Source organism: Hippichthys cyanospilos, chromosome 15, assembly GCF_059441005.1.
Source record: "Hippichthys cyanospilos isolate Australia breed blue-spotted pipefish chromosome 15, RoL_Hcya_1.0, whole genome shotgun sequence".
Lineage (NCBI taxonomy): Eukaryota > Metazoa > Chordata > Actinopteri > Syngnathiformes > Syngnathidae > Hippichthys > Hippichthys cyanospilos.
Genome location: NC_142383.1, coordinates 12308276 through 12593458, shown reverse-complemented (window position 1 = coordinate 12593458; position 285183 = coordinate 12308276). Strand labels below are relative to the sequence as shown.

Here is a 285183-nt window from a genome sequence, read left to right as displayed (position 1 = left end):
ACTCAGGCAAGTCGCTCAGTACCTCTTCCTTTGTTTTTGCTTCTGCCGGAACTTGGCAAGGATGTAAGCCAGGGTCACCAAACCTAATAGGACGGCCACCACTCCCAAGGTCAGCGGGAGGCTTAGTGAACCGTTAAATGTTTCCCCGCAGAAGTGTCCCTTGTAGCCCAGGTCACACTCGCACGCATAACCGGAGCCGCCGCCTGGAGGGGGCACACAATCACCGTATCCGTTGCAGCGGATATCTCGGCAGGTGGGCAGGCTGTAGTCGATGCCTCTTGGTTTGGGTTGGGGGGGAACGCTTGGCATTGTGCACGAGAAAGTGGAGCGCAGGGAGGAGGAATGCGATCTGAAAGAACAGGGAATGATCATTCGTGCAGATCCGTGCAGGCAGCAGCCTCACTTTACAAGCTCGTTTACGGTCAAACTGGACGTCCCAGATTAAAACCCAATTGTGGTTTCCTATGACTTGTATTGCCGAACAAAAGTTTGCCCCAATCAGCGTACGTGCCCACTGACAGGGATGGATCGATTATCGGCGTCAATATTTGGGCATTTTTAGAAAATACCGCGCAGTATTTGGTGTTTTCAAATTTGAGAACTTCAGTCACTGTAGACATTTTAATATAATTTACACAAAGATATACATTTTCTCAAAACTTTTAAATCAACATTAAGCAAAGCTGAAAAGATCAATAAACATATGCTTAAAAACATTTAAAAAAATGTTTATTTAAACAATAATCTTTTCCATTGATTGAAAATAAATATCGGCTCCAAATGTCAGTTATTGGCGTCCTTGACTAAGTCTTTTAAATATCTGTAATGGCATGAGGGTGAGTGAGTGAATGAGTATGTGGGAGGAGGTTTTCACGTGGTGTTTTTGCTGACAGCTAACATGCCAATAAAAATAATTCAACAATTCGATTTGGGGTGCAATTTGTGCCAGGTCCCTAGCAAAACACAATTAAGTGGGCCTCTTCAAGAGGATGCCTCAAATGTGACATCACCAAGTCACAAATACTGAGTGCAGGGCATAGTATTTTACTAAAAAATAAAATAAAATAAAATAAAATAAAATAGATCACAGTCTAAAGTTAAGAAACACTATTATAAAATTAAATTAAATTCTTCGCTGTTTACACTGGGACGAAATAGCCCTTTAAAGTAAATTACACTTGATGACATTTACTGTGCGGTTTTCAGTTGCACTACCAGATTACTTACAGAGGTAAAAAAGGGGTACAGTCCTGCAAACAACAACGGCGGAACATGGTAGAGTCGTTTGTATTTGAACTATCCCTACTTTGTTTTCCGTGAATACTGCAGACCCAGAATACATTAGAAAAGCTTCATCAATTCAAAACCAGTGCTAAATGACATTCAAGTCTCATGAAACAAACTAAACTTATTTACTGTATAGGTAGCGTACAGAAGTGTAATTCAAGTAATTCTATGAAGATGACTACTATACCTCAGGTTAAGGGACAGGGCTATAGCACAGCAGCATGGGAAAAAGACAAACCTCTTGAGTTCTTTCAATTGCAAACGTCAGACCGTCGAGTTCCAAATGTGTCGATTTTTCTTCTCAAAGGGCCCGGCCTCCGTGTGGGATTCAAATGAAATGTTGAGTTCCCCTTTCTGTGAGGGAATCTGTAACAAAAGAGGGAAGGGGAGGAAAACAGCGACCTGTGAATACCTGTTGCCTAATTCTCTAACAAACAGACGCCTACGCCCCGCCCTCAAACTCATCTTTGCAATTGAGTCATACCATACATATCCATGTGGCAAGTTCAGAAATTTGAGTAATCCTTCGCATAATTGTTCATTGTCGTGTAATAAGAGCAAAGTTAGCTTTTCCGTGTGTGCATGTGTGTGTGTGTGTGTGTGTGTGTGTGTGTGTGTGTGGGCGGGGGAGAGCGTCTCAGTCAACAGTGACATTCCAGTCACCATATCCAACCTGGTCTGAAAAACTTTTTTATAAACTTATTTATTTTACAAAGAAGTGCGCACACACAGGAAAATTATAGTGGGGACATCCCAATGCCATTATGCATTTCCTAGCCCACAACAAATTGTCCAATCCTAACCTCAACCAAAATCCAATTCAAGCCTAGACTCTAAAAGCGAGTCTTGACCCTCAAAGAGAGGGCTGAACTTGTGGGGCCCACCAAAACGGTCCCCCCCAAGTGCAAGAGGTCCAACAAAGACAGTAAACCCGGTTTAAGGTCCTCGCCATGTAGCAAAACCAAAAACGCACACACACACCCTTACCTCTTGGCTATAATGGAAGACGAGAGGAAGGGGGCGGGCTTGTAGACAGTAGCTGCAAGTCGGAACAAGACAACCCTCGATGACCTAACGTTTGTGGAGCCTTCAGTCCTTACATTCCTGTTGAAGGCCATATAGAACACATATTTGAACATAAAGCCACCTTATACATACTGGAAACATGACTTCATTAATTAAAATCACAAAAACAACCGTTAATAGACAGTATAATCTTGCTATTCAATTGCTTGCCTCGCGGCCAAAACGAAAGGCACAAAAGCATACAGACATCTGCCAAGGCTAATATTTGGGTCCGATGACATTAGCAAGGAGGTGATGTACTCGTTATTTAAAAAAAAAAAAAAAAACACAATAGTCCAGTCAATTTTAGAGTGGAAAGGTACACATTTTACTCACCCAAAATTTTCACTAATTAACCTGCACTGAACAGGAAGGGGGAAAAAAAAAACCTGGCATGTATCAGAGTCCTGTTCCACTAGCTTTGCTAAAAGAAATCTACCAAAGATAGAATATAGGTCTTACGGCTAATATTTGGCATCAAATATTAGAATCCCTGGTGACAATAAAAAAAAAAAAACAACAGAAAAAAAGCCTTTTAAAGGACATGAAATATTTGTATTTTCTAACTGAAAATTACAACTAGACTTACTGACATTACAGGGTGCGGGGTTTTTAATATCACAAATGCTGCTGCATGCTGATGCAAAATGTAAAACACAACATTCAATGCAGTAGGCATAAGATTGCATCCAAACATACACTGGCGGAAGAAACTTACCAACGCTCCTTGGCATAAACCACTCCCAGACTTCAGCGCGCTCATCTATCAGTCAGTGTTAGCGAGGGTGCAGCCCAACTACAAGAGAGCCTTTGAGAGCAAGTCAACCAAGTGATCTGCAAGATTTATTAGTTTTGATTCCAGCCCACCCAAGTTCAAAAAGTCATGTCCCAGAACTTTAGGAGCGAGTGCCCCGCAAATGTGAGCGTGTGAAAATTGACCCATGGCTGCAGAATGTGACACGGGAGCTGCTTGGAGAGCGTTTGGACGCGATGCCATTGCCGCATAGTAAACAATGTGGTCTCAATCTGGATTTACTATTGCGACTCATAACATGATAGAACGGAAGTATGATGTCGACTAAAGCATTTAAGAAATAGACCAATTTTGTACGTAAAAAGTATGTCAGATCATGTTAAAAGATTCTATTTCTCAATTAGCGGCTTCAACCAGACAAAGTGCATGAATCAGTACTGTAATTACTGGTACCACACCGATGTTGCAACATGCCTGGGCAGGTGCACCATGTGGATTTTATTTTAAAACTTCCATTGAACAAATGCACTCTAATGTGTGATTTAAAGATTTTCCAAAAGCCAGTTTCAGGGGGTTAACTTGGGTCACCTTATCTGTAGGTAAAATGAAGGACAGTAGATAACAGCTCTCCTGGTTAAATGTTTTCTATTGTCTTGCTATAGGATAAATACGCGCATATTAAAAAAATACTGGCAATTTCTGAGTCCTTTCTGCTGCTACTATGTTCATCAACAACTGTTCCAGGAAAAAAAAAAAAAGCCACAGCGAGCATGCAAGTTTCAACACTTTGTACATGACCTTCAAGTTACGGGAATGCCAAACACTTTTCGAAACTGCAGTGCTCATTTGTCAGTTTGAGTAACAAAGGACATGAGATAGTTTCAATCCTGCGATGTTTATTGCAACAAAACAGAGCTTTGACATTTAGGGGATTCTTGCTATATAAGTAAAAAGTTACACAGCTGCAATAGCAGTCGATATCTGCCAGCAGTTATTTGACTGCTAAGAAGCTAATGGGGGGTTCTTCAAGTCTACTGCGGACTCAAGCTCCTGGAGGGGGGGAAAAGACATATTAATCAAGAGGAAACTGAACTACAGTATATTTTTACAAAGTATTGTCATTTTACTCGGTAAATGAGAATTAACTTCGAGTCACACTGACTAAACCTTAATCTGCTGAATTGACCCCCTTAAAGTTTTACCTCACAGTCAGCCTCCATATGTTCACTTTGTAGCACCATGTTTGACATGAGTGTTTCTTTGTCAGGCGATCTGCTTCTGATTGATACCCAGGCCTTCCTGTATCAACACAAGACGCAAGTTTATAGCTCGCCTGTAAAGAATACATGAAGGAAAACGCCTATTCTTTTCAAGTGTGTCCTTGCCTTTTTCCAAAAACAAAAGCGACCCAAATGAATGCAGCAAGCAGGCAGATGACCCCCAGGACCACACCTACGTGGCTTCGTCTGCTTTCCTTCTCTTCACAGAACTCTCCTTGGTAACCAGCCATGCAATGGCAGTGAATGACTTCGCCTCGAGCGGTGCAGTGGCCATGACCGTTGCAATATTGTTGACTGCACGAGGAAGTGTCCTTAGAGTTCTGAGGCACGAGTGGAGACTTGGGAAGATGGCCACTATTGACTTCGGTCGTAGACGGGAGGTTCAAATACGTACCTAGAAGAGTTCATATTGCGAATCTATTTACATTCAATTATTGCAAAGTATTTGGTCTACTTTGGTATAGATTGTTTGTACATCTGAAGGATTTAAATAAACAAAAAAACAACAACACGAGAACGTCACAACTGAAAATGTATAATTTGAGTGTCAGCCAATAACTCACAGTCCTGTTCATCTGACTGGTCTGGGCAGTCCACTTGTCCATCACAGAACTTGTCGTGGTTGAGACACTTGCTACCATCAAGACAAGCGATTTCACCTTTTGGACAAGGGTGTTCTGGTGCACAGGATGTAAGATTGATGCTGTAAAATCCACGAGCACATTTGCACACACGGCCTCCTGGATAAGGCAGGCACAGATGCTCGCATTCCCCGTTGTTGGCACACTTGTTGGATCCTGTAGGTTGGAGGCACATTACTAAGTTAAATAACGTCATGAACGAGGGCCTCGTTCGTATTTAAAACAAGAAACGTTTTTGCATTTCCACAATTCCACAATTGCTATTCTGGACATTTAGCACAAGGTCACCAAAATAACCCAATGAAACATTTTTCCAACTACACACCCTGATAAAAGATGAGTAAGCTATGCAGAAAATGAGTAAACTGTACTAGGGAATTGGTTTTAGTTCCCTAAGTTGTCCCTCTAAAATTCATTCTATTATGGGTAAAATAACGTATAAGCTTCTGCATGATTTTTGTGCCTGTCAGGTTAACAGCTATAAAGTAAAGTAGACCACATCCCACCTGTCTGGCTGTAATTACTGTAAGCTTTGATTTCCGTCAGGCTGGTTTTTGTCTCAAACCACAGTTCTTTCGGATGCAGGCCATCACTGAACCACATTTTGGTGACCTCTACACAGGGTGGAGAGAAGCACACGCCATGTCTCAAAATGATGAATCAAAAGTAGTTTCACACAAGTAGCCAGAAGTGATCAATGGCACATGAGAAAATCACCTTGTCTGAATTATTAATTGTTACATTAATCTAACGCCATCTGCCGCCTGAAGTGGGTGAAGACTGATGAAAGAAGAGCCCCCCTCGATGATCGATGGCGGCTCATCTTTTTTCAAAGCTGAACCGTGATTGTTACTTGAGCGCTGAGCATTTTGGAAAATTGACAAGTGGCAAAATGACCACCCTCAGGCAGATAAAACAGGTGGCTTTTGTTGCTATTAAAATGAGAGAATTGGCTGCAGTTTCTTAAATGTTTTAACTAGACCAAGAGTGATGTAAGGCATCTACCAGATATTTATTGTAATAATCTGTTACTGGTTGCTCAATAATATGTAACAAGTGTTTTTTACCCTTTTCTCGCGTTATCCAGAAGAACACATTCTCAGTGGAAGTGAAGGAAACAATTAATCCAGGCCCAGTTTTGTACTGTTTGAAGCCTGAGCCATCCAGTCCAATCGAGCAGATTTGGCCTTCAACTACGTGGGAGGCGGAGTTAGTGAACAAAGGCAAAATTGCCAAAATATCCTCCAGAATAAATGGGGTTAAAATCAAAACCTGTGTCAGCCCAGTAGATGGTCTTTCCTTCATTGGAGAAGACCAGCGATGAGGGGATGCTGGACTTTGTCCAAAGCACTGCTTTGTTTCGGCCATCCATCCAGGCGCAGCTCACTTCACTCTGGCTCTTACTGCCCACAAGGGCTGTGTAGCAAAGCTGACTTGAGGGGGGATGCACTGCAATGGATGTTGAGCCCTGGAAGATCAAAAACTTGTCAGTCTATTGCAAACATTCAAAATATAAATAAAAATAATAATCCAAGAAAGAGAAATAAACCTTGTCTCACCTTAAGTGATCCTTGTAGCAGAAAGGTGGTGAAGCCATCATGGCTTCTGGTCACATAGAGATCAGACTGTCCAGTGCTGCTCCAGTAGACGTTAGCAGTCACCCAGTCAACAGCCAGAGCTGTGACTGAATCATCCTTGAGGATCAGGAAATAAACATTTATAAATCGCAATGAATAAAGCATTACACTTCAGCTGCAAATAGTTATGCCAAAAAAAAGAAAGAAAAAGTTTCTTATGCCTACCTTTAGTCTTATAACTCTCCTAGCTAATGTGAGTCCTTGTCTGGACCTGGGTCCGCTTAAGTTCAGCACATTTAGTGTACCTTGTCCATCATCAGCCAAGTACAAGGACAAGGCTTGGAGGTCTACATCCAGTCCAGAGGCCTCAACAACTCCAGGAATGTCCAAAACTCTACCGTTTGGTAGATTTTTCAGACCAATGCCATCTTGATGTAAGGACTGAAAGTAAACCTGAAGGGGAGTTTGGATTGAGACAGAGTCAGGATTAAGGGAGGATTGATTAGATTGATCCAAGGAAAGATGAGCATCACCTGATAGACTGTTTTAGGAGACAGAAAAAGGATGAAATTATATTCCAAAGGCAGAGAACAAGTGATCTTGTCCTTGGCAAGTAGCAGTCCCTTTGGACAGCGACAGACTGCGGTTGGCTGCATCAAAGCAGCACCAGTAGTCAAAAGACACAAGTGGGTGCACTGCAGCTGGTCGCAGGGGTTGGAGATGGTAGGCTGGGAGAGGCTGTGCATCAGCTGGGGAGAAGAAAACGTACAGTACGTGACTTCATGTAGTTATTTGTCTTCGAATGCCATCCCTGGACGGCTACAAAAGGTTTTCTACTTTCTATTCTCATCGTCTGAGAGGCAACAAATCTCTGGACTATCGAATGATTAGTAACACATAAAAGGGTCAAAACTTGCCAACATTGCTGACAAACCTTTAGCCCAAAAGGCTGCCCAGGTCTCTTGAGAAGAACTTTCTGGTCTTTCCCAGTGTTCTTGTCTGCTGAGCGAATGGTTCTTCGCTTCGTGTCGGACCAGAAAAGCCGATCATTGAAAACCGCCACTGAGAAAGGGCTTGGAGTTTCAGCTAACTGGAGAATCTGGTAAAGAGTGGTATTATGGTTCAACACTGGACTTTAGTGCTACAAAAACATTTCAAATATATTGGATTTGACAGGCTTACTGTTTACATGCACAGACATGGCCCTGTTGGATGCATATCGAAAGCTACCCTGGTTTTCAAATGGGTAACTTGTGTTTTAGTGAGTTTGCAAACTTTTTATGTCTTTATTTTGTTTTGTGCGGATGCACATTGTTATTAGTGATGCAATTGTCCAGCATACAAGCCAGAAATAAAAGATGTGAAATGAACTCTCTCAAAATTGAATAAAATTTGTGAAGAGACCAAAAGAAACGTAGTTCCAAAGTTGAATAAATCTGATGGATAGCACAGTAGTAGGTTGCTTTTTTCCTTTAACCAAAAATGTTATGCACAGCTGATCTGTTGGTGGATTCACTTCTAAAAAATATATTCACAGGGGCTACATCATTGGAAAAAAAAAAAAAAGGTTGAGAAGACTGCAATCTGACATTCACCTTGACATCATCTCCATCCAGAGAGGCCGATCCAATGCAACGCAGCTTCTCATCAGCCCAGTAAATGCGCTCGTCCAGGAAATCGTAGGACAAACTCACAGGCCAGCTCAAACTGCCACTCACCACCACCTTCCTCTTTGATCCATCCATTCCTGAACGCTGAATTTGAGGGGTGCTACCAATCTCAGACCACAACATCAACCTAGGAAAACAAAGCTAACTAAATATTTACTGTGAGGATTCAACATCTATCCTGACTGGGTCTCTCACCCTTTGTGTGGTAGCAGCACCAGTGAGCGCGGCTGTTCGAGATCTTCAGCCAGCACCACTGTGTAATCCTGGGACTTCAGCGTGGTGTCCCTGAGCCGCACCGCCCGAATTTGTCCCACGAGTCCATCCACCCAGTACAGGTTCTTACCTACCCAGTCCACTGCAATGCAGTCCGACTTCACTCCTGTAATCAATATATTATTTTAATGCTGGTCTACACATGCATTTTGCTGTCTCAAATTAAAAGCGCACCTTTGATAAGTGTCCCTTTGCTACTAGAGTCTTTTGTCATGTCAATCCAGCGGATGCTCTGGTAGTCTGGACTAAGCCAGTAAACTCTCTGCTCAGCCCAGTGGTAATCCAGTGAAAAGACTGGCCGGTTGGCGGAAGACAAGCGATGCAAGGAGCCACTATGAACTCCAAGGAGTAAAAGCTCAGTCTGAACGGATGCCACAAGCAGTGCCTCGTCTATGACAGAGCAGTTTAGCATTTTAATTTAGTTTATTTCTTGTATAAAAATGTAACTAGTTCAAATAAATCTCTATGATAACAAAAACATGTATTTCACAGTTTTCCTATGACACACAATTACATCAAATCATGATGGCGTAAAGCTGCGTGTTTTCTTTAAATCACCTACCCTTGGTCTTACAGCTTTTGTTGTCAGGTTCCAGGTAGAAGCCAGGGTGGCACTGGCACACATGGGAGCCTCTGGTGTTGAGGCAGATGTGTTTGCATTCATCATGCATTAAATTGCATTCGTTGGTGTCCACACAACTCTTGGCATCTGAATGGAGAGTGAAGCCTGCTGGACAGTAACACCTCTGCAAAAATGAACATTTAAAAAAATGTCAAGCCGGATTATTTGTGTCTATTTAGCATAATAAAATATGTCTGAGCTGGGGAAGGGGATCACAGCTTCTGTTCCCGGTTTACTGACCGGTCCATTTGGAGTGCTGACACAACCATGCTCACAGCGAGCAACAGATGGACTCGAGCAGTTGCGCAGTGTGCATCCCACACCCTCATCCGAACTGTCAGCGCAGTTGATAAAGCCATTGCACACTAGTTGCGGGTCCACACACTCACCACTGCCACACTGGTAAAGGTGAGAAGGGCACTTTTTCTGTTTGCCTATGGATGCAGAAGCAGAAATCAAAGCAAGGGGACGCAACTCACAGCTACAGAGATGGAAGTCCCACTCTACAGCTTTGAAAAATATCGAGTACATTCAAAGATGTTGCAGTTTTTGGGTAATATTCGGGTACTACCCTTTTTCCCCCCTTATTCTTTGAACCCTGGGGCTTATAGTAGAGTGTGGCTAAGCTGCAGTTTATATAATCTTCCAGTAAACAAAGGGAGACAGAGAGCCCTTCAACATCCACAGCCGTTAGGAACTCTGGGTGGATCACATCCACACCCCCGCCTTGCCACCAAGGACAAATGTAATTTTGTCTAATTTGCTAACTGTTTTTATGTAGTTGACTGAAAATGACATCACAGTTGGTTAAGGCTCAGGTAACAACCAAACATGGCTCAGCTTGCAGACACCACATGATCAAACCCAGAAAACAATACTTACATCTGTCCTCATCCACTCCATTGTGACAGTCAGACTTCCCATCACATCTCCAAGAGAGGGGGATGCATTGACTGCTGCTTCCACATTGCCACTGGTATTTCCTACACGGTGGTGGCTTAGTCTCACAGTTCTAGGTGCAAGTGACATTTTTTTTTAAGACATAAAATATAAATAGTCTTTACTTGACTGCATCCTTACTTTTTCATCAGAGCCATCCTTGCAATCTTCCTCACCATCACAAAGCCACTCTGTCTGCAGGCACTCGTGACTGTGAGGGCATCGCAGCTGCGCGGGGCAGCGCGGTGGTCTCGAGCAGCCTGCCTCATCGGAGCGGTCACTACAGTCTCCGTATCCGTCACAGCGAAGAGCCATAGACACACACTGACCGCTACTGCAGCGGAACTGATCAACTTCACAGACCGTCAACCCTGTAATATATGAAATCCCTCCAGCATCCTTATTGCTTCTACTGTATAGAAAACATGTCACATACCACACTTTTCTTCATCTGAGCCATCAGCACAGTCTCTCTCTCCATCACACAGGAAGGTCTCTGGTATGCAGCGTGTTGAGTTATCACAAGAGTGATGGCAGCCCAAGAATTGACTTTCACAGTTCATTTCATCAGAGCGGTCCTGACAGTCATACTGTCCATCACACACCTGCTCAGTTCGGATGCATCTATTACCGTGATGGCATTCAAACTCGCCTGGGAAGTGGGGAAACACGCTTGTTATATCATGAAAAACTGCTTTTGTACTAGGACCATGAGCTTTGTACAAACGAACCAGATTTGCATTCCACAACACACTTCTCCTCATCTGATCCGTCCTGACAGTCCTTTTCTCCATCACACACGTGGCTGTACATCACACACTCCAGACCGTCTTTACAAGGCTTGAAGCCGTTACGGCATTTGAGAGGAACTGACTTGTCCCTAGGAGCTTGGCAGAGAGAAATATTTTAATAGATTTGGTTTAGATTGGTCAAAACATGAATATGAATTTTCAGAATCCATTACTTGTATTGGGTTTGCTTTGTGGAATGCATGCCCACTCAAAGTGTATTTTCTATGTAAAAAAAAAACCCTACCTGCTTATTTCCTAAATTTATCACTTCTGACTTCTGAACTCTTCATTCTGACTTCTGAACTCTTCATTCATGTATTTTGACCCTTAAAAATACCATAGACCTTTCAAGAAAACTGATGCCTTAAATAGTATTGGAGGGGTCCTTCTATAAATCTATTTTTTTATCTGAAAGTCCAAATCTGATTTATTTCCCATATATTTTTTTCCTATCAGCAACTTACGAGATGGACGGAGATCAGGTGATTTGCACTTCTTCTCATCTGAACCATCTGGACAGTGAGCTCGACCATCACACACGTACATTCTGGGAATGCACTTTCGCCGATCGCTGCACAAGAAATCGGCTGGTGGTGGGGGTCAAAGAAGAACAGATGAGTATACACACAAGTGCATTATTTCTATAACTGAATTGCTCTTGCTGCTGTTCATTACTATACTCAAGACTTACATGGGTTTTTACACTTGAAAACACAGTCGCTCTCATCAAATGCATCTGGACAGTCTGTTTTTCCATCGCAAAGTTGATTTTGAGATACACACAACGATGAACCTGGGCATAGAACTGAAGGGGTGATACAAACTGAAGGAGTGATTGGAGCATGACGTGTAACTGTTTTTGTGGTCACAGCATCTGGAAAGAAAAAGTTTAACTGATGACAACCTTCATATATAACTAATACATGCACATCTGCTAGCACCTAGCGTAACTGAGCGAACCATATTTCGTTTTGTAGAACGTTTCTTCAAATGTGGACTTACCACAGCTCATCTCATCCGTGCCGTCAACGCAGTCCCGTTCTCCATCACAAAGAAATTTGTTGGGGATGCAGCGATGGCCGTCTGCACAGCGAAACTCGCAGCTTTTCGTTTGCTCCCAGCAGTCCAGCTCATCAGAACGGTCACTACACTGAGCCCTTCCATCACAGACTTGAGACTTGGGGATGCACATCACCCCATGAGCGCATTGAAACTCACCTGATAGAGTAAAGAAGAAATAGGTTTTAAAAAATGACTGTGTTATATGGCCTCCTGAATAAACTCATTTCTAGAACCTGGGGTGCATGTTTCCTGGCATCCTTCCTCATCAGATCCATCCAAACAATCTTTCTCTCCATCACATACATGGCTGTAGAGAACACATTCCGTGCCAGCTTTACATGGTTTTGTGCCCTTACGGCATTTCGTGACACCAGTTGTAGTTAAACGAGGAACAATACTCTGACAGTCCACCTCATCGGAGCCATCGTGGCAATGTGCCCGGCCATCACACACCAGAGACTTTGAGACGCAGCTTCTGCGATCCTTGCACCGAAAGTCAGCTATGAAGGGAGTAAAACATGACTTATAAAAAAAAAAAAAAAGTGGTTGAACTCGTAACTTACTAATTAACACTACTTACTTTTATATGGACATCTTTTTACACAGTCCTCATCTGATCCATCAGGACAGTCTTTTGTTCCATCACACATTTGTGTTGGGCGAATGCAAAGATAAGAATTTGGACACAATACTGATGGGCTTCTACAAGAAGGCTTGTTAAAAGGCTTTGCAGGAGTTGGCAATTCATTTAAGTGTGGACTGGAAGAAGATGTGGCTCCTGGAGAACATAAGTTGATTGCAACTTAAAATTTAGTGTTCTATCAGTGTCATAATAAAAAGTGTAGTCACAATACACCAGGGGTGTCAAACTCATTTTTACTATGGGCCACATTGTAGTTCTAGTTTCTGTCAGAGGGCCGGTATGACTGTGAAGTCAAATCAGCATTTCGCGGGCCACAAAAAATGATGTGGAGGGCCGAACCTGGCCCCCGGGCCTTGAGTTTGACACCCGTGCAATACACAATACAATACTGTTTCAAACATTTTGTCATACCACATTCATCTTCATCAGACCCATCCCGACAGTCTTGTTCTCCATCACAAACATGGTTGTAGGGAACACATTCAGTCCCATCTCGACATCGTTGGAAGCCCACACGGCATTTCAGCATTTTCCCACGGTTGGCAGGAGGGGGCAGATCTAAGTTTGGACAGTTGAGCTCATCTGAGCCGTCGTGACAATGAGCTCGGCCATCGCAAACCAGCTTCTTAAGAACGCAGCTCCGCCGGTCTTTGCATAGGTATTCCGCTGTGGAGTAAAGACAAGCATTTAAAACAAAAATAAATAAAGCTTATGTAGAATATTTACAATATAAAATGACCAAAAAGAATCTAACTCACACTTATTTGGGCACCGTTTCAAACATTTGTTTTCATCGGATCCATCAGGACAATCTTTTATGCCATCACATATTTGTGTTTGGGGGATACATGAAGAATCTGGACACTGAAATGAAGGACTCTGGCATGATGGTTTGTTCGGAGGTTGAGTTAAGTGGTCATATTCTGCAGGAGTCATAGCAATGTCTGCAAAGATTAAATTATAAGTACAATATTAATTAGGTATGACATTTTGGGGATAGGGTAGTGGCTACAGGAATCTTAAATATGCTCACCACATCCTTGTTCATCAGAGCCGTCTCTGCAATCCGGCTCGCCATCACAAATATGGTTGAAAAGAACACATTCACTACCATCCCGACATATCATGGAGCCTAGGCGACATTTCAAGGCCTTTCCCTGGCCAGCTTGGATTGAAACACTAGGACAACCTACTTCATCAGAGCTATCATGACAATGAGCACGTCCGTCACAAACGAGACTCTTTGAGACACAGCTCCTTCGATCCCTGCACAAAAAGTCAGCTATGGAGAAAAGAAAATGAGACAAAACGGTAAGAGGAGTTTCATGATTGAATCCAAAAGCAGACTACTTACTCTTATAGGGGCATCTTTTCACGCATTTCTCATCTGAGCCATCAGGACAGTCTTTAATGCCATCGCATATTTGTGTTTGGGGGATACATGAAGAATCCGGACACTGAAATGAAGGACTCTGGCATGATGGTTTGATGGGAGGTTGAGTTAAGTGGACATATTCTGGAGGAGTCGTAGCAATGTCTGTAAAGATCAAATTATTCATGAGTAAAATTTTAATTAGGTATGACATTTGGAAATGGTGGCTACAGTAATCTTAAATATGCTCACCACATCCTTCTTCATCAGAGCTGTCTTTGCAATCCGGCTCTCCATCACACACGTGATTGAAAAGAACACATTCACTGCCATCCCGACATAACATGGAGCCTTGGCGACATTTCAAGGCCTTTCCCTGGCCAGCTTGGACTGAAACACTGGGACAATCTACTTCATCAGAGCTATCATGACAATGAGCACGTCCGTCACAAACGAGACTTTTTGAGACGCAGCTCCTTCGATCCCTGCACAAAAAGTCAGCTATGGAGAAAAGAAAATGATACAAAACAATAAGAGGACTTTCGTAATTGAATCCAAAAGCAGACTACTTACTCTTATAGGGGCATCTTTTCACGCATTTCTCATCGGAGCCATCGGGACAGTCTTTCGTTCCATCACATATTTGTTTCGGTTGAATGCAAATAATGGAATTCGGACAAAACATTGATGGGCTCATACAAGATGGCTTGGGTGAAGGCTTTGGAGAGGGCAGTTCATTTGAGCTTGGACTGGAGGAAGGTGGAGCTTTTGGAGAATCTAAAAGTTCAGAAATGAAGCAGTTTTACAATCTAAAGTTTAGTATTTTGTCTTCACAGTAACTTAAAAAAATCTGTTATTAATTCAAAAGGCATCACTAATTTCTTTAAGGACTAAATTAGTTTGTAGGTTCAAACAACGATTAGATGCTCAGCAGTTGCCTGGGTTTGGTCATGTGACGCTTACATGCTGAGCATTGACTGCTCGTTACCTGAGGCAAGAGCAAATGTGATGTAATTTTCAGTTGCCAGCAAAAGCAAAAAATGCTTAACATTTTATTGCTGAAAATAAATGGTTTAGAATCCCTCAAAGAAAAAAAAAGGAACATACCGCATTCCTCTTCATCTGACCCATCATGACAGTCTTTTTCTCCATCACACACATGGCTGTAGGGAACACATTCACTCTGATCCATGCATGGCCGGAAACCCAAACGACATTTTAGCACCTTCTCCCGGCTGGCAGGAGGAGGGGCCATGGCCGGACAGTCAACCTCATCTGAGCTGTCGTGACAATGAGCTCGGCCATCGCAAACCAGCTTCTTGAAAACACAGCTTTGCTTGTCTTTGCAGAGGAAGTCCGCTGAGGGAGTAATGAGAAGCATCAGAGTACTTGTAGAATATTTGTTTTTGCCGAGTAAGCTAAAAGCATTTTACTTACACTTATTTGGGCATCGCTTCACACATGTATTCTCATCAGATCCATCAGGACAATCTTTTATTCCATCACATATTCGTGTTGGTGGAAGGCATGTAGAATCAGGACATTGGAATGAAGGGCTCGAACATGATAGCTTGATGGGCGGTTTAGTAACAGCCAATGGAGGTGCTTTAAAGTGGATATTTTCAGGAGTCGTCATGTCAGTTTCTGTAAATATTGTTCATAAATATAACTTGGGTTTATCATGAACTCATTCACTGCCAGTCCAGTTAAAATGGATTCTTGACATTTAGAGTTGACAATGGCGGCAAATGAGTTGAAAATTGTGCCAATGTAGCAATCAAAAAAAAAAAAAAATGGCAACATATATGCTCACCACATCCTTCCTCATCAGAACCATCGCTGCAATCTGGCTCTCCATCACACACGTGAATAAAGCGAACACATTCGCTGCCATCCCGACATAACCTGGAGCCCAATAGACATTTCAAGGCTTTTGCTTGGCCGGCAGGAATTACAACACTGGGGTAGCCAATTTCATCCGAGCCATCATGACAATGAGCACGGCCGTCACAAACCAGGCTCTTGGCGACGCAGCTCCTTCTGTCCTTGCAGCGGAAATCGCCTGGAGAGAGAAAAACAAAAACATGAAGCTCCAGCAAGGGCTTTGCAGAAATCCCAAGGAGTGTTCTTGCTGAAATTAATTTCCATGTGAAAAAAAAAAAATAGAGCCTCAAGGTACCATAGTATGGCAAAAATATAAAAATCTGACTTCTTCTGAATTCTCAGAAAATGTGAGTTTCCAGAAAAGTGTGTTTTTACACAAAACCAGTAGCCCAACCCCAAATTAAAAAAAACATCTTTATACATAGTCTAATGTTTGTGCATTCTTGACCGTTCTTTGTTTGTGACTTACTTTTAGAGGAACATCTTTTCACGCAGTTATTTTCATCAAAGCCGTCAGGACAGTCTTCTCGCCCGTCACAAAATTGCTTTGGGGAGATGCAGAGGTGAAAAGAATGAGGACAACGGACTGACGGGGTGATGCAGGTAGGAAAAGCCGGGGCAGGACTTGTGTTTAAAGGGGCGATTTTGTTCAAGGCATCGGTAGCTGGGATTGCTGAGGTCACATCCTGTCCTGTTGCAAATGATATGAATTTGAATTTTACATATTTGTGCATTGGGTAATTTGACCTTTAATTTGACCTTGTGTATGATTTGACCTTGACAAATTTATCACACACAAAAAAAAATGTTCACATATCTTGATAGCCCTATATCGCCATGTAGCTGTAATGAATATAATATATACTAGGCTCTATAAGATCATCCAACCACATACTTCATTGTTCCAATTTATGGTAAGCAGTCACATCAAATAACAAAATTTGGCGAGCCAGAACTCCCGAGTCTCCCACTTTATTTGACCTTTAGAATTTTGCACCATCGCTATCAACAAGTACACTAGGTTTGATCAAACTCCATTAGGTATCGATGTGCCCGTACAGGTTTGAAGCCATGAGACCGTTTCAAGTTACTCACCACATTCTTCTTCATCCGAGCCATCATTGCAGTCTTTCTCCCCATCGCACACATGTCTGTACAACACACACTCTATGCCATTCTTACATGGGAGAGAACCCTTTCGACACTTTACTGCGTTCGCCCGAGGTGCGAGTGAGGAAGCAACAGGGCAGTCCATCTCATCCGAACCATCAAAGCAATGAGAGCGGCCATCGCACACCAGTGCTCTCGAGACACAACTCCTCTGGTCTTTGCACATAAAATCATCTGATAAATCAAGTTCAGACAAAAGAAGCCTTGTTATAAGTTGTTGAATTAAACTCTGGATTGCACCTTTTGTGAATGAAATATTAGAACATCCATTGACATCGATGGCTATAAATGTCAAAATCCATTTTGATTGAATCAGTTAAATGGAGTGGGTTTATACTTCACCTTTGGATGGACATTTTTGAACACAAAGACTTTCATCATCTCCTTCAGGACAGTCCTTTTTGCCATCACACAACTTGTTTTGAGGTAGGCAGATTGACGTGCCCTTGCACAGCACAGATGCTTTAGTACAGATGGCTGTAACTGGCACTATGGAAACGGAGATTTTCACTTCTTGTGGAAAGGCACCTTTTAAGTTGAAAGATTACACAATTTTGGAATAAATCTACCTGTATGTACGTCTCTGAGTGCTGCCACTACGCAGACTACAGGACCTCTCACTTTCACATCCTGGATACGGTGCCCATAACGTCGGTCCCATAGCGTCATGACACCTTCAGATAGAGACAACAGGTAAGGTTCCAGGGCACCCATCACTGAGCCAGAAATGTTCCATCTTCTTCCCGCTTGGTGTTTCTTCCCCTGGAGCAGACTCATTGTCATCAGGCCTGAGAAGGGTATAAAATAATTACTGGTGCTGGAGAGTTCAAAAAGTGTACAAAATTCTTGTATCAAAAATGCAGATTTCAACTGCAACAAATCTTTCATTTTGGCTGGTGCATGTCCAAAACCTCTCAAGTCACATTATACACAAGTTTGTTTTTTTTTTTTCCCCCCCAAAAAATGTTTACTTTGTCAGTCCACATGTGGCCCTATATGGAGACCAACCAACAGGATCAGTTTGTGGAAACACATAAAAATAGGAAATACCATAGACCACATGAATTAAGCCAAACTGGCATTTAAAACAATGTTTCATTTTCATTCCATCATGCTCTCCTTTACGGAAAATAACAAACCTGCCATGTTTGAGTTCCACAATAAACTAGCGGCTCTCAGGTCAAAGGCCACATGTCCTCTGACTCCTGTCAAGTGCAAAAGTTCTTTGACTTTTCCCCCAGTCATACTCATGGAGAAGATCTGCTCCTCCTCCAACCAGATGATTCCACCCCTTAGCCAGTCCAGGAAGAGGCTTCGGATCTCCTTGGTTGTGTGGTACAACTGCTGCTGGTAACGACTTTCCACTTCGAATGAGCCAATACGAGTTTGGTCACACGACACCCAATAAACGCTCCCGCTCTTCTGGTCGACTTTAATGAGACAAACTAGAAAAAGATTGATTGTTACACAACGATCCATGATTTTGTATTGAGTTACACACAGTCAGACGTTCCGGCTTTTTACAAGCTGCAGAGGAAAAAAAAAAAAAAAAAATTGTTAACCTGACAGGGGTGTAGGAATCCACTCAGTCTTGGCTTGGGTTAGACTGGTGCGTTGCATGTGGCCTGTTTGATTGGCCCAGTACAGCCAGTCCGTGTTCCAATTCACATCAAATGACATGATGCCCTCGTCAGTAGCAAAGAGCTCAGATTCTGTGGCCAAGCTGCCTTCAAACTCTAACAGGTTGATACTTTTGGAGGTAGCGTACAGAAATCGTGGATCTGAAGCACCAAAGATGAAGGACAATTTTGAACTTCACTAAATGATAATAGAAGAAACCATTGTATAGCAGTGATTACATTGAAAAGTTGGAGAACGTACATTGACATGTTCCATCAACCATCAGTACTTTGGCTTCTGGACAAGTACAGGTAAACCCCACTGGGTTGCCTTTAGTGAGTAAACAGATCTGGCACGGGGTCTTAGTACATGCAGTCGTTCCTTTTTTTCCCAGGGACATTAGATAAAAGACAGACACTTTGTTGTTACACTACAAAAACAATGACCAAATTGTGAGAAGGAGGAAGACCAAGTTCCTACTTACCTTTCGGCTGCTGCAACTCGTGATAAACAGTCAAAACCGGAAGTGTGGATTTCCATAGAAACTTCCTCTGTTTTGGTTGGGTCTGCGGGACCTGCCAGACTCCTTTGTCATCCGCCCAATAGAAGGAACTTTCAAACACAGCCAGGTTCAGAGCAGGTCTCTTATTGAACAGTCCGGTAAATGTGTAGCGGCCGCTCCCATCCAGCTTCATCGTCTCAATGGACTGATGGAATTAGGAAATGTTTGAATTACTTTCTGGATGACATACGCTTATCAAAACTGTATTTTGAAAGGCACCATCTTGAAGTCGCTGATCCAGTAGAGTCTCCTGGCGGCCACGTCTGTTGTCAGTCCATGCGCCATTTGAGCTGTGAGCACAGTCAGGGAGCTTCTGTCTGATCCATCCATCCAAGACCTCTCGATGGTCACCCGATCACCGGGGCCCTTGTCGATCCAAAACATCAAGCTGCCAGAACAAAGAAAGAAGTCACTATATTAGCATGAGGAGAAAAATAAAAAAGTACCATTGCAATTAACTGAAATGGAAAAAATGCAAATGCACCTTTCCACTGGTAGGACAACCAAATCTGATGGGCTGATGGATTTGCTTAACAGAACCACAAAACTTTTTTCATCGTCTGCTTGCATGTAGATAGATTCCGTCTGCTGATTTGTCCAGAAAAGGTTTCCATTCAGCCAATCACAAGCTAGACCTTTGATTCCAGGTTGTCCTGTGTGAGGATTAACATGGAGCTAATGAAGTTAGCAGACAACAAAAAAAGGAATTAAAGCAAATCTGAATTGCCTTAAAGGGAAGTCACTTCTTTACAATAAAGTTCTATACAGGGCCAATATGCAAAAAAAGGACTGTATTCTAATGTTGCATACGGAATATGAATTAATCTACTCTATGCTAGCCATGTAAGACAACCATTTTGCCACTTATACGAGAAAAAAAATTGTGGCTCAGAGGGCAAATGTCACGCGATCAAACAGAGCCATGATTGGTTGTTAGTTGAGCCTCGTGTAACTGACGTCATTTTTAGTTGAAAGCAAATGGCAAAATGGTCGCCACCAGATTGAATGGAGTGCATTTTGCAACTTAAAACGCATTCTACAAAAACAATAATGAGAATGCCATGTTTAGACAAGAGTACATAGAACAAATTCAAGAAAATGTTTGACTTTCGTTTAAAGGAGCGAGCAGAAAATCACAATAAAAGCAGCAATTTTAGTGAAAAATTATTTCAACGGATGAAATCATAAGGAGATGTGTAACACACCAGCATAAATTGTCCAGCTGCGCTGCCCATCACTTTTATATATGACTCCCATGTTGTCAGCCCAGTAGTAATGACCTCGGGCAATGTCATATGTCAGGGCCACTGGGTTGAACTTTAGACTCTGGAGCGAATCAAACCGTTGTGACTTCACATTTAGCAGCCCGACGGACGTCCTCAGCACTGTCAGCAGCCGGGTAACATTACCTGAATGAACACACATTGACCAAAGTAGGTGAACCATTTTGTGCTGTGAACCAATTTCTAAAGTTTGCCTTCAATTGTTTGCATCCATTCGTTTTGGTCTGTGAATGAATTATTGTTTTCTATTTTATATTATAAAAATAGCATTACCTGTGGCCAGACAGGCAAATGCTTCATTCTGACTGAAGCCTTCCATGCAGTGGCAAAAGTAAGATCCAACAGTGTTGGTGCAGTGATGCAGGCATGGCGCAAAGGGAAGGGCGCATTCATCCACATCTGTGTGCACAGAGCAAATAGTGGCTCACCGAAACAGCAGATGGCGTTGTAGTCAAAATCTACAGTCACACCTCCATATTACACTTCACCTTTTGCACTGTAATTATATAACTAATATGGCAGATTTTTCATTAGATCTCAGACATTTTTAATTATTTTTTCCCATGGACTGGTAGGCAGAGCACTGAGTGCAACAAGAGGAAAGGATGTAAACCTATCACAACTAGTTTGAAAAAAATGAACAAAAATGTAAAGACATAGCTGAGCGTCTGTTTAATAGCATTATGAAGCAAAGGCACAACAATATAAAAGAAAAACAAGCGGGAAAATGTGTTTTTAAAGTTGGGGCGTCCTGATCCAATTTCTACAGTACACCCCAAATCTCAGAAATTAGCACTGACATTAAAGCAGAATTTATGTAAACCAAAAGTTTGGAAATGGTCATTTTTTCATATCTAAAGTTGATCATTATTTACTTCACTATCACTACTTATTTTCCACTATCTTCATTTAGAATATTATCAGTTGATCAGGCCTAATCAAAATTTCCACAGTTGGAAAAAAAAAATAATAGCATGCATCATTCCTGCTGATATTGGTATCAGCAGTGTAAAAAGTCACTTAAGAACACCCATATTTTATTCATGTTAATTGTAGCCAAAATATTAATTAAAAGGCTAAATAATTCCAGCACTCCTGTCGCCACGTATTTTGTCAGATATAGTACTGCAGAACGTGAGAATGAAAGCCAACAAAATACCTGCATCTCATATGTATATAATATCTAAATAAAATCTGCTCAATATTCAGCAGATATTTCGGGTACCATTGATAAACTACTTCCATGGGGTACAAATGACATTTGTCATATTTTCACTTAAATACTGTATGACGTTTTTGGGTAGATTTTGGTCCTGTTGAACATTAAAGAATGGCTTTTGACACATAACCACACCAAACACTACACCAACAGGCTTTTACAAATTACCAGACACAGGACATCATTGCCTAAAGTCAATCAATACAATAATAAATAAGTAAATAAATAAAGTGTGTCACCTTTGCAGACTGCCCCATTGATGTCAAGTTTGTACCCCGGAGGACATGTGCACAAAGCACCCCATGGCTCATCCACACATGAGTGGCTACAACCGCCATTGTTCACGGAACAGGTCTGGCCTGCAAGGAGGAGTAACAAGAAGCTTTTCATTATATCACATCGAAAAATCACCATTTCCATCCTTTTTAATTCAGATCTGAACTTACCGCAAGTTATAGGCTCGTCGCTGCCATCCGAGCAATGAAACTTGCCATCACACACCTGGTCAGCAGACAGACACACCTCATCTGCACACTGTAGACCACCCTCATCGCACAACACTGGAACACAGAGGTCGTTTTAAGAAAGTTCATGAAACAATAAATACATCCAATACAACATGAAAGCTTTCTGACCACAGCCCTTTTCATCAGAGTTGTCCATGCAGTCGTCCTTCCCATCGCAGCGCAGCTCACTGGGCACGCAAATGCGATTCCCACAAGTCCAGTCTGATTCCAAACAGGCATCGGCAATCCCGCAGTTCTCCTCATCAGAGCCGGTTGGACACTGCTTCTGGCCATCGCAGCGTGCGGATGCATCAACACAGCCGATAGAGCCCACACATGGAAACTGACCGGGTGGACAGTGAGATGAGCCTGGAGGATCTGAGGGAAATTCAATAAGGACTCAAAACAAGATACTGCCCAATACTGTTCAGTTCTGTTTAACTTTTATGGCGAGGACATTTGCACTCAACAAACGCTGCAATGATTTATTGTCAACTAATGGGTTTTCAATCATTTCGCAATCTAGTTTGATATAAAATTGTCCAAGTCCTCAACATGATGACAATTAGTCATCAAAACGTCAGGTGTACTCATGCAAATTTGCATCAGTTTTATAAAGAGTTGTGTATTCATTACTTGAAATAATATAAAGTAAACTGATCCATACTCAATATGAAACATTAGAGGGGACTTGGCACTTTTGTGTTTAAACAAATAGAACTAGATAAAGTCAAATTAAACTTATATGGCACGTCTGGATACAGGATGTTTCATGAACATTTAAGACAAAAATGGTACAGTATACGCACTGCAGTATGCTAGCAGACCAGTTATGTTATCACACAAACATTTGCACTTTCAAAGGAATGGTCAAGGACTTCACTTTGGTCCAACAGCGATGAGATTAAAATGAATCCTACCAGTACAGTCCATCTCATCAGAGCCATCCAGACAGTCCCCTTCGCCATCACATCTCCATATGTTAGCGATGCAGCTTCCATCGTCACATTGCCATTGGTTTGGATGACATGGGAAATCCTGACCTGGAACATGACAACAAATGCAACACTTAGTTCAGGTGTCTGTAGGTTTTGTGATTGAAAGGCCATTTTGGCCCAAGTCTACCTCAAATGTAAACCAAACTTCTCAAAATATCAATTGTAAACCTACGGTGGAAACGCCATATTCAAAATAGCAGCCATTTTGTCTAGTTTTGTTTTGGACATGATGAGACCGGCTAACAAAAAAGTAGTTTAACTTTGTATAGAGACGAAGCAAATTTATGCAACACGAGAATGAAAAAGTGTAGTTACCTGTAGATAACTTAGAAATCGACAGGAAAATCAAACAAATGAGCTGGCGCGACTTCATGTCGGACACGCGCGACTCATTTGGACGAAAGTTCAGCACCTGCAAGGACGGCCTTTAATTAACAGCAATAGCGCATGCGCACTACAGTGCACATAAGTAAACGTCATTGCGAATTAATTCCGTATATATTATAATATATATATATATATATATATATATATATATATATATATATATATATATATATATATATATATATATATATATATATAACAAACAAAATATATATATATATACAGAAATTTGAAAAAAGTTTGTATACATTATTTATTGATGAGTTAAGTTCTTTAAGCAGTGCGTTGACATTTAGACATTTACTGATTAGTTTTAAATATCAAATGATTTTACGAGACAGATCAAAACCAAGAGCATGCTTCTATAAAGAACGTTTACTCCGCAAGAACAATTGAAACGCTTTCAAAAGACCCCTTTGATGTTCGCAGCATCCTTTTCAAGTGTGATTGTGCCATTGGATTCATCAAAGAGATCCAATTATAACCTCATTAATAACTCTTTGATGTTACGATCAACTATAATGCAGTTTTTGCGCTGAAAAGTGATCAATTCTGTTCAACTCCCTTGTGTTTGTGCACCTTCAAATAAAAAAAATCAACGAATAATTACGTATTTCACCTCAAAAACACTCAAAAATGATACAATTTTAAAAAATGGATTACCAACATGACGCGCGTATTGCAATTCTAGACTGACCCTACAATATTAAACATTAATACATTTATAATGATCTTCCTACGAAAAAGAATGTAGACTTTTGTCGTAATTGTGCGTAGGATAATTATAATAACATTTTTCTGGTTTGGTGAGCAAAAAAAAACAAAAAACAAAAACAAAACAAAAAACGAATGGAAATATAACAATTTGTTATTCTTTTCATCCAGGGATAAAGGATTCGATACTATTTTGCTGATTTTATTTTAGCCTAAATATTCATATTAAGTCTTCTACAATTAAAATATCATTTACCAATGTTTTCATTCTGTGATTTTGGTTATGACAGCTTTTGCTGTTGATCAGCTGCTGAATGATGAATGTAGTGATATTTGCTAAAGTGCACGGTTCATGCGTTTTATTTTTGTTTTTAAATAATGCTTGAAAATTATACTTACATAAATTATGATGGAATCTTCCTTTTATTAACAATAATGGGCTATTACAATCAATTAAGTGTTGATGCCATTTTCTTTCATTTTATTTTGAGATCTTGGTTATAATAATAAAACCGTTGATTAGTGTTGGAATCCAAAATGACGCAAACAATATTCTGGGGACATTTTTAAACATCTAATATCAAATGATGACGTAATATCGACTAATTGTATTTTCTGAACTTGCCTGTGTGTGTGATTAACTCCTGCTGTGGCCTGCTCATTAATCAGAAGAAAACCTAATCTCCTTAATTCAAATTATTGTGAGGGCTTCTTATCAACAGCTCCTTTCGCACTTCGGCCACTACAAAGGATTGAGGTTTCGATGAATCATGGCAGAAAAAAAAAAAGTAAGGCTTGTTGATATAGAAGTTCATGCGCGTTGAGCGCGGCATTGGATCAAACAATCGAAAATTGTCACATCCCCTTCAAAGACTTTACCTCTTTCGTGCAACTGTGTTATAAAAAGCGGAGGCAAGGATCTCATATGCATCATCAGCATAGTCCAGTGCCTACATCGGTGACGACACTTCAACGGTGGAATTATGGCGAAAGCGGCAGTGTTTTTCCTCCTGCTGGGTTTGTGCGTTGCCACCATGCTCCCAGACCGGTTGCTGCAGGACTCCATCAGCCGCTCGGGACTCACTTTGCAACCGCGCAAGGTCGGAAGACTCCCCGTCTTCATGATGCGTCTCTACCGGACCATGATGACAAATAACCGTGCCGGAGACAAGAGCTGGATGGAGGACAAACCTGGACTGCATAACTCGGATTATGTGACAAGCTTTGTCGCCAAAAGTGAGTGTTATGTTTAAAAACAGTGATATTTTCAATGGGATTTGGTCATAGTTTGTAGAAGTGTTTTAGATATTTGCTTAGGCCGTTTTTACACGTTTTAAGTATATATTTAAATTTATTTACTCCCTTTAAAACTCATTGTTTGTGGGTAGATTATGTCCATCGTTGTTTTTTTTTTTTTTTTTTACAGTCAGAGAGCAATTGTTTTGAGTCATAATTTCAATACTTTATGGAAGATTCATTGTCTAGTCAAGAAGTACAACATTTAGCACTTAAATAGACACAAGGGCCAGATTAGCGCTTAGCCATGGGCATTCCTACCCATTTTTGAGGGTGCTCAAGATCTCTCTGAAAAAAGTTTGGGGCCTTAGCAATTTTGTTGTCATTTTTAGTCTACAGCAAGTGGAGAAAGCTGTACATAATTGTTGCACATAAAAACAGTATCAAATCAATGTGAGCTTGTTTTCACAGCCGAAAATAGCTAAGCAAGTATTCCTTTAGCGTTTCTAATAAACATAGGGCCAAATGCCGATTGTGTAAACAACCACAGTGCAGCTCAACCTCTGGTGAGTGTATTTCATGGCACACAGGAGCAAGAACAAATGCGACTATTATTGTTTTTCTAGCATAATAATTCACACTGCTGTGATTTTTGCACTAGCCTTTATTTTCTACAAAAAAAAAAGATTGTCGTCTAAATAAGTCCAATCGAGGACTATTTTCAAGATGCCAACTTGTACTTGCATTTCTTCCAGGCTGTGAGCAGAGAGGCGAGAAGTGGTCCATCACCTTTGACATGTCCTCCATGTCCGCCACCGACCACATCCAACAGGCCGAGCTGCGCATCCGCCTGCCGGATTTCAGCAAGTCCCCCAGAGCTTCGGTGGATATCTACTACTCATGTTCTGATGAAAGCTGCTCTGGCGGCAGGTTCTTTCTGGGAAGCCTGAGGGCCAATCCCAACACCATAAGACCTTCCTCCTGGAGGGTGTTCTCCATGACTCAGATGCTCCATCTATGGCAGGAGAAAGAAACATCTACAACTCAGCAGGAGGATGCTGAGCAGGATCTGGAGATGATCCAGCACTTTCCAACAAACCGGGTCATGATGGTGGTCTTTGCCAGGCAGGACCCAAAAGCCCAGTGGGTGCCCAGTCTCATCCACACAGCCGTGCACTCCAAGTACGTAAGCCAGGACAGGGAATACGTCCCTGGGATGAAGCGCCGCAGGGCCAAAAGGTTCTCCCACCGGAGAGGAAAAACATCAGCGTCGGCTCCAACTGGAGACGAGACCAAGAAGAATCCTCTGTGCAGGAAAGTGGACATGTGGGTGGACTTCAAGAAGCTGGGCTGGAGCCAGTGGATGGTTTACCCCAAACGCTACAATGCCTTCCGCTGCGAGGGTGCTTGTCCCACACCCGTAGATGAGAACTTCCAGCCCACAAACCACGCGTACATGCAGGTAAGAATCACTCTCATTGCTATACAGTGGGCCCCCTTGGGACCCATGGCTAACCCACTCAACTTTGAATTAAGCAGTAAAATGTACTATAAATACGGTTTTGTGACCACTCACTATAGAACAAAGCTTTACCGTTCCGCCATTTTGAAACGAGTGAGGCCGACCGATAGCAGACCAGCATCTCCGTGTGGAGACACTGACCAATAGCAGACCAGCTTTGTAGTGAGGCGTTGCATGGATGCATTGATGGCAACAGAAAATAAGCGCAACGACCTAAAAACGCCTGCAGATGGAGACAAAACAACAGAAATACAGCCAACCCCCTAGGGTCATGACAGTTGTTTTTGTTGCAAAGCCGGAAAATTACTGTTAAGAGGGGACGAAAAAACTTCCAAAAAATCTTTGTTTCTAAAAATGCTTCTCTTCTTCTTTTTCCATAGAGCCTTCTTAGGCTTCACCATCCTCACAAGGTTCCGTGTCTGTCCTGCGCGCCCACCCGTCTCGAGCCGCTGTCCATGCTCTACTACGAAAACGGCAAAATGATCATGAGGCACCACGAGGACATGGTGGTGGAGGAGTGCGGTTGCCACTGAGCCGAGCCAAGAACACGGACAGAATCACAGACTTTCGAATGTAAATGAAATTCTTATTTGGTTTGATAGAATTCGATGGCTTGCATTTTGCCAGTTTCAAATGACACAAAGCTGAATGACGCACTGGATTTCAAATAACAACACATGAGAACGACATTTTGCCTTTTCGAAGCTACGTGCATTTATGAGCGCTTTAATGTCATCAATAATTTTGGGTCACATTGACCCATTTGTATGTTTACATTGTACAGTAAAACATGAAATTATTTAATTTCAAAACAAGTCTGAATGAGTTATTATTTGAACGAACTTAGCTCCTGCACCATGAATCAAAATGCGAATTAACAACGCAAAGGTAAAACACATCTCATTGATAAAAATACTGTAAACATCATTCAACACTTTTAAACAATAATTTGCCATTTTAGGATAGACATGCTTTTTTTTGAAACACAAAATTCCCCCTAGAATGACAGTTCATTCTATAAAAAGATCTACCTTTCTTTCCCATTAAATTAATGCCATTTTTTTATTCTCCTAGAAGTTTATGATCATAAAACTGCTCCAGAGAGCAACCAATACTGAAATTGGCTTCAGTTGCAAGTGAGGTGTGTGTGTGTGTGTGTGTGTGTGTGTGTATAAGACACAATATTATGTAATACAATACTATTAACATAATATTTAGGTAAAACTGATTTTTGTTAAAACTTTCATCATTGTTAATATGCCACAATATATCCAGTCCACTTTTAAACACAATTTCCCTCTCAGGAAACTAATGTTGTACTCCACAAGCGCCTACATTAAAAAAAAAAAAAAATCTACTCTCACAACACAGCTTTCATAGAGTTTGAATCCTCTTCAAATGTCCATGTCAAACTGGGCATCTTCTCCTATGGGAAGAAAAGTGTGGAAAGTAAAAAACAAACAAACAAACAAACAAACAAAAACACAGTACAGACTTCACATGTAAACGTCTCACATATATATACATATAGTATATTCAGGTACATCACCAATAACTTAAAATCTCATTTAAAAAAATGAATTTATGTCATGAGTTCAATTCAGAAATGTAAAAATCATAGAGTGGAACCTCAATTTATGAACTGAATTTTCAAGGCAAAAATTACCCTGGTTCACACACATTTTTGTGTCTTGGTTGTAATATTTTCTTGCGCCACAAGCATAATTGGAATTAGGCCGCTTCTCCAATGTTTACCTGCGCTCTCTGCATGTTGGCTGTGTTCAGTGTGAGCGCTCTCACACGCTCCCGGCTGGCAGGTCTCGGTGGACGATTCTCGTTTGAGCTGCCTTGTAACTCCCGGGATGTCGGGGAGCTTCGGGGGCGTGTTAGCCAGGGGAGAGGTGCGACACTGAAGCAGGAACTTCCTGTCGTAGATGATTCGTGTTCCTGGAGAACCAAGAAAGAAAGTACTGAATTTGCATATTTAATGCGCTGTCTCAACTGCAGCGGGACCCTCAAAATTGAGCACTAATAGGGGTGGGGGGAAAAGTCGACCAAGTTGGGTAAGTCGACTTTAAAAATAGGATGACTAAAATTATCCGCCTCGACGCTCCTACTGATACAACTATTTTCAACACAAACCTTTCTTGCAGACATATGCAATGTTGCAAAGGTGGCGAGGAAAAAAAGACACCCCACAAAAAGGGATTATTTCCAATTATAACGAGTGATGAAAATAAATTCATGTTCAATTATTGCATAGTGGATAGGGCATACGCCAGCAGTACATTGGAGGAAAAAAAAAGAAAAAACACAAGCAAAGACCGTCTGCTCTGCTTGTCTTTGTGCGCTACCAAGTGGCAGAATGGCTGATGCTACTAGTGTGCTTAGAAACACTTCCTGATTCAGTAGTTAGCAGGCTTTTATTAAAAGGGACAATGTGCAAGATTTAGACCATTTTTCATTACGGACAGCAGGTGGTGCTGCCGCCCCCAGCGTAGTGCCACCCCCCCATGTAATATCAATTAATGATAACTAGGCCTATGATTGTATTTAAAACATACAGTTGGTCGTTAAGAACACAATTATTTGTAAGTTTTAAAAATTCATAATCATTTAATTTATTCCTTTTTAATGAAAAACGGTCACAATTTCACACATTGTCCCTTTAAAGACAGCATTACTTATACACACGGAGCTCAGCAAGATAAAGAGTTTCCCAAAAAGGACTGGGCCGGTTTATCTTCATAACCTGTCACTAAAAACAATCTATAATGGCAATTCAACATTCTACAATGTCAAGTCATCTTGACAGTCTCCATGCAAGTACTTGAATGACCTATTTTCTGGTACCCTGTTGACACATATAGAGTGAGGCAGCTGTATTTTTTATGTGTTTTATCAGTGCGAATGTGTCCCACCTGCAACGTGTACCAAACACTATCACTGAACACCATTTGAGCATGTGGACATTTCATCAACTTTCTCACTGCTGCGGAGGGAAAACACTCTTATTTTCAGATTTTGTGATTTGATATTTTTGCTTTATATCACTATACTGTGCAGGAGCTCATAATATTTTCCATGAAGAGACAGCAAAGAAGTGAACAACTAAAGTATTGATCATTAACATGGGGGCATTACACAATGACAGGACTTGGGATGAAGCCTATAGATGATTGTCCAATAGCAGCAATGAGGGCAACATTTTACCTGTCAAAATGTTATTTTTCTGATGCACAGCAATAAGGGTGAATTCATTATCAAGCAGGACAATTGTCAGCATCAATATCTGTCAAAATTACAAATATGTGGCTTTTTCTTTTAAACAAATCTGAGCACCAATAAAGCTGTATCTCACGACGAATCAAATGCTTGTAAACCTTGTGAATTTTGGGGTTTTATCAGGTTTTTGTAAAATGTTGCAAAAGGTAGCAAGATATTCGCTGACAGTTTTTCATGTCATGAAGAAATTTTGAATGTTCAGTTTTTCATTGTCTGCAAACATCAAGCTTCTAAAAACTGACGAAAACATGAAATTCAAACATTTGCAGGCATTCACCTTTTTTTATGTATGTACAGTATTTATATGTTTTTATTTATGTATATTTTCACTCGACTTTACAAACTATGCTCAACTTTACAAAATAGTTGAGCATTTCAGTTATGTTGAAATTTAGGGAAAAAGTTTTTTTAATAGTTGTTTTTTATTAAAATTTTGGTACATTACTGGCTATACGTATCATTTATTGACAACAGTGAGCACTAAAAATTACTACCAGCCCCGAAGACACCCACAACTCAATACATAGCAACACATTATACGTTAAGAACATTCTATGAGTTTCTTGATTTACTTAATTGATAATTATATCATTGCACACAAATTATGATACGGTATTAATAAACCTACATCAAATGCCAATATTGATCAAAATTGGGATGTTCAGTTGTTATCTTAGATGTAAAAACTCTAAAGAACTGATAAAAAGCTAATGTGTTTAAAAGGTGTCAATTTATGGTACATTTATGAATGAATCTTGCAAAATTCGCTGTGTCCAAAGAAAGGTTAAAGATTATGTGTTACGTTAGTGAATATAGATGTCTAAATATGACATAACTACAGATATATAGAGAAATAAGGGATTTTTTTCCTCACTCCATTTGAACACAAAGCGTGCAGATCTGTGATACGTATTGATGAACCTTTAGTTTATTTTTTGATTAATTGTATTTATTCATTTTTTTGTTCAAAAACGCATTCAACCAAACAAGCACAGAGCACACACACTAACAACGGATTAGCATTTGATCATTTTCACGTGCCTCTAAACAAAGATAATCACAAGTAAGTTGTCCTTGGAATTGTAAAGACCCAGCTTGACCCATGGCCGAGTTACCTCCGGGCGTGGTGCTGAATACGGTCCCCCCGGGGGTCGTGGAGTAGTCGTGAGGCATGTGGGCAGCCTCTAGAACGGCGACCCGTCTCACGGCCGGGATATCCCGGCTCCGACTCGTCTGACCTGCCGCTGACATAACTCGGAGGCGATCGCGTTCTCGGCCGAAATAAATTGTCCAAAGTAGCTTCAAATGCGGGGCCCAGTTGCCTCCATGTGCTACCACCGAATCCAAAACAACCCAGAAAGCCCTCCTACTGTAGTACGTAGAGCGGCAGGCTGTGATTGGCTGAAAGCAGGGGCGTCACAGATTGCGGAAGTTGTAGTTTGTTTTTGTGCGGAAGCCGGAAAACGAATGACACAAAACGAATTCACAAAAAAAAAAACGCATCTCAATGAATACGTAAAATAAATCCAGTGCAAAGTCAAAATATACAGTCATTACATAGTATTTCAAAATAAAAATACATAAAAAAATCTGAAGATGATAGTTTAGTGTACTAAAGAAAACCAAAATACATAATACTGTATTGTGAAATTAAGTAAAGAAAAAAAATGGAGATATTGAGTATGAACTGGCCTTTTAAACGTAATTTCCCGTTTAAATAATAGATTAAACATTCAGCATTGAATAAAAACTTTCACTTTGGAAAATAAATGAATTATCTACAATTTTACTGAGATTCACCTGTAAAACAGTGTAACATTGGGAATCATTTAAGAATGAAAAAAGTATGTCACATCTTTGTTTATTAAGTCTTGTAAATGGTTTGAGCTGGTGTACAGGGTAAGATGATCTATACATTTTTTTTTTTTTTTTTTTTTTTAGCTCAGAACAGCTCTGATTAAAAGTTTTGTATACATTTTTCTTCTTCTTCTGGACCAATAGAAAAGAAAAGAAAAAAGTGGTCAAAGCTACGTAGCCTCTACATTCCCCATCACGTGGGCATCGGCTAACTAGGTAATGCTGAAAGAACATCCATAACAACTCTATGAGGGTGCATAGCATTCTAATGAAATATATTTTGTCATATATTTTTTATACACATATTTTCATAAAAACATCTTTTTTTTGTGCATGGGTGCAGTTGCATTCCTTAGGATAGAGTAATATGATATTGCGTTTACATTGTCATGTATCCATTCTAAAGGAGTATAGGTGAGATCTATTCTTCTTCTTGACAGTTTAAATGTTACAATAATCTTTAAAATACATCATTGGCCATAACGCTACCTTTTCAAGTGACATGCCTGCTTCAAAGCTATCTTGTTTTGTGTTTTCACACAACAAAGCATCACATTTCACCTATACCCTGACCCCCCCCCAAAAAAACACGAACAAACAAAATAGTCACGCGCCCGAATACACTCAATCATCTCACAGGGAAGAGCACTGCAAAAAATAAAAACGCTTCATAGTTTTTGGAAATAACTAAAAACCTGAGTGGCATGTTTACCAGTGGAAAATGTGATATGTGACAACGATAGTGCATGCACTGGCCATGTAAAAATGTGTGAAAGGTGCAAAATAATGTGCTCATTCATTTCAGTCTGTTTCACTTGTTCAGGCTACAGTAGCACTTACAGTACTTATGGGATATATTTGTTGCGTTTGAATGTCCAGCGCATGTGTGTGCTACTGCAATATGACAACATCAAGTTTCTACATTAAAAAAACCAAAAAAACCCCAATAATAATCGTTTTAGATGATGTTAACAAAAGCTTGTTGAGGTGAGGAATGGGGAACATTTGGACAATCAGTCGCAATGAATGGGCCACTTACAATATTCATCAGTTTGACATCATGTTCAGGCTAAATTAGATGAAAAAAAAAAAGCGAACTATTTTGCATCACCCATTTGTTTAGGATATTTGCTTGGACAAATTCCCTTTTTGGAATTATTAGTACGCATTAAAATTTGGGAGGAGATCTGTGCAAAACCAAAATGGATGACTTCCTTTTTGAATTTGGCCACTGGTTCTTCAGAGAGACACATGACTATCTGATTGTGATACAAAATGGCTTTTCTCCTGGTGAATTTCATAGGCATAAATCCTGAAGACTTTTACAAACATTACCGTGATTTATTTTTAAAATTGTCATAAAATGTAAGAATAAATTTAAGGCCCGACCAATATGGATATTTTGAGGTCGATACGGATTTTTGGCAGAAAAAATAGAGATTGCCAATTAATTATCATGTTAATTTAAAAATCTACAATGAATAAAATTGCATTTTTTTCTTTACAATGCATTTCAAACGGTGTCAATCATATGAGGAGTTTCACTATTTATGGGCTGGCCTGGTACCTATTACTCATAAAGAGCAGGGGTGGCAGTAATTAAAAAAAAAAAAAAAAAAAAAAAAAAAAACTTTCCTTATTGGTTTACACAATGCATTGCATGGCAAAATTAATGACGTTATAAGGGATTTATTTCTTGTGTTGGGTGTTTGGGTTATTAGGAGTTGAATGGGCGTCATATTTAACAGAGTTAACTCTTTTAATGCCAACCATAGTCGACCATAATCATTTTTTTTCTTTCATTTTGCCAGCTTAATCATTAAGCAGTATTTGGAGGATTTTTGGTGACATTTCTCAGTAGGATTCCCGTTGACGTCCTTTTACGTCAATGGCGCTCAGTGTTGAGATTTTTATTTTTAAACAGACTACATATTTAGGTTGAGTAAAAAGTAGGGACCTCCAGATCAATTCTTTGTACATTTTTCTTGCATTACTCGCTTAATTGTAGCTTGTTAAATTCAAAATTTTCGTGGTTTTGAATGACAGATCCGCAAAATGATCAAACTTCATGATATATATATTTAAGATTTCACGGTTAAGGTATGGATTTCCGCGTAGTAATTAATGACACAGTTTTTCCTGTGTACAACTGCAGTAAATTGTTACAGTACATAAGGGTAAAACGTCAAAATAATTTTTGGCCGATGTCGGCTGTCCAATTAACTCATTCAATGCCAGGGACGTATTTTTACGTTTTTTTTTTTTTTTTTTAAGAGTCCAGACATTCAATTCCATTCAAGTACTGGAAATTATTGTCAATAATGTACTTAAGTATCTGATTTAATGTTCGGACTCTTAAAAAACGTGAAAACACGTCCCTGGCATTTAACGACACAATCCACCAGGACTCGAATAACTTATAATTTGCGGCCTGGCCATTCCCTCAAGAAAAAGGCTCCCTATCCTTGATTTAAACCCAGATACAGTACATATTCATTGGATTAGATCCTGCATTGTACTAACACTGCTTGATATGCTAAATGCTGTAAAATACAGATGCAAATCTCTCAGGCGTCTGCAGTCCCACACTGATATCACACTGGACAAATCCCGTGTCAGCATTTTCTCGCTGACTCACTCACATAAGGATCAAGGTCAATGCAAGCCATGCCATGAAAAATACAAAAAAAAAAAAAAAATCAAACCCCTACAGAACTTTCTAGCAGCGCTCGCTCATCTCGAGTGTTTTGGATTTTATTGCTGTGGCAAGTTGGCACCATCTGACACCCTGACCGGTCTGTAATTATCTTGATTGCGTGTGCTTTAGTTTGTGACATCACAACACAAGTCTGGGGGTCGAGGACGATGATGACAATCACAGTGCTGCCTGCACAATCACGCGTCATAATAGCACAATACTGTACTGTCACTTGATTTTTTTTCTTTTTTTTAACTGGACACCACCACATCCTACTGCCAAGGTGATTGTTTGAATCACTGGATGAAATAGGTGCAAAAAAGTATTCTGCATATCAAGTGAGGCTACTGGTTTTGGAGAGATGACGAAGGAAGAAGGGACATTATTCATTTATGCTCTGCTGTGGAGCGTGAACATACCCTTCAAAATAAAATATAAAAGTCCAAGCTCTTAAGAAAATAAAAGGTAACCATTTCGAGCTTTTTTTTTTCAAGGAGAAAAACAACGACGACAAAAAGGGGAGGCCGATTCAGCACGAAAGGACGGGACACTCAAAAGCGGGCCAGCGTAGAGGCTCTCGGGATCCGGTGCTGACATCACAAGGCCTTTGAGCCAATCAGGGGCCAGGGCTCAGAAGCGAGAAAGGCATGCGGCAGAGATCACACATACGCACGGCGACACATAGCAGAGAGTGCATATTAACGACAAGCGCACGCAAAACAGAACCGGAAGAAGCAACGGCCGCCATTGGCGGCGAGGGGTGGGCTTACTCCTTTTTTGGGGGGACTGCTCTGTTACTGGGGTCAAACAGCAGGGGGGGGGGGGGGGGGGGGGGGCTCCCAAGTATGGGCCGGCCCGCTCTTTAGTTTGTAGATAATGACAGTTCAAAAGGTCGAAGTCATGCACCAGCAGTCGTCATGCAGTTACAGTTCACAGGAAGCACTTTTTGTCATCTTAGTTCAGTGACATTTGCTGCTTTTTTGGGGGGTTGTTTCGTAGAAAAAAACGCTCATGCTTTCGTTGAAGTGATACTTTACAAATGTTATAAAACTACAAGTTGAGCTCTTCGACGCTTTTGTGTTTGTTTTTTTTTTTCCTTTGGAGGTGTGTCACATGTGGAGGGTAATTCCATGTTTTGTCATTTTGGTAGTCTGTGTCCCGTCGCTCACTTTCCTTTGCGTTCCGGATGTGGTTTTGTGGAGGAAGCTTTGGCAGTGGCTCTCTTGTCCTACAAGACACACAATGAAGCCAAAATTAAATTTGTCCCGGCCAAAATACAGTGGTACCTTGACTTATGAGAGCAAATCCCAATCGACTTTTCGATGTAGTTGAATGCAATTTTCAAATCGCAACAGCCGCCGTATGCTCCTGAGACACAGCCTGTTTATTTGTGTCCTCTGTTGTGTCCATTTTGTCTTATTAGAATCCATTGCATCCCGGCCAAATACGAGCCATCATTGAAAACCTATGATGTCATCCACAGAGACAACAAGGACTTAGTAGGGTACTTTTGATGAGTCCAGAGATATAGACCAAAAACAAATGTCCACTACAGTGGACACAAACGAATAGGTTCACTCTTGGGTCAAAAATCACCAAGTTACAGGTCGAAAAGGGACCATCAAAAGAACATACAAAAGAAAAATCTGAACACAAATGTTTTGATAGTGCATAGAATTTTGTTATGACCCCAAGAAAAGCCCGCAACAATTGAAGTAACACAGCCTATTCATTTGTGTCCATTTTGTCTCAGCGAGACAGCAAGTGGATTGTGTTCCACCCAAACACGATATATCATTAGGAAGGTCAGATATCATTTACTGAGCACAGTAGGAACTCAATGGGCAGCTCCAAAGAATTGAAAGATATGGACGCAAACACCAAAAATATTTATGCTCATTACAAATGAATAGGTTGGGTCTCAGACGGACAAGGACAAAATACTCAACATTTCTTCATTTTGGTCGTCAGTAGGCCTTATACTTTTTTAACCCATTACCCGACTGAACATGACCACTATTTAACTCATTCACTTCCTTTGACGAGTATAGTTACTCGTTACTTAGTGATGCACATTCACCAGTAGAGGGCGTCGACGCCCCATTTTAGATGTGAGATGCGCAGTTTGTGGGGCCACCGGGAGAAAGTCAAGGTACCATTGCAGTGAAAACAAGGCATCAATTCCATGTCGTACAAACGGTGTGCATTAAAACAAACATAAGAGCTGCTCTGGTAGGGTTTTTATTTCCAAGCACTGGGATGCACAAGTGCTTGTATGGAGGGAATCGCGTACCTCGTGGACCAGGTTGTATGTGTTGTGTTTCAGTGTTTAACCCTCCGCAGACTGGTGCGCTGCACCGACTGAGCCGCCCTTCTAACATCCGCCCCCACCTGGAGCAATGAGGGAGGGAGGAGGGACGGAAACAACACTCCTGTTAAGTGCCCGAGTGTCTACGTGGAACCGGAATAGGAAACTGAATTGCAATGCCCATCGGCTAGCAAAATACTTTCAGCCAATTTGGCAGGTGGTTTCTGTTAATTTATTTATGTACTTTTAGAGCTCTCTCTTTAATACGAAGGTTTGTTTTTGGCTCACACAAATCCACTCACCTTTCGATTAAGCACGCTCCCGTGTTCCGCGGCAGCATACTCCTCGTTCTGCTCTCTCTGCATAAGGAAAAAAAAAAAAATGACTACATGACTTTCATTCTAAACAGAAATAAACTGCTCATAAGAAATGTAAAATCAAGTCACGAAATGGCAAGAGTTTGAACCATGTGTTGCACCGCACAACACATTTTTATGGTTATCAGGCGCCATGTCATCAAAATGTTCTATTTTGATGAAAATATTAAATGAAACTTAAGCTACTGATGATCACTCTTGTAATCATATATATATATATATATATATATATATATATATATATATATATATATATATATATATATATATATATATATATATATATATATTCACTGTATGTATGTACATACACTGTAATATCAGCGTTTTAAAAAGTGAGTAAAACTTAATACACGGTTTTAGTTAAATAGAGTATAAATACAGTATGTAGGTACACTGGTAGGGCTTGGTACTTATTTTATTAATTAGAAGTCATTGAATATAATTTTGGAACTAATTTTTCATAACTTATGGTATGTACTTCCAAGTGGAAATATTTTGAAGGTGACTACTAATGTCTTGACAAAAATGTCATGTTTTTACTCCAAAAGGAAAAACGTGTTTATTTCCTTTGAATTTTTACACAGTAAATTGTGCAAAGTAGATTTTGCACTAAAAAGAAAATTTTTGGTTGGAGTTTAAACGGACTAAAATTTAAACTTGGAAGAGAGTAATGCATTCACAACAAATAGAAGTGTAAATCTTACTACTATTACTTGCTACTATTCAAATTGTAATAAAAAGTGTTTTTAGAAAAAAAAACTCGATACATTTAAAGTGTATAGAGTTGTGTGAAAATTTGGATTTGTTTAAAGTCATTCTATGTTAAGGGGACAAGTGGATTAAAATCACTCAATTCCTCACTCACTTTTCAAAATCGAATGCTTTGAATTTAAAAAAGCAGTATCTAACTACATGATCGGCTTCCCATTGCCTGATTGAAAAAAGGTTAAAAAATCAAATGAAATAAAATGGATGTCTCCCTCCAACAAAGCGACGGGTCGTCGGTCTCAACCTGACCTTGCCCGGCCTCCACTCCTGTTCCCACGCATGTTTCCCTGTTTGGTAGTGAGAGAAGCCCAGCCCCTTGCCCTGCAGGGGGCGCCCGCGCAGCACATGTGAGTAAGCTGTGTCACACACCGGAGTCAGCAAAGCCTCCTGGCCTGCGTGCAGGCCTGCTGTGCTGTTGTCCCGTCCCGATGATACCGAGCCCACCCAGCTCTGCACAGAATCCTTGTCCGCCAAGTAGGGTTGAAAAGCTCCGCCCCCAACCAACCTTACATAGGAAGTGAGTAAAGAAAAGTGAAAAAGATGGGGAGATATTTGGAGAAAGATCCATTCACACTGCCTATCAAGGATTGCCTGCTGATGAGCGTCGGAGGAGGTCAAGTTGAAGCTTGGCTTAATAAAACCGTTTTTTTCTTTAGTCATTCTGGAAACTCCAATGAATTAAACACTTTTTTAAAGAAAGTTTGGTATACGTACTAAAATATGTTGAAACAACAATAATTTAGCCCATAGGTGTCGGACTCCAGTCCTCGAGGGCCGGCATCCTGCATGTTTTCCTGTTTTCTTTCCCCAACACACCTGATTCAAATGATTAGCTCATTAGCAAGCTCTGCAGGAGCTTCAAAATGATCCCAATCATTTGAATCAGGTGTTTTTGAGGAAAAAGGTTTGAAAACATGTAGGTTATCGGCCCTCGAGGACTGGAGTTCGACACCTGTGATTTAGCCTGAACGTTCATGGCATTTTAGTTAATAACTATTGTCAACACATCTTGTCAACAATCCAAAAGCAAAATCTCCATTCAGCTCATTTTCAAAGTTATTAAAATGACAAATTAATTCAATTTGTTACCCAGCTCTTGAGAAAATAACTCAATAATTCTTCTCACGACATCTTTGGGGCTAACTAGTACCCGCTGGAAGCTTTTTTTTCCCCTTTACAGATCAAAAGCTCATCTGTGTTCATAGCGTCTTAAATTGTTGAATCCCCCGCTCATACGCCACACGTAACTGCTCACCGCTCCCCTCCCTGCATATCGAGCCCTGCAAAGCAGTGTGAAAGGAGTCGGAGAAACAAGCGATGTACCGGTTGTCTCCATTGCGCTCGCCCGCTCGACTCAGCGGAGACATCTCAGGGTGGCCGTACATCTGCTGGCCTGCAACAAGACAAACGCCTTCCACTGAAGAGAGCCCCGCACCGCCTCTTTTGGCTCCTCCTCCCACCGCGGAAGCCTCCCCTCTCCTCCCGTCCGACCTCTGACCTCCCAGCTGGCCGTTCAAGTTGACCTTGGGAACGGCGCCACTGGCTCTGACCCGCTCCCTTTCCGCCAGCGCGCTGACCGGCTCCAGCGGGGCCTCCTCCTCCTCAACCTCCCCTTCCTCCTCCTCCTCCTCTTCCTCCTCCAGCTCCATGATGGAGCCGCTCGCCCCGCTGGCGCCGCTGCTCGGGCGACCCAAACTGCAGGGAAGGGAGAGCGTGGCGCCTTCCGAGTCGTCGGCTCGACTGCTGCCGTCCAAAGAGGAGTCCTCCACCGTGACCAGCGAGGGGCTGACCCCCGCCGGCCACACCTGGACGTCCGACATCTCCATCAAAGTGTCTTCTTCTGTGGCGGCGATGGGGGCGCACTCCAGACTGGACACTTCCTGCCAGTAGGGCTCTGCACCGAGAGGAGAAGGCAAACTGTATTGCATGGAGGCCGGAGACAGCAGCTCTTCCTGTACCAGCCCATAACCTGGAGAGACGACAGGAGCGAGACAAGAGAAAGACTAACACCATGCAGGCACAGCCAGGCGGCACGGGGAGCTTGCGGTGGGCGGGTGCGTTTTGCAACACGGGTCTCAGGCTACCACAAATCGCTACAGTTCAGTTCAGATGGGTACGCTTTTGAGGACCGCCGCATATTACCTCCAGAGACCCAGCCTATCCACTTGTGTCCACTGCGGTTTTTCGACTATATGTTTGGACTCATTCGAGCTCCCCTACTAAGTCCTAGTGGGCTCAGTTGAGGATGTCCTGGCCTTTCCGGTGATGTCTCAAGCAATTTTCTTGTCTTTTAGAGACAAAATGGACACAACTGTGGAAAAAAATGAATAGGCTGGGTGTCGGGAGTATCACTCGATTTTGTATCGTCCAATCAAGTAAGTAAACAATTTGTTGGGGACAGAACAAAACACTTCTCCGAGCTGAACCGTACCATTTGGTGGACATGTGTGTGTGGCTCAGCCCTGTCCCAATAAAGCTGCAAAAAGCCTGGAGCCAGCTCATGGCTCAATATTTGAAAAGCCAAATTGAAAAGTTATGATGGTGAAAAAAAACCTCACATCCCTACATTACTTTTTTAAAAGCATTTTCAACAGTAAAAAGTTCATATTTTGACAGTAATTAATATGAAATACTATTTTTCATGTATAATTATAAGATTTAAAAATGCATTTTGCCACTTCGGGTTGACTGAAAACGACATCAAATGTCGTGGTTTCCCCCAAAAACAAGGATAGACTGGAAAATATTTGTGGGTGGGGTGTTAATATTCAACGAACATCAGCTGCGAAAATACTCATGAAGAGATGTTGGGGGGTTTGTTACGCTAAACTTTAGCCATTTTCAGCAGTAAAATGTTATTTTTTAGTCTAAAATTAATGTGATACGTAAATCATTTTTCATGTAAAATTCTTATCTCTAAAAACCATTTTTGCTGTTGACTAAAATGAGCAAATGTCCTCAAGGCTCAGATAATGACCAATCACGGTTCACCTGTTTTCTGGGTTTGGTCGTGTGTCATGAACAAGCTGAGCCATGAATGATGCTCACATGAATCCTGGCGTTTGAGAAAAAAAAAAAGTCGGAAAAAATGTTTTTAAAAGTATTCAGTGTACACGAAAAAAAAATACATTAACACGATATGTAATTTTACTGCTAAAAAGGCTACGTTTAGTAAAAGGTATTATTTGGACATAAAAAATAAGTTATGAAGAAATCAAATTAATTACTGAGAAAATATTAACTTTTTAATAAGATGTCAGAAAAAATAAAGTTTTGAGGCATCTTGATGTATTTATCCTCAAATGTGTGTTATACTATATCAAGAAAAACTGGAAAGAAGTTACTGTGAGGATTGTCATTGGGACACAGTGAGTTTGAGGCAAAAGTGAGTCATCAGTCTCTGTGACAACATGAGGCTATGACTGTTAACAAGTAACAATTTAACACAGCTGAGAAGAAAATAAAGCTGCATTGAGAATTTGGGTTGGCACGATATTCGCTCATCATCATGTTGGTATCCGCAGTTATATAATTGTCACAGCAACACAGATGCATTCAGGTCATGAGGAAAAAAAGTACTTTTTGGAAAAGCTCAGAATTTACTGTATTGATATTGTCATGAGACTGTTTTCCACAACGCAACATTGTCACTATCGTTCCAACCCTCAAAACACATCCCATAATGGCAAATAATGCAAAATTGCTGCAAGTTGGTGCCTCTGCATTCTCAAGGAATAGCCGTGCATACGAAGTCTCCCCGAACATGCCATCACACACACTACACAGAGCAATCGCACATTTTCTCAGCATTTCACAAGGACTGTTCATAAAACCAAATATCTTAAATAGCATCATTATAAAATGGGTCCACACTCTCCCAGCATGCTCAAAAAGAGATGCTGGCGACTCAAAGGGAAGTCCGTTTCACGTTAAGGTAAAACATTTTCTTTCTGGTCTTTTTAGAATGTCAGATTATATTTGGCTGTGGCGTTTTGAATAGCGAGTCATTCAAAGCCACTCCGGTGAGGGTATCAAAATTCTGGGTCGATTTCATCAAGCCGCGTATGACCAATCCGAGCTATTATTAAGCGGCGGCTCGATTTTCCCGGCACGATTGTCGCAAACTACTTTGTTAAACCTGACAAAGGGGTCACTGAGCTTCAATGGCTCACAATGTCACAAGGTTTCCATGCCTTAGACAAGCTTTGGGATGTGCTGAAGCGGAATATTGCTATAACTGGGTGATAAAATGACAGTAAGTGCCACATTTATTTGAGGAAATTAGAGCCGTTCTGGTGCCTTTTATAAGCACAGTGATGGTGACAAGCAGTTTAACTGGGGGCGCTTTCTAGTTATCAGATTATTATGCTGAACGTACAGGAGTAATGCGACCAAACAATCTAGTCAGAAACACATATATATATATATATATATATACAGTGGGCCCCCGGGTTACGAACTTAATCCGTTCAGCGGCTACGCTCGTATCTCGAATTGCTCGTATAGCGGGCAATCCAAACCCATGTTAATTCGTGAATGCGTGCAACGCGCGCCGAAGCCTTAGGTAAAAACGACACACTGTATACATATATTAAAATTAAGTGACATAATCTGCTGTACACTTACATTACATAATAAATACAATGGATAAATAGCTTTTACCTTTGAAACGACTAGACTTGAGCTGGGTGTAAGCAGAGGGGTGGCAGAGTCTAACGCTCAAAGTTAACACGGCGATAGATATGCTATTGGTCTTACAGTGTTAGAGTAACTCTTTCAGTCAGGGTGCAAATCACGCAGATACTAAAACATCATCCTCTTATTTCTTTCTTTACCGCTGCTAGTAATTTTAGAAGCTATGTCTAACAGATAAAGTTTGCAAAGTCTTCACAACATTCCGTTTTTCACAAATTTTCTCTCCTACCTTCCATCCTGTCCCATCAAGCTAGATAAAGGCGTTCGGCCAATAGCATATCGGCATTTCTGTGATTGACGTGTGACGCCGGCCAATAGCATCTCCGTGAGTGAGACCGGGTGACCTTAATCGACCAATAGCATATTCGCATCTCCGTGACTGACTGATAATTATTCGCACTTTTTTTAAACGGTTGGAATGTATTGACAATTAATTTAAAAAAAAACCACATTTAAACCAATGACAATTCTTTGTCCTGCAATCGGCACATTTAATTTCATGTCAGCTGTTTTTCCCTTTAGCTGTACAAACACTACACTTAAATGGTAATATATTTAGACACCGTGAGTGAGACAGTCAGTGTGACGTTGTAAGACCAATAGCGTTCACGTTACTGGCACAAGTATCTACTGATGATTGATGATGTCGCTACTGTTGATTTAATTGACACAATTAAACGAGAACATTTCTACATACTCAATGGCCGGCATGTCGAATTGCTCGTAAGGCGAGAGGTTTGTTCGTAAGCGGAGGACAAAAATCTCCCTGATCCACGCTCGTAAGGCGAATTGTTCGTAAATCAGGATGCTCGTAAGCCGGGGGCCGACTGTATATACATTGAGACAAGAGCACTGCCAAGCTTTCACTTTTCTTTCTTGGGTCTACAGGCGAACTAAAAAAAGACTTGAAAACGAACAACATAACGTCATATGTCAGTGGGGTATTTCCAAGGCCTATTGTGCAATAAATACACAAAATAATATGGACGTCAATGCAGTGGCCCATTTACACTCTTATTTTGAAAATGGCAAGCAGCTTGCTTTACGCTTCCTTGCAACCGTGTTTTTAACGCGTTTCTACCCACACCAACATCGTCATTCAAAAATCATAAGGAAGAAATCACTCATCAGTTATGCTGTCATTGTATAATACGACACAACTCTTCAGCAGATGTGCTACGTCCTGCACATGGTGCATTCAAATGCAGCCGGGCATTTTCAACTCTGAAAAGGTAGTTGTCAATGCATTAAACATTTATCACTACAATTGTCTAAATATTGTCGGCTTCCAATTATGATACAAAAGTTGACGGATCAAGAAAAAACTAATTATTTTTCACTATTCACGAGCCCACCTAGTAATATCAAAAGTAAATACTAGTGCAATGTTAAAAAATGAATGATAATAAAGCCCCATTTTGGTTCACAAAATGCTTAGCGTGGCTCATCAACAATTTTTTTTGACATACTATCTATTTAAGGATAGAACTCTATGGGATGGATTATGTGTATTAAATAATGACACCAGTGTTACTTGTATCCCACTGCTGTGAATGGTTGAATACATGAAGGAAAATAAAAAATCGGTAAATATAAGCCATTCGGAAGCCCTCAACTAGCGTTTACAAGCAAGTACAAATGAATTTATCCATAAAACATCCTCCCGGATGCTTTGAAGGCTAAAATAATTTGTTGGGAATGACTAAAATTAGAGTCTCTAAGTACAGGCATCATGATTGGTGCAACGCTGATCAGATGATCAGCTGTATGGATGAAAACCTAAACCAAATTATTACTGTCCGCATAGAGTAAGTGTATGTGTTTCTGGGATGTTGTGAGGCCAGGAGGATGACAAATGGCTCAGAATGAGGTGAACGAGGTGGAATGGATCAGAATTGGAATGAGCATTAGAATGATGAGAATGTTTTACGCTTTCCCCTTCACTCTCACTTTTTAGACACAAACACACACACATGTGTCAAAGGCACAGGAAAATATAGTGGAACGGAAATGAACTACGGCACAAAAATTGTCATCACAGAGGAACAGCAAAAAAAAATAAGTACACATTGCACAACACATCATTCATGGACCACTCACAAACACATCGAATACTGCTGGCATACAAATGGGGACAACACTTTTTGCGAACAGGTAAGGTTTTAAAGAGATATTTTCACAGACGCTCAAAAAATTAACAAAAAACTCATACCACAAGCAAATAATGTTCCTACAATGACGACTGTTTTCCATCGAACGTTGAGTCACAAAATGGAAAATGTCTATTTATTCAGAATTCCTCCTGAAACCCAGCTTTTTCATTTGTGTCTACTTTTGTGTCCATAAGGTCTCAGCAAGAAAGCAAAGTTAGCTGCATCCCACGCAAAGGGCCTGTGTGTCCTTTATTGAGTACATTAGGACTAAGAAGGGTAGCTTAAATTAGTCAAAAATATAGACAAAAACAATTGTCCACTAAAGTGGACACAAATGAATGCTGGAAGAACATATAGCATACTAAATGCTTATTGTCCAACATGATTGTGAAGCCTTGATTTCTTAAAGTTAGACACATTTGGAGCTTGACCTCATGCTAAAAATTATTGATCAAATTATGGATCAAAAAGGGACCAACCGTTACTTGAGATCGATATTGATTTTTAAACAGTTTGATGTAAAGGTAATGGACCCAACTTTTTGGGGGAGTTAATTATTTAAAATAAAAAAATAGGTCAAAAATACCCCAGAAATGTTGTTTTTGTGGTATATTTGGTTTATTTTTATTATTATTGACGTCAGATAGATTTTTGCTGAGCTTGCAGTAAATGAGTGGACTTAATTGTCCTGGACCTTCTGATGTACTTTTACAAAGGAGTGGCCCCCTGCACCCTCTCACTCTGAAGGTTTTGACCCTTCCTGTCCCTTAATCTATGACTTTTACCTTTTGCCTATGAATGAACAGGATGGTGTCACAGTCATCTCGCATGAACATTAAGTGCTGCGCGGCAGTTCCAGTGTTACAACCAAGCCTCAGAAACACACCATTTATTTCACGGAAAAAGAAAAAAGCACATTTGTCTGTTAATAAAGCACGGATGCCTAAATACATTGACGGAACAGTCCAACACATTGTACACTGAGGAAACTTCATATAGTGAAAGCATGCCATGCAAATAAAGATTTTAAACTGCACTAACCCACACACACGACTTGTCTATTTTTCCTAAAGCATTCACACGTCAAATCTTGCAACGCGTGACCATGCAGCATGCCCATGCACAAACTTTAGAAGACACACAGAGCTGGAGGCGGAGGAGAGGGTCCCCCCCTTTCAATTGGATGAGGGAGGAGAAATTGAATGACAAGAGTGGAGGAGGAGGAGGCCCAGAGGTTCAACACAAGGCCACATGGGGTCAGAGGTCGGACAGGAAGAGCTGTGAGGAAGAAGAGCAGGTGACGGGCGAAGGAAGAGGCAGCGGATATGACATGTCGTAGATTTGGAGATAAATAGAAAGAGGAGAGAGAAGGCTGAGCAAAAGACAAACGCTGAGCTCTGTCTTCTTCTCAGGCACAGAGAGAAGGAAAGAGGAATAGAAACAAGGTATGAAGGCCCACAGCACACCGTCTTCTGTGTACTAGTGCCACTTTTGACTAGTGGGTTCATCCCAGACGCACACACACGCAAAGTTCAAAAATAAAATCTCAAACATTCCTCTTTGAGAAAACGGGAGTCTCAAAATTGCAAACTAGCGTACATAGAATCAAAAAGGAGGACATGTTACCTTTGTTTCTCATGTATGGGGTGTGAAATAGAATGACTTGTGCTCCAAGTGAGGCGGAAGGGTATACGTGCATGCTGCTACAGAGAATGGCACCGTTCCTCAGTCATTTAGCAGACCACCATGCAGCCCCCCGACTTCTACCTTTCCACTTACCCCTCCTGAAAAACGGGGGTCTAATAACTCGTGGCTTGTGCACGAGGCGCGATGGCCTTGTGTCCGTGACCTCTTGTGAAGCAATAGAGATAAGGTAAAAAAAAAAAAAAGAAAAAAAAGGCTGTTACCCAGACTCACGGGAAGGGTTGCAGCCATGTGCAGGGACAGCAAAAAAAAAAAAAAAAACAAAGAAAACATTATTGCCCCAATGTTATGTTCTGTTGTTATTGTTTTTAATCCATGATATACTTTAAAATTACAAATAGATTTTAAAAAATCAATAACTAGTACCTCGGTATCTAAAGTAATTGATTTACCTTTGTACTTTTGTATATAGTATTCGAGTACATTACAACGTGAAGTAATCAGTTAGTTTAGTAATAAGAATATAAAGTGATAAATTAATTTAATCCATAATTTCCCAAGGTAAGAAATTTCTTTAGGATTTAATCACATTAAGTAATAGATAACTTTAATACTTATACTTTAATGAATGGCCAATAAAGTCGGTAACTGATTACTTGAGTGCTTTGTATTAAAAGTAAAAGATTACTTTGGTACTTTAGCACCTAAATTAATTTATTAATTGATTACTTAAGCACTTATTTATAATATTCATATACTTTAATACATAAGAGTAGTCAACTCCTTTAAAAGAGAATTACACAAGGTGGATGATTTACATAATCATTAATTACTTCATTTGTATGATTTCTTTGGTTCTTAATTACCTAAATTATTTGATTACTTAACTCGCTTAATCATTTAATACTAGCTTTTTTGTTTTGTCTTCTAGAACCTCTAGTATCCGGTAAAAAAAATATAAATAAAAGAACTTGTGATTGAATGTTGGGACATAAAAATAACAAAACGTAGCTAAAACGTAAAAGTATGTAAGCCTTACCCAACCATTTGGGTTACATTAACAACCCCAAAAATGTGGGCGGTTCCTTTTTCACTCAATTTGCGATATTGGTTTAAGTTGAGTGTGGTTTGTTGTGACATAACTGCTTGTAGAGCATTCTTTTTGTTAATCGAGAATTTGTCATGTTACGCGCGTGCACGTGTGCCGTACCATTGATGACGCTGGGGGAGAGCAAGGTGGAGTCGCGATCTCCCAGGCGGCAAGCGCCCTCCTCTGGTGCCAGTTGTGCGGTCTGACCCTCCAGGGAGCTCACGATGTCTGCACGATCGATGTTCTTCAAAGCGGTGTACAGGCTCTCCACTGAGGGGATCCACATTGATTTCAGTGTATCACAAAGCATTGGATGTATAAACCAAAGTCTGCAAGGGGAACTGTAAAGTTTTATAAGTTATATATTTCTTTTAAAATAGAACATGAAAAAAAAGCGACCAATAGTGAGAAATAAAATAAGTATGGCGTTCCATACCGCAAAAAAAATAAAATAAAAGCACATCCTGCACCATTTGTACCGTCAAAACATCTTAGGCCGGGACTTAACTAAGGACCCCCTTGTGTTTGAAAAAGCGGACCTACTCTTTGCCCTCTTGCCCTCTCTACTCGCCCAAAGGTTGAGCAAAGCAGAGCTCTGGTCCAACAGAGAGTTGGGATTCTCCACGCGGATTCTATTGATGTCATCAACGCCAAACTGAAGCTCTCGCGCCAGTTCTGAAAAAAGGATAGTTGAATCAAGCACAAAACCGAATCGGGCACTCAGATTATTTTTTTTTTTGAGTGACTGACCTGCCCAACTTAAACCCAGTTGTTCTGATATCATGTTGATCTTGACCTCGGTTCTCTCCATTGCATTCACTGTGGCTGAAGACATGAAAATCTAATCAGGTTGAAGGTGTCAGGAAAACCATGAAGCTTTATTGTGGGTTTTCTGTTTGATATATATATATATATATATATATATATATATATATATATATATATATATATATATATATATATATATATATATATATATTATATTTTCGTTTCAGCCTTTTGTTTTTAATTTTTCAAGTTCTGAGTTGTGATGAGTTTAACGGATAAAGCTTGAGGCCTGAGCAGAAAAAAACTCCTGCAAATTGAAAGTATGAATACTATAAATAAAAGAATTAGTTACAGTCCTTCCAAAATTATAAGGAAATAAAAATGCATGAACATTGTTATTACCTTTGCTAAGACATCTTATGTACGTCAACTTGTAATCAAGATCATTGTATTTTGGCTGGTTGACTTATCGCATCTATGGTACAGTAGCAGTTCTTAAATGGGGGTACATGGGAGTACGTGAAGGCACTTTAGGGTGTATGTGAGATTTTGGATTTCTGCTGGTATCAGCACATCTAATTTAAAGGTTTAATGCCATGACAGGAACAACACCTTTTATTTTCAAAATAAGCAAACATTAATTAGAACATGAAGCCACATTGGTTTATCTTGAAATAAATCTCGGTAGACAAGGCAGAAATATAAAAGAAGATGTTACAGCGGGGCAGTTAATTACGTAAAAATTATTCTATTTGAATTATTTTTTTTCTTTTTCATTGTTCGTTGTTTTATACAGATGCACATTGTAAACAGAGACACAATTTCCCCAAAGACAAGTTAGAAATAATACATGATGTTATATATTCTATCTTTTGGACTTTGTTTATATATACATATATATATATATATATATATATTATATATATATATATATATATATATATATATATATATTTATACATAATTATATTTATAAATAATAACATAATTGGAAAACAGGTTTAAAACCAAATACTGTACATAATGCACGTGCTCCTTGTGGGTGGAAACAAGTTTCATGAAATGTTTTTATGGCAATACTTACCTAAACACAACTACTGCTCTGTTAGGGAGGAAATAATCAATAACTTCCACATCAAATAGACTGGAGAGGGTAGAATTTGGGGGCGCATTCAAGTGCCAGTCCCAATAATCATTATAGCATTCAGTAACCAGAAGTGCATTGTAGCTGCGCTGGTGTTCAAGATAGACAGAAAAGGCCTCGCTCCACAAAAGCACCTTCGTCCTCCAGCTGCAACTTGGTGTAACGACTGGGGATCACTTGAAGGGCTCCTCTGTCTTGCTCCACTGCGAGGTCCTGCCCATTCCCAGAGCTAAGCTAGATAGCTAATGCTAACAGTATCTGCCGCCATGCTAAAGGAAATCGCAGTGGAGACACCAGCACCATGCAAACCAATATGACAGGACTCATAAATGGGTTCCAGGGCACCCGGAAAGGCAAACTAGTCAGGTGTCGTGGAACCTTTTCGGTTCTTATGGGGAGGATGTTGCGTATTTTTTGGCACACGTTCAATGCAATTTCCTTAAACTGCACTGCAGAGAACTTTCGAGAAGAGCAGTGCGTTGCATCCAAGGCTGGGTCGTTGTGCCATGCGTGCACATAGGTCATAGAGAGTAGGAAGCAGAGGGACGGTACAAAACTGTGCCCGTCTCCACTGTGAAAAATTCAGGAGAGGGCTGTGAGTAAGATAGAGAACTCACCTAAGCCGGGCTCATTCAAAGTACTGTATCGCTCCCTTAGTGCGAGAGGTGTCAACGTTCGCCGGCGTTCTTCACTTCCGACCACCTAGAAATAAAATACAAAATCAGATATTTTTAGAAGTGCAATATTCACAATAGGGATGTCCTGGAATTGCGGTTCAATCATGTTACAGGAAGTTATCGTTTATAGGACACACCCATACTTTTGGCTTTCATTTTTTGAAAAACAAAAGTATGTCTTTTGTTTGGGGAACTACGATATTTTGTCATGTATAGGTCGCACCTGTAACATTTATCTATTGCCATGTATTATCTATCATTTTAAATGGAAATTTAGGTAAAATTAGAATATATTATCATCACAACATAAGCCTGGTTTTGTGTAAGCACATCATGTATTAATTTGAGACCGCTCTCATGTTTCACATTTATTTTTTTTCTAAAATGTATATATTGTCGAGTCGGTGGATCGGGACTCGGCATTGGCAGATCAATGAAACCAGAGACACTGTCCCAGAAACCAAAAAATGGAATTGGGACATCCCTAACCCCCAAACCAAAGTCTTACCTTGATACACGGTGGCATTGCTATGTTGAGATTGCAGAGGACATGCTGCGAATCCTCATACTTGGTGCACTTCCTCAGGAAAGACAAAAATCCCGTGGCGTCCTTGTTACTGTCTCTCACCTAGCGCAGAAAGATAGTAGAGAAGAAAGAAAATCAAATCAGAGCGACAAATGGAGCCCACCACAATGTCGCAGGCATGTGGTGCAGTAGTAAACACGGGGGCCAGAAGCAGGGTTTGGAAGCAGTCCACAGGCAGGCGAGAGGGGGACATTTACCTTCGCACTTTACCTGGACGTCTGTCAGACCAGACAGTTAGAGAGTGACCGCCAGAGAGAGAAAGAGAGACAGTGAGACAGACACACACAGGCAAGGCCGCAAGATTGCAAGGCTGCCAAGGAACGTGAGGGAGTCACGGGACATGCACACGCTCTCACAAGAGAGTCGTTACAAACACACGCAAGGTGTGTATCTTTCTGGTGGCTACACAACACAAGGGCATCACCATGACACAAAGACACACGTGGCAAAATCATGGAACGAACGGACAGGAAATCAGAAAAACATGAAGATGGTCACACAAAATACTAAGATCAACAGACAAGAAGGCCACAAACCGTGAACAGACAAATATTATGAAACACACAATGGTGCGACAATTAGGGATGGACCAATATGCTTTTTTTCAGGGCCGATAACCAATATTTAGAGCAGATCTTTTTTGGTAAAAAGAAAAATATTTACATCAAAATAAATATACATAAGTAAAAATCCAGGGTGTTGGAGCGAGTTTAAAAACAATGACAATAAAACAAGACAATGTCTAGTTTCTAAACTTGTTTGTTTATAGCATATACTGTTTATAGAGTATCAACAAAAAAATGTATATAATATTTATAAAATAAAGTACGGTTGCCATGGTTTAACAATTCTTGCCATGCCCACAACTGACAGAGATACGCTGACTAATGACTTCTTGTAGTAATTCAAAACCTAGCCAGATATAAAATGAAAGTAAAACCAAAACAAAACCAAAAAACCCAATTTGACAGAAAAAAAATCGACAACATGTGTTTCAATTGTGTAGGTTGGCCATCTAAGTTAACATCCAAATCCAAATAGAGTGATACTACTTAACATTAGTGACTATAGAGTGATTATTTGATTATTTGGGGAAGCCCAAAGGGAATTCATTGAATTGAATTTGAGAGACCATTAGTCTTCGGTGCTTCTGTTTTATTATCATCAGAATCGAAAAAGGCTCCGTTGTTAACTTTGACATTTTGTGGCTTTTATGACAAAAAACAATAAAATTATCAATAAGCGGAGCATTCTACTGCTCTTTTTTTGAATACAACTACCCAAAGATGTAACTGGAAGCAGACATTGAAACACCAGAGGGGAGTTTTGGGAGGGTCAGCAGGTGCTCAGCAGGATAACGGATTCAGTGAACACAGGTGAATACACGTTACACACTACAATACGAACACGACACAGGAATATAATATGCCTTTAGATTTGCAGACCTTGACAGAAACAGGAAGCCGATTATCTCTGAAGGCCTGGAAGCTGAAAGTGCGAGGTTGTTGTGTGGCTTTCCTGATTGGCACCAAGTTCCCGGAACATTCCAGATGTAGCGGCATACCTTCCATTAGCTGGAAAAAAAAATGCAAAGTGAAAAAGGGCTCCTCCCACCTGTCGTCCCCTGCGAAGGTTTCTGATTTTCCCCAAATAGGGTTTTTTGAGTTTTTCCTTCCCCTTCTGAGAGCTTTGAGCAGGGGATGCTGTTGTGTACCTATAATGAAAAGATGTCTCTGTACAACTTCTTTTTTTTTTTTTTTTTGCAAAAGAAGTCTTGATATGACCACCTGTGAAGCCCTTTGAGACTTCGGTGATTCAGAGCCATACAAATAAAATTTGTTTTGATTTGGTTTAATGAGCAAGCTAGCTATCATGTTGACTAGTTTGACAGATAAAGATAGTAGATAGATTCGAGCTAGTGTTAAGCTAGTTAGCTAGCTACCTATCATGTTAACTAATGGACGACAGACAGACAGACAGACAGACAGACAGACAGACAGACAGACAGACAGACAGACAGACAGACAGACAGACAGACAGACAGATAGATAGATAGATAGATAGATAGATAGATAGATAGATAGATAGATAGATAGATAGATAGATAGATAGATAGATAGATAGATAGATAGATAGACAGACAGACAGACAGACAGACAGACAGACAGACAGACAGACAGACAGACAGACAGACAGACAGACAGACAGACAGACAGACAGACAGACAGACAGACAGACAGACAGATAGATAGATAGATAGATAGATAGATAGATAGATAGATAGATAGATAGATAGATAGATAGATAGATAGATAGATAGATAGATAGATGACATGTTCAATTTCTTACTGAGGCTCGACAAGAGACGACAGACGTTTTTTTACTTTGTGCTGCTGACCTCAATGTCGCGACTCCGAGCCACTTCGGTGAAATTTTCGTGCAATTCCAGCGTCTTATCCATCTTGTCATCGGTCATGCAGTAACAACGCAGGCGCCCTTCCCGTGCCTCGTTCATCTTTGCAAAGATAACAAACTTAGCCATATAAGGCACTGCCATCAGTTCCCGGTACAAAAGGTTGGCGAAGGTCACAGCTTCTGCTGTGCGGGGACAATCTGCTAACCAAAATCTGTGGGGAGTACAAAGTAGGAAAAGAGATTGTAGTGATGAATTTTAGAAAACAGGGAGGCTGTGTTGCCAAAGGGGTTCTCAAACCAGGGTCTCTGGAACCTAGAGTTTTGTGAGCCATGGCTTGGGCATCAGCAAAATAGTTTGTAATCCATTACATATGGATGCATTTCAGAAATGTTTAATACCACTGTTTCTTCAGATTAATACCAGTAAGAGAACTCATCTCTTGTGTAACTCATGGTTACCGATACCAAATACAAATAAAACTAGTTCTTGGCAGAACAGACCTTCCTAATCCAATACATGATTCTCCTTAAAATTTCATTAAACAAATGGCAATTTTCTATTCTTCTTTTTGTCATTTCTATTTGATGATTATAAAACTGCTCAAAAAAAAGTGTTGATACTAGTATACTAGTATACTTTCATTGCGAGAATTGATACCTTGAATTAAGGCCAGGTATTGGCCCAATACAGACACTTGGCATTCCAACTCGCCCATTTCTAGGATATTTTGAAAATGAAAATTGATGTGGTTACCAAATTAAATATGAACATTTTACCACTGAAAAGGGCAAAATAGGTTTAGTATCCATCTAACTCATCATTTCCATGAAACATATTTAAAAGATGCTGTAAGGGAACCCTGGACCAAAAATTTTGAGAACCCCCCAGCCCTAAATACATGATGGATCTGACACCTTGCAGAGACGTTGGTTGTGAAGTTGGCACAGCTGTTTGCATACATCAACTTGGTTGTCCCGGTGATGTCCTCCCATTGAGCAGCTGCTGTCCCACCTGAGACACATCAAGCACACCTCTTAACCTCTTCACAGCACTTTTGAAATCACACAACCCTTAGGTAAGAAATGGCTGAGTCATCCCAATGTCACCCCTAATAAAAAAAAAAAAAAGTGAGTTTGTCAGCTACCAATGACACTGCAGAGTAGGCGCAGGCTGGTGGTGTCACCCTCGCCGGCATCACGAGGACTCTCCCGCCAGGATGGTGGAAGCGGAATGCGCAGTCCGATTGGACGGTGAAACTTGCGCCTGCGTGGTTCGATGGTGACCACGGGGCTGAAGGTCGCCTGGTTGCCAAGTTGCCGAGTCAGCAACTCGTCTGGGATGGGCTGGGCCTGAGAGGAGAGGATAAGATGAATAAAGGCTGCGCAACAGAAGAGGTGCGTGTCATTGAAAATACTGTGCGCAAAAAACATAGAGATAATACCAAAAATGGGAAAAAATATGTACAAAACAGGAAGCAAAAATGTGTTTTTCAACCCGTGCCATACTCACACATGCAACCAACTTATAAGTCATATCTGACCCAACTCAGATCAGTGCACCAGGTCGGTCAGTGTGGATCACAACTTAAATCAGGGAACTGAGGAGTGAAGAATGGCTGGATAAAAGAAAAAAAAAACATGAACAGAAAGAAGCATAACGCAAAGCCCATTTCAGACACGTGCCACTGCCTCAAACAACATCAGTGATGTGACAATGAGAAAAAAAAATGTAGAGTGAAAAGACAGATACAGAACCCGTTATATATCACAACATAGATGCATCTCAAGTTACCGTAAAACAAATATTTCACTGGTTCGATTCCAAAAGTGAAACTGTTTTACAGATTCAATAGAAACATGAGAAAAGAACTCACTCCCTGTCAGGTCAGTAAAAATGAACGTCAATGGTCGTCCATGGCAGTGAATGAGCTCATTTTCACAAGGCCGAGTCCTTCCAAAATGTACAGTATAAAGTAAAACTTATTTGTATGCTTTTTTTCATGAAACGTGTATAGATTTTGAATTTAGAATTTTTAAAATTTGTTGCAAGTCTATAATCATCAAAATTATTACAAAAAAATAAATAAATGAGGGGTGTCCCAATGTCACTTTTTCACTTTCTTATACCATAGCAATATTGCAGCCCACCTCACTGTCCGATAACGATGAGATTTTATTGATTTTCCAAAGAGATTTTATCGAGTGAAACTTCAAATTGAAAGAGTCAGCAACTGTAGAGTGAGAATAAATGTGAACCATTTCTTAGAAACATTTAGGTTGCATCAATTCAACCTCTAATATGAGAATGAAAATAAATAAATACATAAATAAATAAATACATGAATAAATAAAGGATCCTGAGAAACCACTCTAACAATAGACAAAACAAACAATGTATACCCTTTGAAGGGCCATATCACCATTTCAGTTTTTTATATTGTCTGGAACAACAGCGGGCAGAACAAAGAATAATATTAATAATAGAGGAGTCTGGAATGGACTGCTTGTATAAGAGTGGCAATATTGGAGATTTTGGATGTAGACCGATATATTCATATTTTTTGTATCATAGGCCGATTTCAATTTTGGATTGGAACGCTCCATTAAAAATGTTACTCTGTGATTTGTCATTCACTGCCAGCCATTTTAGAGTATTTTATGATGGAGTATTTTATGATGTACTATCATTATATTTACTTAACAATTACCTTTCCAGGAAATCATAGCTTGATTCTGACTGTTTTTATTCTTTTGTAGCAGTAGAAAATGGTAGGGTTCAAAAAATTCTGATTTCTCTCCCAGTGGACTCACAAAGTTTTAAATTAAAGCCTTTCAGTTATCAATTGGCTATTACCTGTAGTCCCAGTCTCACTCTTTTGGTTACAGCAGTCTCTGGAAAGATGGCCTCAACGTGGGGGACCAGCTTACTGGTCAGCCGCCCGCCCTCTGGACCAATCAGATCACTCTCTTGCTGAATACGGGAGACCACGGCGAAATACAGGGGGAAGTCGGTGGAAATGATCCGACGAATCCTTTTCTTTTCCAACTCCTCTTGACTTTCCAGGTCTACAGATAGACACAATTTTGACAGTAAAAGGGAGGACAGTAAGAGGAGATAGATGGGGGGGAGACTATAAAATAAGTCAAGAAAGTTAATGGCGCATAATTTACTCCAAGTGGGGTGCACCCATAAAACTATCCTCTCACAATGTCCTTGCTTTATATTTTAACACCATAAATCAGGTGAAAACTGAGCCATCTTGAAGTGTCTCCATCTGGCTAACCTTCATCCATGCCGTTCAAAATTGTTTCCAGCACTTCGTCGCCATAGCGATTCCGGTGTTCTTTCCAGACAGAGCCGTTCTCGCTACGGAGAACCACAAGCTCACGGTCCCCTCGAGCCAGTGAGGCAAAATGTGGGATCTCCACGATAACTGGCCTGTGAATTCATCATAATAAATCATCAGTCATTATGAAATCCATAAAACAGAAGAATTTACATTTCATGAATCTGCTTTAGTTAAACTCATTTTTTCATCTTGAGCCTGAGGCCTTTTTTGTCTGACGGTTCTAATGTACTTTAGAACCTAAAGAATTGCTTCAATTCACAAGAAAAGATTAGCATCGATAATATCAATTGTAATTATATTCCCTCACCCAAGGAACTGCATGCTAGATGGACCCAGGGAGATGATTCGACTGGCGAGCCCCTCGCCCTCCACCAGTGGAGGGGGCGTGGTCAACTTCTGGGGTTTGACCAGGCGACAGGTGATGCGTGTCGGTGCGGCGCAGGTCCGAGGAGGGATGATCACTCGCAGGCCATGATGTCTGCTACCTCGCATGGAGCCTCCACGGGCGTCTACCATGAAGCTCACCAAGAAGCTAAAAGGTGACATTTACACAGTTATTCCAGTCAGGCAGTGATTAAACTATTACCTGTCCGATTAAATTGTTTCAAGATTGTGTCACTTGATCTGAATAAATAAGCTCACCCAGTGTGAATGGGGCTGGCCACAGGGCTGACATTGTCAGAAGTTTCTGTAGCCGGACTGCTCGGAATAAGAGAGTCTTCATCATACTCTTTCGGCAGTGGAATTGGAGTGTGCTGTGTTGTCAGAAAGACAGACAAGAAAAGAAGGGACATAAGGATGACATGATAACAATCAGAGTTTACACTTAAAATTTATTACAAAATAAATCTAGGTAAGAGATTTACAACGCTCCGGTGAAGCCTCTTTCCTCCTCTCCCTTGCATCCATCTCAGAGCTGGTGCGTTTCATGAGGTAGACCAGCACTGCTCTACCTCACAAGCAGGAGTAGATAACAACTCCTGACCTAATTGGCCGATAGTCGCGCCGGGAGCCAATCACGTGTCTTGTAGGAGTGCCCATGACCTCTTCTTTTGTAACAAATTGGATTGTCAAGTATAAACTCTGATTGTTATCAAGTTTGGTCTGCTACAAACGTCACACTAATTAGACTTCCAGGCGCTGCTAATACAACCGCAGCTCTCCGTGAGACTACAGCTAAATGGATGCGAACGGAAAGGGACAACAGTACAGTTACTGTACTGTATAAGGTTTGATCATTTAAGATTTAAGTAAATATGTGTTAACTCGTCTCTTAAGCATGCAGGGAACTTTCACAGTGTGTTTCTCTGTAATATAGCTTTAAAAAAAATCTGCATTGCTCTAAGGGCGTGATAGGGGAAACGCAAAGGGATCACTGCACATGTATTATGCTGCATTGATCCTATTCAACATAACACACTAATTAATTAGAATTAATCACACACTTTGGTTCTCTCAAATTTTACAAATCAATGTATTAATTTGTCAACAAATCAGCATGTGTGTACCACACTAAAGCAGTGTTAAACATACAGTACCTGATCTAAAAGAACAGTTTCTGGCGACACACAAGGTATCCTGGGAATGGCGGGAGAGTAAGGCCTGCTCAAGAGAAAAGGAATAAAAAGTTTACTCATGAACTCAAATTTAATTCATCAAAAATTATGCAGGTCGACAATTTAAAAAAATTGAAACGTGTTTCATGTAACCGCAGGGGTACATGTGATATAAAGACACAATGGACTTACGTGGTCCCCACACCACCTTCAAAATCTCTAAGTGTCTTCTTTGGGGAAAGGAAGTCATCGTCTTGATCCTTGAAGTCATCAAGCTTCAAATAACGTGCTCCGTCCATTCCAAGCAGCTCGTCGCCTGAAGAAGAAAAACGTTTTACAAAAGTATATTTATAGTTATAATAGCCCGGAAAGAGAACACAACAAACAAAACAAGACGGACAACAAGAGTACAGTTTTTACATGGTCTTCAAAAGTTTTCCCCATTACAACGTGACAATGTCTTGATGTGTGGTGGACTTCTCCAGTAACATCAAAATAATGTCACTTGCGCCAATTCTCCATTTGTTTCAGCAGTAATTCCGGCCCAAAAAAAAATCATCACTTAAGATTTCCCCAAAACACTGCGGGGAAAAAAAAGGCGAAAAAAAGAGACATTTTAACTGGAAGCAATGGAATTAAATCAGTCCTTCTCAAATAGTGGGGCGGGCCCTCCTAGAAGGGCATGAGGCGATGCCAGGAAGTGGGCGTGGATGATCACGGAGAAAAGGTTTCGTTTTTACCATCTTAAGTGGAATTGCAATTAAATAAGGATTGGCATCTTTTTTTTAAATTCCAGGCCCTTTGGTGCACTAGGATTTTTTTTCAGTTTTGTACTAACATGTAATCTGCTTTTTTTTTTTTTTTTTGGTTAATTATTTAAATTTATAGTCGGCGTGCCGAGTAGGGTTGAGGGTTTTGCAAAATATAATTGAGAAGCACTGAGTTAAACAAACACCCAGCATGGACGGAAAACAACGAGGCACCTGGTGATACTTTTTTTTTGGCTCATGCTCAATAGAGATGCAATCACATGTAGTGATGGTTGTTGCTGTTTAGGAGAAAAACAAATCTGTGATTAGAGACATATGAGTCGCAAATTATGGAACAGGAAACCATAGATTGGTATGAGCTGCCCGGGAACAAAGACAAAAAAAATTATTTTCAAGAGAAGAGAAAACACACAACAATACAAAACACACACACACGAAAAAAAAACAAAGCTGGATGACTAACACAATTATATTTTTGAGATTCCTTCGAGCAGAAAGACAACTGCAATAACAACAACTATACATGGTGTTTTCAGGAGTGTGTCAGCAGACGTTGAATTAGCCGGTTGATCAATTAGGCTGTCATTAACACGCACTCTCATTAACAAACAGCTGATTTGGAAGGAAACTCGAAGGCCTATCAGGTTAATGAGTCCCTGAATAGAAGTGTGTCAAGCGCTCGTATAAGGAAAATGCTGTGACTACATGCTGATGAAAAACAGGACACTTTTTTCTTTCTAAATAAATCTCCGAGCAATAGATAAAGCGTGAGGGAATAAAAATAGAGCGGCACAAACATGGCTGAAGTTGACTCGGAGGAACTGATCAGAAAGACGAGAAGTGATGCACGGAGAAAATGAAAGTGCGATTGCAATGAAGCCACATGGTTGACGAGCCCCCCGAGGGGACAAAGCAGAGATACACACAAGCCTACCTAACGTTAGCTGGGCGACTCCTACGAAGAAAAATGGAAAGGGAAGGTATAAATGGTCTTTCAATGAGTCAAATCAAAATATGCAGAGGATATAAAAGTGTAGACACCCCTGTTCTAATATCAGATTTTTGAGCTAGACCTACATGTGACCTAAAACAAACCTAAAGCGTTCGGTTTTGTTTAGATTAGTTCTGTTTTTAAACATCTGGCTTCTTGTGCTTGAGTTTTTGGGGTTAGAAAATAGGTCAATCACACCTTAAAGTGGACACTGATTGGCTCTCATTGTCTTTGGCAAAACTTGATAGGATCTTGCTGTGGGTGATGAATGATAACAAAAAAATGGAAACGTATATAAGAGCTGTCAGTCCTAAGAATGGTAAATTTAATTTAAAAAAAAGAAACCAATGGCATCTTTGAAACGGTAGAGTGATGTGAATTTGTTGTAAAGAGGAGCTTAAACAGCTCAAGTTTAGCTGACCACATAAATGCAAAGCACCCAGCAGCAACTCCATTCACACCTAATGACAGCAACAAAGGTGCTCATGTAGTTAGCCATAGCAAATCTCTTTGCAAAACTAAAATAAAAAACATTCTGCGTTTGGGCAAGTTTGCAATGGACAGAACGAACAATATTTCATTTTATTTTGATGTAATTTTCAAATTATTTGATGTTTGACAAAAGAAAACAGCACCATTCAACATGCTGGTCAAGGCTAAAGATTGCAGTCTGCACTTGGGACGAATCTCTTGTGGTGAGATTAGAACGAGATGAATCAATTACAACAGCAAGATTAAATCATCTCTATTTTTTTTTCTATCTATTGACAACATAATAAAACCTCAAAAAAGCGCCATAGCGACAGCAAAGTATGATAGAGGAAGCATCATGGGTACGGCCTGTTCTTCTTCAGCTGCAATTGGAGCTGAGACAAGTTGGAGATAGATACTGTATAAAAGTCGGCGAGATGGCAAAACAAATGTCTGCAATATCCTACTAAAACAATACAACTTTATTTTAGGTTCATCAGAAAACTCTAATTGGTGACAGATCCGTCTTGATTAAAATTCAGCATGAGTTTGAATGCAACATCGCAGTTAAAGAGAAACAATTGATTTCCACATTCTGTAGTACAGATAAAAGAAAACGTTTTGAAATATTTGCCTTGGTTTAATTAATTGATATAACAAAAAAAAAAGGCATTTCAACAGGGGTGTGCAGACTTTTAATATCCAGCCTTACGTCTTTCTCCATATCAGCATTTATCTGGAAATGTATGATCAATGCTGCATAGCTGGCATGTTTTCCATCATCATCATCATCTCAACCTACCTTCATCTTCGGAGACGTCCAAAATCTCATCCACCGTTTCAGGAAAACTCATTCTATGCTTTTCCGTTGTGATCTGTGAAGAGGTCAGGGTTTTAAATTTGCTCTTGTTGAGGTAAACATAAAATCTGGTGGCTCACCGCAGAGACGGATTCTTCAGTCACCAGCTTCAACACGTCGATGACAGAGATGTACCCGAGACGCTTTGCGATGCCCAGTGGAGATGTCCCATTCTGGGTGGAGACAGACACAAATACTGTCATTTTTATGCTTTAAATTTCATCAGATTAGCATTAAAAAAAAACATCATGAACTTCTATCTAGAGTTTCAATTGCTGTATATCGTCCTGAAAACCATCCCATTCATTTGTAACCACTGTTGTGTCCCTTTTGTCTCCGCAGGACAGCACAGTTACTGTAAGTGCATCATGCAAACAGGGGAGACATCATTGGAAAGGCCAGGATGTCCTCTACTCAACACACTGGGACTTTGTAAGGTAGCTTAGATAGGTCAAAGTCTATAGACCAAAAACAAATGTTCCCCGCAGTGGACATGAATGAAGAGGTAGATGTACATTAGAACGTATTCTTTTTTGCTACAAAAGACATTTCAGTCTAGGTGGGACAAGTTAGGCGTGCCCGTGACTCACCGATGTAATCTCATTGGGCTGGGCTCCATGTTTCAACAACAGGGTGACGATATCAGTGTGACCCTGCTGAGCTGCTTGGTGCAAAGGAGTGTAGCCCATCTGCAAAGGAAAACACATCTTTCTATCATCAGCAACCTGACAAGGATTTTAAAAGAATAAAAATCTTTCAAAATGCAAAATGTGTTTGGAAAGGCCACTTCAACCTGAGTAAAGCTCAGACAGCAATATAAATTGAATAGGATGAAGTATTGTGGAGGAATTGTGCTTTTGATTTGGGGAAAAATTGCATTTTGGGGGAATGCTTTTGTGTTATATTGCCTTTTGACAATTTGGGACAAAAACACCCTTCAGTATTTTGATTATTATTGCCTCATTTTCTTTCACATCAGTCTTGCAGTATTTTAGCCAAGGGATGGCACACTCCTGGTTGCGTGATAACAAAGTGCTTGTGCCATATTGAACTTTGACATGTTGTCACCATCTGGGTGAAATTTCAGCTTTCCCTTTGAGGTACAGATTAAATGATTAGACAAAATACTGCACAAGGGTTAAATTATAGTGAAGTAGTATAACTTGGGTTGCATGGTGGCAGACTAGTTAGCACGGCTCGGTTCTTCCTGTGTGGTGTTTGCATGTTCTCCCCATGCCTGAATGGGTTTTCTCTGGGTACTCATGTTTCCTCCAACATTACAAACACAAGTAGGTATATTTGACACTGAAAATTGTGAGTGTGAATGGTTATTTGTCTTTGCGTCCCCTGTGATCGTCTGACAACCGGTTCAGGGTGTACGCCGCATACTGCTGGGATAGGTTTCAACATGCATTGGTATCAAGTAAACACATAGGCTGAATTTACCCGTGTTTTGCTATTGACATGTGCCTGCTGCTGTAGGAGAAACTTGACCATTTTGATGTTACCATAGTGACAAGCCACGTGAAGCGGTGTGTAGCCCATCTGAAACAAACAAGGAGCTATGGTGACAACTCTAAAAACACAAGAAAATACATACTGTACAGAAATGTTGATTTGAGTTAATACGCAGCATTTTGAGTAAAAATCATTTCGATCAGTGATTCCCATTGATTTTACCCGTGAAGCAGCATAAACAGATGCCCCCTGTTTGACTAGCGTGTCGGCGATGCCCACGTGGCCCTCTTGTGCCACTAAATGGAGCGGGGTCAATCCATTCTGTCGAAAAGAAAAATGGAAAGAATTATGACAAGAACTGGAAATGGTTCTAACATGAATTGAAATCCTACCTTATTTCCTAGATTGACATTGGCTTGCTTGGAGATGAGTAGCGCCACAATGTCGGGCCGTCCCTCTTGTGAGGCCAAGTGTAAGGGCGTGATGCCTTGGAGGGACTCGGCATTGGCCGATGCGCCGTTCTGCAGCAGGCAACTGGCCACCTCCATCTGGTTCTGCTTGGCCGCTATATGTAAAGGGGTGTAACCATTCTGCAGGGAGACACAACGTTGTAACCGTGTATTTTTATTTTACTAATACATACGTCGAACATGTTTTTAGTTTTGAGAAATCATCCTGTGTATTTTTTTTTTTTTTTGGTATAATAGATATTTTCATGGGTCAATGTGACCCATTACATGACCAACAATAACAAATATTATTTTTTTTAACTACAAACTTTGTTAACAGAAAAAAAAAAACAGTTAAAAGAATGTGACTTCATTGGTTTTGATACACTCTAAAAATAATTAGGTTAAATATAAGCAGAATTGGGTTAAAAAAGCAACAATTCAAAGTTAGTTAACATAAAAGGTTTAGTCCAAATGAGCATTGGGCTGAACCCAAAATTTATTCAGCCCACAATGTAATATAAAAATGAAAATTCTGGGCACACAGTTTGGACTGAAAGAAATACTGGGCTGAACCCACTATGTGGCTGTTCAGCCCAAAAATATGGGTTGAAATGAATAAGATTTTGTTCAAGGTTTGGTCAAAATGAAAAACCAATAAACCAAACCACATTTTGAGTAATTCATTTTCACCCACCTTTTTAGGCTCAATGAACAACCTACTTAGTTGCATCAATTTCTTTTTGACTCAATTTGGCCTACTATAACTCGGCAAACCTATAAGCACACACAAACATTAGCCTGGTTTGTGGGTTATTCCCTCTGACTCAACAGAAATTGGGTTATCATTCTTTTGAATTAACATTTCCAGCAGTCTCTTTTTGACCCAACTATTTTAGAATGTGATATAAATGCAGACACAAAATGTCCTGGTCATCCCACCAACTCTTAACTTGCTATGGGCACCTTGTATATTTTTAGCATTTGGACACATTCCTTGCTGATTCAGCCTAACTTCTTTGGGGTGCACAAGAACCTCCATAAACTAGGAGATCTTTAGGGGAAAAAAATGACCAGACATAGAATACACACAACAAACTCTTATACAGCCAGTGTGTGAGTGTGTGTGTGTGTGTTTGTGTGTCCGTCTGGGTCTTACTCGTGCAGTGCTGTGTGCTGATCCTCCCTTGCTGACCAAGAGTTTAACAACATCGAGGTTATTATGGTGAACTGCCACATGAAGGGGTGTCAGACCGTTCTGTTAAATAAGTACATATACATACACATTAAAAACAATACACACACACACAGACAAAAACCACTCAGAGACATGCATAGATGAGAAACACTCGTATGATGTGGAGCGGTACACTGCTAAGGTTGCCTTCTCTCATATGTGCGTACGACTGCCTCACCTTGCCAGCCGCATTGGGATTGGCGCCTCTCTCGAGAAGGAGCTCTGCTACGTCCACCTTTCCGTATTTTGATGCCACGTGGAGGGGGGTGAAACCTTTCTGCTCCGGTGAACAAAAAAAAAAAAAAAAAAATCGCTTCAAAATCACTTAAAAAAACAACAACAAAAAACAAGGGAAAAAAAGGGGTGGCACCAGATTCCCGTTTTGCCAAAGGAACGCTTGAATGACGGGAAAGATTATAAAAACGACGGAATGTCTGAAAGGTTGTTTTATTGTTATTTTTGGTCCGTCGTTGTAATTGCCTGGGTAGGCATTCCTTTGGATGTCGAAAGGTTGGATGCTCCCCTTTTGCAGTTCACTACTTTGACAGCAAGAATCCCGCCTGTCTTCTGTGGCGTGAACGTCAGGCAATACAAAAAAACTGCACGAAAATCAATTTTAATCTGAATGCGCTACAGTTGTTAATTAGAAGCAGCTGGGGGATTTATGTTACCTGACAAGTTGCCCATACATTATAGATTGTTATATTTGAATAATGCCAGGCATGTTAATGCAAGTCACTTTTCCAGCCTCTCAAGTTTGGCTGATTACATCTACTAAACTCCCGTAAAATAGTTAATCCACATCATGCCTTAGATCCATAAACCCAAGTTATTTGAGGCTGCAAACCTTAAAAAAATACCATTACATTCCATACGTTTATCCACATATTTTTGATTGCGGCTCATTAGCATTCATGCATTAGCCGGCTTGTATATTAAAAGGATGCAGAAGAAGAAGCAGTGGAAGACTACTATGTAGAATATACTACTATGAAGACAAAAAAAATGAGTAGGACTTTGGCACTGAAAAAAAAAATATGGTATAGATTTAAAAGCAAGGAGACAGCCAGCTAAGAGTAAGTTGAGATTCAGTTGTCACCAGCAATAAGATTGTTTGCTATGATGCTATTGCCTGCACACTAGGCATTGAGGTGTGGATTTTGTTTATTTGTCTTATTAGCTCTTCTACCTTATTTGGATGATTGAGTGATTTGGAGAGAAGATTGTGAGATTTAGCCTTCGCTTTTGTTTTAGGCCAATCTGTAGCAAGTAGGGTTTGGATTAGTTTTCTTATTCAGAGCTTTCATTGTTTTTATTTTTTAATCGTTTTTTTTTTTTTGGAGGGGAGTGATGGAAGTGATAATGCAGGGTTATCTTGGGGGGCAATGACGTAGTGACGTTAATATTTGGCTAGTGGAAAGAAATATATATATACACTTGTAATATATGTACTCCTCTGAAAATGAATATTTTGAATGGGGTAGGTGGTGATTTCAAACACCTTAAATCCACGGATTTGGTGCAATTTGAAGCTTACCTTGGTCATTTTGGTCTGCTGCGCTCCAGCATCTAACAAAATGCGAATGGTGTGGATGTGTCCTTCCCGCGCAGCGATGTGCAAGGGAGTGTGCCCTGCCGTGGTGGATGAGTCGGGGTTGGCCTTGTGTTCAAGAAGCAGCTTGACCAGCTCCTTGTGTCCCATTCGGGCCGCACAGTGAAGGGGGGTCTGGTCGTCCTGGTGGCAAAAAAACAATAACAATCATTTATGAAAGCACATATGAAAACATGATTGTGTATACCTTCGCCTTGGCATCCACTTGTGCTGAGTTCTGCAGCAGAAACAGGGCGACTTCACAATGTCCTGCTCTGGAGGCCATGTGGAGGGGGGTCTCCACCTTCTGGATACATATAGTTGTGGACATTTCACTATGGCACATTGAGCTCACAGGTTGCCTAACGAACTTGTCAAAAAGAAAGAGGTTCTCACCACGTTGGAAGCATTTGGTGAAGCTCCTCTCTGGAGCAAGTTCTTCACGATGTTCAGGTGACCCATGAAAGCTGCTACATGGAGAGGTGTGAGGCCGGACTGCAAAATTACAAGACGCAATATGGGTCATTGTGGAAATTCATGGACACAGTGAATTTGAAACTGAAACGCATCCGGAACGACGGCTCACCTCTGTGACGGCTTCGAGGGAAGCAGAATGTTTGAGCAGTAAGTCCATTGACCGCATGTGGTTCTTCTTGCATGCAATATGGAGTGGTGTGAAGCCATTCTAGAAATGAAAACATGTAGAAAAGTAAGAAACAATGCAGAAAAGTGTAACTTTATGTCATTATTTTAAAAAACTTGTAGATTAATTTTGATATCACAGACTTAACTTTTTGGGTACTTAAGCGCCCCAACTATTTTAAGAGTGAACAAGCACAATGGTTGGAATTGTTTTGTACTAAATAACCCCAAGAAGTGGATTTGGTCTCAGGGTTATCCATTTGACCCTAAAAAAAAAAAAAAAACCTCATAACCCATAACACAAGCTCAACAGTTGTGTAGCTTTGTAAAAAATAACCACCTAAAATGGCTTGTTTTGTGGGTTAGTCATTTGGCCAGACTATTCGGGTCAAACAAAAATTCCAAAAGTCAGGGATGAAATTATTCATAATAGAAAACAACCGTTTTTTTAAAGTGTAGATTTTGAATTAAGTAGGTTGCTAATGGTATGGTGTTATTTTGTAGCAAAAAGGGAGTGTATATTTTCTTCACAAGTACAGTCTAAAATATGTGGGTTAAAAATAACTTAATTGTCAGAAATTTACCAACAATATTTGGGTCAAAATGAGTTTTGGTTTTGTTTTATAAAAAACAAGCCAATTTTTTGGTTGCCTTGTACAATATGAGCCATTTGGGCTTGTTTTGTGCAAATAATACCCCTTCAAAAATGTTTCAATTTGACCCAAATACTGTATTTGCCTGGTCCTTTTTTCACCCACAATTGGGTTATTTCAAACCCAACTGTTTTTAGAATACAATCATCAATAAAAAAATAACCCCCCCAAAAAAATACCAGAGCTCGAGCATTGGCTTTAGCCCCCTTGTCGAGAAGAACTTTTGCCATGCGATGGTGACCACAGTGGGCTGCTACATGAAGTGGGGTTAAATGGTCCAGTGTGATGTCATCGATTTCGGCATTGTATTGGAGTAGCTGTCTCACGCAGTCCATGTGATCTCCTTGAGCTGCCATGTGGATGGGGGACAGACCATTCTATGGTGAGAGGAGAAAACTGGGTAAGGAACGGCAATCCATTGTTAGCTCGGCTGATGTTCAGTTTGCATGAGGCTGACGCGCAAGCTAATTGATATGCGGGAACATCGCTAGTTGACTCACGCCGACCGCAATCAGATGATATCAAAAGATTCGCCAGCGTGGGAATCCCGCAGCACCGGTTTGTTGAAAGACTCTCACTGTGAGAGTTATATAGACTATCTGATTAAACGCTACCTTGGTTTTAGCCTGGATGGGAGCACCGTGTTCCAGCAGGATTTCAATGATGCGAACGTGTCCATTTCTAGCTGCACAGTGAAGCGGAGTCAATTCATCCTGCACGCACACAAGCAAAAAATAGGGGGACATTGTGAGCATAAATGGATATGAAAAAGTACCCAGAAGAAAGAGCAACTCAGCAGGGGCGGCGACAGATGGGGTGAATAAATGCTTGGAAAGTATTATGCAGGCGCCAGTGATAAAATGCCAGACCTGCACACCAAACGCAACGGCGAGTAGCAGCTAAACTAGATTTTTTTTTTTTTTTTTTTTTAAAGCATAAAAACAACACTTACCTTGGTTTTGGCATCTATCTGGGCCCCTCTGTCCAGCAGGAGTCGGACCATCATCACATTGCCCCTCCTGGAGGCGATATGAAGTGGTGTGATGCCATTCTAGTCAAAAGAAGATGGACATGAAGTCATTTACAGGCAAGTTGATAAAAATGTGGGTCTTTTCTTGGCACGCAATCATTGAATCGCAGCTGAGATTGCTGACCTTCGGGGTGAAGTTTACGTTGGCTCCTCTGTTCAGCAGCAGCTGGGCTACGCTCATATTCTCATAGTGCGCTGCGATGTGTAGAGGGGTGAAACCGGTCTGAAAGGAAAAGGACACAAGGCACATATAGAGCTTGAAGAGTTTGAATTTTCACTTGTTTATTGTTTCAAATTGACCGTGGAGAAATAGCTAAACATACACTAACTCAAAAGTAATTCGTTACCAAATTCTTTCCAAAGTAAAAATAAAGATTTGTAAATGTTTCATTTAAATTCAAGAACAAAACAATTTTTGCTTAGGTGGAGCAACAGAAAAAACATATTTACTACTGAGAGGCTGAAATTTGGAAGAATTGGACAATTTAAGTTGAATTCAATCTCTAATATTTGATCAAAAATGGTCAATGATTTGATAATCGATTAGTTGCTGATTCATTGTTGCAGCTCAATTATTTACATCTAGTACATATATAGTTTGTATACTGATGCATAATCTTTCAGTGGTTTTAACATTGCTTTGAGAATCCAAAACCATTGAGTGAGAGACATATCACTGGATAAAAAAAGCACCTTGCTGAGAACATCAGGATTGGGATCATTCTGCAGGAGTACAGCGGCTGTGCGCGTGTCGTCATTTCGGGCAGCGATGTGCAGTGCAGGGAGGCGGACCTTGCCTTTGGTGCCATAGTTGATGAGCAGTGCTACGACGTTTTCATGGCCTTGCTGAAGGGCTACTGCCAGAGGGGTGAACCCGTCCTAATGATGGTAAAAGTAGGAGAGGCGGTGATGGAAGAAGAGGAATTCCATTTTAATTAGGGGAGAAGTTGGTATTCTTTGGTTTGGTACTAGAGGTGAAATGCAGTTCTTGTTCTTCTAGCAGTAGTAATCAGAATGCATATGGCATATGACAGCTGCGCTCCAAATACAAGGTCCATGTATAACAGATGCTTTACCCGCCTGTGTACATCATTTTGTTTTGATCAAATCTGGAAAATGCACATTGGCACACCTACCTCAGTAGGGAGACTCTGATTGGCGCCGTTCTCAAGCAGGAACTTGACCACCTCTAGGTGGTTTTCTTGTGCTGCCATGTACAGAGGACTGAACCCTTTCTGCATTAAACATATGCAGTAATGGTCATACTGATGAGCCGCCTCAAAACCATAAAACATTTAAAATACCGTATTTTCCGCACTATAAGGCACACCGGATTGTAATATATATGAATATATATTTTTTAAAACTTTTTCCATATATATATATATATATATATATATATATATATATATATATATATATATATAATGGGAAGCTGTGTGACAAAAAATGTTTTTTGATGTAAGATGTACAAATGTTTTTTAAAAATCCATCTGCGTGAGTCCTTTTTTAACGACTATTTCATTTAAATAACATGGAGACCAACAGCTATTAAAAGAAATCGGCCAATATATGAACCGATTCGTTTATATTATTTTCAGCCATTGCAGCTTTTCAATGGGCGTGTTTTATAATTTGGAATTTATGGTAGTTTGTGATGATATTTTCACATACCTATAATCCAGTCACATCTAAACGTCCATAAACCAATGAACACATGCTCTCACGTTCATCGAGTGACTCACATGTGACTGGGCATTAACATTGGCTCCATAATTGACAAGCTCCGCCACCACTTTCTCCTGGCCTGCCAGCGCTGCGATATGGAGAGCAGTGTTGCCTTTCTATAGGTCATACAGAGAAGGAGAGATGTAAAAGATACAGGCTAGGATAATGACATACGCATACAAAACGATCGAGGAGACATTTGGAAAGGCAACGATCTCACGAAAGCACATTAGATAAACTTGCTCTGGGAGTCTGCAATGGAACCATTACATGTTATTGCCAATAATACAGAACAGCGACATGGGGCGAGGAAGGGCTTTTATCATGTCGGTTTACGACAGCTAACCGCATTTTTCATTAAATCTTATATTCCTTAAGTGAAAAAAATGAAGTACTGCACCTTGGTGGTGGCTTCCAGTTCGATGCCCGAGTGGAGGAGCTCCAAGACCATTTTGACGTGACCCTCTTTAGAGGCTAAATGTAACCCATTGAGACCGTTCTTTGAGGGGGAAAAAAAAGATGGATATTAATCTCTGAAGGCCAACAGTATTAAAAATGTATTCCCTTGAAGGGGCTATCTGTATCACAAAATGTGCGCAGTTCCACTGTAATAATCCTGTTAATAATCAGGATTAATATAATCACGGACCACATTACTCTGAAGTCATACATCTCTTATGGCAACTTAATGAATTAATCAGCAGTGCTCTTTGAAGTTGCAGCACTAATACGCTCTTGTACACAACTTTTATCCGCCTAAATCAGACTGCTGGCTGGAAAACAAAGATTTAACAAAATGTTTACAGATCTGAGGCTTGGAACTTTCGGTGCGCTTTTAAAAGCTACTCAGTCCTAATTTCATACCCCTGCAACAGATCTGATTTCTCTCAGTGTGCAGCACATACCTCATTCTAGTTACCGACCGCCTTTCTAAAAATAGATGATAAACCCGCAGCTACTGCGTTCAGATCAAATACACAGTCCGATGTTAGTAATGAGCAAGCGGCCTTTGTTGTGTGAATTTGCCCAGCTGTCATTGTTTTATCACTTGCAAGTCACCAATCTGACCGGCAGGAGTTTGGGTTATCCACACTGCTTTCACAAGTCTGGAAATAAGAAAGGTATGCATTCTCATAAAGGCTGCAGATTCAATTGACATTGCACAGTAGCCTCTCAAGCAATCAAGTAAGTCACGTGCATGGGAGGATTTCAACAACTAGAGGTGAAACGTGGAGTAATGCACTAATTCAACTCAATTTTAGAGAATATTGGCTAACTGCGGCGGAAACCACATAGACTAACAAAGGCTGCAAAACGTGTGTCGTCTGAGCGAAACATTCACGCGTCAAGCATAAAGCAGCGTCAACCATTCACTGCCGTTGACGAGTAGGGACGTCAAAAATCCGCTAGCCATGGTTGAACTTGTGTTTGTGTGTGTGAGACAATGATGCAACAGGGTGAAAGAGTAAAAACTTAAAGGCAGAAGAGTGAAAGGACGTTAATGTGAAATACTGAATCATTTATGTACCCTACTTTGCACAAAAGGTGAGGTATCCAGAAGTCTTGAATATTTAATTCCCTTTTCTGTCTTTTTTTTATTAGTCCCTGAGAGGGTACAGCACATACAGTACAATGTCCTCTCAGGAAACAGTGACATTATGTGTTTGCAATTAAATAATCCACTAAAGACTTCAGGTTAGACCAAAGGTTTGCCCTCTGTAGTATACAATGCCATTTTTCAGTGTATTCATTCTTAATTGTGACCTCATTAATGTAGGGAATCCTCAAACCTTCCAACGTGTTATGAAACAGCCCCAGAAGCCCTGAAACTATCCTATTCAAATTATTAGTTTTTACCTCGCGTATTTACTATGACAACTTACTATTTGTTTGGTTATACGTTAATAGAGTATCACAGATAATACAAACTCAACAAAGTAAACAAAAACAAAAACGGAGGCATCATGTTTTGCCACCTTAGTTGAATTAATTCCACTTTTAGCTTTTTGGCTCAGACTTGTGATTCAAATGTACTTTTGCAAGTCAGGTGGCAGTTTGTTGATTGGCTCTTATACAATATCTCAAAAATACTCTAACCTTTAAGCAACCAATTATGCAAATATATACAGTATCATACTTGACTTTTACACCGAACTAGAGAGTTGATAATCTTTTACTCACTATGTTCAAGTTCTCGCAAAGTTTTTATCGAGACACTTACTTGATTAGCTGTATTAATGTCTATCCCATTCTTGATGTGATCCAGAGCTTTGTCCAAGTTGCCTGAGCGAGCGGCGCGCAGAAAACTGGTGGCTGCATCAGCCTGCAAAAAAGATCGACAATCTTAAAAACAAGCAAAATCAACACTTTATATCCAACCACCAATTCATTTTCCGTGTCTTATATCCACCGGGAGAAAATGTGAATTGGACAATGCAGGGGACCATACCAGCTAAATTAAAGATAGCCTCTAAGTTGATTTTCTGCTTCCGTTCAATGGACAATCTTTCTGTCGTTCAAACCTTGAGCACCTGGGGGCAGTATACTATGCATACTGAACATGAATAAGGGTAGTTCTTGGGTTACAAACAAGTTTAGTTTTTATGCTGGCGATGTACCCGAATTTCCAAGTGAGTCAGGCTTAACCCATTAATATTCCCAAATACCACCTAAATGTGTAAATAACTATCCAAATACACGACCTTTCTGACCTTTGGATAATATTCAGTGTAATGGCTTTCCTCTTGGCTGGTTAAATATTGCTAGAAGATTCAGCTTTCTCTTTTGGGGCTATGATGTGAAAAAGGAAGGTAAAAACGGTGAGGATGCTGAGAAAGTTAACAAGCACAAGTGGACACTTTACACTAGTGGGCTACTGGAGAGAAGATGGCGGCTGTTACTCAGGCGCAGTTAAGTCCAAACAGCGTAGGTCAAGAATCGCGTAACCCGCGGACTGCCTGTGTACTCTATTTAAAGGAGATGGTCAAAATTGCTCAGTAATGGCCCTTGTCATTCTTTGGCCACCCAATGTTCTTCGACCCCTTGATACCTGCTAATTATTTACGTGAACTGTAGTTTTACATTAATTCATTTTATGAAGCCCTGGCTGTGCATGCCATACCTTCCACCACAGAAAAAAAAAAAAATCTGGCTATTCCACTGCCTGATGCTGACCGTTTTACAATTCCTGTGTTGAAATTGAAACAACCATACCACTATATGCAAATATATACAGTAGTGCTACAATACTGAGCTTCAATTGGACTACCAATGTCAAAATATCCCAATTATACTTCAGATCAAATGAAACATTTGCTCAATTTGATGCTAATCGGGCACCGTTGTGGTAGATATCTGGGTTTCAGGTTACAAGCCTTAATCCACAACTACTTTGAAGCAAGAAGATACAGTATGTAGGACAATGGTATCACAGTTGGTGGAAAGATTCTTACAATGGAGCGCCGCCCACACAACGTGCCATGCAGGCATAGCTGAGCGCACATTTTGCCACGAGGCGCGCTGTCTGCCTGTCTGATCTCAGAGGAGGGTGCGCGTGCTTTTGTGTCTTGCAGCGTGTTTGCATGACTCTTTTTATTTGTATTCATTCAGCAGCCAATATTGTGACACATCTGACCCGCCCGATGAGAGCATTCCAATAGCCTCCAGTGAAAATGCAGCACCGCGCTCCATATTCTCGACCCTTTGCTACGCTCCTTTCAGCGGCATCATTATGTGTCCGTTTGAGCTGTTGATTCCGAGGGCTTTGATGAAGCCCAACCTCTCTTTCACGTGTCTTATCTCCAATGCACGAAGAGAGAATTATGCACTCGGTCAGATTGCATCTTCAGTCATAAAAGATCATTTTCTCTCCGTGCCTGACTCCAGGTCAACTTAATTTCGAGCCTTTTATCATTTCCATTGTGGTATCTGATTAAGAGCTGCAACAATTAATCGACGATTAATCCATCAAATTAATCTATAATCTTTTTTGATAATCGATTAATCATTATAAACTAGCTTCATTTAAAATCGTCTGAATGCTTGAACATTTCAAAGTGTTTTATTGTCATGTGCACGGTGTAGAAACAAGTTTGTCTATCCAGTTCTTACAAACTTAGCATTTCAACAGTTGTTTTTTTTTTTAGTTCTTTTGTGGTGCATTCACTTTTAGTTAAAGAACTACATTTTTACCTTTTTTCTGATGTAACAGGCCCAAAAAATAACAGAATCTTAAATATACCATTAGTATTTTCTTCTTTCTAAATTTCAATAACATCCTGATGTTGAATAAAAGTAGAGAAATGTTTTAACTTTTTAAATATTCGTCCATTGCGGCCATAATCTGATTAGTTTGTTGCATCTTGGAAATTGAATTTCAGCACTCCTACAAAATGACGCTATAACTGGAAGTGCATTTTCTCATTGTGGTGAGAGCGTATTCTGACAAGGCTTTTCTCCAACAGCTGAGGCGGAGGAAACCTAGGTCTTGACAATAAATATCAGGATATTTAAAATTTCTGTAAACTCCCAGTATGACATGACAGAGAATTTTGACTATGCTCAGTAACTTCACATTTCCCCCCCAGTCTTCTCATTCATTCATTGCCAGCCATTTTAGGAACCTTTGTTATCCTTTCAAATAAACAAATGAATTTAAAAAAAAAAACCCGGGATTGAATGTCTAGACTGTTAAAAGAAAAAATTGGATTGAATGAGTATACAAAAAAAAATGCAGCAGTTGATGCACTATGAATTCATATACCCAAAAGGATACTATTAATCCAGCATTGGATACTGTATTTATTGTTCTAGAAACATACATTTAAGAGTCAAGAAAAAATAGTTCAGCACATATTGCACACACAGCTATGTAAACTACATGATTAAGACAAATCAGGTGAGGCTAGCAAACTTTCCTCATCTGTCCCTGACCACCAGGCTTAGCAAGTAAAATGTACTGCCAGTATTGTGAACATTGTGCAACGTGTATGTTTGCATGTATTAAATTATATTACTCTTGTTTTAATCTCTGTTCATTTATATGAATCTGTTTTTAATGCCAGAAACCTGAAAAAAGTTAAAACAGTTAAGCTACTTTCCAGATTTAGGATTTTTCTAAACAAATTCACAAATGTTACCAGGTACATGAAAGAGTTTGATAATAAACATTTTTATCGGCTCAAAATGTTGATAAAAGGTGACTGCTGAACGAAAAAACTATTTGCGTCATCATGTGCCACATGGCCCTAAGCAGGGGACCGAAATGGTCATTTTGGCTTTTAGGCATATTCTGAGTTATACCCCCACCAAAGGCCCAGGTGCCTTGAACCTCCCGAGATATATAGTCATGTTCCCAGATATGAAGATAAATCATCCAAAACTTCACCGACACGAAATATTTCCAAAATATGGAATCCCAAAATGTCAATATACTATATTGCTCCACTCAAAAATCCATCTTTAAAGGGATATCTCTTAAAACGCTACAGTTCATAGGCCTCGACATACTAAAACAAAAGAACGCCTCCAAATATGCTCCCAAATTCAGTGTCCCAAACAATCCCAAAGTAGGCGTGGCGCCTAAGCGTGGTTATCCGAAAACGTTTGAGAAATAGGGCTCAAACTTTGGATTATTTCATTTGATGCTGTAGAACACTAATAGAACACATAATTGAAGAGGTGTCAGTGGGAAGGGTGTCTGACAATCTGTAATAACCCAAAATCTACCAGAAGGTAAAATCATACTCCAAACCTCATCATAATGCAGAACACGTCAAACTGCAGGCTACAGTCCATGCAGACAAAATTGCTTTACAAGCTAAATCCTGATACAACAGTAACATTGGTAACATCCATTCACAAATTGAATGTCATAACTATACATTTCCATCCAGGGAAGTAGTAAAGATCGATGTCAAGATGAAGTCACCGCGCCGAGAATTAAAAATCAATAGCATGGCTCCACAGAGTGGCAGCTGCTCCACTTTTAATGGGTAAACGCTAGAGTTGTAGCACTCAAGACTCTTTAGCGCAAGCCGGTTAGAATCATACATAGAGGGCTATTGCGCTAAGTAGCAAGATTAATTTACACACTGTTTGCTTCAAATTGACAATTTTACAGTTAGTTTTGGTCCCAAATTACAGTAACACTGCACTTGATGTTTTTTGAAAGCCTTTATGAAAAACCTAGCGAAAAAAATGGCTCAAAAGTCTTCAACACTAATGTATAGGCTAACTCCAAATAAGCCGGAGGATGCATGTACTGTATACACACCCTAAAAAAAAAGAAACAAGAATGAGTTGAAGACATTATCTTATGTGTGTTTTAGCCTGGTTTCTTTTCCAGTCATCAAATTTGGCAAAGCTCTGTAATACGCTAGTAATGCAATAGATTAAAACAAGATTGAAAACCAAATTCAATGAAAATTAGACATCGTGCCACTAAAGCCTGCTTAATGCTTGTAAAATATCTCGACGTTTTAATCGGAGAATTATTTCATATGTGGAATCTATTTTGCAGAGTGCCAAATTTCCCATTGCCTGTGAAACAATGATGAGACAGATCAAAACGAGGATCTTCCTGTTGTGTCTTTGTTGGCTGCGCTAAAGCGGAGCATCTGAAATATTTATAGCCTGTGTCAGGCCACTGCTTCAGCAAGCCATTACAATCAAAGCATGCTTTTTTTTTTCCTTTTCCTAACGTTATCATGTATCCCAACCCCTTACATACATTTTAAGGTCAATTTTTGGAATTTAACTCATCCGAGGAACGTACAAAAGAAAGCCCCACACCACTTAATATATTAATTATATTTAAAAAAAACACATATGACAGTTTGAGGTCACTTAAACATGATCTTAAAATCTTTTGAAGTCATAAAATTACAACAAAGAATAGTGTGCGTGCATAAAGAGTTTAAAATAGTAATCTAGTTAGCAAGCTAGCAGTTAGCCTAGGTTCTTTAATTTCTTCTACAATAATGCTCTCTTCTTTGAATTTCCTGTTTTCTCTGTGAGAACTTAAAATTAGGCCCTTTTTTTTTTTAACACCAAGCGAATTTGATTGACTTTGAAATTAATGGTGGCTTGATAGCTCAGTACTTATTTCAGAGCATTCAATCTTTGGGTAGTAAGTAGTCACCGATACTGATATCTAGTACTGATACCTCTGGTACTTAAAAATTCCCTCCAAAAATGATGACAAATATGAAAAGGTCTATATATTCCAATAAAGCATTTATTTCTTAAAATTCTATGAAGATAAGGACATACACATAATGGTAACAGTAACAAGTACCCTTTTTACATTGGTATTGGCCTGAAACATATACCTGGAATTGGTATTCCTCCTTACAAGTGACTGCAGATACTTTCCAAATTACAATTGAGCACTATGGGAATTTTTGCTTTGAAATCGAAATATATTGCGAGGTCCACTTTTATCACTGAAAATGACAGAATTGGGCTTTCCTAAATAATGAATACGAATGAGATGGCTGTCGTCTGTCTTAATGGGATACAAAACTAATTGAACCATTTTCAACAGGAGAAAGTTAATTCATAATGAAAGTATAATTAATTTCATTTAAAACGTTTTTTACACCTGTTATTGACTGAAAATTCATAAGTTTTGTTGGTTTGGGTATCTCGTTTTACTTTAACTGTATATCATAGTTTTTATGTTGTTTTTTGTAGATGAGAAATATGTCTCAATTCTCCTTCCTGGATTAGTCACATGCCATTCAGAAGCTAAGCTGTGATTGGTTGTTACCTGAGCCTTGAAAAATAACTTAATTATGGATTTAATGGCAGACAAAAAGGCCTGTTATTGCTGAATATGGCTAAATACGTTTGCAATTTTAACCTAGTTAAAAATATTATTTGATTTTGGCACCAATGGCAGCGAAAAGGTTTACTCATTCATTTCCAGCTCTGTTTAAACTTTGATGATTACAACTGTCAATGGCAGTGAATGAGTTACATAAATAACCCATGGGTGGTCTATTTTTTATTTTTAAACATGAATGAATGATTTGCATATATTATTTTACTTTCAAATTTTCAGGGGCATCATACCTATCCATTATACATATTTTGCGTCCACCTCCCAGCCGTTGTACAATTAAAAACCCCTCTAAAAATGGACAAATGCCACCAACAGCTTTAAAAAATTAACACTTGCAGCCTAGTTAAAATGTATCTTTGACTTTCATGGCGAATGGCAGAGAAAACGTTTACTCATTCATTTCCAGTCATGTTAAAATCTTTGCTGTCTAGCGTCATCAATGGCATTGAATGAGTTAATGCGTTTTTTTTCTTTTCATAAACAAACAAACAAACAAATTATAAGTAGGCCAAATCCCTTAAACTGTTGCTCAGATAGTTCTCGCATCTTTTGGTTTAGAGTGACATACATGCTTCTTTTAACTACATTATTCATCAGCTCCCCTTTAATTTATTTTTAGGCGGAAGCTTATTTTTAATGGCCCAACACATTGCAAGAGAATACTGCTTCAGCCTGCAGACAAGACAGCTTTTTGGATTTGTCCCGTTATTCCTCTGCATTTTCCAGAATCTCTTTGGTTTTACTGTAGATGAACACACAGCTTGAATGCCAACACACAAATTCGTCTTCGCTCACTCAGCCCCGCATCAAGTCCACATTTCTCTCCCCCACAGCCAGCCTCCCCTCACACGCTTCTCGTAACCTTTCAATATTCATGAGCACTGCAGAAATGCTACCTGCAAGGCATGCTGGGAAGACCTAAAGCTCGGAGCGTCTGCTCTTGACGTCATCACTCCGTGCTGACATTCTGGGCGAGCGGCCTTCTCCCAGACCCCAGTCAATGTTCCTTGGCCAGGATGCTGATACTTTAAAAATAATTCTCGGGACTTTGCTTGAAAAATTTCAAATTCCCGCAGATGGAAACTATGCAGAAGAAGTGAGGGTCATGGGTGCATAGCTAATGTGAAGCACTCAACAGCACGCGCCTCCCATAATGATAATATACTGAATAATCCCTATGACAGGAGTGAGCAGTCAGCAGAGGGAGTGATGGATAGAAAGGAAGAAAGGGGAAGACAGGAAGGGCATATAGATGAGAGGGTGCAGAAATGCTAGCATACATCCCAATGAAGCCATTAAGGACATGGAATGAATAAGTGAATGCTCATAGAAAGGTGAAGAGAAAGATTGCGGGACAGAAAATTGCAAAGTACGAAAGTACTTGAATATGAAGTGGGTGAAAAACAAGGACAAAAGGTGCATACAAAGTAGGGCTGCACAATTTTATCCAAAATAATAATCATGATTATTTTGGTCACTATTGAAATCACGATTATTAATCACGGTTATTCGTTATGTTTGGACAAACATTTCGATTTATTGCCCTTTTTTAAAAGAGCAATATATATACAAGTCTTCAAGGCTTGATACTGACAAATAATAATAATAAAAAACTCAAATAAATAAAGTAAGTAATCATTCAAACAAATTCACCCAATACATGGCAAACACTTGGCACATTGGGCAACACGGCTACTTACTTGCTGAGTGCAAACCAATGACAAAAATGAAGCCAACTTAGACCCAACAACTTACTTAATTTTAAACAAATTTTAATCAATTAGCAGTCAAATTAGCAGGCAAAATGCCGAATTTATTCAAGCGTCAGATAGCACTGTATATATTAGGAATCAGGTGAGAAACACAACGCCATTTCACACGGGTAAATAAATATTAGGGTAAGAAAAGCAGGGGCTTTTGTCATGCAAACATATGGGAAACATTGCCGCCTGGTAGTAGGATTGGTGCTTGATTTGACATGTGCGGTAGCTGGCTTTTTACATGTGAATAGTGCAGAGGATCAGCTTAATTAATCATAGCAGCCAATATCGTGAACGCGATTGAAATTGGATTCATTGTGCAGCCCTAATACAAAGTAACACACAAAAAACAGAAATAAACGTAACACAAAAACATTTGAATAACATTCAAATTTAAGGCCAAATAAATGATTTTCCTTTTTAAGCCGATGATGACTTGGCAGAAAAAAAAGATTACTGATTAATTGGCCTATTGATTTTAAACAATGTTAATAAATAAAATAGCAGTGGTTTCCTCCCAATGCATTTCAATAGGTGTCAATTATTTACAACTATTTATGGTACTTTTTCCTCAGCAATTGAAAGGGTCAACATCAATTATATTATATTGTTAAAAAAAGGGAAAAAAAGTAAATAAAATGAAACTATAAGGATTTGATTCTTGTCATGTGTTTGCATTACTAGTAGTTGAATTGCAAACAGATATGAAGCATGACGATTTGTCAACAGGCAGTCGCAGGGGCTGCCATATGCTCCTCACAGCAGGATGTGAAGTCAATGAACTGCTCTCCGCATGGGGAGAATACAACACAGGAAAATGACATCACTAGGCTACCAAGTGGAACGCAACCCCTTCCGCATGCACGTAAATTACAAAACCACAAATCGAATCATGGTGTTCGAGCTATGTTGGGATTCTCAAAGTGTGTTTGCGTGGATGTGGAATTAGTAGGTGAGAATCCACCCTACTGAGGCTCGGCGGGTCATCGTTAATCACGCGGCGGACGAGGAGTCCCATCGGTAAGCAGCATGTTGAGAGATTTAGGGCTCAGGGTGGGGTCATGTAGGGTTAGGGAGGATTTGTTATATTGAACAAATGGAGGATGAGACAAGATCACAGGAAGGCCATGTTGACCATTTTTTGTTGTTGAAATAAAGTAATAATTGTCTGTACTGCTCATCCTATTTAGTAATGCGTGAAACTGGAGCCTGACCTCGTTGATTTTGAATACAAGGACAAGAAGCAAACTACATTGTAAAACAGCGATTCTCAAAATGGGGGAAGGCGTGCCCCTGGGGGTATGTGACGGCCCTGAGATTTCCAAATGGTTTTTACAGTTATCAGCAAATCATATTTAGTAATTTAAAAAAAGCACATTATTCTTTATAAATTCGGAGCCATTTAACTGGAAAATGAAACAACTTGGAAATCAGACTCAACCAATGAGTGTTTTAGCGAAAAAATTGGCATTGAGTATGAATGAGAACAATGGTTCACACATGGGGGTATGAGTACCCTTGGTGGTAAATTAAAGCACTTCAGTGGGTACATGAGATTTTAAGTGTATTTCTGCAGGTAACTGTAAATCTGACGCTTTTTAATGCCATTGCAGGAAAAGCACATTACTTTTTTCAAATTGAGAGCAAGTGAATTGGAACATTAAACTAATTCTTGGCAAGTAGTGATGCAGTGACTTCTTTGCACAATGTTCATGTTGAACATGTAACATCATCTGTTTTATTTCAACCTCCTCTACCCAAAAACTGTGTCACTTATAACCTGTGCATCCATATAAATGTTAACAAAATAAAGGCGTGCAAAGTTTTACAAAGGCGTCACTATAAAATAATTAAGCAAGAATTTGTGTCATTTTCCAATTAATTTGCTTTTGATTTGAAAAGATATTTCACTGTTTTTCTCAATGCATTAAAAAGGATTATAGAAACAATGACCCACATTTACAACATCACTGAGTAGGCACTGGACTTCATGCTGCATGCACAAAAGTCAGGCAGTTGAACCATTATAAGTGTAAAACATCATCATGGTAGTATGAAGAAATAATCGCAAAGTATGAAGAAAGGTTATTTGACCTTGACATGCCACTGCAGGATTCTAATTGCACTGAATCCCATTGCTCATCTGATGGATTTCTCGAGGTGACAACGTCTCCCTGAGGGCAGCCAATACAACTTGTGATTCAGCACTTGGCGATAACCGTAAGGGATGTTTCAGCCCGCAAGAAGTCACTTACCAATAGGACAAACATTTCCAAGTGTGCTGGGGACAGACCCGAAATATTCGTGCATGAAATGTCAATGGGAAGCAGAATATTTCAATTTCAGATTAAGGTAATGAAGCCAGAACAATGACAAATATTGCAATCTTTTTCATAAGTCACACCGCAAGCAAACCGGCAACGGGTAATTTAAAAAAATATGCCTCAGACAAACTGACAGATTACATTAGTAGGAAGCCAGACTTAATTCAGAGGGACACCAATCAACTTTGTCACTCAAATGCCACTGACTCTTCTTGACTGTATCCAATACGTGACACTGAGGCATGCAACTATTTGCACCGCATCCAAAACATTTATCCATCTTCCATATCACTTAACATACGTACATATTTTCAACATAACACTGACACACTCGGATTGTTAGAATACAGCACCAACACAACTGTAACATGCCTAATGTTGTTTACTAGTATCCAGTGCCCTTGTTGGTAATTAAAATAGCAGAACTCAAAATCAATACTTTGAGAGTGTCTTCTTTGCCCTTTGTTAACTGGGAGATTGCCCACTGGTGGCTAGTAAAAAAAAAACTGCAGATAAGAGTCACAGTGGGACACATTCACAATGGGACATCTCATACATTTGTAGAAACACTCATTCAAATAATTTTATAGCAATGACTTGCCCATTTGTATTTTGAAGACTGTAAGTGTAAATCGTTAATACTTTGACGGATAAAATCAGACCAGCCGTACGTCAACTCAAGTTCAAAGGATAAATTTGACTACTAGTGGAGAACCGGTATTTGCTAAAGTACTACCAGAACCTGCGATCATTAGATAAATGAGCAATTAAATTTGTTTGAATTATTCCTAGTTAGAGTTTATGGCATATTTACATTTTAGTGCAATTGCATTGTCCCAGTTGTTTGAAAATGCTGTCACCATACATGCATGCTGGTCAAAACAACACAAAAAACAACAAGCGCAAGTCTGGGTGATTTAGGAATTGGGGTAAAAAAAAATGTAATAATTTTAGATTTGTGTTGGGCAGGTAATACAGGCTGAGTGTCCATTGGGATGTGGCCTATACAGCCTTCCAGGAGTGCTGATAATGCAGGTAAGCTAGCATGCGATCAGGTCACGGAGACACGTTCATGTTGCGCTGCTACCATGCCTACCGGCTGCTCGTGGAAACTGGGACACAGCTTGTGAAAATAGAGCCAAAAAAAAAAAACACATTTGAAAAGCATTGACATTAGTTTGGAGTAGTGCAATGCGGGTTCAACATTCCACAATTGCAGACTCCTGCTAATGACAAAGACATTTTGAGTTATTTCAAAACTGAAAGCATACACAAGTGGTGTCATCCAAATGAAAAGAAATGTAGGCCGTATATTTACAGCGGCTTCAAATTCAGACAGCCGGCTTGTGAAGGCCTTAAAATGAAGATGCAGAAACACCTACAAAGTACTTAAGCACTGACTTCCTTTTTTATAAGGTCCATCATAAGAGTAACACATTTTGTCATTACTATGGTTGCTATAAGAGCAGTACGGTGGCCGATGGGGACAACCAAAAGAATGGACGGTGGTTTCCTTTTTCTTGTTTGCTTCTTTTTTCTTGTTTATATCTTTTCCTTGTTTGCTTTTTTCTTGTTTACATCATTTTCTTGTTTGCTTCTCGTTTTTGTTAGCTTCATTTTTTTATTTGCTTCTTTTTTTCTGTTTGCATCTTTTTTCTTGTTTGTGTCTTGGTTCTTGTTTGCTTCCTTTTTCTTGTTTGCATCTTTTTTCGTGTTTGCATCTTTTTCTTGTTTGCTTCATTTTTCTTGTTTCCTTTTTCTTGTTTGTTTTTTTCTTGTTTATATCATTTTGTTTGCTTCTTTTCCTTGTTTGTTTTTTCTTGTTTGCTTCCTTTTTCTTGTTAATATCTTTTCCTTGTTTGCTTCTTTTTTCCTTGTTTACATCTTTTTCTTGTTTGCTTCATTGTTTATTTGCTTCTTTTTTCTTGTTTGCATCTTTTTTTGTAAATATATTTTCCTTGTTTGCTTCTTTTCTTGTTTACATCTTTTTCTTGTTTGCTTCTCTTTTTTGTTTGCTTGATTTTTTTACTTACTTCTTTTTTCTTGTTTGCGTCTTTTGTCATTTTTGCTCGTTTTTTTGTCTTGTTTGCATCTTTGAGTGCATGGCGTGAACGGTAAGTAAGTGTCACGACTTGGTCAAATGCCCTTCTTGAGTCCATAATCCTTTTAAAGATTTTACCAGACTGGGAGCCACAATATGATGAGGGTTTGCACTGAGAGTCGATGACATCCATACATGCAAAAGTTCCCTTAACTTAAAGGATTAAGTGTATGCTTGAAAAAAAAAGTGCAACTTCCCTTTCACCTTGGCGTTCCCGACTGGCGTGAGGGCAGCCACAAGCACTTTGTCATGCTGTCAGAGGGTCAGGTACTTTATTCATATGAGTCATAGTCACAGATGTGAAAATAATGATGTAAAAGTCAAACTAGATTATGCAGCAACAGAACATTAGTGCATGTGTCTCATTTGCTTCTACAATTAAGTCGCTGGCCCTGCTCCACTCGCTCTTTCGACATAAAGGATACTAAGCTAATGTTTCTCTTCCGTAGTGTGGCACTGAAGCTTTGATTTATTTACATTTGCGACTGTTGTCAGTGTCTGCTAATTTTCATGTTGTTTTAATGCAGCTCTCATTATATTTTATTACAAACAGGCTGTTCCAGTAAAACATGGTTCCATTTATTGTAGTACTCAGCCTCCGCCTCTGTGGTGGGAGCAATAATGGATGCTTCCAATGGACCTGACCTGATTGTTTACAGAATAAATGGCCACTCCGCTGTTAGTGCTCGGTTCAATTTTGATGTAACAAACAGCTTTAATAATATACAGAGTGAAAACAAAATCTCTGTAGCTCTCACATATTTTCTGCTGTCATTTTGATAAATGCTGTGTGAAATAGATGCATATCAACTATATCATATGACAATTTCCGATTAGCAGCTTGCGGTCAATAACTATTTTAAAGTGGATATAATGGGTTGTCCAGTAGGAAAGGTCATGATGTACGTTCATGAGGCTAAACGTGCACACACAGCAGTAAATTAACATTTCTAAAACAAGGAGCACAAGCAATGCAACCATCAAATTAAATCAATGTAACCAATGGAAGTCATACGTCTTCTCAAATGGGGCTCCATGAGATTTTAACATGAGGTTCTGCACACTCTAAAAACACAAACACACACCAACACACACAAATGAAGGACCCAATATTTATGCCAATTTCACCACTTTTGTACAAAAGAAGCCAATAGTGCAAAACAACGCGCTGGATTGATTTTATTTTGATAGGTATGCCACAAAATATTGAACACGTTCATTTCACCTCAGGGAAATATTCTGAAGTTGCTGAATAAAGTTTGCCTCAAGAGATATTCAGCCAAAAAAAAAAACATTTCATACAGAAACACAAACCACTGCATAAATTTTGAAACAGCAAGCTTAGAAATTCATTTTTAAGTCATGTACTCATTCAATTCACTCATAATAACAACTTAAACCCTACGTTCTTTCTTAAAAATTAGGGGGAAAAAGAGTAGGTAATAAAAATCACAAAATACAATTTTACTGACACTCAAAGAAGGGGAAATAAAGGAAGTGGAGCTGAACAAGCTATTCAAGAGACCAGAGGGTATTTGTGGTACAAGAAGAAACATTTGCTCCACGCTTTCCTCCTCAAATGGAGTTTAAAATTGAATTAAAAATTAAATAACGACAAAAAATCTGCTAATTTAAGATTCACCATTCACAAACTCACCCAGACTCTTCAATTCACTCCTCAATTTTTCTGACGGACCTAATTAAAAACAATTGACTGAAAAACCCCTTTTATTTTAACTTTGTGTATTTTTACTGATGATTAGCCGATGTTGGCCAGTTTGACAGTCGAGATACGACAGACAAGGGAAACAGTAACAAACTTCGCAATGACGTAAAGAAATGTCAGAATTGAATGTGCATACAAATACACACACATACACGCTATCGAGGAGGCTGATCGGAGTTGCGGCCGTAAGGTGGTCGGTGCCTGCTGTGGTGGCAATCCCCAAACCCTAAGAGATGCTGTCAAGCTGAAGAAGAAGCTCCCTTGCGCTTTTATGACCTGCGGGACTCTACAACTACTTTATTATTTGCTCTATTGTGTGGAATGTAAGTCTGCTCGGGCAAGTGAACGGAATAAGAATTTCATTGTGTAGTGTTACTACGCATATGACAATAAAACTTAGGTTTTGATTCTTGAAGTTCAACATGGCACGTCCGCTTAGTTATCACATTACCAGAAGTGTGCTGGCCCTTGGTTAAAATACTGCAAGAATGATGTGGAAGAAAAAGACCCAAATATGGTCAAAATACTGCACAAAGTTCAACATGGCACGTCGGCTTAGTTATCACATTACCAGAAGTGTGCCATCTCTTGGTTAAAATACTGCAAGAATGATGTGGAAGAAAATGACCCAAAAATGGTCAAAATACTGCACAAGTTTCAACATGGCTATGCAAAAGTAGCATTTGGTATTTTTAGCCGAGTAGCACAGCTGAACTTGATTTGAGGTTTTTTTTTTTTTTTTTTTAGATCACAAAGGCTGGCATTTAAAAAGGGGTGTGTAGATTTTTATATCCCCCGTGTGATTTTGTTCAAACAGGTCTTGGCCATACACTGTAACACTACGTCATTTCCAGTGGGGGAGGACTGACAGTTCGAGAGGATCAAGAAGCAGAGCGGTGACGAGCTTTGAGAGTCAACTCAGGAGAAGCGCTCGGCGCTGTCTCTTCTCGTCGCGCTGCCATCTCTGAGTGCTGATGCAAACACTGCAAAGTGACACCGCAGAAACACTGGCAGCTGGTTATGGCGGCCTTGTTGAAAAACTGCTGATGCTCCCTTTCGATATTTTCGGCGTTTTGACAACGGGAATACAATAGAGAGTTTTTTTCGGATTCTTGTTCACGTGGATGTGCGCAGACTTTTGATGAGTCTTCTTAATGAGAAAGAAGGTAATGTGTCAGTGGGATATGAGCCAGGCGAGGAATGAAATGGCCCATCATTCAATTGCCAATCAATAATGGCCGACAGCACTGAATAAAACCATGGCTGTGTTATGCCTGTATGGGCGCGATAAAAGTGACGCTTGCCAGAAAACTTTCAGTGCACTGAGGACATTTACATTTTTCAACTCAATTGAGAAAAATGTCGTCAACATGAGCTGTGGAGTAACTCTAAGGTCGAGTACACACTTAAACCTAATATGGCTGCTCTATTATTTACCCTTTTACGTCTTATCCTGTGGTCTGACTGAGGTGTGTTAAGTTGAATTTGCCCCTATAATAGGGCACAAAATATGTTGACTGAGTAATATCAAATATCGATATTTACACAGTGGTGCCACATATACAAATTTGATGGCCACCCAAAGGGCAAGAATACATGTAGTACTTTTCCACAGTAGTTGTGCACATGATTCCCAAAGAGCCACATATTATTTATTTTGTATGTCTATGGTTACAGCGCTGATTCATTTTGTACGTATAAGGTAGACAAAAAAAGTTTGGAAAATATTGTGAACTGCAATACAGTGAACTAAAACTTTAATTGGTCTTGCTCCTGAAAAAAAAAAGTATTCTTCTCGTTCTGTGAAGTACTAGTTTGAGTTTGAGTCCACGAGGCAAGCTAGCTTGCCTCAGCCTCGTATGCTCAAAAGTGATCAGTAGCAACAGCAACCGTATCGTTTTTGATTCACGTCTAATATACTGCTTCTGGAAGAAAATCGGACTGCTTTTGAGGGCACTCGAGCACTGTCAGCTAACGGCTAATTTATGCTAGACGTTGTACTAAATGCTGGCAAGAGTGTACAATAAAATGTTAGCGTAATTTAGCCGTTGTTTTTGTTTAGCCCCTTGAACAGGCTATTTAATGCATTTTCAAATAATGTGTTTGCACCAGGGGTTGCGACTCGTAGGAGGGGAATAGTTTGCGCAGTAGACAGAGTTGTTACGGTCAAATAAAAATAAAATAAAAAATAAAATAAAAGTGTTGCAAGGAGTCTGTGTCCCTACATTATTGGGTATCGTTTGTTTTATTTTGAAGCGTTGGCTGGCTTTCTCACAACTTTTGGTGGCGTGCTTTACTGGCATGCTGTGACACAAAAAAAAAAAAAAGACTCTCGTGGCATTTTAATCTTAATCCATGTCAATGAATTACATTCAAAATGATTACGCCTTGACAATGATCAAAAAAGCTCAAATGACAATCACCCCATTGCAGCAAAGACTTGATGAAATCTTTGATTTTTGCTCCCAAGTTGTCTGCGTTATCATGTCCACTTTGTCCATTGGAGTCAGCGTATGCCTGCGAGCTGCTGTTTCAGTGCATTAGTGGACTTCTGAAGCCCACATGATCCACATAGACCTTGAGCACTACTAATTCCATTACATAATGCCCAGTTCCACTTGGAAGTGTGTATGTTCACTTTGTGTGCCTATCAGTGTGTATGGCGCGGTGCCAGTCTGTATCACTTTCCCTCTCCTTTATAATGATTCTTTGGAATTAACGGCACTCACTCATCCTGACTTTGCTAATGACCCGTGATGAATCATTAGCACTGGCTATCTCCTGTATTTAGGCCGATTATGTAAGTTAGATGTGTTTTCAAAGTTTTCTCGGAAGACGGAGTGCGATTTTCCCTGCAATCAGCCTCCAAATAAAAGTGTGGAGTTGCAATCAACAAGCTCCTGCAAATATAAGACACTTTTTTTTTTCCAGAAATGAAGACCAAAAGCATGGGTGAAGATCAGTCAGCCACATAAGCCAAGTTTTGACGCACAGATGCACATGTTTAAATCGGCAGTAGTCTTACTTCCAATAATTATCGTAACGGGATGAGGTAGAGGGCAAAAGTCAGTAGGCTGTTACCAGCCAGTGCCTGTTGCAGCTAACAGTAGCTCATGTGAGCTGAGGTTTATTTTCAACAAAAGAAGTGAGCAGACTGAACCAACATTCGAGTCCATCCTTGTTCACACACAGGAATATTAGTAATGGAGACGATCATGTAAAGGTCATGATGTCTCCAGATGATTCTATTAAGAGCGGCAAGCTGTGCGCACCGGTTAAAGAAGACGGAAAGGTATTCCACTTGATTCGTTACATGTGGTCTTTTATGGCAAAATGAACTCAAGCTGTGTCACGAGGAAAAGGGAAAACAAATTCTTGGATCACGTTCAACATTACACTGGCGCAGCGCGCACTGACAGCTCACAATGAGGGAAATCCGAAACACACTTAATCCCCAACTAATATATAATTTACGGATATGAGCGCAAAAAAGTAAGAATTTACGAAGCTGAGACTTATTGTGCTTTGCCATAGTTTATACATTGTCGCCAAACTGGTGTGTTTATACACGGTAACATACCAGAATTTGACCCTGAAATTAAGGCTGCATCCAACATTTGGGGAACAAAAGTATTTTCCCCTACTTCCTCAACTCCGATAACCAAGCAGCCATTTAAATGTTTCATCAACATCAAGGCAGGCCCTCATCAGTGTCTTCATCCTTTCATCATCCAGCAATGTGCAGTGTCATCCTGTAATCTCCATGGTTACATCTGTCACCTCGGGCCACATGTCACCTGACCCTCGAGGGGTTTATAATAAACTTTGCCACAAGATTTACGTCTGCGACCCCTCCTGCGCTGCGCCACAGCTTGCCGCTGCTTGGCCTTGCTAACGATGATGATGGATGCTCTGATTAGTGAGTGCAGGCAGCCACGTGAGATCACATTGTGTATGGTCTCGTTCTGTCGCAGCAAAATGATGCTAGTGAAAGACATGCCGTTAGTTTATTGCAAATACAACAAGTGTGTTGGAGCAGTGGATTAATCTATAAAACCTTCTGAGTCATGGTTAGAGGATTTTTTTTCCTCATTAACATATCTGTCTCTAGGCGGTACATAGCGCCATTAATATTTAATACATTTTATTCATTACATATAAAACTGTTCATTCCAGTAACACTGATGAAATGATTTTATTGAGGAGTTAGTCTAACAATAACGAATGAACATGATAGTCATTCTTATAGCTAGAGGTGCTGACGGAGTGACGTTTTCCTCACAGACCGTCAAAGGGTGAAAACATTTTAAAAACAAGGCACTAAACCCAACAGAACCAATCACTAATCAATTATTAACTACCATATAGAGTAGTAATTCAATCACAAGTTAATCTGGGGGCCAGTGTTTAGCTAATTCTAAATGCTATCTTTAACATGATATAATTAGCTTAATTGCATATTTGCTTAAAACATAACTTTGAGGAGATTATTTAAATTAAAAACAGGACGCTGATTTAGGCGAAAAAAAATATGCAACAAAGTCTGGCAAGGATACTAATTTAATCACTAGTCTGGTGGCTGATGCTAAATGCTATCTTGAATGTGATATCATTAACCTATTATCATATCTGCTTAAGCAGTTTTCTAAATTAAAAACACTATTATTTTGCTGAAAATAAAATATCCAATACATTCTCACAAGGAACTATCTATAACTAATTTAATCCTTAGTCAGTGCTGTGACCAGAGTTTAGCTAAAGCTATCATGATACTTTTCGCTTAATAGCATATCTGCTTTAGGTATAAAGTGAGAAGATTTTTTTTTTTTTTTTTTAAACTAAAACCGGAAAACATAAATCGTACTGAAAAATGAAATATTCAATACATTCTCACTGGGAACTCTTTCTAACTAATTTAATCAATAGTCAACTTGTTGACTAAAAACCACATCATCCTACTCGCTATGTATGTTATATCAACAGCGGCCAGAAGCGGTGCCAAAAAAACAAAGATCAAGCACAAACGTATGAACTGTTAAACTAAATCATTTCCAAAATATTATTTCGGGTGCAGCCCGCGCGGCCCGGTACCAATTGATCCACAGACCGGGGGTTGGGGACCATTATAACCACTAAAGTCAGGGTAGACTTATGATGGCGTTTTTGTAAAATTCACTCAAACTAAAGTAAAAAAGGGTGGGGGGGGCGACCCCTAAGCGAGGTCGACTTATACTCGGAGAAATGCGGTAACTGATTAAAAATTTGTTCCGACTCATGTCACAAAAACACTAAGAACTACTCTTTTAAAAAAAAAAAGGTAATTCATGGCTAACTCTGCATTTTCAATCTAGGATGATCTTCATCTCTAAGACTGTCCTATTTGTGCAGCCAGCTGTGAACTTAAGCATTGCTTTCCACAAGGCTCCCTGATCAATCTTAATTACATTTCATGCCTCACAATAAAAATACAGTTTCCTTTCAGAAGTCTTGAAATTCACCCCAATGAGCCCCTCAAGGTCCAAGTCACTCATTCAAACTGTATCATTTAATAAATGCGCTATTACAGGGACACTAGCTTGGAGAGATGAGAGATACCATGCGCAAAATGAAACTGATGATTAAAAAAAGCTGCGGGCCAACTATAAAACTGCATTATCGCCAGTATGTTGACATAACCAGACATGCCTGACAAGTTTAGGTATTATTGGGGAGTTTAAGAGGTGAGGATGGGTTGTTTGGTTTCAGTTGGGGTTTACATGCTCAGGATTTACATTTATTGGGGTGCAAGGATTAATCATTTAAACATTAAACATTTTAAAAGGGGCAATAAATTTATTGACAACTTATCACGTAGTAAAATAATTATTGATAATTGTTTGACAGTCGATTCATTGATTAGATACCTTTCATTTAAATTGTTAAAATGCTCCAAACCAGAGACTGAATAATTGATTTTCTGCATTGTTTGAGCTAAAAATGGCACACTCACGGTAGTGTGATAAAAAAAGTGCCATGTTAAACGTTGACATGTTGTTACCATCAGGGTGAAATTTCAGCTCCCTACTGCCTTTGATGTAAAATTCAAAGGAGTGGACAAATTGTCGCACAAGGGTTAATCCCAATTTTTCGATTAATTGAAAAAAGTAATCGGCAGATTAATAGATTTTCTGAATTGTCAGTTGCGTCCTTACATCATTGTTTTTAAATAACACTGATCAAAGCATTATAAAACAATGCACAAAGCCAAAATAGGAGCACATCATTTGAGCTAGTGAACTGAATAAAAAAAAAAAAAAAAAAAAAAAAATCATACATTTGGTCTCCAGATCAAAATGTTACCCATTAAAGATTCTGGTAAATTTCAGTGATCACACATCTTTACCGGAATTACATCAGCATATAGGGATACAGTCATCCTCAGATACAGTAACACAGAGGTGCAAGTATGTAGTCTAAGGTGCAGTGTAATCCTAGGCTGGCGGGCAAATATAGCCTATTGCCGCTTTGGGCCGCGTTGAGTGCTGCCCTGCTCTGTTCGACCTTGGCTCCATCCTGCCCTCCCTTTCCTCAAAACTCTTCAAAAGGCACGGTACTCTCATGCCGCTCGGTCCTGTGGCTTTCATAAATTGTTCGAGTCATGTCAACTGTTAGGCGCTCATCCAATGTCATTTGTCATATTCACTGCAAGGAACTGACAAGATTTACAACATGAATTCAATAAAATGTCTTTTGATTTTCCAGCATAGAACCTCCTGATGTAAAGGAGTGATGTGCAACCCGTGGCTCTAGACCTGCATGTGGCTTTTTTTTGTCTCTATCTTTTGACTAATGATGGCTCTACTTCCATAAGGTTACATGAAAGCTGAACAAGGTACCCTGAATCCCTGATAACACACAAAAAGAGAACACACTATCCATTAGCAGAACTTCAACTCCGTTGGATGAAGTGCATGACTGAAGAGCCTCGTGCAGCGTCACGGCAACCAGACATTTGACTGATTACTTTATCAAATGGACAACAGAAATTTCATGTAATCACTTCATGTAATGTGTTTTGCTCTAAAAAGACTATACTTGGTTTAGGGCTGAAATGAGTAAACCAAATACAGTGGACCCCCGGGTTACAACATCCCTGGCTTACGTTTTTTTCTCGTTACGAAGTTTTTTCATCCCCTCTTTACGTCAACAACTGTCATGACCTGTGAAGTTGGCTGTATTTATAATGTTTTGCCTCCCTCCTCAGGCGTTTTTAAGTAATTGCTCATGTTTTCTGTTCGCATCAAACTGCCTGCGCTGCGACGCGTCACTAAGATCCTGGTCTGCTATTGGTCGGCATCACGGTGTCACTAAAATGCTGATATGCTAAAGACTTGATCTCGTGTGAGTTCTTGCAATATTGTATTTATTGTGCATTTTAGTGCTTAATTCACACTTTAATTGGTTAGCCATAGGTTGCCAAGATTGCTAGTGGTGAAGGGAGGAGTAAGAAGATGATTAGTATGGAAGCGAAGCAGGAGATAATCAAAAAATACAAAGAAAGCTAGGCTAGGCTACGCTACCCTCGCTAGGGATTATTGCCGTAATTAGCTCAAATCAACGTTTTCCTTATACATTTTTTATTTATGATGTTGTTTAACTGTATACATGTATATTTATATATAAGTACCACTTACTATACTATTTTGTTACCAATTTTTAATATGTACTGTATCTACAATTGTGATGTTTTTACTGGGGTTTTATACGCATTAGCTAATTACCATAGGTTTCTATTGCCCGCTATATGATGATTTCGCCTATGATCTCAACCCCGGAATGGATTAATTTTGTTTTGGTGTGTCCACTGTCCCTCAGTTCAAAGAAATGCTTGAGCTTTTATTTTGAAATCGTTCTCGGCAGCATGTCACGGTACAACTTGATTTTTTTCTGCAACTGTTGCTCCTGACTCCTGATACAAACAACACAATGTAGTTCTGAAATTACGTTCAATCACCAATTCTGGGTGCTAATAAACACTGGCATTGACATTGAAGTATGGCACAATTTGTCAGCGTTTACTGGTGGCTCGGGATTCATTCGGTATAAATTAGCCGCAAGCTAGCTGTTCGCCATATAGGCTTGCACGCTAAACATAAATGATTCTTCACCCTCAAAGCCACTGACAGCCCGACACAATAGCTGTTCCGATTACAGGTTAACAAAGCACGTGTTGGAGAAATACATCTTTGCATATTTTACGCAGGAACTCCAGAGGACAGATCACATGATCTCAGGCTCATTTGTTGTAAAATTTACTAATGACAGCATGCATCTGTATGAAACCAACAAAAGAAAGGCACACAACTTAGCAGTATGCTGCATCATGTTCCAATTAATTTGTTCTTAATTTGAAAAGAAAGCTGTACTACTCCTGTCCTGGCAATAAATACGCATTAAATTACTACTCATACCCATATTTGAGAACCGCTACTCTTGACCTTTATGACTTGAACAGCACAAAGAAAAGATGATAAATGGGTGACAAAGTCCATAGATCGGATATTGGCTAAATTGAATTTTGCAGTTGTACAGAGAGAACCTAGCAGAGCCTCAGCACTTTTTAAACTCTCAACATCTAACAGTGTGCAGTGTGTCCAGCATTCTGAGAACATTTCTCTTGAAACAGAAAAGGATGACCTTTGAACAAGGTGAAGAGCTACCATCGACCGATGCCCAATTTGATCTACAACAATGTTAATTTCACTCGATTAATATCCTTAGAACATTTGGACCTCCTAACCTACTTCATTATACAAAAGAAACAGAGAAGGACAGCTTTCAGGAGAAAAGCACAATTAGTGGAGAATTTAATGAAACCACAGTTCAAAAGAAGATCAGACAAAAACAGTCACAAAGTTTTTCATGCTTGCCATTTAAAACTACACCTCACTGTTACTTTTGTTATTTAGAAGAAACACGTTTTTTTTTGGGCCAAGATCCCAGATTCAAACACTTAAAATGTTCAGGAGACATTTGGAACGACATTTACCTCTTACACTAACTTCAAAATAGACTCAGCCTTTCAATTTTGCACTGTACAGCAATGCCTCAGACACTACAAGTATATAAGCTTCACAAAGGAGGCACTTTGTATGGAGAATAAACTGCTTTGCTCCACACAGGTTGTTTGCCCTTAGGAAATGGTGAGCTCAACCCATATAAGCACTTGTAATCATCCCGTATTTACTGCTGTAACATCCCTCACAAACATTTCTCCTTTCTCAGTTCCTCTTTTTGGAATAAGTCGCAAAAGGAAAAGAGGAATATTTTTCCTAATGTAGTGTACGCAAACCTTGTCAGTCAAAAATGTCAAATGTTAACTCGGTTTAAGTCATCATGTCTTCTAACTAATGCAAAGGCAAAAAAACAAAACAAAACAGTATTTAGATAAAATCATCCAGGAATAAAGCAAAAAAAAAAAAAAGAGTGGAGATGAGGGCAGGCACTGAATTCCAAAAAGACATCACCGCATGAAAGCTTTCTTTACTATTTATGACACACAAGAAAGATGTTCTAAAAATTTTAAAGCAATTACACAACATTCTACCGCCTGACACACGACAATTTGCAGTCAGTGTACACAAAGGAATTGGGTTATTCAGTGCCACGTTTTTAGTTCAGACCGATACCAGTATGAATTTTGAGTACTTACCAAAACATAGTAGATACTAGCACCCTTGATATATAAAATTAAACCCAGCACAAGGACAAAAAAAAAAACAACTTAAATTGTCAGTATCAATCTGCGGCAGAATATCAACATTGACTTTATCATCGGTGGCTGGTATCGGTCAATGATAAATGCAACAAATAAATGATGATTATAACAGATGATTGAAAAATATGACAACAGCACCCAATCAGTCCCCACCGGTCATAATTGATAGGTTCAAAAAATATTAGGGTCCCAAAAATGTTTCCTTACAATACTATGTATACTTACATTCTTGATATTGCAGCCTAGACTGCTGCCCGATACCAAAGCAGATCTGATATGATATCAGCAGGAATGATACATGATTTTATCTATTTTTTTGGTATGAAATGTTTGAAGACACTTCATCAATAATACTGTCATTTTTAATATTGAACATTTTGGACATGGGCTCACATCATCAGATAGTGTTTTATGGGAGCTGATATCACACAGATTCAATATTCTACAATGACACCCCAAACAAATGCACAAAACCTTAATAATGAAATATTTACAACAATATTTCTCTAAACCTCTCCAGGTGTTTCCCTTTGAAAACAACCACTTCCTGGATAATCAATAAATGACACGCATATGGCAGAAAGCTAGTCAATGGCTAGCAAGCTAGCTGCTTGCGCAAGAAGCCAACATAGCATAGCAGTCTACTTCGTCACTCACTTTCTCTTGTGATACTGATGGGCTCATTTGCTATACAAAGGTCACAGAAGATCCTAAAGATGAAACCTTTGTTCATAACAATTTTGAGAGTCCTATCAAGCTAACATCAATGGGAACAAAATGTGTATTATCATGGTGGTAAAAGCTTCTAGATCGGAGGTACCACAGTAACAATAACTGTACGGCACATCAAGAATATTATCCAAATTCATAAGCTTTTAGATTTTAGAGCGGAAAACCTATAGAAGAAAGCTGCCACAACAAAGCTAGTCCACCGAATACTTGTCGTTTCATTCACAGGAAACTGAATTTTTTTTTCCAACTTCGCCTGGTAATCCAACTGACAAGCAGGCAATTTATGAAATAGATTAAAATATGCAATATTCATTCTCATGAATCATTTTGGGGCTGCCAAGGTTGAGTGCACAGGCAGTACAAAGCTCATAAAATGTGCACCGAAAGGCAAACCCAGCTTGTGAGGGGAGGAAGTAGGGCTTACTTTTTGTCATTTCATACTTGCCTAAAATCCACAGCTTAAACGAAACGTCGCGAGAATGCTCAAATTGCATCTATTACCACCTTTCCCTCCATTTTGCATTCCCCCCATTCAAGCATATGAAATATGGGGGAATGCCACGAAGCAAAAAAAAAAAAAAAAAGCATTGAAGGGCATCAAACTACGCTCTGCATCCATTTGAGACGTGACTGCAATAAGATGAAAAATCATGGTCAACGCTTCAAGTGCCATTAAGTGGAAAGCCTATCAAGCCACACCTCCACTGGCAGAACAATCATAGACCCGCACACACACACACCAGCTGAGGCCCGAGGAGCAACCGGGTAATTATGCATGTGTAACTGACCACTTGCTACCAGTCAGGAGAAACACCCGCCAGAGTGAGGGATGCGCACGAAGAGCCACGCCGTTGGCCCCGCTGGTCCCCGGAGACATCCTACCTTGCGCCTGCGATCCCTGGATCGATTCCTCTTTTTGATCTTCTCCTCCTCCTTCTCCCGCTGCTCCTGGGCGGCGGCCTCGGCGAGGTCCTTGGTCTTGCGGAGCTGCTTGGCGGCTTGCGCCATGGTGCCGCTGCTGCTACTGCTGCTGCTACACTGCTGCTGCTGCTGCTACCAGTCGTCCCCGTTTCCTCTCGCCCGAGTCCCCCGAGCCCCCGACTAGCTCCCCTCCGCCTGCCGCCGCCGCATGCGTGAGCCGTATGTTCGCCGCCCCCCACCCCCTCTACGTATAGCCGATGGAGATGCTACGGCAGCCACGAGCCGCACGTAAGCGTCAAGATGCTACAGCTAGTGGTGCTGATGCGGCCACTCATCCAGTCGCTCGCACTGCGCCGAATTGCCTCCCCCTCCCCTCCCCTCTGCCTACCTCGCGCACTCTCTCTCCCCACGTTGCTCCCAGAGACCAGTCACGCAGTCCCGCGTTTGCAAGTGCGGGGCTCCTGACGTAAATCTCCCTCTTGTTGGTTTTAATCCATCCGCCGTCCCCATTTGATGATTATTCCGTTGTCTTCTCCATGGCACCTTTTGTCTTCAGAGATGCTCGTTCCAGGTACAAAGGAGCGAATGCTGCAGAATGTCTTCACATCTCCTCCCCTCCCGACTGTGAATTTTTCCACGGCACCCCTCCCTCCTACAAAAAGATGGAGGGGTACAGGATGAGTGTACAGGTACCCCTGGGGGTATTGGAAGGAACTCCAGGGGGTACTCAAGATTTTAAACAAAACAAACCAATAATCATGCAATCAGCAATATCCTTTAAAAACAATTATTGAAGTAATTAAATGTTTCAGAAAAATATAAGTTCATTTTCATTTCAATTCAATTTTATGTTCGGTAGGTTTTTCAATTTCATTGTTTTATAAACCCAGATTCTCCCCCATACTAGAATGGTTTGACCCGACTTGCCACCTCTCATTACCTGTCAAGTTAATGATTTATTTTTGTGAACAGATCTTTACTGTGATCCCATAAGATGACACGTTATGTTAGTAATTGTCTGTGGAAAATTTTGAGAACAGGTCGTAGTTAAATGTGGTATAAAAAAGATAAATATTAATCCCTACAAAACATCTCAATAGAGAGAGTAATACAGTGAGTGATATTTGAGAGCTTTGCATTAAAAAAGATGCACGATAAAATATCTTGATTTATTTTCTTTTTTGTGGACAAATAAATGATTTTTTTTTTCTGACCAAAAATCCCCAAAAAGAACACTTAATGTGTAATATTTCTCTTTGGACAAATATTTATTTATAGTTAATTATTTTTAAGAACACTTGACACTTTAGATTATTTTTTTTGTGGATAAATATTTATTCATAATTATGTCTTTTTGAGAACATTATGTTGATTATTTTTCATGGAAATATATACAATAATAACTAAGATCTTTTAAATGATCCAATGTTGATTATTTTTTGTGGACCAACACAAATGCAGTTTGAAAGGTTCTAAAGATGAATAAATCAGACACTGCTGGCATGTTTCAACTCTTTTTCAGCATTTAGACGCGTGAACATTACAAGTTTCTATGATGTAAATGAGAAAAACCATTTAACAAGGGTGTATATCATTGAAAAAAGGTTGAGAACTACTTTCAGACGATACATATAACTCTGAATGCTGGTTTTGTGTTATTTGTGGCATTCGTAAATGGGAGTACACAATATCTGTAGCCTACTTCAGAAGCTGCCAAGCCAAATGTTTCATAAAAGCCTCTCATGACATCACTTTTTCAAAACATGTAGTAGGTTGTTTTCACAACATTGTTCACGTTTGCTCTGTTTTAATAAGTTTTTGTTCTCCACAGCCTATTGCTCCACATCTGCAGCAAACAGTAATAATGAAGGCTCACTCCCTACCCAGTCTCTGCTACCCCCCCCCCCCCCCCCCCACCCCCACCCCCACCTGCAGCAGCAGCAGCATCTTTCTTCACACCGTTGCATAACAATGTGCAGCACAGACTTTAAAATCAAGAGCGACCGTGTGACGGGACTTGGGATTCACGATAAATATATTCATAATAAACATATACATTGGATCTGGCGAATCCAGTTAAGTAGGAGAGACAACATAAAAATAGATGTTTCATAGGGTCTGTTAAAAATCATTATCATTGTTAAAATGGTTTGTATTCCATACTTGTCTACTATACTAAGAAGTTGTCAGATGTAATTAGTCTATACACCGCTAGGGCTACCGGAAGTGAAGCTATCAATAGTTAGGAAACAGGCTACGCCATAGATATACTGCTCAATTTGTTATACTCAACACATTTTTTTTAATTTGAGTAGGACATTTTGACTCTGAGCTGAAACAAGCCTCAAATATTCGCCAGCAGAGGGTGCTGTAAAACAGCCGAAAAATATTACAGCGATTTATTGAATTGTATTTGGTGATTAAACTGCCGTATATCTATTAGATAATCACTGTCAAGACAGTTATGCTTTGAAAAGGGGTTCTAGAGGTTCAAGAAAATCCTTAAAATATTAATTCACTCACCTTTGATGACAATTAGTGTCTGTAATGACAGCTTGAGTAAAACATTTCTTGTCAAAGTCTACTTTTTTTGAGTGTTAGAGTGTGTTTTATCCATCTCAGAGGCAGCCATTTTGGCACATACTGTTGGCTGAAAATTACGTCACAACTGCGCAGGTGACAACAATCATGGTTTAGCTAAAATGAACGATGGAAACAGGTGAGCTGTGATTGGACATTGCCTAAAACCCTGACATCATTTTCAAACATTTGATTTGACAAAGTCAAAACAGTGTAAATTTTCCAGGCTCCCTGGGGATAAAATAACAATACACAGAAGTATTAAAGTCATGCTCAATTGGTGTTACCAAAGACTAATTAAATTGAAAGCATTATCGAGTTCCCAGGAAACTGATGCATTTGGCCAACGGGTTGTATCTTGGCTTGTTAATCTTGTTTTGCCTTTGCCTTCCTCTTATCGTTAAGGAGGGTGTTGAATCATTTATGATCAACACGAAGGCGTCTTAATTATTTCCTGTCAGCTTCAGGGACACTTTTGTGGGCTCTGGAGAATTCTCAAGGACATTTATAAAATGTTACTTTCTGCAACCACAGCAAATTCCCAAAGTGTCATGGTTCAGCTTCACATGCAACCATACAAAGTAAAACAAACAAACAAACAAAAAAAACATCTCACTCACATGATTTTGTTAATAAGCTTTTTATTTGTCTCCCGAGAGACTTCTTATTTTGGGTCTGATTAGATCATACAGATGTTTCCTGTGTAATGAACATTTCACCAAAATTCATGTGCAAAAAATCTAATATATATACACAATTGTATATTATATAATATATATTTAAAAAAAACCTAATGTCAACCCAATAACATCTCTATGTCACGCTTTATGTAAGCGCCCTTTAGTGGTACTTTAGGATTATTACAATTTAAAGAACAGCATGCCGACACGGTCCTGTGTAATCACTAATCAAACAATGCTTTCCTGTTATTCGTGATTCAATTTCTTGGCAGATGAGTACAAAATAAAACAGATGGTTTTACGAGGTGTATCTTCTATAGTTCCCGAAAAAAAAATATGCCAAGAAATACCAATACAACTGTAGCTCAAAATTTTTAGAAATCTGAAACAGCTGCTACAGTATTACGTTTAAAAATAAACGAATGAATAAATAAAAAGCTTGGAAAAAATTCCGAGGGCTACGACCTTGAAAAAATATCAAATAAAACGCTGGAGGTGCTTAACTCGAACTACACAAATTTCTGACGGGGTTATAGCACCCTCTAGCGTGTATGCTTGGTTTTGCACTCTGCGTAAATTGCTTATTTAACATAAATGGCATAATTTATTAATGCGCAACACGTTCGGCCGAAGCACAGCTCTATCTTTGGCTCGATATTGTGGTTATTCTTAGACGCCCATTCTTTGATATATGTCTGGCCAGACAGTATTTTAAGCAGTCACGTATTGTTGTTTTTTTGGCCTAAATCCAACAGTGTCCTTGAAAATCGCTATAATTTACTGTACATGAATACATGAAAACATTATAGCAGAGTATAAAGTGTGAGTATGTGGTATAAGAGAGTGTGTGTGTATATATATATATATATATATATATATATATATATATATATATATATATATATATATATATATATATATATATATATATATATATATATATATATATATATATATATATATATATATATATACACATGTGTGTGTGTGCGTGTGTGTGTGTGTGTCTGTATCCTATGATTACTGCTGCACTTTCAGGAGTACAACTGTAGATGTCAGTAAAATTCCAGTATTTGGACAAGGGATCCTCTTTATTAATATCACCCAAGTATAGGTCGCTGCAGTAGAGCATAATATGTGGAACTATTTTACTCCAGTGTTAATCCAGTTTCCTAAAACATTCTACAAACAGGCTTGTTATGTTCAATAAAGACTTGATTCGCCTCAATAGTTTTTTTTTTCAAGCAATTCCTGAATAGGTCCCATGACTAAATAGTCCAAGGTGTGCCTCAAATCAAGCATTTTGAATATATATATATATATATATATATATATATATATATATATATATATATATATATATATATATATATATATATATATATATATATATATATATATATATATATATATATATATATATATATAAAATGTTTTTTGTTTTTTTTACACTTTGCCCGACAATAAAATGGGTTGGGGGGGGGCTTGTTCACATGTCCTGATCTGACTTTGCATTCCGGAGGCATCTGGCAGTGTTACAATTGGTGATTCTTTATCATTCTTTGCACGCCCACTCCTCCATTAGCAGCCATTGATCATTAGGGCCAGCCATGCCAACGACACTCTTGTGAGAATTCAAAAGCTCGAGGGCCAAAATGCAACTTGGCAATGGTCCACAAATCATCTCAACATTGGCACGAGGAAGCCAAGATGGCACAATAGTGCAGAGTGGTTTCCTGTCAAGGAGAACAATGGTGCATAGCTTCACTGTGGCCGTTCTAATCAGGAGCTCACGTGAACTCCTTCTTGTCAATTAATATCCGAATAGCATGTTAAACATCCCTGCAAGATCTATGAAACGTGCCCCTTTCATTGTGATAACATGAATTTCCTCTTTTTTCCGTGTTTTGTAATCCACTCAGAAACCTGCTGACCTTCCAAAAATTGGAACGCGAGCAGGCCTGGAGCATTTGAGGACAAATCCTTCGCTGCTCTTGATCAATGTTCATCGACCGAGCTGGTTTTTGACACGCCTACCATTTCAGTAAGTGGGTTTGCTCTGCAGTGTGGAAACCAAACACTGTGATCCCAAAATACACATTGGTTCGCACGTCTGCCTCAAAACTCTCAGGTTCTGGGTTTGAATCCCAACTATGGCCTTTTTGCATTTATGTTAGATACAATTGCAAATTTGACAAATTCTCTTTCACTCATTGGTTGAAAAATTCGGTCTCAAGCAAATGCCGGCTATTTTTATCTCCACGGTAACCAGGGTAAAAGCAACGGTGTTACAGTGATGCCAATCGGGCAAATTGTTTGACCCTTATTCATGCACATTTAACTGATTCAATCGAAAATACATTCATAAATATTTTTTTTCTTCCAAACATTCAATCTTAAGTAGAGTTTTATTTATTTATTTATGAAGTGTTATGAAGTGGAGAAAGGAGGATCGAAAAATGTCTGGAACTACATTAATTAAGTAATAAAGTAATCGATTACTTTAGGCAATTCACTCATTCAAATCCAGTCATTTTCATACCCTCACCATTAAAAAGAGGCTTGAGAAAAAAAGTACCTTGGAATGGATCTCTGAACTGAAAATATGAATAAATGTCTCTTTCAGATTGAGAAAGTTAATACCTTTAAAAACTAATCTTTCCACCTGCAATCAACTGAAAATGACATGTAAATCTTATTTTACTTAATCTTGATTTCCAACTAACAGTTGAACAAACTTTTGATAATTTGGGAGATGCGTGTATCCCAGCGATCTACATTCTACTTAAAACGTTAAAACACATATTGTTGGATTCAAAAACAAAATAGAGATGCCGCTGTTACTATATGCAAAATTTTGAGCATTTAATTTAGTGAGTCTTTGGCATACCACAAGGGGGAGCACTTCTCCGAATAGTGTTACACAAACAATGAGACGCACTGTCATTCAGTATACAGTATGTACATAGCTAATTGATTTTTAATCGATTTGATAATTAACAGAGGCCAACTGAACGTAAACTTACTTTTGGTGCGAAATTGCACACCGTTACCACAAGTATAACTCCTATCACGAAATTTCCTCTGCACATTCCCCTTGTCCCTTTGCTGCATAAAGAATAGTGTGAGGCAAAGATGTTCAGAGACGAGAAGGAAGGTGGGGGTCATTTTGATTTGGTGGAAAAGGAGGAGCGAGCTGCACTGCAGCAACTGGGCGTTGGCTTCAGCCAGCCAAAGGAGAGAAGAGAGCATGCAGAGGTTGTTGGGACGTCACCGAGGGGACACAAGCACAAATACACCGGTGTGTCACTATTAGTGGCTGCGCGCATGTATTACTGTTCCAAATATACACACTAAAAGTGAGTGGGCTGAATAATAAAAGAAAAATGAAAGCAAATGAAAAAGCAGTTTTCTGTACTTCAATATTGATGATCAGTGGTGAAAAGTAAGTAGATTTTTCAGACATCAGTACATAAAGTGAGTTTTTCGATTTCTGTGTTGAATCAGTGCTAACCCGGCTATTACTTGTACTTCCACTTAAAGGGATAGTCAACTTTTTAATTTAATTATTTATTAATCTTTTTTTAGCCATTTTAGCGGTAAAAAAAAGTAATGTAATAAAATTACATCACATGTGTTTAAGACTTGGGTAATAACCAATCGCTGCTCAGCTTGCAAAGGTCACATGATCAAAGCAAGCAAAACAGGTGAGCCGTGATTGGTCAAGAGCAAGTGGGAAATTAGTTTTTAAAGGAAAATAAAAATGCCAACTTTTAATTTTGAGGGCATTTCTTAAAGCATAAACTTATCAAAACAAATGTTAAAAAAAATGTTCTTATTTACTCTTTGAAAACAGAAATTTATGTTTTAAAATCATAAAAAAAATTCTGAGAATTCCTAGTGTTTTTATTATGGCTTAAAAATGTAAACTAAAACTTAAATTAATACCTGATAAATAAGTTTTATACAGCAATATATCCTTTTCTACAGCATTTTTTTCTTACAATTTCAACAACCCTATAATTTTTACAGCAATATTTGAGGAAAAACAATTCTAAATAAAATGCATTTTTCAGCAGTAAAAAGTTAACATTTAATATGTAATTGATTTGATACATTTGTTTTTATATACAATTAATACCTCTAAAACCACATTAAAAAATAAATCTTAATTTGTGTCATTTGATAACTAAATTATGTCACATGGCCTGACCTAGAAAATTTTCCATCCATAACAAGTTCAAATATTTGCTTCTAAAGCACTAATTGTATACCAGGAGGGAGTCAATAATTTTGCCACGTTCTTTTAAAAATATTCTGTTCAGGTCTTGGTCAGCAAATGTCATATTTTTATTTAGGGGAATAGTTTCAATCTGTCTGTGAGGTAGAGCAAACTGAATAAATTCACTATGCGGCATCCAGAGTGACATCAAACAGCTGTGACTCTAGCAAAACTGCGTGTAGCAATAAAATGGAAAATCCAATATAAAGCTCGGGGTGGGATACCTCAGTACCTCCTGGTGGAAAATGTCACGGTTGCGACAAACGAGCCTATAGAAACATAGCAATTAAGCCCAACAGCCTATTAGAGATGACATTTATTTTTGATGAAATCACCAGTGCCTTCCTGCCTGCCTTTTTGCGGCTCTCTATGCTTTTAACAAGATTAAAATCTGTGATCCATGGTAGAGCTGACAGATTTCCACTCCTAAAAGTATTTGGGTGGTGCGGGATATATAAATGAAATAAAGAACATGCAACACTGCTCCTTGCACTATAATTGAGTACTTTGCATTTAGGGATTTAATTAGATACGTTTGTTGATAATCTGTCAAATATATACCGTGAAAATAACATCGCAAAGTATTCGTATTAGTATCCAAACCCAGTCCTCGAGGGAAGCTATCCTGCATGTTTTTGATGTTTCTGTCCTCCAACACACCTGATTCAAATGATAAGATCATCAATAAGCTAAGCGGAAGCCTGATAACAATCTTGACCATTGGAATCAGGTGTGTTGGAGGACGGTAATAACAAAAACATGCAGGGTATCAGCCTTTGAGGACCGGGTTTGGAAATCCCTGATTTTTGTACAGCTTGATTCACCTGAGACCTTTCTAGTAAATCAACACTCTCCACCAATGAGCCGGTTCAGCTACATTGTCTTAAATACTATTGTGTCAAAGCTAAAGGGTAAGCAAACCTGCAAGTTTTGTTGATTGCGCAGTTTACCATTAGCTAACATCGTTGGCTTGTGATGAGTGCTGCATTCTTGATTGCTCAGTCAAATTGGGGGGTATTATTTTGCCATCTGCACACTGTAATTCTGTGTCTTCGAAATAATCTGCCGCCTCCCAGAGGGAAAATAAATTCCATCCTGTTTGTAGGGGTTTGTGTGTACTAAAAATTGCAACCACCATTAAATGTCTGCTTACTAAATATGATACTCACTGTCCAGCAAAATGTGCACAGACATGAGCACTGATGTGTCTAATTTCAACAACACAAGAAATTGGATTTGTAAAGTATGCTTTAATTCTTAATCCTTGAGGATTTAAGAAAATGCTGTCACACACATGTTATTAAGATTAAAATGTGGAAATGGATGCACAATTGTACTAACTATACAGGCAATTATTAAATAACATTATTAGTAAGTCTTTTTAACATTGTTATAATTCATTCACATTCAACACACACACACTGTTTTGCATAACATGAGTCAGTAAAGTGGTGGGAAAAATTGGCGGTGGCTCAAATAGCATGTAGGTAACACGCTAAGTAATTCTCAATCATGTTACTGGATATCTCGTTCACTTTGCGCCACCTGAAATTGCAACCATCCGTCTTGTTCTGTCCTCCCATGAACACAATGCGACAGTGCAACAGTTGCACTTCCCGCTTGCACTTAACTACTGTACTGCAGTTCCCCGCAGCCTCATGAAATATGCAAGGTGAACAGTTGCCATTGGCTGCTCACGTTTGCACAGCTGTGTGTGTGTGTGCGTGTGTGTGCAATGACGAAATCAAAGAGACAGCTTACTCAGCTGTGATATGGCAGTCTGACTGGCCTTACACCAGCATGTAGAAAGTGGGTGTGGCATCTCCATATTTGGCTTTGTGTGAGTGTTTGATCTGGCCCGCAATATAATTCGAATGTCCCTTGAAAGGATAGAGCAATCAGTGGGGCTGAATATCGAGGAAGATACTCTGTAATTTTTTTTCAAGTCCTAGTTAACCCCTTTTTTTAACCCTGTGTGGTATCAAAGGAAAAGCATACAAAAAAAACACTAGGAGGCTAAAATATTGGATAAATTGTCAAAACATGCGGACTTTTAATATGCCACGCTGCTGTCGAGAGGTATACTCTCTAGGTTTAAAATTTAGCCCATGTCGGGCTCATTTACTGCCATTCATTCATTGCTCACATAATCATAACTTTTAATGTGGATTCATGTGTAATAAATAATGGCACCAGTGTTACTTGCATACAACTGCTTTAAATGGTTAGGCCACACTGACAGCGACAAGTCGACAAAAACATTTCCTCTGCTGCACCTGATCAGTTAAGTTGTAATAACACCGTTCACCACTAGATGGCAGACAGCATGCAACACTGCACAGTGGGTCTTTCACTCGGAGGGGAGGTAACCACGGTTACAATAGAACGTAATCGAACTGAATTAACAGAAAGCTGGACATGTGACAGCGTTTCACCAGGTTGATTCAGGTGAAAAATCTTGCTCTCAAAATGAAGTTCTCGCAAAAGTTGGGAAGCTAGTGCCCAAAGCAGTTTCTACTCAGGGGGCTAAACACACTTGAAAAAAGAGAACAGAGCAGTATAAATTATCATCAAAGTAGCAATTGAAATGCACACGGAGGGATCTTGTGCAGCATGCACTCCATTTACAGACAAAAGAAATCAAAAGCTGAGTCACCAAGCTCATAGAAGACTCCTATGAGTCATATCCATGAGGGAAAGCCCCACATATTTTCTCTTCCATTTTTCTAAACCTGAGTAGCTTCAGTGATAATAGTGCAGCAATTTAGCTGGAACAATTGCCATGCATAATGTAGAGGCAGGTGCAGCAGCAAGGAGGAGTCCTCGGGGACGCAGGTAGCATAAAAAAAAAAGCAATGACAAGACACATTGCCTGAAAGCACATTTGCTAAGCAAGCTGATTGTTTGGATCCTTTGAGCAACCCTTTCAAGCAGCAACGTTTGCTTCATTGCAGAAAAACCAATGCCCGCCGGAATTGCTTAGAATTCGATTATTCCCTTCGCCAAGAGAAGATGAGCCTTTTTTTTTAGGTTTGTATGACAGGGATTTAACTCATTCAATGCCATCCACGTGTTAACTCATTTTTTTTTGTAATCCAACTCTTTCGTGCCATACACAAGCTAACTTAACTCATTCACTGTTGTTGATATGCAGCAATACTGATAACATAAAAGGAGGACGGCCGGTAATTTTTCTTGTAGCCTATTCGCTAGCTACTAGATAGCATACAGCATACATTAGAAAAAGCCACCAAAAATATTTCGAGTCAAAATTGAAAACTAATCTTAATCCAGAAGTGGACTGCTAACATTGATGAAGCACAAATAAACAACCTTGCAATATATACACTTTTGTTTCAGCAATCCTTTGGCTATTAATATTAATAGTGTGGCAATGGAACTATTCTTCCGTCCCGGTGTTTTTCAACCGAAAGCCCATGGACCCCTAGTGGGCCGTGACATAACTGCAAAAGGTCCGTGAAGACAAACTATCTTTTCTAAAAAGATCCTGTTGAAAATCAGCCCTCCGTCTTCTGCCACGCAGTCAAAAGAATGGCAGAATGAATTCAATTAGATCGCTCTAATAAACCCTAACTGTTTTCCTGAAAATCCATTACTGTGGTTTCCCAGTAACTCATGAACTCTTAACAATTATCCACATTGACAGGATTGACTTCATGGACCTAACCTGTGCATTGTTAGTGAACTAATCACGCCCAGGAAATAAATTTACCCCGGGCCACTCTCAACAATCATTTCCATCAAAGTGAGAAACAAAAACTTCTTTATCTATGTCTATATCAAGAACTATATCTGTATATTAGTGTTGGTTGTACAACACAGCTCTATCTTATTTGTGCTGCTGCAGCAGACGCATTATAATGAGAGTTGAACGGACAGCTCCCTCACACAGGCCGTCATTGAGCTGGATCAGGAATCCGCAGCTCGGCCTCTGCAGCACGACTCCACCTTCCCCTCGCATTCATCAGCAACTCACTGACCTGCCCCAGAGACATAGTCCAAAACTTCCAGGACATGGAGGGCTCACAATTTTATGCACACCTGCACGTAACATATATTTGAGAGTTGTGTCTTCTAGCGGATTTGTACGCATCTTGACATTGTATCCAGTTATTTTGAAATTTGGAATACGATAGTAAGGATAATTTGCAAGGATTTATATGCAAGTACAGTATATGTCCTCAAATATTCCCAAAACGTGCGTATTCATTCAAGACTCAAGATCAGGGGTGCTCACAGGTGGTGATTACGACAATTTCAAATGACAGACGAAATCTACTGTTTCATTGGTCTTAGTCCGTTGTTTCTAAAATGTTTTTGTCATTCGTTGGCCACTTGTTAAAGCCTCAATTTGCCCGTCAGCACCAGCAAATTGCCCACCTCTGAATAATGATACATGACTCTCCCCATTAAAATCGCACGATGAAGTTAACCCAGAGTTCAAAACAAACTGAAGTGCGGTGGAAAAAAAATTGGTGGAAAAGATGCTGTCTCGACATAATGCATGATGATGTTTAATAATTCAAAAGGAATTTGAGTGGCAGACTCCAGACTTTAATCTATCAGGGGGGACTGCTCTATGCCTTTGATATAGTGGCTGCTGTTTTTTTTTTTTTTTTTTTTTTTTTTGGGGGGGGGGGCAGCTCACCATACTTCAACAAGTAGTTTCCCTAAAAACTAATCCAAAAAAAAAATTGGTTATAAACTTTACTAAATTGCCAAGTTGATCATTTTATGGCTGAAAAATCCTTCAGTGAAAACAACCAATCTAGAACGGTAGTGTTTCCAACCAATTCACATTGGTGAAAGGGGCCAACCAATAGAAATTTCACATTTTGACATCGATATTGTTTAACTATATCCCATCACTAAATCAAGAAAACAATTGGGGATCCATAAATAAAAAGCGATTCACAATTTAGAGTGGTTAGTTGACCTACTATGGCATGTTTTTTTGGAAGGTTAGGGAAAGGGGCGGGGCATATCTGACTATACAAACAGGTGTAGCCCAGATTTGAACTACGGTTGACTGAATTGGGAGGCAAAAATGCAAAGCAGTCAATTACCATAACACACAAATTTGAGGGCATCATATACAGCAGCAAAATAAAGGTAAGGAGGATTCTCTGCAACCGAATCCATTGCCTAATCAATATAAATGATATAACTTTATATAATATATATTATTATATTATTATATATTATCTAATAACCGAACAAAATTATTCAAATTTGGACAAAAATCAGCTTAACCAACTAGATATGTTTTTTGGTCCGATAGAAATTAGATGATGGATGGATGATGGATATATTTTTTAATTGGGTATTACATCTAGGGAGCACCACAAGGCTCCATCATTATGCCTATGTACTTTTGCAAGATATGCCCTACCGCATTCATATACTGACAGAATATATTTTCCCTCCCTGCAGCAAAAAGCCAACTTCCTTAGTCATATTTACTAAATAATAAATAAATCTAGTTTCTAGGTGCCAAGGTCATATATTCCTGCAGTGAAAAGCTCAACTATTCCAGTTAGGGGCAGCATTGGATTTCATGCCATTCATATCAGTCATGACTAGGCCACTCTGTGATACTTGATCCATAATCACAGTCAAGACAGTCATGTGATCATTCCAATGCTTGGATGAACGGTTACCAGTTACACACAATTCAGCGTGATGATACTGCAGAAAAGCAGGTACAACCGCTGACTCCTAAAAAGTACCTGCAAATATTTTAAGTGAGACGCTTGGTGATGATGATGCTGATGGTGTGTGTGTGGAAGTGGAGACAAGAGAAGAGGGAGGGAGAGGAGAGTGTTGCAGAAAAGGAGGATAGTGAATGACTTTGCACATTTCAACAAGAGGCCACACTCCAAGATATTGCAGGATTGAAAATTGAATTGTGCTTTGCGTTGACATATTCCAAGTGATTAAAATGCATGGCATTAGGAAATGCCTTGCAACAAAGGAGATGGCTTTATGGATGGATTAAAACCAGGATGCTAATTTATTACCTTTTTTTTGTAAATGTCGGTAGATCATTTTAGCTTACTCAAGTTTATGCCAAATCAGGTGAATTTTAATACTTTTACAAGGCTTTGAAATTCCATGTTTTTAGATTATTTAATGCGGCATAGTTCGGAATTAAATCAGTTTACAGTCACACAAAATGTTATCGTGTCAAATCACACAAGACACAGCATATCAAACCTTAAATATAGGCGAAGAACAATAACAAAAACATTGCATGTAATTTTGTTTATTTAGAATTTTGTGACTTTTTTCCACACCACTCTTATTTCCAACAACAACAACAACAAAAAACCTCAACAATTTGTGACAAAAATATTGTGAAAAGAAAGCATATGTCAAGTGATGAGAGGGTAACAATGAAGTGTGTATAAGACTATTTTTTTATTGTTTATATATATATATATATATATATATATATATATATATATATATATATATATATGTATTACCACTGCACAATGGTATCACAATTTTTCTCAAAGGGTCAGCATCAATCTGTGGTGTTGTCACCCTCTCCTCCAAATGTAGGTTTGCGCACATCTCTTTCACTCACAGCCACAAATGCACAGTCTGAGAGTCGAGTCATGAGAACGCTCTTATATAATGCCATGTCTCCGTCGATGTAGAATGGCGAGCATTGGTTCATTTTAAGCAAAAGCGCCTTCATTTGCGGCTTAACAAGATCGTGTATTAACAGGCTGTTAAAGTGCTTCAGCCTTTGTTAATACTGAGCGTGGGAGCGTTACTGCAGTGCATTGGGCCCTGCTAACGAGGGAGCGCTGTCTCGTTAAACGTTTAACACTAGATAGTTGAGAAAATCAGTTTTAACGTATGTAAGTGATCCTATCTGCAAAATAATAAGATGTGAGTCAGAGTGTGTGTCGAAAAGATCTGCATCCTCTCAATCCTCAGAGAGAGAGGAAGAGCGAGAGAGCTAGTGATGCATTGCAGATAAACTGCAGCGTAACCCCTCCCTTTCTCCTCACCTATACACCCCCCTACACACACACCCTTGTCGCTCATTTGTTCCTTACCACTGTAAACGGCATCACTGCCCGGCAAAAGTGCACACTAACATCACCCCACACCTTCCACATCCTGTTACACCTTGCTTACCTCGACATGTCTTCCTATAACCTTTACACCGTCCTGCTATTCATCCATCCCAGGGCACTGTAGATCAATGTGGACATCCTAGAATAACAACAGTGGATAGGTGAATACTTAGATCTGTTATAGATATGAAGCACCAATATTACATGAGTTCCAGGTGACCAACGTAATATATATTAATATGTAAACACACATTATATGTTTGAGATTTTCACTTCAATCCTCTCCATCTGTTCATTTTCTATAGCGTTTGTCCACAGACTGTTGAGCCAGTTAGAGCCTATCCCAGGTAACTTCAGATGCAGGAAAATTCAAATCCCGAACCACAAAACCACTCAAGCTTCGCACCCGCACACATATAAGGAAAAAAAAACATTAAATGAAAGCTTAGCAATGCCAGATTTAAACGTGCTCCTTCACGATGGGACATGTTGACATCATGTGAAGGACACATCACTGACAAGTGCGACTACCTGAAGGTAAACGATCCTGTGTGCAAAAGATCGATTTGTTGTCCAGGTTGTAGCGGCAATAATGTTACTGGTGTGAACAAGACAAGAGGTGCTTAGATGGTGCCATGACCTGTTTTCTGTCATGACATGTGACCTTTGATCTTTCGATCAATGGCATTTTGCATCAATTCAAGATTCAAGAGTTTTATTGTCAAATGCATAGTAATACTACACAATGTAATTCTTCTTCTGCTGACTTCCCCGAGCAGACTACATTCCATAATTGAGCAAATAATAAAGTAAATAAAGCAAATGGAATGGAATAATGATGTAATTGAATAATTTAAAAAAAATCTATAGGAGTACTACCAACTAAGTGCTGAAAGTCATGACATCTCCAAAACGATATTCAAATAGGAGGATTTTATCTTACAATGTGTGTACAACATATGTGCGCTATAAAAAATGTGTTGCTATTGCAATCATGACACCACCCATTTTATGGCCTATCTGTCTTCTAGAGCAAAACACAGCCTCAATTTGTCAACCTCAGCACCACCGGATCAAGTGATTCATCACTTTGCTTGCTCATCATATTGTGTGTATATGCACATAATATTTAACAGCAGAACATATGGCACATGCTTACAGCTCACTTCATTACAAGGACTCCAGTATAAATAATCTATCCTTAAAGGTTAACATTAGCGTTCACTAAAATGGAGTAACTCAGTAATTAACTAATCAAATACAACCAAAAGGAAACAGAGAACTCAAAAAAAAAAAAAATGCCAGTTGTGCAGTTTTTGCATGAATCTAAATCTTATTTCCTTACTAACAGAAAAACAAAAAATGAAAGCTAAACAGCTAGCCAATTAAATAACTAGCCAACCAACAAAAATGCACGAGACTAATGTAGTTTGTGAATAAACCTGCTATTTTAACTACCTAATAAAAATAACTCGCTCTTCAGTAGCTGCTGCTTAGTTCAGATACTAACTAACCGCAACTAACTAGCAAAGCTGATTGCCCCTCCCCCCCAAAAAAATAATTGTCTAGTTTTGCAAAAACACTAACAGTGCACACCCAACCAACAACCAACTAACCAGTTTTTAGGTGACACTCATATTATAATGAAGTAACTTGCTAGATTATTGGTTCCCTGCAGTGTAATATGCGCATAGAAATTACATTTGGCACATTGGCAGTTTAATTTCTTATAAAATATGAGTTTTGTGGTACCCGGATTTTCTAACAAGTAAAACGCCTTCTTTGCAGAGACACGACATGGATCTAACCATCATCTGACTGCTCATCCTATCAAGGCTCACGGATGATGGATAAAATGCAAAACAGCGTCAATACCCCACTCTCTCCAACAAGCATTCCTCCTATCAAATCAATCCCCATGGGAACCCAGTATTCATAACAAACTAGTTCCACCCGCAGATGAATGATTTAATTCAGACTTTGACCGTTCCCAACACACATTTTGGCCACACACTTTGGCATTTTCTACAGTAAAACAATCTAGCTACTAAATGAAATGTTGAGGTTAACTTGGTTGACTCTGTGCAAAATGTCTCCTCCTCAGCTCCGGAACCAAAACGAAACTAAAAGATGTGACACTTGCTTGATATTCCGATTAATTTCCTCTCAATTTGAAAAGATAAATGAACTCTTCCTGTCGCGACATTAACAATCATTAAATTACATTCCCTGCGAACTTCAAATCTCACATACCTCGTGAAGTGCCTTCAGATACCAGAGGAGTACTTGTACCCCAATTTAAGATAGGTAACTGAGGAAAAAAACAAAAGGCAGTTTCTGTGTAATCCAACCAATAGCTATTCAACAAAGAAACCAATAAATGACAACAAACAATAATTTGATTGACAAAAACAAAGACTGTACTACAAACCGGCAAATGTTCAAGCTATGTTATTCGAGCTTAACTTCATTGGAGGTAAATTCGAAGCGCTGCCAAGGCAAGAAAATAATCAAATGTCAACAGTTCAGACAAATAAAGCGCTGTAGGAAGTCCTGGTGTCAACGTTTCTGCCGAGTCATCTCATTTGCAACATGCCAACACTGTGTAGACGTGCTAGTCAGCTGCGCATCAGCTTTATACGAGGTCACCATGTCCTTGCCTTCCCTCTACACAGATCGCAACGACAACGGCCATCTGCATTAACAACCGTTTCTGACTTGAGAACCTCTAAGTGTGCGCGCGCGCTAGTCAAGCTAATTGATAGCCCAGAATTGGACGGGAAATTTGCCTGTATTCAGCTGCAGTATCATTTCAGCCCACTTCTGCAGTGCGCTTGAGCCTTGAACTCGCTCCGACTGGCTCGCCGGCTCGTGTTGCAGGACCCCACCCTGTCCCACTCATCACAACACACTGCCAGTCACCTTCTAAGGGGCCCGCACAAGACTCAACGTATGACATCAAAAAGTCCGGCATGGCTCAAGGACAATGGAAAAGTTGCTAAAAATAGACACGCCGCTCTGATGCTGCAACTTATTTTGCTCAATTGGCCCTGAATTGTAACCGGAGGAATGCGGGCAGAACCGTAATGAAAACCTTAAAACACTGATGCAGCTGTTTTGGTGCGCCCTCAACAGCTGCTAATCATTCCACATCGACCGCATTGAGATGAGAGGGGAGCGTTCAGATTGATAGCTGATCAATAGAGCAACCCTGCAGCAGCCCCCATTGACGCTGGAGGGAGTGGTTAGACCACCCTTTCCGCACACTTTTGCGTGTGACTGGTTGTTAATGGTTTCTAAATGTGCATGCATTAATCCAAAAGATAACAAGATGCTGAGTTTAAGTGCGCATGCAATATCCAGATCGAAGATTAGACCATTTCATTTCTGGCAGTGAGGTAATTAGGAATTTGCATAGAATAAGATTTCGTCCCCTGAATGCATCTAATCCATTTAATCTACTTTGAGTTTATTTATTTTGGGGAATGATCCCCATGGTAAAAATGCATTGTTTTAGGGATAGCTAGGGATTGGCGAGTACTGACACGCGGGATTGGTATCGGTCCAATACTAAGTCTTATTTTAAAGTATCGGTACTCATGACAGAGGCCAATACAAATAATAGTCTCTATTTGGTGGACATTTTAAACACAAGAACTAAAAATCTGGAAAAAAAAAGAGAATAACAGAAAATTGCCATTAATCATTCAATGCCAATACTATAATGCCAAATACTTTAAATATCAAATTGATACTGAAGTACATTAAGGACATTATAACCCAAATACTTAAGTATTAAATCCATACATACCTATCTGGGATTGAATGTCTGGACTCTTAAAAAACGTGAAAATGCATTCCTGGCATTGAATGAGTTAATTTCATGAAGTTTTAAGGGAAAAAAAGACAATATAGAGATATACATGTTGCTTAAAAACAGCCTGTCATTCAGATGATGTGATTGGATGGATGGAACGATGGAAGAAAAGAAAGAGGGATGGATAGATGGAAGAAGGGAAGAACGGAAAGATGGAAAATAACGATTTATGCAAGTTTAAATCGCACTGAATGGAAAAATAACATACAACGTACTCTACTGTATATGTATGCATATGTACAGTGAGGTAAAAAGTATTAGCACTTCTAGAATTCATATTTCTTTTTTTCTATTTTCCACAATTTAATGTCTCAGATAATCAAACAATTGCTAATCAGGACAAAATACTCCAAGTTAAACCAAAAATATGTTTTTTAATTATGATTTTATTTTCTACCGGGCTCTGTGGGGGGGAAAAGTACTTGCTCCCTCTCAGCATTCTAGGAAGCAAACCCTGAAATCAAGAATTGTTTCATAGTTTGCATTTGCAATCAAGTAACAGTTTCCAAATTCCATCACTTCTGATGATGCAGAAAAGAGTGACACACTGGTCATACACCACACAAAGGTTAATAAACTAGTAAGCATATGTTATTAATATTATTTTCATATTACTTTTTTTTAAAAGAAATCTATTTCTTAAATCATTTTATGCCAGGTTATATTATAATTGCCATATCCAGTACAACGAAATAGAGTAGTTTTAATGGTTGAATTTGAGTAAGTATTATTTGACTGTTGAAAATGACAAAATGTCAGGGGCTCGTTGACATTGAAAATGTCTAAGGGTAACCCAACTCTTTTTATAGTATATGTATATTTGTTCATGATCGCATCTATGCACACTTGATGCAAAGCAGAGTACAGGAATTGATGTAACAGCTTTAACATGCTATTATATTAACTTTAGCGTATTTTTTTAAGCACCTTCAGGATGATATTTAACTTTTTGTGCATTAACAGACAACTATATACGCCGTTATAGGCTAGTGTTTATTCATTTACCAGTTTGATTTTCTATTTTAAATAGCTGCAGATAAAAATGTTGCATGGAGATCTGTGCAAGGCGGTGCATTTTAATGTGCCTCACTGTAATTTCGTGGATAAGGATAACACCGTTTTCGAGTACCTATAATGAATTTGCAACTTCACCGCCTAATTTGGCTTCAATATAGAGTTTATTCTCGCATACAAACATGACAGGCAACCCTGTAATAGATGTAGCCACGTGTTCGGGACTGTCCAATAGCAGGGGGTGTGATGTGAGCACCGCCCTCCCACCCCCCACGAGGAGCAGCAAGTTTGCCTAGCGAGCATCCCGACGCTTATCATATATAAGGTGCACACGGGGAAGGTGGCAGTCGCTGTGGAAGCCATCCACCCCTCACACCTGCACGCACACGCATACATACACGTCCCCCCCCTCACGGCCACAAAATTGTATAGCACATCCACATAGCCACACTTGTCTTAGTTCCCGCACACTTGGCCGGATGGACGCCATCGGGAGCCCCTTCAGGAGAGTCATGGACAGCAGGACGAACAGCTACAGCTACAGCCGCTCCGCAGGCGGCCCCTCCACCGGCGGATTCCGAACCCAGACGTGGTCGCGGGCCAGCCCGGCTTCCAGCGTCAGCGTGTCGTACAAGCGGAGCTCCAACAAGCCCCGCGCGGAGACCTTCGAGATGTCTCAAAGTTCCCTCCTGAGCGCAGACCCGTCCAGGCGCACTAACGAGAAGGAGCAACTCCAAGGGCTCAACGACCGCTTCGCCGTGTATATCGACAAAGTGCACTATCTGGAGCAGCAGAACAAGCAGATCGAAGACGAGATCCAGGCGCTGAGGAACCAGCAGGTGTCCCGCTCGCAATTGGGCGACCTGTTCGACCAGGAGCTGCAGGAGCTGCGCGTCACGCTGGAGCAGATCCACCGCGACAAGGCGCAGATCCAGCTCGACAGCGATCACCTAGAGGACGACATCCAGAGGCTCAGGGAGCGCCTGGACGAGGAAGCTCGCATCCGGGAGGACACCGAAGCCATCATCCGGGTCCTCAAGAAGGACGCCGGCGACTCGGACATGCTCAAATCCGAGCTGGAGAAGAAAGTGCAATCGCTGCAGGACGAGATCGCGTTCATCCGCAACAACCACGAAGAAGAAGTGAACGAGCTTCTGGGCCACATCCAAGCGTCTCAGGTGACCGTGGAGAGGAGGGACCCGCAGCGGGCCGACATCACCGAAGCTCTGCGGGAGATCCGCAGCGAGCTTGAGGGCCACTCGGACAAGAACCTGCAGCAGGTGGAGAGCTGGTTCATGTGCCACTACGCCAAACTTAACGAGGCGTCCGAGCAGAACAAGGACGCCATCAAGAACGCACGCGACGAGATCAGCGACTACCGGCGCCAGCTGCAGTCCAAAACGGTGGAGCTGGAGTCGGTGCGCGGCACCAGAGATTCCCTGGAAAGGCAGCTGGGCGACATCGAGGACCGCCACAACAGCGACCTGGCCAGCCTCCAGGTAACCTTCGCAACTATAAGTGAAACTTAGTTTCATATGCACGCAAATCTAATATTGCATCACCGTTAGCCATTTGAAAACTAACGAGTCATTGTGATTACCTTGAGGCGCAAAGAATAATTTTTATTACCTTTCTGTCATTAGAAAATGTAAATCGTACATTTCTTGTGGGAAGCTTTCATCTTAGTGATTTTGTCCATTCAAAGTTTACGTGAAAGCATTAAATTGGGAGGACTGCAGCAGAATCAAATTCTCATCGTCACTCTCTCTCTCTCTCTCTCTGCACATTTTTGCTGAGTAAGAATCATGGCGGGATGCCCTCACTGGCCACGTCCTTGCATCACACCGCCGCTCCTCCAGGGCGGGGTGCAGAGAAATGATGACTACTTGGGAATATTTAAAAAACTGCGTCAGAATATATTCAAGTCTAACTGCACGATTTAGAGTTAAAATAGCGTCAAAGTGATACCCTTCCTTTTTTTGCCCCTATAATCCAAAAAGAAGCTAACGATTTTCCATTTAAAACAAACCTCTGTGCGTATGTTTTCCAGGAAACCATCCATCAGCTGGACAATGAGCTCAAGAGCACCAAATGGGAGATGGCGCGTCACTTACGCGAGTACCAGGACCTGCTCAATGTCAAGATGGCCCTGGACATTGAAATCGCTGCATACAGGTGAAAACAAGCCGGATTTAGCACGTTTGAAATTCAAAAAGGCACGCAGGTTGAGGATCATAAACATTCACTGCAAAAATAAGGTCTTAAACTAGCAGTACTCGTGATGAAAGCCAACACAAGTATTGGTCGCCCTCTTGTGGGGGTTTTAAAACGAGGCACTAGAAATTACAATAAAAATTGCTCTCATTATCAGGTCAATATGAAGAAGAAATGCGAGTTTGAAATAAATACTGTAGGTCTTTCTTTTTTGGTTATTTTTTATGTATCAAAAGTACTAGTGGTCTCTGTAATTGGTCAAGTGTAAAAGTCAAAAGTCAAGTGTAAAACACATGGTGATATCAGTTTGAAAATCGAACATCCCTAAGAATTATAATTAGATCACTGTTTATGTTTTACTAAGAAGGATCGATTTTCTTTTTTGTCTGAAGGCAGACACAATCAAACATTCCCACTCATAACACCTTTGGACATAATAGTCTTTATGCAACTAGGGGAGATTATCCAAATTAAGTAAATGTTTTTTAAACTAACGTGAAATAATGTGGAGAAAATGTAATCTGGATGCCGTAGCTCCGCATGTGGAATTTTATTTGGTTCACAAATCTTAATTGCTAATATAAATCATCCACTTGGTAGGGTTCTGAGTGAGATCAATTAAGATACAATTTAAAAGAAATGACTTCTAATGGCTGCAATAAAACAAAAAACCTTATTTAGTGGAAAATGATTCAGCCGTTTAGACACTGAACTCAGTACATTTTTTTACAATATATTTGTTTCCGTTTTAGCATGAATGGTTTTCCTCACTAAGTGTGATCTAAAAGGAAATAATATAATAAATAATAAAAATGTGGTATCATAATATAGAATAATGCAAATGTATTGTGTATTTCAAATAGCATACTTATCTGGAAATTTTGATAAGTATAGTGCTCACTAAAATACACTCCTGAGATCCAGTTTATTCAGTTAGGTCCACTTGCGTCCATTTTTGTCTCCACAAGACTGCAAAGACAATTGCCCCGCCCCCCAAAAAAAATCCTTTTAAAAGCAAGAATTTCCTCCACTGAGCACATTTTGACTGAGTAGCTCAAATGAGTCAAAAGATATAAATAAATGTCCACTAATATCTCAAGAGGATATTTTAATACAATTGTGATATGTTTGAACATGTTTTATTTTACATGAGATTTTATATGTAATACATTTTTTCAAAGATAATGATGGAGTACCGCATTTATTATTCACAAAAAATCTTGTTGATAAGAAATCGAGAAGAACATGTATGAATTTTGATGCAACCATTAGAGGCAAATTTTGTTTGTTTCCCCAAAAAGATCAGGGACTTGATTTTTGTAACATGCGTGTCGTCATCAAAGGCATCTCCACAAATGATCATGCTTGTAACGGACTTATTTATTATCCCCTCAGAAAACTCCTGGAGGGTGAGGAGACCCACTTCAGCACATTCACCCATCGTCCAGCTGTATCATCGGCCAGAATCTCCATTTCCAAATCAGAGCCCCCCAGAATGAAGGTGCAACACAAGTTTGTCGAGGAGATCATCGAGGAGACCAGGGTAGAGGATGACAAAGCCGAAATGGAGGAGGCCCTGGATCAGATAGCCCAGGAGCTGGCGGCCACGCTGGAAGGCAGCGGGGGCGAGGAGGACGAAGAGGAAGGCGACGAGGACGGTGAGGTGGAGGAAGAGGAACTCGTAGCTGCGACTGACGCCAAAGTTAGTTCGAAGGCATCGGCGAAAGAGGAAGAAGGTGACGATGAAGAGGATGGGGATGAGGAAGAAGAGGAGGAGGAAGGTGACGAGGAGGAAAATGAAGAAGATGAGGAAGAGGGGAGCAAAGATGAGGATGAGGCAGGTGATGATGAGGTCATTGAGGAAACTGTCCTCTGCTCCAAATCTCAGGAGTCCAAAGCCATTCCCGAGAAAGAGAAGGCTGAAGAGGAAGAAGAGGAAGAGGAGGGAGAAGAAGAGGACGCTGACGCCGAAGAGGATGAAGACGATGAGGATGACAAGGCCGATGCAGACAAAGGCAAAAAAGATGAGACGCTAAAAATTGAAGATATTGTGGCAGAAACAATTGTGGCCAAACTAGAAGTTCAGAAAACAGAAGCCGCAAAACCCGAAGCCAAAAAGGAAGAAAACCTCAAAACCGAACTCACAAAACCAGATTCTCTCAAGCCTGACTCCCCAAAAAGTGCTTCCCCAAAGTCTGAATCCCCAAAAGCAGCTTCCCCAAAGTCTGAATCTCCAAAAGTTGCTTCCCCAAAGTCAGAACCTCCAAAACCAGATTCCCCAAAGTCTGAATCCCCAAAAGCTGGTTCTCCCAAAGCAGAATCTCCGAAAGTTGGTTCCCCCAAAGCAGAATCTCCGAAAGCTGCTTCCCCCAAAGCAGAATCTCCGAAAGCTGCTTCCCCCAAAGCAGAATCTCCGAAAGCTGCTTCCCCCAAAGCAGAATCTCCGAAAGCTGGTTCACCCAAGGCAGAATCCCCAAAATCAGTTTCCCCCAAAGCAGAATCCCCAAAAGCAAGTTCTCCAAAGTCTGAATCCCCAAAAGCAAGTTCTCCAAAGTCTGAATCCCCAAAAGCAAGTTCTCCAAAGTCAGAATCCCCAACAGCTGGCTCCCCCAAGTCTGAATCTCCAAAAACCGTCTCTCCCAAAGCAGAATCCCCAAAAGCTGGTTCCCCCAAGTCGGAATCCCCAAAGGCTGGTTCCCCCAAGTCAGAATCACCTAAAGCAGAATCACCTAAGACAGACTCTCCCAAGCCTGCACAACCCAAAGAAGACTCAACAAAAACTACTCCCCCTAAAGCAGAGTCCCCTAAATCGGAAACTCCCAAGCCTACATCCCCCAAAGACGACTCAGCGAAGGCCGGCTCCCCCAAAGCGGAGTCTCCTAAACAAGAATCTCCCAAACCCGCATCCCCAAAGGAAGACTCACCAAAGGCTGGCTCCCCTAAATCAGAATCACCCAAACCCGTTTCCCCCAAGGAAGACTCACCAAAGGCTGGCTCCCCAAAAGCGGAGTCCCCCAAATCTGAACCCGCAAAACCCGACTCACCAAAGACTGAATCGACTAAACCCGACGCACCCAAGCCGGCCGAAGACAAAAGTGCCCCCGCGGACGAGAAGGCAACAAAGGACGCCGCCATGAACGGCGACGTGGACAAGAGCGGCCCCGAGGAAGAACAGAAGAAGCGCGGCGACGGGAACGACGTGATCATCAACGGCGTGGACGAAAGCCCCGTCAAGGACGACGGCAGCCAGAAGGTTGTCGTCACCAAAACGGTGGAGACCATCACCACGGGAGAAGACGGCATGCAGCAGGTCACCAAATCAGTCACGGTGACCGAGACGGTGAAGGAAGTTGAAGACGTTCTGCAGGAGAAGATGATCTCCACCATCAAGACGGAGAAACACTCCAGCCAGTCCTTCAAGCAGGTGACGGAGGGCGACTGAGGAGACGGACTCGAGGTGGACGGCGGGAGTGGGCGTGACCACAAGCAATCAAGCAAAACTAACATAAGAGAACACCATACAGCTAGAGCGACATAATAAAACATACCAACCTTAGAGAGAAGCCAAACGCTACAAATGTTAGAAATGCATGTTTGCAGACGCAGTGAGAGGCGAGCCATCTTGACATTTGATCTTTTTCCCGTTCTTTTCTGGGTGGGTGGGGCTTTGCATGCTATAGCTCAGGGGCTTGGGGGGGAGGGCACTTTCTCCCCTATGTACTGTATGAATGGTAAAGAGAGCAGTATGTTCAATGATTCACCGTATGGGATATGACTTCATATTTTGTAGCTAGTAAATGAAAAAAGGATGACGTGGGCGGATGATGGGGGGGGGGGGGGGGGGGGGGGGGGTTGCGGCCGGGGTCCTCCGCACACGTACACATGCTGTGCTGAAGTAGCCTTATACCCGACATGCGAACATAGCAACTCAGCCAAAAAGAAACTACACACCTGCCGCAGCGAATGACAACCGGACGCTCCAACGACCGTACGCAGCGCCCGTCCAATCCAGAGAAAAGTCCGAGCCTTAAACGTGCTTTCGAATCCGTTATATGTTTACCCGAGTGCAAATACAAAGAAATACTGTACTAGTGCTTAGGGTCTTGCATTCTTGTATATGCATAGGAACCTGACTTGAATTGAAATACAGAAAATATGAGGTGCTACTGTTTGCTGTCCCTGTGACCTTACTCATCACCGACGATTTCCCAGCAGCATTTGCTCAATAAACATCATCATCAAGTTAAACCACACCTTTTCCTGTCTTTTTTTTACGTTGCATGGTGCAAATATTTAATCCTCTTGTTATGTTGTGGGTCAAACTGACCCATTTGAAAGTGAATGTGAATTAGGTGCAAGGTTTTTGGATTTTTTTTTTTTTATGGAATGTTTGCAGCTTTTTAGATAATAAGCAAAACCACAATGAATAAATACTCTTTTTCCATTTGAGGGTCGGCCATTTTGTCGATGGCTGTCACCTGAAAAATTACATCAAAGCTGCTCAGGGCTCAACCAATAAGAACTCACCCGTTGTCTGAGATAGGTCATGTGACATTCGCAAGCTGAGCATTGATTGCTTGTTACCTTTAGTTCTGAGCAACTGTGATCATTTTTAGTTGATAGCAAGAGGCAGAATGACTACCCGCTGAAATGGATTTAAAATAAAAAAGAACTTTGCTCCTTTCTTCACATTTCAAAACCAGTATTATTCAGAATGTTTTTAGACTTGTTGGTTGACCTGCCCTTTAAAGTGTACCTGCAGTGTTGAGAAGGAAATGCATAGCGGGTTCATTACAAATATAAAATATAAAATCTTTAGTTTCTCAGATTGTGTAAAAGCAGTCTTTCTCAAAATATTTTTATGTTAAAAGGGATACAGTATTAAGTATACTTAAACACCTTTTATAGATAATAATTATACTTAGTCTGAGCGGCGAGTGGAGGCAACAAATATTTTTTTTTTCCATTTTAGACTAACCTGTAACCTGTAATAACGCTGTAAAAAGTTAAAAAAAACAGTTGTTGAATGTTGATTTATATTGCTTTTTTTCTTGTGTTCATATTAAAAAGGATACGGTATAATTCTACAATTTTTATCGATATTTATAGTTGAGAAACACCGTATTAAGCTTGTGGTAGCTCAGGAAAGCTATTTGTCAAGAAAACATGAGGAGAGTAAGCAGTTATGGAAAGAACCTTTTACTCAAAATATTGGTGGCCCACAGTTGACTATATATATTTCAGGACACTGTCACTTTTTACTCGCTTTTTACGACACTTAAAAGATTTCAAGCAGGGGTGTTGTGTCTGATCTTTACACTTTTAAAGTCATGTTGCTATTTTGGCTCAACAGCTGACCTTTGGCCTTTGCAGGCAGCAAAATCAGGCATCTGATCCTATTGGTTGAATGTGCGTGTCCATCATGGAAAGAAGGTCTCTCACAGGTGGAACAGGAAGGGGGCTTGACGGTCACATGATGCATACCCTCATGCTGTTATAAAAGGAAAGCGGAATGTCAAGCGGGCCTCACTTCGGGTCAGCCAGAGTGTGTGCACAACTTAGGAGAACTGAGGGTCACCTAAATCGCTCCAAACATGGCCGCTGTTCATCGCCTTGTGATCGTCCGCCACGGGGAGAGCGCCTGGAACCAGGAGAACCGCTTCTGCGGCTGGTTCGACGCCGACCTCAGCGAGAAGGGCGTGGAGGAGGCTACGCGAGGAGCCAAGGCCATCAAAGATGCGGGCATGAAGTTCGACATCTGCTACACCTCCGTGCTCAAACGTGCCGTCAAGACCTTGTGGACCATCATGGAGGGCACGGACCAGATGTGGCTGCCCGTGATCCGTACGTGGCGCCTCAACGAGCGCCACTACGGAGGCCTCACTGGTCTGAACAAGGCCGAGACGGCCGCCAAGCACGGCGAGGAGCAGGTGAAGATCTGGCGCCGCTCCTTTGACATCCCGCCTCCGCCCATGGACAAGGACCACCCCTACCACTCCATCATCAGTGAGGTGAACTGACCGAAATTCAAGTAAAGAAATTTTTAAAAAAGGTGCTAAAATTTTGTGCGCTGCTTTATTCGACCTCCAGTCCAGACGCTACAAGAACCTGAAGCCCGGTGAGCTGCCTACATGCGAGTCACTGAAAGACACCATCGCCCGCGCCCTGCCTTTCTGGAACGAGGTTATCGTCCCTGAAATCAAAGCCGGAAAAAATGTCATCATCGCAGCCCACGGCAACAGCCTGCGCGGAATCGTCAAGCACCTTGAAGGTGAGCACAAAAAAGGGGAAAAGAAATCCGCAATGAGTACAGCAGATCTCAAACTGCGGAAAAGGTGGAGAAGTGATTACTGGAAATCAACCGACAGTTCATATGAGCAATCTCCTACATTTGCACACAAAGACACAGACGCACACACAAATTTACAGTGTATATAAATAGCAGCTATGAGAGAGGGTCATGAGTCTGGTTCCCATTACAGTCGTGACCTTTATCTAGAAAGGTTTCGAGGAGTGCTTGGACACACTTATAAATGCAGAAAGCTTCAAGGGCAATATTAAATGTCACTTAAGACGGACAAAAATAAGGGACATTAGCAGTTCGGTCGGACTGTGTCTTCCTCTTAACTATTTCTACTGTTTTCAGCTTTCCATGGGAATTAACTATGACACTGTAATTACTACAAATGTTATTTATGTTCCATTTAACATTTTTTTTAATGTGCCTGACCAAATTTAAATCATTGGTAAGCTTGAGCCTGTGCTAAGCCCATTGCAAGACACAATTTCAATCATATTCATACCAATAAAAGAGAGGAAGAGAGAGGGAAAGAGAGAGAGAGAGAGAGAGAGAGAGAGAGAGAGAGAGAGAGTATACAATCTCCCACCTGCCTTTTAAAAAAAAAGCAAATCTTGCATTTTTTATCATACCAACACTATATAGCAAAAGCATTGACCAAAAATTTGAATCCGACCACATTTCATTCTTGTGTCTTTTCCACAACCTAACATGTACAAACACTGTAAGTTACCAAACTGTAAAAGCTTACCAACAAGCTCAATAGCTTCCCAAGGCTCCAAAATATGTACTCATTCACAGACAAAAATATAAGCTCATTCAAATACGTGCTGATAAAAAGAAAGGAAGGGGTGAGTACTGGTTTTAAAAGTTGTTATTGGGCTGATGCGGGGAAATTTGGTGAATCAAACGTTTTAGTAGTGTTGTAACTTGGTATTGGCGAGTACTCGTGCTGTTATCGGTCTGAAAAAAAGAGGGATCGCATCCCTAATAAATGACATGACCACAATAAGCAAAACCAGAAGAGATCGCACATATAGCCACTAGGGGGCGTGTAGGCTCAACTTTGATAAAACTACAGGACTGAATCGAATTGTTTTCGTTTGGTGTCATTCTTGATCGCGCCCCCTTTTTCCGTTTCGTCAAAACGACGTTGTAATGAAAAGCCTGTTTGCAATGCACATATTTATGACACTGTGGCAGACACTAGGACCATGTCTCTCACCCAGTAGGCATGTCGCTATGATCCTTTGATGCTTTGAACCTGTTGGCTTTGTCTTTGCTGTTTTGGACTTTGTTGTATCAGTTGTGATGGCATGCGAAGAGTAAAGAGCTCCACTAGCACAGCAACGTGTGGTTTCTTCGCCTCGCCACAACACTCACTTTATCCCGTGTGTTTTCTCAGGCATGTCTGACGCCGCCATCATGGAGCTGAACCTGCCCACGGGCATTCCCATCGTGTACGAGCTGGATGCCAACCTGAAGCCCGTGAAGCCCATGTCATTCCTGGGCGACGAGGAGACCGTGAGGAAGGCCATGGAGGCCGTGGCTGCCCAGGGCAAAGTCAAGAAGTGAACCTCTTGCTGAAAGGCAGACAAAAGAAAAGACTGGCCTCACCTTCCATCCAAACACCAAAGTTCTCATTCCAACATGGAGACACTTGGGTCTCGTTCGTCTCCCTGTTTGCTCCAAAAGACCATCTGCCAACTCAAGCAGAGGAACAAGTCGACAATCTACGCATCCAGCTCAAGACGTGCACGTCCCTCAGTTGTTTTAAGTTGTGACCAAACACACTCCCTGTGGGTCACATCACCCTGACAACACAAATAAAGAAAACACCTTTTATACAGTACAAACTTGTGTCTGGTTCCTTTTAGAAAACCGACATGATTAAAAGCCCATTACATCGTTCCCCTTATATTTGGCTTCATTTCTTTTTGAAATGCGTGCAAAGTGTGCTGTGAATTCTTATCCAGAACAATTTGAGAGGAGGAAAGAGAGGAGTCATTGGGTTCAACATGGCAGCGTTCCCATAATGCAGTGATGAGTCAGATCGCTGCCATGAAACTGAATTACTGCTCCTACTGTTTGTAGGAGCAGAAGAAAAGCCAAGCAAGGGACATGTCAAAACTACCGTCACTGTGCATTGCAAAGGAATCATTTGAATAATCTTGATTAGATTCCATCTGCAGCTTTACGAGTACAGTCGTAATTTTGCAACTTCACACTCAAGCAATCCATGAAGTGTTTTATTATTTCTCCACAATATTTTATTACACGATTTCATTATGACGGTTGACAGCAAAGGAAAGATAGGACTGAAAATGTAAGAGGTCATACACGGTAACAGGAACTAATAAATAGAAGCTATATTATTGTATTTATTGACCATTGGCACCCATCTGCTTCCAGGCCCTGCAAAAAGAGTTCTATGGCCTGCATCACAGTGCTATCTGCTGTTGTACCGCCATCTATTGGACAGTCAGTGTTAAAACAGGCAAGACTCAAAAGTCGACAGTTAAAAGGGGTACTAATTTTTTTCAGCAACTTCAGCAGTAAAAAATTTGTATTTTGTCTATAATTAACTAATTCAATCCCAAAGACATATTTTTAGATGTATTATTTTTTTAAGTCTAGACATTCACTACCAGTTACCACATATACACATATACATATATATACATATACATATATATATATATATATATATATATATATATATATATATATATATATATATATATATAATTTAACTAGGTACTAAAGTAATCACAATGTACTAAATCCAAACAATTATTTCATGAAAGTATTAAAGTACCGGTAACTAGTATGTAATTACTTTAATATATCAGTACCCAATGATAGTAATACTTGTTTACCTAAATTGATTACTTCAGTGTTTGAAGTAATTCGTACTTCATTACCTAAAGAAATCCATTCATACCTTTTTACTAAAGGTATGAGATTTCTTTGATACTTTAATTTCCAAAAGAGAAAATTACCTTGGTACGGTAATTAATAACAGTAAGTAATTGATTAGTGCTCAATTAGTTCAGTAACAGCTTTTTTAAGAGCCTCCTTTAGTCAATACTTTAAAAAAAAATAAAATTTATCTGGGATTGAATGTCTAGATTTGTAAAAATATTGTCTTTGAGGGTGAATGAGTTCATTTGGTAACTTTTTTGACAATTAATAGCTTTAAAATGCACATTTTTAAAAAGACTTTAAGTAGCATGGCTTACTTTGTGAACGATACAAAAAAAAAACAAGTGAGCTGTGATTGGTCCTCGTCCCCTGAGCCTTGAGCAAATGTCATTTTCTGTCCATAACAAATGCACAAATATGTTTTACAGATATTGATTACAAATAAAATGTGATGATGTTATAGTCAAAATGTGTGAAAATGGCTAATGGACCAATGGACTCTAGCAGTATTTATTTTAAAATTTCAACAGAGCATTTTGTATTATTAAAAGAACGGCGTAACCAATGTATTCAAGTCTTTCAATATGACTGCTATTTCTATTTCATTAGACACTTATTTGCCATTTTCAGCAGGAAAAAGTTGATAATTCGTTTATAATTTGTAAAGAATGTTTCATGTGCATTTAAAAACACATTTTCCACTTGCTGTCCACTGAAAATGATTTCACGTGCGCAAGGCTTCTGGGTTTGGTCATGTGACACTGGAGAGCTGAGTCATGATTGGTCATTACCTGAACTGTGCTTTCAGTCAACAGCAAGTGGCAAAATGTGCTTGAAAATGTATTAAATGTGACATGAACAATGTTTTTTTCTCAAATTACAGACCAGATTTAGCTTTTTTTCTGAACATGTCTAAATTTAGTACGGCTTTAAGTCTAAGATACAATATGGTGCAGTCAAAGTTCAGTGATCATTATTTCTGTCATTGCGGTCTTGGTCTGAGTTGTTTGGACCTGTAACTGTTTTGGCTTCCGTTTTCCTCCTGAAAGACTTGAAGAATCTCGGCAGGGACACAATCTTGTAAGGGTTTTTCTTGTAGGTCACTGCTTTATGCGTTTCTTCTCTAGAATCTTCGACGTATTCTGCAGCACTCGCCACATTCTTCTCTATGCTGTTCACCAACTCTCCCTGGTGGAAAAACAATATAAATATTCTAGCAAATAATTATTTACAAAGTTAAAAAGAAAAAAAGATAGAGATCTACGTGGCACCTGACTCTCCAGAAGCATGGCGGCATCAGCCAAGATCTCATGCAGCTCCCTGATGCTCGCCTCCAGGCGAATTATGTCCTCGTGGCGGGACTTGATGTCGCTCAGAGCCTTGCTCGAAATACAAGTGCCTGAGTCAACGATCTAGAAAACAAGAAAAGTAAGGCTTACTGCCTGGGCATTTAATTTGGAGCATACAAAAAAATGGGAGTATTTCAGGTCCGACAAATGTGTAGCTAGCATTCAACTGACGTCAGAAATGAAGATGGTGACATTGTGGCAGTTGAGCATCTCCTCTAATTGCTCATCCGAGGTACCTTTGTCCACTGAGAAAAAGACAGAACACATTCAATCTGTGGAGTTCATGATTGTACAAAGCAGGGTTGTCCTAACGTAGCATTATATGTACTTTTCGAAAATAAAGACACTTTTTGTTTCTTTACTTATCTTTCATTAAACCTACAAATGTGTCAGATCATTATGACTGACCCTGTATGATTATTCAGTTATTCGCTAACCTCATTCATTACCAGACCGGCAGAAAATGGATGGCGTCTACAGTCCACACTGGCAGCAAATGATATCAATGTTCTTCTTGACATATTACATTGACATACAGTGCTAGTATAATAATTAACACATTCACCATAAGTCCAGTAACCAATGGGAGTAAATAAGATAACTATAAACAAAAAGTATTCGTCTTTATGGTAGGAAATGGCATAATGAGCTTAGTAACCCTTTAAAGTGTGCTTTACAGCAAATAGAGCTTCTGCGAGGAAAGGAAACGTGCGGGAACTAAACACTACCATAATAAATGGCAAAAAAAAAAAAAAAAATACCCCTAACTTTAGATTTTCCACTAAATACCACAAGATGGCGGCAAAGCAACCTATAGGAAACCGTGCTTCGGAACACAACTCCAAGTGGGTGAGCTAGTAAAAGAAAGCGGGGAAATAACCCAGACTCACCAATCTGCAGCTGCCTTTGAATGTGGGCTTTGCATTTCTCTCTGAAGGTCACTTGTGTGTTGTGATGACGTTTCATGAGCTCAGCAAAGCAGCGAGTCAGATGTGCGTGCTGGCGTTAGAAACAACAGCAGTTAGAAAGTTGATACTGGACTGGGAGACAAATGAGGTGCACAGTCAGCTGTAAATTGTTGCTTGTGACTTGTTCACCAAACTAATTTGTGATAGATAAATAAATAGCGCCAGCTGAACCTGATTGTTGTTAATGCGTTGCATCACAGAGGTACAATTGCCACTGCTGTCTGCTGGGAAACCATCTTGCAATCCTAGAGAAGCACATTCATATTTTACCCTCCATTTAAGTTTCATTTGAAATCATTCACAACGTCGAGATGGATTACAAGGAAGAGAGAGTTGTTTGGTTACTCTCAATGTGCTAAAAGACTTGTTTTGCTTGTCTACCTATAATATTTGCATGACAAATATTTACTCATTTAATATGGGAAAGGAGAAGGAGAGGAAGTGCAAAGCAACATCGTTCAAAGACATCAAATCCAAAATCCTAAAAGAATATGAAATTACATAAACGAAATTATTTTTAACAAATTAGGTAACAAATGTTTTTTTTCCTGTTTGAAAAGACATTTCCAAATCTCAAGTCTTAAGATGCACCCGCGTGTTAGTACTGAAGCCTCCATATTGTTCAGTTGGTTTGTGATCATGTCAACAAATATAGAACAAACCCTCTCAATCTGTATTTTTTAATTATTTCAAAATCTCTTGAACTGTAATAATACTTAGGACATCGAAATTATGAAGAAATGTTAATGGAATTGTTTAATTACTAAGAAAATGTGATTAAATGTATATGCTATTTTTATAATTTAGATGCTTGAAAGTACGCACTTTTCCCCCAGATGACAGCTTTTCATTGCTTGGTTTTTCCCAGACAGCATTACAATGTGGATGATGCTTTTTGACCTCGAATGACTTTCACATTACAGCTGTGCATTTTCAAGACTTAATAGTTTGAATTTCTTTAGCCCTTATAATATATTTCCGAACCTTTAACTCCATTTACATTTCGCAACTGCAGGATACGCTGAAGACCACTAAAGCGACTCAAGTCAAAGAAAAAATAATGCACCTACTCTGTAACTTGTCTCGGAAAACGTTTGCATCGCTCTTGATTCTTTTGTTAAGCAGTTCCAGTTCATCTCTGAATCCTGTGAAAAGCACACATTTGATGACGTCACAATTTACTTCGCGTATGCATGGAGCAAAAACAATGAAAACTAGCTCTTTATTTCAATAGATGCCTTTCAACAATTCTGTTAAGTAATTGAGAGTATCAATATAAAGGGAAAAAAAACGATCACTTACGCTTGTCTGGGTTTGAGGAAGCAAGAAGGGCACTTTGTCGCTTCTCTACTTCGTCCACTTGCGAGGACATCTTTTGCATGAGGCTCCTCAACTCCTCTACCTGCGCACACAGAATTTTCAAGACAGCTGAAGACGAAAAATATTAACAACTGCAGACTAACCGTTTTGAAAAACTCCTCCATGGCGACATTGCCTCCGGCTGCATGTGCCATATCACTGACAAAAAAAGATGGAGCTTCTGTTGTTTTTGAAAGCCGCCACTATGTTACCCCACCCCTTTCTACCAGATAAGGACGCCAGATACACAACAGAATTAAACAAAACAAATGTGAACCTCAAGTCACTAAGACATTTTAACATGCGTTCTCCCGTCACAAGAAACGTTGAGCACACCTGTCCCGCATTTGCGCGCGTTCACGTGAGCGCGCGACCGTGGCAATAGGCAAACAAAGGAGGTGACTTCCGTCAACTTGTTGCCTTCACATTGAAAAATGTACAACCTGTAAACCGAATTGGGATCTCACACCAAACACACACACGCTGCTGGCGTTGTCGGGAAGGAATTTTGGAAAAACGCACGGTCATCAGTTTGATTTGATTTCATTTTTCACCTGGAAAAAGGTCGAGTCGGGGGCGGGCTTAACGACGGATGACGTCACAAAGGCAACTAGGTTTTTAACAATGTACATTTATAAACCCAAAAGATAACAGATTACACCAAAACTCATGACCATCAGCTTTTATTCCTAAAATAAATAAATAAATAAACAAATAAATAAATAAACATCAATTTTCAGTTCGTGTGCGATTGAACGTGTACAACTCAACTACTGCAGTCTTGCTTTTCGCCGGGGGAGGTCGTCATAACTCAAGCTTTAAAAACTAAAACCCTGCCTGAATTCATTTGCGCAAATGTCTCACAAAAGCTTGTTTTGCCCATCATCGGGTCGAGGAGGGATGACAGGTGCATCCTTTCAAACACAGGAAATACTTGAGCTGCCACTTTCTGGCGACTGTGATCACAAAGATTGTGGAAGAAATGATTGTCTGCGTTCAAATTATTTTTAGGAATCGGAGATATGCTGTGCAAAGTGCACAGATTTAAAAATCCACTTTGTCCATGAGTGCCCCGGACTATCCACCTTGACAGCCAATTTCGCTCATGCAAATAATTGCACGGGGTTGTAATAAACTAATAAAATAAGATAACAAAACTAGTTGATTTCCACACTCACTTGGATGCGGTCGGCTCACACTACTTTCATATATTAACTTTATGAATTAGGGAGAAAAAGACAGTCAAGAAAAACTTTTTGTAACTTTTGGTGTGGTGACTGACAACAAAAGTAATCAAACTTCTTAAACCTGAACATTTTGGATGTCAAAGGCCAAAATAGTGGAAATGCATTCAGTATGGACATTTCAAAGATGAATGTGCCAAATTCTTAAGCGTGTTTTTAAATTCAAATTGCTGTAGCTTTATCAATTCTTCAACTACTGCCATGTATTATATAATAAAATCAAAATGAATAAAGTGTAGAATTAAAATGTCTTTTTCTTTTTGAAAAAGCATATCCAACTCTTTTTTTAATGGCATCTGCCATAGGCTTATGCAAGTCAGACAGTAAAAAAGATACATGCTTGTAAACCTTGGAGGGCATTGATAATGCCAGTGTTACGAAAGACCAAGACCAGTTTCAGTTTCTTTGCTGGCTCCTCCATTTTATTTGATCTTACTGCAGTAAATCTGTGTGTTCTCCTCTAAAGTCTGCTAAACAAACACTCTCTTAACTATCAAAAACTATCCAAAGGCTCAAATGACTGACTCTCAAATTATTCACCACAAAACCCCACATTTTCAGGTGTAAGACTGAGGGGTTTATACTGTATGGCTGCTGTTAGATTAGCCCTCTTTGAAACACACTGTACGATTAGGTAGGTGACTTTATTTAGGCCATTGTGTTGTTGTGACCTTCCTTGCCCTGCAGCTTCCTGTCTATTTGGACTCTGGCACACAGTATCCAGTCGGAACCGGTTAAGAGCATAAAGCCACGACATAATCACTTGTGTTTGGCTAAGGCAGTGGTGTCAAACACATTTTTATTTTGGGTCGCATTGTAGTGATAGTTTCTGTCAGAGGGCCGGAATGACTGAATTCAAATACATTTTAAGTGTGTTGATCACGCAATTTACCAAGACTTGATATCAGAAGCCGGCAAAACTGTTCAAAAGAGATTTGGAGGATAAGAAAATTTTTGTTTTTCTTCCCAAATTTTTAAAAGTTAAAGACAACTTGCAAATTTGGTATTTTAGTCAGAAACCTGAAGTCAAATCAACATTTCAAGGGCCACAAAAAGTGAGGTGGCGGGCCGGATCCGGCCCCCGGGCCTTGAATTTGACACCTGTGGGCTAAGGCAAAATAAGAGTAGGAAACGTTTTGCGTTTCGAGTTCTACAGTGGTGTAGCCATCTTTCTGCCACATTGCAAATCGTGTAAGGTCTTCTGACAGTTCCTATGAGTATAGCGAGCTACAAAGGTAAAATAACCGGGTTCCCGGAATGTATTTACACTATCAATTGTGTTACATTCTGAACTATGTCCCGTATCTGTCATGTGATACAGCTTGGAGGCGAGGATTCTGACATCACCATTTATGGCCCCTCTCCTAAAGAAATAAAGCCTTCGCGGAAGCACCTCTTTCCATTACTCCGCACACATTTGGAAGCCCTGGCACCTCTCAGCACTAGTGTTATTCCAACAATACACTGTGAACGCCATCGTGACTGGGGAGATCTCAAGGTAATCTAAATTCTTTTACAGTCAGGCAGATGTGGTGGTACCTTCTGTCATTTGCCAATATTTAGGAGTTTGGTGGTACAGTGGTTAGCACGTCCGCCTCACAGTTCCGGGACCTGAGTTCAGATCCACCTCGCTCCGGCCTTCCAGTGTGGAGTTTGCGTGTTCTCTCCAAGCCCGCGTGGGTTTTCTCCAGGAACTCCAGCTTTCTCCCACACTCCAAAAACATGCATGGCTGGAGTACTGGACACACTAAATTGTCCTTACATGTGATTGGGTGCGTGAGTGGTTTGTTCCTCTGTGCCCTGCGATTCGCCGGCAAGCAGTTCATGGTGTCCCCACCTGCTGCCTGAAGTCAGCTGGGATGGACACCAGCAGGCCTGCAACCCCTGTGAGGATAAAAAGCTTTAGAAGATGGGTGGATAAATGGATGGATGGATGAATGGCTCAGGTTGTGTTGTCTGTTTTTTCTTTGTGCGAGTTGAGATTTCTAGCGCTCGGCTTACTTGTATGCTTGTCCAAAATTATATATATATATATATATATATATATATATATATATATATATATATATATATATATATATATATATATATATATATATATATATATATTTGAACAAAATTCCACAGGTTTATCCTGCTTGAATAAAACTATAGATTTATTACCAAAGTAGTTCCTATTCTCTTCAAACAAAATACTTAAATAAAAACAAACATTACGGTCAAAAACCGTGTGGCTCTGGTCTGTAATCAGTCTCAACTGGCACCTATTATGCAAGCCAAATGGATCTTAAAGGGCCAGCGTCAGGCACCTCTCTTCTTCCCTTAAAGGGGCAGTAACATAAATTTCCATTGGGCAGTGAAAACACCCAACAAATAAACGTCCATCCTTTGACCAAACAACAATAGAAATGTAAAGTAATGCTGTTCATAGAATCAAACAATTATTCCAACGCTGTTAATTGGCTCCTATGCTCTTGTTCTTATTGATAACTTTGGTATTTTCTTTTTTTCCTCCTCTCAGCTCCTCTATATATCTGCAAGCATGTCTAAAAACATGAAAGTGTCTGCTCTGGGTCAGCCCTTCACCTTGGGGATGCTTTATGATGCCAGAAAAGATGAACTAATCCCAGGTAGAACTTGAAAATCAGTTTGCATGATTATTATATTTTTTGGTTGCAAAAGAACTCATTTTATGTGACATGTCTGTTTCTGTAGGTTCCACTCTGTGGGACCGAGCAAGTCTAGATGAGCACACCAGTGAAACATATCAAAAAAACAGTTTCTTCGAGATCTCCGCCTCTGACACCATTGAAGATAAGTCTTCTTTGATGGATATAGAAGGTTCTCTGAAAACGAGTTTCCTAGCTGGGATGGTTGAAGTTAGAGGATCTGCCAAGTATCTGAACGACCAGAAGAAGTTCAAGAATCAGTGCAGGGTAACATTTCGGTACAAAGCTACCACCTTCTTCAAGGAGTTGTCTCTTCATCCTCTTGGGCCGCTGAACAGCCAACAAAAACGAGTGATCGAGGAAGGCAGAGCAACCCACGTGGTCACGGGTATCCTTTACGGGGCAAATGCAGTCTTCGTCTTTGACAGTGAGAAGATGGATGACAGCAAAGTTGAAGATATCCAGGGTAATATGCAAGCTGTGCTCCAGAAGATTCCTATGTTGGATATAAAAGGAAATGCTCAAGTAAAGCTGACCGAAAAAGAGAAGGAACTGACAAACAAGTTCACCTGCAAATTCTATGGAGACCTCATTCTTCAAAAAAACCCGACCACATATGTCCAAGCAGTAGAAACCTACTGTGAGCTTCCAACACTTTTGGCAGATAAAGAGAACAACGCTCCTCTGGTTGTTTGGCTCTATCCTCTGCAGGCGCTGCACAGCAAAGCAGCTGTGCTGGTCAGTGGCCTCAGCGCCTCTCTTTCGAGGAAAATTCAAGAGGCAATGGAAGATGAAAATCAAGTTCAAATGAGAGGTAACAATAGTTTGTTTAGCGAAGCAGCAAAAATGTTTCCCGATCTCCACAAAAACATGAGCAAATTCCAGATTCTTTGCTCTTCTTACAATGCTTCACTCAAACTGGCGCTATCCAACAAGCTGCCGGCCATCCGAGATGGCAAAGAAAACGAGAGCGAGTTACGAAAAGTCTTTGACGACAGAGAAAAGTCTCCATTCCGCACAGCGCACCTTAACGAGTGGTTGGAGAACAAAGAACGAGACGTCAACGTCATTCAGTCCTGTGTCGACACAATACTGGAAGACACAAATATTTGTGTTGCGCGCACAAAGTCGGAATTAGACCAAGTGGTTCTTTCTCAACGTGTCACAGACGTTCTTTGCTATGTTTTCACTGACCTGGGCACAAATGACCCGTGCCTTGATGCCATGGCCGAGTACTTGGACACATCCCAACCAGGAGGAACTCATGAAGAATATAAGTCTTTCACGGATGAGGTCGTTATCCAAATGAGACAAAATGTCCAAATGTTCCTTAAATATTCCAAATTAATGAAGTCATACAGCGGTGTCAAGTTTCTTATCGCTGCACTGCCAAACAAGAAATACAAGGGGTCTTCCATCTACCATTACAAAGATGGCGTCCTTCACACTGACAACTTCCCAGAGTCAGACGTGCCATTATCCCCAGAGGAAATCACAGAAAGAAAAGATCTCATCTGGTGTAAGTTCCTTTTCCGTGCTGCTGTTCTTATTTCCAAGTCAATCTACCCCTACTTTGATCTCTAAGATGTTTCCTCTTCTTTCCATCAGATGCCACTGATCTCACACTGGACGAAAAAACCGTCCACAAACATCTCACTCTGTCAAATGAGAACAAGAAAGTGACATTTGATGGTGTCAATTTGTATCCTGATCACTCAAAGAGGTTTCGGGACTTCCCTCAAGTTTTATGCAAAGAGCCACTGACCGGCTGCCATTATTGGGAGGTGGAGTTCGAGGGTAGCATTTCTGTGGTTGTTGCCTATTCATTGGAGGACAGTTTGAATCATGGTCTAAAGTTTATAGATTTCAGCACGTCGTGGGGAATTTTAGCTGGAGATTCCACACTTTTTAAAGTTGATGATCAAGATGACGATGAACTAATTTGGAGACCTTATGCTCACGGCGTGAACAAACTTGGAGTGTATTTAGACTTCAGTGAGTGTACCTTGTCCTTTTTTGGAGTCTCTGGAGAAAAGTTGAAACACTACCATACCATCTCATGCACGTTTGGAGACGAGGTCTATGCAGGTTTTGGAGTTTATGGGAAGAGGAGTTCTGCTTACTTGTCGATTTAGCACAGCAAATCCATTATCCTCCAATGTACTGTGAGATCTGCGATACTATTTGATCCGTTGGGTTTCAGCAACATTTTAGGCCACCTTCACCACTTTTTGCTGAACCACCTTCACATTTAAGTCGAATAATAACGCCTAGAACAGCATGAAGTACCTTAGAAGACATCGTCTTGAAATATCCAATTCAAAATAATGCAGAAAAATTACAAACAGGACAAAAGTCACAGGGTGAGGTAAAGATACATTTGAACTCTTAGCATGCTAAGCATTTTCCAAAGAGGCAACACCTTGAGTAGCAGTCGATTTTGAGCATTTTCACTCTTTTAAAGGCTACAAAATACGGTGTGCTATGTCTCTGAAAACATGTGGTGCCATATGAAATATATGATTCTATTCTTCACTCAGAAAAAAAGGTATGCACACAGCTTAGTCTGTTATTTAGTAATCACTGTTTGAAACTAGGTAATTTGAGTGACATTGAGCTAAAAAAAAAAGGGGGGGGAGAAGTTAGTTTTTGTGAAAACGTCTTTTCTGCAGAACAATGACTAACACTATTATTTTTGTTTTAATAACAACTGAAACATCTTGACGAACTTTCTCTTCTGGAAGCTATAAACAAAAAGAATGAAAATGTGCAAATGGCAAAATAACAGTTTGCAAATGTATATAAGGCAACATTTTCACATTTTACAAGATGTTTTTTTTGTCTACTTGCAACGATTGTGTGCATGCAAGTGTGTTTTTTTAACCCAATCCTTGATTTTTGTGTGATAATGTATGGCGCTCGAAACATATTTGCATGGATCTTGATTCTTTTATTACGCAGCTCCAGTTCTTCTCTGCATCCTGAGAAGAGCGCACCTTTGATGACGGAGATGTAATATGCTTGGCCACCTATGAACTTTTTGCAGATACCTTCGAGGGCAGGTGCTTTGTCAAGTAGACTGGGATTCTGTCGGAATACCAGCTGATGTGGACTGTAGCCACGGACAATTTGCATACAATTCTTTACCGTCAAAGTTCAGTCCATGGCAGTGCTCCAGTGTTCTCCAGTTCTGGTTTTCACTTTCATTATGAGCTGAGTTAGGGTGCGGTCATTCTGCTTACTTCAGTTCAGTGCTGGTTTTCACTTTCATTATGAGCTGAGTTAGGGTGCGGTGATTCTGTTTTCTCCAGTTCTGTGCTGGTTTTCACTTTCATTATGAGCTGACTTAGGGTGCGGTTATGTCGTTCTAACTCCGAGTACTGGAGGCAGCTGTTTTCTCGGCCATATCTTTCACTGCTTGATTATTAAACTCCCCACCATTGACACCGAAAATGTGTTTTGTTGTTGTTTTTTAAAGTGGACTATGCACCCAGATCCAGTCTGCAATGAAACGATTGCGTTTCTGTTGTGCTGCGCGTTTCTGATGTGCTGCGCGTTTCCGGGTTTGCAGCGGGTTTCCGTTTTGGTAAATGTGTTTCAGAAGTGATATGCCATTTGCAGCGCGTTTGCCCCAGTCGGCCTCTGTATCAGACGGCATCAAAACACGTCCACATTGCATTATCGGAGCAGCAGTGCCCATTTTGACTTCTGTTTTAAACCGGAGTTTTGCAGAAGAGAATTTGCACAAAGTCAACCAGGTAAACAACAGTTTATTTATTAGTTAAAAAAAATTACTGTAAGAAAATGTCGAGAGCCTTCAGGCGTTGTACGTTTATGAATTAAGTAAAATTGGAGAGACATTGGCGGGTTAAAATTTCTATGGAGTAAAATCGCTGTCAAAAAGACGTATCCGTGTTTTCAAATAGACGTATGCGTGTTTTCGCATTTGTATTCGTGTTTTCAGATTTGTATGCGTGTTTTCACACTTGTATCTGTGTTTTAGCACTCGTATGAGTACGACTCTCGCCAGACAGGTACGTGAATCTTTGACAATTTGAAAAACACGCATACGTCTATTTGAAAAGACAGACGCGTCTTTTTGGCAGCGATCTTACTCCGGCCTCAATGTCTTTTGAGTCAAAACGTTGTCCGAACACCAATGATGTCTCTGTCTCTCAATCATAACATGGACTGCGAGCTACAATGACCAAACTGGCCGTCCTCTGAGCGAGAGCAAATGCGCAGGGAACGTCTGCAAATTGCAGCGAAAAAAACCCAACAAAACTCTACTTTTGTACGATATAAAACATCAAAAAATGACTACACATAGCATGGCTCTCCACGTGGTCGTAATATAACTGCTGTGCTGGAAAAAAAAATCATTTGCTTTCGTTTCGGTCGTATCAATCTACAGCGCCACCGTTGCTTAGTATAAAGACTCCAAAATCACTGTACACAGCAGTAACTTCCTCACGACCAAACTACATCATTTTGGTTACTTTTGGTGAATATATTGGATTATTCATCACTAGCCCAATATTAATCAACAGTACACCTGTTTTGATAGAGACTCGAATTTCTACACCCATAAATGACTTCTATCTGATCATTCTACAAAAGGTGTTTGGCAAATAATTTAATCCTTTTTTATGCTTATTACTTATTATGTCGCCAATATTAATCAATAACTCCATTGATGGTTAGGTTTGAGACTCCAAAATCACTACATACACCAAGGGGCTTCAGCTTACTTGCTAAGGTTACTGATCATACGACAACTGCTTTTTTTCACACAAAAAAAGGAACACAGCGGTTCGTTTTCTACTTCCAGTTCTGGATTTTATAGGCATGATCACTTGTTCTCCTCAACGATCTTCACTTTTAGAGAAAAAGCCAGAGGAGCCGAGCCCAGGTCAGAATGGCTTTGTCTGACAATGCAAACTCTTCTCCTTTTTTAAACAACAATTGATTGGCTCGAGTTGTGTATTTTGTCTCTTATTGATAACTTTGATATTTTCTTTTTTTTTTTTAGCTAGTCATTTCCTATATAAACCGGAAGCATGTCAAAAACCATGAAAGTGGCTGCTCTGGGTCAGCCCTTCACCTTGGGGATGCTCTATGATGCCCGCAAAGATGAACTAATCCCAGGTAGAACTTGAAAATCAGTTTGCATGATTATTATATTTTTTGATTGCAAAAGAACTCATTATATGTGACATGTCTGTTTCTGTAGGTTCGGCTTTGTGGGACAGAGCAATTCTGGATGAGAACACTCGTGAAGCCTATCAAAAAATGAGTTCCTTCGAGTTCTCAGCCTCTGACACCATTGAAGACAAGTCTTCTTTGATGGAAATGGAAAGTTCTCTGAAAAATAGTTTTCTAGCTGGGTTGGTTGAAGTTGGAGGATCTGCCAAGTATCTGAATAACCAGAAGAAATTCAAGAATCAGGGCAGGGTAACATTTTGGTACAAAGCTACCACCTTCTTCAAGGAGTTGTCTCTTCATTCTCTTGGGCCGCTGAACAGCCAACAAAAAGAAGTGATCGAAGAAGGCAGAGCAACTCACGTGGTCACGGGTATCCTTTACGGGGCAAATGCAGTCTTTGTCTTTGACAGTGAGAAGATGGATGGCAGCAGCCTTCAAGAAATCCACGGTCACATGAAAGCTGTGATCAACAAGATTCCTAAGTTAGAATTAGAAGGAAGTGCTCAAATGAAGCTGAGTGAAGAAGAGAAAGAGCTGACAAAAACATTCACCTGCACATTCTTTGGAGACTTCATCCTTAAAAAAAACCCTGCTACATTTGCTCAAGCAGTAGAAACCTACTGTGAGCTTCCAACACTTTTAGGAGATGAAAGGAACAATGCTCCTCTGGTTGTCTGGCTGTATCCTCTGCAGGCGCTGCACAGCAAAGCAGCTGTGCTGGCCAGTGGCCTCACTGTCACTCTTTCGAGGAAAATTCAAGAGGCAATGGAAGATGAAAATCAAGTGCAAATGAGATGTAACGACAGTTTGTTTAGCAAAGCCGCACAAAGTTTCCCTGATCTCCACAAAAACCTGAGCCGTTTCCAGAAACTTTGCTCTTCTTACAATGCTTCACTCAAACTGGCGCTATACAACAAGCTGCCGGCCATCCGGGGCGGCAAAGAAAATGAGAGCGAGTTGGCAAAAGTCTTCGATGATGGCGAAAAGTCTCCCTTCCGCACAGCACACCTTAACGAGTGGTTGGAGACCAAAGAACGAGACATCAACGTCATTCAGTCCTGTCTTAACACCATGCTGAGCCGCACAAATATTTGTGTTGTGCACACAAAGTCAGAATTGGACGAAGTGGTTCTTTCTCTAAGTGTCACAGATGTTCTTTGCTACATTTTCACCGACTTGGACACGAATGACCCCTGCCTTGATGCCATGGCCGAGTACTTGGACACATCCCAGCCAGGAGGAACTCATGAAGAATATAAGTCCTTCACGGATGAGGTCGTTATCCAAATGAGACAAAATGTCCAAATGTTCCTTAAATATTCCAAATTAATGAAGTCATACAGCGGTGTCAAGTTTCTTATAGCTGCACTGCCAAACAAGAAATACAAGGGGTCTTCCATCTACCATTACAAAGATGGCGTCCTTCTCACTGACAACTTCACACAGCCGGCAATCCCATCATCGGTAGAGCAGATCAGAGAAAGAAAAGAACTAAGATGGTGTAAGTTCATTTTTTGTGTTGCAGTTCTTACTTCCAAGTCAAACTACACTAACTGTGATCTCTGTTTATCCTTCTTTCCATCAGATGCCACTGATCTCACACTGAATGCAAATACAGCTGGCAGAAATGTCACTCTGTCAGAGCAGAACAAGAGAGTAAGACTTGATTCATTCAATGAGTACGCTCTGGTTTTTTGCAAAGAAGCGCTGACTGGTCATCATTATTGGGAGCTGGAGTTTAACGGACCAATTTCTGCGGTTGTTGCCTCCAAACCCGTGAAAGCGTTCTCCACTCGTTGGGGAATCTGTACTAGATTTTGCATACCTATCGAGGGGATTTCACTTTTAAAATTGTTGACACCACCTGTTAAGGGCGTGCAGAAACTTGGAGTGTATTTAGACTATCCTGGAGGTACTTTGTCCTTTTATGAGGTCTCTGGAGAAGATCTGAATCACCGCCATACTATCTCACACCAGTTCGACGAACCTCTCTATGCTGGTTTGGAAGTTTATTCAAAGGGGAGTTTCGCTTACCTGTCGATTTAGCACAGCAAACCCATTTTCCTCCATTGTACTATCAGATCCGCAACGTTGATGCATTGGGATAAAGCCATCAGCACCGCTTTTTGCAGAACCACCTTCACATTTACAGTAAGTGGAACAGTAAGGCCTGGCACAGCAGGAAGCACCTTAGAAGACATCATTTAAAAAATTCCAATAGTTTCATTTAGAAACTCGATAAATAAATAGGAGGAAACGTCACTGGGTGATAGATTTTTTTTTGTTTGATTGAAAATGATGTTTATGGCGGCAGGGCTTCACGCGAGCTTTTTAGTTCCCCGAGCAAGTCTCGCAATGTGCTCAATGTGATGCAAATCAAGATGTTTGTATCGACATTTGTATATCTACACTTACGGTCATATGGACTATCAAAGTGCTTTTTTTCCCTCTCTCCCCCTTGTTCATCATTCTTACTTCATTGGGATGAAAAATGAGAGTTGGGTTAGAAACAAGAAGCAGCTGCAATTTTTCAATGGGATTAATATGAGGGAGGGATTGGAAACATGAACATGTCAAAGCCAGGAGGAATTGACAAATACCATTTTTATGAATTATGTCATCAAGATGAGAGGAAATGCCCATTAGATCATAAATATACCAAACCTCTTAGCGAAACCTCTCAAAAAGGTAGTTCCTTCAAGATCTTAGCCTCGGACACAATTGAAGACCGGTTTTCTCTGATGGATATTGATGCATCACAGAATATGAGTTTCTTTGGTTGGATTGACTGACGGAGGATCTGCCAAGTACCTGAATGACCAGAAGAAATTTAAGCATCAGTCCAGGGTAACATTTCGGTACAAATCTACCATCTACCATGGCAAAGATGGCTTCCTTCAAACTGAAAACTTCACAAGGCCTGCTGTCCCGTCATCGATAGAGCAGATCACACAAAGAAAAGAACTTATCTGCTGTAAATTCATTTTTTGTGTTCTTACTTCCAAGTCAAATTGCACCGATTGGTTTCAGGATGTATAGAAATTGAATAAACCAATTTTAAAAAAAAGCACCTACTCTGTAACTTGGCTCGGAACACATTTGCATCAATTTTGATTCTGTTATTAAGCAGCTCCAGTTCTTCTCTGCATCCTGAGAAGAGCGCACCTTTGATGACGGAGATGTAATATGCTTGGCCACCTATGAACTTTTTGCAGATACCTTCGAGGGCAGGTGCTTAGTCAATCAGCACAAAAAGCAGATTGGGATTCTGTCGCAATACCAGCTGATGTGGACTGTAGCCACGGACAATTTTGCATACAATTCTTTGCCGTCAAAGTTCAGTCCATGGCAGTGCTCCAGTGTCCTCCAGTTCTGGTTTTCACTTTCATTATGAGCTGAGTTAGGGTGCGGTGATCCTGCCTACTCTAGTTCAGTGCTGGTTTTCACTTTCATTTTGAGCTGACTTAGGGTGCGGTTATGTCGTTCTAACTCCGAGTACTGGAGGCAGCTGTTTTCTCGGCCATATCTTTCACTGCTTGATTATTAAACTCCCCACCATTGACACCGAAAATGTGTTTTGTTGTTGTTTTTTAAAGTGGACTATGCACCCAGATCCAGTCTGCAATGAAACGTTTGCGTTTCTGTTGTGCTGCGCGATTCTGATGTGCTGCGCGTTTCCGGGTTTGCAGCGAGTTTCCGTTTTGGTAAATGTGTCTCAGAAGTGGCATGCCATGTGCAGCGCGTTTTTACCGGTGTGTGTGTGTGCTGTGCCATTTGCTGCGCGTTTGCCCCAGTCGGCCTCTGTATCAGACGGCATCAAAACACGTCCACATTGCATTATCGGAGCAGCAGTGCCCATTTTGACTTCTGTTTTAAACCGGAGTTTTGCAGAAGAGAATTTGCACAAAGTCAACCAGGTAAACAACACTTTATTTATTAGTTAAAAAAAAAATTACTGTAAGAAAATGTCGAGAGCCTTCAGGCGCTGTACGTTTATGAATTAAGTAAAATTGGAGACATTGGCGGGTTAAAATTTCTATGGAGTAAAATCGCTGTCAAAAAGTCGTATCCGTGTTTTCAAATAGACGTATGCGTGTTTTCGCATTTGCATTCGTGTTTTCAGATTTGTATGCGTGTTTTCACACGTGTATCTGTGTTTTAGCACTCGTATGAGTACGACTCTCGCCAGACACGTAGCCTACGTGAATCTTTGACAATTTGAAAAACACGCATACTATTTGAAAAGACAGACGCGTCTTTTTGGCAGCGATCTTACTCCGGCCTCAATGTCTTTTGAGTCAAAACGTTGTCCGAACACCAATGATGTCTCTGTGTCTCAATCATAACATGGATTGCGAGCTACAATGACCAAACTGGCCGTCCTCTGAGCGAGAGCAAATGCGCAGGGAACGTCTGCAAAATGCAGCCCCCCCCCCCCCCCCCCAAAAAAAAAATCTACTTTTGTACGATATAAAACATCAAAAAATGACTACACATAGCAGGGCTCTCCGCGTGGTCGTACTTTAACAACTGTGCTGGAAAAAAATCATTTGCTTTCGTTTCGGTCGTATCAATCTACAGCGCCACTGTTGCTTATTAATAATTATTTCGCCAATATTAATCAATAACTCCATTGATGGTTAGGTTTGAGACTCCAAAATCACTACATTCACCAAGGGGCTTCAGCTTACTTGCTAAGGTTACTGATCATATGACAACTGCTGTTTTTCACACAAAAAAAGGAACACAGCGGTTCGTTTTCTACTTCCAGTTCTGGATTTTATAGGCATGATCACTTGTTCTCCTCAACGATCTTCACTTTTAGAGAAAAAGCCAGAGGAGCCGAGCCCAGGTCAGAATGGCTTTGTCTGACAATGCAAACTCTTCTCCTTTTTTAAACAATTGATTGGCTCGAGTTGTGTATTTTGTCTCTTGTCTCTCTCTTATTGATAACTTTGATATTTTCTTTATTTTTTAGCTAGTCATTTCCTATATAAACCAGGAAGCATGTCAGAAAACATGAAAGTGGCTGCTATGGGTCGGCCCTTCACCTTGGGGATGCTCTATGATGCCCGCAAAGATGAACTAATCCCAGGTAGAACTTGAAAATCAGTTTGCATGATTATTATATTTTTTGATTGCAAAAGAACTCATTATATGTGACATGTCTGTTTCTGTAGGTTCGGCTTTGTGGGACAGAGCAATTCTGGATGAGAACACTCGTGAAGCACCTCAAAAAACAAGTTTATTTGAGATCTCAGCCTCTGACACCATTGAAGACAAGTCTTCTTTGATGGAAATGGAAGGTTCTCTGAAAACTAGTTTCCTAGCTGGGTTGGTTGAAGTTGGGGGATCCGCCAAGTACCTGAATGACCAGAAGAAATTCAAGAATCAGTGCAGGGTAACATTTAGGTACAAAGCCACCACCTTCTTCAAGGAGTTGTCTCTTCACTCTCTTGGGCTGCTGAACAGCCAACAAAAAGAAGTGATTGAGGAAGGTAGAGCAACCCACATAGTCACAGGTATCCTTAATGGGGCAAATGCAGTCTTCGTCTTTGACAGTGAGAAGATGGATGACAGCAAAGTTGAAGATATCCAGGGTAATATGCAAGCTGTGCTCGAGAAGATTCCTATGTTGGATATAAAAGGAAATGCTCAAGTAAAGCTGACTGAAAAAGAGAAGGAACTGACAAACAAGTTCACCTGCAAATTCTTTGGAGACCTCATTCTTCAAAAAAACCCGGCCACGTTTGTCCAAGCAGTAGAAACCTACTGTGAGCTTCCAACACTTTTGGCAGATAAAGAGAACAATGCTCCTCTGGTTGTCTGGCTGTATCCTCTGCAGGCGCTGCACAGCAAAGCAGCTGTGCTGGTCAGTGGCCTCAGCGCCTCTCTGTCGAGGAAAATTCAAGAGGCAATGGAAGATGAAAATCAAGTTCAAATGAGAGGTAACAATAGTTTGTTTAGCGAAGCAGCAAAAATGTTTCCCGATCTCCACAAAAACATGAGCAAATTCCAGATTCTTTGCTCTTCTTACAATGCTTCACTCAAACTGGCGCTATCCAACAAGCTGCCGGCCATCCGAGATGGCAAAGAAAACGAGAGCGAGTTACGAAAAGTCTTTGACGACAGAGAAAAGTCTCCATTCCGCACAGCGCACCTTAACGAGTGGTTGGAGAACAAAGAACGAGACGTCAACGTCATTCAGTCCTGTGTCAACACAATACTGGAAGACACAAATATTTGTGTTGTGCGCACAAAGTCGGAATTAGACCAAGTGGTTCTTTCTCAACGTGTCACAGACGTTCTTTGCTATGTTTTCACTGACCTGGGCACAAATGACCCGTGCCTTGATGCCATGGCCGAGTACTTGGACGCATCCCAACCAGGAGGAACTCATGAAGAATATAAGTCTTTCACGGATGAGGTCGTTATGCAAATGAGACAAAATGTCCAAATGTTCCTTAATCATGCCAAAGTAATGAAGTCATACAGCAGTGTCAAGTTTCTTATCGCTGCACTGCCAAATAAAGACTATGAGGGATCTTCCATCTACCATTACAAAAACGGCATTCTTCACACTGACAACTTCCTACAGTCAGGCCCATATTCCCCAGGGGAAATCACAGAAAGAAAAGATCTCATCTGGTGTAAGTTCCTTTTCCGTGCTGCTGTTCTTATTTCCAAGTCAATCTACCTCTACTTTGATCTCTAAGATGTTTCTTCTTTCCATCAGATGCCACTGATCTCACACTGGACGGAAAAACCGTCCACAAACATCTCACTCTGTCAGAGGAGAACAAGAAAGTGACATTTGATGGTGTCAATTTGTATCCTGACAACTCAAAGAGGTTTTTAAACTTCCCTCAAGTTTTATGCAAAGAGCCACTGACCGGCTGCCATTATTGGGAGGTGGAGTTCGAGGGTTGCATTTCTGTGGTTGTTGCCTATTCATTGGAGGACAGTTTGAATCATGGTCTAGAAGCAAAGTTTATAGATTTCAAAACGTCGTGGGGAATGTATGCTAAAGATTCCACACTTTTTAAAGTTGCCAATCAATATACCCATATAAAAAAATGGAGTGTGTGTGATCAGGGCGTGAACAAACTTGGAGTGTATTTAGACTTCAGTGAGTGTACCTTGTCCTTTTTTGGAGTCTCTGGAGAAAAGTTGAAACACTACCATACCATCGCACACGTGTTTGAACACAAGGTCTATGCAGGTTTTGGAGTTTATGCGGAGGGGAGTTCTGCTTATTTGTCGATTTAGCACAGCAAATCCATTTTCCTCCATTGTACTGTGAGCTCTGCGTCGAAGGTTTATAGATTTCAGCAAGTCGTGGGGAATTTTAGCTGGAGATTCCACACTTTTTAAAGTTGATGATCAAGATGACGAACTAATTTGGAGACCGTATGCTCACGGCGTGAACAAACTTGGAGTGTATTTAGACTTCAGTGAGTGTACCTTGTCCTTTTTTGGGGTCTCTGGAGAAAAGTTGAAACACTACCATACCATCTAATGCACGTTTGGACGCAAGGTCTATGCAGGTTTTGGAGTTTATGGGGAGGGGAGTTCTGCTTACTTGTTGATTTAGCACAGCAAATCCATTTTCCTCCATTGTACTGTGAGCTCTGCGACACTATTTGATCCGTAGGGTTTCAGCAACATTTTAGGCCACCATCACCACTTTTTGCTGAACCATTTTCACATCTAAGTCGAATAGTAAGGCCTAGCACAGCATGAAGTACCTTGGAAGACATTGTCTTGAAATATCCAATTCAAAATAATGTAGAAAAATGACAAATAGGACAAAAAGTTGCAGGGGCGACGGAAAGATACATTTGAACTCTTAGCGTGCCATGCATTTTCCAAAATGGCAACACCTTGAGTATCTTATTTTGAGTATTTTGAGCATTTTCACTCATCTTTCAAGGCAACAAAATATCGTATGCTATGCCCATGAAAACGTGTGGTGCCATATGAAAGATACAATTCTATTCTTCCTTCAGAAAAAAAGGTATGTATATAGCTCTTTGGTAAGCACTGTTTGAAAATTGGTCATTTAAGTGACATTGAGCTAAGATAATGGGAGAAAATTCATTTTTGTGGAAACGTGTTTTCTGCAGAACAATTGTTTTTTATTTTAGTACCATCTGAAATCTCAAAACAACTTTCTCTTCTAGAACCATGAATGAAAATGTGTTTCTGATGGCAAAATAACCGTTTGCAAATGTATACAAAGAGCAACATATTCACATTTTACAATATATTTACGAGTTTTTGGGCTATTTGCATCGATTGGGTGCATGCAAGTGCCATGTGTAATCAATAAAAATGTAACACCAGCAGAACCTGATTGTTGTTGATACGTTGCACCACAGAAGTATAATCGCCACTGCAGTCCACTGAAAAACCATCCTGCAATGCTAGAGAACACATGCGTATTTCGCCTTTCGTTCATTTTCATACACACATTTACGTACATCAACGGCTTCAGATGACCTGCTCACGTCACTGATCAAATGAAAACGTACTAACTTTTTGCCAGTAGAGGTCACTAAAACCAAAGCTTCAACAACTAAATCAACGTAGGAAGCGATTCGTCCAAATGTTTCGGTGATGAACACTAGCTTTTTTTTTGCCCATCATCGGAACAAGGCGGGGTGACAGGCGCATCCTTTCAAACAGAGGAAAAAGCTTGTACTGCCAGTTATTGCCTTTTCAAAATGGTCATAGCGCTAACCAAAACGACAGTTGACATTAAATTGAATTCTAATATATGTAATAACTGATCCTGTCTGTTGCAAGTAGTGTTTTTGCTGTTCACATCCTGCTGCCTGTGAAGAACTAGAATTACTTACTATTTTTCATATAATAAATATCACGTCGCCTTTCTGAGCCGTTCAGACATTAAAGTAGAATAGAGCGCATTTTGGATATGCAAAAAAACAACAACATTCTTTTAAACTTTTGATTCATCTTGGCATTGAGCTAAACAGTCTTTTAATGTGATCAAGAGGTATTTTTCCCCCTATTCTTCAGATCATACTTTCCACAAATCATCTTCTCAATTTCTGATTGTCTTAGTCATAATGTCTTTGACTCCGTTTTGTTTTGTTGACATTCCCTTTAGCGTAGCTCCATCTAGTGGATGGTTAACGCAACCCTGGCCACTAGCTTCTACTCTGTGCACCTTACGTAAGAAAAACATTTTAAAATAGGTCATTCATTGAAGGTGCGCCTTATACTCCGGTGCACCTTATCGTGCGGAAAATACTGTATTTCTAAAATTGTATGAAGCATGTCCATTCCTGTGTAAATGACTCACAACTGAGAGCATGTAAATGAGACCACGATGAAACACTGTCCTCCTTTGGAAACATAAACACAAAGTGGCTCTAAAAAGTTGCCTTAGTGGCCCGACGGGAGGGCGAGCGCTGGCATCAGCAGCATTCACAAACACAAACAGCTGTGGAAAATAACCTCCACCAAACAAATATGACTTCCACTTGCTAATTCATCCACCCTCAGTATATCAAACTTTTCTTTTTGTTTTTTTGCATCATAAGATATGCATTCTTGGGTTGTGTACAGAACTCTCACTCAATACTGTTTCTTTGTTTAAATGTCATTCGTGGTCGATGTTTTTCTGAGACACATCGATATGTGGATACGGTGACATTTTCGCAAATAATGCGGTGTGTTTGGGTCCCACATGACATGGGGGGCTTGTATTGGGTACAGTATGACACTGAGTCACCCCTGTAATCAGTTATTATGGACTGACTGACTAACTTCCTGCTTGGGTTACATTTATACTCCAAGCTATTTCTGCAGTAAGGTAATGGTTTTCTCTGAGATTAATTTATAAAAATCCTTTAGTATTCTTTCCCTTTGTCATAGGCTAATCATATGTGTTTTTGGAACTCAGACACAGGGAAGACTTTTTTAACTCTACACAGAAGCGAGATTAGTGAGATTTGTCATTTTTGACTTGGTGAATGACTTAAGATGTATTCAAACATGCTTTTCGGGGCACCTTTATGAGGGGACAACGAAACCTCTGAGGCTTTAATCTGTTATATAAATTAAGAGCAAGTTTCACAGGGTAGTTCCAACAAGAATTGGGAGTAACGAGTGCCATCTGTGAACCTCCTTTCCAGATGGAATGCTTAAAGTCCCCCATGCACATAATTCATCACAATTATCATTGGTTAGTCCTGCAAAAGTCTCAGCAGTGTTAATTTGTGTGCACTTTCTCTCACCAGCATCCTTGTCATTTTTGCCCCCTGCTCAAGGTCTGGAAGAAAGATGATGTGATTAAACAAGATTTGTCATTCTTCGCATCAGGATTTGTCCGACTTTGTCATGGTCATCGATGCTTTAATTTTCAGTTAGTACGCTTCCTTCATCTCACTTGACAAGCAAATCAAACCAGTAAAAACAATAAAATGTGTAAATTATTAAAAAAAAACAACTAAAGGAGCATATGAGAAAGTCCCTTGTCCGAACTGGAGAATGACAAGACAGTTAAAATAAGGTAATGTATGTCTTTTATTCAAGCAGTATTGTGGGCTTTTACCTTGACTGAAGAGGTGAGACTGCATCAGGGATCATCTCTGAGCCCCTTCTTGTTTGCTATGGTGATGGACAGGGTGACAGATGAGGTTAGACGGGAATCTCCGTGAACTATGACGTTTGCAAATGACTGTGATCTGTTGTGAGAGTAGGCAACAGGTGGAGGAGAAGCCAGAGTGGTGGAGGTTGGCCCTGGGAACGAGGATGCCGGAGTCAGAATTAGATGGAGGCAATTCCCTGTGGCAACCCTTGAATGGAGATTAAAGGAGAAGATGATTGTGGGCCTCTGCACATATGCTTAAAATTGGCTCATTTGCACTTAAAGTCTCACCTGTAAGTTGACGGATAAGTATTGTTATCACTAAATTACAGTAAATTTTTCATCAAACTGGAGAGACAATCACTGTATTTCAGTATTGAAAAACCTTAGTAATTATGTGCCTGAAAAACAAGGAGGTAAAAAACATAATTGATGTGTTCACGTTTTACTGCAGTTTAAGATAGTGTCAAACAGAAAAATACATACATCAGCCGCCCACTTGCCAAGAACTGTTGATGAATTATTCAGTTGTTCCTCTGAGTAAAAAGAAGATAAAATAGTCCCACTTCCTCTCTGTCTTAATACAATTCTTTCGCATTTCTTCCACCTCAGCCTTAATTTAATATTCCTCTGTTGTTCCTCCCCTTGCCGTAGTTAATCAACACCGGCCCTCTCTACCATACTAAAGGGACATCCATCCTCTTTACTAGGAAATGGTGATATTTATATTCCGGTGTTTACAAATTTTTGGGATGATCCACATTCAAAAGAAAAAACCCAGCCGTCACACAAGTAGCATTTGAAGACAGCGAGAACATGAACTACCTTAAACCGGAAGTACCTTTTGCGCCCTTAAATAAACTCAATTAAACCTACGGGTTAAAAATTTGTCAAAAACAAATATAATTTCTCCGGTGGCCTTAGAAATGATATCCAGCTCATTTAAACGTAGATGAAAAATGAATATCAAACTGAACAAAGTTTAATTCTCCGTCAACACACAAGCGGCATTTACATTGCCAACAGCCACGAAAGTGTTTTGCTGTTTTCCACAAAAAAAACAGGGAGAGCGGAAATGGAACGGTGGCAAAAATAAACTCGAGTGCCGAAGAGACTACCCACTTCCGGGTTCAGAGCGTTGCTAGGAGACGCCGCCGCCGATCCTCCACAGTTTTTTTCCAATTGAGTTTCAGCGGCTGCTTTTCGGGTGGATTGAACAGGATGGATATAATCCACGAGTATACGAAGTCCCGCAGGGATTTTGGCCGCCAATGTCTCTTCTCCGACCGTCCCGCTGAGCTTCTTGCGGACGTAACTCCGGACTTGGAGCTGGCGCTGCAATTCATGCCGAGAAGCAGCAGCGTCCAGGCGCTTCAGTGGTCCAGGGACATGTCCGAGCACCAGGTACACCTTAGTCGTGTTATTTACTTAGGAACTACAAAAGAATACACTTTTCAGAAAGACAGTTTCACCCTGAGTTATATACAAAAAAATCTCATTGTTACTCTAAAAAACATTACTGTTAAGATTTTGTGTTAAGTTTTTTTTTTAAATAAAGTTTTTCCAAGTTGCATTAGTTAAATCTATATTAATGTAACGATGTTCGCTTTTTGAAAACAACTACTTTAAGTTTATAAACAAAGAACCTCATGATAGTATTAATATATATGACAATGTGGTATCTGGGAGAAAACTGCTAAAAAATGAATGCCAGTTTTAATTGTACTAAAACAACACTATGTTAGTATATTTTTGCAATTTTTTATGGTCACATCTACTTGTTGATATAAAAATAGTTCACATAAATATATAAACTGTGTCCTATCACTGTGTGCTATCTTTAACCAAAGAATGAAAACACAAAATTCAAAACCTCAAGCAATAAAAAAATTATACTAGTGTTTTTTTAAACAGGAATTTATCGCTGCAGTTACATTCCTAAAATATCCATATTTGCAAAATGTGAAATCTACAGAGCAGAGGTTGTTTTAGTTGTCTTTTTTTTGTTTAAAACCTAAAAAAAAAAAACTTCTGTAAAAGCTAGGAAAAAAAACTAAGAAAAAAATTAATGAAGTAGGAAGGCTGTAAAAGGTGAACAGGGTTATAGCGATGGAACACTATCCAAGTTAGGTTGGAATTGGCTTTCTGAAAAGTACTGGTATTTTCCTGTTTAGAATGAATCTGTAGAATGAGTTCGACTCAATTATTTGAAAATGGAATTGACTCTACATCAACCATGTTTTTGTTGAACTCTCTCGGCGTGTTTCCTTTCCAGGTAAATACGGAGAGGTTCGAATCAGAAAACCGTGGGATGAACCATGTAGAAGGGGGATGGCCAAAAGACATCAACCCCCAAGAGATGGAGCAAACCATTCGTTTCAGGAAGAAGGTTGAGAAGGATGAGAACTACTTGCACAGCATCATGCAGCTTGGCAGCGTAAGAATCTCTCCTGTCCAAGACTTGTCCTGTCCTGTCATCCGGCACTTGATAATACCCTTTCTCTGGGGTCCAGGTTATTGGGCACTGCGCTGGACAGAACACCGCGGTTGACATCTACCAAAAGTACTTTGAGGATGAAGATGTGCGGGACGAAATTCAGGAACCGCCATCTGCTAAGACCATCAATGTTTTCAGGTATTTGACGACATACAGTTCCCACGGGAGCTCTTTCTTCAACGGATTTTTGCATGTCAAATTTCCACTTCTAGATGTAACAGTTGGAATTGTTTCAACAGAGATCCTAACCAGGTGAAGCGAACAGTTAGCTGTCTGTCCTGGCACCCGGACGGAGGCAGAAAACTGGCTGCTGCCTACTCATGCTTGGAGTTCCAGAAAGCTTCCACAGACATGAGCCCGGATGCGTACATATGGGACATTGGTAAGCGTGACAAACATAAGGACGTTCAAAGAGGCCGAGGTAAAGTCGAGACACGTGCATATTGATGTATTTTCCAGAGAATCCCAACAAACCTGAGTTGACTCTGAAGCCAGCGTCTCCTCTTGTCTGTTTGGACTACAACCCAAAAGATTCGCATACCCTTGTCGGTGGGAGCTACAATGGACAGATTGGTGGGTTCATGTGAAAGATGGATCAAAAACCATTCAGTTATTGAGGAGGGAAAATCAAAATCCATCTGAGTTTCTTTCGCAACAGCAAAGCCTCCCTGCTTGGTATTTTTTTTTTTTAGTATTCTGGGATACTCGTAAAGGCAGTCAGCCCGCGGACGTTTCTTCTCTGGAGCAGAGTCACAGGGATCCTGTATACAAAACCATTTGGTTGCAATCCAAGACCGGGACAGAAGCCTTCTCTGCATCCACTGATGGACAGGTTCAGAAGTCAATCCGAACCGACCCTCAGGGGCTGGGTTTGATTCATCCAACCCTGTCTTTTCTGCCAGGTCCTATGGTGGGACGTCCGTCGGCTGAGCGAGCCCACAGAGCAGTTAATCCTGGACCCGGGTCGGGAAGGGAACCTAGACAGGGCTTTGGGAGCCATCTCGCTGGAGTTTGAAGCCACCATGGTGCGTTTTGTTTCAGCTAGTCAAGACAGCTAGTCAACTAAGTGTGTGTCTCTTAAATGCCCTCTTGCCTCTCCAGCCAACCAAGTTCATGGTGGGGACCGAGCAGGGCGTTGTTGTGTCCTGTAACAGGAAGGCAAAGACTCCAGCCGAGAAGATTGTGTGTACCTATGAGTGCCACCATGGACCTGTCTATTCCCTGCAAAGGAACCCTTTTTTCCCCAAAAACTTCCTGACCGTGGGAGACTGGAGGGCTCGAATTTGGTCCGAGGACATCAAGGAGTCATCTATCATGTGGACCAAGTAGATTACTGGTTTCCAAACACACAGGATCCTAAAAATCCTGATAATGATGTTTTTTTTTTTTTTTATTCCACTAATATTCTGCAATTGCTACCACTTCATAAAAAAGTGTGTTTTACTGTACAATATTCTCACATTACGTCTCCCAAGACAGGACTTCGTTTGTTTTTTTCCCCTTGGCTAAGTCGCCATGTTTATGTCTTTACTTTGATCAGATACCAGATGTCGTGCCTGACAGATGCCTGCTGGAGCCCTGTTAGACCCTCCGTCTTTTTCACCGTCAAGATGGATGGCGTGCTGGACGTCTGGGATGTCTTATTTAAGCAGAACGACCCCACGCTGAGTGTAAAGGTAAACCCATTACGCCTGTCTTCACCTAAAACAACACTTTTTTTTTTTTTCTGTGAGATAATCAAGCCGAGTGTTATTTCTCAGGTGTGTGATGAAGCGCTGTATAGCCTGCGGCTGCATGAGAGCGGACGTCTGCTGGCTTGTGGCTCTCAGCAGGGCGTAGCTACAATACTAGAGCTCTGCTCAGGACTGTCCAACCTTCAGAAGAATGAGAAGAGTCTCATGGCTGAGGTGAGACTTTAATGCCAAGTAAACGTCACATATTTTTTGCAATACTATCTAGGGACTGCCATATATATATATATATATATATATATATATATATATATATATATTTACACACACATTATATATATATATATTTACACACACATTATATATATATATTTACACACACATTATATATATATATATATATATATATATATATATATATATATATATATATATATATATATATATATATATATATATATATATAAATAATGTGTGTGTAAAAAAGCTGTCAACTGATTTTTTTTTAAATTTCAGAGCAATCCAATCTTTTGAATTTCTCACTTGCTTTTTACTGGGCATAAAAAAAATCATACTTCGATCAATCCGAGTTATTACATGATTAATGCGACCATTTTTTTGTATATGAAGCGTCCTTGAGTCAATTGTGCGTGTGCAGATGTTAGAGCGAGAGGCAAAGCGGGAGAAGATTCTGGAGGCTCGTCAGAAGGAGCTCCGGCTGAAAGAAAGGAGTCGCTCCGAGCAGAGCCGAGAGGAGGAAGCGGGTCGAGATGCGGCGGAGCGAGAAGAAACTCCCGAGCAACTGATCGCCAGAGCCGAACAAGACTTTTTTAGCATGGTGGAAGCTGAGAAGAAGAGGAGGCGGGAAAAGGAGGAAGAAAAAAAAACTGGTAAGGATGAGTGTTTCTCAGAAGCTAAACAATTCATTATGACTAAAATTGTAGAATTACTACCACAATGACACCTTATAAATACATCCAAGAGCAATGTTTGTGGTTTCTCCCCTTGGTGGTGACACTGAGAATCTTATTAAAATTCAAATCTTGAGTCATACAATCTCACTTTTATTGATATGAATGTGTTTTTCTCTGTTTATCTCAGATTAGCTCATAGATGGGAGGCAGACAACAAGAGTGCACCAGCAGAGCTCATCTTGGTGTGAAACCAACAGACGCAAAAGCCGCATCTCCATCCATCCATTTTCTATTGAGCTTGAGTCTATCGCAGTTGACTTTGACAACTTGGACTGCTCACCAGCCAATCACAAGGCATGGATTATTTTGGATTGAAATGAACTATTCAATTATCATTGCACTGATGAATGTCACTGACGGGTTAAAGTTTCAAGTAATAAGTGATCACACATCTCAACGAACGAAGTGTCTGTAATATTAACATACGCCACTGCTGTATAATCTTTGATTTTTTTTCTTGTGAGGCTTTAAAAGAGTGTTAACATCCACCTATAAAGGCAGCTTAAAAAGCACAACTCATCTCACATGGGCAATTTCCTCGTCCATTTGCGTCAACCACTTTGTCTGGAGTCTGACGGAGAAAAAAAATAGATTGGGGGGAAAGTAAAGACTAATGTGAATTATTGTGTTGAGTGATGTCTCTGTGCACTGCCCTGTTATCAGACATACTCCTCAATAAGAATCCAAATCATTAATGTCATTTCGTGCGTCATCATGACAGCTTACGAATGAGCAACTGGCAGCCCCCGACCACACACTCTATATTATTTGATCATATATATATATATATATATATATATATATATATATATATATATATATATATATATATATATATATATTATAGAGCTAGACATGTATGTTTTTCATGAAAAACAGGAAGGGCTGGGGGTGTTGGCATACATAGTGCCTTAATAATATTAAAATTTTAAATCAGTTGATTTTTCTGCGGGGGAATTAACAAAATAATTTGGTCTGCGATTCAGCAATTTCTTGCCATTTCAAGCCATTTGCATGTGTGTGTGTGGGGGGGGGGGCTCACAGAAAAAAACAAAATTATGTGCTCATGTTCTTGTTTAGTTCAAACTATTTGTTTTGAGGTTAGGATCGTGGATAGTGGCTTCTGCTTTCCGCTAGAAAGAAAATCCAATTGTTTGGAAAAGACTACGAGAACATAGCTTCATTTTAGGTTATTCATGGGCACTTTTAATTGTGTGCTGATTCTCATTCAACATGAGTTTGGATGTGTTAATTATGAAAACAGCCAAATAAATCCCAGTATAAGAGGACATGGACACTTATTATTTCACATTTTTTGTGTGTCTAACAGACATACAGAGATAGATAGATAGAGATATAGAGAGATATAGAGAGATATAGAGAGATAGAGATAGATACAGACAGACAGAGATAGATAGATAGATAGATAGATAGATAGATAGATCGATAGATCGATCGATCGATCGATCGATAGATAGATAGAGATAGATAGATAGATAGAGATAGATAGATAGATAGATAGATAGATAGATAGATAGATAGATAGATAGATAGATAGATAGATAGATAGATAGATAGATAAAAAACGCACCAACAAAAACTGAATGGAAAATGTATTTTTTTCATATACTGTATTGGCTGCGCTGGACTATATGCCGCAGGTTGTAACATCAGATATTTATGCAGAAAGATGGTACATGGTACAAACTATTTTTTCTAACTGCCTAGTTAGAGCAACATCACGTCTTTAGAAATAAGAGCAGCACCAACATTTTTTTCAACATAACACCAATACATTGTTAAAATACTGCACCAACACAATAACATGCCTGTTTGAGTTGACTAATGAAGAGCACTCCTTGGTGGCGAGTAAAACAGCATTTCGATCTCAAAATCAATACTTCAGGAGCATCTTCTGTCTCCTTTTGTGTACCGTTAGATTACCCACTGGAAGTTAGTATAAAAAAAAAAAAACTGCAGATACTGCGAATCAAGCCGCTGGGTTCAAAACGTTAGAAAAAAGAAGAGGTTTATCATCTGAAATTTACAGTATATGTAAAACTATACATCACTTTTTAAATGTCTTTTGTATTTTTAATTCTTCATTCATTAAACATTTTACAGTATTCCTTATACCAAACATCTCATGTAATTCCATTTAAAAACAAAAATGAATGGATGTCATCTGTGCATCTGACATTCCATCACGGATTAACTGGGACAAACATTGTGCCACCACAGCACGGAGTTGAGATTGAGATTGAGCTGTATGATTTACTCCTGTCAACCAGAGTAAGTGTTAAAATGAGGAACTCCTCCCACATGGATGCCTTCTCGCCACCTAAGCAAATCACTGACAGCTGTCAATTAAACAGAGTGCTTTTATTAGGCAAAGTGCAGGTGCTGGAAAGCACGGCGGCTGTGCCGTTACTGTGTTTGCTTACGTTGCTAATGCTACTCAGTTCAAGCAACATTTTAACAATGAGCTGAATGGACCCTGAAAACAGATGAGCCGTGATCGGAAGTTACCCGAGCCGCGAACAACTGTGATGTCATTTTTTGTTTGACAGTCAGAAGCAACATGGAAACCACCTGAGATAGCTAAAGGATGGGTATTTTGCTGCTTAATTCCTCAAACACAAATTTCTGAGGATTGTATAAACTTGTATATACTTGTAAGAATGCAAATATAAATATGTAAATATAAGTACCAAGGCATTCATATGGACATACATGCATCCAGGAATAACTAGCTGAGTGCCAATCACACAATCATGCGCAACACATTCATTGTGCAGACCTTAAATCAAAAGCAATGTTTGGAATTAGGTCGAGAGAATTGTATTATTTTCTTTTTACAAATTATTTGAATGAGTAAATCGCTTGCAAGTTGAGCAAAGCATTCTGAAACAACGTGTGCTATGAGAAAGTTCTGTGAGAAGATTGCTCTCTCGAACTTCTCCGTGGGAAGGACGACCAGCCTGCTCAAGATTGGCCACAGTCAATGTCACTTTGTTATCAAGAAAATATCTTGCCACACTTGTAATAATCATACACGCACACACACAGAAAGATACGTGTACAGACACGTGTAAAGACACGTGTTGTTATGGTTGGAACCTTTATGTAAATTAGGGACTTCTAAGATCAAATAAAAAGAGAAGGTTCAAAGGGGCTACTTCAGAGCGTGGTAGAATTGACGTTGTACAGTCCTTCTACGTTCTCATGCATGAGAAAGAAAAATGCCTTTTCTTATTTGCCTATAATTTCTCACAAATGTCCAACAGGTGAACCTGAAAGTACTATTCCAGTTTTGCAGTGTTACCATATGAGTGATGTCCTGAACCTTCACCTTTATGTCTCCGTTTCGCCACAGAGCAGAACATGAACTCTGAGCCACCTCATCACGAGAAACTCCTCGATTGCTCGCTCCCAACTTTTCTCAAGCATCTTTTGAATGAGAGCTCGGTCTATCGAACAACCGCAACATCTTTTTTTTCGCCCTTTTTTCCCCCTCAGCCGCTCAAATGGGATGCTGAGGAAACCTTGTGATGACTGGTGTAAAAGGCGTCCCCCATCGCATCTATTATTCACAAAAGCATGCGAGAGCAGCTGTTTCCAGCCTCATTAGCCCAAGATCACACCAAGACGTGTGATACAATAGCCCATCTGATTGCACTACTGCAGTCAAGATCAAGCAAATCTCGAGTCGCTCCGAGCACAACATCAAGAAGGAAGAAATGATTAGAAGCGAGAAGCGTTCTAATAGGGCAAGAAAGCAAATATCTTGAGAAGATAATTTCGCGCACACAAAAAAAAAAGCCGTCCCAACGGATTTGAGCATTGCAGATGCGTCCTATCGAGCTAGCGATTCCCTTACTGCCCTGGCTTGTCACTCACCTTGATTTGGCCACTAATTAGCAAAATTGCTACAGAAGGGGCCTCTGGGTTCACGCACAGGTCACACAAATCAATGTTGTTGACTTTTGAGGCAACAATCATCAATATTCAAGAAATATTCTCAGATTCCAAACACGGATTAATTGCTGTTTTTTTCCTCCTCTTATTTCATGTGTCCAGTTTAGGTAAAGGCTTTATTGTTTGTGCAAATTAGCAGCCTCTTTTCTGCTCCGCTGCACAACAGCCAGATCTTTGAGCTAGATTAATTTAGAAAAGTTGATGAAGATGGAAAGCTGGAAATTGGAGGGAGGTTGTGAGAATGAGGAGAAGGGGGGGGCCAGTGAACGACTGGACGTTTTTGGCTCCGCGGAGAGTTGGTGCAAGATTAGGCAATTTTTGACGCAGATGAAGAAGTGTGGTAATCCAATTAGATGAAAATGTAAATACCAAATGATCCCCACCCTAGCTTTCTCATGTATTCTTATAAATCCTCTCTAACATCTATGCAACCAGAAATACCGTTTTATAGCAGATATCATTAGCACTAAGCGGGTATAATAACTTGCGTAGGTCTGCAAATTTAAAAGACCCTGCTTGAGGAAAGGAATAATATAGGGTGGAGGAAATGTGTTTTTCTTTTTTTGTTGGTTTAGCATTGTGATTACTTTATGGATGGATCAAAAAAACAAACAAATAAAAAACAATATTACCTATTTGTGTTTTATGTTTTGTGGGTAGCTGCGCGATATCCTGTGGGATTTGACGGTCTCCTATCGTTTTTTGCTTTGTTGTGTTTGTTTGTTCTTTACTTCTTCCTACTCCTTTTTTGAACTTACGGGAAGATCAATGCTCATACTGCTATTGTTTTTTTTTTTTAATTATCATTGTTTATTCATACAAAAATGGCATTTTTATATATATATATATATATATATATATATATATATATATATATATATATATATATATATATATATATATTGCTTGATTTTAAGGTCAAAATAAAGTTTTTTCATTCATTTCATTCAATTAAAGGCACATTCTCACCACCTGGGGGCGCTACAATTCATAAGTATGAATAGTTATGGCCCAAAAATAAAAGACATACTTTTAATCATTCTGGATTGTGACAAATTCAAGCGATTTTCATTCATAGCTTGTGAACAACTTGTTTAAATGTCACAGTTAAGTAAATAATAACCATAATATTCGCATAATGAGGATGGCACATACAGAATTCTGTCACTTATAAAAAATTCTCACAATTTTGCTAATTTACAAATCATTAAATTCATAACAAAAAAAAGATTCAAATGAATTTTGATTATTGCCCAGACCTAAGAGTACATACAGTCAAAGCTCCTCAGTATGGAAGTAAATAGTCATTCTTCGCAGAGGATGAATAATACATACCTGGAAGTACTATTCCACTACCCATCTACATGTATTGCTCCACCATTTGTGTTCAAATATTTGTCGCAGAAAGGGCCATAACAGAAACATGAATGCTATTTGTAAATCTCTCCATGATTCCTATTATGTGTTGACATTGGGCTAGCAAAACTCAAAGACCAACTTATTTTGCTGTTTTACACAAGGTTCTATCTTTCACTTGACAGTAAAGTTGAACAGGGTGCGACCGAACAAATTAAAGCCTCTTTTTTTGAAAAGTTCTTCACTGTCTGTCAAACCTGTTTACTGTGAAGTGAGCTGCCAAGCGCTTGTCTCATGTTTTTACCATCGGGTAACTTGTACCTTAAGGTACAAGTTTTTTGGTTTTGTTTTCGTTTTTATTATTGATCTCATTCACTTGTACAGGAATGAATGATGTGTTCTTTTTTTCTTTACTGTCTGTAATCTTACAGTATGACATTGAGGTTCTGCAACACTACGTCACATCCACAATAACAACCATTTCACTTGATGAATACCTCACTGTTGGTGTCACTTCTGCTCATGTAATGGACCTCATTAGCTTGTGCAGGTGTACCTAATGAAGTGTCCCCTGAGTGATGAAGGGGACTTTCTCCTGCATCTGTACATGTTAGCGTATTGGCCAATTTGCTATCAAGCCGAGACCGTGTACAATTGCTGCAGCTATTATGAATTATGTATGCTTTGACTGAGTAACTGGCATCAGCTTTTTAGGGCTATAAAGCATGCAGACGGCACCAACTGTAAATTTGCCTTGTTCTCCGCGTCCACTTCAGGGTTAATGAAAATTGAGATATTTTATGGCAGCTGAAGGCTGTACCCAATCATGACGCTGTACAAGTATTTATGCTTGGTTTGTTCCAGTTTGAGCTTCTGAGTGTGTGCATGTGAACGGGGGCTGCAGTATATCATCTCTCTTGTCAATGTTTCTGCACAGCACTGTCCTAAAAAAAATCGGCATGATTTAAAGGTTTGCGGGATTAGCGGTGACATTTTTATACCGGCGCTGAAGCAAGGATGAAGGGCTTTGCTCTTTTGCTTTGGGACGTCCTCTGAGGTAAATGAATGAGTGACGGATGTGCACAGGCGTTGCCTGCAGATGTTAGTGTAATCTCGGAGAAAGGTTAGGATAGTTTTGGAGGTGGGCGGGTGATTCCCCAAGAAATTTTGTGATGCTTTTTCCTCTGACAGTGCGAAAGAAAGCAACTAGAATAACTGATAATAATCAAATGAGAAATGCAATTTTGCAAATGATACCTATCAAAAATGCTTTTAAGATTAGCAATATTTACACACTATTTTGGCACTTTCTATATTGTGCTCTCGCACCACTTTCGGTAGCGGTTTGCCACTCACTGAGCAATCAGTAAATGCTAACTCACTCACTAGCTTCACTTAAAACATTCTAATAAAACAATCTGGCAATAATGTAAATGGATTAATGGGTTGCTCTTTGTAAGTAGAGACTCTTTTTATATGAAAATCACTTAATCCATTCCAAGGCCCGCCCCAAAACACTCCTAAATTAAATTAATTAATCAATAATACAGTATTAATAAATAACAAAAATGCATCAAAAACTGTAACAAACATATATTAGGATTACATTGGTGCATAATAATCATGGGATTCAAAGTACATAATGTAAAGAAAATTTAAAAATGTTTTTGATTTTTGTCCTTATTTGTCTGTTGATTGGTTGGGTTTTGTAAATGTTTTGGGTCCCCTTGCCAGTGTCTCGTTAGTGTGATTGCCTATACCTGTCCTTGTTGGCCCGCTTCCCTTTTGTCTGCCAATCAGCTCCCTGCTCCAATTGTATCTTGCCCAGGTGTTCCTTGTTGTCTCAGAAGTTTGAGTGTATTTAGTTTTCTGTTTCATTTCAGTTCTTGTCAGGTCACTGTTGTCTGTTGTTTATGTAGCTGAGTCGTTTGGAGGAAGTTTATTTCGGTTTTCGTTTGTTAGTTTTGGAAGCTGTTTTTTCGCCTCGTTCACTTTTCTTTCTCACCTTATTAAAGTATTATTTTTGAGCGCATTGGCCTCCTTGCTTTTGGGTCCACATCCTTTTCATCCTCCACACCTCTCCTTGCCGTGTCATGACTTAATATACATGGTTGGATTTACACATTTAACTACATCATCTCACGTTAAGTTTTTAGTCTTTTGTTGAGTATGTTTAATGTCATATTGTATGTACGTTACAGCGCCAGATGTGGGAAAAATAATAAATAATAATAGGCTATTGACACAGTGACATAGTGGGACAATTAAATGCGGCTGTCGCTCACATGTTAGGCAGCTGCAGCAGATCCAGATGGCTTCTGTCAAAGCCTCTTTGAATGCATTCTGGCCCTGCCAAGAGAAGCTGAGCGGCTCCATCCCGCCTGCCAGTCACGGTGAAACTCAGCCAGGTTGTGACCTCACTGGCGGGCTTGGGCGCGCAGACGAGCAGAGCCGCTCCGCCGACTTGGACTGACGGGCGGAGACGGCTGATGAATGAGAGCAGAGAATGTGCTCACGAGGGTATAGATTTAAGAGACATGCTTGGTGTCTCGCTAATGTCCTCTGGCAGCAAGCGAACGAGTAGAGGAGAAAGATGTCGGCTCGCGGGTCACGCTAACAAGTTTTTCATCTCGAAATTCTCAACGGCATTGCAGATGGAATAGTTGAAGATGGGTTCAAATGTGAATAAAAAGCCATTTCGTTGCACTTTTTTTCCTGTTTCATCAGTGCAGATCACAGGAACTTTTTTTCCAATGGTTGATTGTAATGTTGCTGTTGTCATCACTTGCTATGGTCATATATTTGTCACGTTTTGTCATTTTTGTGTATCGCCTTTGTCATATAGGTTCTTGTTTGTTCTTTGATATATCCCGGGCAATCGTTCCTTGGTTTGCTTCACTATGTCAAACAGGATTGATCTCTAACATTATTTAAGATCTCGGTTCTCAGTAAAACATTGTTAGAATGCCAAGAAAATCTCTTAAAACTGTCTTTCCTAATTTATTTCCAAGTCTAATTTTCTGGGTCTAGTTTCTGAGTCAATTTTTTAGTGTGGCTATGTTGTATTTTTGCATATAAGGATTTTCTTCTCTTTGCTTCTGGGCAATAATTGTCCTCCTCACATGACACCCAAAAAAAGTCTCGATGCTTGCTCATACACAGAAATACGCATATTACAAATGATTTAAAATGTCCAGTAGCGTGGTGTCCCGAGTAACCGGCTGAAAATAAGTAGGAAAAATAGCTAGAGAGGTAGTGTGAGGCCATTGGATTTATTTTTTAGTAAATCAACACTATGTTTATCACAATACTTATATCATTTTTACGGCCCATTTTGCAGCAGCAATTTTTGCCCAGGAAACCGTAAGAATAAAATGATTTTAGGTCAGTAAAGAAACTTTTTGTGTTGTTTATAAATCATACATTCTCTGAAGTCATTGGTCTATTTGCTTTTGGCCAAACATATGCGGATGATTTTCTGGACTGTACTTTGAAAAGTATCATAGAAAATAAAGTCTATGGAAATTCTCGCGTGAACAAAAGGTCATTTAAATTCTTTAGCGTAGCCAAATTAAGTTTTTCTAATTAAAAGGCAGCTTGAAATCACATTCTGATCAGCAATTTCTTACAAAGGGAAATTGGTTGCCTGTGGCAAAATATACAACATTTAATAAAAAAATGTGTATGTTCTATTTGAACAGAAAATATTGCTTAAGGAGTCAAATATAGGTGAAAGGTTTCTAATGAACATAAATCAATTAGATTTTTAAATGAAGTTCCAGTACTAGCTTCGAACCATTCTAAAAAATAAATAATTAAATGCACTCTTTTCCTGCAGACACACAATGACTTTGAGACATCTCCGGCGGTCTATTATGGTAACAAGTTGCCACGAAACTTAAAAAAAAAAAAAGACATTTCCCACAGTTGCACTCCAAACATCTTGGAATGAAAGCTGCAAATGTCCTGCATGAATAACGTTCCTTTATCCGATTGTATTTTGTTTCCATACGAATAATATCCAACCGCGGCCCATTGTAAGGCATTGGTTGCTCATTAAAGGCCTTTCTAATTACAGTTGGGCACTTTGCATTGTAATAACACCGTTAATGTATTCAAGGGCCACTTGTCCAAAATTCAAATGTGAAGGTTCAAGAGAGCCTAGGGCGAAGCTATGGGGAAAAAAAAAAAAAAAAAAAAAAACAGTACCCTCCATCACAGCTGACAAAGTCCACTGACGGACGCGAAAGCCCAGGCGCTCCTCTCGTGTTCAGTCACAGTCCGACTGGCCGCTTTGAAATTCCCCGCATGCGCGCAGCTGAGGCCTAGAGCATGAATGCTCTCCTAAACAAACACACCGACAACCAGCGCTCACACAATCACATTCAGTAGAGCACCCGAATCGCTCCTTCCCCATCCGTGACCCAGGCTTTCCATTGTCACTTATCTCTAAAGTGTTTTCTTGGTCCCCTGCAAGGGAAATAGTCCTTACAACAACCAACCAACCAACCAACCGTTTACCAATACTCAACTTATCGTGTGTATAAAGCAAACCTTTACATCTCTTTGCAATACCAGCATGAGCCACACTAAAGATCCTTCGCATGTTGACGGAGACAGCTTAGTAGAAGTATTGAACTATTATCCGTAAGTGGAACACAACCATTGCCCATAGTTTGGAGTTCCATGCAGGATAATGCCTGGTGGAGATGGAAAAGATGAAATCACAATCAATTGCTCAAAAAGCCAGGGATGTCTTTTAATATATCCTCCTGAGACCCAGCCTATTCATTTGTGTCCACTTTAGAGGACATTTGTTTTTGGTCTCTATTTTTGATGTCTTGTGTTCGGGTGGGTTGCGATTCACTTTGTTGTCTCGCAGAAACAAAATGGAGACAACAGTGGACACACATGAATAAGATGGGTTTTAATGGGAAAATACTGATTCAGAAGGATTATTTCTCCAGGTAGAGGAGAAATGAAATGAGGGACTTATGTCAGCAAGGACCAGGAACAAGAAGTTCCCAGAAAAAATGGAAGCGTAAAACTGGACACAGACACTCGAAATCACTTGAAGGCACTCAGTTGTTTTCATTTTAAAGTGGTAATAAGAGCTTTAGGTTCTGATATAGAACTGAGAAGTAGCGTTGGACTCCTTCAACTCCATTAGGGCCTCTGTATTCAAATGCTAAATAAAGGAGCAATTTGGCATTTACATCTTATGTTAACTAAAAAGAGCAAATGTTTTTCAAATTTGAAAGACAATTCAGCAGTTTTCATTGAATAACCATGTTTTAGGTTGACTTAATTTATTTTTTAGCTACGATTACTAGGTGGTTTAATCGATTGTATATTGTAGTTTGTTTCTCTTTGTATGTTTGTTGTTTTGGGTGTTTTTTTGTTTTTGTTTTGCTGCTGCCTGTCTTAGTATTGTGCACTATAGTTTGTGTTTCTATGTATGTCTGTCATTTTGGGTGGTGTTATTTTTTTTTTGCTTTGCTTAAAAAAAGTGAATCATTCTAAATAAAATGATTCTAAATGATGCAATAGTGTGTTTGTATTATACCATTTCACCATTCTTTTTTTCTTTTGCTCAGTTTCATAATTTGTTTACAAAGGAGGGCATTTTAACAGGCATATCATCAGTCCCGTATTCCCTATCCCATCCAAATTTTTAAAACGAAAATGCCACTGTAATGTATAAATCACCAATTTCCCACCAACCGCCTCGACATTTTCGCTCACCAATCAAGGAGGTGCCATTTATCAAAAGCTAATGCTGTTAGCTAACACTGTTTGTCTACACAAGAAAACTCGAAGCAGCTCCGCTGACCTTTTAGCTTCGACTTTTAGCAGAGATGTCGGGCGATGAGAGCAGTTAGTATCTCTGCGGGGTAGCTTTTTACAGCGTGTTATATGCAAGCTTGAAGGATTGAAAGTAGCCCTGCGTCCACAGACGTCTGAGCTGAAACAAAGAGGAAAAATGTCTCACATATTGCATCTTTTTTTATTTCATCATATTGCTGCTAAACCACATCAGTCATAATTATGTTAAATTAAGTTTAAGCCCACCAATCCACACTCTGTTGTAAAAAAGCAGTTAAGTATTACGATGCTGCAGAAAGACTGACATGTTTATAAATATCGGCACATACAAATTCAAAATAATGATAACCAATTAGAACATAAGATCATGCACATAAAAGACTGACCATTAAATACCAGTAGTGAAATCATTTGGCTGGTAATGAGCACAAAATATATTAGATCGAGGGCCAGCAACCTGCGGCTCTTTTCATCCATATGTCGCGGCTCTCCGTGGTTTGGGAAAATAAATAATGCTTGGCTCGGATCCACTATATGGATGGCGTAACGAGCGATGCATTTAAATTGCAGTCAATGACGTTTGTGCCATGTTTGATTGTTTGGAGCATCGGGACACGAAATGAAACGCGAGACAGCCATCCAGTTTCCGGAACGTAAAAACAGGTAAGGGAAATATAGCGCGGCCTTTCAGATAAAAAGCACACATTTTCAAAGTAAGATATGCGGGTAAATAAACGTTAAAAAATGAAGAGCTTGAAGAATTCTTCACACAGAATAAATGACAAAAAACAAGGAGAAATCTAATGTTACAATGGATTAAATACAGTGAAACCTTGAGGCACTTTGATGCATTTAAAAACACTTTTTTTCAGTTTCAGACTAACCTGTAACCTGTATAAACCATGTAAAAAGTAATGTAAATTTGTTGTAAATTGATTGATAACTTTTTTTTGTTAATGTTAAAAAGTATAGCTTTTTAAGTAATACTTACCCAATTTTTATAGATCTTATTCATAGTCACCGTGGTGTATAGGGGGCACAAAATGCTTTCTCTTTCCAAGAGTGGGCTTTCAAAAAAAAAAAAAAAAAAATGGAGGCGTCTACAACCAGAAAGTAAGAGGATGGCGTTGTTTTACCAAGATAGATTTTGTGAATTGATGTATGTCTCGGGCAATATGCACAAACATATGGTGTATCCATGCATTTTATTTTCTATAGCCTCATCAGCAATAAACTGACCCTCAACTGATTTAAATAAGAGTGAGTGCACTCTGGAGTGGTCACCCGTCAAGTTCATACAGTACAGATCTGACCAAAACCTCCTCGATCTAAATCTGAAAAAAAGTCCATTCAATCTATTTTTCAACTGGTCTTAATACTTTGATCAGGTCTGTATAAACAACACTCAGTGTCAATGTGAGACAGATCGTCTTACCACTAGTGGTTCTCCTGAATGGGGGGAAAAGTAAAACTTTGAGTGCTGCACCATTCATGTCTGATTTATTACACTTTGGAACAACATTTGTAGTGGTATCTGTTGGCATATTTTACTGAGCCCCTCCAAAATGAGTTCTGCCTCATCCGTCCAAAAAGTGTGTCACGAATAATCCACAGTCATAAGAAACTAAGCAAAGTAAAGGGTGCTTCGTGTTCCAATTAATTTGCTCTTAATTTGTAAAAGGAGTACTGTTCCTGTCACACCTTTAGATTTACCGTGTTCCTGTATCAGCTGTATGGTTAAAAAAAAAAAAAAAAAAATCTACTCTGCATGTTACATCATGTTTTTTTGTTTTTCTGGACGAGCAATATATGGAAAATAAATAATACGCCCGAAACAAGGCAAGACTGTTCCGTTTCCGCCTTATCAAAAGTGCAGGCAGATGTTGAAGCATTCAAAACAAGACAAGAATCCTGGAAACACGTGGCCAGGAGACAGATGCATTTCTGACCTTTGCGTCAGTTCGTATCAAGGATAGAGGCTTGATACTCACAGATGGAAGCAAGCCGTGCCAACGCTTTTGAGCCTTTTGTCATCCCAGACAGTGGAGAGAATTTCAGTCTTGGAGAAGTCAGAGCATTTTAACACACCCCCTGTTGTTTTGCCTTCTTTTGTGTTCCTGCCCTGAACAGTTCACTACCAAGCGCATATCGGCCAAGCATGGGTCTCTTCAGGTGTTCAAGGCTTTGCTCCACATTTGCAGAACATCCATATTAGCTTGATTGGAGACAATGAACCTTCCAAAGGTGTGAATGGTTGCTCGTCTATTTGTGCTCTCTGACTGACAAGCAAGCAGTCTAAGATCTATTCCATTCTGGGGATTGATTTGTTGTTTCTTACAGTAGAAGCCAATAATTGAATTGGACATTTTTTTTTTTTATAGAATAGTCTGCCAATTTAAGATTAAAATTTTAACGTACTGTAATCTGCGATGATAAATTGCAACTTTTTTCTCGTTATTTGAGCCCTGCGGCTCCAGTGGAGAGCCCTGCATTTTTTGTTTTTTTTTACTGGCCACCAGGGGGCAGACCACTGGTAAAGCAAATATCTATCTGTTCAAGCTGTCGACTAAGAATTGAAAAAATGTTAATCAATGTCTGTACTCAAAAAGAGTTTTAAATATATAGTATTCAAAACATAAAAAATAATGTATAAGTTGAATAAGGTCTTACATAAAGGTATCATTTGTAAATTGTGTGTGTATATATATATATATATATATATATATATATATATATATATATATATATATATATATGAATTATGTGCAATGTTCACTAAATAATCAATAATTACTCTGCAATATTCTGTCGGTGTTATGTCGAAAATATGTTGGTGCAAAACATGCTGGCATGTTCATTGTGTTGCTGTAAGCAGGCAGTTACAAAAAAAGTTAAAGAAAAAAAAAACTTCCATATGGCATCTCAAAGTCTGCTGTTATGCCATTTTTTTATTTTTCTCTGCAGTTTATATGCTGGCGTGGCTTATAGCCCCCCCAAAAAACTAATTTCCATTTTAGTGGTAAACTGTACATCAAGACAAAATGCTTCTCCGAAAAGACATCCACAATGTTCATATTACATTGACACGAGCTGGCAAAAAAAAAAAAAAATGTACCACTGAATGCAGTTGAATAAAATTGATTGAAACAATTCTGTTTTTTTTGTCAGCCCATCACAAAAAAGGTGTAATTTCTGATGGTTTATTGAAAGAACTGAGGAGCAGAGCGGCGAAAAGAGCAGCTGAGACACAAAGGGAAAATAAAGACAGCTCTTCATGGGAAGCTGCTGAGGTGTTGAAGGGAGACAGCTGGGAGAAGGGATGGGAGAATTGAGTGCAAAAAACAACAAAACCAAGCCCTCTGGCAGAGATTCTGCAAAACCTGCTATTTTTGCATCGCTTTTTTTCCCCCATCAACAAAATGCAATATCATGAATTATTTAAACCCTTGAAAATTCCCCGCTTCGAAACATGTCAACCAATATGAAACGTGACATTTGTGTTTGCGAGGCGAGCGCTTTATAAAATTGAAAAGACAATGGTGTAACTACTAATATTTGAATGACGGAGGGGAGGAGCCGTCATGCCAAAAAAAAAGCAAGATCTTTGACTTATTACACTGCCAAGAATGTAAGAATTACATTAATCGTAATTTGGTAAACTGGATCAGGCTCAACTATAAAACAGATTTTCACAAAATTTAAGTCATATGTTCAAAGTTCACTATTCCAGTCCATTTGCATTGCTGCAAGATGCAATTACTTAGTCAATTTTTTAAAAACACCTTCAAATTAAAATGATCTTAAACACATCAAAAGGACAAGAAATGGATGCTATCAATTCTTGAAAATGCACAGCTGTGGACAAAAGTTATTCCTGGTCATCATAAAGCATCATCCACACCATAAAACCCATCTGGAAAATACCAATCTGCACATGTGTTTTTTTTCGTTCCTTTCTTATCACATGACCTCTCAAACTGGACAGACCAAATCATCCATCCGTTTTTTTTTTTTTTATACCACCTGTCCTCATTAGGGTCGCGAGTGTCTCGGAGTGAGATGCGGGGTATTCCCCGCACTGCTCGCCAGCCAATCCCAGCAGATCAAATCAAGAGAGAGTGTAAATAGAAATGGATTTTGTGATGAGATTTTACCGTCAGTTATTTGTTTGTGCCGTCACGCCATAGTCTCCTGGGAACCAATGTCCCCTTCAGTGGACACAAGCGAATAGGCGGAGTCTCAGGAGGATGTGACATGAATTATTCTGGCCTTAACTGTTTATGAAAAGCTGTCATATCCACAGCTTCACCACAATTCTGGTATCTGGAGGCAAGAACTGAAAATTAAAAAGAAAAAAAAAAGAAAAAGGGAAATTCTCTTTTCATTAATTCATAATGAGACTAGGTATTAACAAATCAGGCAGCAGAGCGAATGCACCTACACGGAGCTAATCACATCCAAAGCAAAAGTACGTAGTACAAAGGTGATTAAATTTGAAAGCAAAGATTAATGGGACCTAATTCTACTTTTTCATCATATTTTGCTGCCATGCCCCGACACACTTTAAATATCCACACTATTCATTTGTTTTTGGTCTTGTGTTTTATTATAAGTCCTCCCTTTTAGTCGAGGACATCCTGTCCTTTCCAATGACGTCTCTTGTGTTTTTCTATCTAGCTGGGACTAAATGGACCCAACAGTTGACAAAAATGAAAGACGGGGCTATCAGTATGATCATCTGTTAGGGAGTTTAAGCATTTGATTTATTTCTGATGCACTTCTAGGATTTTGATGCAGAGAAGCACAACTTCTGTCTATATGTTTATACAGTGGAGGTTGACATTTAATGAATAATACACAGATGTGTGTCTTGCGGGTACGGCGTATTCCTAAAGGAAAACAGGAAATGCTTTAAAAGGATAAGTTTGATTTTCCGGCGTCGTCCTCGGCGTACGGCAGAACATATCAGATACATCTGATTTACAACTCTGTAGCGAGATCCCGCCGGCTCCAATCTAGGATTCAATCTGTTCGTGCGCATGAATTTGCACAATTTATTCTAGAGACAGCTCTGCCTGTTGGCCCTGTGCGAGTATGATGGTTAACTCCAATACGTCTTAAGCTGTTTCAATCGTGGGAAAAACACAACACTGGCATTGTACAAACATTTTTCCTCTCTGTTTAAATAGCCTCAATTTAAAAAGAAAAAAAAGGCTGTTATTGAGATCAGGGTTCATTGTTTTTTTAATGGAACTAATGAATCACTTTATGAGTCAAATACCACACATTTGACTGGGAATCACATTCATATTTAAACATGCGTAGGAATATGAATAGTGGAAAGGAGTTCAAAGAGAATTAGATACTCATCTGGATTCAAAGAAATTCAACTGGATGGATGGATGGATTCATGGATGGATGGTAGTGCTGAGTAGTGGGGTTCATTTATATATATATTTTTTGTTGGTAATAAAAAGCTTACTATTTTAGATATACTTTCAAAACATGTGATTGATCATCCTGTTTACAGTCCCTGTGGCAAGTTTTTTTTTTTTGTTTACCTCCAAATACCACAAACAGTATAGCCTGACACGTATTAGGAAATCATTCTAGAAATTGCCGAATGGAGAATTTCGTTGACCTTGTTGGTCAGCTCCTGAGCTTTTGCTAACTGTTGATCATATTTCTTCGTTAAATTGTTAGAAAACAAGTCCATTATGGATGGTTTACTGCTACCAGCTTGTGTAGCGCTTCTTTTAATTTCCATATTGTACTTGTCTGAAATGTGTATCTATTTGTCTGTATTTGGTACATGCAGCATCCACTTCAACCTGTGGGCCTGGAAGGGGGCTCCTCCCACCTGGGGTCCCTACTGAAGGTTTCTGATTTTCCCCAAATTGAGGTTTTTGAGTTTTTCCTTCCCCTTCTGGGAGCTTTGACAGGGGATGCTGTTGTGTACCTTACACCGAAAAGATTTCTCTGTTTGACTTCTTTTTTCGAAAGAAGTCTTGACATGACCGGTGATTTAGGGCTATACAAATACAATTTGATTGCTTGATTGATTATGGTCTGGCATTTGTATGGTCAAATTTGTCGGTCCAATACTTGAACGTTCATTTTGTTGGCAATGAAAACACATGGCAACTTTGTCCATGATATTGTTGTCAGTCTTTCTCTTTTTTAAAGGCCAATATGCTTCCAAATGGAGAATTTTCCTTTTTATTACAAACAACTTTGTCTTGGTCAGCCATTTTGCTTCTATTTGTGATTTTGCTTTAAACAGCAATGTCAGGGGAACAAAAAAATTAACATTCTGGTTATGAGCTTACTTAAGTGTTAGTCTATTTCACCGTGACGAAAACCCCACTCACACAATTGAAGTTTCTTTCTTCACGCCGTGATAATTGGTCTGCAATTATAAGTAATTGTGATATATAATTGATAACTGCAGAGTGTTCTGGCCAGTATTCACTTGTCTTAATGCCATCAGATAAAGCTGCCATAGGTTATGCAAATGCATTTTGAGAAATTCATAATTCTCTTTAATCTTGGTTGTCAGCTTTGGACAGCACTGATAATGTGTCTGCATGCCTTCAAGGCAGTACCGCATGTAGACACAGTAAAGCAAACACAAATGTTGTTGGCCCCAAAGCAGAACTTGTTCTTGTCTTTTTTGCAGATTGCATTTCAGAGTGAAAGCAAGTTAAAATCAATCTCCTGCTCTGGCTTTACAATGAGGCTTGATGCCAACTGCTCCAAGGAGAGCGGCAGTCTGTCCAATAAAATTCATGGTAAAAGTGGTATTTAATGGAAAATTGACGGTCTTCGCAGGCTCCTTTTCAGCTTGGATCAGGAATTCCCAAAGTATGGTAACATTACCTCAAAATTAGCCAAAATATTTATCTTCCATCAGTCTACAAGGCACACAAAAGAGATTTGGGCCATTTTTAGCTCAGGTAACATAAAATATTCACGAGGCTCTCAATCCAAATTAAAGTTGGTGAAGGTGGGACCTTCTCTTGCTTGAATTTCTCCTACCGTCTTTGAGAATAACCCCCGGGCAGTAGATTACAAGGTCTGCCCTCATTGGTCGATGGTCACGGCGAGAGCCAATCATGTCTCTTGCAGAAGTGCCATGTCCCTTCATGAAACACACATGCAGGTTAGGTTGACGCGAAGGACATGGAATGGAGCAACTGTAGGACTAAGTAAATCGCTTACCTAGATTTCTTTTGTAAATTGGAATTTCATGTATAAACTCTGATTGTTAGCATGTTTGGTCAGCTACAGGATTCCCTTCAATAAGACTTCCGGGCGCCGCTAATATAACCACAGCTCTCCATGAGACTACAGCTAAAGGGTTGGGAAGGGAAGGGATAACAGTACAGTTACTGTATAAGGTTTAATAATTTAAGATTGAAGTAAATGTGTACTGCAGTAATATTTGTCTAAAATAAGTATAAATACTTTTGACATTTAAAAAAAACCTCAGGTACCCACGGACACTTGCATGAAAATTCCACCTGGAAGGGGGTGACACTACTTTGGGCTTTCTCACTTATCTGCGAAAAATGAGATTACTGTATTTTTAAAACACATTTGAACACATTTGTAATAGTGTTCAAACATATTTGTAAGTATGTCTGAATGAGTTTGCAAGTTCAAAATGGTTATTCCATGTTTTGTGAAGAGTTCAACGAGTTTGGTCATATCCATCCAGGTAATTGTTGAAAGCTAACATGCTAACAGTAAAAATAAACGTAATTTGTGACCATTTTGCTTTGGTGCTTTCAGAATGAACAAGTACTGTATTCACCCTAAACACTCAATTGATTTGATATTTTTTCTTTTTAGAGAAAAGTCAATGAACTACATTAATCCATGCATAAATAGAATTTGTGTTTACTTAACAGCAAAATGCCTCAGGATTTTGAATTCATTACATTTCTTTTTCTGAGGTATAAAGAACAAAAAAAAAAAAAACAGCCGAAAGCATCCCTCTGGCTTTTTCAGCTCTCTCCTAAGTGATTAAAATTAGCCATTTATGCAAACTGTCTGCTCTCATTAGATGACGCTGCAAGATGTGTACAACAGCAGAATAAGAGAATTGGCCACATTTTCGGTACGACTAGACAAAAGTGTTATTTTCTTATTTGTTTTTAACCCTTGTGCAGTCATTTGCTCAATCTTTTGATCTTCATCAAAGGGAAAGCATAAAAAAAAAAAAACGGCACCTGGGAGCTGAAATTTTACGCAGATGGTGAACGAATGTTAAATTTCAACATGGCACCACCACTTAGTCTTTACACTACCAGGAGTGTGCCATCTCCTGGCTAAAAGAACTGTGAAAAAAATATGGAATTAAATGATTCAAAAAAATGGTCAAAATGCAGTTTTATGTTACGAGATTAATCCGTTCCGCATTTGGGTTCGTAAGACGAATTCACCAAACCTATGCTAAATAGCTAATGCATTTAGAACCCCAGGTAAAAACATCAACATTGTACATACATATTAAAAAATGGTACCAAAACAGTATAGTAAGTGCTATGTACAGATAATATATATGTATACAATCAGAAAACATCATGAATAAAAATTATAGAAATGATTTATTTACCTTAGAGTGACACCCATATTCCCTAGTAAGGGTAGCCTAGGCTAGGCAAGCTTCGTATTTCTTGATTATGTCCAGCTTCATTTCCTTATAAATCATCTCTCTTTAACATCACTAGCAATCTTGGGACCCATGGCTAACTAGCTCAAGTTTGAATTAAGCAGTAAAATGCACTATAAATAGGGTTTTTTAACCACACACAATCGAACAAAGCTTCACCGTTACACCCTTTTGAAACAAGTGAGGCCGACCAATAGCAGACCAGCATCTCCATGAGGAGATGCCGACCAATAGCAGACCAGCATTGTAGTCACGCATTGCATGGAAGCAGTTTGACCGCAATAGTAAATAAGTGCAATTACTTAAAAACGCCAGCAGATGGCAGCAAAACAACACAAATAAAGCTAACCCCCCCTAGGATCATGACAGTTGTTTTTCTCGCATAGCCGGGAAAATACAGAAAAGAGGGGGCCAAAAAACTCAGAATTCCACATCGCAACATGAAAATATTCTATGCCAGGGATGCTGCATCACAGGGGTCTGCTGTACTGCAGAAGGTTTAATGGGATAGGAGAATGTTTGAATGTTCTGAACTCCTTTTTCATCATGTAGAACAATGCTGCTTGAAAAAAAAAAAAAAGTATTCTCCCAGGAAAGGAAAGCAATTGAATATCAAAACAAAACTCGAAGTATTTGAAGCAAATGAGGACAAGCGATACAGGAAATTAATGGTTGCAGGGCAAAATATGTCCAGGAAAATTGGAATAGCTCAATAAAAATACTGATAGCTGCCATAATCATGTTGACAGACAAAAAATAAAAAAAACAATGTTTGGAGTCACGGTAAGACTTTTGGCAACAAAACAATCAAGTTCAACTCAAATCATTATATTTCCGTGATGGTATTTTTTTTATTTTTTTTGCCACATTGTTCGCTTTGTTGACTAAACATAATGATCATGTTCTGGTTGCCAGAGAGGAAAAAACAAAAACTCAGAGAAGTTCCGCACTGCGATGATTGTGGCGAGGAGATATTCTCTTATCTATGATATATTTCTGGACAGGCTAAACATTATTGTTTCCCAATTCCAAATGTCCTTATATTTGAGGGACCATGATGACAAAAGATGCTCATTTATTTTACTGAAGCATATTTATTCTATTTTCAAAGTCAACCAAATAAAACTTGATCATTTGTTTGATTCTTTATTGAATTGATAATACCTATTGAGTTAAAAAAAAAAATCCACCTCATGTGATCATCAAATGAAATAAAAGACAAATGAACAATGCACATAATTCTCAGTTTTTTTTCTCCAAACTGAAAAATGTGTGAGACAGGGGAGTACCGAGACTAGAGGCTAGCCAATCACATAGTTTTTAAAATGATGTCCCTTTGTTCAAGTATAACAACTGGAGAAAAAGCATGAAATAGCAGCCATTCTTGAATGGTAAATGTCAAAGTTCACTCCCCTCTGAATGTCTCATTTAAGTTACATGTAATCACGCTTTCATAGTGTTACACCGCCTTCCATAATTAATGGCAGCCTTGGTTAAAATATGTTCATGGCTTCTAATATATCATTTATTCACAATAGATATTCAAAACCACTTTTTCAGACCAATAACAGTATGAGTACGCCGCTCTTTCGTGATCACAAATACCGATACCAAGCACCGAGACTACTATGTTTGATACACAACATTTTCCCCCAAAAATTAATTTTAAAGACCTATATCTTCCAATAAACCTTCTTCTTTTGTGAAAATTGCAATTTTCTATTCTTCTAATTTGTAATAATGTGGAAAAAAATAAATACATAAATACATACATTATATACATTATATACACATATATATATATATACACATATATACACATATATATATATATATATATATATATATATATATATATATATATATATATGGGACACTTGCGTTGGTTAGGCAGCATAATCACTATTTGCAAATAAAAACAGCACCAATTCTAAGTACCAACACCAATGTTTCACCCAAAAACACAATGACATCATTTCAAAGAAAGACCCTTATATTCCAATAAAGGATGTTTTCTTAGTTTTATCAAATTAATTGCAGTTTTCTATCTTTAACATGTCATTTATTTGTCATTGTGAACTGTTCGGCCATCTTTATTAGCATCTGCTTCCATCAGAAGCACTGATAACTTGAAGTAAATAATATTGGACCCCAAAAAAGAAAGAAAATATAACTCAGTATGTGTGTGGGGATCCCATGTACAAAAATAATAGACAAAAGACTACCTTTTACGTTTGATAAATCATTGTTGAGCAACATATATTCTCGTGCTATAAAAAAAGTGAGATTATAATAATGTTGAATCAAAGCAAAAAGTCTGCGTTTTGCTTTCACACCCCAATCCCCTTTTTGTGTTGTAGGAAGGCAAAATCATAAGACTTCACCTTCACGATATAACTCTGGAGGTGTGGCCTTTGACATTGACGCTTAAGTTCGCACATGATAAAAATGTCAAGGGCAGCTTTTTCTTCATTTCAGTAATATGACAAAAGCCGTCTGCTGCTTAATGCAGAAAAAAACTCATTCCTTTATGACTCAAAGGTTAGATTATAGCCCTTTGTGGCAATATTTCTATATTGCTGTTATAAAACACCAAAGATTGTCTTTCCGCAGAAGCGAGAGAACCTGTACCGACAAAATGCACAAAGTACAAGGTCTTCTTTTACTAACACAGCAGGTTCTGTCACAACAATCATCGAGCCAGCTAGTGACCGTACGATAAATACTGATGAGGTCAGCTTATATTAAATCCAGAAAACTGTAATGAAAAACGGGCACCATCACACAACATAAAAAAAAACGCCCTTTAATAATATATATAATATACAGTGTAATAATTATTAAATACCGTATTTCCCCATATATAGGACACACCCGGGTATAGGATACAGCCTTAATTTAAGGGTCAAATTTGGGGGTTTTCTATGTTACCTTGTCCAGTGATCCCTCATTTTTCGCGGTTAATGGGGACTGGAACCCTCCCGCGATGAGTGAAAAACTGCAAAGACGTCAATTTATAGTTATAAATATTCGTCCACAGAAAAATATTCAACTTAAAGTGTAGAAAAACAAATCGTTACCTTGACAAGTAACGAGGTGGCCCATGCCTATTTGGGCCAAACTATTATAGCGTGGGGGTGAATCTGGGGGTTTTCCATTATTAAATTGACTAACCTACTGAACATAAAATTTGTTTTATGAACTTATATTTTCCTGAAACATTTATTAGTTAATCAATAATTATTTTTAAAGGACTTTTGCGTGTTTGATTGTTTTATTTAAAATCTCAAGTACCCCCGAAATTCCTTCAAGAACCCAATTTGAGAACCACTGCTTCAAATTACTGTTTATAGGGCGCACCCATAATGTTGGTCTTTATTGTGGGGGGAAAAAAGTGCATCTTTTATTTAGGGAATTACAGTATTATGAATAAATTGTGAATAAATTGCATTCTAATGTGCTTCTGTTCATCACAGTTTATGATTATCTTCCACTCTTATGTGTATGTTTAAAACAGGACTTCTTCCCTCAAATAAAGGAAGTTCCTTGGTAGCAGTCTTCACCGTAAGGGATAAGCGGCAAATGAACTGTGAAGTGTGTCTGCTTTAGAAACAGCGGGAAAATGTTGTGAAGTTTGTTTACTTCCGCTTGGATGGTTCCATTAATGGTAATTTAATAGAGGAATCAAAGGGGGGGATTGAATATTTTTAAATCGCAAAGCAGATAGCATTCATCTGATCTATGTTCCTATGAATTAGTAATCACTAACTTTAAAAAGAACCAGCTCTATTGTGCTCTGGTTTTTATCTTCAAATCTTCTTTTCAATTTGTAAACATGGCGCCCCTAAGACAATTTTTAGAATATTTAAAACAATGGCTAGGAATAGCATATTATCAAACACGGTTAGCATTCTAGTCACGACTAAAATTGTGCATGAAGGATGTGCTTTGTTTTCACGGTATCTTTTGTTTGGAAATTTCTAGAGATGGGCATTCATCGGGGTTGACGGACTCCTGTTTTGCTGACAGACAAGAAACTTAAAAAAAAAAAGAGAGAGACAAACTGCCGATAAGGGATGGATGCCCACGGCGATGACAAATGACGTACTGGCAAGATTTTAAAAATTGCCCAACTCTGCGAATATTTTTCTCAGTGCAGAAAAAAAAAATGTCCACAATGACTCATTTGTTTAAAGGAAAACGCTACTTTTAAAATCCTGCCTAGGACAAGGAACAATGTGTGTATAAATATTAATAAAGGAAACGCACACATTTATAACCGATGAGCCAATTAAGTTCACTACCGGGACCGATGTCAGAGTATTTTGTCATAATAATTCGTCAAAAACATCTCACAAACATAAAGCATTGAAAGACGACACTAGAGCTGAAATTTCACCCGGATGGTGACAACATGGCAAGAGCACCAGGCTAGGTTTATAATGCAGGGCTTAATGCTCAATTCTGATTTTTTCGTGAAATCCAATTTTTTTCCCGAGGTCGTTTACATTTCCAAATAAATGTGATAAATGTGACCTTTGTGTGAACGGCACAAAATAATCCTGCATGAGCAGAGGACACAGTCACGTCACATACAGCGAGCACGTTTAACATTTGTGTTTAAGGAAGTACCACGATGACTGGACAAATGGCTGTTATACCGGAGCCACAATATGTTCAATCTGTTTCATTTAAGGTGGAATGGAGGGGGAAAGGTACGGTTTGCAGCCGTGGTATTTTATGCCGTGAGAGCAACGTCGCCCTCGCACGTTTATTTTGTTTTTTGAAAAGCTGCTTGCGCCTTTTTGAGCGCAGAATTGTGATATTTGTCGTTTGTTTGTCACGTGCGCGTCGGACGAATTCGATCAGGCCATTCAGACTGAAGTCGCATGTTAAAAGATTGGATACGTATCAGATTTAGTACCGCATATCCACGAGGCCTGGGTCATGTGGGAGAAAAAAAAAACAAAACATCTGTGTGGTTCACAATGACATCAAAGGATCAGATACAGGTCAGATAGGGGCAAAAAATAAAAATAAAAATAAAAAAAAATTGGAATTGTGTCACTTCAGCCTGCAGTTATCGGACTACCACAAGTGTGCCATTCTTTGGTTGAAACACTGCGAGAATGTTGTGGAAGCAAATGTCCCCCAAATGCTCAAAACACAGACACAGGCTGAAATAATGACGAGGGGCTGACGATTCCGGTTTGAAAAAAAATGACAGCCTGATGATGCCAAACGGGTGTCAAGAGTGAATGATGCACAGGCAAAATTTTGTAAATTGCCCACCTCTGCTATTTGATTCCCATAAGGAAGACAATGAACGGGTTATCTGTGGGATTTGTGGGAAAATCTGTTTTCAATGGCATCCAAAAGCAGCTTGTGTCTATAAACACGCAGTTCGAATTGAGAGCATGCGGGCAGACTGATCCGAACAATACATCCGTGATGCATTACTTGGCTGCGTCCCCTGCGGTGCTCCAATTTATTTTCTGTCATGGCCACATCTCAACCGGACTGTAGAAGTAGCCTCACAACAATATGGTGGCAAACAAAGGTAACGTCTCAACTACTTTTATTCATTTATACATTCTGACATTGTGCGCGGGAATGTGAACTTGAGGCCGAAGGTTCAAAGATGACATCTGAGAGGATGTACATGAACCTCAGGCTAAGTTTGAGGGCATCGTATCCAATCAAGAATTCTCACTGCGACCCGGGAGGGTCAGATTTGTCCTCCAGTATGATTACCGATGAAGTGGAGTGAGGCCCATGTCGTTAAACTCGGTATGAAAAATTCAAAAGTGACTCTCGCCATTTGTAGAAATGTAGTCAAATTAGTTCTATTTCCAAACTTAGTGAAATCTTTCAAATAGTTCTTTGATGCCAAGGCAAGGTAGCTAGCTTCATTTACATCTTCCTGAGAACAAGCCTATTCATTTGTGTCCACTGCTGTGGACATTTTTTTGGTCACTAACTTTTGACACATTTCGAGCTACACTACCAAGTCCTAATGTGCTCTGTAGAGGAAACCCTGACCTTTCTAATGTCGCCTCATGTGTTTGGGTAGGATGTAATTCAGTTCGCTGAAGTACCGTATTTTCCGCACTATAAGGTGCACCAAAAAGCCTTAATTTTTTTTAAAAAGCTGATGCTGCGCCTTGTAATCAGGTGCGCCTTATATATGGGTCAATATTGATATTGGGATTCGTAGATGGGGAATGAACTGATAAAGTAAATTTTACCTGTTTCTTTTGTGTGTGTACAGTTGGAAGAAGGTTGGTCATTTTGACAATGAGTTATGATGCTATTGAGAGTTTAGAATTATTGAGTTATTATTGTTATCACTTTGAGTATTACTATATTGTGATTGAAAAAGTTTTGAAATGTCATTAATTGAGGGTGCGCCTTATAATCCGGTGAGCCTTATAGTGCGGAAAATACGGTATTTTACCAAAATTATAGGAAAAATGTTTAAAATGATTGCCTTAAAGAAAGATCTTGCCATTGACTAACTGATTCAGGTTTTGATGAGATTTCATCACCAAACAAGCTCCAAGGAAACAATGATCAAAATCTGTCTAAAATTCAAACATTACTATAGCTTATACAACAAGTCTCTTCATTTGTGTCCACTTGCTATGTCCATTTTGTCTGCAATAGGGCAAAGTTAATTGTATCTCACCTCAACGCGAGACACAATTGGAAAGGTCAAGAAGTCATGAAATAAGAACTCTAGGACTTAGTAGGGTAGCTCTAATGAGACAAAAGATATAAACCAAAATAAATGTCGGATATAGTGGACACAAATTAATAGATCTCAGTAGGATAAATTACACTTAAAGGCTTATGCTTTGTGGATATTCATAACAAGTGAGTGTCGAAACAACACAGGCTCTTGAATTGACCATAAATATGAAGTGAGATGGATGTTCATTTTATATTATTACAGATTGTCTGCAAAACATATTTCTTTTACTTCGCAATGAATTTCATTAAGCACATGAAGCACATTTTTAATCAACAATCCATTGTCAGGATTGCCATTAAGCACAAACCCTTGTTGAGATCAATATGCATTTCACACGTGCAGAGGGTCAAAGATATATCGAAGCTCTTAAACATGGCCGTTGGAGTGGTACCATTTGGAATATATTAACGAGCAATGAATCCAGTTAAGGCTGCAAAACGGCATATTCGCTTACAGCATGTGTTCTCTGTGGGAATGATTGTTTCCATACAATTAGTTTTTTGTTTTTATTTTATTTTGCATGCAATCGCAGATGAGCGTTCGGAAATCTTTACGATTTTTGAGCCATCGTGATTCAATCATCAGACATAATTTCATGGGGAATTCAAATCTCTCTGCGCGCCTCAAGAGTCAATTGTAATCAAAATGCATCAAGATATTGTGCTGAAAGCGTAAGTTTCAAACAGACAATCAAAAAGTTGTCCAAAGTCTGCAGGATTGTGGGTTTTTTTTTTTTTTTTTTGCTTTCTGCATTTCCCATATAACCACAGAAGGGTACAATTAATGACCAATAGTGTCTGTATGATAAAAGAAAGCACTACACACATCTCTGTTGTAACTTCTCTGCATTATAAATAAAGCAATAATAAGAAGAATGGAATCTACACCGCAGCGTGACCAATTTGAAGCCTTTATGTAAAGAAAATCTCCTTCCAAAGCATGAATATGATTTCCCTCAATACACCAAGGGTAGTTTTTCTCAGTAACTGGCTGAAAAAGGAGATGAAATAGTCTTGTCAGGCAAATGGGTTTGTTTTGAATAAATCACACTCGCATGTTGATGAAAGCGTTATAGCAGTTATCGCGGCAGCCATTTTTGTTCGGGATACTGCGAAATCAAAGGGATTTAGGTCACCGCTAATTTATTCAAGTCACACTGATCATCCTCTTAACAAAAAGATTGTTCTAGTGACGCGAATACCTGGACTTCAACTGGGACGTATTAAGTACTGTATTATGTACAAAGCACGTCCCACGTTACTAAAAATTGGGGTTACAAAACGAGTCTTTAAGAAAAATAAGACTCCTTATGAAGTAATATTCAGAACATAAAAGGCGAAAATTATTGGTAAACATAAAATTTAAATTAGTTATGGCTAATATTGTACATATTTTGGGCCGCTGTAAATAGACGAGCTGTCTCATCTGACTGCACGTTAGCGAGAGGGCTGAACAACATAACCCAGCAAGTTCTTCGCCTGACCTTAACTAAACTTACATCCACAAAGTGATCCCAAAATAAATATTAGATCTGTAGTCTTGCAAAAGCTGTCTAGATCACTGGGAATGTAAAAATGTACAAACAAAATGACCTATAAAAAGTTCCCTGGATTCACCACCAACACACCAGTGCCATCTCAAGGCAAACAAATAAACTGCATTCATTTTGTCAACTGCTACAAATGCATATTAAAAGATTGAAGAGCATTTTTGGGTCCCAAACCAGATTGGGCACTTTATATGTAAAAAACAAAAAAAAACCTCTGTTTACAAAAAGGCCCTTTCACGAAATGACTTCCGGAATGAATGAATGAATTTCGAAAGTAACCACTGTATTTCATTTAAATGTGTTATCTTCACGCAATACGACTACTACTCTATTTCCATTTCCATTAGTGCCCGAGCCGTACATTAAAACACTGCTAACGTGACCAAAAGTGACATCTACCTTTTTTCTTTTCATCCGCCAGAGTCGCAATATAATGATTCATATCTTTAAGCAAAATTTACATAAAGGCATTGATAATATCTGTAGGAGAGCTTTTGTGTTCCACCAGAGTACTGTCAAGGCCATATTAGTGCTGTAATTCAGCTTGTACTTTGAAGACCTGCTGAGCCACACAGAGGAACAAAAACAGTTTAATGAATACGGAGACACAACTAATGAATCCAAAGATTGAACGCTCAAAACAATTACCCAATTTTACCAAACAAATTCAGGGGATGTTAAATTAACCTAACACGGCAGCTGACTCATTTCATAAAAGCTCGCAAGAGAGACAAAATCTTGCGTCAATTAATATGAGGTGCATGCATGTGTGGCTGGTTTTTATTTCATAATTTGAATGATATGACACGCACATTTTTGGGATAATAAGTAGCTCTCCTGGCATATATGTTTTCCTGCAGCTGTATTATTTTCTGGTGTTGTACTCAGTAGAATGAGTGCACTTACTGTCTGCAATTCAGCTAATTTTATCATCTCAGTGATGTGTTGACCACTGTATGTAGTCTAATGAGGAGTAAGCATTACCCATAAACATTTGAACTTGCGGGGACCCACTGAAGCTTCTGATGTGTGTTCTCATTGGCTGCTATTTAACTCAGTGGGGACACTCTTGCTTATTTTAATGGAAAGCCAGGACACTCGCGATGGAATCATTAAAATTAATTACAATCGTCTGGAACATGTTGGGTATTCCTGTTTGCACATCCTGAAAGGGGATGAACATGAATTGCATTCAATGGCTATGATCCATTATGTGACTGATTTTTTATTTTTATTTTTAATTCAACATTGATGTTCCATATAAGCAGCAAACTTTCAATTAGCCTGCATTCACCGGAAAATCTGCTGCGGTTTAAACACCCGTGACCTAGAGAGCATTGCAGTGAGTCCTAAACAACAGTCATCCTAATTGCAATATTAAACCCATTGGTTTGAGGTGAATGGAAAAATCAATGGATCAAACAAACAACCGTTCAATCACGCTCACGCCAATTGACTTGAAATAAGCTAATGTGCAGCTAATGTGAGGTAAACATGTAAAAAAAAAACAACATACAGCTTGATATGGCAGTTTCTTTTGTAGGACTTCAAATTCAAAGAAACTATAGAAATGAGTGGCTCAGGTTGAACACCTTTCACCAAAAAAAACAATCATTGCCTCTATTGTCATAAAAAAAAAAAAACACACACTTGAATGCTATTGTTTCTCTCCTCTGGCAACCTCTTGACCTCAACTTCTGCGGAGGTCGTCTACGTCCACATCAGCACATGGCCATTTCGCTTTTTGTAGGCTTTCAAAACCATCCTCATGTATGTCTCCAGCAGAATTTCATTGGTGGAAAAAAAAAAAAAAATCTCTTTCTGCCTCCTCATTTTTTATCAAATGGTCCTTTTCTTCTCCTTCCATATTTATTGTGTCCACCTCGTTTACCAACACTATTGATTTTCTCTCCTCTCCTAGCAATGTTCCGCGCGCTGCTTTTTTTGTCTGCTTCAAGGCAAAGTCTCCTGAGATTTGTTTCATGGCTGCTGAGTCCTTTGAGTCTATTCGCTCCCTTGGGGGATCCTGTTACGCTTGTGCTTGGGGACAGAGGGTCTCTCAGGTGTACTCTGAACAGCGGGTGTCCAGGAGAACCTCTGGAATGTTTGGGGATCTGGAAAAATTGCATTCTTTTGATCCTTTCATTTAATACCGTAGGGGCACTTGTTACAATCTTCTTCTGAGTGCAACAAGGGAGATTGACCTGAAATTCAAATGGATTTAACACCTTGTTATAGAGGACAGATGACAAAACAGCTTCATCAAAGTCCGTCTTTGATGTCGTTTACTGACTTAAAAGTAGAGACCAGGTGACTGAAAGACACTGAATGCTTATCCAGAGAACGTTCATTCATCCCTGATGGTGATAGAATCAGAGGAACGTATGGTCTTTCAAAGATAGATGATTTCTGGTTTAAGAGGACCGAGGGGAGTTTTGACAAAGAATATTTAGCGCCAGAGGCGACAGGATGTAGATCTGCGGCACTTGGTTTTTCTTGTGTTGCTTTTGAGCTGCGGACTAGGAGGACTGAGCAGCTTGTTGGATGTATCCATGGGGAACGGACTGTCAAATGACCAAACTGTCTGCAATCTGTCTTTGTAGCGTTTTGCTGCTAGCAGCATGTGGAGTGGAGATAAACTAACTGTTGGACCAAAAGTGGAAAAAAAACCCCATTTCAGATGATGAGAAGTAACTATGGTTTTGATCTTATGAAAGGGTTTGTCTCGCGGAGCAGTTGGTCAAACTGTTAAGGGAGAACTCATGTTTTCAGGGTGAGGGGTGTGAGTTAGAAATGTGTGTTGAAGCAGAAGAGTGTGGATGATGTGAAAGACAACTCGCCAGGCATTTTCTGTAGGCTTCCTGAAGGGCCTCAGCCTCCTCCTTCAGCTGAAGGATCCAAGCTGTAGGTGCCATCTGGACCTCTATGCTGGGATTGTCACATAACTCTTTCTTTTGCATCAACATTGTTTGCTTATTGGCGCAAACCTGCTTCTTAGATGTGAAGATGCCTTGGAGACGTTTGAGGAATTCTTGATTTTCGCGGAGACGTTTCTTTAATTTCTCAGCGTGACCAGCGAACCATTGCATCTTCTCCTCACATTCTTGTAGCTGGACCTTGAGCTGACAGCATTGTTTCACCTTTACCTCGAGCTGCGCCTGCAGAACTTGCATTTGATTGTTCATGGTTTCTTTTTCTAGTTGGTGTTCAATTTGCAGTCTCCGTAGCTCCGACTGCAAAGCAAGTTGTTCTTGAGAGGCCTTCTCCAAGTCTTCACAAATACGCCGGTTCTCCACCTTCAAGTCCTTCAACGGAGTCTTGAGAAGCTGCACCTGCTCCTCCAATGTTGCGCTCTCACTTTTCAATCCAGCGTAGTCGCTCATCTTCTCCAGTTTGTCCTTCAAGAGCTCCTTCTGTTGATTCAACACTGAGCTCTTCTGCTGTTCCATCTTCAACTCATCCTGCAATCTTCTCCCCTCTGTGAAGACTCTGCTGTGCTCTTCTGCTTTTGCACTGATCGCAGCCAACTCTGTTTGGATCTGAATAGCTTCCAGTTTCTTTAGCTCTCGCTCATACATGGAAAGTTCTTTCAGTCCCCTGTGGTCACGGGTGTCTTTCATTTTCTGGGTGGTCTTGACCTTCACTGGATGTATTTTACATATCTCTTTAAACGCCTCCATTTGCATCCGCAGGTCATTTTCTTGCTGGCGCAATGCTTCAGTTTCCTTTTTCAGAGCTAGTCGCCGAATGACTTTGTTTTCCTCAGTCTGTTTTATTTGTAATTGATTATTTTCCTTGGCATTTATTGCCTGAATTCCATAGGTCATCATCAGTTCTTGTCTAACGTCATCAAATTTCCTCTGAAATTGCATTTTTCTTTCCGTCCTCAACTTGACACTTTCAGCGTCTTCGAGACACTGCATTTTTGCACAGACTTCCATCTGCTGTTCAAAGTCCGCTCTATATGCCTCCAGTTTGCACCGGGATAAAAATAGTTCATCTTCACTGCCATAATCATATTCCTTTTCAATCATTTTCGTCTTGGAAGCAAGAGACTCACTGCCATTTATGATGTCGGCTGTCTGAGTTGAAGCATCACGGTAAAGACGCAGTGCGTGATGCTGCACCACATGTGTCAGAAGCTTGATTAAAAACCCTCGATCATGGCCGCCCTCATCCGTGAGCAGATATCTGGAGAGTGACGAGAGAGGACTAATTTCAAGAAGCTGAAGAATGTCTTCTTTGCGAAAATTTCTCCCCGCGCTCAGGTTACTTTCAGGGCAGAATACAGAAAATGTGTCATCATATCCCGAGCTGCGAAGATAATTAGCAACAATGCTGTTACAAGCCGACACCAAATCGGAGCGCGACGTCACAGGCACCGGCGGCTGAGCTGGCTCACGAGAGGACGGTACCGGTTTTAGCTCCTTGATAAGTTGAGTGCGCAGTTGGGTTTGGAGCATTTCCTGCACTGTCATATCCTTAAATCTTTTAAAGAGCTTGTCCCTCAGCTCGCTTGAAGATAAAGCTTCCTCCCTGGTTGACAACATTATTATTGTCAAGTGTGATGGGTCCCTGAGGTATTATGCTTCTTGATTTTAAAATGTCAACCAAAATGATTTAGATTAAAAACGGTAACAGGAACAAGCTCGGGCTTCCTTTGTTTTCTTTGCTTTGTTCAGTGACCTCAAAGAGATTAAACGTGAAGTGCATCACAAAGACCAACTTGAAATCAATTTGATGCCATCGTGACAATAAGACTGCATGACAACCATCGCCATGGTGACCCCCGCATTGTAATTTCGGTCACGCACCGAAATAAGTTCTGAACTTTTGTTCAGAAATGTCAAGTAACAAACCACTAATATTTTGTGATTGTACTTGTATCTTGAGTCTGCTGTTAGCCAAAACTAAAGAAAATAGAGCCCCGAATAAAGATCCATGCATTCATTATCAGAACTGCGTTTCCCTCCAAAAAGTTAACTAAGGACAATTTAAATTGTCCTATTTAGCTAGCAAGCATGTTTTAGAATGTGCGAAGAAGCCGGAGTACTTGGGAGAAAATCCATGCGGGCACGGGGACACATGCAAACTCCACACAGGAAGGCCAGAGCCAGAAGTGAACCCATGACCTCTGAACTTTGAGGCACAAAAGATAACCAGTCTGCCACTGTGTCATACCAAATATAGATTTTGATTAGAAACACGAGATTTGCCAGCTGAACCTTTTTAAAAGGGACAGTGTGTAAGATTACGTCTAATCCGACCACTCCAGGAACCAGGATTTATAACCATAATTCCATGGGAGAAATATGTGAAAGCCACTACAAAATGATTATAAGGACATATTTTTTGTATGTACCGTATTTTCCGCACTATAAGGCGCACCCTCAATGACATATTTTAAAACCTTTTCCATATATAAGGCGCACCGGAATATAAGGCGCACCCTCAATTAATGACATTTTGAACCTTTTTCAATCACAATAGTAATACTCAAAGTAATAACAATAATAACTCAAATAACTCTAAACTCTCAATAGCATCAGAACTCAGTCAATATGACCAAACTTGTTCAACTGTAAACACACAAAAGAAACAGGTAAAGCTTATTTTATCAGATCATTCCACATCTACGAATCCCAATCTCAATATTGATCCATATATAAGGTGCACCTGATTATAAGGCGCACCATCAGCTTTTAAAAAAAAAATAAGGCATTTAGGTGCGCCTTATAGTGCGGAAAATACGGTAATTGAAGTTTATAGTGGGGGTGGCATTGTCGCAGACTGGTTAGGACGTCCGCCTCACAGTTCAGAGGTCCCGGGTTCGATTCCAGCGCCTGCCTTTCTGTGTGGAGTTTGCATCTTCTCCCCATGCCTGCATGGGTTTTCTCAAGGCTCTCCGGGTCTCCTACCCAATTCCAAAAGCATGCAGGGAAGGAATATTGGACACTCTAACAACTCTGGTTGTGTCCTGCGATTGGCTGGTGACCAGTTCAGGGTGTCCCCAAAAACAGGAACCAGCATGCCAGTTACCCTAGTGAGTATGAACAGCTAAAGAAAAAAAAAATGAAAGGGTTGAATGTATAGGTTTTTAATGCAGTTTTTTTTGTTCACCACTAAATACAGTACTATTGAAATGTTTTTGAACCGTAACACTCATATTACTCAGGACACACCCCCGCCCACTTTCCACTGCCTCCCCCTCCTCCTCCTCTTCCTCTCCCTTAGTTGAATCCAACCTCTCCAGTCCACTCGTGTGACTTGCGCGCACGAGGCACAAAAAGCCCACGCGAGGCAGCTGCTTCCATTTCTCACAGAAAGCTCGCTTGCTGCCAGGCGCACGGCAACACCGGGCGGCCACAACTCTTTCATGATGCCCTCTTCGCTCGTCTTCACCCGGAAAGCAAACTTCCTCGGCCACCTGTTTTCATGTGTTTTATGTCTTTGCGCTCCACAGTGAGGTAGCCTGTGAGGTTTTTCAAAGTCTTTTTTTTTTTTTTTGGATGCTGCTTCCTGGCTCATTGGAGCCCCGCGGGACTAGCCTGGCTCCGGTTGTTTCCGAAAGGATAAGGAATACACGCGCGGAGATGCTGGTGCTCCTGGTGCCGCTTTTGTGGCTTCTGCCTGCGAGTCGAGCGGCTCCCCCGCAGGCCATGCGAGAGGACACAGGGGTGGTAAGAACTTTATTGTTCCCTCTTCTTTTGTTGTTTTGCTTGGATGTTAGGTGGCAAAACGCGCAGAATATTAAGCAGTCGGGATGTGATGAGAGGAGGAATCAAAGGGCACGCTGATGGAGAGCCTTGATAAGAGGGCGCTGCAATAAATAAGACGGGCTCGCAGTAAATACACAAGATGTCTTCAGCTCGGCTTGACATAAAACGAGGCCGGCTTCCAGCCCCGTGACAGAGGGAGACAATGACACTTTATTGGATATGTCATTTTGTCTGGCATGCTTCGGAAATGTGTCACATGACACTTCTTGTGTTGCGGCGCCACAGGAATTCAAAATGATGCACATTTTAATGCAGTTTGCCGGTAGACCGCGACTTTTGTTTTGTTCGTGTTTTCATAAAGGATAATAAATGACTGTGAAAATATCATGAATATGTGGCTTGTTTATCGGCCAAAATATCGAAATGGGACCGGCGATCTAAAAATCATGAAAATAAACAAAGTTTAAAGTTATAATTTTATGAAAACATTCATGTGAAGAACAATTGTAGACAGTGCCAGTCAGTGTTTTTCCCCCTCTGTAAAATTTTCTGAAATGTACATTAGATTAACTCATTCAGTGCCAGCTGTTATCGGACACATACATACTGTACATAGAATTGAATGTTTGGACTCCTCAAAGACATTCTCTTTGAGATTGAGGATGAATACTTTGGTCATTAACACTGTGAGGAAGTCCTAATGGAATTATTTGTAATAAATAAATAAATAATAGTTTTTTTTTAAATGCATGATTCAGATGCAATGCAGATTCTTCAAAGTGGCCACCTTCTGCTCAGCTCGCAAATTTGCACATCTTGTTATCTTCTCAGTTAGTTTCATGATGTGGATGTGACCTGGGATGAATTTGAAGTTGCTACGAAACTTCTGACTGGTAATGAGCAATCATACATTTTTTTTTAGATTAGTTGAACATTTACAAGGTCTGTATTTTTAATGATAAACAATAAGACAGGTCGATATAAAGTGCAAAATTGCTGCAGCTTGTTTGGCTTTCTCCCTTATTCCAAAAGCATATTTTTTTCTAATGTGCATACTGTTATTTTGACTTCTCTAATAGCAGCAGTTTAGTGCTATCTAATAGCAAGGAGAACTGTCAGATGTTTTCCCCTAAGGTATTGATGACTGGTATCGGCCCTATTCACACACACTCGATACCTTGAAAGCCATGTATTGGCTTGATGTATATACCTGGTATCGTTACTTGCCCATCCCTTGTAGTTTATACAATTATTATAAGGGGTACACTACTGTATGTTTTGAATCACTCCCTGAAACGCACTCTCATTTTGCCTCAATTGTTTTACGATATGATTTGTCAACAATTTAATGGATCGGTAATCCCACTGCTATTAAGCACTTATCAGACAGAACGTTTGAATACTTCTGCAAAAACATATTGACAGAGAAGCAATAATGGGCAATTATTGCCATGATGTCGTACACTACAGTAGCTTTTTAAAACTGTTGTTTTGAAATTCAAAAGTTCGAGCTAACAATTTAGGTGTTTACACTTTTAACTGTACGTTAGGGTTCCTTCACTTTGGCCCTGCACTTGTCAATAATGCCTTTCAACAGTTGCTGCAAACAAATCAAAAAGCACTCTGAAAGCGGAATGCTTCACTGAGTACGTCTGCCTTGATCTGTGATGAGAACTCAAATGTGTTGTAAATACTCTGGAGCTAGCCTTACCCAGCAGATTGCACTGATATCAAATTTAAAGCCGTTTAGGGCTATATTTGTATGCTACGTGCATTACTATTCTGAGATTTAACCCTTGTGCAGTGTTTTGTCCAATCCTTTGATCTTTTCATCAAAGGCATTTCACATCAATGGGAAGGTATTGAAGAAAACTAGCAAAGTTGGGCAAGTTACTTTAAAACTGTAATGCGTATTTGCTTCTTACTGTCATTAATGAGTTACTTTACAATATTACTGTATTTGAAATGTAACTCATTAACACGACTATTGCATTACTTTTTATATTGCTCTCGCCAACATAACTTGAAATATGGATTTGCCTTTCTAAATGTAACTCATTACTGTCATTATACTTCCAGTGGAAAGTTGGCTTAAGCCTAAAACCAGTCCAAATCATTTCATCTCTATTGTATTGTAAACCTTTGAAGATACATTTTTTTTGTATTTTAATCCTTTTATCACTTAGCTTCACGGCATAAATATGCATTTTTTATATACTTTAGGCAGATTTCAACTTTCAGGTTAAAAAAAAAAAATGGCATTGCGTTACTCTCATTGGTACCGTGTAAAATATTACTATTTTCGTGGGGTATAATGCATTACACTACTGCGAAACATCACTCCCAACACTGGACACTAGGGAGCTGAAATTTCACCCAGATGGTGACAACGTGACCACTGAGTTATCACACTACCAGGAGTGTAATAATTATGTGGAGGAAATGGAACTAAAACTGATCAAAATACCACGCAGTGGTTTACCAGGAGTCGTGTGGTCCGTTCACTTTTTTCTTTGGCATTTGAGCAAAGCAACAGCATTTGTCTACTATGTCTGAGTTAATTGCCTTTTCTAATTAGTGTCAGGTGATAAGTTTAATGAGGGGACAAAATATTCCAGAGTGAACTGCTGCTGACATCATACTTTTCATAGTAATGGCTTTTGTAGCAGATGCTTTTGTCTCCCATAACAAATTCATGCCTCGAGCCACTAGAACATTTGCCCAGACGCTCTTAAGCATCTGTGTCTTTACTGTCCCTCCGGTCTTCATCTTTTGTTCCGCCTCCAACCAAATTTGATTACGGACCTCGTGTTGCCTCTTTTGCATTGTTTTCAACTCCCAAGCAAGTTCTGCCCTGATGTTTTCGAGCGCTGACGCAAACTTGGCACAAGCCAAAGACAGACACAATCGTGTTCAAGTAGTGAGGTCATAGAGTTTGCTGGACCCGAAACTTTTGCTATCTGGGCCACTTGCACTGACTTTGTGTAGACGTGTTCACTGAGAGATTTGCCCTTCCTTTTTCCCAACGCTTGATGTTAGTCACAGCTATATCTATAGACGCAGCAGCAGTGTGTTAAATACAAATGTGGTCAGCAGTTATGATGTGAATACATTCACCCTGAAGTTTTATCTTTTATGAGTCAAGCAGACTCCATATAGCATCTGCATGGTCTCAGCTCTTCTATCCTGTTTGCACTGTTTGGTTGTCTACTTCTGAAAATGTCTGCAGAAAAAGAACATGAATAGTATCAAGCCCAGACTGCATGTTGGTTTTTACTAGATTTCCAAAGATTAATCACAAACTAATTGATATTACAAGTAATAGCTACTCAGATTTGGCTTTCATGCGTAGATTCACCATTTTGTATTTGTTTACATGCGTTTTTGCTCCCGCATTCCAAAAATTGTTGGGTTAATGCAAGGGTGTCCAAACTCAAGAGACGCTATCCTGAATGTTTTTGGTGTTTACGTCCTCCAACACATTCGATTTAAACAATCAGCTCATCGGCAGAAGCCTGCTAACTATCTTGAACATCACGATCAGATTTCTTGGAAAAGGGAAATAAACACCTGCAGGATAGCGGCCCTCGAGGACCTGGTTTTGGACCCTTCCGGGTTAAGGGACGAAACTGAACTTTTCAAAGGTATCAATGTGGTTGTTTGAATGTGTCTCGTGGGTTAAAGATGGAAGAATGAATGCATGAACTGGACCACTGTATGCTCATATATATATATATATATATATATATATATATATATATATATATATATATATATATATATATATATATATATATATATATGTGTGCATGTATCTGGATTGTGACTAAATAAAATTGAGTAAATTCAATGCAACACTGTTTACCAGTGTGGAATTGGACATTTTTAACCCAGGCAATGTGTAAATAACAATAAGGGGATTTTGAGAGCCAGATGGACGACAGACACCATCCCTCCCACCAGTGACCTTCTTGATTGATTGACCTAAAAAAATAAATAAACCTCCCCAGTGATCGAGCTGGCCTCAGCTGTTGGGAGCAGGTGGATTCAATTTTTCGTCCAGCTTTTAAGTGGGGTGCCTTTATCTGGGCCCGGTGATGCTCATAACTGCTGTCCAGTCAGGACGCGGGCCACAAAGCATCTACCCGCCCACAGAAGCGTGTCGTCCTCCACCTCTTTTGACCCCCACCCGCTCCGACGACACCTCGCCATTATGCTGCATCACTTCGCTCTTGTGCGTTTCTGTCTTTGAAACCAATTAACTGAACCACAAAGTTTAAGCACAGCTCTGAGCCATGCATGCTTTGCTCTTATCTAGTTCACCGCTCAGAACCGTTTGTAATACTTGCGTTTGGCGGTGGGAGGGAATTCAAGATAAAAGCCAGTATGTGATCTTAACAGTTTATTGTTCGTCTTAGATTGATCTTTTTGATCTTTTTTTATGCCAAGTTCCGTAGTGTACTGTATTTATCAGCTGCAGACAAAAAAATGAGCTTCATGACTTCATTAAATGACTAAAAACATCCTTCGATTAATAGTACTTATGTTGTTCTGCAGCTTTTACATGTGTTAGCATCATGATGGCAACTATGTCCAAATCCTCTTCATGCAATTTCTGAACCATCCATCTGGTCTCTCGTCCAGTGTTTTGAAGGAACATGCACCATTTGGTTGGCCCTCCCACGGGTCCGATGTAAAATGTCTTACCAGAACATACACCAGTGCCTCTCATTAGCTTTGTTCATAACCATGCAATTTCAAAAGAATCAACTCTGCCAACCCAACAAGCCTCTGTTCTTCCGCTTTACGTCCTTGAGGTTAGTGCTTCCATTTGTGGCTTCCTTATACCAACAAGTCTTTTGATTGCAGCCAAAAGCTCAAGAATGGAATGTTTAGAGAACATGTAGATGATGTCAAGACTGATGGGAAAGTTCTGCATTAAGGCCATCAGCCAGACAGGGTCAAGAAAAGAATTATGCATTCAGAATCGGTTATGAGCTGATATCAGATTCTGATCGTATGATAACCTTGAGAAAAATATCATGATATTAAAACTACGGCTCTATTTTTTCCCCATTGACCACAATATATTATATTTTTAATGAAAAATTTGGATATTTGGTACATCAAGAAATACAAAAATTTAACAAATGTCTTGTTTTTTTTAACTGTTCTGAGCAAGTGACAGTGCACCGTCACTGGTAAATTAATTTTAAGACAAAGACCTCCTCCTTGTCTTCCATGCAGTCCAAAAGGGTAAAAAAAAAAGTGATTTCCATCTAATTATTATCAGTCAACTCTGCAAGCACTAGTGATGCCGTATCATCAAATGGCACTGCGCTTTCATGAATGTCCAGTGTGAGGCACACTAGACTGTGAAAAATCCTATAAAAATATTGTGATATATTTTAAAAATAACTGAGTTAAAGACTGTAATTCTTAAAATTACCAAAAAAAAAGAAAAAAAATGACTAGCATGAGCACTAATTTGTGCTTTTGATCAAATGTGGGCCCTGACTGACGCTTGCATTTTTTATGTTGCGTTTTGAGAGCCATCTTGTAAGATCCAAAAAGGGCACTGGGAGCATACAATGTATCATAACTTGATTTTGATAGGTAAAGCTTTGTCCAATCATCTCCCCTAAGTGGGCGACATAATCAAAGCACAGCATATTGATTGGCTCAGACACGCAAACGTGTCATGTCGTCGAGCATGCTTCGGTCCAAAGGCGTTATGACAAAAAAAATTGCCATCTAATTATTTTCAAAGAGGCAGCTTGAGTCAACTCTGCAAGCAGCCAATAATATTGTTTTCCATTTAAATGTGTCCTTTGTTAGATTAAGCATAAAAGAAAAGCACTCATTACCAGATAAAGAGTTTTTTAGGAGTTATTGAAACCTTGACATTTAACACAGCGGTAACCTGTCAACTCAGTTATTGGCCCTTGCCGAATTCTGAATGGACCAATTTGATTTTTTACAGCTAAAAATTGGCCTCATTGAAATTTTAGGATGGTGTCACACCAGGAGAGCTATTACACAGGTCCACAAGTTTTTTTTTTTTATTGCTTCTCTACAGAAACAAAAGTCAGAACATGATATTAAAGATAAGTAATGAACGCCTTTACCGTCTTAAAATTGATAGTTATCAAAGTAAAAAAAAGTGAATGCCATCTCATTGTTTTCAGTCAACTCTGCAAGCACTAGTGATGCCGTATCACCAAACTCCACTGCACTTCCATGAATATCCACTGTGAGGCACACTAGACTTTGAAAGAAAATCCTCTAAAAACAGTGATAATTTTCAAAATAGTTCATGATAGTTTCACACAAAGTCTCCAAGCTAAAGCCACGCCCCTCTTCAATTTACCCAAGTGTGAATCTTAAAGATCGCCAATCATGGTGGGATGCGATTAGTAAAATTTTGTCGCGCTGACAAATAGAACGGTTATCATCACCACGCAGCAGCACTAACAAAAATAAGCTAGCATTAGCACATTTGAAGCTTTTCAAATGCCAGAACTATTTTGAAAACATAGCTAGCCGGGATTTTCCGCATGCCAAGCCAATATGGGTGCTGTAAACCACTAATGGATGCTCATTGGCCCATCAAATTTGTCATTTCTGCGCCACTGTAAGATGTAATGACAGATGGTTAAAAAGGACAAAAAAAATACAAACTAACATTGGCTGGGCTCGAAAATCCGCACAGCACCACAGTCGCCTATCTTGCTGTCTAAAGTAGTCACCTAGTGAATGCAATTTGTCTCTTTACCACAGTTGAGACACGCGGGTTAACAAGTAAACCCAAAACAAAATCTTCAGTTAGTTTACAACCATGATTTTTATGGTAAATATATGTCGGCTAGCTAAAGAAAAACCAAATACATAACCAGTCAAAATGTATCCTCCACAACAGTTAGGGCACTTTTCCTCTTGAGACATGCTTCGAACCGAACAGCGTGACCTTTCTGTGTGTGGTCCTGTGCTACAGGCTGCTTAAGGAGAACGCTCGTGTTGAAAAAGTCTCACTCACGGCTTCTCATTGTGTGCTGATTGACAGTAATGACTGACATGACAGCTTAGCGTGTAACATGCATCAAATTCGCATTTTCCAATGAAGCGTGCGGAGGTCACAATACTGTCGACGTGCCGCTATCTGACACTGCTTTGTTAAGTGTTGAAGTACTGCAGGGAGGCTTTATGAGATTGGCAGAGTTTACCATAATTTAAAAGGATAATTCGACAAGGATCAGTTGTTTAACTGGGTGCCATTGGAGCATGGCGGATGTAGCATTTTGTGCCTGATTGTCAGAGCTACATTAAAACAGCTTTTTTTTGTTTGTTTGTTTTGTTTGTTTTCAGGTATCAGATTAGAAATAGTGTGAGTAATCCCTCTGTGCTCAATGCCAATGATTCTCAATCTTTTTCATCGTTCTTTTTTTCCCAGTCAAGTACCCCTAAATCAACACAAAGCATTTTTGGACAATAAACATAATATTGAAATTAGATTTAGGACAGAATACTGGGGCATCTGTGTCAGATTTTTTAAACCTTGGAACTACATTAGTAGTGGTATCGCTAGGTTTTTTTTTTACCCCCCCCCTGGAGATAGATCCTGTCACCATGTGTGCTAGAAAATTGTGTAATTAATGACAATGTTCAACTGCTTAACAAAATAAAAGCAAACATTGTGCAAAGGACCCAATTCAAAAACAAGGTTCTTCGCGTTTCAATTAATTGACTTTTAATTTGAAAAGACACATATTTCTGTTATGACATTAAAAAACTAGATTTGCTCAAAGCAGTAGTTACCTTGTTAAAATCTCACACACACCCAGTACTTGTACCCCCAAATGAGAAGCAATGTTGTACGGCATGATCGTTAGGAAGGTGCGACATGAAGATAAACATTTTATCAATAAATTGTTTGACTATAATTTTAATGTACAGCGGTATGGCAAGAAATGCTTGATTAATTGATCATGAAGAAGTCATAGTTGCATCAATGCGGATCTGCCATGTAGTTCTTATGGCAGCATTATTCTCATTGATGCAATACTGGAAATACAATACAGTATTTCAGAACATTCATTCTCCCGTTTAAAATGCTATTGCAAAAAAAAATAATTGGTTGAGTTACAAGGATGGATTTAATGTGCAAATTATATAGATTTTTTTTTTTTTTTAATCTGCGGTTGTTTTAGCAATACTGTGATTACTCTTTTTGGAAAAATGTTTTTCCCAAATCAACCATATTTAAAAGTAAAAATAAGAGAAGAAGTCTATTTTTAGTAACAGCATGGTTTGGCCTGAACCGCTTTCGTTTAACGATACAATTCTCTTGCATCTTAGTAATGCGAGTTGTGCTTTTCCTTCTGAAATGAAGATTACGCAAAAGCATTTCCAGGGCGGCTTTATTACAAGAGTAGCCACTATAGAGCGGCCTGTATATGAAACCTCAAATCAAGTCCATGTGGACAGTTCTATTTTAACCACTGTAGAACCGCCCCTCTTCTCTTTGACCAGATCAAAGTTTGGCTTTCCTGCTGCTTTTCAAAAGATTGACCAGATCGTATAATTACAGAGGTTTGTGGTGTTTGCGCTGGCTTCAGTGTTGACGCCAAAAATAATCTATAGCTTTGCCATCTGAGCTGCCAATAGTCTACTTTAATAACATGATCAAGAAAACCCAAAAGGAATTGCGGCAGGGCTCTCAAATTGCTAGCAGAAACCGACGGGGCTCTGATAAAAGTGGTTTGTTTGTGTGCGAAATCATTTCTGTTCTTCATTTATGTTCCTAATTAACTCGCATACATGTTAGACCGAGCGCTGCCGCGTAATCTCAGATGGTCATTCTCGACAAGTTGCAGCTGCGTAGATAAGGAAAAAAAAAAAGAAGAAGAGTGATGAGGGCGATCGCATTTGTGGTGTCTGAGTCAGAATAGTCCGGAATATCATTTCTCGGAAATGTGAAATGAAGGCGCTGAGGATGATCATAAAAGCCAGAGTGGGCGGCAGAGAATAAGCGTCAATGGCCAGTGGCCAGAAACTCAGCTTGCTTCACTTGGTTTGATGTGCATTTCTGAGACGTATACGCTTTACAAAACTTAAATGAGTATGCAGTGATCCCTCCTACTTCGCGGTCTCAGTACTTCGCGGGTTTTTCCAGGAAAAATTAAAAATATAAAAAAAAAATAGTTATTTAAAAAATGCGCAAAAATTTAAAACAAAAGCAAAAAAGTACATTATACAGTACTGTATTCATCAAATAACTAAGTAATATTAGTTAATAACTATGTTAAGAATTCTTCAAGCGTTAGAGTTTGTGACGTTTATCTTATTTTGAAATGCATGCTTTTAATTTGTCGGGTAGCGCTGCATTTCCGTTTCACATTTTACCTTCTCGGTGCGTCATTCGGCTCGTTACGGTGACGTAGTGAATGACGACGTAAGCTCATATTTATAGTTTATTGTCATTTATGTTGATAATGCACGCTACTGCCTATGTTTAGTAAGCGATGAGTGTTTTTTCTGTTTACGTGTTTGTTTGTGTAGAGGTTGCACTTTATAGTTAGTAGTTGTTGTTAGTTGTTGCTAACCGGCTAATGTCGGCTAAAAATACAGTAAAGTCATAGATTAAAGTTCGGCAAGTGTTTATATGTTAGTTGACTGACTTTAACATGGCTGTTGATTTATTATTCAACAGATACTACATGATACACCATACATTAGCCAAAATAAATGTGAAGTTCAACGTGATGACTTGCGTAATCTTTCACCGGAGTCTTGGTGCAGATAACCAGTCCTCAGAACAAATTCTCAACAAACTAAGCAATATTAGTTATTTCATGAATATACAATAATGTTAATAAGGATAATGTAATGTCAAATAATAGGAGAAAAGAAATAAAATAGGCAAAAAATACAAAAAAAAAAAAAAAGGATTGTTTATGGTTACTGCGGCTATATTGGGGCGTACATAGAAATCTAGGAACTGATACCCTACTTTGCGGGTTTCAGACTTCGCGGGGGGTTGACACCCCCATTAACCGCGAAGTAGGGGGGATCACTGTACTGTACATGAAAAAGTTGCTTGCACCGCTGCAAAAGTAGTGCAGCAAAAAAAAAAAAAAAAAAACTGAAGATATCGCTTAAGTAGTGGCTATTGTTTACAAACATTGCAAAATGCTGCTGGTTGAATTAAAAACTCCTAACCTTCAAACAGAAGTCTAAAACGTTCACAAAGCTCTTCTCGCGCTTTCATGATTGCAATCGAAAACAATGAGAAACACATGCAAAGTTAGGATACAGGCTGGCAAATTTTCCATCTCAGTGACTGCTTTCACTTGACTGTGTTTAGATTTGCTAGACTGACTGCCCATGTTCCTCAAAAAGAACCCATGAGCTGTAACTTGCAAGACTAAATTCTAAAAATAAATCAAAACACATATAGACATAAGAGCTTGCGCACGCGTGTTCGCGTATGTATTTTCGCACATGCATGGTCAAAGGGTATGTAACAGCTGCCATAACTCCTGAGCTGACACCAGAGGGATTGTGAAGATCACAATGGTAATGCATTGGTAGTATTGTGTGTTTTGTAAGTTGCACACAATGGCAGAACATACAGTGGGCACGTGTTATTCTGCAGTTGAAAAAATGTTTTCAAAATTATGACTGATGAGCTTGGCCCTTTCCTTTCACGGATGCTAAACTTATTTAGCCAATTCCATCAGTAAAAAATGTAGAATTTGTAATTGTAATAATTGTATTTTTCATGAGGACTTAACACCTTTAAAAGCACATTTTTCCACTCGCTGTTTACGGAAAACGACATCACATGTGCTTTAGTCTTACGACCCAGCTTTTTTTTCTGGATTTGGTCATGTGACGTTTGCAAGCTGAATCGTGATTGGTTATTACCTGAGCCCTGAGAACAAGCGATGCCCTTTTCGAAAGCAAGTGGAAAAATGTTCAGGTATTAAATTTAAACACTCATAAAATGAATGATGGACAAAGTTTTCTTTCCTGCTAAAAATGATTTAAGTGTTCATTTAAAGGGACGGTGTGTAAGATTAAGACAATTTTTCTTTAAAAAGGAAAGCATAAAATGACAACAGTATGTTTTAAATATAATCGTAGGTCTAGATATCATTAAATGATAATACATGGGGGGGTGGCATTTCTCCAGAGGCGGCCATGTTTATTATAGCTACGGAGAATGGTAAATGCAGCACCACCTGCTGCCCGTAAAGAAAACTAGTCTAAATCTTACACACAGTCCCTTTAAGCCAGTGGTGTCCAAACTATGGGGGGTTTTGTGTCATTTTATGTGAAAAATGAACTATTTAAAAGTAAATAACATTTCATTACCCTGTGGTGAATGAAAATGTGTACAACCAAAACTGTTTTCCTCCTATATATTCTCAATGTCAATGCCAAGGACAAATTTGTGATCATCTTATGACATAATGCTCCGGTTTTGGGTCTGATTTGGCTGTTCTTCGGAGCACAGGCAGATATCCTATAGTGGTTTAATAGTGTCATTGACCACCATAAAATACTGAAAAAATCTTTACTAATTGCCTTGGAGAAAGCTGTTCAGCTAGAGGTTAAAAATACAAAACAAAACATGAATATATAAGCAATATACTGTTTGATTGACTGATTTGGGTGTTTTTTATCAAACTAAAAAAATAAGTAGCCAAAATGGCCCTTCCATTGTATAATTTCTCTGTATGTGGCCATTGTATGGAAAAGTTTGACAGCCCTACTTGAAGCTTTTGAGAAGGTTATGCAGTGGAAAAATCCACGATGTTGACAGAGGAAACAGAAAAGTCGACCTGGGTAACCTAAGTGGGTTTAATCTATTGTTCAGGAATATTTTGACAGGTATAAGAAAGAGGATGCAGAGGTTGAAACGGAACTGCTTGATGGCCGTGACAGTTACATAATGAAGGCTGCGAAAAGTATATAAAGGAAGTAGAAAGGCGTTGCAATTTGAACAACGCATTCATAATTAAGAACAGAAATTTTAGAAATCTGACAGCATGCAGAGGCCATCCAGGGCCATCATGTCAGCTTTCTTGTGGATACTGTCATGTTGTTTCAGCAGAAATGGGACGTGGCAAAAAGAAAATACGGGAAAGCGTATGACTTTGAGGTCGGGCGTTCACTGACCTTCAAATTACGAGAGCGCATTCCATTTCTAAAATTCTACCACAAACATATGTTTATCCGCTTTCCGACGATATTAAATGAAAATGAAAGGCAAGGTTTTCAAGAATAACAACAACAAACTAACGAATGGAACTTCATCTTCAGCAGATGGCAAAATGTTCCAAATTTAATTGGAGGCCCATGAAAGTACCCTCCATTACTGCTGTACTTAACAGCTGTTGATAAAAGATAGAATGAAATGGCTCCTTTCTCTAAATCGGATATTTTTTTCCCCTACGAAACAATAAAGATATGCCATTAAGGCAGCGTCAGATTGAGCACTTTTACCAGAATCTTCTATAACCGTTTCACCACATCAGACTGATGTCTCATTATATGCGCTCCGTTACTCCGGTACGGCCAAATACTTCCAGGAGTGACGCCACTGAGCGCTTCGGCAAAGATGAGGGTTCTCTCTGCGCGCAACATGCACTGAGCTGAAATCTGAACTAATGGATGCTTCGGAGTCCATCCCCTTCTGTTCCAGTTCACTGCATATGGTCCAATTAATTCTCATTGATCCTAATGACCAATAAAGGCTCGGCCTAGATTAAAATGTGATGAGATTTGGATTCGAGCGCTCCTCGTGAAAGTCTTTTAGAGAGCTCCTGATAAATTTGGTGGTCTGCTCAATATGTGTAGGGAGTCACAGTTCTATCCGTGTCTTTCTACAATTGATTTATATGCATTATTATTCATCTGCATTTCAGAATGCATATTTGTAGAGGCGTAGTTGCTTTTAAATACAATAAACAATTTAAGGGTGCAGGAATTTCAGCATGTCTTGAGTAACTTCAAATTAAAAAAAAAAAAAATGCCATTTTTAAAGGTCACAAAGCAAAGACTTCATGTTTTCATATTTAACCCATACATCATGTCTAAGAAGTTTCCAAACACTCAACAAAGTTTAAGTCATTTCAGGTGTAGTTACTTTCTCCACCACTAGGGCTACCGGGAAAGATGGGAAAGCAGCCTACATCTTAGAGATACTGCACAGTTTCCCATGCACAATCCGGAATAGTCGATGCCAAGCAATGTTTTTGAATTCGGGAAGGAACAAATTTTGACATACCGAAGCCGACAGAAGTCTCAAACTTTCATCAACCCAAATTGCCGATACACAATGACGCAGGCGTGAAATCCCAATTCGCATGGCTTCTGTCACGCCGCAGCTTGGGAAATACCTGACATGGTGAGGGTGGAACACTCAAACCTTCAAACCACAGGGAACGGATTCAGAATTGAATTTAGTGATTAAACTGCTGTTCACAGACTCTCTAATCATTTTGTAATGAGTTATGCTTCATAAAAGATTTTGCACTTCCTACCCTTTAACTTGCTACTTGATTGGGTTGACCATCGGCAATTATATAATAGGTATGGATATCAAAATGAATTTTACATTATAATTAAATGATCACAAGCTTGACGTGATTGAAGATTTTTGTGATGACTTCCAACAAGTCAGTGTGACAAAATCAAAGATATTTTAATGATTGCTTTAATAATTTTACAGGTTTGGCAATTGGTCATACTTTTCAGACATTTGACACCGTTTTTAGTTTTTAACTACACACATTCAGCAGGGCACATTTTCTTTGAAATATTTGAAAAGAATTTGATGAAACTGTCATTATGCCACTAAAAAGAAAACATGACATGATACTTCAGTCATTAGTTAGATACGGTTGATGTAAATCATTTTCATTAACATTTTATCATATTTCCTCAACATATTACGTAAATTAAATGGAATTGATTAATTCGGCTTTTATTAAACTTGAAGCTAGCCAGGTCTTAATTGTAAAACGTCACCTACGAACACACGTTTAAAAATCAATATCCTCATGATGGATGTGATTCTAGGCCAGTTAATCGTGCAATACTGTAACGTTCTATACTTATCCTTCCTATAAAGCAAGCAGTGTTGAGAACGTCAAAATTCGAAGCAGTGAGATTATTGGAAGATGCATGCCTCTCTGGGTTGCTTTAACACTCAGCTCAGCAATGTCAATACTCTTAATTAAAGACTCCTTCCCAAAATAAGTTCTTAATTTGTTCATCCATTTTCCACTCCATAGTCAAGATGGGCATTTGACTGTTTCCTTGATTACCCACGGTGATCAGAAGAGAAAAACTGCGTTAAATCACACCGGATTATCTATATTTTCATAATTTCTTTTAAATGGAGGAGCGTTTGAAAGAAATGATGAAAATTCGGATCAAAGTGACGTGTCCTCATAATTTGACTGCTGGGACACTGGGATTCTGGTGTATCTTAGTAACCTTTCAAAGTGTCTGGTATAGCTCGGAACCATGTCAACGCTATAATAGACTAGGTCCCTCCATGACCCCTGAGAATCATCAAGGTCACGAGGTTAAATTTCTCTGACGGGGTCATTTCCTGTCAGTGAGTATGATCATGAAGCGAGGCAGCAGCTGTGCATCAGGCTTAAACAGGGAGGGATTGTGAGGCCCAAGAGGTCACATGCATGAGGTGACGCTTCACGGAGATGTTGCCGTGGCGACACCATAGCTACCGAACTTGTTGTGCGTACATGTGTGTGTGACACAGCCATTCATTTAAGGGGGTGATGTGTCACAAACAAAGGTAGGAATGTGTGTGTGGTCTAATTGAGCTGGCGTGAATAGAAAGGTCATTAGCCAAGAGATTCATTTGTTTGTTTTATTTGGTATTCTTTTAATAATGTGGTTTTCAATGATGCACCCTTTGTGATTTTTAATAGGTTGTTTCATGTTTCAATTGAGTTGTACTTAGTTTGAAAATCAAAATGATACCTAATACCTGCAGAAATGCAGTTAAACTCTCTGCATAATACAAATTGGATGTATGTTTGTCAGCCAGCGTACCCTCAAATACCTTGAAAATAGCCGAGATGTGTTGACATGAAGCAACAAGTTAGCTTTCGAGTATTTTTTGTCATTTTAATCCGTCGATGTAATCGTCACCACTGGTAACGGCTTTGCACCTCACCCAGTTAAATCTTCCAAATTTCTGAGAACATGTTACATACATGTAACCAGGAATAACTAGTTGAATGCTAGAGCATTAGTATGCAGTCTTTCATGTATTGCACTGAGCAACTCTTTCTCCTCCTTGAGATGAGGAGGGCGAGGAGGCCGCGTCATTTTCATGAACTGATATGTATATGGTGCTTAATCTTTCTCAACACATACAGGTCTAAAGTAAAAAGCAACATTTGGAATTGAGTATTGAGATTTTGGAGATGGAGATTTTTGGAGATGGAGATTTTTGTGTTGTTTTGCTTTATAAATGTGATCCGAATGAATAAATCGCTTGCACATAGTTCAGCTAAGAATTTTGGGATATCTTCCACAGGCAATGAGGAGGCGTTTGTTGCGTTATTTTCATGGGAGAGGTTTTTTTTTTTTTTTTGACTGACGGACGAAGGAGTAATCTTCCAAAAAGGAGACTGTAAATGACGGATCAGCAAAAAAAATTGTAAAATGCCCACCCCTGACATTTTCTTTCCTGAATAGACTGGAAAGAACAAATTTAAATGAAGTACCACCTTATATTGACATGTGACTCCCCCCGCTATGGAGAGCATAAATGAAGGCATCACTTCCTCAACAGATTTCCACTCGCGCACTGAAATTGCTTTTCCCCTCATTGCATAGATTCCCAGGGTCTAATAACTTCGGCAATCATTAGACCTTTTCATCACCAGCCTTCCTTCCAGCTACCGAAGCTGTTTAGTAGAACCAACCAAAGTCTGGATCCAGTTCTTCCGCAACCATCCAAAAAAGTGAGGAAAAATGATCAAAATCCCATTCAAAGAAGTGAACATTATCCCTTGCCCTCTGTCCCACGGATTTCAGCTTCCCTCTGCGGTTTCAAACGCGACATTGATGCTCAATTTAGCTCTGAGCCCACATTAATCAATGTCTCGCACAAAGCGCGGGGTTCTTCTTCAGACGTGTTTGCGGCGAACAAGCAGATGCCTCAGAGAAGAAATGTGATTCACCCTCAGCTGCATATCAATAAATACATAATGTAAAAGAGGATTTCATTAGGTTTAGTGTGGGCGCCGTCAGACGCCATTGCTTCGTAGATTAAAAGCTTCACGCGTACGTAAATGCATTTGTACCATAAAATTAGTCTCCACCCTTTCAGACACATGACCGTGTCCATAATTATCACATAGATCTTCAAATTATGAGTACCACCGCTCAACCCTAATGAGCCATAAGAGCGTGTATGCCGCCATGTTTTCAAAGCCAAAGGCGTTGCAAATACTATTTATAGCCACTCCTTTATACGCGATTCATTATTTTGCTCTGAATGCAAATTTCCGATTTTTTTTCACCCGTCCATTCAGATTTTAAGCTTTTCGCTGATGCCAAGTCTTTTCTGTATTAAAGGATTACAGGTTCCTGTGTCCAGGATTACCGAGGTGCAAACATCCTCACATTCAAGTACAGTAACAAAGAATGGGAGTATGTCAAAGCCTGCCGAGAAGCTGCTTAAGCCTAAATGAGGTGTGCATGTGGAGGATAGAGTAGAAGGCAGAATACATTTGTGCCGTGTGGTGATTTTCTTGTTTTTTTTTTTTTATATTATTATTATTACTGTATGTGTCTGTTTGATCTTTGAGAAATGGCCTCTTGAAGGTTGTAGGCTGAGCGGGAGGATTATAACATCCGCAATCCTCTAAGTTTGGCATTTAAATGAAAATTGAATTTCGTAATACCCTATGAAATATTTTTAAATGGAGTAACAGCCCATTTGTCATGTTCAATTTTCATTCCGAGTTGTAGACTGTAATGTTGGGAGGCAAAAATATCTTCCTGCAGTCTGATTACATTCCTACCTGTAACATTCCATTTGTTTTTCCATGGCGTTTGAATGAGCCTATTCACGCTCTAGAAGAGTTATGTTGTACGCCATCAAAAGCAAACTTCTTTCGAAGCAGCTAAATTTCAACATAATCCCTATTTGATTCATTTGTTTCCCTCAGGAAATAGTGGTGAGGGGAATAAAAAATTTAGGATTATTTCACCATTGACGACTATTGACTATCAAAGATCCCTTTAAACTACACAGCCATATAAGTCAAAAATCCGTTTTTACCAGGCTAGCGGTGAATGAGTTAATGAAAAAAAATACAATCAAAACAACTACATTATGCAAACCTGAAAAGTTGTTACAGTTTTGTTTAATAAAGTAATTTATCATTCATTTCATCTTTCCCATTTATAATTTTCTCTACAGGCATCAATAACAAAAACTAAGATTCAGTTGCTAGTTTGGTCTATACTGTCAGAATGTATTTTTGTCATTTTTAAAACCCTCAATGCAGAACGTTGAAATGAACTCTAAAATGCACACGCGGCCGGGAGTTTTTGCTCCCTTTTTCATGTTCCAGTTAAAAGGCGAGCAAATCACCGTAAGATGTTTGCGGAAAGGACTGGCTGACTCCACAGTAAAGTCATGAAAGTCAATCAGCCAAAATATGATGAAGACATGTTGCAAAAAGCAAAGTAACAGTTTCACTGTTGTCAGCTGTCTCAGGTGAGAAAAAAGCTGGACCTAATACCACGACTATTTAGTGATCCAATATAAAAAATAGCAGACTCAACGTCCAGAGTGGGGGGCTAAAAAAAAAACAAAAAACCAGCATGATAACCCGTGAAGGTAGCAGGTCTTATATCATTCAACCCTTTCATTCGGTATTTTGATATCCTACTGAAAATACTATTGAATAATTGGGAATTCACAGAGATGAAATTATTCTTGATTGATTGAAGAACACTTATGAAAACAGGAGACACTTCTCCCTTTATTTTAAACTCAAATTTAAAATGTGAATAGCAGCAGATTATTTTACGCTCCAGAAAAACACACCAGTGATTTTTGCTTAAACAGCACATTTGAGTAATACCGTTTCAATAAAAAGTGATCAGTAGGAATGGCAACTGAGTCAATTGCGTCATTTACCCCTAATTAACTTCCCGGAAAAGTAATCCAACAGCTGTCGCCAGTCAATATGGCGTAGTGGAGGGCTGCAAGCTGCTAGCATCAAGTGTTTCCGCCACTGACAACAGGCACCGTAATCATTTTTAAGCATCTTGCAAGTTTAGCAATCAAACTTGAATTCACGACAATGCAGTGTATTGACGTCAGTGATGAGTCAAGCTAGCAATTATACTGTAATTATACTACGTACTGCCGGGTTCTGCTTTAAAATATCACCGTGCTAAGAAAATTGATCTTCACCTGTTATTAGTGAAAGTCAAGTTTATTTTAGTCGGCCTTTTCACCACAGCGAAAGTGTGTTATTGTCGAGCATAGCAAGAACACAAATTGCTGTGGTTAGCTTGACTTCTTCCCGTCACCGTACAATAAACGGGTACCCAGAGCGGAAAAAAAAAAAATCTTTGGAACCGAGGTGCTCAAAGTACTCTGACTTGCTTCACACTTATCACAGTGTATACCAAACGCAAATACCACACTACCGGCGGCACTTGAAAGTGGCTTAGGATTTTTGCTTAGCCTTTCCGGTCATGCTAATATGCAAATGTATGGAATTTCATATGATGACAGATGCATGCAACACATGGAAGAGGAAAAAATAACTTTAGGTGAAACCTTACTCACCTTCACACGTGACCTTCCGTTGAAGGAATTCACCAACCAGCAGCAGATGAGAGGCGAGGATCAATCTTGTGGATGCTTGCTAGCCTCGCTGCTAAATTGCGAAGCTTAATACAATTAAAGTCTGAGGAGAAATCAATAAAGATTAGTGACTCAAAAGTGTTTGCACCAAAACCATATTTAAAGGGGCATGTGTTGTATCACCCACACCCTTGTCTGACCTGTATACAAATTGGAAATGGCTCAAGTTTGTCTGCTTCATGTTCTGAAGTGCGTCCTCCACAATTTCATTCCTTGGCAATCTCAATTCGCTGACCTGAAAGATAAGCATGCATGACTGTAGTCACCGGGTGACATTGAAGTATTATTGTTTGGCGCACGTACAATGATGCAATCTCTCCACGGACAAGAAAACGCAACTTCAATTTTGATGTTACCACCATCGCTGGAAGAGGTCAGATGTTCACCTGAACATATACGTTTGATGTCCTCGGCATTTCTCAAAAGGTTTGGAGCAGGTTTTCAGTACACAGCCCAAGGACGAATACAATGCAAGTATATTTCTGCGAGTAATTTTTTTTTAAACCTTTTTTTTTTTTTTTTTAAAAGATGGACTGGATTAATTTACAGTTTCAGCCAAAAAAAGATTTAGATCATATCTGTCCACACCAGTGCTTTAAGTATATTTTGCAAAGCCCCTGCTAGGAAAGACAAACACTTAAGCGCCCCCTTCTCCCAAGTACCCCGCCAACTATAAATATTATTATAAATAAAAATTGTATAGGTATACCTAAAAAAATATCCTTTTTAACATTAATAAATAAAACCTACATAAAACACCTTTCAACAACTTTAGACAACTTTTTACAGTGTTTAAACAGGGTACAACTTTGTCTAAAACTGAAAAAAATACCCAAGTGCATTAAAGTGCTTGAAAAAAACAAAGATGCCAATCCTTATTTAATTGTAATATGTAACATGACAAACAACAAAGGTCTCTTCTGACATTTTATACTCAAAAAAAAAAAAAGCATGTATCATTCCTTGTATCAGATCAATATCAGTATTGGAGCACTGTAGAGCAGCAGGTCTCGAATGGGTATGTGAAATGTGTTTTTGCAGGTATCAGCAAATTTAATTGAATGAAGAAAAACACATTTTTCTTTTCAAATTAAGAGCAAATTCATTGGAACACAAAGCAACATATTGCGGAATGGTATGATCATGACTCCTTTGCAAAATGCTGCATGTCTTGTTAAATTTTATATGCATAAGAACTGTCATCCGTGGCAATTTTCCAACAGACGAGTCTTATATAAACGAGATTATGTTGTTACATGATCCATGTTCTGGACTTAGGTGAATAAAATATGACTAGATATATCACTACAATTGTAGTTAAAAAAAAAAAAAATCAACAAATCAAACACGGATAGCGCAGCACTGGGTGTGTTTCGAGTGTGATCACGGCGCAAACTCCGCTCGTAAGTCAAGGCCCCTTTGAATTAGCTTTGTGAGAAGTGTCATTTGAGTAAGTGACTTTCCACTTGATTTGGAGGCAAACTGATGATCAATTACCAGCGTGTCAACTTGTATTACCAGCGAGAAGGATGTGCGTTTGTGACTGATTACACTTGAACTCAACTGTGACGTTCCCGTTTGCGATCCATCTCTTTTTAATCTCGATTTGTTTAAAGGAGAGCGCTTGAAATGGTGTGAGAAGTCTTCTCGGAGGATGTCATCTTTTGAACAAAAGAACGATTACTTTCTCAAGGCGAGCTATTTTTAGTTGTCGACGTGTAACTCGCTGTGTCGAACTCTGAATGGGTCAAGCCAAAAGTTGCAAAAAAGTGAGGCGCCGAAACATGTTTACATTTGTGAGTCTGATTGAGTCTTCAGTCAATTTGTTTATATTATTTATCCCAAAAACATGAGACATCATTAAAAAGGCCAGATGTCCTCTACCGAGCACACTAGGACTTAGTCGTGTAGTCCGAATGAGTCAAACAAGGCATCCAAAAGAAATGTCCACATAGTGGACACAAATTAAAAGGTTAAAAAGAAATCAACTGCATTATTAATAAAGTTTTCAAATAATTGACAGTTGATGGCATGTGGCAATCTGGGTGGAACCATTCTAGAATGGGGAAAACTGGGTCTTAAGATAATTACATTGGAAAGCCCCACTGAATGTAAACTTCCTTTTTATGAACTTGCAGTATATTTTCTTGAAGTATTACTCGCATATATTTTTTTTTTAAATAGATGCTATTTCATTTTTTAATCTTATGTACCCCCGGGGTTCACATACCCCCATTTGTGAAGCACTTCTGTATAATATTAAAGTTGACAACTCCCACAAGAGATTATACATTCTTTCATTTATTTGTATTTTGGATCCAAAAAAGTTCAATATTCTTTCTTTCCATTTTAATGCATACCTGTATACGACACAAGTTATGAACTGCATGTGTGAGACGGATGCTAAAGCCAGTGACATTCTCTTTTCTCCGGTTCTATAAGTGGCGTAAATGTGCACTTAGCGGAGCTAGGAAAAAGTTAAAGTTAACAAGCAAATCATTGAAAACTGTTGACCTTATGATAAAACCTGTTGAGCAACTTTCGCGTACATGTACATTTAAAGGATCATAAATACTTGGGTGGATTTTTAAACGAAGATTCTGTAAAATGCTCACGCCAGGTCGGATTTTACACACATTGCCGGTTCTGAACTATGACTGAATCTTATTGTTTTGCCTTCAGGACTGGCTGAGCAAATTTGGTTACCTCCCACCCCCTGACCCAGTCACCGGCCAACTCCAGACCAAGGAGGCCTTGACCAAGGCCATTAAGGCCATGCAGAAATTTGGCGGACTTCAGGAGACTGGAGTCTTTGGTACGTGGTTGAGTTTTTGTCCTAGCATCCTCCAAAAACCCAGAATCTCAATCATGATCAAATCTCTCACCCAATCATGTTTTTTTCTTACAGATCAAGCCACATTGAGGCTAATGAAAACACCCAGATGTTCTCTGCCAGACGTGTCGGAAACAGAAGCGACAGTTGGCCGCAGAAAACGAAGTCTGAGTCCTCCCAACAAATGGAAAAAAAGGCATTTATCCTGGAGGTAAGAAACATGAATCGCTTCGGACTGTTGAGTAGCCCGAGGAATGGCCACGTCTTTAGCAGCGCTTCGTAAACAGTACAGTACATGTCCGTGTCCAACCACGTTTCAAAATTGCCTCTTCTTGACAACCACCATCCTGCCACACCAAGATACTTATCAGTCCATTTTGAATTTTCTGTTCTATTTATAGTTTAAGGGACAAAAATTATCTGTGTACATACTATATACATATGTATATTAGCAAGAGGGCGATTAGCTATTGCTTCTCGATTAGCTTGTATGGACGTCCCCGTCTATATGTGTATACATGTATATACTGTATCTATATATATCCAAGAATGCACATAATTGGTATGCAGGTACCCATGAGAGACAGAAATCACTGATGTGTCACTTCACGCATTTGCGTACCCTACCTAACGTTTACCCATGACAACAACCGAGCCTGAGCTGAACATTTTTTTCCTGAAGAGTGGTTCCAAAATGTGCCGTGGCTTGATGCACACTTAATTGTAGTGCAAGATTTACTGCTCAGGTCTTCAACTAGCAAACAAAGAAGGCGCATTTGATACAGGGTTGAAAATTCTTTCATCCTTTCTTTGACAAGTATGACGAACGCCCGTGGATGTAGTGCATCTTATGGACTTTGGCTTGGACTTTGGGCCACGCATCATTCTTGTGAGGGTGATCGTTTACGTTGTCACTTTACAGTTGATGAAGAATTTACCTGACTTCCTTAGACTGATCTAACCGGGGGGTCCCAAACAAAGCGCGTATAACACAACAGAATTGAAAGAAATGCAGCCAAATGCCAGAGTAAATAGCCTACATTCCTCGCCAAACCATATTTAAATAGTATCCTCCCTAAAAGTCGGTTGCTTAGGACCCAAGACTGTTATGTAGTGAGCTGAACAAGAGTGTGAGGGCAGACAGAAAGCGAAAACTTACTTCTCCCTTTGCATCTGTTAAACCCTCCCCTGCATGTCTCAGATTTACAACATCCTAAATTCAATTCAATTATCGCCCTCTGCAGCGCTTAATGGAGGCCCATTTATTTGAATCAAACGTGTTGGCGTCGACAGGCATCTGGAACACGCGGTGCTTTGGAACCCACCCCGCCCACACCTGGACCACCATTCAGAGCCCAACTCTCCCTCCTTTTGCCCGTCTCTCTCTATCCTCCCGCGTTCATCTTCCTGATGAAACAAACGAGCGGTGTTTATCGAACATTCAGTCAAAAGTATGAGAATACACAGACGTAGCGGAGGTCCACAGCGATATCGCCGTTTAGCTCATTAATAACAGTTAATGTTGCTAAGGCAAGGACAGTTGAAAAAGAAGTGAGCTCTGATTGAAAGTCAAAAAGTAGTCACTAATGAGGGAAGGCTAACCACAGTCATAAGTCAGCAGCAGGGGTCCGTCATCATGCTAATTATAGCCATAGCTCACAGCTGTTAGTGACTGTCAAGAAACGCCACAGCTGTATCCAAAGGGCCCGTTCGTTGCTATGCCGTCTTTGTAACCCTGTGAATATTTGAGATAATAATGTGCAACCACTTGCAGTATAATGACCAGGGACACCAAAGCATGCCGAAATCACTTTCTTCCCATTGGAAACCCATGCAATATTTAAATGCATATTACGGAGTATTCATGCGGTCATTATCTCGGACTGTGTCTGTTATATTTGCACAATACGTTTTTTTTTTTTTTTTAGATGTCATTGCTTCTTTGAGTCACAGTCACACAGCCGGACCAGATGGCGTGCTGATAATCCAAATCAAACGAGAAAAAATGTGTGATAGTCAGAAAACGTGCTTTAATTGCAATAGAAACAAAATTAATTCAAGTATTACAAGTGTTTTTCAAGAGCCATTTTTTGAATTGAAATTACTTTTACAACACAATGCAGCCTTTTTTTTTTTTTTAATTGCTAACAGTTACGGTTTTAAAGCACTAATAGTTCCACTATCCCTCAGGATATTAACATGATCACTCTTCTGTTGACTAATAATTTCTCTAAATTCGGCGAGCCGGATTAAAAAGCTTAACTGGCCGCATTATGGCCCACAGGCCATAGTTTGCCCATGGCAGATCTAAGGTACAGGTCTCATCCAAATTTTTGTCTGGGGCCATTTTGTATACACAACCTCCCTCATAGAGTCTGTTATGATGAGAAAACCAAAGGAATGTTTAATAGTCTCCAGTATTATTGCTGTACACCACAAACTGATGGCTTAGTAGTTTTGAAATCAAAAGTAAAGGATAAGAGTTCAACACACCAAAAAATTATGCTAAATTTCATTATAGCTTTAGACCATTCAAAATTTTAGAACTCAGATTAGCAAGGGACATGGAAGTTGAAAGATTTGCTTTGGCCGGCCACATAAAATGATGTGGGGGGCCAGATCTGGCCCCCGGGCCTCGAGTTTGAGACCTGTGATCTAAGGAGACATTTGGCCATGCGCATAATTGGGAGCACCAATATTAACCCCGGTGCTTAAGCCACTAAATTGCATATTGCTGAACAAATCAGTATTCCAGAGCCCGGCCACTATCACATTACTGGCACATTGTGAAGCAGGTGTAGCAAGGTCATGGAAAAATGTTGATCATATGAGAGGGTGTGCATGAAAGCAGAATAATATTCAACCCATCCTGATGCAATGAAGTGCAAATTCATTCAAAGTAATACGATTTCCCGGTCTTAATGAAAGCAGCGTGCTTGTTGGTTCTCCAGAGTGCCTGGCTAAAGAGCGTCCTCTGTTTCTTGCATATTTCATAAATAAAATGACTTTCTCTTGGCTTAAAAAGTTGTTTTTCTTCAATAAACCCACTTCTATTTCCCCATCTATAGTGGAAACTCGGTTCATAAACAACCCTGTTAATGAACACGGTTTTCAAACAAGATATTTAACACCCATTAACTCATTTTTTTATTCATTATTTAACCAGATAAACTAGTGACTAAATTTGGTATAAATAGTTGCTTGTGACAATTAATTGTACATTTGAATTTTCAGTGAATTTGTAGTGTTCCATAGCATCCATACTTCCAGAATATACAAATGAGAAAGCGCAAAAAAAAAATCTAGGCTAACTGTTAGCTTAATTGGTATAAATATATAAATAACTTGGTATAAATAGTTGCTTGTGAGAATTAATTGTATATATATATATATATATATATATATATATATATATATATATAAATAATAATAATATATAAATAACTTGGTATAAATAGTTGCTTGTGAGAATTAATTGTAAATTTGAATTTTCAGTGAATTTGTAGTGTTCCATAGCATCCATACTTCCAGAATATACAAATGAGAAAGCGCAAAAAAAAATCTAGGCTAACTGTTAGCTTAATTGGTAGCTAGGTTGCGGTGGCAAACACTACGCCTTGTCAACTTTATTGTAGTCAATGACATGGGAAACACATTTTACAAACACAACACACAAGCTTTATTGGTGTCTGGCAAAAGCACAACCTTCGGGTGACCTCCTAATTGGCTATAATTCCATTTTATGTCATAGTCACAGAGTCCGTGGCTAGGCATAACTCTGCTAAATAGGTCAATATTGAACACATTCACGATTGTATTCGCGGCTTGTTTTCTGAGCAGATCAGGAAAAATTACTCGAACACGACCTACACCACAGGACAATTTTTGGAGACATGTCAGAGATAATGAGGTCTGACTCTTATCTTGCTGACTTTGACCTAAAATGCGGCTTGATTATCAGCGTGTGTGTGTGTGTGTGTGTGTGTGTGTGTACCCGTAGAGAAAAAAAAGCCATCAAAGTGTCAACTTTGAATTTGGTTTCATGGTGCACATCTCACATCAGACAAAAAAAAAAAAAAGACAAAAAAAAAAAAAACACAGAAAACTGGCCTTGTGTTAGGGCACAAAGTTGCATTCATCTCCCTGCTGCTCATGATACTCAAACTTGTCTGGTGGTTCTAAAATCCTCAAAAATCCTAATGTCTTTCTCTCACATATCAGTCTCCAATGGTGACTAATAGAGGTAATGGGCATGGAAACCAGAAAAATTGAGAAGCAAAAGGAGAGAAAGACATGACAACGGGGGAAGATCCATGCAGTGCCTTTTCTTCATTTCGAGACCTTCATCCTCAGCTTGAATGACAAGACTCGTATCTCTGTGCATCCATATACCACATGAATATGCTGACTCTTTGGTAATAAACAGCATGAGGCCCCATCTCTGTCAGCGGAATAGTTTCAAACGTGTGAGTTAGTGCCATGAAGAAGGCGTGTCTGCGGTCGCGTGCACTCGAGGAGATGCTTCATTTCAATTAGGAGGGTAATTAGCGCTTGTCTCCACCGGGTAGGTCAATAAAATGTGTTTGCGGGCGTAGCGTCATTTGTAATCTCATCATATGTCACACCTAGGAGTCAAACGAGTCCTTGAGTAATTTCACGCCAACAAAGTGGTAAGAAGGCTAACTTCAAAATAAACCTTCCCAGATAACATATGCACAACAATGCCTTGGTATACCTTTATTTTGAAGTGAATCATTAGCGTAATGGCTCACTTGATTCATGGACGTCAACAACACTTTTGTCTTGAAATCAACTTCAACTATGCTAATTATCTATGGTTAAAAAAAAAAAAAGATTTAATTACGCTGCCTTTGTATTGTATGTGTTGCCAAGAATGAGCAAGAAGTCCTAGATGCTAACAGCGATAGCAGCTAGCTGGACTCAACTCCCCCCGTAGGGTAGTTTTCGTAGGGTAGCGAAAACTGTTGGTTTACTTTTCACAGGGGCACTTTAATGGACATACATTGACTCAACTGATTGCAGTTGCCATTCCTATTAATCACTTTTTAACAAAGCTTACTCCAATGTGCTGTTTTAGATAGCAAAAATACTACTGTTGGTGTCTCTTTGTTTCATAAACTATGGGAGATAGTCTAAAATCTTACAGATTTTTCTATAGGGCAGAGTAGTCTGCTGCTACAGTGTGTACAGTTTAAGTCAAAACAGTTTATGAAAATGGAAAACTAAACAATTAGCCCAAATGTAAATGTTTAACTGTCTTCTGTGTTTTGGTTTTCTTTAACCACGCGAAAACGTATATAATTGTGATTTCTATCCAAATATCCGATTATTCAATATAATTTTCAGTTGGATATCTAAATACCAAAATATTTTCAGCACTAATCACACCGACAAGTAGTCAAAGTGTGTTAATGAGCTGAAGGCCACTCTCCAGTAGTCACATCTTTCACTGAGCAATTCTAACTGCGATTTATGGCTGAATATGTGTGACACCTATTGAGGCAAGCCTACCCAGTAGCTAAATGAAAGTGGAAATTGTAAGAAGGAAGTGATAAGGTTGGAGGAAGAAGAAATCAGCTATCCCTCCGACAGGTTATGAAGTGCGTTATTTGTCTAATGTTTGGTCGAGCAAAAGAAAATGAGCGGATCGGGTCGATGCATGTCCAACTGTGATCCCCCACAAACGAAAACAGGTCCTGGGTATCTTGGTTAAAACAGAAGTCTAGTAAAAAGTTTGTTTACAGTATTTCCTATGTATCGTCTCCAGTCTAAACCCGAGATTCTAATACTGTCTTTGAGGAAAATGAATTAAGCAACAAAATCTATTTGTTAATCATCTAATGAAGTGGCCATTTTCTACTTGCTGTCAAATGAAATTGACATTACAGTTTCTCAGGGCCAATCACGACTCAGATGTTTCCCGAATTTGGTCATGTGACAATCACAAGTCGAAAAGTGATTGTTTTTTTACCAAATAAACGACCACTGGTTTATTCAATCTTTTTATACATCCTACAGCAAACACTCAACGCGGATTTGATTGTGTTTTCTCTTGTAGGGGCAGCACATTATCACCAAGATACAGAATTACACTTTTAATTAGTTTGCATGTCGAGCACATTCAGGAGAAACAATTGCACGTGTCCGCACATCAACAATCGCATGTGTGCTGGTTAGCACAAGTTAATGCTGGTCACATTGCTAGCTAACCCTAATTTTTGCAACGCTCCGACTATTTACGTTTTGGTTCCTGTTTCCCAATGACAATAGCTGATCTTCGAGACTTGCTGCTATGTCATGTGAGGAGAAAATTGGTGCGGGGCTGGTTAATATATAAATAAGCTGATTAAAGATATCACAATATGCAAAAGTCAGAACAGCTAACTCACTGAAACACTTTCAGTAAAGGCTCAAGATTTTTTGGTTTTATTTTCTCAATGGATGGGTTGGACAGGTACTTTTTTTCTTCACAATTTCATTTCTCCACTTTGTGTACCTTTTTTCCTACCCTTGTCTCAGAGTGAGGACATTCCCGAAGGACTCAGCCCTCCTGGGCAGAGACACCGTTCGAGCCCTCATGCATTACGCCCTGAAGGTCTGGAGCGACATTGCGCCCCTCAACTTCCACGAGGTCGCAGGAAGCGATGCTGACATTCAGATCGACTTCACTAAGGCTGACCACAATGATGGATATCCTTTCGACGGGCCAGGGGGCGCCGTGGCCCACGCCTTTTTCCCTGGGGAGCGGTTCACCGCCGGGGATACGCACTTCGACGATGATGAGGCCTGGACCTTCAGATCACCAGGTGAGAGCGAAAGAGGTCATTTGCAGGCGGACTTCTGTAACCGGTAGTTCTAAAACTTCATCGTTCCAGTTATCAGTGGTGGGCATACAGTGCATCCGGAAAGTATTCACGGGGCTTCACTATTTCCATCCATCCGTTGTCTACACCCGCTTATCCTCAATAGGGTCACTGGCTTCCTCTGGGGCGAGAGGAGAGCCTTCCAGGGAGGAGAACCATCTCTGCAGCAATCCACTAATCACGCCTGTATGATAGAATGCCCAGATGAAAGTCACTCCTTCGTAAAAGGAATATGGCAGGCCATCTGAAATTTGCCAAAAGGCACTCGGAGCATGATGAACAAAATTCTATGGTCTGATGAGACAAAGCTGGAACTCCTTGGTGTGAATACCAGGCGTCATGTTTGGAGGAAACCAGTCAGCGCTAATCGCCGGGACAATACCATCTCTAAAGTGAAGCATGGTGGTGGCAGCATCATGCCGTCGGGGTGTTTTGCGGCAACAGGAACTGTCAGACTCGTCTCGATTGAAGGAAAAGATAATGCATATAAAGACAGATGTCGGATGAAAACCTAGCCTAGAGCGTTCTTAACCTCAGATGGCCAACGACCTGAAGCACACATCCAAGATCTCAAAGGATTTGCTTCAGAACAACTCTGTGAACGTTCTGGAGTAACCCAGCAAAAGCCCAGACTTAAATCCGACTGAACATCTGTGGAACTAGAATAGTTGAGACTTGAAAATTGCTCAGCCAGCCCTGATGGTGTTTAAGAATTACTGCAAAGAAGAATGGGCAGATCTGTACAAATATTGTTGTGCTAAACATATGGCATCATATGTAAAAATACCTGAGCATGTAATTGCTGCCAAAATTGGATCAACGATGTATTAAGCAAAGGCTGTGAATACTTATGTAAATGTGATTTCTTAATTTTCTATTATCAATTCAAAAAATGTCCAAAAACTTGCATGATGGGTTATTGCGTGCAGAATTTCGAGGTAGGAGATGAATGCAGTTTGGAATGAGGCTGTAATATGACAAAATGCGCAAAAAGTGAAGCCTCGTGAATCCTTTCCGGATGCACTGTAAATTAGAGTCAAGGCTGACATTTGAGGCTATATAATTGCTATTAAAACTAGTTCAAATGAAAAACAAATGTTAATGTGGTTAGAAGGACAATCGTCACGCACCGCTGAGCAAATGCCGTTGTTAGTCTTGTCTATAATTACAGTAGCTCTGCTTTTATTTTTAGAACTAGAATATATTTATCTTGACACAAATTTACCATGCGGTTCTGTTTCGAGCTTTTATCTTGATTGATCAAGCCAAATTTGTTTCATCCAAGATTGCCCTTGAGAGATGTGCTCGTTTGGAGGAATGAGGGCATGATGCTAAGCTTCCCTAAATGGAAGCCTGCCTGCCTGCCTGCCTGCCTGCCTGCCTATTTGTGGTCTGATCTGGAGAGAGCAACATGCTCTTTAAATGTTTGGAACTCTGAATGTTCTCTCGTCCCGCTGTCACTCACACTACATCTTTTGGAATCCGTTATACGCCCGTTGAATTTTGTGCATTTTGACTTTTCTCGAGCACGACGACAGACAGAAGTCCGGGAACTTTGCCAAAGTGTATTGAATACAAATATTTAATAATAACACAAATAATAATAATAAAAAAATATGTTAGTGGCAGGGAGGAAGTGTGTCCTTGTGTTTTAAAGAAAAAAACACAAAAAAAATCCTGATTTTTCCAGCAGGAACTGTCTCAAAGACATACTGTATTTTTTTTTTTTTTTAGAAATCTAATTCCCAAGTACTTATTTGATAAAAAAAAAAAAACTAGCCATTATGGCATGGATTTTTTGATTTGTTGAAATTAGAAAAAAATGGAAATAATAAATTCTGTAGAAGATGTAAAAAAAAAAGTGCGAGGAAAAAGATAGGAATAAAATATTGCCTTCAACCTTTTCACTTATATTGATTATTCCAAACCCTTTAACAGCCGGAAATAAACAAGCAGAAGCAGTGTAAAATACAAATCCTGATTGTTAAAGATGCAACCTTCAAACAACATTGTTTGTTTTGGGGAATCTTAGCTTGGCCAAAGATGTGTAAAGAGAAAAAACATTTTTACAGTTTGAGCTTTGTTCAAAAGCACCTTTCTGAATACTAAATGTGTTGTGAGAAATTATCCTCGACCCTAAAACTCAATTAAAAGTGTAACCACAGGGGCAGACCATAGCCCTTTGCTAAAACCAAACAGTAATTCCAAATCCATTCAACCTCCTCTCATATTAGCTTTAATATAATATTCAGGTATCAGAGTAAAAGAGCGAGGAAAGGGATTGTTCTCAACATGTTTCATTTCACCTCTGCAGATGTTTATAGTAGACATTATAAAGCCATTGATAGCTACAAAACAAACTGAATAATTAGCTGGCAAGGATTTTTAAAAAATCCAGTTTTTAGTTTAATTTGTTTTCAATGTTTCAAATAGCAATTGAATACATTATATCTGAATATTATCTGTTGGTTATCGGTCATGGCTCGGTAGCAACAGCCACTTACTATAAACCGTGCAATTTGCTCGCATAATTGTTTGACTGTCATCAAATTGCATTATAGAATAATGAATTCCACCCATAGCTGTGAGGAAGAAATTTTTAATCCATCCATACATCGGGCTTTCAGGTCAGGTTTGTTGTATGCACAGAAAGAAAATGACCGGGTAAATGCTAACTTAAGGGTATTTTCAATGTTTCTGTATCCTTTGAAAGTACATCAGATTTCTAGGCGCAACGTTATCTCGATTAATCAAGCAAAACGCGTTTCATCCAGCACTGCCCGCTGAGGAAGAGCTGTTGATTTGTAATGAGGACATGCTAAGCGCCTCGAAATGCAAACAAGCCTGCCAATTCCCGGTCAATGCGGGAAAACACAACATGTTATCTCGACGCTTGGAGCTCAGAATGGTTTTGTATGCTTCCAAAATATTTATGGTTACCTGCCTCACAAGGCAATGGGATTTTGTGTGTGTGTTCTCTGATTGGCTCATTATGAAGAAAAAAAAAAACAGAACGTTTTCAAAAACTGTTTTTTTCACTCTATTTTTCTGTCTGTCATCACTTTGTGTCAACTCTCTTCCAATTTATTTGAGAAGCAGGCACCTTGTCCAAGCAAACCATCTGGTGTGTGAGATTGTGCTAAAAAAGCTAGCTCAGAGTTGCTAACCCAAGGATTGCTCAATATGAGGATGAAACAGACATCAAATGTTCTCAAGTCAACATCAAATTGATTTACTATCCAAGCATGCATGTATTGAGCGCATCCTTGAGTTCTTGATCTTGGTCAGAAATATACCAATCAAAGATGTCATAACAAGAAGCAACAAGTAGCATCAGCTGCAAATGGAAGTTTAATGTTTTTATGAATTACATAATTAGATTTATACTCTTATTTTTTTGTATTGTGGATTGTATTGTTGGATCTAACAAATATCATCTATTAAAATGCGCGTATGCTAACGGCTAGCATGCGCAATTAGCATTAGCGCGCTAACAATTACCATTTAAGGTCAACAAAAACTATCCAGTAGATAATTGACACAAATATATTGTTTGTTATATGTGCGTTACACATGTAATAGTGTCATTAAAGTCACTTCAGATTATGTGTCAACAGTATTCGATGTGTGAACTTTGTAAACTAGAGATTGCCTGGCTCATTTCATGTTTGACTGCTTCCTACTAGTTAAAATGTGAACAATGAAAATCAATTTGGGTGAATTTAATTTTAGTGATAAGTTATATTCTCACTGCTCTCATGCTTTTTTGAGAAGTTCACCATTTTATTTGGGAAGCTCCGTGTGCTTATGTTGTCTTTGATAAAATCCCAATAACTACTAAATAAGTGTTTTTTTTTAAACACATAAATAACATCACTTCAGCAATGGGTGATGAAATGGAGCCGAAAGTCAAGACGGTCTTTGCATATTCAAGTTTCGCTTTGTAACAATTAAATAATAATGTATTTTTGTCCGTTTTTTTTTTTTTTTTTAATATTTTGAGTCAAACTATTTTTAAAGTTGGCTTACCTGGTTTGGTCGACTTTTTCTCCCAGCCCGAGTACCGGGGCATCTTTACTTCCTACGCATACTATACAGTCAGAATTAGTCCAACTCAGTTTTTAACTTGGGCAATGTTCTTCTGTTCTGTCGTTCACTTGACATTTGGATTCGATCCGAAAGCTCTCTCTCAACAGAACAGCATTAGTCCGGCTGTCTGAAAGCAAGAAATGTAGTTTGTAGTCTGGATCTGTCTACATCAAGGCTCTTGTTTTCTGTCCATTATTCTGTGAAGGGCTACAAAGTCCAGGAGCAATTGCTTAGTGCTGTGCTGTGCTTTCTATCAAATTCTAAAAAATGACCGAAGCTAAAAGATGAGAGTGGGCTGACAATTTGTGATATGTCACGAGGCTCTTAGTATTTGACTTCCTCCCTACTTTTTATTCCGGGTAACATTTTTAGTCGCTGCAGGGGAACTTGCAATGCGAACCTATTTCCTCCCGTATTACCACCGGGCATTCTGCATGGACTACTCTCACAATGTACCACGCATCCCTATCTATCAATTCAATGGGCACTGAGAGAGAATTGATCCCACGCCAGCTGCACGATAGTCAGCTATGTAAACAACCGCACTGCCAATGACTCCTGGGCAGAATTTTACTGAGTGGCTTATCCCTCTTTTGTCACGTTTCTCTTAATATTCTGGAAACATTTCAACCAGCGATCCTTCCCCGAGATAAAAATTCTGGGTGAAACCTAAGCAATCAGCGTGTTGTGTGAATGCATCTTTGTTGAGAGACATATAACGGGGATGAAAAGTCCTTCAAGGTGTAGCTATGATGCCAAAGCACGGGTTTAATGAATCATACTGTAGCTTAGGTCAGTAGAGTGCAGTGTTACAAAGAGCACTCATTATTTCCTTTTTTTTTTGTTTGCTTGTTCCTATCCTGCACTCACATTCTTTTGTACTGTGGATATCCAGCATGGATGGCTTCATGTTGGGTAAGCTCATTCGAAGCAAAAGGAAACACGACGTGAATGCTGAAGGCCTTCACGCGTTAGTCCTATTTTATTTTTCGTTCCTCACACTTTGACACGCCTCTACTATCGCGTAATTCATCCAATTCTCATTTCAATTTCAACAGGTTCTAAAATTCACATCGTGCTGGATAGTACTGTATTTTCCGCACTATAAGGCGCACCTGAAAGCTTTAATGTTTTTAAAAAGCTGATGGTGCGCCTTAGAATCAGGTGCGCCTTATGTATGGATCGATAATGAGATTGGGATTCGTAGATGGGGAATGAATGTTCCCACAAAAAATCCCTTTTTATTTTAATTTTTGCATGCCAAAATATCCAATTGACCAAAAACTCAAGAGTATTTTCCTTAAAAAAAATTCTCAATAAATCCCAATTAATTTACTCAAGAGACTATCATTCCCAATACAAACTATGCATTCAATACGCCACGTGGAACTTTGCCAAAATTTCCAGGTCCCACAAAATTCCAAATTTATTTCCACCCCCCCCCCCGAAGGAAAAAAAAACAAAAAAAAAAAACCTTACTTTCAGTGTCATTTCACATTATTCTGTATTTAAAGCCCCCTTGTTCACTTTCATTCTACATTTTCATATATTTGATGCATAAAGTACAGTACTAAAAAAATGGGAAATTTTTGCAGTATTTCAAACCCTCACCAGCATTTCAAGAATGAATCAATCGAGGGTCCTTTGTTTTTAATTCACAGATTTGCCTGGAGATCGTTCGACGGTGACTTCATTCGGCGTTTCTCCTGTCAAAACATTCATGAACGTTTTGCCTCACATCAATAGTTCAAAGCCACAACACGTGTTTTCTGTCATGGCGCTAAGCCATATGTCACAAGACTGCGGCTCAGTCTGGGCCCATTAGATCTCCCACCAGGCTGCAGTGGCGGCAGGACAAGCAAAAAGCGCGTCCTGATGCGCGCTAGTAGCAAAGCGGGGGGCATCCTCACCAGCTGCACAAGCGGGTGGGTGAAAATAATGAGTGTAATGAAGTGAAGTGAAGGGGTCAAGGGGTGTCCATGTGAGTATATTCATTTGTCAAAACACTTTGCTTTCATCGCCAGCTCCTTCAAATGAGGGAACTGCGGCGTGGTCTAATAAGAAAAGACGATCTTGGTAAAAGTGCCACAGTTGCAGATTTTATCATTCAATTGTGATTATATTTTTATGGCTGTAACATTTGGCTCCGCTCCACTGTATTCTTAGAGGTCAGCGATCAGTCGAGAAAACAAGATCATATTGATTTTTCAATAAAATCTGACACAAATGGCACAAGAGGCAGCTAAGGGCAAATTGGTCGCCCGTGGAATTTAAGGCATTGGTGTCTTGCGTCTAAAAGACCATGGTGGATTTCTGAGGAAGTTGAACATGAAGGTCAAGACGGAGTCTTTTTTTTTTTTTTTTTTGAATATTGTCATCTTCTTAAAATAATTGCCTGTTTTTTTTGTTTTGTTTTTGTTTGTTTTTGTGCCCTCTGGTAAAGATGCCTGCGTCCACAGTTAAACAGATTGCGCAATTCAAGCCCTTTAATACAGTTGTCTAAGTCAAGAGTGCGACTGAGGCCGTTTTATTTCGCCTAAGTCACAAGGCAACATGACTCAGGCAATTTTAGAAGCTTTTCAAATAACAGCTGTTACAAGTAAAATTCTAGACAGCTGCTGACATTTGCTCGATTCGGGACTCCTCCCATATGAGGAGGTAAAGATGATTACCATAATATACAGTACGATGGTCTATAAATATTGCACATTTCGTCTATTATGAATTCAGTGGTTTTTTTAGCTCAAATTTAGCTACATAAGTATCCACAATCTATGTTTTTTACAATTGATAAGGTTTCTATTAACACTTTTATATCTTATACAACCTTGTTTGAACAAACAGTATGGATTTTTTCTCTTTTTTTTTTCTTTTTTGATTCTGATCCCGTTTTCATCACAATAAGAAATATGACTACCTAGAGAAAAAGACCTATCTCGCCCAGTGCGGTTCTTGAACCCTTTTTTCGCTCCCTGTTCTTCTTCTTTTGGCTTTGCCCTTCAGGGGTCACCACTGCCGTATCAATTGCCTCCATCTAAACCTGTCTCCCGCATCCTCTTTTCCAAGGCCAACCTCCACAACTCTAGCTTCTCCTCCAACTCTTGCCTAGTCTCACTACAGATCACACACATCATCTGCAAACATCATAGTCCATGGAAATGTCTGTCTAACCTCATCTGTGAGTCTGTCCATCACCATAGCAAACACAAAGGGGCTCAGAGCTGATTCCTGATTCCCACTTCCAACTTGAATTCTTCCGTCACACCTACAGCACATTTCGCCAATGTCTTACTGTCCTCGTAAATGTCCTGCGCTGTTCTAACATGCATCTTTGATCTTCCAGACTTCATACAATATAACAGTTCATCCCTGGTCACCCTGTCAACAGCTTTACACTTGCGTAATTCTTCAACGGAGGTCATGAATTCCATCTCAATTTTGCATGTTTTTGTGCCTTTGAACCAATGTGTTTTCATACCTTTCTTGCTTACTTTTGAGAACAGATTAATCACGAAAACAAACCTTTCGCTTTGAATGGAAAAAAATGTCTGCGTTGCATCACAAAATGAAGTGTGCACTTGAACCGAGATGACACTGTGATGTTTGAAGATTTTAAGTGCCGTTAGCTTAAAAGTTGATGTTATTTTCATCAGCCTTTAACTATTTAGTGAGACTCAGTGGTGGAAGTCAGTAAATTCAAGCGGCCTTCAGTTGGTGTGGGTGTATGTGTACATGAATCATCGAGCTCTGCAAGTTGTTTCGGCTTTTAAGCCAAACCCCCACTGCGATGAAGCCCCTCAAGGGTGAAATTTGCATCCGAGTGCATCAGACCTTTTAATCTAAAAAGCAAACACACATCTACATACGGTTTGTCCGGCTGGTCGAGAATCACGAAAAACACCTGAATTTATTTGGATTGAGAAGACTCCAATTTCAATGTAAATCATAATAGACACGATGAACAACTGCTTATTTACACGCGACTGCTCATTCACAGGTGATGGCGATACAAATCATAGACAGAACAATTCACATTTGAATAGATATGAAAATTCGGAAGCCCCGCAAAACAACGCAATCTTGCAAAATTTGATCAAAGCCGCACAAAACCTGCAAGCAATATCCTGTGGGAGTGTCAGGTTATCTCACAAGATATTGAGAAAAGCAGCGTTTCGAAACTTTAGTTGATTCACCCCCCTCAATGCATAGAATTGTCCCATTCGCTGTTTCCTCCCACACACACACACACAAAAAATCATATTTATGGATTGAAATTAGAGGTGCAACAATGAACCAATTAACTCGTTTAATAACAAAGAGACATTTTTACATTTTATACGGCTAAAGGAAGGTCTAAAAATGGCTGGTACTGAAGTAATTAGCAATAACAATAACCAATGATTATTTAATCTATTTAGAACAAGCAATTTTTAGACCCTTTTCTGTAGTAAAAATGTTCAATTATTTTAAAATGCCTGGGATTGAAAGTCTGGACTCTTAAAAAAACAAACAAACATGTTTGTGGCTGAATCGGAGTCTTACAGTAAAACCAGGAATGATTCACAATTCATTCCAATTTTCTAAACTGTCTATTTGAAGTAATTGTACATGTTTGAGTGAACTGATGATTAGAAATATCATTATTTGTGTCCCTTCCTAGAGTTACTTTATAACGGACTGCTAAAAGCGTAATTGCAACAGATTAACTTAAAAGTCTTCAGTTTTGTTTAATTTTTTTTTTTTTTTTTGGCTTGGCATCCGGATTGTCTGACCACAGAGCTTGTGGGACCAGCCATACATTCAGTTGTCCTCACAAGGGTCACGGTTGAGTTGGATCCTATTCCAGTCAGAGGCAGCACACTTCCTCCCCTGGTTTTGTCACCAATCAATCACAGAGACTATAGATGAACAACTAGTCATGCTCACATTCACACCTGTGGGCCGTCTTCACACAGAGACCTGAAATGTGGACCAGGAACCTCTATGCTATGTAGAAGACAACGCTAACCACAACCCCTCCACTAGCGATATGACGTACGCTAACACATAACCACTAAGTATAAGACCATGAAGGGAAAAAAAAAAACAAAAACGATGGCAGTCAAGTGCTAAGAAGTCCACAAGCGCTAGCTTACTTGCAAAAATATGACGTTATTCCGGTTCGTTTGAAGTATATTGATGATAGCATGTCAGGGATATGTTCTAAGCGCACTTTGGAGATATAGATTGATAGTCACTGATATGGAAATTCTCGGCCGAAACAGAAATGGAAAGTGTGGCAAAAATCCCAAACGCTGAAAGAAAAAAAAAATGCTGAAAACTTTCTTCCCACATTGCCTTACAGCAGCTAGTAAAACTGCATATTATGCCTCTGAATATTATTCTTGTTTAATGTTCTCAGACCTGTTTCAGGACTCGTTTAATTTGTGCTCCTTTTTTGTGGTAAACGCTACGATAATCAGGATATAACAAAGGCGGATTTATTCTTTCTTTTTGCTTCACTGACATACCAAGCACTAGAATGGACGGCAGAAGCCAAGTTATTTGATTAGGTATCAGGCATGGGCAAATTTACAGCCTGGGGGCCCGTTAAGCTTTTTAATCCGCTCCACCGAACTCGAAGAAATTATCAGTCAGGATAACCTCCTGAAGGATAGCAGAACTAACAGCGCTTTAAAATAGTAACAGCACAAAAAGTTTGATTTTGTTGATTACATTTCCAGTTGTTGTAAGAGTCTATAGTTGATAAACAGAACTTGAATAACAGTCGTAATTTTTTAAAATTAATTTTCTATTGAAATATCACACATTTTTCTCCATTATGAGGTGGATTATCAAACCACTCCATCTGCTCTTGGTCCAGCCCTTTTGTCAAATTTTAGAAGGCTTTATGGCTGTGGAGTCAAAAAATTAGCATATATTGAAGTAAAATATTAAAGTAACTTCAGCCCCATCGTTCTTCTTTATATGTCATCTTTTCATAGAATAAGCTTGTTTACACCTTTGCACATCAATGTTTAATGCATTGACTTTTTTTCTGTTATGAGTTTGAGGTCTTAAACATCGTTTGAATGCACCATGTGTACCGCGTAAGTAGTTAGCTGCTAGCGTTAACGCCAGAAACTTCTGCTGTATCGTATAATGACTAATTTACTCACAAATTCTTAGCACCCTTAATAAGTCACTGATTTTTATTTTTATTTTTTTGATAGTGGGGTGTTGATGATGGTAGAGATGTGATTGTGACGGCAATAAAAACTGTCGTAATTACTCAAGCTCGCCAATCGGCTACCTCAGCTACAAAGGCTAACTTGAAAATAAATGCATACTACGGCTATTGCATTGTCGTCCATGTATTATTTGGCCTGTTTATTTTGAAGTTGACATTTGCGACACAAGGAGCGACGCCCCTTTCTCTTTTGCGCGGGGTGTGAAATTCAGACAGACGCTCGCTGTGGTTTTACACAATATCACGACATCTTTTTTTTGGATGGATGGTTTCGGTTTTGTTGGCATCCAGGAAATCCCCCAAAAGTAAACATTCAACGAGAGTCGACTTGTCTTTTGGTTACGTGAAGCACATAGGCCGCGTCCTCGGAATAGCGCAGCCCCTCAACTGAGGCGCGGCTAAGTACTTTGAGTCACACACATATTCCAGAGGCATCCTCGCCACGATCCCGCGACGGCCTCCTCCAACCTCAGCAGACGTGTTTATCACGGCGTCTGCGTCTCCGTCCAGACAACAGCTGTTCACCTCAGCTGTGCTCCCGCCGAGCTATCTGATCCAAAAATTGTTCAACTTTCAACAAAAGGCCCGCCGATGCCTTCAAGGACTTGTTAGGTCGTCTGAATGTTAGCGCTTGAGCTCTGTAATCATCTGGAGAGAAACGGACCTTATCGGATCATATCCAACGCTGAGTAATTGCCTCTGCTAATTCCCTCCCACTTTCTCCCGGTGCATTGTTCTCAGCGGGGCATTCAATCTCCGTCCGTAAGGCCAAATCCTAATGTGTGTGATGATGCTGAATGGTGAAATATTAAGGAGCGCATTTACTGGAGCAGTTCCCTGCCGCTGTATCCAACTTCCATTAAGACGAGTGAGAGGCGTGATATCAAAGAAAAGAAGGTCCGAAAAGTGGTCATTTTTGCTCTACATTAAGCTTGAAACGGTTTCTATCAATTATCACCCTTTAATCTGTTGCTTACAATTAATTATCGCGAGACAAACAAAGGCCCCATTAAGCAGGAGAATTGTAATAATAAATAAGTGCTGGGCAATATGGCTACAAAATGAAATTTTAATTTTCTTCCATCATGTGGACTTTTGATCACATTTAAGGGGAGAAATCAAGAAAAGTGATTGTACTTTGTTATATTTTGAAGAATTATTTATTACAATCTCCGTCCATGTTTAATTTAATTTCACTTGATTTGAATCTTTTTTTAGTATCTCTGTGTACTGTTCATTAATATTGTATTATGTTGCTGAGTCTGTAATGTATGTTTATATCATTCAATAAAAAAGGGAAGAAATAAACCCAATAAACATTTATAGAAATGTTATATAATAAAAATCCTGCAATCCTGGAAGATAAGTACAAAAAAATAGGAATAGTTATTTAAAAACCGTTTTAACAAAATGTTACCATTCATAGCTTGTGCCTAATTTGCTTAAGGGCTCGTCCTTTTATTTTGCCATTTTTAGCAGTAAAAATTATGATTTTGTCCTAATATCTTAAATAATTATTTTTCATGTAAGATAAATACCTTTAAAAACACATTTTTCTACTTGCTGTCACCTGAAAATGACATCACCTGTGCTCAAAAATCAGTAACAGCCAATCACGGCTCACCTGTTGGTAATGACGTTTATAAGATGAACTGTGATTGGTCGTCACCTGAGCCATAAACACATTATAAACTTTTCCATTCATAAACCACCCATCCAGCATTTTATCACTTTTGCCATATCTCAATTTCATAATATAGCTCATTTTCAAATCTTTGCTTTTCAAAAAGCTCTATATAAAATATATAAAATGGGAGATTTTGTGGACCAGGTTTATCCTGTAAAAGACACTTTGAATGGGTGACCTTATTTCCTTTCCAACTTTTCTTAATTGGAATCATTACCAGTGCGAATTGGCTAAAATCTTGTAGTAGTGCCAGAGTCGAGGCTCCATTTACCGTTTTTTAACAGTCATATTATGTTCAGATAATTCTGTACGGGGTGGACCAGGTTATCCTGTAAAAGACACTTTGAATGGATGACCTTATTTGCTTCCCAAATTTTCTTAACTGGATTCATTACCAGTGCGAACTGGCTAAAATCTTGTAATAGCGCCAGACTCCATTTACCGTTTTTTAACCGTCATATTTTGTTCCCATAATTCCGTGCAAGGTTACCAAAATTTTTTTGCGACGCTTCTGCACAATAGAACCATTTGGCTTGCTATAATAGCTAACTTAATGACTCACTTGTGAATCCGTCAGCGTGGAGCCTTGACTGGTAAATATAAAAGAATTTTGATTGCCTGTGGAGCCTTTCAAATCTCACGTCGCCAAATTCTCCACACTCTCTTTCCATTCATTTAGCCTCACGTTGGTTCTTTCTAAACATGATGCTTGGTACACGATTAGTTGAAAGCCCTTGCTCACTTTCAATCCCTCCTTTTGTTCACCTTTCCTGTCTGCGCCGCGTGCTCCCGTAGATTACAGGCGCTATTTGTCTTGCAAAGGTCCCAAGTGGGACTTGGAAGGGCGAGTGTGTGTCCCTTGCAGGTGTCAAGCTAAGGTTACGGTCTTCGGGGGCTCCGTACTAGCTTTGCTTCACTTAGCTCGCCATGCAAGCGTTCCTAAAAACCCGAGTTTGGGATAAAAACGGTCAAATGCGGAATCTAAGAGGCTTTTTTTCTTCTTTTGAATAGTCCGAACGTGCCCCCGAGGTGTCGATCTACTCCAGGTTCTGACTGGCAATCCCGAGACTCAGGCAGGCTTAGCAAAGTTATCTCTTTGCCGCACACTCGACAGCGGCGGAATCCTCCCGATTCCACCTGCCATGCCTCTTAATGTGCTCACTAAGCAGATGAACATCCGTAGGATATCGCACCTGAAATGGGATTTTGAACTCGTCAGTCTAGGGCATAATCCAAAGGAAGGTCACATTGTGGATAACATTTACACCTCATATACTGAACTACGGTTCATTTTGTTCACGTGCTGAATGCATCTCTTAAGTTTAACAGTCCCGAGATATCCAATCGTACTTTTGCACTTTTGTTGAGAAAAAAAAATGTAGTTTGTCTGGGCGTCGGAGTTGTCAATAAAAGAGACCGGAGACAGAACACAATCGGAGTCCGAACAATTGATTTTCTGCACAGAAATGAGGATGGCGTCGGCTCAGTGTAACCTGTTCTGAAAAGAGCTTCTCTTCTGCTTTTTATTCGTTCCACTATCAGGGTGTGGGGTTTCAACAAAACAAAAACTAATCCATCCGCCTCTGGGTAAATTGGGCGAACTTGCTTCACAATCGGTCAGGGACATTCCACTCTCTATACAAAAGTAGTAAAAACTTTTTGTAACAATAGCGCCACGCAGCCATCTTTCATACCGTCAACATTTCTTACATTCACCTTTTGAACACAATTTGAGAAAATAAGCTTGTACAATATGTGCTTAAATGAGATATGTATTTTGCCGTCATATTTAACAAATACGTTCAATTTATTTTGCACTTGGTATTTTAGGATTTAGTGCTGTATCCAGGAAAATTTCTTTGCATTGCTCACCTAATCATTGGTTGTAAAAATTAAGATTCGGCTTTGTTTTGAAGGACAGCTTTAAATGGTTTGAGTACATAAAGGTAAAACGTTCCAATGCCATTCGGTCGATTATTTTTGGCTGATGTTTGAAGGGTCAATCGTTTTCAGTGACATCACTGTATTTGATCATCGGTACGATTCGGTTTCATCGCCCGAATAATTCCAATCGCTCTCTGCTCTTTGTTTTTCCAGACTCTCACGGGATGGATCTGTTTGCGGTCGCCGTCCACGAGTTCGGTCACGCCATCGGCCTCGTCCACACTTCGGCCATGGAGTCCATCATGAGACCGTACTACCAGGGTCCTGTCGGAGACCCTTTGAAATACGGTTTACCCTACGAGGACAAGGTCCGCGTCTGGCAACTCTATGGTATGATGGCCGTTACACGACACAGTCTTTGTTATATGACACGGTCTTCACGGTCATGTTATTGTGACTGTAAAAGCAGGATTATAGCTTTATTTTCAAAATGTATTGTATTGTGTAGACGTACCTAATACAGATTGATTGATTGACTTACTGAACACACACAAATTCGATCCAAATTAACAAAAAAAAAATCAATACTAGCTTATAACGATTGCAAAACTAACCAAATCCGACCCCCTTTTTTCTCGATATATTTGAAAAAACAAAAAAATAAAAATCTGCCATTAAAAATTGGATGGTTAAATGGATTCAATATTTTGTGCAATTTCTCTGATTTACAATTGTTTCATATCTTTGTAGAGTAGCATACTTTTTAACACCTTTTTAAACATAGCAACACACCTAATATTTATTCTATAAATTAATACCTTTAACTGAAACACACATTTTCTTTTTGACTGTCTTTGATTTTTTTTTTTTTTTTTTTTTAAAGACACCTTTCCTCCTTAGACCGAAACAACCAGCTCTAATTTCAAATAGTTTTTGGACACTGTGGCAAGATTTATGATTGTATAGTTTGAACATTAATATGTAGTATGTAAGTATAAATAATGCAGAATAATTCAAATTTTTTTGTAGTTTAAAGATCGACCGAGCCTTTGTTTTATTAGTGTTGCTTAATTTCTCCCCACTATGGCAACTATGGTAGTTTATAATAAACAGCATAATGTATATGAGAATTGCTTATTGAGGTCCTTTGTTTTATAAAGAATACTTCTAGTTTTAAAAATGTTTCTTATATTTCTGTGATTTCCAGCATGGTTTTTCCTCAATTATACCAAGAAATCTTGTGTTTTTACTCTATTTCAGTTAACGGTAATTTTGAATCGATGTTTAGTTTGTCTTAATGTTGTGACTGGGGCTATATTAACTGGCGTTGATCCTTTCACTTCATCCCAGGTGTCCGTGACTCGGTCTCACACACAAATCAACCAGGCATTCCTTCCCAAACGGCCGAGCCTCCCGTCCTGATGGACATTCCAGAAAACAAATCCATTCTGCAGTAAGCCCAACTGTTTTTCTTATTTTAATCCTATTATGCGACATTGAGAAAAACATTGGCTCTCCGACTACTGTAGAAAATGTTCACGTCGCAGGCGGCTTAGATTAGATGGCGTCTCATTATGTATATTGTGCTCCCGCAGTTCACTGTAAGTTGATTTAAACTTTCAACAAATGTACAGAGCCGTACAATTGCGCCCGATAAAGTTCATCATAAAAATTCATAAACATTGCGCTCATAATGGGCTGCTCACAAGGCAAAAAAAAGTTAAGACTTCATTAAAGGTGAATTCACATTTTTATGGCTTTCGGTACTTGAGTTTCCTTTAATTTTCCTTAATGGTTTCTCACTCATGCTGAGAAACAGACGTAATGAAGCCAAGCAGGAATACTCGACATGGTCTGCAAAAACCGTGTTTGCATCCTAATGTGGAATAATGATATGAGAGGCCATATCAGGAGAGCGCATCTGCGAGAACGTGCTTGTAAGCCAGCCCACCCAATTAAGCGATTCCCCGAAGAAACCCGAGCTTCTGTCCGACTTTGTTCTTCTACTGTTAAGGATAAGGTTATTTAGGCTTAAGTTTATCCATTAGTGAATCGCATGTTTCGGAGCCCTAACTTTTGAGGGGGGCGCCTCCCTTGTCCAACCACAAGCAAAAATGTCAAGCAGGAAGTTTATGTGAGGAAAAACATCCTTTTGTTGAGGCTGCTGTATGTTGCCATTGTAAAACGTGAGCTAGACGGGCAATTTTGAAGAATCTTGTTCAGAATCTTAAATGTCATCCTGCTGTGGCGTTCCCATCACAACCTAGACATACAGTCGTTTTTTAAGTGTTCTTAAGTTTCTCTCTCTAAGTGGGATTTGTCTACCAAAGCTCAGCAGTGAAAATAATTATAGCGAGTGCTGTCAAGAGATTAAATAAAAAGATTTTTAAAAAATCATTCAAATCTGTAATTATTGATTCAATTCATTTCCTTTTCATCTCAACTAAGAAAACCCTCAACCAGTGTTAGCCCGTTTGAATTCAATCAATGCAACAGACATTTAATGTCATCGACACGCCGTTTTATGTTAAACATAGAAAAAAATTACATCAGAACAACAAAAAAGTAATACAAAAATCAATTAGCATGCGAAATAAGGACTCTATAAGGATAATGGTCACCTCATTGGTGGTTTTCATTCAAAGAGAATTAAAGTCATCAGCAGGAATGGTGCTGTTTTTATTTGTCAATCACGAATCCATTTTCAATCATTCGAAAATAACATTGAAAGAAAACATTGTCCGTTCTGTCTGTCGCAGACTTGCTGAAACACCCGGCGTTCAAAACTTTAGTTTGCCAAAGAGCTTTGCTTTGGCTCGCTACATTAGCATCTTTGTTGTCATTGTGCCTGCTGAGTGCTTTGCTTTGATGCGGTAAGCTAAACTTGGGTTGCGGAAAGCAAGGTCCTTCTTGCAAATAATGCAAATCACGCTACCTTGATCCAAGTTACCGTCGAAGCCATTTTTTTTATTAAGTGAAGTTATAGAAACAGAAGAAGTGGACAGACACTTCTTAGTAGTCCTGACAAGTCTCCTCACATGCAAATTTTTTATTGCGTCTCAAGGGTGAACTTTTCCCCTCAACACTGTGCCTGAACCTACGGGCACCGCGGAACACCGGTGACCTGTGTCCAAGCGTGTGAAATCCAATTCCCACCGTTTTATTCATCACGGGGACTTTTGAGTCACACTTGTTCTGGTCCCTCGCCAGGGATATATTTACCTTAGGTGACCCAACCAGGAGCATAAAACCCCTGACAACTGAGCACCCAGGATTATTAGGACACTCAAACCTCTCCAACACAATGCGTTTACGCCTGGGGGAGCAATGCAAAGCTCCAAATTGTGTTTTCTTTTTTTTTCTTTTGATCCCAAAATCAATGACAGTTTGAAGTCACGGGTAGGCAGGCTACAGGGGCTGGTCACTTTCAAAATGATATTCCAAAGAAAGTCAACCCCAAAAAGTTCTTTCTAAAAATGTATAGTCATTGCAAAGATGGAAAGGTATGGACCCTGTCTGTACCGGCTAGAGCAAAGGTTCTCCAACAGCCGGTCCGCTGCCCGGTACTGGTCCGTGGATCAAATGATACCGGGTCGCACCCGAATGAATTATTTCCATTTGACATCTTAGCCGCATCTGAAAGATATTTGACTTTAAACCTTTCATTTTGAAAACTGGACGGTTTCTCTTGGGATTCGTTTCGCTCACTTGAGCGCCAAAATTTTACACGTAAAAAGAGACAGAAACAGACGTCTTTGGGAAGGGAGAATGGGCAAATCAAGAGACCAGATCAGATCTTACAACTTTAAAGAAAAAGAAAGCTTTTAACAGTCAATAACCAGGAGTTCTACTTGAAAAACCAAGTTTACAAAATAAGGACTTCAAGCACCACTTCTTAACCAAAAACGACAGGAATGGATTCTCTACCTTTTTGTTACCGAACCAGATGATCTTGCAAATGGCGGCAGCATCAAAAGTATTTGAGACTGTGTGAAGGGAGAAACAAGCTGAGGGCTCCCATTAGTTTGCCGTTAATGGTGAGTTTTATGCGCACTTTATATCTGCCTTTATATTCGCCTCCCTCGGTCAACGATAAAATTGTCAAGCGTTGACCCGTCCGCCTATTTGCTAACAAACTAGGGTAATTTAGCATGGCTGAGATTAGCTCGCAAATAACGGCAGTCTTAAAAGTACGTTCGGAAACCCCCATCTGCGTGAAAAGAGGAACAAGTTTGGTGCACTTTATATTCGCCCCGCTCGAGCCCACAATAAAATTCTCAAGCGTTGACCAGTTCGTGGTGATAAAAGGTTTGAGGACCCCTGGGTTAGAGAACGCAAAAATGTATTCCATTTGACTTGTATTTTAAATTGTGGTCTTTTGGTATATACACACAATCATAAACTGGGTGAAACATGGATGCGGCACAAATTTGGGTATTTCTGGCAAAACGAACTCAAGCTGCGTCGTGAGGAAAAGGATAAACTACTTTTTCGAGCGCGTTCACTGGACACTGGTGCTGCGTTCACTGCCCGCTCTCAATGTGGGAAATATGACACACGACCAGCAACAAATTAATAATCTACAGATATGAAGAGTTTAGAGATGTTTTTTTCCATTTTGCTTTAGTTTTTACACCAGAATTTGACCCCAAAATGGACGGTGCGTCCTGTGTTTTGGGGAATTGCATTACACGGAAAGAAAGAAAATACCACATGCCCTTTTCGCAATAATGATACTTCGTCAATCGACTCCGCCTAAAGCTGGGCGGGGTCCATTGCCAAAGATTAGCAATGGAGTAGGTTGATAATTGAAATTAGTAGCTGACGTTCATTTTCAGGAAACTTTTAGCATCTTCGAATTACGCTGCTAAGTCCTAGTGTGCTCAATCGAGGACGTCCTGGCTTTTCGATGCAATTAACGTCGCCGTCTTGCTGACACAAAGACACAGCAACGGACACAAATGAATAGCCTGGGTATCGGATGGGTATTTGCGGGCATTTCTCGCCAAAGGCTTTTACAGTATTCGAAGAGTTCTTCGTCAAAGGTTCCCCAGTCGTTCCTTCCCTGTGTCGGACAAGTTCCATTAATCACGTTTGGCTCCGCAAGGGCAGCCTAAGTAATAAAGTTGGATTGGCTCTGACAGGAGCGCCGATATTGACCCTTACGTGTTAATCGAGAGCTGGACGCGGACCCGTGCTTGACGCGGGGCCTCCGATTGTCTTCCTTGACAGTCTAATGGACTCATCATTGAGGATGTGCGCCACGTCTGTTCTTGGAATTGCTCATAAACCGACAGCATAGATTCATCTTGTCAGCCTGATGGCGAGCGCTCTTCTGTTAAGTGAGCGCTCTGGTTCGCGCACAGAATAGAACAATTAGGAATAAATGTGGATAGAAAGGTCTTGAAAGGGCTGACATCATGGCGGGCACTAAATGGATTGAGTACTAACGTAATCATTTAAAAAGGTGATCAAGTATTGCATTATGAAAATAATTGGTAAGTAATTGGTGATAAAGTGCTAAAGTAATTGATTACTTCAAATGAGCAAGTATGGAAATAATTGACTAGGCAATCAAATACTGAAGTGATTACTTAGGGGACTGACGTACTGAAGTAATCTATTACTCTAGGGATAGTAAGTGATTGCTTTTGGTAATTAAGTACTAAAGTGATTAATTTAGGATAGTGAACGACTGAGGTAATCAATTACTTTAGGGTTAGTAAACCAATAATTTTGGCACCAAAGCACAAAGTGATCAAAGTCTTTTGCACTTTAGTATCTAAAGTGATGAATTAAGTACTTGATAACTAAAACGATTGATTACTTTAGTACTTAAGTAATTGATTATTCTAGTTAGTTCATTTAATCCCAATGGCATTTTTATTTTTAATTTTCACAAGTTACAATAATATTTCATTACGTTATAAGTATATTACTAAAGTAGAGTTTTGTATTACTTTAGCACTCAAATACATAAATTGATTACTTTACTTGATTGACTAAAATATTTGATTACCTTAGTACTTAATTGCCTAATCAATTGTTTTTTTTGTTTTTTTTTTTTTTACATACTGAAGTGATTACTTTAGTGCTTGAACTATTCAACTCTGACAAAATTTGAAGACGTTCTTGGGATTTAAAGTGTGAATTTATTTGTCTTGAGTTAATTTTGAATGACCACCTTTTATATACAGTATATTTTTTTTAACTTAAATTTAAGCTGTGCTTAGCATCACACTGCTTTTTTTTTATGTATTTATTTATTTTTTAATAATCAGAGGTACCCGAATTACTCTGGCTCGTTTCATCTTAATTTTGGACTCGGTCACGCGCAGTATATAACAGAAGAAGAAGAAGATCTTGAAAGGGATGAGATCATTTGAGTGGAAGAACAAGCGTTTAGAACTTATCCAATTGTCCACTTTTGACTTCTGTTTTCTCCTTTTTGTCTCCGGTCTTTTGTCAGGTTGGCGCGCGATGCCCCGGACAGATGCACCAGCTACTTTGACGCAGTGGCCCAGATTCGAGGGGAGGCCTTTTTTTTCAAAGGTAACCAAACTCAAAATGCCGTGTTGGACGCGACAAATGAATGAACTCAAAAGATGTGGGGGATGGAGTGAATGAAGAAAAAGAGGAACGAGAGGGGTTTGGGCGCAGACGCCCAGCTGAGACCTGCTGGCTCTTAAATTGCATCAAGCTTTCATGTTGGCCCTCCGGAGTGGGCCGGGCCTCCTGCTGACAGCGGCCTTTTGCTATCTTCGCATGCAGGGCTGTTTACGTCGACTGACATTTCACAAAAGCCGCCAAGCTAATCTCTATTACAAATACACCGTTGCCTTTCAAATGTTTTCATATAATCAAAGTGGTTTTCACCTTTGAACAACCCTTGAAAATCTTCTGAAGAACAAAAAGTCACGTATTCATTTTTCCCCGTTATCGCGTGAGGTCATTTCAAGTCCGACGCGTTTTCTCTTGAAGGCCAAAGGCTTCAAATTGTGATTGGTTGTGCGATTAGGTGTGTTGTGTAAGCCAGGTGAAGCAGCCATCTTGACGTGGTTTAATAAAAATGACCTCGCTCTCATATCAGGAGATAATTTCTTAAATTTAAATGTGACGGATTCAGGCTGAGGGAAAAAAAGTGTGATGCTTTTTGTCATATTGTCACACCTTCCTAAAATGCCATTTTGTTTATTTTATTTTTTTGTTTGAGTGACTATATTCTAGTTACATCAACGGTATGAACGCATTTTTTTTTACCATAAAAGAAGAAACAAATTGTCTAAATTTACAGTAAAAAGTCGCATTGATACTGTTGATTTTACAACTACAAGATGTACTGTGTAAAATCAACACTTTTCAATTTTCAATTATTACCCTAATTGTAGAAAATGTGTTGCCGAAATTTAACTTTTCTGGCAACCAAGTTGCCAGTATTTTAGCCTTAATTCGGTTTCAACGCTCTGCTGAATCCGTTATTATTTCGCATTGGGGGGGTGGTCCTTCTTACCCTCCATGCATGACAAGAAGGTTAAAAAAAACAAAAAAACTGCCATCTGATTTTCAGAGGTGGCTTGTCGGGTCAACTCTGCAAGCACTAGTGATACCATATCACCAAACTGCGCTGCGCTTCCACAAATGTCCACTGTAAGGCATTATAGACTTACAAAAAAAAATCTCCCTTTCACTCTCTCTCTCCCTCCCTCTCTCTCTCCCTCTCCAAAATAATAAATTTTCAAAAAGCAAGTTTGTGAATTTGCATGCATTTGAGTTTATTGCCGAAATTGAAATAATCTTTTCAGGAATTATTTATCTGTCATCCTGAGCAACAGTTGAAAAGTTTGGGGTCTCATGCCATTCAAAAACATATAAATACTAACTTTAAATTTTAACTTAGCAGCTGCTCTGTAATATTTTTGTGACATTCGATAATCAGACCTTTGTTGACTATGATCAGAGGAGAGAAAAACGTTTAAATTACCGTAGGTCGGATAATCATTGTGTGAGCAACCCACTTTAAAGTTTCATGACTTGGACTGATGGAGATTTAACACAAGCTGAGTGCTGATGAGAAACTAGCAGAGCACATCTCCAACTTTAATTTCTTTTCCCATTTTCCCCTCATAGGAAAATACTTTTGGCGGCTCACTCGAGAGAGGCACCTGGTTTCTCTACGTCCCGCTCAGATCCACTGGTTCTGGAGGGGCCTGCCCGCCAACCTGGACAGCGTGGACGCCGTCTACGAGAGACCGGGCGACCATAAAATCGTCTTTTTTAAAGGTGCGCTTGCATTTCCATTTTGTGCCAATAAAAATATCAATACTTCGCATCACCACACTCCTATACAAGAATCAATTCTCATTTTTGTAATGAGAAGGATAATCATGTTATAGCTGAGTGAAATTAATCAATATCGCTAACTAAAAATCTGAGGTCGGACTCAAAATGGAAGGAAACGTCTGAATTGCTAAGTAGAAAATGCAAATCTCCAGATGCCTTTCAAGTGTGTGAGCTGTCTTTTGTTGTTTTCCAAGTCTCCTGGGGTGCTAATTAATGATGCCAGCACAACTGAAACACTTATTTAGAAGCTACTTTACAAAAGTGTGCTTAGCAGATATTTTATGTTTATTGGACCACTCCCGGTGCTAAAATTGAGAAAAGCCCATCGCGCATTGACTGAGAGCCAGTTGGATCTGTAGCCCTGCCAAATATCATTCCATACCTGCAATACCATGACATGGGTATAGAATGAACACCTGCTACTCAAGGAAAAACAAAGGACCGAGCCAAACTGCAAATAGTCAATTTCCACAAATCGGTAAAGCCAAATGCAATGGAACCACGAGGTGAAAGGTTTCATTTTTTGTGCTTTTTTTTTGTTGTATATTAAGAAACAAAACATGGACCGACCCTAACCCTTACGCTATGTTTGGTTCAGCAAACAACGAGCTTCAGACATGAAAATAAATTGAGAAAATTCAACAACACATAGATGTTTTGCCCCGGATATAAGATTCCACAAAAAGGTTCCAAAAAAATTTTCGTTAAAAAAAAAAAAAAAAAAAAAAAAGGGAATACACAATGGTTCGTTGTATTTCGAAGCTTTAACCGTGTATGTTTGATATTCACTTGATACATATTACTTCAGTGGAATAATATTGGATTTTTTCTCTCTCCATTCTCTGCGCTTGCACGTTCAGGTTTGAAGTACTGGGTATTTAAAGACAACGTGATGGAGGAGGGTTTCCCGCGTCCAATCAGCGACTTCGGCCTGCCTTTGGAGGGCGTGGACGCCGCCTTTGTGTGGCTCCACAACGAGAAGACCTACTTCTTCAAGGACAACCGCTACTGGCGCTACGACGACCACCTGAGACGCATGGATCTGGGCTACCCCAAGGACAGCACGCTGTGGAAGGGCCTACCCCCGCAGCTGGATGATGCCATGAGGTGGTCCGATGGTGAGTAGTCAAGTATACGTGTGTGTGTGTGTGTGTATATAAACACTCTATACACACGCACTGTATTTCTCCATGTAGAAGTTAGTTTTCCTCCTCATTTTTAACCCCCATATTGGCTAGGAGTCGACTTATGCCCACATAACTCAAAACCAGAACAATTTTCTCCACAAACCTGTGTTTGAATAACATTAAATTGAATGCAAAATGCTATATCGAATCATTGGCAAGGCTTAAAATTATTATATATACCTCTAATTCAATACGATATGCATCCATTCTGGCGCATTTGCACTTTCAAAAGCACTTTCGTCAAGCCTCGCTTTATTGACTCCTTGTTGTCAACAACAAGGCTGCGTGGATCATTTTTTACAGCGGATTTTGACCCATTATGAAAAGGAAAACACGGCTTTGACTTGTCCGACAAAAATGTGCAAGTTGTGGCGTGTCAGTGATTCTGACTTTTAGGGATTTTTGACAAATTCATATTCTGCTGTGTCGAAAAAATAAAGCTTTGAAACTTCAAATCATTTTATTGTTGGATTATCCTAGCTGCACTTGTCTCGTTTCCGCCCCACCATAAAAGTACTGTAATTCTGTCATTTTAATAACACACATCATCAACCTTTATTTGGTAAATATGTCGTTTTTTTCTAGATCATGTAACACATGATCACAAATAAATGTCACGGATTTGAAAATGGAGATTTGAGGCTTTGTTGATACATAACTGAAAGGAAAATGAAACGTCTTTATGAACACAATTTGTTCATTTCAGATGACGCAACACGGAATACACATTTGAAATGAAACCTTCACATGTGCTTGGAGAGAAGGCATAAAATCCTTGTGAATCTTAAAACGTTGACTTTCAGCCAGCCCAGTGATTCATGTTGAGTCAAACTGAGTGTCACGACACATCTTGTATGCTGGCAGCGCCTGCACATCAACATTTTACATGTGGTCACCAACTTTGACGTTTGAAACAAGTACCCCGATTCCAGTGAAGATGGGACATTGTGTAATATGTTAGTGAAAAAAGAAAAACTGGTTTTCAAAAAATCTTCAATATGTAATATATACATATATACATTTTTTTTTCTTGCTTCCTCCCAATACAACACAGCCCATGTCGCATACAAACGCAGCTGCGTCTGAAACATAAGGCGCACTGTGGGCTCAAGTAATGAGAGGGAAAAATGTAAACAGTTTGAACGCCGGATCAGTGATTCATGAAATTAAGCCCTTGATGATATGTGTTCTGTTTTTGTTGTGAAGGCTTAATGAGCGCACAGATGATTCAGCATATCTGACATGCAAATTTATGTATTATTTCCATGCGGCTGTGCAAGAAAAAGAAACAAGATCAAGTTTTAAGTTAACAAATTCCCTCGCTTTATTCCCCTGGATATGGAGGTTCACTTTTGAGTGAAAAGCGCCCTCTACAGGCCATTTATAGTCGAGAAAGAAAAGTACGAGTACCTGTATGTGTGTGTGTTTATATATATATATATATATATATATATATATATATATATATATATATATATATGAGAGAGAGAGAGAGACTGTCAGGTGGATTTGAAAGTAATATGCGCATTATGTATTTCTTCTATGGGGCTGTTTGGATAAAATATATACATTATTTGTTTGATGAAAAACAATTATGAACACAGAAGATCAAATAACATATTTGCACTTAATGAATGACCATAAATCAACAACTTCACTTTAATTCAAACTGAGATTTTAGACGATAATTATTTTCCATTGAGTCGAAGTGGAATCAGACCTCCAGATGACACATTTGACACAACCCGGTGTATTCAAAAGCGATCAGTGGCAACAGCAACCGATTCAGGATGTTAACATTTTGGCAATTACCTGCCTCCAAAATGTAACCCAACTTGATTTATGCTTGACGCTGTGCTATATGATGGCAGCAGTAATTATCGGTTATTTGGTTTATTTTGAAGTGCTGGCTGGCTTTCTCACCACGTTTGGCGGCATGTTTTACTTTTACCGTGTATTCCATTGTAATCAGAGCCCAACAACGCAAATCTTGTCGTACGAGAGCTTATCCCATTCCTAGGATTCACGTCTACTTGGCTCCGCCCCCGCGCAGGTTCGTCTTACTTCTTCAAGGGGAAGGAGTACTGGCGCGTGCCAAACAGCGACATGGAGGCGGAGGCGGACTACCCGCGCCTCATCGCCAAGGACTGGCTGCTGTGCGCCGACATGCAGTCGGACTCGCCGGGCGCCGAGGCCAAGAGCACGGAGAGCCGGGTCAAGGCGCGCCCTGGGCCCGACCACGCCGAGAACGGCTACGAGGTGTGCTCCTGCACCTCGGACGGCGCCTCGCCTTTGGGGGCTCGGCCCTCCCCGTCGCCCCTCTGGCTGCTGCCGTCGCTCTGGCTGACCCTCCGCCCTTTACCGCTATGATGCCAAAAACCACATGAAAAAAAAACATTTCCGTTTTGTTGTTATTTATTGCGCAATCCTTTAAGCGGGTTGTTGTTGTTTGGGGCATTCGGATGAAGTGCAACATTCACTTTTGCTTCACATTTACAAAATCTTCAACTTTTGCGTACAGGAGCAAAGAACGATGAGGGCATTCTTGGATGTTTCAACAAGTACTTCGTTTTGAAGTCCTTTTCGGGAATGTAGCATTTTAATTTCAAGTATGAAGTCATAAAGCATTGAGTAGTAGCTGTTCAGTTTTGATGAGTAAAGCGCAACGCTGGTATGTGCTACCTTTCAGAAGCATCTACTGTACCTGTATTCCTGTGCTTCTCAATTTTTGCGAAGCCCCCCCTTAGCAAAGAGAACGAATCCCCCCCTTCACTTGCAGTGGTCACTATGAATAAGATCATTATCTATAAAAAATGTAAAACTTGTATTCTTTTAATTATGGCAAGACAAAAGAAAAAATGCAATATAAATCAACTTTCAACAAACTTCACTTTTTACACAGGTTACAGCTCATATCAAATCTGAAAAAAATTGCTTACAGTGCATCAAAGAGCCTGAAAGAATAAATGTCAATCCGTATTAAAACTACAAGCATTTTTGACCAACAGAACCGTTTGATGCTGAAAATATAGCTAATAATAATAAAAAAGAGGGCGACTCCTGCATACCCATTTGCATATACATTTTGTGATTTGTTTATCTTCATATGTAAAAATTAAAATGAGCTCATTTATTATTTAAATTTTAAAACTGTATGTAAATGACAAATTTGTGATTAGCACCTTGATCACAAAACTTAAAAATCAAACATTTGACCATTAGCTTGACAATTGAGAAAAAAAAAAAAATCACAATATCATATTTGCTAAAACAGACTTCATAGGAGTGGATATTACCACTTTTTCCCCCAGACAGATACAGTACCAGTAGTAGACACCTGAAAAGTCACTGATACCATGTTACCGACACCACAAATACCTTTGATACACAACCTCCCATCCCCCTCTCAAAAACGTCTATTTCCCCAACTCTACCATGTGACCTTGAGTGCCAAGAAACTCACCTTAAAATCAAATGTATTATTATTATTATTATTTTACTATTATTAAGACTACTTAAGACTTGTGTGTCATACAAGAAACCACCTTGCCTGAGGAAAAGCAACCAATCAGAGACAGAAAGTGACTATTTTGGAAAATTGTGAACTCCCAATTTCACTTAAACAGGATGATGACATTATGATGAGTCTTACTGCTTTGTAAACAGTAAATCCTCAACACGTTCAACTTGAAAAAAAAATTACAGCCCACTTTCCTTTCTTCAAATGTAACAGCAATCCAATGTTCAACCAAATAATGACATGATGACTGAATGAAGTCACTGTGGACTTTCTTGTTACTTCACTGAAGGCTCTGATGAAGCTGCGAGGCTAAACAGGAGCAAGGCACCACGGGACATGGCGAGCTGTTTTTAACCAATGACAAACAGATGCTTTACTGCAGGGTTGTTTATGATTGTCTCGGTTTTTTTTTAAATCCCCATTTGTATGCGCAAAAGTCAATCCTCACAAGTCCAAGCGTTTGCCAGGATAACATCTGCCTTGAAAAGCACCGTCGCAAACATTTGCTTGCTAAAAGCCCCGCAACTGCTCCACCGCTTGTTTTTTTTCCAGGCGGTGATCATTTCCACGTTTTTTTTTTTTTTTTAAGTCCCCATTGTTGGGGTGACAGCACTGCGCCTGTAAAGTTCTTTGTCTCTATTATATATGACTTGGGGGATTGTGCACTTTTAGCAAAAAGAAATCAAGTGTCTATTTTAAGTTGTATTTTGTAATGTAAAATATTTTTATAGGAAAAAAATGAATAAAATGTACATGAGTGACTGGTTTACTGAGACTAATTTGTCTTCTTGAAGGCGCATTCAGGATTGTGCCAATTTTGGGGGAAAAGGCGGGGGGGGGCATCACTATCATATTCATGTTGCATGCAGAACACATCTTGTCAATCAACACACACAGTCCCACAGAAGGCGCTCTGGTAGTAGACTAACTGGCAGAGGATCATACGCAAGTTTACGCGAGGGAAAAAAAATCTGACATTTTTTAACCCTTATTGCAGTATTTTGACAATTTTTGGGACATTTTCTTCTACATCATTCTCACGGTATTACAACCAAGAGATGGCACACTCCTGGTAGTGTGATAACTAGATGGTCGAGCCATGTCGAACTTTTACACGCTGTCACTATCTGGGTGGAATTTCAGCTTCCTAGTGTCTTCCAATGCTTTCCTTTTAATGTGAAGCACCTTTTATACACAGATCAATAGATTTGAGAAAATACAGCACAAGGGTTAAACAAAGTTAATGATGTACGTGTTGACCTTTCAAGTGATACCGCACATTTTTTGGAGGCGTAATATTCTACAACTTGAGACGAAAAACAAAGCAGTTGCAGTGATGGGCTCATGAGAGTGAAAAATGAGGCCGAGATAAACACGGCAAACAAACATTTGAGGAAAAGACAAGTGAAGGAAATTAAATGTCATCTTCTACAGTGACAGCTGAGGAAGCAATTCATAACCTGAAAGTTTAGTCTTGCTACTTTGAAACCGCAGTTGGATCACTTTGACCTATGTGAGGCCGACAGCGGAGCCAACACACCAAGCGACCCTTTACTAAGTATTGCACTTTATTTTAAAAATACAACCATGTATTCATCTATTATTTAATTGTCATGTCATTTTGACTGAAGTAAAGCATTTTTAAACTGTCATGTAAAGCTTTAAAAAACTCGCGTGTCAATCAGGCACATTAAATTTGTGCTTCCATTTTTTTGTAAGCCTCCCTAGAAAAGAACCTTCACACTCCCCCTAACTACACACACGCTTGCTGAGGGGACTACACATACCATGATTATCTGTAAAAATGTAACAAGTATTCAAACAATTGTATCCTTTTCAATATTACTATTAAAAAAAAGCTATTTAAATCAAGTTTTAACAAATATGAACATTACATTCACAGGGTTTATACAGGCTAGTCTGAAACTGAAAAAAATAACACTATCAAAATGCCTAAAAAAATGTCAATCCTTATTTAAATGAGAAACATTTGTGACTGAAGCGTTTGATGCTGAAAATAATCAAATACATAAATAAGAATGTAAATTGATCTAGAAAATTAAGACGGGAACGCTAGTATGTAAAGCATTTTAAAAGGTATAATAAATTGACATTTACAAATCCCGTAATCTTTGACAATGAGTGCCACTGCACCACCTGCTGCTGTGATTTTGCAATTACACCACACGACAAAAGCAAAATGTATTTGAGGAGTGCTTTAAATGGCCATATGTTTTTGTTTGTTTGTTTGTGTTTGTTTGTTTGTTTACTTTTAAAAAATAACGCTTGATAACTCAGGCATTAAAAATATGACCAAGGCATTTGGAAAAAAAGAATTAAGATTTTTTTTTTTTTTTTTTGCCCCATATACTGTAAGTGTGTGTGGGTAGGAAGGAGGATTGATCCGCAAACTGTCAATCATATGATATATATTTGTACGTGCATGAAAGTTTTAAAAAAGGCACTTACTTCTGACTTGGATTTTTGCTAGAGGTACCGACGGGGCAGACGTGTAACATCGTGATGGGAACTTGTTTCCGCCTCTTCTTCTTTTGGGCTGAAATGCATTTTAAGTCATTCCGTGACTCAGTCGACACGGTTGCGGAGCTCCATGGCTTTAACCATATTTTCGTCGATCTCTTGAGCCCGGGTGAACCTCCATTGTGCCCATAACGTCATCCGGCATCCCACGGCTTTGTTAATGGCGGACTTGGGTCAGGTGAAGCAGTCGTGCATGATTTTAGGCCACCATTTTTCTAACTTGAGTTCGTCCGTTGCTTCATTTCATGCAGAAAATTCTGCAAATTGGTCAGGCATTTGCAATACTTTATATTTTCACGTCAATATCCATTTAGTGTCTTCCTCGACTTGGTGGAGTCGTTTAACTTTCTCATAATTCTGTAAGCGAGATGAATGAGAAGACGCAAGATGTTTAGAAGACTTTCGAGGCGTCACAAACAAATTTTAAAACGAGTGTTCGGTATGCGCACGTGTTCAATTAAGTGAGACGTGCGTAAGGCATGCGTGGAGGCGGCCTTAAATGAGTACAACGGCACCGGCCAATCAACTTGCACGGTTGATGTTACCGGGCCAATCAGACGACCGCAAACTAAGCTAATAGGAAACGATAAAATGGGTGATGCTGTTTACGTTTTTTTCAATTAACATTTTTTAAATCTACGATGTCGGGAAGCCGCTAAAGTTGTTGAAATTTGTTAGAGGGATCACCCTATTGTAATAATTTGTAATCAACAAATAAAACACGTTATATAGTATACGGTTAAACTTAAAAGAAATGTTAGTTTAATAAACATTTAAAACACAGACGTAAACTTCGGTATTTCAGTGCTGGTATTCTGCATGTTTTCAAACATTTCCGCTCAAACATCCCTGATTCAAATGATTAGGATCCTTTCCAAGCTTAAAGAGGGGGCATAAAGAGGACACCTTGAAGTGTGAATTGTCAGTTTATTTGCAATGAAAACAAAGCAGAAAGGCTTTGCACCGTTAATGACATCCACTGGCAACTGTCGCAAAGTGAGCAAAAAAAAATAAAAAAAATGCCATGGTCAAGAACGATTGGCCGTTAGCATGCGGCGACTATTTGACCTCAAGAGAGCATTATCATCATCAACCACATGATCTTGATAACGCCAGGGCAGCCGGAAGCAAAAGAACCCAAAAGCATAAGCTCTGGCGATCGTGCGTGAGACATCTTGTCTTGTTTTGTGGTATCTGTGCGCAGCCTGCGACGCGGAGTGTCCGGTCGGTTCCTAAGGAGGAAACGCTGGACTGGTCAGCCCGGGGAGGGGTAGGGAGACGGGGGAGGGGGAGTGGGCTGATCTTCGAGGCTTTGTTTTCATTTCGTCTTGGATTTGGACTCCAGCGGCAGACCAATGTCCTTCCCTCGCAGCTTCAAGCCTGTTGCACAAACATCGCAAATGGAACCATCACGTCACACTTTGCAACGACCCCCCCTCCAAAAAAAATAAATAAATAAAATAAATGAAAGCATTCATTCACAAAAAAAAATTGGAAATGTGAGAATCGGTCAAAAGTTTGATTTGATATTGGTGAAAAGTGTGCACATTTCGAATGGGAACATTTGTTTGAAATCTCTATTCAGGATGAATGTTTTTTTATTTTTTGATAGGTAATAGAACATTAATAGCATGGGAAGCGTGAACTTTTGTACCATGTTGAAGTTGGGATGATTTGAAGCTGTCAAGAGAAGTATAAGAAGTTGAATAATCGTAAACATGGCAGACTAAAAATACATAATAATACAGGTAGAATAACGCGCGTGTGAATGCTACTATTTTGCCAGGGTTTGGAGTTGACAAAGAATCTTTTGTGAAGGCAGTCCTAAAACTTTTCTGACAAGTGGTAGCTAATGCTAGTATCCAGTTTGAAAGCGGAAATAAACCCTGAAATGGTGTCGGTGGATAAGTCATTATTACCGATGGCCCTCTCGATCTTTCCCATGACCTGGTTGCTGGGGATGGCTCTCCCGCTCTCGTAGTCGGCGATCACTTGCGGCTTCTCGTTGATTTTCTGGACGCAAGGACGGAGAAAGAGGTCACCGCGAGCAAGCGAAGCGGGCGGTCCGGTTCGGTCCGGTCGGGGTCCTCACAGTGGCGAGATCCTTCTGAGTGAGGCCTTTCTCCTGGCGGCCCTTCTGGATGACCTTGCCCACCTCCAGGGAGACCCTGTCGTGGTGGAGCTCCTCCGTCTCGCGGTCCAGCTTGGCCGTGTTCTTGCTGACCAGGTGCTGCTTGTTCTGCCCGGCGGCCCCTTGGGAGTCGGAGCGGAGCGATCGCTGACCGCTACCGCGGCGACGCCGCTACTGCGCACTGCGTTACCGGCGGCGAGGTTACTTACATTTCTTGGTGGTCTCCACGTCCTCGCCGCGTCTCTGAGCCGAGGTGATCGCCTGCAGAGAGGGAATGTTTTCAAATACGTGCTCAGTATAGACATTTATTGCATCCTATTTGGTCATGATGATGTCATACCCAGTCAGTCAAAGCATGTCCTTTGGACTCAAGACACACCTTCTCAGCTAATCATTATCCAAGTAGGACACAGATACATACAATCACATACTGAATGTTTTTAATAGAAATCGTTTTTTTTTTTTTTAATTCAACTTAACAAAACGGTTAAATACTGAAAACAAACATGAGTAATCCATAAATTGTATTATTATCATTGTGATGATTATTATTATGTATTATTTTTCACTTGGTCATAAAAATCACAATGAACCATGAAAAAACAATAAATAGATTGCTTAACGGTAATTAAGACTGCAAATATGAAATTGTGAAAATATCACTTAAAAAAATTGGAAAATTATATATATAAAATTGTAATAAAAAAGACATTTTCAGGAAGCTTGAATATTGAAAAGTTTTTTTTCATTTATTAATATAAATAGGAATATCAGTAGTAATGAAAGGTTAAAAAATGATAAATATTAAAAATAAAGATAAAAATAAAGAAATTGTAAAGAATGACAACTAATGTTTTTTTAAGGTTTAGTAATAATATTGTTATGTATAAATGAATAAAATAGTAATCAATACAAATGAGATTTGGAAAATTTGAAATAATGACAACAAATAGTTAAAAATAGTAATAAGAATGTAACTAAATGTTGACAACGCATTACAAACAATATTTTGTTCACACAATTAATAGTTCTAAATACAATTAAAAAAGGGATACAAATTTGAGAATGGAAATAAAAGTTACTGAAAAAATATATTGTAAAAGTATATGAACGAATTTCTTTAAAAAAAATAGTGATAGTCTAACCAAATCGAATCAGCTCTAATTATAGCCAGGTTAAGAGAGCAAAATAAAGTGTTATAAACCGACCGCTGTCACTTTCTGTATGATTTAAAACTGGAATAACAGCGGGTAACAATATTTTTTTAATAAACTGGGCTGTGCCAAATTCCAATCCTTGTGGTGACTCTCTTGAATTTACACCATTATGTTCAACATCAAGTGCCGCCACCTAGCGATCAAACGCGGAAATACTCCTCGCTGAGTTTTTGCCAATACAAAAACAATCTACGAAGTGGATAATTTTATACACTATTTTCACGATACTAAACCCTCTTCCTGTCATTTGTTCATAAAATAACCAAGTCAAAGTATATATTTAACAGTGTAAAATAGCGAAGATAATCGAGGAGCGAAACATTAAGATGACGATTTAATGCCATGCTAGTGAGTTCGTGTTGGCTTGTGTGGTAGCTGGACGTCGTTTGTCAGCAAATGTCGCAAAGCTTCAAAAGCGGCGGAACGAGTTGGACTGGCCCACTTTAGCGGTGTAACTTTGACAAACACACTTCATAAACATTGCATATTCAACTTTGAATCATTTCCAATCTAATCAATACACGATTATTTTGTTATGATCGTCACAACCCACGAAGCATTGCATAGCATTGCTAGCTAGTCAACTGACGAAATGGCTATGACGTATGACGAGTTTATTGATTCTTGTTGTTTTCTATTTTCTTGTTTCGATATGACTGTGCTCTAAATCACACGCGTTCAGAAAAAATCGAGTAGAAATGACGTGATACCTGCTTGGACTTGGCCTGAGCACCGGTCGGCCCCTTCTTCCTCAAAACAGTCACGGTGTCCCAATCGCTTTCGGCCATTTTCTTCGTGATGTGTAATATAAGGCTTAAAATGTAAAAAATAAAGTGGAAAATGTCGACTTTTCGAGGCTATTTGTGTCCACCACGCGCACGAGTCGTCTTCCCCTTCTACAAGTATCAAACACCACGCGTTCTTCTCAAAGCTTTATTGACAACACGGGAGTTGGACAACAGTAACGTCAAGCAAGGGCATGATTTCCGTTGACACGTCAGTGTTCGCCATATTGGATGTGGCACATCATCCGTAAACCGATTGTCAAAAGACGTAAACTGACGCTAAAAGAGGTAAATTGTAATTGAATTAAAAGTATCAAAAAGTGTGTTTACGATTTTTGTATTTGTATCATCTTTTTACTTCGTCTTGATACGTGTACTAGTTGTATTATCGGGTAATCATTTATGATTAATTGTATTGTTGTTCAACAGTAATGAGGTGTACCTAAAGTTTATGTCTGTTGACTGTGCATCTCTTTTGGACACAAAAGATCACAAATTTGAATTCGCTATTCAAAGTATATTTGAATTCATTACAATCATCTTACAATAGGTGTACTCAAAGATATTTAGGTTTACATAAACTGAAATTTAAAATCATGCATTGAATATAAAATCATGCATTGAATATAAAATGTAACAATGGTAACATGCATATCATTTGAGTGAGGGACGAGGCAAAATCCACACGTAGATGTCGTAGCCTTACTTTTCTGGTCACCAGTTACAAGACATCTCGGAGGCAGCATCGCTGTTCCTTCGAGTGCGAATTGGCGACCAACATATCTCGGACTGGGCATCTTGGGCCAGGTGAGCCCGCCCCCGGCAGTAGCCTTTTTTGGAGGCTTGCCTCCCTGACCACTCCCGGGGCTTCGGATTCATCTGAGGAAGAAATTGTCATCGGTGGATGAGACGCTTCATCGCAAGTTGTATGTAGGGCAGAGGTTATGTTTACATTCACGTCACTCAGTCAGTTGGGTAGAAAAACTAGGATAGTAGTTGTCCGACTTATACGTAAGAGAGACAGTAGAGACAGAGAACAAACCTGGGTCAAATCAACTTGTCTTTTATAAAAGATTAAGAGCTTCCCTTGTCAGACCAAACTTTTCTGACCAGTGCTTGGCTCCTCTGGCTTTTTTATTTCCTCCTTTGTGACTCTGGAAATTGCCTTCAGAAAGTTTATTTTGCTTCCCAACTAGTCAGGGACCTTCCTTGGTTAACCTTTGGGATAACAACTGGCAGGTGCCCCATGCAATCACGTCAACCTTTTACTACCCATTGAGAAAATATTGTATTTTTTGGACTATAAAGTGCACTGAATTAATCGCGACAACAAAAATTTTGCAGAAAATCTATTTCTGTCATGTATAAACCACACAGGAATAAAAGCTGCAGGGTGTAACATTCGATATTCATGCAGAAAGATGGTACATGCACCTTTTTTAAATGTTTCTTTTTTTTTTCAAAACTTTGTTTTCAAACAGACTGCTTACAGCAACATCATGCCTCAAACATGGACTAAACATCCCTGCGAAATTAGAGATATATGAGCGGCATCACTTTATTTTACCATAAGACTGACACAGTGGAATTGTTGGAATATTGCACCAACACAAAAGTAACATGCCTGATTGTGTTTGCTAGTGGAGCGTGCCCCCCGGTGGCAAGTAAAATAGCAGTTCACACTCAAAATCTATACTTTGTGAACGTAAATTATTTAGTGGTCAGTTTTGCTGTTTTTAGACAATTAGTTACAGTACCTAGACTACTAGCTAGCAGGTTAATCAAATTATTTAGAGTGAAAGTCAGCCCAAAAACTTACATGGCATATATATGAGATAGTACGCAGTACTTTCATGAATATTAAATAGGAAGATGTATTTGAAAACGTACTCTTGAAGCATACACATACCTGAACAAAAACAGAGGTGTTCACGTGGAGACTCTCTACACGCTCTGACAAGTGATTCAACCACTCCACGTGCTCACTCAGCGACTGAGAAAGATCACTGTCACCCTGCTCACAAAATAATAACGCATGTGTACCAAACAATCTTACCAAGAGTACTTTTGCCGGATGCGCTTCCTCGCTCACCATAGACAAGTTCTCCTTAAGCTCAACGGCGGCCAGGCGGATGTGCTCCAGCTTGTCAATCTGTTCTTTGAGACGGTCGTCGAGCTCCTGCATCATCATCAGGCCTTCGTCAGCTCTCAAGGCCACCTTGGCCATGATTCCTTACACCACCTGTAAATCTGTTATGAAAATAAAAGATGTGCTATCATTTGGAATGATATTCAATGACTTGAAACGAGCTGAATATGTTGAAGTTAAAACAGTTTTAATCCACTGAGAAATATACTAACACCTCTGTCCAGGGGATATTTAAATGGCAATAAAATCGATTTTTTGTAGTAATATTTGGCATCAGAAGGTATAAAAACTGTTTGAAGCAGTAAAAAGATTAAAAAAAAAACAAAACACATAATTACCAAGTTACTACCTGTACATTTAACACAGTTTTAATGCTGATCATGGCTTACAATATAATTTTTGTAATAATACCGCTGACTTAGTTCTGGTCTATCACACTATTTTAATGTTAGGCATTCTGGCGGTACTTAAAGTATCTATCAAAACCACAGTGTAAACCTGGATCGCCTTATTAAGATCAAAACAGACACTACATATGCTTTGATAGAAGTCAACATGGCCCGCCAGCCTTATGTTGAAGACCCCCGTTTTTAAGCAAGTGTTTATTCTATTCTAGTTCTTATTCAGTATTTACACTCGGGTTAAAAAAGGTGATAATCTGCACTGACTGTTCCTAATAATTTGCCCCTCCCTTCGAAGGATTCGAATCCGTCTAAATCAGTTTAATTTCTATGCAATTGCCATACTTTCAAATAGAAAGCAGCTCGAAAACGACATTTTTTGGCTTTACTGTGATGTTGCTGGCTGGTGACAACGTCGTTTTATTTTGCATTGTAGAGCAACCTTCGACGTTGTATCTGAGCTACATTTTTCGAATTATTGAGCAAAACGCAAACGACTTGCAAAAACGAGTTTTGAAACGTAATATTCGGAACCTCCCGAGGTATTTAAACCGTAAACTGAGTTTAAATGTAAACGGTTCGCTTCGAAACGCTGCTACTTCTGGCAATGCAGCTAGCTCGAGTTGAAACACCAAGGAAAACAAAACAAAACAAAAAAAACACCAACTTACCGTGTTTTATCGGAAATACCATACATATACTACTCCACGAAGTCTGTAACGATCAACGAGGACAAGCGGGTTTTCGTCCGGGCAAGTTTTTTTTAATAGAAAAAAATGTAAGGAATTTGACACTTGTGACGTCACACAAACCCCTCTAGGTGCGTTTTTGGGTATGACAGGAAGTAAAGTTAATCACTGAATGATGAAAAAGACTTGTTACAATTATCAACACCCTCAAAAATTGGCACGTTTCATTTACTTTGTATATTTTCGTCAAACTGAATTTTTTGGTCGTTTTAATGCCTGACAACTGAAACAGGACAAAATTATGATGTAAAACAATACATTTTTAAGAAATCACAACTGCTTTATTTCTTTTTCGATAAGTTTTTTTTTTTCTCTTAAACAAGGGAGAATAATGAACACATATTCGAAAAGGACAAACTGTATCAGGTAGGATAAATAGAATACCGGGATCAGCCGTGTAGAAAGCACTGGTCCTTTTGAGAGAAAAAAATAAATATGCATCTTTTAAAAGTACAAAAAAAAAAGTTTGGGGTCATTTTTGTTGGGAATGAGCAAGCATGGAGCACTTTTTAGTGGAAGGGAAAAAAAGCAGTAACTCAAAATTGGACAATTGTAACAATTACAAGTCTAGTGTATGATTTTAAAGCAGGGATAGGGATTTTTTTTTTATTTTAGGGTGGTTTTATCCATTTTTTTAAATGATCGTTTTAAATTCGCACAAGTGTCTGGCTGCATGTTGCCGACCCTTGCTGTTTAATTCTTGGAATCTCAAATGAAATGTGGCTTTTAAACAATTCCCTGTCCACAAGCAACACACGCATATACAATTTCAATTTAACGCAGGATCAATGAATTAACCAGCTAATTTTGCGAGTGGCCATTTAACAAAAGAAAAAAAAACATTTTGCTTTCAAAACTATCTAAAAAGTGCTCTGTAATCCACCGTGATATAAAAAAAAACACAATGCTCCCCTTTTGTAACAGTTATGATAGAAATATTAAAATCATAATTGGACCCTGATTGCTGCACTTATTTCCTGTGCAACATAGATCAGAAGCTGGCGGGAGTTATGAGATAACTGAGGCAATCTTTTGCTGTCTTCCTCTAATAAATGTCCTCCCCACATTTGAATTGCTCCAAGGAATATTGAAACTCTACTCTCAAAGAATTTATAAACTGCCACCAGACGTAACATCCTAAGAAACGACAAAGGCGGCTTTGGAGGTGGGAGAGGTTGGCATCAAGGGGCCTTTTTTTATTGTTCATTATGAAATATTTTTAAACAAGATTATTGTATTTAAATGCCACCCTAGGCCCTTTTATGGACCCGAGTGTCATAGTTGGCCCACCCCTGCTTTAAGTGAAGCATCACCTAACGCCTGCAGACAATCGGATTTGTGACAAGTTTCACATGGATGCAACATGAACTTTAGGAAAGGGAAAACAAAACAAAAACATTTTGTATAGCAGAGACAAGAGTGTAAAAGCATTTTACACAAATTGTAGCCATAAATTCATGGCAATTCCACATGCAAGGTTTTGCTTTTGTTCTTATTTAAAAAAAAAAAAAACATTTCAGATGCCAAGAGCTTGAAACTTATTTATCAACAAAGAAGAAAAAAAAAAAGTGCCCCAACTGTATTTGAATAGGTTTTAAAATTGTCCAAACGACTGTCCATGAACAGGCAGTTGATACAGTTTGGCAAAAACGGTGCACACAAATGATCCATCAAGCAGCCATTTACAGGGGGAGGGGGGGGAAAAAAACAACAATAAATTAAAGAGGACCGTGTGGAGATCTGCTTTTAAAAGGCTGTGTCTATGTATATATTTATATATACAGTATATATATCTTTCTCTCTCTAGAAGTCTTACGTTGTGGTGTGAAGTTTTAAGTGTCCGGGGTCAACAGGAAGGAATTGTTGATGGTGCTTGTTGGAAGGCTCAGACGTTGTGCAAGGAGCTTGTGTGTGTTTGTAGGCTGGGTGGTGACCTTTTATTTGTCTTTTTCAATCTATTTCGTTTTAGGTCCACTACGCCTTTCCCTCCTCCGCTTTTGCCGCCTGGGGTTTGATGGCTCCCGTGCGCGGCAGCTTGGCGTGCGCGGCGGAGGCGAGGGGCTCCTGGAGCTTGCTGGTCATTCCCCCCGTCGGCGCCTGGGCCTCGCACACGGCTATGCGCACCTCTCGCACGGTTTTGCACTGTGCCGAGAAGAAGGGACGAGTGAGGGACAAAGCTACCATGTGCATCACTGTTTATTTGCTTTATTTTTAGATCTCATTCTGTGAGGGGGAGAAAAAAAAAACACACATTCAAGGACAATATGATAACGCGTTCGAAATCACTGCTTCACCCGCCTAACTTTTTGTGTCCACGGTTGCGTCCATTTGTCTCAGCAATGTTAACTGCATGTCACCCGAACACACGAGACGTCATTGGGAAGGACAGGATGTCCTCTACTGAGGTCACTAGGATTTATTAGCTTGAACGAGTCAAAAGATATAGACCAAAAACAAATATTCATAACTGTGGACACAAATGCAGCGTTGTCAACTTTTATTTACATAATGCCTTAATCAGTGATGACAGGTCGTAGAAAATGGAAACGAAATGAATTTGACAGCTTGAGTGCTACTCCCAAAATAAAAATACACACACACAAAAAAAAAAAATCTCATATACCTCAAGTCATGTGAAATGACCGAATATGAAGCTTTTGGAGGGGGAACTGAGCATGCCTGTCAGATTTGTTTTTTGTATGTATATACACTGGCCTCTGTAATTATTGACGTCACTGGTTAGGACGTTTATCGTTTTTCCAAAATTAATATAACTACCCCTCTCCCATAACAGGGACAGGTCCATAAACCCCAAAGTATTTAACGTTTCACGAGGTTCATTATTTTTCAACTACATACCAAAGACATGTTTGAATTTGTAAACGGTCAACATTAGACAGCATGCACAATCAATTCATATAGAAATGTAAGAAAAAAAAAAAAAAAGATGATGAAATGAAATTACCTATAGTTACAGTGGGTGGCTCACCTTCATGCCATCCTCAGGCCCCTTGATGGGGATTTCGGGGGCCGAGGGAGGGGTGGAGTGGGAGAGGTCTCGGCCGGGATTGGGGTAAGGAGGTGAGCGGATGATGACTGGTTTGTTGACCTGCATGACCGGTCTCTGGATGGGGCTGGGAAAGGGGCCACTGGTGGGGGGACGCATGTGCATCACCAAGCCGCCCTGAGCAGGTGAGACCTGAAGGTCAAAGGAGGGTCGTTGGTTGGTCACAGGAATAGAAAAGTACATGTGTAAATGACTGATTGGATTACGTTTCCACCAGTGAAGTAGAAATCAAAAGTTGCACCTGTTGTGTATAATGATGGGTGGGCAAAGGTCCAACCGGGCCTCCGGGGCCAGAAGGCTTTCCACTTGGGCTAGCAGATCCAGGCCTGATGAGGAGCGGCAGTGAACAAAATTGGACCATTAACTTTTTTTTAATTATCGTCATTAGTGACACTGTTCCCCTGCACTGACCTGTAGGAGCCTCCAGGCATCCCTGGTGAATGATTGGGCTTTTCTGAAAACTGGAAACCTTTCATTTCCATCTGGGAGCCCTAAGAATTGAACAAATAATGCCAAAAATTTAGCGGATCAGGAAATGAAGATTTAATCCAATGAAATATTGACAAATCTCCCAAGTTGAACACATACATCATAGTTTTCTGGAAAAACATAACTTAAAGTGATTTTGGCCTTGAGTCATGTTTTTGTTTTTCAACCTTTTTTGAGCCAAGGCACACTTTTCTTCTTTGCAAAAATCCCAAGGGCACACCACCAGCCAACGATTTTACAATTTGAAACTGTAGCATATACTAACAAAATAGTCATTTGAATCAAAGTTGCATCAACAGAAATCAAATAAACACGCCTTATGATCTTTTCTCCAAGCACTGTGCTGCCCAATATCCGTGAAAAGTATTTATTATATGTTCACACTGCAACACACTACTCTCACAGGACCTTTTTTCCACAAATTAAAAAAAAAGGATGGGGGGGGATTGGATAATTTCCCAAGGCACATCTGACTATATCTTGCGGGACATTAGTGGTGTGCTGTGCCATGGTTGAAAATGACTGATGTAGTGGGACTACAAGCTTGATGAGTACCTAACACACCTTTTCGTTTGATCGCTTTACCACATATTTTTGACTGACAGGCAAAAAAAAAAAAAAAAAACACAACAACAAACACACAAATTAGTATACAGCTGACGTTGACATTGAATGCAATTAGTTTCTAATTTGGGAAAGAACTGCTCTTAGTTTTCAATTTCTTTTGGGAAAATTTTGTAATTATGTTGACTTTGGTGTTCCATTATATTTTTGGAGTGGAGTGACGTACCTCTCTGCTACCGGGCATGACGGGCGGTTGAGAACCAGGTGGCATCATCCGGCGTGGACCTCCCACTGAAAGATTCTGACCTTGCTGCAGCTGGATGGACTGAGGGAGGATGAGGTGTTGCTGGGCCGAGCCGTAGCGCACTTGAGATCCAGGCAAGGGCATGGTCACCTGGTGCAAAGAAATCAAAACCATTAAATTGATTCATTGTGACTACCGTTTCAAACAATTCTGCCTTAAAAAAAAAAAAAAACCTGAATGAGCTGAGAGTCCATCAGCTGGGACGACCCCATGCTGGGCCCCTGGTTGAGCTGGCTGTCATAGACGAGCTGCTGGCTACCGGTCATGGCCTGATAGTGTGAGCCCGACGAGGACTTGACCATGTCTGATGGCTGGATGCCGGGGAACGGCGAGTACGGCCCCTTCAGTGGAGCTCCGCCTGACAGCACCATGGGGCTGGGCTGCGACAGGTTGGGGTGCATGTAAACCTGCGACCTGAACCAAGCAAGGCGGCATCGTGAGCCAAATCACAATGAAGTTGAATGTAGTTTTTTAAAGTGCCATTCTAAAGCAAATGACACACAAAAACAAGAAACTTGATAGGGAACCCCTCCATACCTGAAAGGGGGAATCGAGTTGAACATCTCCTGGGACTGAGACACAGGCAAACCTCCTCGAAGACCCAACTGAGCCTGAGCCTGAAGAGACGTGTGCAAGGAGATGGGAATCTGCTGTGCCGCCGCCTGAACGGATGCGCACGTTCAAAATTAGGACCATTTCAGAGACAAAGCGCACAAGTCAGTGATCACGCCTGTGTACGTACTTGTTGATAGGTCTGCTGCTGCGTCATCGTGGGGGGAACCAAGCGAGGTTGGCTCGGAAAGACGTGACCATCCAAATACAACGGGGGAATATGGCTGCCTAAAATAACAAATTATAGGTACAAATATTCATCAAATGAGCCTTCTTAGCCTCGGATTTAAAATAAACTTGAAAAATTGAAAAATTGTTCAATAAAAATGCTTACAAATCTAAATAAAACTTTATTTCATGAGGGTGCCAAGACTTAAAGTGACACTGTGTTTGATTTAGACCATTTTGGTCCATCTTTAGCTGTACCTTGCAAGGACATGGAGGGTGCTACGGAGGCCACGGGCATAGGAGGCATGGAGACCCCTCCGAAAGAGCTGTAGCTGACACCGCTGGATGAGCCCACGCTGCACGGCGGCGGCACTCCCGAGGCCCCTCCACTGGGAGAACCTTGCTCAGGAAGCGACTGGGAGTTCTCCCACGCCTTACGCGCCGACTCCATCTGAACACGGAAAAGAGAAACGCATTCTTATAAGGATGAGGTTGCGACATGGCATCGCTCCAGTCAATCCCTGTAAATCACCATGGAATCAGTTATAAAACACAATTGCACACTCCAATTAGTGATGGCCGAGCGGGTCTTTGTTTTAGCTCCGAACCTTTTCACCAACGCTGGTTCACTGCTCGAAGCTTCAGTGACACAACTTCAGAAGGACATCTAAAGGTCATTAAATGAAGTGCAACAAAGTCATGTTGAAGAGTCAAATTACCGTAATTACTCAAATATAGGCCACGCCTATGTATCGGACGCACCCTTAATTTTAGGGTCAAATTCTGGTATTTTCTATGCTTGCATTTATATGATTTGGGGGAAAAAAAAGATTGTCTTATATTTGGGGAATTACGGCACTTTTTATTCCGCAGCATACCTATTTAAATGTATTTAAACCTTTTTAAAATTTGTTTCTGGAAACAAATTTAAATTCACAACACATTCCAAGCATTCATGGATTGTTTTGGATTAGATTGTCTATGCACATTACTGTTTTGTATTGTAAAAGTGCGTTTGACATAAGTCACGTGACCAAACCACACCTCGGCGCAGTGATTCGACGCAACTGCTTTATGCACTACGGCACATGCGCCGGAGCTTTGACTCTCTGCAGTTTTTCACTAAGTCTATTTTTTACCCTATTGCTGAAAATGCATATTGGCTCCAGGTATTAGTTATTGGCCTCCATCACAATCAATAATTGGTCCAAAAATGGTCCAAAAAAAAAAAGTACTCTGTGCATCTCTATATAGAATCTGAACTGTCATACCTTCAGAGTGAGGTCAGTACTTGGAAAGGAGAGCGGGTTGAGGTTTATGCCGGGCTGCAGGTGATTGGAGCGGAGCATGGGGATACTCTGAAACAAGAGAATTGTGCCAGTCAGATGGAAAGTGACCAATGAGGCATTGTTTCATGGACAACTATTTCAAATTCACAACTCACATTGGCATTGAGGGGATCTTGAAGCTTGCTGACGGGGTTTGACACAGGCACTGGGGTGGAACCTGGAGGCAGGTTAAAGTCAGAGTCCTTGGCGCTGACGCCAAATTCGATGGGGGGCACGGGAAGCACTGTGTCCACGTGGAGGTCCACGCCGTTGACCGGAGTGATGGGGCCGCCTTCCAGGCGATCCACCGCCTCGGAGCCCTTGCGGTGCTTCATGGAGCGCTCGTTTCCGATCGGCCCCGGTTTGTGCTGCTCTTTGCTTTGCTCTGGGGCTGCATCTGAATCCTTTCAATAAAAAAAAATATATATTTTTTTGCATTTCTCTGGATAATTACTGCATTGATTATTTAAAAGTCATGTTGTCATACCTCAGAGTTGGGCTCGCTTCCGGTATAAGACACCGGTTTAGTCCAAGCGTCTCCCCCTGACGATTGCACTGACAGAGCTGGGAAATAAATGGCCGTATTATTTTACCTAGATGCATCGTTTCAGATTGGTGATGCTGTGCGTCGACTTAACTTACCGGAGCTGTTGGTCTCCCAGATTTCCGTTCCCAAATTACTAGAGGAAAGAGTTTCTTCTGGTTGTTCGATGCTCATGCCTCCCTGCTTCTTGGCAAAGCGTGGCGGTATCTTGGATGAGATGGACCTGTTCTTTACCGGCACCTAAAGCGGAAATTAAATCAGAAATACTTCAAAACACTTTCAAAAACTTGGCATGCAAAAAGATGGTTTGAACTTACAGTAACTTGATCCTTCCTCCGCCTGTCGTCATCTTGTGGGCGTCTTTGCTTTTGCGACAAAGCATCCTGGTAAGTGTCTGGATTCGAAACGGATCCCCCGGCATCTTCCTCAACTAAAATACAGTAACATGTCAATTCTAAATCCTGTTCAAAATAGAACGTGTTGTAATTTCACCCTTTTTAGGGTTCAACACTCACTTGGGTAGCCGCTCAGATCGTACTGGGAAAGTGGCTCCACTATGTCAGATTTAATGGGTCCCGGATTTTCAAAGTTCTTTCCTGAAGACTCACTCAGCTCTCGCTCCTCTGACTGATCAATACTGTAGACAGAACCCGACTCGTCTGGGCTCCTGCTAGGATAAAAAATAAAAAACAAAAACAAAAAAACACAAACTTTGCTCAAGCCTGAAAAGAAAGAGTTTGAGGGTGACTGGATTTTGCCAGGGTTTAGTTTCTCACCTCTTACAAGATGCGCCACCGTTTTGCCAGGTGTCACCCCTATTCGAGTTAACAGATTGTGGGTTATCGGCTGCACGTGGCATCTTACTGGTCTCCAGCACAGATGGCTCTCCTTTCCTGTTCTGGCGCTCAATCAATGGTCTCTGGCTGGAGAAGCTTCGCTTGGAGAGCTCCCTTTTCTCAATTGAGCCCACTTCGCTGTGGCACGAGTCCGAGAGAACGTCGGCGTGTCCCTGTGTGGGTACGCCGCCGCTGCCACTCCCTCCGCGTTTCTCCCTCCAGTCGCCCAATTCACTGTTGTCCGATCCTGTGTCCCATTCCTCTGTATGAGTGTGCTGGCCACCGCGCCCTCCGGGGTAAGGGCCGCTGGGCCAGCTGTCTTCCCCACCGCCTTTGTGGCGAGTGGGCCAGGGGTTGGTGAAGTCTCCATTGATGTATTCGTCGCTGGTCCACTGGTTGGAACCTGGCTCGCGCTCTTGCTGCAGACGACGGAAGCGCGGGGGCTTGTCCTGACGCGGGGGCCTCCGCCTCCTCAACGCCTGCCTCTCGGGATTGTCGGGGTCAAAGTAGTATTCCCCCTCGCGGTCCTCAGAGCCATTTTCCAGGAAAGAGCCGGTAAATTTCGGAGGGTATTTGAGAGACTCGCGATCAGCGGAAGGTTTACGGGAGAAAGCTGCATCAGTTCCTGGACCGTAGCCGTTTTCCTGCATGGAACCACCAGTGCTACCAAATTGTGAGCCACGCCCCCTCCATGAGGACATCTCTCTTGAGCCTCCATAGCCTCGTGTATAGTTGCCAGTGTTCAATCTTGGAGGAAGCATGCGACCCCCAAAGCCTCTGCTGATCCTGACCTTTTCTCTGGAATCAGGAGCAGTCTGGTCTTCCATGTAGACCTTGTTGGATCGCCAAGACTCCCGATCAGCTTTGCGAGTCTCTCCAGATTCGGAATAGCCTTCTCCATTTTCCGAGCCCTTCTGTCGCCGTCTTTTAGGTAGCTCCTCATACTCTGAGGTTTCGCTTAGTGTCTCGCTGACATTGCGTCTTCGTGGCTTGCCTCTCTGGAACTCCTCCACCTTCAGCTCTCTGGGTTGGGCTCGCCCTCGCCCCGCACGCTGAGTCTGACTGGCGCCATTGTTGTAGGCACCTCTGACACCGTCTCCGCTTCGGATGCCGCGGCCTCCACCGCGAGAATTGAAATCTCTGAAACCTCGACCGCGACCTCGTACGGATCCCCTGGCCGCACTGAAGGCCTGCTCTTCATCAATGAAGATCCAGTTGTTGCGACGTGGCGCCTGAGGCTCCGCGTTTTCCAGAACATCTCTTGGCGCCTGGAATTTGTTAGTGTCCCAGACATTCTCTCTGGGGGAATCATCACAACGATTGATTAATGGGGCCCGCTCGACTTTAGCGGGAGCCGGGGACGGACGCTGCCTTTCTTCAGGTTGTTTCTCCACCACGGGCGACCCTGAGCGCCGATTGCTGATAGTCTGGTTATCTTTCTTGAGGTCATAAACATTGGTCAAGACTTCTTTCTCCAGCCTATAAGGTACAGCCTTCTCTTCAGGCTCAGGTTTGGGTTTCTCATTCTCTTTGTCTTCCACTTTCAGAGCTTTAAGGACTGGTTTCTTAATTGGACCGGTTCTGCGTGTCAAAGTACGTCCAGTAGTCTCTGGTGGCTGGCTAACAACGGTACTGGAATTGGACCACTGACTTTGAGCATTGATTCCTCCTTCCTGTTTCCAGTTGTCTTTAGAAACATCAAGGCTCTCATCGTGAGAATCACTATCTTTCAGATGGCGATCTCTGGTATCTTGTTTTTGGTATTCGCTATCAGCGTGATGCTGGGTATGAATTTGACCACCCGGCGTCAGCAGCTCCTGGTCATCTCGGTCCGACCCATGACTCTGGAAGACGTTATGTTGGGGGTCATCTTGAGGATGGGTCAAACCCTCACTGGCCCTCTCATCATAAGTGTTCTGCTGGGAGGTGGCCATATCACTTCTGGTAAAACATACAACAGAACATCATTGTGGCATTTTGCCAACAGCAGATAGTATTGTGGGGGGAAAATAAAAAAAAAACGCATGTATTGAATCAGCTAAGAGGAACTGACCTCTCATCATTGTCCTGGTTTTCATGCTGCCTCTGATAAGGGGGAGTAAAGCTGCGCATAGGGTAGCCATCTTGGCTCCAGGCAGGACACGGCTCCGTGGAAGGGGTCCTTCGGTCTTGGTGCAGGTTGGGATGACCTTCATCTGAACTGGGACTGTTTAAGTGCTCTTGGTGCATCAGGGGTTTCATTAGTCCTGTGGAAGCACATTCTTGTTTGAGATCACGATGTGAGATCACATAGAGAAGTTAGTACCCACCAGAAGAGTGGACAGAACCGGGATAGTAGTCGACAGGAGATCTTCGTTGGTTGACTCGGGGGTCCATGAAAGGCGGCATCATCATCCAACGGGGATCAAAGCCGAGGACATGCTGGGGATAATAACCCCGTTGTGTGTGGGTGGAACTGGACGAGGGCTGATAACCTGACTGCTGCCAGTGTTGCATCTTGTAGACTTGCTCCTGTGCAATGGACATGATAAATGAAGTGACCTCTCTATGCTTATACCTACTTCAGGGGGGAAAAAAATCTTCAAGCTCGAATTTACCTGTTGCTGGTGCTGTTGGGGTTGTTTCTGAAAGCGGGGCGGAACTGGCTTTGAGGCATGACGTCCACTGTAATCTCCAGACGAGGAGGAGGGCTCTTGGCCATCATCCTCGCTGCTACGATAAGCGGGGAAACTGAGCTCCTCGCGGAAACTAGGGCTGGGCGAGTTGTCAGATGAGCACTCATCTGGAGAACAATAATCTCATCAGTAACATATTTTATACTAAATAATCACAAGAAAACTGTCTTTAGTTTTCTACCTTTCGCATTGTACTGGCAATTGTCATGGTGGGCTTTATTATGATCCCTGTTGGGAGACAAGGGGGCTTCTTTGTCCTCTCCATCCTTGTGGCCCTCATCTGTCCTTGAGGCTTGCCGTTCAGTCTTGCCAAATTTCTCATCCAGCTTTTTGAGTTTCTCTGCACAGGCTGCCAGCCGTTCCTCGCGGGCGCGTCGCTCTTCCTCCTCGCGACGCCTGCGGGCCCTCTCGACAGCTTCAGAAAGCTCAGGGGACGCAAACTTTGATCTTGCTGGCAGCTGAGCTTGCCGCTGGTGGTCCTCCGGGTCATTCGCTGGCTCGCTGTGGTTCTTCTGCTGGGACTGAAGGAGGAACAGAGCTATTTAGGAGCTAAGCTCTCTACTAACCACACGGGCAGTGTGAAAAAGGACAGTGTAGAAACTATGGTGATGTTTGCATAAAATCTTCAAAAACAGAATGCCCCTTAAGAGACACATGAATTATAGTTAGTAATAAAGTACTAGAACGGCTAATAATAATGAGTTCATTTCAGCAAAATAATTCAGAGCGAGCATGAGAGCGAGAAAAGGGTGCGTAGTGTTTCGTTACCAGGATATCCGCAGAAAGATATCTGCTGTTGGTTTTCCTCAGAGGCTCCTGGTGATGGTAAAGGTAACTCTCTTCGGGCCCGTCGCTCGAGCTGAGTGATGACGGGCAGTCACGTCGATTATCCCTTTCCCATTCAGCCCTGGAAAATTCAAAACACAATTTTGTTAGTAAGTACAAAAGCTTAAAATGGTGGAAATACAGGCAGACTCATATATGATTAGGTTAACAGGCAATGGAATGCAGAGCATCTTCTCACCACATCTTGGTTTTATCAATGGCTGAGTGCTCATCCTCATCATCGCTGAACTTGAGCTTCTCACTGTAATCAACTTCTTCATGGAGACCTGTAAGAATGGCAAACTAATATCAGCAATAAGGAAGAAGCAAGGATATTGCCATAAGAATTATAAAATAACTTTTTTTTTTAAGGATTTTACATTCGTGACGGAAAGGTAATCTGAAATATTGAAAATGTGCACGGTGGAAGAACCCCCCAACAAAATATTCTGAGACATTGTTAAAAAAAAAAAAGGATACATATTTAGGTGCATATAAAAGTTCTATTTCGGTGCATGTAAAAAGTTGCTTAACAAACGCAGATTCCAAACTGTCCCCAACATGAATGACCAAAGGGCTTTTTTATAAGATATTAACGTTGTACCTACCAGCCCATCCATCCTCACAGTCGTTGTCAAGGTCATCCAGATCCTTCAGGTCCTCAGGGTTGATGATGGCAGGGCGTTGTGGTCTGTCGCCAGGCCGACGGATGGGCTGGGATGAGAGCCGGGGTGGCGCACGAACAAATCTGTTCTCCCTTCGAATATCACCACTAGTGGATTTCAAGAAAGAAAGATATTAGCCTCGAGCTAATAGATGTGCAAGCAGTCACACAGCCGCCGCACTTACTTAAATTCAGGTTTAGCAAACGTCTGCCTAAAAGTGGGTTTGCTGTCAAATCGGGCTGGTGCTGCTACAGTAGCAGGGACATGGTCTGTACCTGAAGTTTCACGCGTCTCTTTCGAGCACATCTGTTGACACAAGTATTTAGTCTTCAAAGCACAAACTATTTTATCACCACTTGATCTGAAATGCGATTGGTACTTACAAAAGCTGGCAACATGTCATGGTAGACAGCATTCGAAGTGTGGTGGAGCTGATGCTGCAGGGCTGACGGCACCACTGTCCTGCGCAGAGGCTGAGCGGGACGCAGGGAGGGTTCCTTGGGCTCCACGCTCGGCGGCTGGGCAGCGCTTGTTGTCGTGACGGCGCTAGATGAGGCAGTGCTGGTGGCAGAAGAGGGGTGGCACGTGGCGGGAGGGGTGCCCGTCTCCCCCAGGGTGGGAGGCTTGCCCTCGGGGTCGCCCTGCAGCCCGAGGGTCAGGGATGAGGGCTGGAGGTTCCTGCCGCCTCCCTCCCTCCAGCTGGTCACATCTTGACAACGACAGAATGCAGGACATCCCAAATACTGAGATTTGTGGACTACAAGCGACGAGGTACGACACAAACGTTCATTCGTGCCCGCGAGACATACTCTGTGGGCGGAGGCTTGGTCCGGGCCCATACGACGGATCGTAGCCGCTTCTTTCCTTGCCAACTTTGTCCTGTTCTCCAGCGGCCTTCAGTGTGGGAAATTCCTCGTGAGAGAAGGGCTGAAGTCGGTTTAAGGCCCTTGAACCTGTGAGGTTGCCGCACACAAAATGAGAAAGCTCAGGATGGCGGAGTGTTATTTCCAACCCAAGTGGGAGCTGACTCACCATCTTGCTCTAGTGCCTTTCCATTTAGCTGGGCCCATTGCTTTGGTCCACCTGTGTTTGTGTTCTGTGGAATGGCAAAACATGAAAACCCCAAAAGGATACTTTAGACTTAATGAAGCTGTTTTTCCACTGCACAGTATAGTCCTGGATATAAGCCCACATTAAATCAGGAGTCAAAACATAATTACAAGACCACAGGTGCTAATTTGATTAAACAATCAAAAGAAAATAATAAGAGTGTGGAAACATTCTTACACTGCTCCACAAACTATTTCATCCCGCATCGTTTTTAACCTCACACACATTTTGGGGCCATCCTAAAGACACTGTCTGTACCCTAAAAAATAGAAACTGCTCAAACCAGCCCCTAAAATAACATAAAAGCATGGCAGGGACTTAACAAGAGCGACAAAGTTTTAATGCCTACGAATATTTTGTGTAATGGGCTCCTGATTGCAAGCAAAATGCTCGCATATATGACCGACATTTTAGTGTGTTGTTAAATCAAAGCAAACAACTGCATGCCTACTAAAATGACTTTATATCAACACATAAAATCATAGTATAGTATTCCCCCTCCCACAAAAAAGTGTGACCAAATCCTGTGCTGATGCAAAATTCCTCCATATCCAGTGCAAACGTTAGTGTCGAGCCCCAAGTGTCTTCATGCACATTGTGCAATTTGAATTAGTAATAGCCTAATTAGCAGGGCCAATAACTGGTTCCAGTATTTGGCATTTTGACGAATTTCAGCATCACCCTTTTTTAACTGTACCTTTTTTGTTTTTGTTTGAAAGCATAGGAGTGTTTTTTTACTGTAGAAAAGAGAACTATTTGCTTGCATAATGTTTTTACTAAACGTTTGTGATGACGCTGGGAGCTTCATGAACATTAACTTTGAATTTACAACAAATATTTTGCTTAAAATGTATATAACTTGTTTAATATATTTTATTATGCTGACTGCCGAGGTTTCTTTTTCCTAAAAATATATGATGGCTCATTTGTTGTCATCCAGCTCCTTGACCACTAATAGTTGGTGTGTGCCCTGAAAAACACATTGTCTCTCGAGTTTGAATATTAAATTTGTAACAAATAACTGAACTTGATGACCCAAATAAAATTCACACTTTGATAATGTCTTTATAAATACCCTGGTTGATAAATACACGTACCTCCTGGCTGGCTACTGGCGGAGGCTTCTGAAGATTGGCGACAGACTTCTGTGAAGCCGGCTGCAGCTGCGACTCCGGCAGCTGAGGTATTGATGCAACAGAACTAAAGGACAAGGAAAAGAGCAAAACAGTGAGCTCAAACACACTGGGACGTCACCAACTATCCCCTTACCTCTTTTGATCGGGTTGTTCCGGCTTGTTTGCCCATCCTGTTCCGTCTTTCGGGACAATAATCACGTTGGGATCGTTTCCTTTGTTTTCAGACTTCAAGCTCGGTAAGTGAGCGGGTGGAGGCATGCGCCGGGCTGCGGCCACTTTGCCAAGACTTTGCAAGCCATGTCGCGGAACTGATGGATGGGCGAGAGCAATACAGTTAAGGTAGATGCCATAACTCATATGCATGTGAAGAAAAAAAAACAGCATTGCTGTTTTGCATGTTTGTATATTGTATATTGTCACAATATATTTTAAAAAGTTGCCAAAAAGTGAGCAACTTTTGCTCCAATAAATGGGAATGTAAATGCAGAAAATGTGCGAGAAAAAAAAAACACAGTGTGAAGACAGTCTAAAATGTGAATATCGAAATTGAAAGGTACCTGAGTTTTTCTGAGATTCTATTGATTTTCCCTTGTACTTGTCAAACAGGCTGAGTGAGGAGTACTTGCTTTTCCCATCCTTGGACTTGGTTATTTGCCCCAAACGATCGGACATTGCGATGTAATGTCATCGAGTATGGAAATTTGCCTTGCGCCTCTTCCCAGTGCTTTTCTTTTTCTGCATAAAAGAACAAAAGTGAACATACATACAGAAAATGACAAAACAAAAAACAAAACAAAAACACCCAACAACTTTAAAGCTTGAATTTCAAATTGAGATGAAATTCGATATTCAGGAACCACACACAGCATTAGTGACCAAGCCTCTCATTAATTGTGGATTTTGGAGAAAATTTCTAGATTTTAAGAGCTGAATGGCTTCAGAGAAACATAAGTGTACTGTAACATGTCAGGCAACTTATTAGGTACACTGCACAAACTGCTGCATAATTAGGCAGAGTAGGTCCCCAACTCAGTTCCAGGAATAGACATTGCTCCCACAAAACAAAGAGATGCTTTGTAAATGTTGCTGCACCATACGTTTCAGTAGATAGGTTTATAATTCAAGGCTATACTCATTATCAACAGCCTGTCTGTGGCATTTCTCATTGTAAGTTCGCATTGAGCTAATATCTTGGTTGACCTTTTTGTTGTTTAATTAGCCAAAGCTGGAGCATGATTTTCGGGATGCACATCCTGCACTGAGTGCCGGCCAATTGCTAAAGGAGAATTCAAAGTCGTCAATTAACCTATGTTTATGTTTTTGGACTTTGGGAGGAAGCCACAGTACCCGGCGGGAGTTGTAGTTTGAGAGACCGGTCTCAAAACAGCTTTTTAAGGGTAGTGGTCTTGTTTCGGAATCGAAGGAATTCTACTCTGCCTTGTCTTTTGTTTTGGATAGGGTGGATACTAGAATTTTTAGCATAACTAGCCAAGATCACTATCATTACTCCTGCTGCTATCAGTGAGAAATTGCACAATTTGTAGAAGAGAAACAACAAAAATGTTTAGGCTTGAAATTTGTTGAATCGCAGAATTAAAAAAAACTGTATGTTTGTGTTGTAAACATAATGAAAAAGATAGACATCGGGCATTTTGTGATGATGATGCTGTGATTTTGCTTTGATATCCTAAGACCAAACCTATTTTGTTTACTTTAGTGGATTTTTGTTTTTGTCTAAATTGTTTGATTCATTGTAGCGACTCTCGTGTGCTCACGAGAGGACAGCCTCACCTTCCCAATGATGTCTCACGTGTTTGGGAAGGACACAAGTAACTTTGCTATAATGGTGAGACAAAACGGAAACAGAGGTCAATAATGACTAGGCTGAGTCTTAGCTGAATAAATGCAGTCTTAGTCTTGTTTGGAGAACATGCAAACTCTCACAATGTTTATTCAAATTCATTATATGTTAGTTCTGCTGTAAATATCAGAGGAGTGTTACGTAAACAACTTCAAGCAAGCTGTTCGTTTAACATATTTGTGTGTTTTAATTAGTCTGTTTAATGCATGTGGTTTGAACATTCATTGAAAAATGTTTTTAAAGATCTTTGTGACTTGAATTTCTTGCCTATCACGGGTGGGTCTGGACCGTATCTCAGGGTTAACAATTACACTTATGTACTTCTGTATTAAACAGCCAGAGGAAGACCGAGCGAATGTACAATATTTAAGACGCTGTCGTCCATTTTGAGCCAATTTCACGCTTTTTCCTCACGAGTCCATTTAAACATCTTCGCAGCGACAGATGCTATTGCATTATGACGTCACACACCGACGCTAACGTGTTGACAGCTAGCTCCCGTCATACAGTTGACGTTTAAGTCATTTTTTACCTCAAATTGGCCAGAATACGAAAAATGATAAACGCCTAGCTTGCAGAAACTGAGGCGCTTGTGTTTAAAAAGCAGCTGAATTAGCAGGCCGCAGAACGAGGTTGATTTGTCAAAATGCCTAGCTAGCGCAAAAGGAAACTAATCGTGACGCCAAGCCATCGTGCAACAAACGGAGTTATTCTTTTTTCGACATTACGTGACTATATCTCAGTCAAAACATAAACAAACGTTCACTCGGGATGTGTTTGGGAACAATACAAGAGCCAAGTGAGCATCGAGCTAACAGCCGATGCTAACTTGGAGGCTAACAGAAAATGGCTATGTAAACATGCAAGAACTTCTAAGATTAAAACTCATAAATTTGGAGCATCTAAATAAAAACGCACCCCAACGTACAACGGCGCACATGATACAACAACCAGGGGTTATTTACGGGGATTGTTAGCTGGAAATGATCAAAGGTGAGAAACGACTATCCCGTTGGATTTATAGTGATTCCCATACAAGCCTTAAACACAGGCCGGGGACATTCAGTACTGTATTCAGTCGGGCGCAATAAGACGACGATATTCCCGGGGAGTTGTGAGTTTGAAACCCCGAAACGAGTCGATCCCAAGCCGAGAACATTTCCCGAAGTGCAGGCGAGAGGCACCCGAAGCCAACGTTAAGGACAAGACGATTAAAAATGGCTGCTGCCCAAAAAGAACAAAGCGACAATAAAACTGAAGCGGAGGGGAAGAGGACGGGCCGGCCAAACGCCGCCGCCGCCGACGGCTCCTAACTTACCGTTTCGTCGTCTGTGTGTGCCTTGTGTCCTGCGGCAGGCGTTTATTGTCCGCAAAATGTCGTCGACTGGAAGGATGGATGGCGATTGTGAAGCCCAATGTTTCCTAGGATTCACTAGTAAGGGACGTCGTTGCTGGGATCCGACCCGGCCTGCGAATGAAGATTGGGCCAGTAGAGGGGAAGGGAGGCAGCACAGGCTACGCTCTGTGCGTCTGACGTCATCAACTCACGTCAAGCGCCAGTCATTACGAGTTCACGAAGAAGCAACAAAATAGTGGAAACAAATATATATATATATATATATATATATATATATATATATATATATATATATATATATATATATATATATATATATATATATATAAACTATTTAATATTATTATTATTAATTAGTATGTATTTAAGTTTATTGTGTGTTGTTGAAAGAGTTAAAAATATAACTGCTTTCTATATCCGCTTCTAACGAATTAAAAAAAATACATGAACAATAAAAAACAAAAATATAAATTAGCTGTTAAAACTGTAATTGTTTTCCCCCTTCATTGTGTGATAGATGTTGTTATTTTATGCTCCTGGCATTTGTTTATTTAAGCATTTTTAATGTTTTGTTTGTTAATTTTCTATTTTACAGTTGAATTTGCTCTTGTATGTTATTTATGTAATCCTTTGCTGTATGCTGCTGAAAGTTTGTTCCGAAAAAGAATAGTTTGTAAAAAAATAAAAAAGAAAGTGAAGATAAGTGGGCAAGATAATGGATGAATAAATGGATAATACAGTACTAATATGGATTATTGATAAAAGTAGTAGTATATTTACTATTAATGTATACATTATTATCATGGTATAAAATAGGTTTGCTCATTATAATTCAATGCTTAAATTGATACAATAAATATTCATAAACTGCATGTTGTATTGCCAATTAATACAAAATAAAAATTATTACAAAGTACATGGCATTATATATTTTGTTGTTGTTACTATTATTATGATAAATTATACAAACGTGAAGCAATGTATTTAAAAATGTATTTTGTGCATAAAGTGCCGCACTTATTACAATAAAAATATATTTTTTTTGGACATCAACGTCAACAGTGCTATTCATTCATATATAGTTATTTATCTATCGGTGGCGTCTCATGGTACGTACAGTCGTTTCGTAAACAAGTAGAATATTCCCATTTTCGCGCATTTAATGTGAATTGAATTATTACATACATCATAGCCAAATTTTGAATAAACTGCTTAAAAAGGACTCGTATGTCCATATTATTTCCGCTAGAGGGCGACACTGTCCCATCTGTTTCTCCGCTTGTGACAAAATGAAACACTACTCCTTGATTTTTAGATTAATTTATTATACTGAACTGGCTTTACGACAATAGGCCCTATGAGGCATCAAAATATAGCTCAAACGCTTCAACTCTCATTAGGATTCTGGTTGTTTTTGGTTATTTATTTATTTTATTGACATAACACTGCAGCTTTGCTGTGCAATAACAATGTTTACCATCATTAAAACGTTTAATTAATGTGGGCCTGTTTAAGCTCGGAAATTCCAGTCTAACCACATAACTGAATCATGATAAAAAATAATAAATAAACCCCCCTAAATGACAGTTATCCATAAAAGACACAACAGTACATGAGTGTAGTGTCTGCGAGGATTAAAAACACACAAAGATATTCAGGACTTGAGAGCTAGACGAGACCTTGATTTTTTTTTTTTTTTTCTGACCGTTTAACAGACAGATGAATTGTGAGTTTGCTGTTCTGTCGTTACCTCATCGTCATTTCCTGTCAGGTTATTCGAAATGTTGCCACACACAGGAAACAGCCTCGCTTGTTTTAGCGTCTGACAGAAACCACAACCAACACATTTTTTCACAAACTTCCATCTTGTTTATTAACGAGATGGGCCCGAGAAAAACTAGTAAAAACACGTCATTCCTGTACAGAACAAACTTCGCATATCGGCACGTCACTACATCAGGTCATTTTGCTACATAAAGTCATAAAAACAGAAAAAGGACAAAAACATTGTCTCCAAAAGAAAGTTTTACGCTAAAATACACTGTTGTGGAACTTTTTTTTTTAATGAAATGTTTAGCCCTTTAGAGTATGAACAACACCGCTAAATAAGAATGACTGAAACATTACAGTCTTCATTTAAAACAACGCTGCCGTTTTTAGGATTTAAAAAAAAAAAACAACATTTTAAAATAGGGCTGTGTAGATCGATCCAAGTATCGATTGGGTCGATACTAAGGCCGACATCTGTATTGCATTATACCAGGAGGTAGAATCAATCCTTTAACTATAATTGTTTATTTTGCTTTCTATTGGTTCACTCAGCAATCTCTTTTTGCTGGTCTGTCACGTTTTAGCTACAATCATTTGTGTTAATAGTAGAACTTTAAATAATTAGTACGGCAGGGTTAAGAACGCAACAAGAAAGTTCAATTATAAAAACAAAATTATTATGACCAGTGATTCAAAATACCATCATATTTTATGAAGTGAAACGTAATTGGCGATACTGGCACAGCTCTAAGGTGAAAACATTTTCTGAGAATAATGTTGTAATGTTTCAGCAATAAAGGCATGATTTTGCAAGAATGTTGAAATGTCTCAAGAACTTAATGATGAAAACTGTCAAATATGAAACATTCTGATCTTAAAAACAAAAGTTGTCAGTTTGTAAGAAATACAATCTTGAGAATGAAGTAAAAATGTATGCATATATTAGATAAAACATTTCAATGGAAAATATCCATCAACTAATTTACCATTTTTATAAAATGCAACATTCAACATACAGTATTACAACAAGGAAGTTGTATTTTCGTTAGGTGCATGGTAACATTCATAATGCTAAGCAATTTCAACATTGTAAAATGACATTAATATCATAATATTGAGGCAGAAGGCACAATGAACCTTTGCATCCGTGTGTTACCATTAATTCAACAGAGGAATTCAGCGGTTGATCTGATAAGCTTTTTTTTTTTTTTAAATTCCAGACACAAGTACTTTTTAATCTTCCATTTTGTGGCAGTTTTTGTCACTGAACTGTTTTGAAACAAAATGCTGAGCGTTATGATTTAGATAAAAGTAGTACTTTGCTGCAATCTTGTAGCCAGGTACACAGTGGTATTTACTTGAAACAACCTAGTTCAATCAGAAATTCTTTTAAACAAAAGTAGTGCCTTGTCACAATCCCTTTTAAGAGAACTGTGTTGAAGTGATTACGGAGTTTCACTTAGTCAAAGTACTATGTCACACCATCTTGTGGCACTAAAGCTTGGGCTTTTTTCAAACAAGCATTTTTTTTTTTTTGCGGTCCTGCTATTGAGTACCTTTGGTATTGTGATATCCCACAAAACATTTGCATTGAATATCAAGTTTTTTGGATAAAAATAAAAATGTTTGATCTGTGTCAGGCTGTCAAGCATCAAAGTGTGCAGAGTCATTTATATCTATCACACTAGCACTTGAATGCTGCTAACTAGCTAGCGGCTAATTTACGCTTGACGCAGCTATAACGGAGCCCGAGAAAACGGTAAACACGGCAACAAGCGCCGTACATAAATCCCAGTGTTATTTAGGTCTATCATGGCAGCAGTTGAACGCTACTAGCTAGCTAATGGCTAATTTATGCTAGCCACATCTTAAATGGATCCCAAGCTACTGGTAAACACCGGCAAAATGTGTCAGATGTACATTTTAGCTGCATTTATGTCTCTCATGCCGACACCCGAGTGTTACTAGCTAGATAGCGGCTAATTTATGCAAAATGCAGCTATAATGGAATCCAAGCCACCGGTTAACACTGGCAACTGGTCACTAGGTCAACGTCAGTGTCATTAAGTTGTTTGTTATCAGCCTGAATTGGTGTTTTAACGTTATTTCACAACAACGTTGTGTTGAGTGCATCGATTGTGAGTTGTGACCAATTGTTGCAGTAGAAAAACTAGTGAAGAAGTTATGCTGCGACAGTGCTGGTGAAGACTACAAAATACAAGCGTGACAAGTCATTCATGTCCGTTAATATTTGGTAAAGTAAGGTTTATTTTGAAGTTTTCCTTCTCATCGCATTGCCAGTGCGTTTTACTGTAACACAGAGCATCATTAACGATTTTTGCTGTACTCGGCTTGACAGATTTTTTAAACTGAGGTCCTCAAATCACTTGAGGACTCGTTTCAGCCCCGATTAAAAGTAAAATATGCGCCTTTGCTACTAAAAGGATGGCAAGCACTGCTTTAGAGCATTGGAAGGAAAAAAAAGGAGTATCTTGTATGAAATGAAAGCAACAGTATGCGTCTGTTTAAGGCCTTTCATGCACACCTGCAATGAGAAGAAGACAAGCGCCACCGGTCCAAGCGCTGGAGCGCAATCAGTAGAAGGGACTCCAGCTGAGGGTCCCGATGGAGATGAGAGTCTGGCACGTGTTGGACGACAGCCACACCGTCTCCATCAGGCCGAAGTGGAAGAGGCCCAGGGCGAAGCCACACAGAACGTCCGTCAGATGGTGCCTGCCAAGCAGCACGCGGGACACGCCCACCAGGACGGCCCACAGCACCAGCAGGATGCGCAGGGGCACGGCCAGGACCAGGTGTGACAGCAGGAACTTGGACACCATGGCGGCGCGGCTGGCGTGCGCCGCCGGGAAGGCGTACGCGTCCATGGCCACGCGGTCCAGGAAGCCCGGCGATATTTCCCAGGGTCCTTTGCGCTTCACCAGGCGCTGCACGCCCGCCACCGTCAGCACGTCCACGATCAGAGCTGACGCAAAAAAAAAATAATAATAATAATGCAAAATTATATCTATTTGACATGATCACATTTTTTTATTTATTTTCCATTTAAAAAATGTATAGTGGAGAAATTAATGATGAAAAGGAGGAAAAAAAATCTCTAAAAAAATGTATTTTTTTCCAAAGACAAATAGTCCCGAAATAAACTAAAAAATATTTCTATAAAATTTATATTGCTCTAAAAAATTTTAAGATTCTTTTTTTTCAATGGGCCTCCATCTCCCAGGGGACAGTATAACACCTACATATATAAACGAACAAGACAGTCATAGCTCAGCCGCATTAATAATGCCTTTCAAAATATATGACTGTGTGTAGTTATATTTTCCGTCTATATTTCTTGCTGCACCATTTGTGTTTTTGGATCGTTGCTTTGATTTTAATTGCTGTAACATTGATGCCAGTATGGTTAGCCTGTCTATGGTGTTTTGCATTGCTTAGCATTATATTAGTGGCATTTCATTAGGGCAAAATTAAGTGGTAAATACAGAACATAAAATTTTATAACACTTTTATATGCACTTTTTTTTCAACAAAACGGAATCATCTGCCACACGGATGCTTGCACTTTACGCGTTGAAGTGAAAATAGGCACTGAAGAGTTGATGTATTTCAAGTTAACATGCTCTATGCACTCAATGGTTGAAAATACTGTCAACAAAGATCAAGTATCGAATGTACTTTGTGTATTGAAATAAAAGTGCTCCATGCATTGACTAAAACTATCGAGCAGACTTGACATGACAAGTGAAACGAATGGAGGCCATCCAGCACGTGTAGCTTAGCAACATTAGCGTTGAGTGCATGTAGCAGATGTTTCTATTTTCAGGCACACCAAAATATCACAGTCAGTAACCCGCACTGCCATGTTGAAAGTGGCTCGTCAGCTGTCTGAAACGTTGTTAGCATCTAGCCTACGGCGCACATGGGCTATATGAACAGTACACAGACTTATTGCACAGAGCGTTAAGTAAACCTGGCGCAAAATTGTACGTACCAAGTGATTCATTTATGCAGTATTATTTAATTGAGGGATAAATGTAAACACTGGATCCACAAATGAAAAACTAACAGTGGAAAAAGTAACTTCCCTGGCTGAGGTAAAAGTTTCATTAAATGGGTTTCATTCTTGACTCAACAAACCAGATCACATCATTCTCAATTTTTTGGACAGGGCAGCAATTTTTGCATTTCACGGCCTAAAATGGAGGAAATTAAAGAAATAGATTTTACTTTGAGACTGGTGACCCTGAGGATGACATGAGTAGCCCAAGGGCTTGTTCTAAAAATAGCACACCGGTGATGCGACATTGAAAATGTTCTTTTTCATTCACTTATAGAACGTAGATGTTGCACAAAGATATTTATCAGTTCTTTCTTATTCACTGTTGACAGTTATTTGGAAAAGTCAGTGAAGTCTGTGAAGAAAATTGCTGGGAATATGAATCAAGGTTTTAAAATCAAGAAAAATCAAGCCAGTGTCTCCGCACTCAAATGCTTCAGGTGTGTCTGTTAAATGTCAAAACATAACTCGCTAACACATGGATGCTATTTTGTCCAGCAGATATTCACTTTTTGTGTGTTTAACAAAAAACTAGCAGACACATCATCCCTGACGACAACATGCCATGACGCATTTGAGATGAATGGGAAAATTCTTATTTCATTTCCAACACCTAATTCACTACTCAATACAAGTTAGCAAGGATTCATTTCAATCTCCAATAGGGTCTTTAATGAACTCTTTCAGTGTCAAGCATTATGGGAAAAGGCAACTCCTGAAGTGCCACCCGATTTTGTGTATTTCCACATCTTTTAAGTCCAAAGACAATATTTGTGGTAACATATGAAAGATTCCTTACTTAGAATTCCAAGTATGTAATGTGTGTGGCATATATGGGGCTTTCTTCCCCAACGTGAGCAACACTGCCATCCAAGGGTCACAATTCATCACAACTTTTAACTTAATACTGAAATAAGCACTAGTCAATGGTGTCAGCTACCCTTTCATAAAAAACGTGTTTGACGAGAATTCCTGTGGTTGGCGCGCGACCAAAGTATTTTAAAAGGTGAGAATTCTCGTCCATGGCGCTGCAAGGGTTAAAGGCCGGACTCGCTCATATAATTACAATAGATGATTCATTTTAATGCTGGTATGTAAGGAATGTTTAAATTACTTGTGCAGTCAATAAAGGTTATAGAAAGGTGACAATTTGGCTCTGGAAGAGATTAATTTGATTTTCCATGACAGAATTCCCTCTGGTTGAAAATTTTGTTTTCGGGTGTTAATCTTCTCTGCCAAGCAGCTTTGGTGGCAGGCTGCTTGCATTCAGTGGATTTGCGCCACCTTAAACAAGCTTCCAACTGTGCAGTCTCAAAAAGAAAAAAGTTCACCGAGGGCGCTCAACACACGTCGAAGCTTTCTTCATGTAAAAATAACTCCCACTGACCCAATACTTTTGTTTAGCTGAGAACAAACGCGGTGGAGGTGATAAGGATGAGAACGAGCACATCAAGGTCTCCTCTCACAGTCACATAGTCGTGTTGTTGCTGAGGAAAATAAGATGTGTGTTGTCTTACAAGGAACGCAATCATCTAAACATCTTTGTTTTTCTTTGATAATCACGAAAGTGTAACGAAACAAACGGTGGTGCAAAATAACAGATTGGCATGCAGTCAGAGTGCCAACATGTTGCTCCATTCAGCAGATTTGTCAAGCTTTGGGCTCACTAATCTGTGTTTACCTCCGAACTACAAAGGTGGAAACGGGCCACAATGAGAGAAGAAATAATGATTACACATGGAAGGTGGAGTGACATGTTACATAAAAAAAAAAAAAAAAACAAGACAAGCTGGGAGTCCCATGAGAGAAAATAAGTCCGATTTCTGACAATAATCTTGAATAAAATTGTAAGGTGGCAATTTGACAAGAATAAACTTGATCGTTTTAGAGGAATATTTTTGACTTAAAATAATCACAGCTGACTTGTTTTCTGAGTTTGGTCATGTGACATTCACAAACAGAGCCGTGATTGGTGTTTACTTGAGCCCTGAGCCACTTGGGTGTGTTTTTCAGTTGACACAAAAGGGCAAAAAGGCCTTCCCCTGAGATGGATGGAAACGGGTGGAATTTGCTATCCGACCTAAATAAAGAACAAATTTGCAAGAAATTGCAAAACAAAAGTGGAGCTGACTTCCCATTTAACTTTTGTCTAAAGATGCCAAATATCAATTTTTACTTGTCTGTCAGGCAATAAATGATCTTTTTTCTACCTTTCATTGTAGGTCACTTGCATATATCAAAGTACAAAATGCATTGAATAAATAATATTGCCCTGGCTTAAACTCCCATTCTGCGAAATGACATTTAACAAATTCACTGCCATTGACATCTATATACATCAAATATCTTTTTTTTTTTACTCATTCACTGGGATGGCAGTTAATGAGTTAATGAAAATATACAAAATTTGACTGTTTTCCAAACTTTTGACTGGTAACATACATGGAAATCAGATTAGGTAGACCAATACAATGCCTGCATGTGATGATATTGTGCAGGTGCACCTAAAACTTTGACATTTTTTCAAAGTGGAAAATTTTATGCAAAATTGATAGCGCTTCTTGGCCAAATACGCAGAATTTCTCTTAATTTGATTCACGCATTGATTGTAGCCTGTAGTTGCTTGCAACACATATATCGGAAGACTAATGGTGCAGTAACACACAATTGCAGACAATATAACAATAATTTTACGTATTCTTTGTACAAATATTGCAGTACTGCATGCACTGATTTGTTTACTTCAAAGGGCAAAACTTATTGATCATTGGCATTCTGTTTATGTTATTGTTTACAATAGTGTACTAACTATTAATAGCACATTAATAAATATGTTGTGGACCGAAGTAATGGCATTTTCGTTCATTTCCTTACAAGAGATGACTTAAGATGCGCGCGTCACGAGTTAAGTGCACGGTCACAGAATTAACTAAGACGGTGACGTCACTCACCCAGCAGCAGGTTGACAAGCACCTCCTGGCCGGCCAGGGTGTTGCTGCGCGTGAGACACACGACTGTGCCGACGATCCAGGTGAGACCGTGCCCGGTGAGCGCCAGCAGGTTGACCATGGAGCGCCAGCCGCCCCACGACGACCACGTGTGCGCGCATACGCTCATGCGCTTGGACAGGCTGATGTCGATGGCGAGAAGCGAGCTTTTGGCGATGCCCTTGAAAGACGGGTTGAGCTGCATGCAGTCCTCCTCCGGCAGCCGCAGCTGGTTCGGCTCGGCGCCGGCTTCCTCGCTCGCCTGGCTGCGGATCGAGCCGGAGCGCCTCGGTCCGGCTCCCCCCCCTCCCCCTCCTCCTCCGCCGCCGCCGCAGCCACCGCGGCTCTCCGGGGCTCCCCCGCCTCTTAGCGGCTGATTGAGCGACATGAACTCGGGTCTGTTGAGGACGCTGTTCCGCTCCCGAGCCCTGGGTCTCACGCTGCTTCCCGGCATGTTTTGTTTGGACCTCTTCTCAGACCGACATGCAACGGTGGAAATGGCTAAAAATAACCCCCTCCCCCGCTTTCCCCCCTTCCTTCTGTGCCCTTAACAGATATATTTAGAAGGGGCGGAATGTGCAGTGGACATGCCCGTCCGTCGTGGAGGTAATCCGACCTGAGAGCGACACTTTACATTTGTACACAATCAGCAGCATCTTTCATCGCCAACAATGTGTACTTCCGGGTTTGCGCAACAAGGATGCGCAGGAGAAAAAATTGAAACCCTGAACAATGGCACAGCAATGTAGAACACTCCGTCGCAGTTTGGCGCACTTTAGCTGATCCCAGGTCAGCGATTGGAAAGGAAATGAAAGGAGTTCTCCAAGGTGCTTAACGAGAAAACGCTCAAGGCTATATGGAACAAAAGAAAACGGCGAATTATATGGAAACAAATCATTCACAGGATGATATACGTATTTAGCCATTTTCAGCAATGTCATCAATACTTAAAGAAATACATTTTCCACTTGCTGTCGACTGAGAAGCACCATGTTGTGAACACTCAGGTAACGGTCAATCACAGCTCAGCTTGTGAACGTCACGTGACCAACAGGTGAGCTATGATTGGTCATAACAGTATGTCCAATACACCTGCCATGCATGGCGGGGAGAACATGCAAACTCCACACAGGAAGGCCGGAGCGAGGTGGATTTGAGCATGAGTCCCTGAACTGTGAGGCGGACGTGCTCACCACTGCTTTACTGAGCCACCCAAGGTAAAATTACATTGTAATAGAATTGTAAAGTAAAGTCAAATTGGTAAAGGAAAAACAAAATTAATTCTTGAATAGAAAAAAATAGAGGCAATGTGAGGGGGAACAT

General features: G+C 39.9%; 17 protein-coding genes and 3 long non-coding RNA genes across 45 annotated transcripts in view; 9 read left to right on the top strand and 11 right to left on the bottom strand.

Moving 5' to 3' along the window:
* LOC148411742 (uncharacterized) overlaps nucleotides 1-2405 on the bottom strand; it is a 6545-nt gene extending 4140 nt beyond the window's left edge. Inside the window, exons 1-3 of one of the 2 annotated variants that reach the window (XM_088434216.1) lie at nucleotides 2275-2405; nucleotides 1526-1653; nucleotides 23-349 (exon numbers count right to left, since the gene is read on the bottom strand). In XM_088434216.1, the coding sequence (XP_088290342.1) occupies nucleotides 23-309 (287 nt within the window). In that variant the 5' untranslated portion in view covers nucleotides 310-349; nucleotides 1526-1653; nucleotides 2275-2405. Of the gene's footprint in view, nucleotides 1-22; nucleotides 350-1525; nucleotides 1829-2274 lie in introns of those variants that run through there. The other variant, XM_088434214.1, reaches the window with a different exon arrangement.
* Nucleotides 2406-4023: 1618 nt separating this feature from the next.
* Nucleotides 4024-23591, bottom strand: LOC148411741 (uncharacterized). Of its 3 annotated transcripts, XM_088435090.1 has the most exons (51): nucleotides 23534-23591; nucleotides 23141-23263; nucleotides 22350-22598; nucleotides 22161-22274; nucleotides 21954-22073; nucleotides 20769-20894; nucleotides 20418-20621; nucleotides 19697-19865; nucleotides 19432-19600; nucleotides 19135-19357; nucleotides 18912-19031; nucleotides 18593-18811; nucleotides 18170-18475; nucleotides 17600-17818; nucleotides 17373-17519; nucleotides 16956-17204; nucleotides 16330-16551; nucleotides 15790-16038; nucleotides 15414-15620; nucleotides 15084-15335; nucleotides 14550-14753; nucleotides 14229-14477; nucleotides 13959-14141; nucleotides 13638-13886; nucleotides 13363-13548; nucleotides 13004-13270; nucleotides 12542-12736; nucleotides 12195-12461; nucleotides 11902-12117; nucleotides 11591-11773; nucleotides 11360-11486; nucleotides 10840-10988; nucleotides 10545-10760; nucleotides 10250-10479; nucleotides 10052-10181; nucleotides 9410-9603; nucleotides 9110-9293; nucleotides 8722-8937; nucleotides 8470-8653; nucleotides 8200-8401; nucleotides 7539-7703; nucleotides 7138-7353; nucleotides 6830-7057; nucleotides 6587-6721; nucleotides 6296-6495; nucleotides 6095-6231; nucleotides 5534-5641; nucleotides 4950-5183; nucleotides 4492-4780; nucleotides 4309-4405; nucleotides 4024-4156 (listed from the first exon to the last, which is right to left on the bottom strand). In XM_088435090.1, exons 1-51 carry the CDS (start codon nucleotides 23589-23591, stop codon nucleotides 4109-4111), a joined length of 9633 nt encoding a protein of 3210 aa, XP_088291216.1. In that variant the 3' UTR covers nucleotides 4024-4108. The 3 variants fall into 3 exon arrangements, with proteins under 3 accessions (XP_088291216.1, XP_088291217.1, XP_088291218.1); XM_088435091.1 differs by lacking the exons at nucleotides 13959-14141; nucleotides 14229-14477; nucleotides 15414-15620; nucleotides 15790-16038 and having other exon boundaries at nucleotides 6095-6220; nucleotides 6300-6495; nucleotides 10840-10995; ... (1 more) ...; nucleotides 12542-12739; nucleotides 13016-13270; XM_088435092.1 differs by lacking the exons at nucleotides 13004-13270; nucleotides 13363-13548; nucleotides 13638-13886; ... (21 more) ...; nucleotides 23141-23263; nucleotides 23534-23591 and having other exon boundaries at nucleotides 6095-6220; nucleotides 6300-6495; nucleotides 12542-12723.
* Nucleotides 23592-25440: 1849 nt separating this feature from the next.
* LOC148411740 (nodal homolog 2-A-like) lies at nucleotides 25441-27773 on the top strand. Its single transcript, XM_088434234.1, has 3 exons — nucleotides 25441-25555; nucleotides 26311-27017; nucleotides 27458-27773. The coding sequence occupies exons 1-3, from the start codon at nucleotides 25441-25443 to the stop codon at nucleotides 27608-27610; spliced, it is 975 nt and encodes a 324-aa protein (XP_088290360.1). The 3' UTR covers nucleotides 27611-27773.
* LOC148411739 (eukaryotic translation initiation factor 4E-binding protein 2-like) lies at nucleotides 27767-32061 on the bottom strand. The gene is made up of 3 exons (XM_088434236.1): nucleotides 31478-32061; nucleotides 28833-29024; nucleotides 27767-28503 (listed from the first exon to the last, which is right to left on the bottom strand). Exons 1-3 carry the CDS (start codon nucleotides 31611-31613, stop codon nucleotides 28472-28474), a joined length of 360 nt encoding a protein of 119 aa, XP_088290362.1. The 5' UTR covers nucleotides 31614-32061; the 3' UTR covers nucleotides 27767-28471.
* Nucleotides 32062-33159: 1098 nt separating this feature from the next.
* LOC148411737 (uncharacterized) lies at nucleotides 33160-98096 on the bottom strand. Of its 10 annotated transcripts, none has more exons than XM_088434225.1 (45): nucleotides 97459-98096; nucleotides 72552-72653; nucleotides 70731-70829; nucleotides 70348-70446; nucleotides 69739-69837; nucleotides 69296-69481; nucleotides 68727-68825; nucleotides 68525-68623; nucleotides 68187-68285; nucleotides 67752-67949; nucleotides 66864-66962; nucleotides 66674-66772; nucleotides 66486-66584; nucleotides 66224-66421; nucleotides 64865-64963; nucleotides 64609-64707; nucleotides 63393-63590; nucleotides 63223-63321; nucleotides 62989-63087; nucleotides 62133-62231; nucleotides 61623-61715; nucleotides 61486-61558; nucleotides 60156-60176; nucleotides 58644-58767; nucleotides 58434-58497; nucleotides 57538-57650; nucleotides 57203-57427; nucleotides 56830-56984; nucleotides 56400-56611; nucleotides 54691-54895; nucleotides 54461-54557; nucleotides 53529-53757; nucleotides 52576-52704; nucleotides 51053-51172; nucleotides 50485-50569; nucleotides 48706-48780; nucleotides 48499-48630; nucleotides 48076-48225; nucleotides 47001-47072; nucleotides 39872-40342; nucleotides 39697-39766; nucleotides 38743-38878; nucleotides 37528-37584; nucleotides 37211-37308; nucleotides 33160-36145 (listed from the first exon to the last, which is right to left on the bottom strand). In XM_088434225.1, exons 1-44 carry the CDS (start codon nucleotides 97582-97584, stop codon nucleotides 37240-37242), a joined length of 5571 nt encoding a protein of 1856 aa, XP_088290351.1. In that variant the 5' UTR covers nucleotides 97585-98096; the 3' UTR covers nucleotides 33160-36145; nucleotides 37211-37239. The 10 variants fall into 10 exon arrangements, with proteins under 10 accessions (XP_088290351.1, XP_088290355.1, XP_088290352.1 ...); XM_088434229.1 differs by having other exon boundaries at nucleotides 39872-40267; XM_088434226.1 differs by having other exon boundaries at nucleotides 66486-66581.
* LOC148411738 (uncharacterized) lies at nucleotides 71349-87977 on the top strand. The gene is made up of 3 exons (XR_015867881.1): nucleotides 71349-71451; nucleotides 83230-83295; nucleotides 86905-87977. It is a non-coding gene; the product is annotated as an uncharacterized LOC148411738 (long non-coding RNA).
* A 19287-nt stretch (nucleotides 98097-117383) lies between the features above and the next one.
* On the top strand, nucleotides 117384-123097 carry nefma (neurofilament medium chain a). The gene is made up of 3 exons (XM_088435825.1): nucleotides 117384-118544; nucleotides 119096-119220; nucleotides 120655-123097. Exons 1-3 carry the CDS (start codon nucleotides 117525-117527, stop codon nucleotides 122699-122701), a joined length of 3192 nt encoding a protein of 1063 aa, XP_088291951.1. The 5' UTR covers nucleotides 117384-117524; the 3' UTR covers nucleotides 122702-123097.
* A 1429-nt stretch (nucleotides 123098-124526) lies between these two features.
* Nucleotides 124527-132682, bottom strand: LOC148411734 (syntaxin-2-like). 2 transcript variants are annotated; one of them, XM_088435656.1, is made up of 11 exons: nucleotides 132263-132682; nucleotides 132102-132201; nucleotides 131870-131944; nucleotides 130971-131044; nucleotides 130722-130830; nucleotides 130003-130076; nucleotides 129754-129894; nucleotides 129496-129670; nucleotides 127175-127371; nucleotides 124838-127106; nucleotides 124527-124750 (listed from the first exon to the last, which is right to left on the bottom strand). In XM_088435656.1, the coding sequence occupies exons 1-9, from the start codon at nucleotides 132311-132313 to the stop codon at nucleotides 127367-127369; spliced, it is 804 nt and encodes a 267-aa protein (XP_088291782.1). In that variant the 5' UTR covers nucleotides 132314-132682; the 3' UTR covers nucleotides 124527-124750; nucleotides 124838-127106; nucleotides 127175-127366. The 2 variants fall into 2 exon arrangements, with proteins under 2 accessions (XP_088291782.1, XP_088291781.1); XM_088435655.1 differs by lacking the exons at nucleotides 124527-124750; nucleotides 124838-127106; nucleotides 127175-127371 and having other exon boundaries at nucleotides 127789-129670.
* On the top strand, nucleotides 124805-127291 carry pgam2 (phosphoglycerate mutase 2 (muscle)). The gene is made up of 3 exons (XM_088435657.1): nucleotides 124805-125270; nucleotides 125350-125530; nucleotides 126963-127291. Exons 1-3 carry the CDS (start codon nucleotides 124854-124856, stop codon nucleotides 127130-127132), a joined length of 768 nt encoding a protein of 255 aa, XP_088291783.1. The 5' UTR covers nucleotides 124805-124853; the 3' UTR covers nucleotides 127133-127291.
* Nucleotides 132683-134827: 2145 nt separating the features above from the next.
* On the top strand, nucleotides 134828-139493 carry LOC148411733 (neoverrucotoxin subunit alpha-like). Its single transcript, XM_088435044.1, has 4 exons — nucleotides 134828-134900; nucleotides 135924-136032; nucleotides 136118-137590; nucleotides 137680-139493. The coding sequence occupies exons 2-4, from the start codon at nucleotides 135945-135947 to the stop codon at nucleotides 138204-138206; spliced, it is 2088 nt and encodes a 695-aa protein (XP_088291170.1). The 5' UTR covers nucleotides 134828-134900; nucleotides 135924-135944; the 3' UTR covers nucleotides 138207-139493.
* Nucleotides 139494-139668: 175 nt separating this feature from the next.
* LOC148411732 (stonustoxin subunit beta-like) lies at nucleotides 139669-144847 on the top strand. Of its 7 annotated transcripts, none has more exons than XM_088435835.1 (6): nucleotides 139669-139829; nucleotides 140075-140105; nucleotides 140918-140983; nucleotides 141104-141219; nucleotides 141305-142777; nucleotides 142862-144847. In XM_088435835.1, the coding sequence occupies exons 4-6, from the start codon at nucleotides 141132-141134 to the stop codon at nucleotides 143320-143322; spliced, it is 2022 nt and encodes a 673-aa protein (XP_088291961.1). In that variant the 5' UTR covers nucleotides 139669-139829; nucleotides 140075-140105; nucleotides 140918-140983; nucleotides 141104-141131; the 3' UTR covers nucleotides 143323-144847. The 7 variants fall into 7 exon arrangements, with proteins under 7 accessions (XP_088291961.1, XP_088291960.1, XP_088291957.1 ...); XM_088435834.1 differs by having other exon boundaries at nucleotides 140903-140983; XM_088435831.1 differs by having other exon boundaries at nucleotides 140874-140983.
* Nucleotides 144848-145007: 160 nt separating this feature from the next.
* On the top strand, nucleotides 145008-149627 carry LOC148411731 (stonustoxin subunit beta-like). Of its 3 annotated transcripts, none has more exons than XM_088435042.1 (5): nucleotides 145008-145193; nucleotides 146048-146128; nucleotides 146255-146371; nucleotides 146457-147926; nucleotides 148013-149627. In XM_088435042.1, exons 2-5 carry the CDS (start codon nucleotides 146065-146067, stop codon nucleotides 148543-148545), a joined length of 2184 nt encoding a protein of 727 aa, XP_088291168.1. In that variant the 5' UTR covers nucleotides 145008-145193; nucleotides 146048-146064; the 3' UTR covers nucleotides 148546-149627. The 3 variants fall into 3 exon arrangements, with proteins under 3 accessions (XP_088291168.1, XP_088291167.1, XP_088291169.1); XM_088435041.1 differs by having other exon boundaries at nucleotides 146019-146128; XM_088435043.1 differs by lacking the exon at nucleotides 146048-146128.
* Nucleotides 146513-152775, bottom strand: LOC148411730 (uncharacterized). The gene is made up of 4 exons (XR_015867951.1): nucleotides 152186-152775; nucleotides 151859-152102; nucleotides 146980-147169; nucleotides 146513-146906 (listed from the first exon to the last, which is right to left on the bottom strand). It is a non-coding gene; the product is annotated as an uncharacterized LOC148411730 (long non-coding RNA).
* A 295-nt stretch (nucleotides 152776-153070) lies between these two features.
* On the top strand, nucleotides 153071-157801 carry dnai2b (dynein, axonemal, intermediate chain 2b). Its single transcript, XM_088435226.1, has 12 exons — nucleotides 153071-153298; nucleotides 154170-154331; nucleotides 154408-154529; nucleotides 154631-154773; nucleotides 154851-154964; nucleotides 155084-155223; nucleotides 155294-155416; nucleotides 155493-155716; nucleotides 155932-156067; nucleotides 156152-156298; nucleotides 156741-156972; nucleotides 157184-157801. The coding sequence occupies exons 1-12, from the start codon at nucleotides 153116-153118 to the stop codon at nucleotides 157186-157188; spliced, it is 1731 nt and encodes a 576-aa protein (XP_088291352.1). The 5' UTR covers nucleotides 153071-153115; the 3' UTR covers nucleotides 157189-157801.
* A 27671-nt stretch (nucleotides 157802-185472) lies between these two features.
* LOC148411728 (centriole and centriolar satellite protein ofd1-like) lies at nucleotides 185473-189845 on the bottom strand. Its single transcript, XM_088435280.1, has one exon. The coding sequence runs from the start codon at nucleotides 189744-189746 to the stop codon at nucleotides 187965-187967; it is 1782 nt and encodes a 593-aa protein (XP_088291406.1). The 5' UTR covers nucleotides 189747-189845; the 3' UTR covers nucleotides 185473-187964.
* Nucleotides 189846-191462: 1617 nt separating this feature from the next.
* Nucleotides 191463-248286, top strand: LOC148411727 (matrix metalloproteinase-17-like). The gene is made up of 10 exons (XM_088435045.1): nucleotides 191463-191876; nucleotides 213541-213673; nucleotides 213767-213902; nucleotides 220232-220518; nucleotides 234678-234854; nucleotides 235815-235917; nucleotides 240934-241016; nucleotides 242592-242744; nucleotides 243665-243922; nucleotides 246045-248286. Exons 1-10 carry the CDS (start codon nucleotides 191706-191708, stop codon nucleotides 246359-246361), a joined length of 1818 nt encoding a protein of 605 aa, XP_088291171.1. The 5' UTR covers nucleotides 191463-191705; the 3' UTR covers nucleotides 246362-248286.
* Nucleotides 210783-250179, bottom strand: LOC148411726 (uncharacterized). The gene is made up of 3 exons (XR_015867952.1): nucleotides 249981-250179; nucleotides 210999-211093; nucleotides 210783-210901 (listed from the first exon to the last, which is right to left on the bottom strand). It is a non-coding gene; the product is annotated as an uncharacterized LOC148411726 (long non-coding RNA).
* A 780-nt stretch (nucleotides 250180-250959) lies between these two features.
* Nucleotides 250960-254348, bottom strand: edf1 (endothelial differentiation-related factor 1). The gene is made up of 5 exons (XM_088434733.1): nucleotides 254111-254348; nucleotides 252393-252444; nucleotides 252145-252305; nucleotides 251972-252065; nucleotides 250960-251432 (listed from the first exon to the last, which is right to left on the bottom strand). The coding sequence occupies exons 1-5, from the start codon at nucleotides 254186-254188 to the stop codon at nucleotides 251371-251373; spliced, it is 447 nt and encodes a 148-aa protein (XP_088290859.1). The 5' UTR covers nucleotides 254189-254348; the 3' UTR covers nucleotides 250960-251370.
* A 339-nt stretch (nucleotides 254349-254687) lies between these two features.
* On the bottom strand, nucleotides 254688-275131 carry prrc2b (proline-rich coiled-coil 2B). Of its 5 annotated transcripts, none has more exons than XM_088434726.1 (34): nucleotides 274987-275131; nucleotides 272365-272542; nucleotides 271941-272115; nucleotides 271769-271871; nucleotides 270594-270657; nucleotides 270371-270514; nucleotides 269945-270270; nucleotides 269746-269867; nucleotides 269505-269668; nucleotides 269096-269183; nucleotides 268840-268978; nucleotides 268253-268592; nucleotides 267994-268178; nucleotides 267706-267907; nucleotides 267450-267642; nucleotides 265337-267337; nucleotides 265076-265230; nucleotides 264878-264990; nucleotides 264659-264800; nucleotides 264504-264580; nucleotides 264133-264420; nucleotides 263960-264046; nucleotides 262947-263139; nucleotides 262651-262748; nucleotides 262446-262570; nucleotides 262082-262322; nucleotides 261831-261998; nucleotides 260963-261042; nucleotides 260793-260877; nucleotides 260474-260683; nucleotides 257407-259626; nucleotides 256278-256435; nucleotides 256095-256199; nucleotides 254688-255064 (listed from the first exon to the last, which is right to left on the bottom strand). In XM_088434726.1, exons 2-31 carry the CDS (start codon nucleotides 272477-272479, stop codon nucleotides 259459-259461), a joined length of 6591 nt encoding a protein of 2196 aa, XP_088290852.1. In that variant the 5' UTR covers nucleotides 272480-272542; nucleotides 274987-275131; the 3' UTR covers nucleotides 254688-255064; nucleotides 256095-256199; nucleotides 256278-256435; nucleotides 257407-259458. The 5 variants fall into 5 exon arrangements, with proteins under 5 accessions (XP_088290852.1, XP_088290853.1, XP_088290854.1 ...); XM_088434727.1 differs by having other exon boundaries at nucleotides 265076-265227; XM_088434728.1 differs by lacking the exons at nucleotides 254688-255064; nucleotides 256095-256199; nucleotides 256278-256435 and having other exon boundaries at nucleotides 259479-259626; nucleotides 260450-260683.
* A 1738-nt stretch (nucleotides 275132-276869) lies between these two features.
* Nucleotides 276870-284406, bottom strand: LOC148411723 (inactive phospholipid phosphatase 7-like). The gene is made up of 2 exons (XM_088435199.1): nucleotides 283825-284406; nucleotides 276870-279778 (listed from the first exon to the last, which is right to left on the bottom strand). Exons 1-2 carry the CDS (start codon nucleotides 284312-284314, stop codon nucleotides 279390-279392), a joined length of 879 nt encoding a protein of 292 aa, XP_088291325.1. The 5' UTR covers nucleotides 284315-284406; the 3' UTR covers nucleotides 276870-279389.
* Between the last annotated feature and the right edge of the window lie 777 nt (nucleotides 284407-285183).

What these genes read in the sequence shown, in the direction of transcription:
- LOC148411741 (XM_088435090.1), bottom strand. Translation starts at nt 23,591, where the DNA reads ATGAAGTCGCGCCAGCTCATTTGTTTGATTTTCCTGTCGATTTCTAAG. An exon ending in CTCGGATGAAGAAGAATGTG is followed by an intron (nt 16,552 to 16,955) that starts GTGAGTAACTTG and finishes CATTTGCAACAG; the next exon opens with GACAGGATGTGACCTCAGCA. An exon ending in TGAATGTGGTATGACAAAAT is followed by an intron (nt 12,737 to 13,003) that starts GTTTGAAACAGT and finishes GTTCTCCAGGAG; the next exon opens with CCACATCTTCTTCCAGTCCA.
- LOC148411740 (XM_088434234.1), top strand. Translation starts at nt 25,441, where the DNA reads ATGATGCGTCTCTACCGGACCATGATGACAAATAACCGTGCCGGAGAC. An exon ending in GACAAGCTTTGTCGCCAAAA is followed by an intron (nt 25,556 to 26,310) that starts GTGAGTGTTATG and finishes CATTTCTTCCAG; the next exon opens with GCTGTGAGCAGAGAGGCGAG. An exon ending in CAAACCACGCGTACATGCAG is followed by an intron (nt 27,018 to 27,457) that starts GTAAGAATCACT and finishes CTTTTTCCATAG; the next exon opens with AGCCTTCTTAGGCTTCACCA.
- LOC148411739 (XM_088434236.1), bottom strand. Translation starts at nt 31,613, where the DNA reads ATGTCAGCGGCAGGTCAGACGAGTCGGAGCCGGGATATCCCGGCCGTG. An exon ending in ATTCAGCACCACGCCCGGAG is followed by an intron (nt 29,025 to 31,477) that starts GTAACTCGGCCA and finishes TTGGTTCTCCAG; the next exon opens with GAACACGAATCATCTACGAC. An exon ending in CCAACATGCAGAGAGCGCAG is followed by an intron (nt 28,504 to 28,832) that starts GTAAACATTGGA and finishes TTCTTCCCATAG; the next exon opens with GAGAAGATGCCCAGTTTGAC.
- LOC148411737 (XM_088434222.1), bottom strand. Translation starts at nt 97,584, where the DNA reads ATGGCGCAAGCCGCCAAGCAGCTCCGCAAGACCAAGGACCTCGCCGAG. An exon ending in CTCGGAGTCGCGACATTGAG is followed by an intron (nt 52,705 to 53,528) that starts GTCAGCAGCACA and finishes TTTTTTTTCCAG; the next exon opens with CTAATGGAAGGTATGCCGCT. An exon ending in TTTGAATGAGCCCGGCTTAG is followed by an intron (nt 48,781 to 50,484) that starts GTGAGTTCTCTA and finishes TCATGTCTTCAG; the next exon opens with CCACAGTGAATGCAATGGAG.
- nefma (XM_088435825.1), top strand. Translation starts at nt 117,525, where the DNA reads ATGGACGCCATCGGGAGCCCCTTCAGGAGAGTCATGGACAGCAGGACG. An exon ending in GCGACCTGGCCAGCCTCCAG is followed by an intron (nt 118,545 to 119,095) that starts GTAACCTTCGCA and finishes TATGTTTTCCAG; the next exon opens with GAAACCATCCATCAGCTGGA. An exon ending in ATTGAAATCGCTGCATACAG is followed by an intron (nt 119,221 to 120,654) that starts GTGAAAACAAGC and finishes TTATCCCCTCAG; the next exon opens with AAAACTCCTGGAGGGTGAGG.
- pgam2 (XM_088435657.1), top strand. Translation starts at nt 124,854, where the DNA reads ATGGCCGCTGTTCATCGCCTTGTGATCGTCCGCCACGGGGAGAGCGCC. An exon ending in ACCACTCCATCATCAGTGAG is followed by an intron (nt 125,271 to 125,349) that starts GTGAACTGACCG and finishes TTCGACCTCCAG; the next exon opens with TCCAGACGCTACAAGAACCT. An exon ending in AATCGTCAAGCACCTTGAAG is followed by an intron (nt 125,531 to 126,962) that starts GTGAGCACAAAA and finishes GTGTTTTCTCAG; the next exon opens with GCATGTCTGACGCCGCCATC.
- LOC148411734 (XM_088435655.1), bottom strand. Translation starts at nt 132,313, where the DNA reads ATGGCACATGCAGCCGGAGGCAATGTCGCCATGGAGGAGTTTTTCAAA. An exon ending in TTCCTCAAACCCAGACAAGC is followed by an intron (nt 131,945 to 132,101) that starts GTAAGTGATCGT and finishes TGCTTTTCACAG; the next exon opens with GATTCAGAGATGAACTGGAA. An exon ending in TTTCCGAGACAAGTTACAGA is followed by an intron (nt 131,045 to 131,869) that starts GTAGGTGCATTA and finishes GTGCTTCTCTAG; the next exon opens with GATTGCAAGATGGTTTCCCA.
- LOC148411733 (XM_088435044.1), top strand. Translation starts at nt 135,945, where the DNA reads ATGTCTAAAAACATGAAAGTGTCTGCTCTGGGTCAGCCCTTCACCTTG. An exon ending in AAAAGATGAACTAATCCCAG is followed by an intron (nt 136,033 to 136,117) that starts GTAGAACTTGAA and finishes CTGTTTCTGTAG; the next exon opens with GTTCCACTCTGTGGGACCGA. An exon ending in AAGAAAAGATCTCATCTGGT is followed by an intron (nt 137,591 to 137,679) that starts GTAAGTTCCTTT and finishes TCTTTCCATCAG; the next exon opens with ATGCCACTGATCTCACACTG.
- LOC148411732 (XM_088435833.1), top strand. Translation starts at nt 141,132, where the DNA reads ATGTCAAAAACCATGAAAGTGGCTGCTCTGGGTCAGCCCTTCACCTTG. An exon ending in CAAAGATGAACTAATCCCAG is followed by an intron (nt 141,220 to 141,304) that starts GTAGAACTTGAA and finishes CTGTTTCTGTAG; the next exon opens with GTTCGGCTTTGTGGGACAGA. An exon ending in AAGAAAAGAACTAAGATGGT is followed by an intron (nt 142,778 to 142,861) that starts GTAAGTTCATTT and finishes TCTTTCCATCAG; the next exon opens with ATGCCACTGATCTCACACTG.
- LOC148411731 (XM_088435042.1), top strand. Translation starts at nt 146,065, where the DNA reads ATGATCACTTGTTCTCCTCAACGATCTTCACTTTTAGAGAAAAAGCCA. An exon ending in GCCAGAGGAGCCGAGCCCAG is followed by an intron (nt 146,129 to 146,254) that starts GTCAGAATGGCT and finishes TTTATTTTTTAG; the next exon opens with CTAGTCATTTCCTATATAAA. An exon ending in AAGAAAAGATCTCATCTGGT is followed by an intron (nt 147,927 to 148,012) that starts GTAAGTTCCTTT and finishes TCTTTCCATCAG; the next exon opens with ATGCCACTGATCTCACACTG.
- dnai2b (XM_088435226.1), top strand. Translation starts at nt 153,116, where the DNA reads ATGGATATAATCCACGAGTATACGAAGTCCCGCAGGGATTTTGGCCGC. An exon ending in GCATCATGCAGCTTGGCAGC is followed by an intron (nt 154,332 to 154,407) that starts GTAAGAATCTCT and finishes TCTGGGGTCCAG; the next exon opens with GTTATTGGGCACTGCGCTGG. An exon ending in TGGAGTTTGAAGCCACCATG is followed by an intron (nt 155,417 to 155,492) that starts GTGCGTTTTGTT and finishes TTGCCTCTCCAG; the next exon opens with CCAACCAAGTTCATGGTGGG.
- LOC148411728 (XM_088435280.1), bottom strand. Translation starts at nt 189,746, where the DNA reads ATGTTGTCAACCAGGGAGGAAGCTTTATCTTCAAGCGAGCTGAGGGAC.
- LOC148411727 (XM_088435045.1), top strand. Translation starts at nt 191,706, where the DNA reads ATGCTGCTTCCTGGCTCATTGGAGCCCCGCGGGACTAGCCTGGCTCCG. An exon ending in TGCGAGAGGACACAGGGGTG is followed by an intron (nt 191,877 to 213,540) that starts GTAAGAACTTTA and finishes TTTTGCCTTCAG; the next exon opens with GACTGGCTGAGCAAATTTGG. An exon ending in TCAGGAGACTGGAGTCTTTG is followed by an intron (nt 213,674 to 213,766) that starts GTACGTGGTTGA and finishes TTTTTCTTACAG; the next exon opens with ATCAAGCCACATTGAGGCTA.
- edf1 (XM_088434733.1), bottom strand. Translation starts at nt 254,188, where the DNA reads ATGGCCGAAAGCGATTGGGACACCGTGACTGTTTTGAGGAAGAAGGGG. An exon ending in CTCAGGCCAAGTCCAAGCAG is followed by an intron (nt 252,445 to 254,110) that starts GTATCACGTCAT and finishes CCCTCTCTGCAG; the next exon opens with GCGATCACCTCGGCTCAGAG. An exon ending in CTCAGAAGGATCTCGCCACT is followed by an intron (nt 252,066 to 252,144) that starts GTGAGGACCCCG and finishes CCTTGCGTCCAG; the next exon opens with AAAATCAACGAGAAGCCGCA.
- prrc2b (XM_088434726.1), bottom strand. Translation starts at nt 272,479, where the DNA reads ATGTCCGATCGTTTGGGGCAAATAACCAAGTCCAAGGATGGGAAAAGC. An exon ending in ACCAAGCCTCCGCCCACAGA is followed by an intron (nt 270,271 to 270,370) that starts GTATGTCTCGCG and finishes GTCGTTGTCAAG; the next exon opens with ATGTGACCAGCTGGAGGGAG. An exon ending in ATCTTTCTGCGGATATCCTG is followed by an intron (nt 268,593 to 268,839) that starts GTAACGAAACAC and finishes TTCCTCCTTCAG; the next exon opens with TCCCAGCAGAAGAACCACAG.
- LOC148411723 (XM_088435199.1), bottom strand. Translation starts at nt 284,314, where the DNA reads ATGCCGGGAAGCAGCGTGAGACCCAGGGCTCGGGAGCGGAACAGCGTC. An exon ending in GCTTGTCAACCTGCTGCTGG is followed by an intron (nt 279,779 to 283,824) that starts GTGAGTGACGTC and finishes TTTTTGCGTCAG; the next exon opens with CTCTGATCGTGGACGTGCTG.